Consider the following 288,358-nt stretch of genomic DNA (forward strand, 5'->3'; position numbering starts at 1 on the left):
ATCCAGTAGTAAAGGGGAAAGCTGGTATTTTTGCAGGAGATCAAGCCAGAAGATTATTTTTTAGCTTCATTTGCACAAGAAAGCAAACATTTTGCACAGAGAAACAAATTCTGGGTGACTTTCTCACCCAGCCTAGCTCCTTGGGATGTTTATTGGGGCTGAGTTAGCGGAAGGTGAAGGGGTGGGGGAGGAGCGGAGGCAGGGAGCCTGGCCATCCTTCAGTTTGGCCTCTAGGCTTCAGATGGGGGTGGAGGTTCAGCCCTGTGAGGATTTGGACTGGAGTTGTTGGTTCTCTGCAAGTCATGGGAAGTTGGCTTCTAACTCCAACATGACTTTGCCTTCAAATTATTCATTAGGACCTGACCCGAAAGCTGCTTAATTTTAAACGAGCATGCAAAGAACTAAAAACAAAGCTAAACCCTCAACAGCAAAACCACCTCCACCTTCGTAAAGTCCCTGGGAAGCTTCTGGTGGAAGGAGGGTGTGACTGACAGGATAAATCAGACCTGCTGGAGAACAATGAAGACAAAGTAGGGATTCAACGCTTTCTTCAGAAAGGCAGCCATTTTTCCAAGGGGAAGTGTACATGACGTTTTATTAAGAAATTGCATCTTCCCTGCCGTTTTCTGTCTCTCTCACGTGCTGGCCATGGCAAGCAGGTTGAACAGATGTGAAGAGAGAATTAATACCAGTCTTGGGAACTTGCAGGTGAAATATTTCTTTGGAAAGACCTGCCTTTGTGTTCCATTACTTCCATCTGACAGTGGCAGAGGCTAGATTAGGGAAATGATTTACACAACAGACTGTCCAGACTTGGAGCCCTTTTAGAATTTGAAAAACCTGAAGACAAATTAATTTTCCCTCTGAACCGGCGGGAGGTTTAACATCTTGCTTTGACTGCGATAACTATGTTTGTTTTCCTGTTATCAATTCACCATGGTAAGGCTTTTTTTTTCCCAATCCCTCTTCTAGAATCCTTGCTAGCTGCTACACAATCATTTCCTCCTCTGAAAAAGACACGAAAGCAGTCAAGGCCCAAGAATATAGGATTAGCACATTAGGAAGAATAAAGCGAAGCTTTCAGCGCTCTGTCCCGGCTGATACTTATCACATTTTTCACGATTGACTCTAATAACAGTGCAGAGATAAAATAGGCTTTGATGCATCTCGCTGTTCAGGGGATTTTACTGCCGCGGCCCTAAGAAATCCGCGAGATGAAAAGTGTACTTCTTCCCTCGTGCAGATTTTATTAGGCTTCAAAAGGGGAGGTGTGTGTGTGTGTGTGTGTGTGTGTGTGTGTGTGTTGGGAGGGGGCCTCTTTCTACCAAAGTGGGCCTGCATTTTCTGTCTGTTATGCTAATGTATGCATAGAAAGCTGGTGCTGAGGGCGGTTCTCCAATTAAGACAAATGAGGCACATTGAATTTCTCCCCCAGGGCACAGCAGGGGTGCTGGCAAAATCTACTTTATTCTTTTCTGTCAGGCCTGCACTGGAAACAAAAGCATGAAAATTCAACACATCCACTTACAGAATAATAAAGGCTGTTGTTTAAAGCGTGAAGAGTTTGGGCACCCTTCTGGGGCCTTATGCAAATCCACATGGCTCCTCTCAACTGCTCCCCCGCCATCGGGTCTTGGAAATTAAAGATGTACTTGGTCGGTTAACAGCTGAAAGAGAGAAGCAGCCTGAAACTCAATTAGATTTGTATTAAGCACATAAATCAGGACTGACTGATATTGGCTAAACTCAAATGCATTATGGGTTGACAGTAATTCTAATTTGATTGACAAATATATGTGGCATGTTATTAACCTAAGTGAAAGATAAGGATCTCTATTTTTTTTTTTTTTTTAAGAAAGGAGTTTGATCTAGCAGGCACTGCCCTGCTCTTTGGAACTTCATCCAACAGCCAACAGACTCTTTGCACTGTGTGCTGACGAACACAGGAAGCCTATTTTCTGTTGCATGCTAAGACTTTTAAGGCAGAATTACCCTGCTGAAAGACATTTGTTTACATTGATTTGCTTGGTGTAATGTAACATCTCAACACGTTATGGATCTGCTGAAATGGAACTCCGAATGCTATTTTTATTGCGGTGAATAGCAGGAACACACAGGCTGGCATGCCTGCTCGTGGACTGGATCTTTGCAGTCCTTGCTGCTTTCCCACGGAGGGCAGGGCAGCTGCTTGGCAGGATCCTAACTATGAATGGAGATCTCTATCCTCCCCTCTTTCCCAACAGCATAGATACACATGGGTGGCTGTGGTTAGATGAGGGAGAGATGCTTAGGAGTTCTTAACCTCATCTTGCTGTCGTGGTGGTGGTGGTGGTGGTGGTGGTGGTTTTTTGAATTCAGATTCAGGGAGCTCCATGTCACAGGTACTAAATGAATAGTTAGATTAACACTTGATTTTGGTTGTGACTGCCTCCTATTTTCCTTACCAGATAACATCTTTCGTTATCTCTACATCTCTCTCTCTCTTTTTAAATCCTGGCTCTACTTGGCAATCCTGCTGCGTTTTGCTCTCAATGTCAGGAGATGTGTCTCTTTCTTGCCTTCTAAACCTGCCCAGAGTTTTGCCCCAGTGTAGGCTGAATCCTGCCTTAGCTCTTGCCAGCACCTGCTCGGGAGGCCTGCAGGTACCCCTCTCTGCATACTTGGCCAATAGCTGATTGGTCCACATCCACTCCCAAATGTCTCTTTCTGAATGCCTTCCCTGATGCCCAGACTGAAGCTGGAAACTGGAGAATCCAACCTGGGAAGCCCTGTCAAGTTCGTAAAATCTGTTTGTTTGAAAGAGTGACTGAGAATGATAGGGAAAGAGAGAAATCTTCCATCCAGTGATTCACTTCCCAAATGGCTGCAACAGGCATATTTATGCCAGGATAAAACCAGGAGCCTTGAGCTCAGCTTAGGTCTCACATGTGAATGGCAGAGGCCCAACCACTTTCTGTGTACACTAGTGGGAAGATGGCTCGGAAGCGTAACAGCCAGGACAAGGGTGAGGAGTCACACTGGCTAAGAGGCACTTAGGGCCTCTGGTCCCTGGTGAAGTTACTTTTTGAAAATATAAAATCTTGCCTGTTCCCTTTTTTTTACCCTTCCAAGGGCTCATTCTCCCTAGCTTTGTCCCTCAGCTTCCTTGGAGAGTGAAGGGAAAATCACAATAATTGCTATTACTTAGAGTTGTCTCCATGACACAGCAAGGAGCCTTAGCCTATACTGACCCCCATCTCTGTTACTGTCGGAGAGATGGTGCCCAAGTTCTCAGCTTGGCAGATTGGAAGGTATAAGCCACTAGTCACATCCTTCTGATGTCCTGTTTGTTCTCAACAAGGTACTGGACATTGCTGCCTATTGGGAATGAGTCGTCTCTTTGTCCCGTTTGTCCCCTTCCTGAGAGGAGGCAATAAAGACCCCCCACTTCCACCATTTTCTCAGGTCTTTCCTCTCTTGGAACCCCCTCCTGTCACTGTGTTGGGAGATCTTTCCTTAATAAATCTTTCTTTGCGTACTGAAATTGTCCACATGAATGTTCTTTCATGTGAGACAAACTAATTTTTAGGTTGTTGTTGTTGCAGGGTGTCAGTGAGATCATGCCAGATAAGTCTAGGGTTTATTAAGGAATCTTTATTAACCAAGCTGGGTGATAACAGGGCCCATAGATATAGCAAATCCCAAGTCCACATAGCAATCCAGTCGGTCAAAACCCCAAGAGGAACAAATGGTCATTACCCTCAACCCCATCTGTTAAACTGAAGGCCTATGTCCCAGCTTCCCCAGCAATGTCAGGTATCCTAAGAAACTAGACACACTTAGAAAGCTGCAGACACTCAGCTTTCCCTGGCTTCTCTGACCACATGCCATTACTGCTAGGCCTCACCTCTCCTGGAACTCTTGAAAGTACACAGATTAGAAATAGAAAGCATCTTAGCATTGTTATCTTGACTGTCCCAGCCAAGCAGTGAACAGAGGGTGAGGACTATAGACATACAGGGCCATGCTCAGGGCTACCTGTCCTTGGAGTCTGTCTTTGTGAAGCCAGAGAACGGGCAGGTACTGGGTAGGCCAAGAGTTGGAGAGCCAGAGCAATGGAAGCATGTGACCAAGAGAGCAGGCCCCTCCCTGTCATGGGCCTTCATGGGGGCTTGTTATGGGAGTGGTTATCCATCAATACGACATTGCCCCCTCTGTATCATCTTAGGTGGGCATCCCAGGTGAGCAAAAAGGACTACATAGATAGGGGAGGTGTGACTTTCAAGCTTATGACCCTGAACTAGCTGCCTACCCCACAACAGTGTCCTTCATGTCAAATTTTCTGCAATGAAGGGACCTCTTTATATGGGAGGTTAGCAGTAAAAGCAATGACTTAACCCACAGCACTATATTGGGTTCACTGAACCCAACTTCTCAGTACTGAGGTTGAATTTTCTATTTTCATCTTCTAAAGATTTCCATCTGAGACCTCCTGGTTGCCATTCCTGATTTTTCTTCAAGCCAATAGCTGAGCTTGCTTTTGTGTTTCCTTTTTGTCTACTTTTGCATCCCCTTCAGCAAAGAGGCATCTGTAAAGTTCCTTCTCTAAACAGCCACCTCCCTCCTGGTACTGCTGTGTAATCTGTGGATCCTACTTCCTCCTTCCCACGGATGCCAAGTATTCTCATTCCTTCACATGTTGGGATGATTAACAGTGCACTCTCCTGGATGGTACGGAGAAGCTGGAGGGAGTTGAAAAACCTGCTGTTGGGGAAGGACTTTGTAGCCTTTGCTGCAGCAGATCATGGGACCTCATGTGGGAGGTGCCTTCCCCACTGCCCAGAGATAAGGGGATCTGAAGCAGCAGGCCCTGCCCTTCGCCCAAGGCACAGATCCCCTGCCCTGTCCAGTTTCTCCACAACTCTCTATTCTTGCAGTCTGGTGCAAACCCTCCTGATTTGGCTGATTGCTTGAGGCTTCATTCCTAGCAAAGGGCTTCTGGGCTGTAAGTAGGAATGGATGGAACTGGTTCATTTGCGGTAGTTCAAGCTTCGAGAAATGTTCTGTACTCTGATGGGAGTAGGATTTCCGGAAGGATTTGGTTGTGCCTCTTCTATTTTCCACTTTTTTTTTTTTTACACGTAAAGACCAATAATACTGAAGACCCTTGACCCTCACTAGAAGCCCACACTGTGGGCCTTTGAAGGAATCTGCATAGCGCTTTTTCCATCATAGCAAAACCACAGGATGTATGTTTCCTATGTAGTGTACAGCTGCATGCATTAAATACATTGACAGTGCTGTGTTCAGAACATACTGCCTTAAAATGGATGGACTATTTGAAGCTGAAAGAATCAGAAATGGCAGACCCAGAGGAATGCTGTCCGTTCCCTTTTCTTTTCTGAAGCTGGTGCCGTGGCTGGCCTGTGATAGCTGCCCTCCCAGCACCCTGAGAGGAGCATGCTCATCTGAAGGCAGCAGGATGCTGCAGGACCTGAATGGCCAGGGCTTGCTCCCTTGTCCCTCTTCACCCCGAGTCTCACATACTGTCCCATCACAGTTTCTATCACTTTCTACCCATCATTGAATGTAGGATAAAAATGAGCAGATATGTAAAGGGTTGTGGCCCAGTGTGTGAAACTGCCACTTGGGATGTGTGTAGCTCATATGGTGGGATCTAAGGCTGATTCCTGCCTGCGCTTCTGATCTAGCTTCCTGCTAATGCGCATCAGGGGAGGCAGTGATGATACTGATACTGTGTCTCTGGCAGAGCAGGGGTGTCCATGTTGTCTGGCATTGCTGAGTCCCCAGCTGCAGCAGCTGTATGGGGAGTGAACCAGTGACTGCAGGTCCCTCCTTCCCCTTTACGCTGACTTTTGCCTTCCTCAGTTGATCGTTCTTTAGAAAGCATGTGCTAGATGTCCATTTCTCCAGCGTTTCATCTTCATTTGAGGGTTCCTGGGTTACATCAAGGTTGAATATGTTGCTCTATTTGTTTCCAGGTAGTTGCTTGTGTCTAACCTCCAGAGTCCCAGAGAGAAAAGCTACATGAGCAAAGGAAAAGATGTTTTCCTCCTTTCTTCGTGCTAACCATCACCACTGTTCATTTCTGGAGGTTTTCTTGCACTCCAGATTTAAACTCTGTCTGCTGAACAATTGATTCTCAATCTTCTTTCCAGCTTTTTAAAATCACCATTCTTGTTTGTGTGTCTATGAAGTTGACTACTCTAGGTATGTCATGTAGATGGAATTATCACGTTTGTTCTTTGGTGAGAGGCTTACTTCATTTAATTAGTACTTCCAATGCTCATGAATGTAGGATGTCCCATGCTTTAATAATTCCTTTCTTATGGCTGGGTAGTAGTCATTTGTGTATATCTACTGTGCTTTATTTATCCATGCGTCTGTTGATGGACAATTGGACTGTTTCCATTTTCTGACAGTTGTGAGTAGTGCTGCTACAAACAGTGGTGTACAGGCATCTCTTGCACATTTTTTTTTAAGAAATTACTTATTTTGAAGGGCACAGCAACAGATTGTCCATCACTGGTTCTTGCCTTGAATGATCACAGTTGCCAAATCTTTGGGGATCCCTGCAACTGAACTGCTGATCTCAGAACCCCAACCATGAAGAGACTATGTCAGCCAGTGGATTCTGAATAGGTTCCATCGTGCTTGTAGTGGTGAGATTGGCAGTAATTTAGAACTGTTAAACTCTCAAAACTGCTTGAGCAGAGCCCTCAGAACATGCCCCACATTGGGGGACCTGCGATGGATGGAAGGCTAGGTGGGGCTTCTCCCTTTATCTCTCCCCTTACCCCAGTACAAAATTAATCATAATAATATTAATGTGGAAACAATGGTCTTGCCCACTTTCCTATAGCCCTTGACCCTTTGTGCCCTAATCAACTATGTAAAGATTATTAAAAGAATAAAAAAAAGAAAATGTCTTGCACAACTTCACACATACTATGTTGGCCTTATGATTTCTGTGATGAAGAATAAAATACCTCAGTTTGAAAAACTTAGGAAAATGCTTTGTAAACAGTACTAAGATGCAAGACGTTTCCTTCTTGTGAGATGGTATTTTGTTTTGGCAAACAGTGAAGCTCATTAGCAGAAATACTAGCTTTGATGTCTCATTTACAAATCCTTTACTCTGATGTTTGGATTTTTAATGATTAGGCATAGAATAAGGCCTTCTTTTTTTTTCAACCCCAGATGTTATCTAATCTTGAAGATTTATTTCCAAATAGGGTTTTGTGATATACCAAAGTAAAAGGCATTTTTTTAAAAAAGATTTATTTATTTTATTGCAAAGTCAGATATACAGAAAGGAGGAGAGACAGAGAGGAAAATCTTTCATCCAATGATTCACTCCCCAAGTGACCACAATGGTTGGTGCTGCGCCCATCTGAAGCTCGGAGTCAGGAACTTTCTCCAGGTCTCCCATGTGGTTGCAGGGTCCCAAGGCTTTATGTCCTTGACTGCTTTCCCAGGCCACAAGCAGGGAGCTGGATGGGAAGTGGAGCTGCCGGGATCAGCCCCGGCGCTCATATGGGATCCTGGGCATTCAAGGCAAGGACTTTAGCTGCTAGGCTACCATGTTGGGCCCCAGTAAAAGGCATTTTTCTCATGGATTTGCTGCTTCATAATGTAATAGAACAGACAATGAAATGAGCTGACAGCTATGATTTCTGTTATATCTTTTTTTGAGCAGGGAGGGAGATTTATTTTTTATTGAAAAGGTTTACAGAGAGAAGGAGATACAGAGAAAGATCTTCCATCTGCTATTTCAGTCCCAAAGTGGCCACAACAGCCAGAGCGAAGTTGATCTGAAGCCAGGAGCCAGAAGCATCTCTGGGTCTCCCATGCAGGTAGAGGTCCCAAGGCCTCAGGCTGTTCTCGACTGCTTTCCCAGGCCAGGAGCAGGGAGCTGGATGGGAAGTTGGGTTGCCGGGATTAGAACCAGTGCCCATATGGGATCCTGGTAAGTGCAAGGTGAGGACTTCAGTCAAGCAGACTACTGCACTGGGCCCTTGTGCTACATCTTAATAACAATCATTGGTCTGTTACAAAAAATTCAAGGTACAGGTTACATTTATGCAAAAGCACCATTTCCATACACCTCTAATGAAAGCAAGCTTCAAAAATTACTCTATGTATGATTACTTACTTGAAAGGCAAAGAGATCTGCAGATGCATGTTAACTGCCCCAGTGCCAGCATTGTCTGGAACTGGGATAGACCAAAGCTGCTTATGGGTCTTCCACATGGGCTGCACTTTTCAGGCTGGTTAACAGGTACCTGAATCAAAACTGAAGTAGCTGGAACTGAAACCAGTAGGTGGATGAGATGCTGGTTCTGCTGCTGGCAGTGGTTAATCCTGCTGGACCACAAGGCCAGTTCCCGCGGGAAATGTCTCTGCTGATTCATGACTCAAATCTTGTTATATGTGGGACTGGACCAGGGGAAAGCCAGAATCCCAGATCTCAATCTTGAGTCTCCTACATGGTGATAGGGACCTGGCTACTTGAATGACCACAGAGCTCTTCTAGTGGTGTGAATGAGCATGGGAAAGGGGCCCAAGTTGAAGCCATCCACCCTGACATGTGACGTGAGCATCCCAGACAGTATCTGGTATAGCTGTGCTGCAAGTGTCTCTCGAACATTGATACTTTGACTTTGAATGTTCTCGCAGTAGTGGGGTTGCTGGGTCATATACAAGTTCTGTTTCAATGTTTTCAGCAGTTCTACACACTTTTATATAATAATTGTACTGACTGACCTTTACATTCTTACTAACAGAGATCCTTACCAATGCATTTGCTCTTTTATTTTAAAAAAAAAAAACTTATTTATTTGAAAGGTAGAATTGCATGGAGAGAGGGAGAGAGAGAAATCTGCCATCAGATGGTTTGCTCCCCAAATGGTTCATAATAGCTGGGGCTGTGCCAGGCCAAAGCCAGAATCTTAGAGCTTCTTTTGTGTCTCCCATGAGGGTGCAGAGGACCAAGCACTTGTCCCGTCTTCTGCTGCTTTCCCAAGTGCATTAGGAGGTAGCTGGATAGGAAGTAGAGCTGCCAGACCTTGAACAGGCACCCATAAAGGATGCCTGTGTTGCATGCACCTACCCATCTTTGCACTTTTTGTCATTTTAGGAGGTGTCAGGTGGCATTGCATTGTTTGGATTTGCATCTATTAATGGTTAGTAAACATTTCCTATATTTGGGGGCATTTCTGCATGTCTGCTCAGGTTCTATAGTCAATTTCAGAATATTTATTTGAAAGGATGAGTAACAGAGTGACAGGGAGAAGTTGGTGAGGGAGACTATGAGAGATTCTCTGTTCACTGATTCAGCCTGCAGATGCAATGGTTAGGGCTGGGCCAAGAACGTCATGGGGCCCCCATAGGAGTGGAAGGAACCCCAGGATGGGAGCCATCAGTAGGTATTTCCCAGACTGAACATTAGCCTCCTGCTATATTTGAAGCCACATCTGGATTTGATCCCAGGCATAGTGGTATGGGATGCAGGTGTTTAATGTAATGGCTTAACTTGCTGTGTCACGACACCCACCAGCCTGGGTACATTTTTTTTTATTGTTGTTGCTATTGTTATTTTTCTGTTGAGTAACTTAAGAACATAAAGTACTAATTCCTTATTAGAGTGATCGTTTACAAATATTTGCTCCCTTCCAGTAGGTTATCTCTGTACTGGTGGATTGATTTCTATCCTGTGCCATGGTTTCGATTGGTTTATTTTTTATTTGAAAGACAGATTTACAGAGAAAAGGAGGTAGAGAGAGGTCTTCCATCCTTTGATTTATTCTGAAAATGGCCAGAGCTGAGCTGATCAGGAATCAGAGGTAGGGAACCAGGAGCTTTTTTTTTTTTGAGGGTCTCCCACATACTTTCAGGATATCAAGGACTTGGACAATTCTCCACTGCTTTCCCAGGCCATTAGTGGAGAACTGGATTAGAAGTGAGGCAGCTGGGACACACACTGGTGCCACAGGGAGGAAGATTAGCCTGCTAAGCCACTGTGCTGACCCCCTGTGCAATAGTTTTTAATTTTCATGCAACCCTATACGTCCTTTTTCTCCTTTTGTTGCCTGTGCTTTTGCTAGTCATACAGCTTCTGCCCAGTGTTTTCTTTGAGTAGTTTCCGGGGTACAGCTTTTCCTTGTAACCCTTGGAACCATTCTGAGTTAATCTTGGCATGTGGTATGAGACAAAGATCCTGTGGCTTTTTTTTTCGTGGAGTTATTCTGCCTTTCTTTACATCATTCGGAAGTGAGCCCCCCCCAAGGTTACTTTTTCTTCTGCGTAATTGTACACATTTTTGTTGGGGAGGTAGTGGGACAAAGGCCAGCATCTCCTCATCTTCGTGATGGCTCCTGCCATCAAGGTCTTGCTGGGAGTATCAATTGAAAATACCTGTTTGGAAAAACAAGGTTTCATTTATACCTTTTTTTTTCCCTTCCTGTCAGGATATCACTTACCAATCTGTCTGTAGTTAAGAATGGAGTTGACTAATAATCAAAGGATTTGTTATTCACTAGCAGATATTATTATTATTATTTTTTTTTTTAAAGATTTATTTTTTTATTATTTTTATTGGAAAGGCGGATATACAGAGAGGAGAGACAGAGAGGAAGATCTTCCGTCCGATGATTCACTCCCCAAGTGAGCCGCAACGGGCCGATACTATGCCGATCCGAAGCCAGGAGCCTCTTCCGGGTCTCCCACGCGGGTGCAGGTTCCCAAAGCTTTGGGCTGTCCTCGACTGCTTTCCCAGGCCACAGGCAGGGAGCTGGAAGGGAAGCGGGGCTGCCGGGATTAGAACCGGCGCCCATATGGGATCCCGGGCGTGCTAGGCGAGGACTTAACCACTTGCGCCACCGCGCCGGGCCCTATTTATTTTTTTTTTTTTTTTAGGATTTGTTATTTTTATTGGAAGGTCAGATTTTACAGAGAAGGAAAGAAATAAAGCTCTTCTATCTGCTGCTTCACTCCCCAAGTGGCCACAACAGCTGGTACTCCAATCCAAAGACAGGAGCCAGTTTATTCAGGGTCTCCCGCACGGGTGCAGGGTCCCAAGGCTTTGGGCCATCCTCAACTGCTTTCCCATGTCACAAGCAGGGAGCTGGATGTGAAGTGGAGGAGCTGAGATATGAACTGGTGCCTACATGGGATCCTGGCACATGCAAGGCAAGGATTTAGCCAATAGGCTATTGTGCCAGGTCCTGTAGATTTTCGAAGGCAACACTAATCCCACCTCTATATTTGTCTACTATAATTTGGAATGTCGTATACAGTGTGGTAAAGCTAATGAATGATGCACAAGACATTTTACTTGCTGGATTTGCATGTAAGAACCTGATAAGCATTTCCTAAACACGTCTTCAGATTGATGCTGGCATGAAATTTGCTGGAATTAGTATGTGGATAGAAACGAAAAAATGGAAACATAACTTAATAGGGGCAGGCTTTTGACCCAATAGTTAAGACCACGTTGTTGACCTGGCTGTAGATGGGATACTAGGCTCTTGGCTTTGGTTTAGGCTAGCCTTGGAGAATGAGATGACAGATGGGAGAACTTGCCTCTTCTGTTTTTGTGCCTTTCAAGTAAAGTGAACATAGAGAAATAATAACAATAATAAATTTCAGGTTTTATATATATAAAAAAACAACCCTTATTCTGTCAGCAAACTTTCTTGGATCTTTTATTTTCTGACAGCATGTTTAGAAAGGGTAGTGATACAGTGGAATAACATTCTCTAAAAATAAGCTGCTCTAGTTTGGGGTGGTGATTTCAGATATTTGCCCAACTCGACAGTCCTTCCATAAAACAAATGTCCAAGGATTGCTAGTGGAAAAGGCAGCTCTTCACTCTTTCTCATGCAGACAAAATACAGAGTGTGCACACCTAACAAAAATTATAAACAAAAACACTCCTTGGATATTTCAGGATAGGCAATGACTGAATTCTAGCAGTTAGAAGGTTACAATTCTAGCAGTTTAGAAGTTTATAGATAGAGCCTGGTGGCATGGCCTAGCAGCTAAAGTCATCGCCTTGAACGCGCCGGGATCCCATATGGGCACTGGTTCTAATCCTAGTGGCCCCAGTTCCCATCCAGCTCCCTGCTTGTGGCCTGGGAAAGCAGTTGAGGACAGCCCAAACCTTGGAACCCTGCAACCGCGTGGGATACCCGGAAGAAGTTCCTGATTCCTGGTTTCAACCGTTGTGGTCACTTGGGGAGTGAATCATCGGACAAAAGATCTTCCTCTCTGTCACTTCTCCTTTCTGTATATCTGACTTTCCAATAAATAAATAAATCTTAAAAAAAAGGTTTATAGATATTCTTGGTACCCACAAGTAACAGGGTTGGCATTCTTGAAAGAGAACATTTATTCTGGATGCTTGGTGCCTGCTCAGATTCAGCTTAAAGTGTTTGCACAAAAATGAACATACTCTTTCTCCATTCCCCTCCCCACCCCCATGAAAATGAAAGTGTTCACAGGTCTGAGCTAAGAGGAAGAAGGCGCACCCAGGTTAACCAGCCTTTTTTGTTTTCTCAGCTGCACGTGGCATACCTCTGGGATGGTATTTGTGAGCTGCATAGTTTAGCCTTCAGGAAGTCATATTTTAGAATAAGTTTTTATAAAACAATAGTTGATTTTCTGTAGAGTGGAGTGAAGCTAAGAGAATGTTTAGCTTTTTTTTTATTTCATAAATTTACTTTAGGATAAAACAGAGTGTAGCTATTTGTATGGGATTCAGCATGACTGAGATATTACATCTGACAAAATTAATGCTGCTGAACGTACTGGCTGCCGGCAGCTCTTACAATGACAAGGAAAGGCCATTGGTAATGAATTCTTTTAACTTGGAATTCAAATCTCGGAACTGAATGTTGCCCATTGTGGGAGTTCAAAGGCAACTATCTCTAGAATTGTTCTTTTAATGCTTGTTGCATGGTTTTAGTTGTTCTTTTCTTGTAGGCACACAATTGTTGTCTTGATCTTTGTGATAAAAAGAGCTTCTCTGTGTCTTTGTAGTGAACCCAGTTGGCTTGGAAACATGCCTGTAGTCAGAATTCCAAAGTGGGGAAACAAAGGCGGAGGAATTACTGGCTGAGAACTGTTTGTTCAGGACTGTGGGAATCTTACCCTGCCCATGGAACCAATGGACTCTCTTCATTAGATCTGCATTGATCCAGAAACTCCCTGCCCTTTTGTCTTTTTTTTCCAAACTAGAGCTTCTACCACAATAAAAACAAATGTGGCGACTTCTTTTGTAAATCAATTCCTGCCCAAATTCCCAGCATGCCGTAATTCTTCCTCTTCATGTCATAATTCCAAAGGAATAGCATTGGCTTCTTCAGTGTTACATTTATTTCCATAATGAGGAGGTATCAGGGCCAAGAACTTCATTGGAAGGAAAAAAGAAACCAGAAAAGCAAGGCTTTTAGGCATAACTGAATGGAGATGCCTTTTCCCAGTTAGCTTCTGTCCAGTTCTGTCCCTTTTTCCGAGTTAAGTAAGCAGATACGATCCAGCGTTGCTGACAGTACTTTTCACTGAAATCAATAGAACAGGAAGGGGAAATAAAATCATTTCTCTTAAAAAATTTTTTTCTTTATAATTACTGGTGTAAAGGTATTAAGCCAGTTGACGCAATGTCATCTGATTTACACAATTGTGACATGAAAATGCCAGGAATTTCCTTTTGTGTGTCTAAATAATGCAAGCGGAATGCAGCAGTGTTCATATAAATACATTAATGACACTCAGGCATTATCAGCAGGGAGTCCTGGGAAGGATGTGGAGCCCTGGATAAACATTTTTAAAAGCTAAGAAACATTCTAGTGACACAAAAGCTAGGGCAGGCCTCACAGCAGCAACCACAACCACAACAAACTGGGAACATTGGTAGCTTGGTGCTTTTTATGAGCATAAGATTGAATGGTTTTCCTTTTGTTTTCCCACCATTGTTTTCACGGAAATACTTGCAAAATGGAAAAACATGACTGAGAAACCAAAGGAGCTAAAGAATTCCAAGTAGTGTTGTGTGAGAGAATGTAAAAAGAAATCTGAGCAATAGGGCTTCGGACACCTTGGAACGGAATATTTAGATTTGGCTGTAAGAAGGAAAAACTTGGACAAAGTTCAACACACAGATTCAATAGAATGCCTTCCCAGCATGATGGTGCGTCCCACAGGTCACTTGAGGTCATGTCATCCATGGTCTCCAGAGTCCTCCATATTGTGCCCTGAAATGCACAGGTTACAACCAGTAATGATTGAGCAATTCGTGGCTTCATGCAGGAAGGAAATCGCCAGAAAAATCCTGCTGTGTTCCCCGAGTGAAGGTCGTTGTCTGACTCCCTGTTGGCTCGTGGTCTCCACACTGCAAGTGGATAGATGGATGCTTCCATATCGACCTTCTTTTCTTGGAGCCGCCTCGGGCTAACTATGCATGTATTTGTTAAGTGCTGCTTCATATATGAGAAAAAATATTCTTAAACACATTCGCTATGCAGAAGCAAGGTGGAAAGCAGGCAGTGGAGTTAATAAGGGGTGAGGGGAGAGGCACAAATGTGTGTATTTGGTCTAACAATTAAGACGTAAGTGCGATGATTTTGCATCTCAGTGACTGGGTTCAGTTCCTTTCTCCGACTACTGACTTGGCTTTCTTGCTGGTGCTGATTCCTGGAAGGCAGTAGGTGATAGTGCGAGTGGTGGCACTCACATGGAAGACCTGTGCTAGGTTCCTGGCTGCTGGTTTCTGCAGCATTCGTGGCTACTACGTGTATTTGGAGGAGCACCTCAGTGCATGGGAGAGAGCTCTTTACTCCCTCACAAATACTGAACAAGCATGTTTTTCGAAGAGGGCACTGACATTGTGTTGTAGTGCTTTAAGCCACTGCTTGGGATGAGTCTAGTCCTGGCTGCGCCGCTCTGATGCGGCTATCTGCTGATGCGCCTCAACAGCAGTGCATGAGGTTCCAAGTGCTTGGGCTCCTTCTAGGCTGCGGGAGACCTCCGAGGGAGGCCTTGGCAATTGGCTTCAGCCTGGCCCAGTCCTGGCTGCGGTGTCAGTTTAGAAAGTGAACCACGTAATGGAAGAACTCTTTTTTTTTTTTTCTTTCTCTGTCACTCTGCCTTTTAAAATAAATTTAAAAAAGGGTGGAACATTTCGCTTTATGCTATACTAGGTACTTTTTTGTACTCTGTTTCATCTGTTCTGTTTCTGAACAGGCAGTCTGTGAGTACCAGCATTTTGTGACTCAGTGCAATAAGTAGCATTGTATCCTCTAGGGAGCAATCAAAAACTTTATTTTTAGAGTCTGCCTTCCAGCAGGTGCATTTAGAGATTGCGTGTGTGTGAGTGGCTTTACCGATAGGTCCTTACTGTGGTTATCAACAAAATTGGTTGTGAGCTTGTAAAAGCACCGATTTTTAGGTGTCCACCCAAACGAATTGAGTCAGAATATTTTGTAGTGGATTCTGGAAGTCTGTGTTACTGATACAGGGCACCCCATAGTTGGTTGGAAGAACTGCTCTGTAACCAGCAAAACCAAACCAATAACATGCAGTGGAGTAAAGACAGAAAATAGCTGCTTACTACAAAGCACAGATCAAGACAGGTATCAATTTCAGAGCTCTCCAGTGGGTTAAGGGTAAAGGTCGTTACAGATTGGAGTTGGGCTGCATGGTGCCTGACTGGTTAATGGTGGAGCTCCTGATTGGCTGGTGGTACAGTGATGCTCCTTTGATTGGTTAATGATATCATATCCTATAGCACATTTTGATGTTGGCTAAGTGGGCTCCAGACAGTCTGGGGGCTGAAAGGAGTTGCTTTTTGCTCAAGCCATGGTATTCCTATAAAAGACATCATTAAAGACAAGCATGAATAAGTTGTTATCTGTAAGGGAAATCAATGACCTCATGAGTTAGTGATTAGGGATCTTGTAAGGCCAGCTGCACCACTCCCTCGATTTGCAATAATAATAATAATAAAAAAACGTAGGACCAGTAAAATGCAAGCTAAGAAAGGAAGCCTGGGAGACAGTGGGAGACTAGGACCCATTGGTATTTCACGTCTGCATCCAAGGAACTGTTAGGGACTTGGCTAAAAAAGTTCTACCCAGCTTTCTCATTGTTGAGAAAATCAGTTTTATATACACCTGTAAAGGCAGGGCACTGTCCCGAATGTGTACTCTGTTCTTGGGGTTCTTCTTTGAACCAATTGTAACATCTGCCCGGCTTCCACATTTAGTTGAGTTCAAAAGAATCTTTGATATGTTTTCATTTTATGTTTGTACGAGAATCATGGTTTTACCTTTGTTTGAAATTTGCCCTTTAACAAATTGGAAGATGAGCTTTATGATTGAATGGGACTTCTTTTGTGAAAGCGTATCTTGTGTTTGGTCATTATTTGCTCATCTTTGATGCATTGCTGTATGAGAGGTATAAAGACATGTCCGTAAAGGAAGCTTCAAAGAAAGGCTGAAAGGCCAGGATGAATGATAGTGTTGGATGGTACTGGATACTTAATTCTAGAGTCATTTGGGGACACTGTTCTTTAGAGAAAGTCTTTCTTTAGAGAAAGTTGGTTTGAACATGAACCAGTCTCTCAGGGCAGGTGTGTGGTACAGAGACTAAGCTGCTGCCTGGGACTTCTACATCCCATAGCAGAAGATTCTGGTCCCTCAGCAGCTGCTCCAGTTTACTGCTTAGGCATCTGGGAAGGCAGCAAAGGATGGCCTGGGGCTTTGGATTCCTTCCACCATGAGAGAAACCTGGATGGAGCTCTTGATTTTACCTTTGTCCTGAGCTGCCTGTTGAGGGCATTTAGTGAGCTAGTACATGAAAGGGATCTCTCTCTCGCTGTCTTTCCCTCTCTTTTGTTACTTCGTTTTTCAAATAAATATTACAAAAGAAGGGCTCAATAAGCTCTCACACACCCTTTCTCTTCTCATAGGCAAAGAGTGATTATGACTGATGATGGATCAGGACCTTGACCCTTTAAGTTTAGGGCCACTTGTTGCGATTGCAGGAGATTATCCATCTACTGGAATGGGACAAATAATCTCATCTAAATAGAATATAAAAGGGAAATTCAAACTAGTACCATGCCAGTTATCTTGTAAAACCAACATACTATTCATACTAGTTTCTGCTATAGCCCCCAAGCCCATAGGAACGTTGGTAAAGGTGTTTATTCCTAAGGATAATGAAAAGTTACCTCTTTGAGATCTGACATCACATAGGCATCAATGTGAGTAAGCTTCATGGGAAGACCAGCAACTATTCAGGAAATGCTAAGAATTCAGAAAGTCAGGAGAGAAGAGTGTGCTGAAAATCCTAATCATAGGCTGAATTTGAGAGCTGTAGTCATTGGTGCTGGAAGAAGCAAGGCAAGAGAGCAAGGGCCAGATGTGCTGGCCACAGCCAGAACTTCTGGGAACGGTAGAGCTACAATGGCCCTTTGCACTGTGATTTATTTCCCTGTAGGTATTTTTTTGTTCCTCTTTGGTGAGAAGGAAGTGGTTAACTTCGGACTGTGGGGCAGGAATGTATCCTTCCCTTGTTTGTAAAAGTGATATGGCTGCCTCTGTTACTTCTATGAAGATGTCCTGGTGATGAAAGAGCAAGGGAGCACATGGAACAATTTAAGTATAATTGGCCACCAGATTCTTGTAGTCTGAATAAAAGAAAAATGTTTTGTTAATAAAAAATAGAGCAAACTCATTTCTTGACACTTTTTAGTGTCTAGATCTCTGAAGCTGAAGTTACGAATTCTACATTGATTCAGACCCATGTATTTTTGTTTGTTTTTAATTCTTTTTATTTGAAAGGCACATTTATAGAAAGAAGGAGAGACAGATAGATTTTCTATCCACTGATTCACTCCCCAAATGGCTGGAGCCAAGCTGACCCAATGTCAGGAGCTAGGAGCTTTCTCCAGGCCTCCCACTGCCTCCCACGGGGTGCAGGGTCCCAAGGCTTTGTGTCTTCCTCTACTGCTTTCTCAGGCCACAAGTAGGGTGCTGGATGGGAAGCAGAGCAGCCAGGATGAATTGCCACCCATGTGGGATTTCTGTGTTTATAAAGTAAGGATTTAGCCATTGAGGCATCATGCCAGACCCTCTCTTACTATTATAAATTTTATTTGCTTAATGTGTGACATGTTAGTAGCTAGACTGGTACACTTGATGATTCTAGTGGCTGGACTGGAAAAGATGTGGTGGAGAAAGAGAACTGGAATGGATCTGGGTATATTGCTTATAGTATATGGTCACAGTTTATCTTGATTCCTAGAAATTGATATTTAGGAACAAATTGTTAGTAAACTGTTTTTATCTGCATCAGTCTTTGTACTTACAATTTACTTATGCAATAGTATATGTACATTGCATATTTTAATATATACTCCTATTTGGCAGAATCTAATAAATTATATTAGGACTTAGTTTTGCATAGTGTTTTGATTTTCATTTTTGTCCTGGATGGTGGTGTGAACTTCCTCTCTATTGGAAGGTTTACAAAATGTGAATAGTTAAAAGAATGGCCAAAACTTTGAGTAGCATATCACAAAGGAATAGAAAGAAAAAGCAAATAAAAATCGAGCTTGCTGAGCGCTCACAAAAAGGTCACCTTTTTAATTCAGCAACCGTTACTTGACAACAACTACATCAAAGCTGAATTTGTAATTGTGGAGCCCTGCTTCTTATTTGAACTTTATTAGTCACATAAAATGTCCAATCATGTTGTCCTGCAGTGGGTTTGGCAGATTTGCCCACATACCTTAAGTTCTATTTACATTTAAATGTACTTATAAAATGTCTAGTTAGAGTGTATGCAGCGAACTTTGGGCTGAACCTAACCTAAATCTTAACGTGACATGTCCAAGAAATGTGTATTTATTCTTTTCCTTGAATAACCAGGAAAAAATACACTCTCTTATGTTTAGATATGTTAAGCTCAAATTCTGTGGCTGGTAATAGAGTGTAAATAATTCATTCTTGATTTTATATAAACGCACATAGACTGCACTGAATCCCTCAGCTATTTCATGACACTTGACATTAATCACACACACTGATCAACAAAGACTTTGTTTTCATATAGGAAATAATTTAGAACATATTTCTAAATTACTGCTTGTTATTGCAGTCAATTTAATTAGCTTGGCTAATGACAATATCTGTTCATAATCAAAGTAGTCAAAAATATCAAGTTTAGCAATTAGACATATAATTCCTTAACAGCTCAAGTTTGTAATGGAAAAGCACAATGCATTTAGCCAATTTGCTCCAAGTAATCCTTCTATATTCAAAATTAGGAATTCCACAGTGTATTCTTGCGACATTTAAAACTCAAGATGGAGTGTTTAGGTTAGAAAGCGTGGCTCCCTCCACTATTCCATGTGAAATTGCTTGTGCATCACATGACAGTGGAAGTCTGTCTCCCCCCGGCCGTTCTGAGGGTAGAACGTTGACTTCTTGTCACTAAGTGTTCTTTGCTGCAGGAGACACTGATATGAATTGTAACACCAGGAAGCAGTCTTTGCGGGGGCACTTTTAATAATTCTTTCATTACCCACAACTGTAGAAAATCAGGCTTCCCCTGTCATCTCAGGTCCTTGGTGCCATTTCAAAGCTAAGACCCAAAAACAAGTGAAGGGAAGAAATCTGTATTTTTGTTTTAGGGCTGTCGTGTTAATGGAAATGTAGAAAAGCAAGCAGAGTTAGTGTCACAAATGACAACTGACACCGGGCTTAACCGGTGGTTGTGCCAAAATCCAGGCGGAAAAACATGAAAAAAGGCTAATTTCATTTCTCCCAGCTGCCTGCCTTTCAATCCCTTATCTCAGCTATCAGGTTTGAATAAATTTCATCTCCCACACTGCAAGTAATGAGCAGGCAATGACTTAGGAAGCGCAGAGACCAAGCTGAGACGGAATTAGAATGCAATTTTAATGAGACAGAGCTGAGAAAGTGGGAGTGCTACTCATTTGACAGACTTGGCAAAATATCCAATATTATTTCAAATGCTCTTTCCCTTCGACAAAGAAACTGTCAAATGTTAAAACACAAATTTTAAAAAATCGGGCTCTAAAGAAGTCTGTAGGGGCAGATTGTTAATGTGATTAGAAGCTAAAAAATAGTTATTAAAGAAGTCATTTAAGGAGTAGAGCAACTGTGGCATACAATGCGAATGTGTTAAGTACAAGTATTCCTGGGAGAACAAGCAGCAAGGTTTGGTTTTTCTGGAAAAAGGCAAGGCACATTAACATGCAGGTAGCACTCAGCTCTTTGAAATGAGGTCCAGAAATGGTTGGGGAAATAGACTAGACAACTATTTTCTTTGTTACCATGTAGCTGGAAATCTATAAAATTATGTTGTATGGCTTTGAAATACCCTCAAAATAAGCTGATGGAGAAGCAAGATAAAGCTAGACATGCATGTTTTGTTTTTTCTTTTCTTTTTCTGTCCCCCCTCCCCCCCCTTTAAGCTTGATTGCCAACATTGAATGTGGAGGGAAGAGGTGGTGAGAGCAGCCCCCTGGAATTGTAAAGAGAGATGGTCTTAGGCTACCAGGAAAGCATTCTGCCGAAATAAAAGCACTTATTTTTACACTAAGAAACAAAAGAACCAACCCCCCCCCCCAACTCCTCCTCTACAGAACCACGTCATAAAATCACCAAGACGGCTACAAAAGTGGCGGACTGCAACCCAGCAGTGCACAGGGACGCTTAAGCATCACATGCTTGCTCAATCAGTACTCAGCATCTTCAGTAAGCGTCTGCTGCCTTTGCAGCCAAGCCTGAGCATGGCTCAGCGAGCTCTGCTCCTGTCCTGCCCTCGGAATCCCTTCCCCTCCCCACCCCCCAGCACCACCGCTCTTACCTACCCCTTACTGCTTCTGTCTGTCTTTTAGTGACTACTTCCTGCCGGTTTTTCTAGTGCATAAAACATCTGTGATTTGCTGCAGACCCTCCCTTATTTATACGGAGGAGCTCCCAGCAGGTGCCACTTAGAAAAAAAGGGCCACTGTGAGCATGAGAGCACAAGTGTTATCCCATGACCTGAGGGTCATGCTGCTGTAGCTGCACAGTGTTTAAGGAAAAGAAAGGTTCATTCCATCAACAAGTCTAAACAGTACAGTATCTGCTTGGCCACACTTTGAAAGGACCTATCATTTCCTGAATATATATGTGCACTTTCAAAAGTATATGCAGATATTTATTTCAGCAGTAAACAGCTCCTCTTTACTGTCTACCCTTTATCCCCCCACCCCCTACAAATCCGGTTCCTTTCTAATGCTGATGGGGAGGTAGACTTCCCTCGGTGTCCCCAGGCTCCCAGGCCTCTAAATCGCTTCCTTGTCTTTGAAGTCTCGGTCCCCTAAAGCTAAAGTGAAATTTCCTGGATAACAAACAATGCTAGGCAAAGCTGGGTTTTAAGAACATCAGGTGGATAGCTGTGGGACTTGTAAATGTGATTTGCTTTTAACACCCACCCACAGTGATCCCCCCCCAAAAAGGAGCATTGTGTTTGCACCTAAATGTCCCCATTTTTAAAAAACAATCTGTTAGAAATGTAGTTAAAGGGGTTTAACGGAGCTAATTATAGTTTGTGAACCTCTTCAGAATTCTTGAATACTGGGAAGGATTATCCTGCATTGTATGGGATAATCTACTGAATCCCAGGGTTGTGCTGCCAGGATCTCCATTACAATATTTCGTATGAAACATGCCCCCTTCAGCGAATCTATGGTGGTTTGTTATGAAAATCACATCCAAGAAATCCAAAGAAAGTGCCCAGGATGTTATCCCAAGGATGGCCAACAAGTTACATTTTGGTGTGTTTGAGGTGATGTTTCTGGGGTGGGGTGGGGGTGGGGGCTTAATTCAATTAATAGAGAAACTTGAAATAATGTAATACTGCATAGAAAATGATACCAGATTGGACATGGGCTTCCAATTCAGAAAAGAACAGTGAAAGAAGAGGATGAGGCCCTAATTATCATGCATTTTTTTTTTTTTTACGATGCCTGGGGGTGAGGGGAACGTGTTGCTGTGTTCAAGATCACTTAAGAATCTGGGTTTTCATAAAGAAAGAAGTTTTGGTTTTGTGCTGAACAGTACACCGAGCTAGTTGTATGTGGAGGAGTTTGTGGTGAGGTTGCATACAGATTGAAACTGAGGCGGAATGCAGGTGATCAGCTTGCGTTCAAGGTGGTGGTGCTGGTGACTTTCCTTGATTGGTCAGTGATGCTATTCTCTTTAAGGAACTTACGGTAGCCATGTGGGCTGCAGTTGGTCATGTGAATGTAGCAGTTACATTCTGCTCATCTGAAATTCCCTACACAAGCCAGTCCAGGACAATGCTGGCCGTCAAGGTTCTTCCCTGTTGGAGAAGCAAATGACTCTTTGAATGTGGTGATGCAAATCCTGTAAGGCCGACTGCGTTTCGCCCTGAAGTCAAGGAGCTAGGATCCCTGGGACTAAGAGAGACAAAAGGCTGAGTCCTGCTGTTATATGATGGGAGTTCAGTTTCAATTCTGTAATCTTCATTTTATACTCCACCCTCAATTCTCTTACTTATTAATTAAGGACCATATTTTTCCTTGACATTAGGATAACAGATAATCTTGAGCTGTTACTTAGTCTGTTGAAAGTATTAAAGTAATATGCTAAGGATTGCTTAACTTGAAATTTTAGGATTCTTGTTGTAAAGTCAGCAGTTCTTGTATGTTCTTGGTCTTGAAGGATTGAGTGCATCTGTATTATTCTCATTGTTCTTGGTCCCAGATATCATGTATCATCCATTTCTTCTCGCTCCTTCTTTCATTTTGGTGTTTAAATATACACACACACACACTACACATATATATGGTTATTATTTTTAATTTGGAATTCTGAGGGAGGGAATGAATTTCCTCCTATTGGTTCATTCCACCCAATTGCCCAGGGAAGTAGGAGATCCAGTGTGGGAACCTGGGTGCCAGCTCTGTGAACCACCACCTGGCTGTGTCTCAGCAGCAGTTGGGAGCCACAGCCAGGTATGGTGAATTCAGATTGCACATATGGGAATGCAGCTGATTTAGCTGCTAGGCCAAGTGTCTGCTTCCGTCCATATCTTGGTATTTTATTTCCTACTGATGGACCTGTTTGTGCATTCTATCATGCTAAGTATTTTTTTAAATTTGTTTATTTATATTGGAAAGGCAGATCAGATTTGCAGGGAGAAGGAGAGACAGAGAAATAGATCTTCCAATTGCTGGCTCACTCCTCAACTGGCTGCAATGACCAGAGCTGAGCTGATCTAAAGTGAGGTGCCAGGAGCAGCTTCTGGGATGCAGGGTTCCAAGGTTTCCCAGGTCATAAGCAGGGAGCTGGATGGGAAGCAGAGCAGCTAGGGCATGAATTTTACCCATATGGTAATTGCAAGGTATGGATTTAGCCATTGTACCATTGCTCTGTGCTCCACCATGGTTAAGTATTTTTCTATATATTTTCCTGTCAGCTGTCATGTCAGATCCTTAGCTGCTTGTCTTTATCCAAGGATTATAGTAGTCATTTGAGGAAAGCATGACTACTGAGATAATGGCTAACATATGCTGTAGGGAGCAGATAATCACTCAAGTAAGTGACTTGACGTCCTGATACTAGAGACCAGGGAGAGCCATGGAGGCGGAGAACCCGTTCCGAGTGTTAGCTGGCAAGAGAGACCCAGTACACTTCTAGTCATGAATTTTATTTATGAATTTTCCAAAAAGTGGAACCAAGAGGCTAAGATTACACTGTTACATTCTCAAATTCCATTTTTAGCATTGTCAGTACCATGTAGGTGACAAGTTGTGAGATCCTTAACCATTCAGACCAGCTTCCACTTTGGACAACACAGGGTGAACAATGTCCACTTCCCAGGAGTGAATCCAGTGTTAGGAATTGACCTGTGTTAGGTTGCCTGTGAGTATGACAAAGCCATGATCTTCTATAGAGAGAATTTTTTTATGGAAGTAAGGAGCCAGGAGCACTGCTTGGCCCCTGATTCTCCAAGCAGATTTGTTAAGAGGTATTTGTAAAGACAACACAAATGGGAGAGAATCAGGTGTAGAGTGGATTGTTTGACTGTGGAGGGGCGCATAGGCCAGTTGCATGCCTGGTCTTAGCTGGCATGCCAGAACTGGTGGGTTCAGCACAGGCCATGGGAGATCTGGGCTCAAAACATTGCAAATGCCTCCAGCTATGGGTAGTACTCATGCTGTCTGTGGTCTTGGGGTCTTGCCAGTTCTGAGCTCACTTTGGGATTCTTCACAGTGTTCTATAAGGTAAACTGGTAAGCCTGAAAGTTTGCAAAGTATCCAGAAACTTCTCTCTTTTGGTTCCTTTCTCTCTCTCCTCCTCTCTCTCCTCCTTTCCTCCCTCCATCTCTCCCTTCCCTTCTTTCCTTCCTGTTTTGTTTATTTGAAAGGCAGTGTTATGGAGGTACCTTCTATTTATTGGTTTAGTCTGCAAATGGTGGCAGTGCTCTGAGCTGGACCAGGCCAGAGCCAAGATCCAAGAACTCCATTCATGAGTCCCATGTGCAAGGAAGGGACTCAACTGCGTAGGACATCATTCACTGCTTTTTCAGGCACAGTAGCAGGAAGCTGTATGGGAAGAGGCATAGCTGGGTACATTGATTTGGGGTGCCTAACACTGGCCAGTGGAGAACATTCTTTTCTTATAGACTTTACATATTGTAGTCAACAAAAACAGTTCTCCATGAACCCTCCCACCAGAACCTCTGGAAAGGGTGGTGTGTTTTGATCTATTTTCAGGGCTGATAGTATAGAAACATTTCTGTGGTACTTGTCAGGATATCTTTACAAAGCAGTAGTTTTCATTGGAAAACACCTGTGTTGTCAAATGTGCTACCTGAAGTACTCATTTTCTGTTGCTATGCATAACCTTCAGAACGAGTCATTGCCCAAGAAGCGGGAGAGGTTAAAGTTACCCTTGTCCATTGGATGCTGGGTGTGCCTTTGGCCCCGGCTCCTGATTGGCTGTGAGTGGAAGCTGATGTGATGGGTGAGGAGAGTTTTCCTGGAAGATGGTGATTATGCTGGAGACAACTAGATTACACGCTCTTTAGCCACACAGAGTGATTCTTGAAATACAGTCTGGATAATTGAGGTCAAAGTGATTTTTGGGTGTCTAATCTACCACTTCTCTGCCTCATTTGCCATACTGAGGTTCAGCCTCCATTAGTATTCGAGAGAGGCTTATTTTGCGTGAATATCTAACAACTTAGAACACTATTAAATAAGTGCCATGGTGAAGCCACAAAAGAACAAAGGATTTTCCTTTAGATCCTTAATGCTTATTTTACATGATCAGATTCCAATCCAGTTTTCTCACTCATCTACTGACATATGATGTTGATTGCTGCTACAGAGGCAGCCCTTTAAGTCACATCCGTCTGCCATGGCCACTGCCTATTCTTTCAAAACAGGTCATTCAATGAATTATATCCTCCATGACTGGATACAACAACATCTAAACATTGAAAACTAAGTTAAAGGGATTTCATTAGAATGTATCTCTGGATATGATTTAAAGGAGGATCTTCAAAATCTTTGTGGAAAAAATGGAATCAAAATGATCAGTTTAGGGATAGACATTGTAGGTGGGTGGCTGGAGCCACGATTCGCGATGCCTGCACCCCATAGTAGAGTATGTTGAACTTCAGATCTAGCTTTCTGTTTACGCATATGCTGTGTGACAATAGATGTTGCTTTGATTGCTTGGTTTCCTGCCACCCATGTGGGAGAGCCAGATTGTGTTCCTGGGTCACTGCTGGCTGTTGTGGGTATTTGGGAGTAAAGCAATTGAGCGAAGATACCTCTCTGACTCTCTCTACCTTGTCAATGGATGGATTAAAGGATCTCTTTAAAAATGCATGTTTTATAGACAAAAGATGCTTTTTACTAATAGGTGGCAAATCTATAGAGTGAAAATATAATGCATGGGTTTCAGTAATTTGTTGACGCTCATTTTATAATTGCATTTTCCACTGAACTTGCGGAAGTATCCTCACGTTCGGAAGGAATATCAATCCCTTTCTGTGAACATGTTTCTTTTTTAAAAGCCCCATTTCCACATTGTTACTGGCACATTTTGTCATGAGCAACATAATTAACGTGTCCCAAAATATGTTGCTATGGCAGATTTTAAAGCCACAGTAGGAAACTGGATCCACTGTGGCGTTTCTTAAAATCAAATCATTTTGAAAGACTGAGGTCACTTCGCTTTAAGCCCCAGAAAGCTTGGTTCCCTTGGGAGGTTGGGAGATTAGTAATATTTTTGTCGAGGAGGACTGGCGAATGATGCGGTCTTTGCCAGGGATGAAATGAGAGGTGTATTCCATCGTGTGCCATGAAAGAGATTATATATCCTCCACAGAGCTGGTCGGGAAGCAACACCAGCTCCTTCACGGTGTGAACTCCTGATTGAAGTGCCAGCTGTGATCTGGGGCTTGAAAGAGACCTTGAAAATGGCAAAACAAGACCCTGTGTGCAGAACTGACAAAACCCAGCTGTGGAGAGAAGCAACCGCTATTCTTCTGGAATGCTCATTGCAGGGAATGCCATTGACAGAAAAAAAAAGAGAGAAAGAGAAGGAAAAAAGGAGGCTTTTGTACACAGGGACCCCACAGACCTGAGTGTCATGGGGGAGGGAGCTTTTCTTCTTGATCCATTGCATGCAACATTGAGACTGTGATGATTCTGGGCAGAACTCAGTAGCTGGAAAAACATTTCTTTCTGAAGTTGGCCTCATCTGTACAAGTGGATTTTATTTGGCATATAATATTGATGAGAGATATCTATGTAACTTTTCTCGGCTGGATAGGAGTAAGTGGATTCCAGAGAGTGCTAAATTATAAATACGCTAACACCCCAGGTGGTTCAGGCCATCATTGCTTTCCTGGCAGAGTTGCTTGTTTCTTGATTATTCTTAGCTTCTAAATAACACACTTTCCCTCTTAACTTACCTCTCCCTGCCCTCTTTTTTCTCCATACTGTCATTGGAAAAACAAAAACATACATGGTTGTGTTTTGGCCTTCAGTTACATCCATGGGGTCCTTTGGTGGCATTCACGCTCGGATGTAGTAGCCATAGTCATAACCTTCACCTTCCCTGTGGTGCCAGGGCTTGACTCTTGGAAGCTGATGTGCCCTAATGGCTGACCACCAGACAGTGGCCAGCCTCCTCACAGGCTCGCTGTGCCCAGAGGCATCAGATGGGCCTTTTGAAGAGTGTGCCACGCAGTGCCAGGCCATTAACGAAGCAGCGGTACTCCGTGTCTGCAGAGGTCCACGCAGAGAGCAGCGTATTATCCTCAGCCATTAAGCACAGTCACAAAGAGACAACTCCCAGTGGGCTCCAAGACAAGTTAAGAAGCATTTGCTGAAGGCAGAGCAGCTGCATCTGATAACCTGTCCTGGTCAGTTTAGTGCATTTTGCTGTGAATCCCGAATTTCCTGTCTTGAGGTGGGTTGGTCCGTTGGATTCTGTTTAGTTGGTGATCAGAGTCTAAGGAGATGAATTTGCAGGTGCTCAGTTGTTTAAAATGAGAAGGAGCGTTTGTGATGTTATAATCAGGTACTTGTCCATAAAATCCTCTGAGGGAAGTAGAGTATTGAAAAATAACCTGATTACTGTGGATTTCACGAGTTTTGACCATTGATTGGTCCTTGTGATGAAGAGATTAGTATTTTTGCTGACCCACTTTGACTGGGTTAGGTTTTTCTTGGCTTAAGTCCCAGGGAAGGCTGGGATATCATTACATGCCTTCTGTGTCTTTGAGCCTCCCAAGTTTCCAGGGTTTCAGAAAGACGGGGCTCTGCCTTCTTGCTTCTGATTTTCTGGCAGTAGACCTTTCGCTAACAGTCTACCTGCTCAGACGAAGATGGAGTGCTACTCTAGAGGGACTCGAAATGGCTCTGTCATTTTCCAGATGACAGCTCCTGTTTTCCACTGGCTCCTGGCACATAGGCCGCTATCGATCTCCGTCAAGGAGGCCCTTGCTTATCTCTCACTGCTGGAAATGCTTTTGTTTAAGATGTGTAACTGCAGCTCATCAGTCTTGCGAGGAAGTTGTTGATTTTGCTAAACTCAGTATAAACTCCACTGTGGTTTTCTGATATGACATCTATTTTTATTAGATATTGTCATGGTTATTTATAGTCTCTTAGCAGCATACTACAACTTACAAAAGAAAAGCTAATCAGCTGATGGCATGGTGTGAATTAAAAGTTCCAAGACTGTGGTGGTCACATGAACTTCATTCTTCATTTTCTTTTGGCAATACTTACAGGAATACTTCCTAAAGAAGAGATACAAGTTGAATCAGATCCATAAAAAATGAAATTTAATTTAAATAATTTGCCTTATTAAAAATGGTGACAGGCATTTAAAAATTAAATCAATCATAGGGGAACTTAGGAAACTAACAAAGTTTCTACTACTTTCAGACCAAAGACTATCACTTGAAAATTCTGTTGAACAGTTTCATTAGATCAAATTTCCATTCCTATTGGAAAACGTTTTTGCATTACTCATTTTGATTCTGAGCTCTCTCAATCCAGTGGGATTGAGGCCAGATCATTCAGAATTTCTGCCTGGTTCAAACTACCCCTAGCCATTCAGGCAGCTTCTGAAGAGGTCTCATGTACCACAAGTGGCTAAGACTTTGAAAACCTTTTGTTGTATCTTAAGTCACAGCCAATAAGGTGATTAAGTGTTGAAGGCAGGGACTTGGCACAGGATCTTTAAATGTGGTACCTGGATATCAAAAATAAACGCTGGGATCTATGTTGTAGCACAGCAGATGAAGCCATGGGTTAAGGTACCTGCCTCCCTTTCCCGAGTCCTGCCTCCGCTACTTCTGGTGTAGCTCCAAGCTAACACACCTAGGAAGGTGGCAGAGGACTGCCAAAGTGCTTGAGCCCCTGCCACCCGTGTACGTGACTGGCACCTGGCTTCAGCATGGTTGAGAGCTGTCTGCAGAAAAAGCAGAGGCAGCATCTATCTGCAGACTGAAATGGCTGCAAAAGCCAGGTTGGACCTGGCTATGGCCAGGTGCCAAGAGCTCCATCCAGGTCTCCCGCACAGGTGGCAGGAGACCTGGGCCATTGTCTGCTGTCTCGTAGGTGCATTAGCAGGAAGCTGTTAATGATACTTGATCCCAGATCCTTGGGTTATGGGTATCTCAAGCAACATTGCCTTTGCCTACCTCCACTAATTTGAACAAGAAGTTTAAATAATAACTGACTGGCTTAGAGATTGTATACTAATTCTACTTATCTATTTTTATCTATTTTTTTTCAGTTGTAATTTTTTCAGTTGTTGTTAAAAGATACACGCCCATCACATTTTGAGTTATGTCCCAGACTTTCAGGATAATGTAAGGTCAATAATTGTAGTGAAAAATCCTCTTGCGACATAGGCATTTACTGGGAAAGATAATAGTGTTTAACTGAGGGAATTGTGATGTGCTAAATGCAGAAAGAGCTTTATTATCTCCATGTGAGGGTTCCTGTTCAGAGACTGTCAAGTGGGGCAATATTCCAGCAGAAGCAATGGGATTAAGCTGAAGGGAGAAGGTCTGGGGCAGGACTATGCCAGCTGCTTAGGAAAGCCAACACTTAGCTCTACTACGTGATCCTCTGCAGAGCCACTTTGGTAGGAGAGATTTTGTCTGCATCCACGCTCACCCCACAAGTGTGCAAGTGAATCAGACTGCATGTCCTTCCGGAAGAATGAACAGAAAGACTCAGAGGTTATAGGGGAGGTTCAGGCCACGGCAAGGAGTTCCACATCTCTTTGGTGAGCAGTGAAACATAACTGACAAGGTCAAGGTGAGGGCAAGCTGACCTTGGCTCTCCTGGCTCTGAGCTGCATTCTCAGGCAGTTCTGTTACTGTTTATGGCAACCTTTTCTTCTTTCTTTTTTGAAATTCTATTTTTTATTTGAAAGGCACAGTTCTAGAAGAGAAGGAGAGATAGAAGAGAGGTCTTCCATTTGCTGGTTTATTCCCCAGATGATTGCATTGCCTATAAGCTGTGCTGGTCTAAAGCCAGGAGCAGAGCCAGGAACCTTTTTCAGGTCTCCCATGAGAATGCCAGGGCCCAAGGATTTGGGTCATCTTCTGCTTTCCCAGGCCATTAACAGGGAGCTTATGGACTGTGGGGCAGCTAGGACTCAAACTGATGCCCATATGGGATTGTTGGCACCACGTGCAGAAGTTCAGGGTACTATGCCACAGTGCGGGCTCCTCAAATGATACTATAAGCAGAAAGGCCTTACAAACTCTAGTATCTTACATATGGAATATACACAATTAAATAATAGTAAATTGTGTGCCTTACAAAAGCTGATATTTGACAGAGTATGCAGGTTTAACTATTTTTTACTTAGTAGGACTATTAAATAATGAAAAAAGAGAGAGAGAATGTGTTTTACGGTGTCCTTTCTGTAAGATGTAGGTTGAAGCACCCTTAGAACTGGGAAGGCCCAGAGGAAATGAATAAAGAACACCCAGATGCACATGCGATACAAAGGGCAATATTCCCTCTGCCATCGCCATTCTGAGTTCTGTACTGTGTATCTCACACACTGACAAGGCCCCACTGGAGACGAGTATTCATCATTGGATGTGGTCAAGGAGTATCCATGGTTACTCCCTTGAGATACATCTTTGGAGAAGCAACAAGTTTTCCAAATTCCATTTTTCCATTTTGGCAAGCTTGAGTCATGCTTACCTCCTGGGGCAGTTTTGACGATGCCTCACGGCTAACTTGACATGATGATATCCTTGTAGCCTGGTTTCACAGGCCCAGTAGTGCTTCACGGCTCTCTTCCCCCCCATTGAACAAGCGTGTGATCACCAATGTTCAGGGAAAGTGATCTGCCACATGCTGATTCACTCCCAAATGTCCACAGTGGCTGGGACTGGGTCAGGCTGGAGGCTGGCGCTCTATTCATATCACTTATCTGGGTGGTGGGGACCCAAGGATTTGGGTCATCTCCTCCTGCCTTCCCAGGTGCATTAGTGGGAAGCTGGAAATGAGGCAGAGCAGCTGCGATCCAAGCAGGCAGTCCAACACAGGATGTGGGCCTTCCAAGCAGCAGCCTGACCCTGCACGCCACAGCGCCGTCCTTCTACAGGTAGCATCTTGGCTACATCAATCATCTGCCCCGCACGGCACTTCTTGTTTTATGAAAAATCTCACGTTTGTGTTGTTATGCTTGCAGCGATCAGTGAGAGGGAATGGTAACATCAGCTTTTAACAAATACACTCCTTAAGGTCATCTGCCCTGTGTTTTGATTGGCTGCAGTTGCTTTTCCTTGCTGTTCAGAGTTGTCTTAGTTGTAATGTATCGTTTTTCATGTCACCTTAACAGCCTCCTGTATCTGGCAGGCATCAAATGCTTATCTTGAATGAAGAATTTGGTATCCCTGAGATGGATGAGGTTAAGTAAGGGGTGGTTGACAGTCACCAGAAAGGAATGCATAGTCAGCTGGGCTCGTTTGGGGTGGCGAAAGCACTGGAGTTTTAAAGTATCAAAGTTTTGAGAATGTATTTAGCATCCAGTTTCCATTGGCATTCTTTCTAGCCAGTGTCAGATAGGGTAGCATTTCTGTAAGTAGTTGCTAGTATTTTACTTACTGTTTTAAAATGTTTGTTGAAACATTAAGCCTGGAGATGGAGGGATTTGGATTCAATGTTTCAGTCCCAAGAGGCTTGGCTGCTAAAGCCACAAGCCAGAAACTCAGTCCAAGTCTCCCACATGGCTTGGCCGTGACTCAAGGACCTGGGCTTTCACTTGTTGCTTCCCAGGGTGCACATTAGCAGAGAGCTCGATCAGGAGTTGAGGGGGGACTCCATCCCTGGCCCTCGGAATAGGCTGTCTATTGCAGAGTTAACCTCAGAGCCACAAAGCCTGCTCCTTGATAACTATAATTATTTCTTAAAGATTTATTCTTTTTTATTGGAAAGGCAGATATGCAGAGAGGAGGAGAGACAGGAAGATTTTATGTTCAGTGGCCAGAGCTGAGCTGATGTGAAACCAGGAGCCAGGAGCTTCTTCTGGGTCTCCCACGGCTCTTGGCCATCCTCGACTGCTTTGCCAGGCCATAAGCAGGGAGCTGGATGGAAAGTGGGACCACCGGGACATGAACCGACACGCATATGGGATCTCAGCATATGCAAGGCAAGGACTTTAACCACTAGGCTACTGTACCGGGCCCTGATAATTATAATTTTGATGAAAGCTTTACTTCCTTATTAGACATGACCCACATAGCACCGATGGTGATTCTGAACTAATTTAGCAGACACTGCCAGTTCTGCTTCTTTGATGTAAGGTTCTGTTCTCGATGTCTTCCTGCCGGAGCTGAGTATTCTTGTATAATTCTCTGCACATACTGTGTTTTGTATACATTTTTCTCTTCTTTGTGCCTGAAATATATGATTCTAAGTAGGGGGAACTTTCACCGTTCACACATCCAGGTCTTGTTCCTTCCACTAGCTGGCAGTCCGCGTCTTGTCCAGGCCGTGTGGATGGAGCCCAGAGCAGTAGATCAGCACAGGCCTGGTGTGGGTTCTACTCTTTCTTGTGATGCTCGTTTGACTGTCATCAAATGCCCGATTTACCAGATCCTCATATTTATAAAAAAAAGTAATCTCTTGTGACTACTCCTGAAGTTTTGGGCAATTTCCATAGACAAGAATGGTTTTCAATAACAAAAAAAATTTTTATGATTTCGGTGAATTTCTATCTGGCTGTTGCGAAGTTGTAATGCACTTTAATTTGATTTTGGCAGCAAACACTGTATTGTGGCCTGGCAAAGTTTATTAATGTCTGGGTTTTTTCTTTTCTTTCTTTTTTTTTTTTTTTTTTGTCCTTTTGGTCTCTGGCTTTTGGGATTGCACATTTATTCGTGTGTTTTTAATTACAAGTGTTGTGCGTATCTTGATGTCAAAGATTTTATGAACTGTAGAGTGGATTTCATTCTAATCCATACAAAAGAGTCTTTTGCCTATGTACTGCTCATAATTAACAGGAACTTTTATCTGGCTGTTTACAAAGAATATCTTGCATGTGTTTAAAAAAAAATCGAAGCGGTTTGTGTTGGTTCAGATCAGATACAGAGAGAATTGACATCTGGTTCTGTGGGCCTAGGAAATGGATTACTGGTTTGAAAGATTTATTTATGTACTTGAAAGGCAGAGTTGCCAAGAGAAAAGAGACACAGAGGGAGAGGTCCTTCTTTCTGTTTCATTGCACAAATGGCTCCAACATTGGCTGGGCACATCTGAAACCAGGAGCCAGGCACTTCTTCCGGGTCTGCCCTGTGGGAGCAGGGGCCCAAGTTTTTGGGCCATCTTCTGCTGCTTTCCCAGGTGCATTAGCAGAAGTAGAGTAGCTAGAGCAACAAGGACCTGAACAGGCACCTGTATGGGATGCAGGCTCTGTAGGCTGAGGCTTAACGTGCTATGCCACAGTGCCGCTCCGTGAACATTATTCAGTCTGCTGGGTGAAATGGTTATTGTGAAATAAAATCTTACACCAAATATAAAACTAAACTTGCAAACAGACTTACAGACTATAGAAATTTCCCACGCAACTATGCTGTAATCTTTAGGTAAATAACAGAGCAAGTATTACGAAATCTATGATTTGGTTAAAATTTTTTCTTTGGTGAATAGCCTTGTTGCAAAACGGCCTTAGATAAATTGATTTTGGGTGAAGTGGTTTCTGAAAAATAAGCTGTGGGTAAGTGAGTGAACTTGCAAAATTTTCTAATTAGTCATTCAGAAAACTTATTTTCAGAGAATTGGTCTTTCACAATTTCCCAGAGGGTGATGAATGGGTGAAGACATTAGGAATGAGGTAAGACAACAAGTGTACTTTTGTCTTCTGGAATGTGAGAGTTCTCATGGTAGGTTGAAGTTGAGAATGGAAGTATTAGGTACTGCACCATGTAAAGAAGTCCTAGGTGCTAGCACCAAAGCACAGCAGGTTAGATCTCGATCTGCAGTGCCTGTATCCCGTGTGGGCACTGATTCAAGTTCCACCTGATCCAGCTTCTGATGCAGTTTTCTGTTTATGATCTGGGCAAGCAGCAGAAGATGGCTTAAGTGCTTGGGCCAGTGCAACCACATGGATGCCCAGGAAGAAGCTCTTAGCTGCTGTCTTCACATGTGCTCAGCCATTGGGACCATTTGGGCATTGGGCCAGTGGGTGGAAAATCTGTCTGTGTATGTTTCTCTTTCTCTCTCTGTAAATATGCCTTAAAAAAAAATCTTTTTTTGTTTTGTTAAGAAAATAAGCACCAGTCACTGGTCTTATTAGCGAGCCTAACAGAGTCAAAACTGAGCTGGCATCTATTATCAGCATCTCTCCTGCCCTCCCATATATGCCTGCATCGATAGCCAACATTCTTGCTATCTGTTGGCAGAACTTGGTGACCTCAGTGAAGCACTTCCTGAGGTTAAGGCGAAGAGGATAGGACTCCAAGAGGGCTTTGCCTCAGCACTGGGAATGCACGTCAGGAAGGTATTTGCTTCTCCTTTGATTATCTTCTGGGTCATTGAACTGCTGACCTGACCCTGTGCCACCTGATGAAGGGAAAAGATGATCAAAGCGTACAGAGGGAAAATGGAGGTATAGAATGCTCCTGGTTTCCAAGGGAAGAATCATAGGTGCAATCAAGGCCACTGTGTTAATAGGCTTACTAACATGCATGATGCCACAATGAAGGCAAGTGCTGCACCTGCTTGGCGTTCGGGAGGGTGATGGCTGACTCTGGAAAGGATCACTAATGGTTAGGGTTGGGCCCTTCCTTGAGCCCATAACAGTTGGTACCAACTAAGGAGAGGACTGTCTCCTTGCATAGCTTGCTGAATTGCATTTTCCTTTTCTTTTTCTTGGTCCTATCGTACTGGTATGCTTGCAACTGAAAAGGGTGTGTTTTGCAGAAGAACTATCTTGGCCACAGATGTCTCTTTCCCAAGCTGCTGGGATTACATGGACTGTACACCAGTGTAGGTGGAGAGGTACATGAAGCTAGAGATAAGAATTCTCGAAATGACTAGAATTGAGCCTTACGGAGAGCAAAACAACATTTTTGTAATGAAAACCTGGGCAACTTTGAGGACGCTAGTGTAAAGGGAGATTTTCAATATCACAGATGTTGGGAGAAGTTATTGGAAGAAATGAAACCCTGGTAGATTTGGACTCTGATGGGTAAATTGCTCTGTCATGGGATTAGGGGAAGGGTGCAAAGAATCAATCAGCAATTGGGAGGTCCAAAAATCGATGTTGTCAAAGGGATGGCTTTCAGAGAAATTGAATGGACCAAATTTGCAAGATTTGTCGACAGCGAAGATGCCGAAGTCAAGAGGTTAGGATGACTTGAAAGTTTGTGCTTTTGTTATCCGGCATTAACATTATCTGGGAAGTTGAGCAGAAGCACAGGTTTTAGCATGGAAGTCTGGAGTGGCAACAGGAAGATGGTTCTGAGTATGACAGAGTTAGGAAGAGACAAACATATATATACACATAGGTACTGAATATATATCCATCTACTGTATATGTAGAATGATATTAAGATTTAAAAAGAATGAAAATTTTTATAAATCAGAAGGTAGAACGTAAGTATGCAGATGTAGGGAAGTGGTAATGATTCTAGCATTATTAGGAGCAAGATATGCCGAATCAAGAAAGCCCTTACATATAATGTTTTTTTCCAGGTTTCTTGAAAGTATCTATTTTCTTAGCCTTTCCACCCCCCCCCCCCGAACTTAATGACCAGAATTTTATCTTGTCTTAATTCTTTAAAACATGTAACATTTGATGCCGGTGTATAAATGGCTGCGTGCAGTGCCAGCATCCCATATGAGCAGCGTGCCGAGTATCCCAGCTCCTCCATTGCAGTGGGTGTTGGACAGAGGGCTTAGGTCTTGGCCAGCAATGTGTTCAGATGGAGTTCCAGGCTCCTGCTCAGTGCTTGCCCAGTCTAGGTCATTGCAGGTACTGGGAGAGTAAATCACCAGTTTTTTGTTTTTTTTTTTTTTTAAAGATTTATTTTTTATTATTTTTTGATTGGAAAGGCGGATATACAGAGAGGAGAGACAGAGAGGAAGATCTTCCGTCCGACGATTCACTCCCCAAGTGAGCGCAACGGGCCGATACTATGCCAATCCGAAGCCAGGAGCCTCTTCCGGGTCTCCCACACGGGTGCAGGTTCCCAAAGCTTTGGGCCGTCCTCCACTGCTTTCTCAGGCCACGGGCAGGGAGCTGGAAGGGAAGCGGGGCTGCCGGGATTAGAACCGGTGCCCATATGGGATCCCGGGCGTGCAAGGAGAGGACCTTTTTTAACCACTTGCGCCACCGCGCCGGGCCCCTAAATCACCAGTTTAAGATTCCTTCTCCCCGCCTTCCCCTCTCTCTTTGCTTCTCTGTGACTCTGCTTTTTCAAATAATGCCTACTAGTTGTAGAAAATCTAAAAAGTAGATGTTAATAAAACTACTGCAACAACTATATAGATGTTTTCTGTCTGTCTGAGTAAAACTGTCACTTGGCATCCAGATGATAAAATTCTGAGTTGCAATGAGCTAGGGAAATTGCTGATTTGTGCAGAAGCATTTCAAATGCAAAGTCATATGAACCCGAGTGTGCAGCATGCGTGACTGTGTGCTGGAGGTGGTGGTAGCAGCTACATCAAGTTAACAATGACAGGTTTTGTGTTATTAATATGAAAATAGGGAGCGTGCATATGTCCCAGATACATGACAGCATATTATTTTTACTCAATGGAAACAGATGTTTTGAAAAAAAATGAATCTGAAGTAAATCTTGCTAGAAACATTTTTGATAGTTTGTAGATTGTGCAAAGACACACATTCTTTTTTCTTCACAGCTGCAGCCACAACTGTTCTGGGGAAATAGGAAGGAAATAAATGAGTGTATGTACATCTCTATATATTGACACACATACAAATTCTGTTTTGTATAAACTCTAGCTTCTAAAAAAAAGTCATTTAGAGTTAGGAGGGTCAGAGAGAGAGAGAGAGAGAGGGATTCCACCTGCTGTTTTACTCTCCAAGTAGTCGCAGCAGTTAGAGTGGGGCCAGGCCGCAGGTGGAAGCCAGGAGCTCCATCCAGGGCTCCCACGTGGAAGCAGGAGCCAAAGCACGGAGCCATTGCCTGTGCTTTCCCAGGCCACTAGCAGGAGCTGGGTTGTAAGTAGAGTAGGTGAGACACAAACCAGCATGCCCTTTCAACGTGTCTGTGTCGCAGGTGCCATCTTTACTCACTATATTACAGGGCTAGCCCCAATGTGCATTTTTAAAGCAATAAATAAGAGAAAGGAGGTAAGATTTAGAAATAAAATATGGCATCTTCCTACATGAATATGGCCAATTGATGTTTGATTGCAGAGGCAATAAAAGAATACAAGATATTCCTTTAAAAATAGCTTGGGAACAAATTAAAATTCGCATGAAAAAAGTAGAGATAAATTTTATACTATTCCTAAAAGTTAACTGATAATGGGTCATAGATTTAATGTAAGATGCAGAATTATAAAAGACCTTGAAGATAACATAAATGAAAAAGAAGAAATCTTATATATGACCCTAGGTATTTGGATTTCCTTTGGATATACCACTGAAGACAGGATTCATGTCAGAAATCATCAGGTGGTGGTGGCATTGTGGTGCTGTATGTTAAGCTATTGCCTATAACGCTGGTGTCCTGAATGGCAGTTTGATTGCCTGCTGCTCTGCTTGTGATCCAGCTCTCTGCCAACGCACCCGAGAAAGCAGCAGAAGATGGCAAAAGTTCTGGGCTCCCTGCCACCCTTGGGTCCTTGGGAGACCAGCATGAACTTCCAGGCTCTTGGCTCTGGCTTGGCGCAGCCCTGACGACATGGCCTTTTACGGGTTTTGAACCAGTGGATGAAAGCTCTCTGCTTCTCCCTCTCTTCTGTCTTTCAAATAAATTAAATCCTTTTAAGACATGATAAACTAGACTTCAGTAGAATTTAAACGTTCACCTATGCAAACATCATGGCAAATAAGATGAAAAGACTGAGAAAAAAATACTTGTAAAAGGCACGCTTGCTAAAGATTTTTTTCTATTGCACACGAAGAATTACTAAAACTCAATGTCAGCAACACAAACAACCCACTTAAGTAATGGACCAAAGATCTTAGACATCTCACTAGAGAGCACAGATGGTAAATAAACATGAAAAGATGCCCCACCTCTTTTATCATCAGGGAAATGTAATTTAAAACAGCAGTGACACGTTACCACACACCTGTAAGAGGAACTGAATCCAGAGCGTGGGCAGCACCAAAGCCTGTGAAGATGTGTAGCAACAGGAAGCTCTTCTGTTGCTGGGAATGCAAACCCAGGCTGGAAGGCAGGTTGGAAATTGTGTTTTTTAAAAAAAAACCCGTCTGATTTGACAATTGTACTCCTTTGTATTTAGCCAGGGGAGTTAAAGGTAGATGGCTACACGAAAACCTGTACTCAGATTGTTACAGTCATTTGATGTGTAACTGTCAAATCTTAGAAGCAACCAACCTGTTGGTAAATGGATAAACTGTGAGACCTCCAGGCATTCAGCACTAAAAGGAAAAGAGCCAGTAAGATATTAAGTAGCCACACATTTATGTTGCTAAGTGAAAGGAGCTGATCTAAAAGGTTTCATACTGTGTGGTTTCAGCTATGTGACATTCTGGGAAAGGTCAGTGGTTGCCAGAGGTAGGGGCCGGAAGAAGTGACTCGGTGGTGGAAATCCTCTGTGTAATATAATGAAGGACAGGCGTCATTCTGTGCTTGTGTGTGCAGACTCCTAGAATGTACAGCACCATTAGTGCATCCTGAGGTAAACCACGCTCTTAGGTGAGAGTGGCTCATTAGTGTAGCCTGTCGCCTTGTCACCCATGCACTCCTCTCTTGGAAGAGACTGACCATGAGGCAAGCTGTGCATCTGAGCATGGCGCAGTAACAGGAAATCTCTGTGCCTGCCTTCTAGTTTTGTTGTGAACCTAAAACTTCAAATATAGATATATATCTTCCAGCGGATACATTCGGTGTCAGCCATTCTACTCCTACCTCGTTATTTCTGTCTTCACTCGATGTCTGAAGCCCAAGACAGAGCCACAGAAGATCAATTAATGTGACAGCAGAACCTTTAGATATTATGACACTGTGTCTTTTCCTTCTTTTTAAATCCGTCTGCAAAAATTTCTCAGGGAGTTGTCATTTTCATTTTTCTCATTTAGGGATATTTAGATAAATGCAAGCTGTAGCTGTGATGTTTTATCACTTAATATTAAGTCATTAATTTTTCAAAGTTTCCAAGTCTGAAGCCCTCATGCCTAGCATTTCAATGTGGTTCAGTTCGATTCAGCTGTGTGCCCGAGAAGCTCTGATGCAGAACCACTATGAGGAATGGGGATCAGTCTGTCTCTCTCTAAAATTTTGTTTAAATTGTTAGTGCATTTGTAGTGCACTTTGGTGTGGGAGTGATGAAGATAGAGAAATACCTTTAAAATTGTGAATATAAAAATAGAAAGACTTCACTGCCCACTTCTTCCTGTTACGAGAGCCAACAGTTTCAAAGTGCCCGTTGCTTTCTGGATGAGAAGTGTGTGACTTGGCGATAGTCTAGAACTCATTCTCAGTTGCAGCCTCATCCTCCCTTTGTTGTCGCATGAAAAGGCTCATGAGAGTCAGTTTCTCTCTTTTCTTTTCTTTGCCTTAGATCAGCTTCCTGGAGGTGGATGAGAAGGCCTACTGACGCCAAGAGGTAAGCAAGCAATGGGCAAGCCGGGCACATGAGCCGGAGGGCTCTCAGGCATTCTCTCAAGAAGGTCTGGAGTTGGTAGCACCCTTCAGAATGGGCATTCAGAACCCTATGTTGGCTGGCCACTGTTCTTGGAGGAGCCAGTTCCTTGTGGCAAAATGGTTTCTCACAAAGGTCTCATTGTTGGTCTGTCAACAGTGTGTGGGGGTGCCCCTCAAGTGGGGTCCTGTGCTGTACCCACAAACTTTCTCCCCCACCGGCAGTGTCCGCTCTGCTGCCAGGGAGAGGCCAGATGTGCACTAATTCTGTTATTTTTATTATCAAACCATATGGACTTTACTCTGTATCTTCCATATGGATTTTAAGGTTTGAAGAAGTATTTGTTTATATGTTTAATCTGTTTGAATGACAGACAGAGGGAGAGAGAGATCTTTTGTTCCCTGGTTGACTTGCCAAAAGCTAGAACTCCAACCTTGGCCCTCTAACATGGTGTGTGTGTATCCCTATCGCAAGTGGTGGTTTAATGCCCTCCCTTATGCCAGGGTTTGATGTTAGCTTCAAAGCTGTTTTTTTTTCCCCCCAATCTTTGTATGCTTGTCCATTCAGAAAAAAATCCTTAAAAATCATTTTCATGATAATGGTTAGAAATTGCTGTTGAGAGTCAGGTACTTGATGAGGCGTCTAAGGTAGAAGGCAGGGACACACTTCCTAAGGAGCCTGTGATTTTATTATCAATTTCATCAGAACTTGTTCAGAAAAATAAACCTGACTGGCCAACAGAATGTGAGGTGAACGACTGATGGTCCATCTATGTTTCCTGGGTCCTGGGACTCAAGTTCTGTCCATTGGACCTAGCATCTCTCTCTCTTTTTATCCAGGAAACCATGTAGGCCCACCTGGGATGACTTGAGGGTTTGTTCCTTTAACTTGGAAAACTCGAGACCCCAGGCTCCTTTACATTAATAATTTCCAGAAAGGATGTAGGACAGACTCTCATTGCCTAAAAGAAAGGATACAATGATTATTTACTCTAGGACTGTTTGTCACCAAGGAGCATGTGCTGTGCCTACTTGGCAGAGTCAGAAGATGGTGATTTTGATCAAGGAGTATGAGAGTTTGATTGTCCAAAAAGATAAATGGTTTCTGAAGATACTCAGGTTATATTCTTACAGATTTTAAAAGTGGACCATCTGCTGGTAGCTGTGTTTGTTGCTGGGATCCCAAGGAAAGCAATGGGAAGTTTTCTCACAGCACTGTTCTGCAAGTGACGACATAAATAGGTGAAGTGCTATGATAGTTACCGATTCACTCTTTTACAAATCCTCTCTTCTCTTCTTTTTTTAAGATTTATTTTTATTTTTATTGGAAAGGTAGATTTACAGAGAGGAGAGACAGAGACAAAGATCTTTTCATCCACTGGTTTACTCCCCAAGTGGCTGCAACTGCCAGAGCTGAACCCATCTGAAGCCCGGAACTTCTTCTGGGTCTCCCACATGGGTATAGGACCCCCAGGTTTTGGGTCATTCTCAACTGTTTTCCCATGCTTCCAGCAGGGAGCTCGATGGGAAATAAAGCAGCCAGGATAGAAACCGGCACCGATATGTAATCCTGGTGCATGCAAGACAAGTACTTTAGCCACTAGGCTACTGTGCAGGGCCGTGTAAATGCCTGAGCCAGACTATGTGATTCTTTCTTTTTTAGCAGTTGGCAGAATGTTACGTTTCAATAGAAATTACAGGACAACGTAAATGCACGTTGTGTTGGAGATCTAGTCATCCATTTTAAGTTTCAATCTTTGTCCTATCTCTTTTGAAGTGAGCATTTCTTTCTTTAGAAAACAATTATTATTATTTTTTTTGCTTTCTGTTTATTTCATTTGAAAGACAGAGAGAGAGAGAGACAAGATCTTTCATCTAACAGTTCACAATCTAAAGTCAGGGCTAGGCCAGGAGCTGACAACTCGGTCTAGGTTGCCCTGAGGATGGCAGGAACCCAACAAAGCATTTGAGCCATCACATGTTGCCCATCAGAGTATTTGATTGTAGGGAGTGAGAATGAGAAATAGAGGCAGGACTGGGTCCACTGTTTTCAGAAGGTGACATCCCAAGTAGGATCTTACCTCCTGGGTCCAATGCCTGTTACCAGTCCTCCATGTTGAAGCACCATAAAAACAACTCCAGCCTTAGGGCTTGCTGTTGCCCCCTGGGTCAGCTCTCTCTTTTTTTGGTTCATCCACCCATCTGCAGCAAAAAGGAATCCCACCTTATTATATGCCCCATGACAGATAAGCTCTGATTCTTTAACTTGTGGCAAGGACATAATGCTTCTGAGGACTTCCGGCGGCCAAGACCCTGTGTTGAGCTAGTTTGCCACAACCAAAGTACATCTTGCGGTAGCCATACCCTTTGCAGAAAGATCAGAATCAATCTCGTAGGAAGAGCACTGTTAGCTGTAGCCTCCTTCCTGAACAGTTCCTGAACTATTTGATTCCTGAATTTACGTAAATGTTAAAATCCTGATGTTTTCCTGTTGCTTAGTGAATTACAGGTAGAGAAGATCTAATTTTGGCATCCAGGACTAGGGACCTTGGAAGGCCCTTAGGTCACTGGTTGCACCTCAGAAGTGGAACTGGAGAATAGATTAATTAAGCTGACCTAGCTCTGGTTCTGCTTTCAGACTTGCCATGAGATCTTCTGGTTGCCAACTTCTTCCTTTGCCAGACAACTGACTCCTCCTGATCTCGGCCTGTGAACCTCCAAACCGTGAGTCAACATAAACGTTCTTTCCTCTTAAGTACCTCCTCTCAGAGATTTTGGTGACAGCTGATTTGTGAAGGTAGTTGAAATCAAGAGTGATTATGAAAGTGCTTGCGTGATGATGGTACTTGTTCACTCAGCAGGAACATTGGAAGATGTAAGGAAGAGAAAATAAATGCTGGCTGCATAAATATTCTTGGACAATTGAGGGGGATAAATGGAATGCCCAACTGGTGGGCACTATCGTTGAAAGGAGCATGGAGAAGTTATCTACAGAAACGAGGGCTGTGTGTATAAGAGAGGCTGAGTGTACATGTTTAGTGCTGGGACCTTGTGGATATTCTGTTGAAAGGTCTGTTTCCTTGGAAAAAGTAAGATCAGTGCTTTTGGCTTAGATTGAGAAGCAGGGAGAGGTTGCTTGGAGTTTGGGAATAGATGTAATGGCAAAAAAAATTCTCAGAAAAATGGAGGAGAGTGGGGTTAGAGAGGTATGCTGAATACAGGACAGGGGGTGTGAGTGAATAAGACAGCACATTTTAAATAACTGACATGAAGTCCTCAGGAAGGCAGAAATACTAATTTTTCCTGTGGGGGACAAGTACATATCACGGAACTCAGAAAGGAAGACCAGCTAGTCATTATCCAACTGCTGTGCTGCCTGGTACCTGCCTGTGATAAGAGAATGGGTACGCAGGCTGGCAGCAGACACGAGCAACCGTAGGAAGCCTGTCGAAAGTTACGTTCCAGCATCCAGCACTGAGATTTCTTTGGTAAATGGAGTAATACTCTCCAAGACTCCTGTGGTTCGTGTTCCCAGGAGCAAAGAATTCTTGTATCACACATTAATATTCTATAGACTTATCCTCAAGTAGTTGAAAGCCTACCAAGTGGACAGAACCCAATGACTACAAAGGCCACTTCTCTGCCCTGTGTAGGTTAGAGCCTTTGAAATACTAGGGGCAACTAACACTTGTAGAAATATTGGATTTATTAACTCATACGTTACCTCATTTCATCCTTAAATCTCCCTATGTGGTTAAATGTTTCTGTCTGTCGAGCACACTTTTTCCACGAGGAGCTGCCTGGCGCATCGCTGGTGATTTTGAAGGAGTTTTGCTGCTATGGGCACATGGATCAGGTGATTCATCTGTATAGTTATTTTTTTTTTTCTTGAAGAGTCTTTTCTAAGAATAAATGTGCGTGCTGGGGGTCCCTTTCAGTAATTAATTCATGCAGTAACTACTAACATGTCTACTGTGTTGCAGCCAATGCGGTAGGTTTTGGGAATGAATAAGTGGGGAAAGCAATGTCCTTTTACTATAGAACCTTCGTCCTCCTGAGCCTGAGAACTGTTAGGATCCCTGCATTCATGACATGGCACTAAGAAAACCAGCCAAGAGAGAACTGAGACAAGGGATTGAGAAATGCGTATGTGTTAATCATGGTTACCTGGTTGCAACCACACATTCAGTTAAATTTATCCCTCCACTTTCAGAGGTTGGCTTTAGTTTTCTGCTTATCTTTAAGCCAATATAAGTAAGATTTTCATAGACTGTTTGAAATGTGTTTAATGAATGCCTGTGAGTAAAGTAGGGAATGTGGAGGAGAGAAAACACAAGATGTGGCTTTATGAAATATCGTAACAGAGAAAGCCGGTACTGAATGATAAACACAGTCTCAGGGAGTGAACAATACTTTGAACAAATGTAGGAAGGGTAATGGAGGAGGAAATTTGTGTGCGTGTCACTATGGAGAGAGAACTTTGTTTGGAACGTCAAAGGAAGTCTACAGAACTGGTGTTGAGGTAAGGTTTGTATTGTCAGGGAGCCAGCCAAGTGTGCATTTCAGGCATCAGTGTCTCGGTAATTGGGAAGTACCAGTAAGACAGATCCAATTGTGCTGGTTGTATTGAAGCCATGGAGAAGGCCGGAGTCAGGAAAGGCTGTGCAGGGTTGGATCGGTTCACCAAGAAGCATTTAGAACTCCATGAGGAGCTTGCACTTAAAATGGCATGGGCGAAGCATCTATGACTGTGTGCCACAGGTAGAGAGCTGAATTCTATGCCACAGCAATACTTGAAGTGTTGGTGAGGAGTGGGCTACAGGCGGCGCGAGGGAGAGTGTATTCATCCAAAGGAGAGCCGATGGGTGTTCTCAGACCACAGTTGGCAGCATTGTGAACTAGGTGATGAGGACCAAGTCTCACACACACAGAAGTTCTTATTATTGATTTCTAGCAAGAATTAAAGTAATCTCCAGGTTTCAGATACCGAACACAAGTTATCTGCTTTTGGAAGAGTGATAAAGGCTGTGTTTACTTCTCTGTGTTTTTATAGTGCTACTTGTCAACATTATTTGTTGTGACAGGTAACACACCAAGATAAGATTTCCTGGGGTGTCCTCTTATTCTTTACCTAGTCCTCTGCATTTGTATTTCTGAATATCTTGTCAGTTTCTAACCTTTCAATTCAACCTTTTGTGTGTCGTTTTTCTGCAGTATATTTTCTTCATTTATACACTACATTTGAAAATGTGTGACTCTTTAGACGTTTCTCTTACACGATTTGGTTGCTGATAGGTGACCTTGAATTTGTCAGGGAATCTTTCATTCTTGGACAGCTTTTTGCTGCCGTTTGGCCTGAGCCTAGGTGGGTGGTTGTAAAGTTAATCTAACTGGTGTCCTTCCGCTGCTGCCCTTAGTGACTTCAGAGAAATTGCAAGCCAGTTCTGCTCCCTTCCACTGTCACGACAGATGAAATGTACAAGCCTCTCTTCCCAGACTATTAGCTTGTAAGCTTTTTTGTGATGTGCCAAATGTTTCCTTGGCGTGTGTGGTTTTATTTCTGGGGGAGGAGTAGCACTTTCTAATCTTAGGAGTGTTGTGAAAATGAATTAGTTAATGTTCACCGATACTTTGAAGATGAAAAGGCCAGAGTGTACGTGCTTATTATTGTTGCATGCACACCAAAAGCCAGGCTGGGTAGGTGAATCTGTTTCCCAGAGATGAAGGGATTAGAAAATTGTGGTTGAGTGCTGCAAGGTCAGTAAACAGGTTACTTGAGATATGGTACTTGTGGGAGTGACTCACCAGAACTCTGATGTCCCGACAAGGCCTGGAATCAGGTCACCTGTTAGACTGAGGTGGATTTTCAAAGTCTGTAAGCCTGGATGGACAGTATCTGCCGATACAGAGTGTGGGGAGAGAAGGATGGCAGGAGGGGGCTGGGGCGGGGCAGAGCTAATGATCTGGAGTGCTCTCCTCCTGTTCTTTGGAGATGAGGTGTGGGACTCACAGCCTGGCGTCCTGCTCCCGCTGGCAGGTCTCCGGCATGCTGGGCGTGGCTCCAGCTGAGGTCAGAGCCATTAAGCAGAAGAGATCTGGAGATGGGTATGCTTCACAGTGAACATAGCTGAGGGAGTTCAAACAGGTGCAGCTTGGGGGAGAGGCTGAGGGAATGTCCTGAAGCAGTAAAATGGTTCATACCCCGAAGCCAACAATTTCCCTCCTAGGGGTTTGTCATTCAGTGTTTCTCTGTTTACTCTGGTGGTGTTAATTGTTATAAACATTTAAGCCATGTGAATATTCAGTAAAAAGCATTTGATACAGTTCAAAATAAAGCAAAATACTATAGACAGTTGTTTTAATAGGAAGAGATACCCAAAGTACATTTGGTTTAAAAAAAACCCTGCTAAGTATAACATCAAAATAGAGATTTTTGAAGTAGTTTTATTCCTTATTTTTAAATTTCTCTAAGCATATATCATTGTTTTGATTTTAAAAAATTGCTTATGAGGTTACAATTTATGTTGCCTTCAGCATTGATGGCGAAGGAGTGTCAAATACCAAGGCTGCCAGATTTGTACAAAAATCACTGAAAAAGATTTAAAACAAGTGTAATGGGCAGAAATGCATCATGAGATAATGATCTCATAGTTTATCAGGCTTGTTCTTGACATCAAGTTTTTCTGTAGCCCTTGGTTAAATGTTTGTGGTATTTATCATGAACTCCTCTGGGGCTCATGGTTTCAGTCCAATGAGTTTGGACCTTTCTACTCTAGCGGAGTCAGGACACACTGGGACCCTCTTAGGTATTGACTTGAGGTCCATACAAGGGGAGCCTTTAGCCAGTGGATGTCAGGAGCTGATGGTTGCCTTCCTGCTTGCCCTAGTTATGCAGCCTGTGCCCTCTCTATGGAGACCTGCTGTGCTAACCAGCAGTCTGTAGCACTAAGGGCAGCCAGCTCTGCGAAGCCCCCTTTTAGATGGTCCTCCATCCTTTTCTGTTTCATCTCTCCTGTGGAAAGAAATATAGATCAACTCAATCAGACAAGCAAGAGAAAGGTTTCAAAAATGACAACATTCCAGAGAAAAGATGGTTCTTCTCTTAGAATGCGGGAGCCAGTTTTGGAATCTGGCAGAAAGGAGATAGCAGTTGGAGATGACCTGCCCTATTGCTGGCTCTGTGTTTTCCTTATTTGGGCATCACGTGGGAGCCTATGGTCTAGGATTGGCTCAGGGGCTGGGTGTTGTGATTGGCTGCGTTGCCCTTGCTCAATTACACTGAAAGTTACAGCTGCTTTATAAGACAACCTGGGGTACCAAACACCATGTATGGATGCACCATTGGTCTGAAGTCCTAAGACAGGCTTTGTCTCTTTGTCTCACTTTGGTGTATCCCTGAATGATGTGGCTTCTCCCAAGATTGTCCCCCTGCTGTCTGAGGACATACTCAGTCAATGTGTGTGACACATAAAAGAAGCAGGGGAGTCCCAACATACGATTTATTTAATCACTGGCATCATAACTAACATTTACTGGGTGGTTTCCATGTGTCCAACACCAGATTTTGTATCATTTAAGTTTGATAGCAACATCTGTATTGACCACTGGAGAACTTGGCGCTAGAAAATGTTAGAAACCTTCCCAAGGTCACAGAGCATGTGATCTGGCAGCAGAGATCCGATGTCCCTCACACCACGTGGTGTATGCGACGTGGAAGCGTGAAGAACACAGGAAGTTACAAGAAGGAATGAAGCAGGTGTTCCTTCAAGTGTCAAATTGTGTGTGTCATACAGATCATTTTATTGCCATCAGATTTCAAATTGAGGGATGAAGGAGATGTCCCAGGATGGGAAGGGTCCCTTCTCTGAAAGGGTGCTGAGTTTTCAAAGATGGCCGTGGGCTGAGGAGGCAGAGGGCAGAGAAGACTGGTGTGACATGGCTGTGGAGCAGAGAGACATCTCAGAATAAACCATCTACCTGTGGCAGCCTTAGTAGATTAGAGGCTCGATTCTCATGGCTCTTGAGAGAAAGCAGGAGAGTCGGTCGGTTGGCTAGGAAGGAGGAGCCTTTCCAACGCCCCTGAGTGGGAGGGGAGCATGAGAAGGCGGTGGGCGGCGGGGTTTTCTAGGGAAGAAGAATGTGAAGACAAAAGTCTTGGCTGTTGTGTTGGAATTATAAAATGGCATGTTTCACTGGGTAGGTGTAAGAATTTGGTATTCACAAGTCAAGCACACATAAGTCTGATGTAGCAATTTTCATTGCACAAAAACTCATCTTGCAATTTTCTGGAATAATCTGAGCCTGAGATGCAAGGACTGATGAAAGTTCCATAGCCCTTCTTTGATTCTGATTGTAGGCCAAGCACAGCACCAGAGTCCTAGCACTGTCCTTGATTCTCATTAGTGCATTTTAAAAAGAGATTTATTTTTATTTTTACTGGAAAGTCAGATATACAGAGAGGAGGAGAGACAGAGAGGAAGATTTTCCGTCTGATGATTCACTCCCCAAGTAGCCACAATGGCCAGGGCCAAAGAGATCCAAAGCCAGGAGCCAGGAGCTTCTTCTGGGTCTCCTATGCGGGTGCAAGATCCCAAGGCTTTGGGCCGACCCTGACTGCTTTCCCAGGCCATAAGCAGGGTACTGGATGGGAAGTGGGGCCACCGGGCTTAGAACGGATGCCCATATGGGGTCCTGTACATGTCAAGGCAAGGGCTTTAGCCACTAGGCTACTGCACTGGGGCCCTCATTAGTGCTTTTATCATTCCTTGTTTACACATGGGAAAAGCGAGCTTGAGAGAGAGCCAAGAGGGGGTTCAGGTTGATGGGTTGCTAAATAGCCAGGCTGAATTCCAGTCCTGATGTGTCTGACTGCTGGTTGGGGTCCTCCTCCAGATCCCTGCAGTCCTGTGGCACTTGGTCTCACCTGGGACCCGCATGACACTTGCTCTCAATGAGCATCCGTGTCAATTAATTACTGTTGAAGACCTCAGTTTATGAACATCTTAAAGGCCTTTACATCAATGTAGTTGGCTGACAAATCTCTCAGTTAAGTTGATTTGGCATTGAGGGAATTTGATTCAGAGCAATTTTTCATCACTCATAGACTAGAGCAAAATGAAATAATGAGATTTGCCAGCATACTTAGGCTGACATTGATATTCATGATAGAAAAGAGAAGGTCCCTGTGGGAAGAAAACTTTAGGAATTAGAGAATGGGAAACAGTGGCATGTTTAAAGAAAGTGTAGGACAGAGCAAACAAAAAGGAGGGTTTTTTTTTTTCACAGTGAGAAATAACAGGTGTGCTCTTGAGTGTGTTTCAAGTAGATTTCACGCTCAGGTGAACTGTGTGACAGACTCCCTGGTACATACAGGTGAAGGGGTCTGGGGGAGATTTCTTGGTCCAATAAAATCATTACAGGGTACTTGTAATTGTAGTAATTAGTCATTCCTCCTGTCTTCAGATAAGGGATTTAGGGGATTGTTAAAGTACAAAATCTCCTGGGACACAGAATAGCTCAGATTCCTTTACGTTAATATGTTGAAGAATATTCAACTTGATTCAGTCGATTTTGGTTCACTTCGGCGTGATTCCTTTGAGTGACCGCGCAGGGTAGTGGCAGGGAATGGTAGAAACAGGTTAAGTTTCAGTCTTTTGCACACTCGTGTAAGGGACACACCGTGGGTAGATGGGGCCTTGTGGTCTCTGTCAAGGCCCTCCAGGGTATCACTGAAAACTAAAAGCGCTGCAGGGAGTTCAACGGGAAACCACGGCAGCAACTCCATTTGTTGTATCCCTGGAAAGAAGTATTTTCATGCAGACAAACTCTAGTTTGCAAATCATGATTTGTTTAGCAAAGGAAGAAAGAGAGCTCCTTGGCTTAGTGACAGCAGGGGGCTCCAAGGAGGAAAGACCTGAGGAAATGGTGGAAATAGGGTCTTTTATGCATGCTCTCAGGGAGGGTGTTCAGGTGAGTCACCCCAAGGGCAGAACGTCTACCACCTCACCCAGAGATAAAAGGGTTTCCTTCTCCCATCCTGAAGATAAGCTGAAAAGCAAAGGGCTCTGACAGTGACCCAACGTGACATTAGTGTAGGCATTGTCTCCTTGCTTTTGATATGGCAACACCCCTAAGTGCTGGGGATAGATATGTTGATTCTGTCCCTTTGTTCCCTCCCTAGAGGGAAGGGTATGGAAATAGGGGAAAGGATAATCTACTAAGGACCTTAACTGCCTACTCTCCCTTCTGACGCCTCACACAAAAGCAATGTCTAGCTCAGTGCGCTTTGCTCTTTCCCATGGAAGCAAACAGGCTGGGACCGACCTGATCCCTGGTCTGATGCTTAGACTCAGCTTGGCGTTACTGACACCAGGAGAGGCATCCACAGGACGCTGAACTGCAAAAAAATCATTGCGGTTCTGTAGGAAGCGCAAACGCACATACCCTTGGAGCACCCATTTAGGCTCCAGGATTCTCACTGACTTGGTCTTGGGTATGACCAAGTCCCCCAGGTGCTACTAATACTGAACAAAGTTTGAGAAGCACTTTTGCAGGACATCCAGGGCACACAGAAGGTGCAAGTGGGCTCCAAGCATAGCACAAGTCTAGGAGAATGGGGGAGATGAGTTTTGGCTGACCACATATTTTTGCTTCTGTTGGTAAGGAAGCCTTTATTCTATCACACTGAGCATCCCCAAAGGAATTGAAGATACCTTACAGTGTTCATTGGAAGGGAAGCAGCTGGAGATGGACTGTTGTGAAAAATCACAGCAGCCTGCATCGCCCTGAGCAAGGAACGTGACACATCCCTGGCCCTTGCCACTAACTCGGGTCTGTCACTTCTGGATGCTGATGCAGCCAGGGTGTCAAGGTGGTGCCACTACAAAGTGCCTCAAAACTGAGGCCATGGAAGCACTTTGTCCTAGTTCCGGAGACCGGAGAAGTCAGGATGCAGGTTCCAGGGAAGACTCTTCCTTTCCTTTCTCTTGGATTCGGGAGGTTTCTGCCTGGCTGTGGTGTTCCTCGCCTTGTGAATGCGTTCTGCTAGGCTCTGCTTCTGTTATCACGTGTGTCTGTGTCCATGTCGCTTCAAACCGGTATTAATGGTGAGGAATGCACCTTTTAAAGGTTTACCTCAAAGATGTTTCTCCATGAACAAAGAAAATTCCTGGTTTCCATGGCACCTGGCTTTGGGACAAAAGGCCACAGGGGTGCCAGACATAGGACATTCCAGGCCTTAGGCATGTGTATTACTTCTTACTACTCTCCTTTCAATGATAAAGAGATCAGCCTGAAGCCCTCCCACAATGGCCAGAGGTAGTGGCCAATACTTCAGGTGGGGAATTGATACGCTAATAGCACCCTTGTCCCTTGGAAGAGACGTGCTCTGGTGAATCTAAGACATGGTGGGGAAAATACCCTTCTATATTTGAGAAAAAATGACTTGGGGGCCCAGAATACCCCAATTGCCTACTGCCCAGTCTAACTCCTCTCTCAAAATGGGCATGAGAGAACTCAGTCCCAGAACTCACTGCGAGTGTTAATTGGAATGAGATGGAAAGTGCACGGCCAGCAATGGGTAGCCCAGGAACATCTGTCTAGTATCAGCATTTTAATTGTGTGTAATTCAAGGCTGACATTGAGACAAACCATAGCAACAAAGGTAAAGGGGTGAAAGATATTTGTAGGATTTTTAAATGGCTGCTTAAGGAGACCAGTCACACCCAGAGGGATCAAAGAAACTGCTGTTGAGATGGGTAAGCTTTCTCCTCTCTGTGCCAGGTGGGAGGACCAGGGCCTTAGTAGATAGTCCGAGTCCAGTTCCTGCTTAGTGTGCCCAGGCAAACTGTCAGCCACAGGCCTGCCAAAGGATAGCCACCTGGCTGGGGGAGTGGAGGGTGCTACAGAGGAAACTTCACACTGAGCACCCACACCCCTTGGCCTCCTCCACGAAGCTGGAGCAGGTGGGAGTGTGCATCAACTTCTTGGGGGAATTTTAAAGAGGTCTAGGGGATCACAATGAGCATCCCCGGGGCAGAGGAAAGGGCTCTTTCTATAACTTCCATGCTTTCCTCATGCTTTTGTCACTTCTTGTCACCCGGCCCAGCCACTTTGTCTTCCCATGAGTTTACATGAGGTTGAACTGGCAGGGATGAGAGGCCTGGATTTTCGGTGAAGGTAAGGATGCTAAGTGAATTCATGTACAGGACCGGTGGTGTATACATGTGTGTGTGTGTGTATGCGCTCATGCGCGGGTCATGTGTGTTTACAGGGGTTGTGGTTAGGCAGAAGGATCAGGATAAGGGACTCCTGTCCAGACAGAGAAGAAAGGCCACTGGGGCTGTCTGTGCATGACAGTCAGGCCTGCCTTACCATTCTCTCTTGTGGGTACAACCAGGAGGATATTAATTGTAGGGTAATTAAAATGCCATGGGCGAAAGGGTGAGATTAAAGATGAATTAGCAGGTGTCTGTTTCAAAATGCAGGTGAGCTGTCAGGCCTGAAGCAATCTGTAAGAGAAACCTGGCTCTTGCCAGCGAGCCATGCATGTCAGCTCTCACTTGCTTGTTCTGCCCTAAAGCCTGGACCTGGACCCACCTCCTACAGAGCTGGAGAGTAAAGCAAAAGGAACTGGTTTTGCTGTCTTTTCTTTGGGGATTCCTGTATTTGGTAGCCTAAGCTGTCAGTGGAAAATCAGGTGAATGGACCCGTGGAAGTTGATTCAAATTTCAAAATGATTAGGGGTGAGTGTTTTTCGTCAGACATGAGCCCGAGCTGCCAAGTACTGGAGAACAACTCTAGTGGGGTGGCCATTCGGCACCAGTGATCAAGGTGTCATTTGGGAGTGCCTGGGTTCGAGTGCTGGCCCTGCTCCGGTGTCTAGCTTCCTGCTAATGAGCACCCTGGGAGGCAGCAGGTGACAACTTTGGTGCTTGCTGGCCACTGGAGATACACAGATGAAATTCCAGGCTCTTGACTTCAACTTGGCTCAGGTTTGACTATCGTGGCTTGTCCCCATTGGGCGTGATGACTTGTGTGGGGCTCCCAATGCCTTGACATCACTCGAGACCCAGTGCTTCTAAGGCTCCCCAGGTGACGGCAGGAGCTGCCAGGGGCAGGCTCTGGCTCTAGAGACCCTCACAGGTGAAGCCCCTGGCCCCACTGTCATCTCATAGTCATGAGGGAAATTATCTTGAAATAAGGACCTTAAAATAAAAACTTTTGATTTTAACTACATTAGCCATGTACGTACATAGTTTAATTTTACTGTTTGATAGGAGAGAGACATTTTCCCCCTGTTAGTTCATTCCCCAGCGTCTGTCATGGCCTAAAGCTGGGAAACAAAAAGTCCATCCAGATCTCCTATGTGGGTGTCAAAGACTCACTTTTTGAGGAGTGTTTAATTATTTGAAAATTGTAGTCAGAGCTAGAGAAAGAGCAAGAGAGTGAGGGAAAGTCTGTCTGTGGTTCACAGAGTCACTTCCCAGATAGCTGTAATGATTGGAACAGCCGGACCAGGCTGAAGCCAAGAATTTCCTCTGCGTCCTATACATGGGTGCTCGGGCCCTAACACTTGGACTATCTTCCGCTGCTTTTCTTAGCCATTGGCAGGGAGCTGGATAGCAAGTGGAGCAGCTAGAACTCAAAGCATGTCTCTGATACAGGCCTTTGGTACTGCTCTCTGGCTGAACCTACTGTACAACATGGGCCCTGAGGAGCACTTTTCAGAAATGAACAATGTGTCTAAGTAGAGAAAGAGATTTAAATAAATCATGGAAGCTGATGATTCCAGGTCAAAGGAGCAGGATGTTATTCCTTCGGAAAAAGGCAATTGTGGGGGCTTTAAAGATTTACTTACTTTTATTGAAAAGTCAGATATACTGATAAAAACAGAGATGGAGAGCAAGAACTTCAAGTCCACTGGTTTACTTCCCAAGTGGCCGCAACTGCTGGAGCTGAGCTGATGTGAAGCCAGGAGCCTTTGGGTCTCCGGCGTGGGTGCAGAGTTCTAATGCTTTGGACCATTTGGATGGGAAATGGAGCAGCTGGGCATAAACTGTCACCTGTATGGGATCCCAGAGCCTGCAAGGCAAGGTCTTTAACCAGTAGGCTACTGAGCCGGGTCAATTGTGGAGTTTGAAATTATGGAGCGAGCACTGTAGCTGTGGATAAGGATGCTAAGAAGTTACATGTTGGTAGAGCTGAAGTGATGGTGGGAAACAGGCTGATTTGGGGATGACAGAAGTTAAAAAGGACTTCTGGGTTCCCTGGGAAGAAAAGGAAACAGATGTGGTATGGCCCTCCAGAATTTTAAGGGACAGCAACAGTCCATAAAATGGAACCTTCAGATGTTGCTGAGTCTGCTGAATGTCTTGTCCATCTTGGATCTGACTCGGAGCTGTATGACTTCCATGACCCAGTCCTCTGATTGGGTCCTGTTGAATGCTTCATTAGCATATACCTCAGCCAATCACACAAGCATTTTCCTTTAGAAATACATAAATGCCCTTCTATAAGGCCCTTTGTCTGCAACCTGTTCTTAGTCTCCTCCCAGCCTTGTCTACTTGCCTCATTCTTTGTGGTTGAAAGATGTAAACTAACCTGGTGTGGAGTTAAGTGGTGTTAATGCACAGAACTTTAGGAGTTTGAGGATGAGTCACAAAACTGAAGGATTAGGACTGCAGACTCCTGCCACCATTCCCTAGGAGGCACCGATGCCTCAGCAAGATCACCTTGACAACACAAAGCTGGGTGATGCTAGGTGCCGAGGGAATAGCGCTGGCAAGACTTGCTGTCATGCAGTGTCTTCCAGTCCCTGCCTCTGGTCAAGCGAGAACTCTCAGGCTTGCCAGAAGTCATAGCGTGAGTTGGAGCCAATAGCACGTTAGCATGGGCTGGACTTGCCATGTTATCAGAGGTGGGAATAAACACAGGAATGAGGGGATGTGTGTTTCACAGGCTCAACTGGGTTTCAGGTCTTGGGACATTTGGTTGTATTTATGGATGGATTTGGAAGGAAGGAGTTACAGGTTGAGGTCGCTCACTTAACTCTGGGATCGTCCTTGTGGAATTAAAAGAGAGATGTAGTTTGTGGTGTAGCATGGTATGAAAATCATGCAGGGCGTGTCCAACTACAGCGGATGAGAGGGTGCAGTCGGACTGATGAGAGCTTTCCCTGAGAAGCGAGAGCTCGGCCAGTGTGAGGCAGCGAACCTTGGAAGGGTCCGTGTGCAGTGCGGGGTCCAGGTTGGAGTTTCAGTAAGGCCTCCCACTCTTTCTCCTAGAGACTCCCAGATCACTGTGCTTCAAGCATGCCCATGTCCTGTGTGGGACAACTGCTTGCTTGGCTTCTTAGACTCTGGAACTCTGATATGTGCGAGGCGGAGGGTGCCTAACTCAAACTGCAGTGCTGGGTTTCTGCTGGGCGGCCTGGAGGACAATAATTTGTATGTGTGGTCGCAGCCTTTTGCTGGAGGAGTTGGGCAGATGCTGGGTGGACCCCATTGTGCCCAGGGTCCTCTAGACCTTCCATACGTCATCAAGTGTCCTCTGAGTGGTTTCTGCTTTGTATTCTTTCATTGGTGTAAATCTTCACTCTGATTATCACATGCCTGGGAATCCTTGACACTGGCGTGGTGTTGGGGACACCTGATGTCGTAAGAATGGAGAAAAATCTGACAGCATCTGTTTGCTTGAAAACACAAGTACCTCCTCAGTGACTGCAGTGAATCTGTAGGCTTTCGAGAGTAATAAGGTAGAAAAATTGGAATGAAAATTGCCTAACCAAGCTTTCAATTACGACTGAAGCCGAAAACTTTTTTTTTCCTTCCCGCTTTAAGTAACAGGTGAACACATCATATAGCACAATCTTAAAAGCAATTATGGAGTCTTTGAACTGTGTTGTGAGCATTGCAGAACTTCATATCTTATTTTTTTAAAGATTTTTTTTTTTTTATTGGCAAATCAGATTTACAGAGAAAAGGAGAGGCAGAAAAAGATCTTCCATCCACTGGTTCACTCCCCAACTGGCCACAATGGCCAGAGCTGAGTCAGTTCAAAGCCAGAAGCCAGGAGCTTTTTCCTGGTCTTTCAGAAAGTAGTAAAAACAAGTGATGGAGTGTGTGTGCAGCTGGGCCTGTCAGGGAAGCATGGGACAGTGGATGGCCTCTGCAGCAGGACCTTGCTTTCCTATGGTTCTGGAAGCCAGCAGCATGAGGTGGCAGTGCCAGAACTGGTCTGAGTGAGGGCTCTTCTGGCTACCGATGCCTACCTTCTCAGTGTATCCTTAGCTAACCTTCCCTCTCTGTGCATGGGGTAGGGACAGGATAGCAGTGAGTCAGGGGAGAGGGAGCAAGAGAGAGGAGTATCTACCAATCTTTTTTTTTTTTAAATCTGAGAGGGAATGTCAGGAAACTTCAGGAAATTCAAGGAACATATGAATGTGCATGAACTAGATATGGGTATACATTTTTTATTTGTAAAAATGTTGATTTTAATTCCAGGTTTCCATGAATTGCTGGGTATCCTCATACTAGTTCCATAGAAGTTCTTTAAGAGTGTATATATATATATATTTTAAGATTTATTTACTTTTATTTGAAAATCAGATATACAGAGAGAAGGATAAACAGAAAGATCTTTCATCCGCTGGTTCACTCTCCAAGTGGCCACAACAGCTGGAGCTGAGCCGATCTGAAGCCAGGAGCCAGGAGCTTCTTCTAGGTCTCCCAACTGGGTAGAGTCTCAAGGCTTTGGACCCTTCCTCTACTGCTTTCCTAGGCCATGAGGAAATGCTGGCTGGGAAGTGGAGCACCTGGGACATGAACTGGCGGTCACGTGGGATCCTGGCAGTGCATGTAAGACAAGGACTTTAGCCACTAGGCTACCATACTGGGATCATAATCTCTTATCTTTCTGAAAATGCCCGTAACAATTCTATTTACTAGTTTTTTACCCTTTTACTTCTCTGCTGCACCCATCAATATTTTTGCCCCCATTTCCCAAAAGTCCATTGCCTCAAGTTTTTTCACACTCTCTGTTTACTAGGTTTGTAGCCTCCACATGGCCCATTCTATTCTAACTGCTATTTCAAAATTCACGGTTTGGAAAAATCTCAAATACCAAATGGAAACAAATAGTCAAAGATCTTTTGAACCTACTTTATTTTATTGTTAACCTTATTCCATGCATCTTCCCTTTCCCAGGATTCTTCTGAAGCAAATTTGTGGCTTTGTATGATTTTTGCACATAAATATCTAAGTGTGGTTTTCTTAAATAAAAAGGTTACAAAATTGCAGCCACAATATAATTATGTCTGAAAAATAGCAGTGTTTGTTGAATATCATCCAGCACTCAGAAAGTGGTCAAAATATTTGGATTTTCTCTTTTGTGTCTCACATGTGGATTCCCATACAACCTAGACATCGCAGGGTCGTTGAGATGTTGAATCTTCAGGCATTTCCTATTCATCATTATTTTTTCTTGGCATTTTCTTGGTGAAAGCTGCAGGTTGTACACTCTCCGGATTTTCTCAAGAGTTGGTTGATTGCATTCTCTGCTGCCTCCTGTTAGAAGTGGGACGATGTAAGAGAGTCTTGATCAGGCTGAAGTTTGGTTTATTCTCCCTGTGAATATTTGCTCTAGGCTGTGATTCTAGCTAGCATTTCTCCTTATGGTGTTCAGGGGGATCTCTTGACAAGCCTGGGAATGTTAGTTCTCTCCTATGCTTTTTGAATCAGTAATCTGGCCACAAATCCTAATTCTGACTTCTGAAATGTGATGAAGAATGAGAGCCCAAAGTCGCAAGGGATGTTAGCATTGGATGAAAAGTTAGAGTTCATTCAGTAGAAGTTTCCAGAGTAGTGATTGCTGATCTAATTGTTCTTTAAGAAATTATTTTTAATGATTTGAAAGATAAAGGGAGATCTTCCACCTGCTGATATACAGCAGCCTGGAGCTGGACCAGACTACATCCAGAGTCAGGAATTCCAAAACCAGGCCCCTTTTGTTGGTCGTAGGATGCCGAGCGCCTGAGCCAACATCAGCTGCCTTGCAAGGTGTGTGTTAGGAGGATGTTGGATGGAAAGTGGAGCGGTGATTCAATTAGGAGCTTCGATTTGGGATTTTAAGCACTTTGCAAATTACCTGTCCTTTTAATTCTGAAAAAATCCTTCGTGACCGATAAGCTCGTAGTCAAATAATTTTGAATGAATCCCAGGTGAATAATCGAATGTGTTTCTCTGTGATGTCAATATACAGTGCAGATCCAGACAGCTTTTATGAACATTTCCTTGTAAGTTTTCAAAGTGGGAATATTCCAGAACAGGGTCCCCATGAGGGCGAGTGTGGGGTTCCTTTTTTTTAATACAATGTAGTAGCTGGAGAGCACACACTTCACGTCTCTTAGCTGCATTGCACAGAGAAGTTGGGGGGGCAGTGCTCATGTGAGTTGGATCCCAGCTTTTCCAGCTACGTTTCTCTTGAGCAGTGTGCTATCATCCAAACAGCAGCAGAATCAACTTCTTCCTGTTAGCTGTCCTTAGCGTTGCTGCTTTGTCCTTAGATGGCCTGCTTTGGGCAGTGCACTTCCGGAATAAATGACATGATTTCCTCACTGAGAGCTGTTGTTTCTCAGTGTATATGAGGAGTCTTTGAAAAGTTCATAGCTAACAACTTACATAAAAAAAAAAAAAATCACTGAGTTGACTTAAAAGTTTTTTTGCAACAGGACAAGTTAATAGTACAGTAGCTGGGGGCTGAAACGCAGTGCTCAGTTGAGATGCTGGCATTGCAGTCAGCGGCTTAATCCACTGTGCCACAATGCCAGACCCCATAAAGGTTTTGAAGTTGGTTCATAACACTGTGGGGGGGCTGGGGACAGAAGATTTGAACTGGTCCTTTAGAAGTGTGAAGGGATTAGGGCCTGGCGTTGTGGTATAAGAGGTTAAGTTGCTACTCTGAGTATCGGCATCGTACCTGAGCACGGGTTTGAGTCCTGGCTGCTCCTCTTTGGCTCTGGTTTCCTGCTGATGCACCTGGAAAAGCAGTAGAAGGTGAGCTTAGGCAGGATTAGGGCCATTGCCACCAATTTTGCAGGCCAGGCTGAGGGTCCAGTTCCCTGACTTGAGCCTAAACCACCCACAGTCAATATGGCTGTTGTGGAGAGTTTGTCAGCATACAAAAGTGTTTCCATTTTCCATTTCCTCTCCTTTCCTGTCTCCCTCTCTCTCTCTTCCTGTCAAATAAACAAACATTAGAAAAAAGAACTATGAAGGGCTTCCTTCTCAGGAGAATGAAAAATATCAACTCCTGATAAACACACAAAAACGTAAAAAGTTCATAAAAAGATCTTCTATTTGCTGGTTTACTGCCCAAATGGCCATAACATCCAGAGCTCAGTGCGTCCAAAGCCCGGAGCCTGGAGGGTGCAGGGGCCCAGGGACTTGGGCCATCCTTTGCTGCTTTCCCATGCATGTTAGCAGGGGACCGCGTTGGAAGTGGAGCAGCTGGGACTTGAACCAGTGCCTATATGGTATGTAGGCCCTGCGGTTGGAGGCTTAACCTAGCATACACACCCATAGTACTGGCCCTGAGGGTTCATTTTTAACTATATTTTGAATGTGATAGCTCTCTGGTCTCTTCATTTTGTTATCCTTCATTCCTTCCTTTTTTTGAGTTAACAGTGACTGAATATGCTGTAGGCTCCGTGTTGGCAGTAACGGTGATTCTTGTTGGGAATCGAATGTGCTGGGTGATGTCGCTCACACAGAGGATCGTGATAGTACTTCCGTGTGGTTTGTATGTGTGGAATGTATACAGGCAGCTGTGGCGTAGCTTGGTGAATTCTTGCTGTTACCCTTGTGGCTCACAGGTCTTGGAAGCATGGTGCCGAGTTTCTTGTCTCAGCACTGCATGGAACGGAGCTCGGAACACAGCGCACACCATGCTGTGCTTCAGAGCCCGTACAACCCAGCCTTGCGGTCGGCTGAGCACTCAGCTCATTCTCTGATCTTGTTGTCATTCCTCCATCCGGGACAAATCATACAGATAGAAACCAGGTGATTTTTGCAGTGTGTTTTGTGATGGTATCCAGTCTGAGGAGAACAAAACGCCATGTGGACCACCTGCTGAAGGTTCCAGCTGTGACCATCAAAACCAGACCCTGTTCGGTGGGGCCGCTTGCATATCCAGGATGGATTCCTTTTGTGATCTGTGTGTGGGTTTTTTAAGCAAGAGAAGTTCTAGATTTAGGAAATGAGTCCCAAACTTTTAATCTCATCAGGAAAAATTATCACAGGTGAGAGGTCCACTGCTCCAGCTGTGGGTAACGTGGAAAGTTCCCAAATGGCAAGCGAGTGTGCTTATTGACATTTCTGATGTTAGCGGTCAAACCATGGGCTGTTACTCGTCAGCTCCTGACAGGAGCTGCCCTGTAAAGGCAGGTCAGAGGAAATCTCCTGAACAGTCCAGTAGAGCCTGCTTGATTTTACTTGCACATTTGGGGGGGCAATTTGTTATGTCAAATCCCAGGAGTCCAGCTTTGAATCTGACTCTCGAAGTGTGGATGTAAAAGGGGTGGCAAGGGAAAGGCTTTCTAACTTTGTGTTTCAAAAAGAGAATACTCCTGCTTTTGGCAAAAGCTAAGGGATTCAAAATTTCCCTGTTACCTTCTCTACGAAAGTGACAAATCTGCTGTAAGCTCCACCAATTGGAGTTCTGTTCTCACGGACATTAACACTCGGAGTGCTTGCCTAGCCCCAGACTGAGTTTCTTTGCACACAGCTACTCAGTTGTGTCTTAGCGTGTTGATAAATGGGCATGGATGCTCACTGATGGTGTCCGGTGGGTGAGTTCTATGTGGGTATCAGTTGTTGGGCTGGAAATCTGGCTGTATTTTCAGATTTATCATGTGGAGGGAACAAAGCTGACTCTCACCTTTGAGCTGAGAGAGCAGAGGGGATTTTGTTGTATGTTTTCTTCTGGCAGTAGTGTCCCAGGCTGGGGCTACTGATGGCAGATGGCAATGTGGTTAGGATGTGTGGAGGATCCATGGCAGATGGGTCGTTTGGAAGCTGTCCTTCCTGGGAGAGGGGTAATCCTGATGTTTCGTTTCTTCTTTTATCCTGCACGTCTGACATGCATCACTCTCTGTCGGCTTCAGTCAAGCACATTGTTGCCAGTTTTTGTTTTCCTTTTGTTTATTTGGTAGTTCATATCAAATCATAATAGCAATAGTCATCTTTTAGAAGTAAAGCATAGCACTTTGACATGCCATATCACATTGTACTGAACTTTAGATGGTCTTACATGGAAGTTAGAGGAGGTAGGTGAATCCTTGTCCAGGGTGTAAGGAGGTTGAGGTCCAGAGACAGCCTAGCATCACATAAGCAGGCCCATAGGAGCTCAGGCTTAGCTCTTGGTCTCAGATTTCAGACACTTGGCCCACACGTCACTAGCATTCAATCATGTGCGTACATGAGGTATCTAGGTAGCACAGTGTCACTGATGTAAAGATGGTAAAGTTCTTGAGACAAGGGAGGGTTTGTTAGATGTCCCCCACATCTGTGGCTTGAGAGCCAAAACAACAAAACCTAGATTACCAACATGGGGGAGATATATTAGGGGTCTTTGAAAAAGTTTATTATGAAAAACCTAGTCAAGGATTTCTAGATATTGTTGCTAAATAAATAAATAACAGCAACAACAAGCCCCCCCCCCCACCATATTCTAACTCAATTTCCCACTGATTTTTAAGTTACCCAGGTATATCAAATATCATGGCCCATGGCATAGGGTAAAATGAAGAAGTAGCTTTCTTACCCAAAAGGGGACTCACTGAAAGGTGGGCAAGAGGAGAAAGTTAGGGGAGACCACACTGGAGCCTAAGTGATGTACGCGTCCTTGGAAATGGAGTCACAAATGTAGGAGTCAGAGGCAGAACAGGAGAGAGTTCAATATGCTGGTTGGGGTCTGAGAGCTGCCATATTGGCGCCTCCTCTCGAAAGGGCCCCTGGGGGAGGCTGCACTCTGACCAGAGCTGCATTGCCAATATGATACTAGGGTGGCTGTTGGTGCAAAGACAGTGGCCCTGGGCAGGGAGGCCAAGCACAGCCTCCTGGTGGCCCTGGAGCCCGCAGAGAGTGTGAGCATGCCTTCCCGATTCCCAGATGGGGGAGGTTAGAAGTGTTGAGAGGAGGGCAGGGCTTAAGAGGCCTCCAGGTTGAGTGTGCACAGTAGAGTTCTGGGGATGCAAGGTAGAGAGTCTCACGTACAAGTCCCGCATGTGAGCGCTGGTTGGTGGGAAGAGGGTGGAGCGATACCCCCACAGCTGGGAATTAGCTCAGGAGAGAAGAGGATGAGTTAGGAGTGAGTCCAACCCTGAATCCCATCAGCCGTGACCCTCCCCTGCCTCATGGCTGCTGTACTAGATAATGTAGCCTAGCACCTGTACAGTGGTGGTCCTGCTTATCCACAGGGGACAGTTCAAGATCTCCCAGTGGATGCCTGAAGTCATGGGCAGTACAGTTCTTTTTCCGACTCATATCATGCATCCCTTCAGCCGAGCATGGACATGACAGTTTCTTCTTTTTTTTTAACTTATGCACAGTAAGAGATTAACAAACAGTAACGAGTAATAATACTGCCAGCATCCTTGACTGCAAGCACCATGATACTGCAACAATCAAGGAGGTAATCAAGACAGCTAATGAATAACTGTTGAGTGGACAGTGCATACACATGGATCTATTTGGCCAAAGTTGGGATGGCATGGGATAACAGGAAATTCTGTTACATGACAGTTCAAACTGCAAATTTATGAATTATGTATTTCTGAAATTTTTCTTTTAATATTTTCGGGCCGTAGTTGAGTACAGATGACATAAACCACAGCGAGTGAGACCACGGATCGGGCTTGTGTCTAGTGTGTCAGGCCACATTGTATTCGGTGAAACCAACTCTTCCCACGCCGGTTCAGAACTGTTGGTTTTCTTGCACCACAGTCCCTCATTGGATCCTTCCGGCCCCTCCCACTCCATTCTGTGGCAACATCACACCTGTCGCTTGTAGTTCCTAGCCCAAAGGAAGGGTCATGTGACTTGGAGCAGCCAGTAAGAATCTTTCTTACAGATATTTTAGGGAGTTTTAGCCTTTTTATTTATAGTTGGGGAGATAGTACCCTCCTATGTAATGTGAGAGCAGGGAAAATGTAGGATAATGGTATTGCTAATTTCACACTGAAGGGAAAAAATTGACATTCAGAGACCACGGTGAAGAGAAATTTGGAGAACGCTGGTCCCTGTGCTGTGATGTCCTGCTCCAGTTAATTCCAGGTCCTGAGTTCAGTGTCTGGAACTGATTGAGCTATCTCAGGTAGCAAGGGCTTCTTTGGCACAGCTAGGGAAAATTCATTTTTATTTCTAACCGGAAGAGTACCTGTCAAATTAGATTAAAAGTGAAGTTCAAACCAAGGAGGTGGAATGTAGGTAAAAATTGGGGAAGCTTGTGAAATGGCTTGGCAGGAATTAACTCTAGGCTGATGGAAGTACTTCTCATTCAATGGTATGAAGCTGTCTCTCTGTGTCCTTGGGAGACATGAATCTTACAGAAACAAAAGAGGTGGGCCTGTTGGATTCCAGTTGTTTCCACAACATTTGGAGCTTTTCTTCTGTTTTTGTCCTAAGCTCACTCTGTATCCCAGTCAGCCAAGCTTTGTGATGTAGGGCTGTGACAGATTTCCTTTGATATCATTGAGTAAACTTCCCACCCCTACATGACGGCCATTTGTGTGTGTTCTCTCTGGGCAAGTATAAAGGTACAAACTACCCAATGAACATAACCGAGATTTCCTGTTTGTGCCACCTGCGTCACCATAAACTTTTCTTGGTTGCAAAAGATGGATTTACAAACTTGATAGGAAAGCACTAAGTGCATCCTAAGTAAGTTATTCCCTTTACTGAGTTTTGTTTGAAATTCCAAGTTGAGAATTTGCTTAGCAGATTAGTCTTGGTGAATGGCCCATGAGCAATATTAATATAGAATTATGTTAGAATTCTGAAATCTGTGGTCAGCCTAGAAATTGCTACCCAGGTCTCCAGTTTCACGGGGTTACCAGCTGAACATGTCTGCCATCAGTTTGGTGTCTCCCCCTTCCAGAGGAAGCAGATGTCATACTTTAAACATAAAATATTTTTTGTTGTTGTTGCTGGTAATGAGTCTTGAATGTGAATTTTCTTTCTCTGCTGTTTCTCTCACCTGCTCTTCTATCCTCCTGGCTGTAATTTCATCTGCCCTACATTGCCTACATCAAACGGAGGTTCAGGACCATGTTATTTAAACAAGATGAGTGCATTTGATAATGACTGAGTAAGGGAAGAGGAGCAGGACTTAAAGCAGGGGTGGATGGCAACTCCCGACAGCAAAGCATGGGAGAAAACAGCTCAGCCGCAGCACGTTCATTGGTCTACCGAGTAAAAGCACTGCTGTCATACCATTATAATTCATCTCCTTCAATTTTGATGCTTCCCACTTTGGAAAACAACTATGTCTAGTATATAATTTCACCCTTTTATTATGACATTTGAGAAAGTAGCCAAGACTGCTTAGGTTTAATTACCCTCATCCAGTTATTTTAGATGTCAGTTTCTACAAGTCATTTACGAATGGGCAGATGGTGGAAACATGTTAGTCTAAAATGGTCGTGCTTGGGGAGAGCTGAAAAACACTGACTCCTTTCCTGGATGTTTGTGGTGTTGTGGTACATACCCTGGATGTTTGCCTTGGTGAGCTCATTGTGCGATTTTTAGAAGAGCCATCAGCTGACCCTTTTTTTTTTTTTTGGTCTTTTTAAATACTCTTAAGAATGTAACCCAACTGTGTGTTTGCAATCAAAGATAATCAAATAATGAGCACTAGTTGTTTTGCATTTGTTGCTGTTGGTGTCTTCATAGTACTGTCTTGAACTTGGGTCTGAAATGCTCGTGTATTCTGAGTCCATGACCTCATCTGCATGTGGCAGATGGAGAAATGCAACTTGCCCTCTTTGAAAATCGGCATTCTTCAGTGTTCTAAGTTTAGGTAATGATATATTTCTGAACTGTGTATGTGTTCTGAATGTACCGCATTTGGTCATCTCTGACCACCAGCATAAACCTTTCATTATTGCTTAAATATAGATTTTTTTTTTTAAAAAAACGACATCTTGTGAGTAAAGAATAAAACGTGCATGCATATAGAGTGGCCTGGGATCAGAACACTGGAAAATGTATCAAAGTAATATGTGTGTTTTTGTGATCATTTAAAGTCCTATTTTAAACTTTAAATGATTCAATTTGTTGAAGTTTTTGTTACCACTCTAAATAGGAAGTGAATGTTCTGAGATTTTTACCCTCATTTCAAGCTAGTAAGGGACCCTGCCAAAAATTTATGGATGTTGGCGGAATACGTGAAATTGCTGTGTCAAAGACAAAGAGCTGGTTGTAGCGCTTAGTCAAAGCTCTAGCCAGAGTACCAGCACTTGTCCCGGTTCCCCCAGGGTCAGAATTAGTTCCTGTTGGGCACATGCTCACATTGGGTTGGGTTCTAGGAATGTGTAATGGTTCAGATATTAGTTGTAGTGTTCTCCAAATGCCCATGTGTTAAGAACTCTTCCTCTTGGTGGTGCTGTTTGAGTTGCTGGGGTCTTTAGGAAGTGGGACCAGCAATCCTTAGATCCTTTCGTCCCTGAGGGGGTCCCCTTGGTGGGCAGTCCATGTCTAAGTTCCTGAATTCTCATGACAGCCCTAGTTTGGGTCCCCTGGTTTTCTCTACTTTCTGGCTGTCCTTCACATAAGCTCATTGTCACCTGCCTCCCTCACAGCAGCCAATCAATGGGGCTACCCCATCTTACCTGGACTTCCAAAATGGCAAGATTAATGAAGTTAGCTGCCTCAGGTATTCTCATATAGTGAACAAGAGTTAACTAATACAGAGGAAAATTGAGTTTGGGGACTCTGAACTTTTTATAGTGGGCAGTAAACCTGTAACCTTGTCTTCAAGAGTTCCCTTACTGGTGGCTTAAGGATCACCTAAGCGTGTTAGCATGCTTCATTTTTGTGCTCTGGCTTGTACTCTGATACCGTCTAGCTCCTGATCCTGTAACACAGTTTATGTTGTCTTGAGCCCATTCACTGGATTCTTGCGGGACAATTGGCCTGCTTCTATCATACAACCTTCTCTCAGGGAATTCAGAGCTCCATGCTGCCATGGAGATGACCCTACAAGGTTTCTTTAAAGATCATCTGCCCCTCACCTACTGATTCTCTGTTACTCTAGGGCCATGCCAAAACCATGACTTGAATCATACCACCTGCTCAGATGCTGGCTCTATCTCTGACAGCTTGGTCTCTGGTTATATCAGTCTTAGCACTCTGATGTGGAGATAATAATATTAATAATAACATTAATATTAATAATAATAATAATAATAATAATAATAATAATGCATTTCCTAGAGGGTTGATATAAGGATGAAGCAAATGTATACTGCACAATAAAAGTGCTAAGTTGAGTGTCCATACATTATTACATTGGAGAGTAATGGCAAGAAAAAGTTTATCTAGTTGTTTCTTTTTGCGAGACAAAGAGACTGGGAATTCTCATGTACTGGGTCACTCCCCAAGTGGGATCAAGGTTGGGTACCAAGTCTGTCATGTGAGTGATGGTAAACAGGTCCTTAAAGTTATCGCTACTGCCCTGCAGGGTATGCATCAGCAGCAGGTGGAGTCAGCAACTGGAGCTGGGGATCAAAATAAGACTCCGACATGGAAATGCAGGCATCCGAGGCAGCTTCCTAACTTCTAGGGCAGACCCCTCATCTGGAAAGCAGTTTATACAGTTTGGGATTGGTGACAATTTATAACAAATACGCTTGTTACAACTTCAATATGACAGGGTTTACCTTGCTAAGTTGGGGTTTTTCCCATCATGAAAATGGATGTTCAAAGTTTGTTCAGTTGAGTTAGAGATGCAAGAAATTATTCTGGACAGTGGGTCCTGTGAATTACTATTTATTGTGTAAAATCTCACAAACGGGCAAAATAGTATATAAGAAAATCTAGGGCCCTGCATGGTAGCCTAGCAGCTAAAGTTCTCACCTTGTATTCGCCGAGATGTCTTATGGGTACAGTCTGTGTCCTGGCTGCTCCACTTTCCTTCCAACTCCCTGTTTGTGCTTTGGGACGGAAGTCGTGGATGGCCCAAGGCCTTGGGACACTGCTCTTGCATAGGAGGCCTGAAAAAAGTTCCTGGCTTCAGTCTGAGGCACTGGTTGACATCCATATTTTTTATTGTTGTTATTTTCCGTGTTATGGTTCTGTAGATATAAGGATTTCCCTCTTCCTCATTCTACTACAATACTCATTATTGCAGTAGTTTAGTGTTTCAGCAAGTCACAAGTCCCTCATTCTGCTATTTAAGTGTATCATGGCATTGTACGTATAAGCAATGGTAGAAAAAAAAATTCACTTTCTTTGCATAGCATGATTCGAGCTGGAAGCATACAAGTTTGGTTTCTTGAGATTCAAAAATAAACCGTTATGGGCTGGTATTATGGAAGATCAGACTATGCTGCTGTTTATGAGGCTGGCTTTTCATATTCAAGTGCTGGTTCAAGTCCCAGCTGTGCTATTACATTCCAGCTTCCAGCTAAGGCACCTGGGGAGATAGTAGAGCATGGCCCAAGTACCTGGACTCCTGCCATGCTTGTGGGGGACCCAGCTTCAGCCTGGTGCAGGCCTGATGGTGGTGGCCATCTGGGGAGTGAATCAACGAGTGGAAAATATCTTTGTCCTTTTATCTCTTATTCTGCCTTTCGAATAAATGCATAAATATTTAAAAACAAACAGTAATAACTGAAGGAAAAAAAACCCCGCCCAAACTTTTGGAATTAAGAAATTTCTCCTGTCTCAGTTCCATCATCCTAGGAACCCAGCGCTGTAGCCTTTTACATCTCGTTATTTTATATGGCTTATGCAACCACTCAGGCAGTGAGCTCACAGACTAAATAGATGGAAAGTCCTGGCAACAAGAAGAGGTGGAAAAAAATCAGCAGCTCTCATTTCCAACTGTGTCAGTTAATTTCCATCAATGTTCCAGGCTGGTAAGAACTTTGTCTTGCATAGCAGAAAAGGAGTGTAGGTGACTACAGCAATGATAAAACTTGTCTGCAATTCTGATGTCCATCGGAGCTTGGCAAATGTAAGAGTCACTCAATTCCAGTGAATGCATCGATTTTGTTGTTGTAGTTGTTTGTTTTTGCTTTGAATTCAGGGTAGGATTAGGTTGCAAAGAGTAAGGCAGGAAGGCAGGTCAGGCATTTGCCAGTGTAATAAATATTGTGAGATAAGCAAATTCAGTAATTAGGGGAATTCACCTTTTAATGTAATGTTAAAAAAATTAATTCAAGAAAGCTATGATGTGCAAAGAGCACGCGAGTGTTACCAGATGCTCCTCCAGCGCCTCATGCTGCATGGAATTTAAAGGCTGGCCGTGTCGTTGTGACTGGCCTTGGAATGCTGTTCCATATAGTCAGGCCACGGAGAGAGTTCTTGGTGTGGACAGTGACAGGGACAGCATGCGGGAAAGCTCCAAACATTGACACTTGAGTGTACCCCTGTTCTTCTAGTTCTTTCTATGGCCTGATTAGTTTCTGTACATTGTGACTCTACGGGTGGAGAAAGCTAGAGGTTTTTGGTTAAAAAGTTGTGTCTGCCTTGTGTCCTATGAAATTTTCAAGCACTTGAAGAAGATGTTTTCTTATGCGTATTTTTACTGTTATTATTACCTAGCCATATGCAGACTCTTTTTTTCCTTCTCACTATAATGGGAAAAAAAGTGGCCTGCATTTAAAAAGGGAATGATATTTTTATGGTTTTCTCACTGAGCTAGCAAAAACAAAACGAAACGAAAGAAAACAACAAACCAAAACACTCCTAACTTGCGTTGCAGTGCTGAGGACCAGCGCAGCAAGTAGCATGTATTGACATTGTACTGTTGGTGCCAGACCAAAAGCAACTCTGGTGTGAGCTGGAATAGTGATTTTTGTACACTCTTTTTTTTTTTGTTGTTTCTGAAGCTTGAGCCAGCAAAGAGGCTGATGTTTGGGTTGAGTCAGAGTAAGAGCGGTGAGGCCAAATGCAAAGACAGGGTGAGCATGGTTAATAAGAGATGGCATGTCCTCTTCCATGACCTTGACCCAACCTGCTACATCTGAGGGCACTTGGGTGGGGGCAGGTTGGGGGCAGGGGAGGGGAGGAGAGTCTCCCAACTGAATAGCCTGGTCTTGGGGTGACCCCGCTAATCGAAAAAGTCTGTGACGCCCGGTGTGACAGACAGCTGGGTGACAAGAGGCTCCTCCTACCTCCTAGTTGTCCTAACAGCCTGTTTAGCCCAGCATCATTGGGAACTGCTTTTAAGGGCCTTTTGATCGATGCAGCGGGAGGAGGGCGGCAGGAGAGTCTGCTGCACAGGCAGTTTTTTGTGGTTTCAGGCTCCCCAAACCCCTGCCAATCTGCCATTGTGTGGCAGGATGCCCCCTCACTGGCTTGTTCCCACTCGCCTGGCCGGGCCCCTGGGATTCTTTTCTGTTGAGTGTGTTTCTCAATCCTTCGCACCTCTCCCAGGCAGAAGTAGCCAAAACAGCAGGGGAATGGCAAAGGAACAGAGGCCTGTGCTGTTTCTGGAACACGCGAGGCTTGTGTCCACACACTGGGGGTAGAAATTCTGCCTTAAGAAAAATAGTTCACCACAGGGCTCTTTGTCTGCGTTCCAAAGCATACAACACTGGACTGAGTTAAAATGCAGGCACCCAGATGCTTGACTCTTAAATGACCCTGACAAGGTAAGAAGATAGAGAGGCCCTCGTGGTACAGAACAGTGTTTTTTTTTTTAATCCACCCCCTCTCCCGTTACCCCCAACTAGGGCACACAGGACACGTGACTATTCCCCGGGGAGACATAAACATGTCTGCTTTTGTAACTGTACCTCCCCCCTCCTCCTTGCCCACTCAGCACAACATTACAGGGTGTAGTGGAGGTTGCGAATTTTATGAATAGACACTTAAGTTAGCCATTTTTAAAGAAAGTAAGCCAGCTGCGAAGTGTGCAATATTTGCACTACCAGGAGACACACGTATCTTTCCCAGCTAATTCTCACCCTCCTGGTACGGACGGATGTTGTTTCAGGAACACCTCCTTTGTAAATACGCTCACCCGTGTGATAATTGAGTGTGTTAGGTCTGTGTGTCAGTACCACTATGGAAGGGCATTGGAATGCAAGATTTAAATGAGTCTTGAAAACTCATTGTTCCTCTTTGGGTGAAACCTCACATAGAATCATCCACTTGAAGCAGGAGTTAGGTGTTTTGTGCACTGTCTTTCAGCTGCTCAGAACGGATGCCAGATTTATTGGGTTTTCTGGAATTCCATGGACTGGCACATGATAGTACAGGAGTTTTGTTCAAAGTCCTGGTTGGTGGCCCCCAAGATGTGCAGCAGCACAAAGGGCGGTGGCAAATCCTCACGATGAAAATGTGTTCTGACCCTCTGCAGATCTATCACCGAGACGGGCCAGGGAAATTACAGGAAATTCACTCGGCAAGCCTTGCCGGATCACGTGACCTTCATCTGCTCAGTGTTTTTTATTTGTTTATTGGCCATGAAGAGATTGATATCCATAGTATGATGCTTGCTAGAGCAATAGGTTGGCAAGGAAATCACTTCCTTTCCTATATTTTAAGAATGTTCTCTTTTGGTAGTGCATAATCTCTTAAACATGATCTTGCTTTCAGATAGTTCCAAATACATCACTTAGTGCTTTTTGTATGAATGTGGGGCTCATAGGTTGAGATCCTGGGGATGGACTGCAGGTTTCTCATTACCATAAATCCTGCGTCACATCGGCAGTGTGATGGAAGACGCGTTTTGATAGATAACATAAACTCATTAGCCGCCACTCTGTTCAACTAAGGACCACAAAGGGATTTGAAATGTCCCGCATTCCAACATTTGTGAATGCTGCCCCCTCTCTCCTTTAAACGCGCCATCCTCTATTTGTTCATGCCGTTCAGGAGAGCTTGAGTTTCTTCCCTGAAAAGAGACGGCATGTGGATGGGTGGGGGAGGGGAGGAAGGCTGGGAAGGAGGAAGGAAGAAGGAAAGGAGGCCAGGAGATTAAATTCCGTCTCTATTCCAAACACAGGCTGGCTTGCACGTCCTCTGCTCAGAGGATGTTGGCAGACGTCCAGTTCTTGAAAACAAGAATGCAGTGCGGATCTTCTGTCTGTAGACTCCGCCCAAGGGTGGCTCATGTGCTCCAGCAAAGCACAAACGTGTTTTAGGAGAGGTTGTTGGCGTTGCTCACAAAGCAGCAAGGCCGAGTTTGGGCAGGGATTGATGAGGCTCTTGTGAACCTGTGGTCCCGTAGGTGTATATTCCCTTGTCTTCCTCTGGTCTGTCAGACACTGCCTTCTGGAATGTACATTCGAAAACGACGTCATGTGCTATGGATTTATTTCCTTGATGGGGTTCCCTCCTGCCATTAGTGTTGAGACAATATCTGAGTATTCAGCCTTCTTGGCACATATTTCATGATTAGAAGGAAGCTTGTGTATCCCTACACTCATTGCCAATAGATGGGTATTTGTTAAAAATAATGCATGTCCAGATTTAGAACCAAATGGAACCAAGCTGTTGTGTGTCTCTTGTCACCAAAAAAGTATATGATGCAACAGGTAGTTTTCAAGGTGATAAGTTCTGAATCTCCAAAGGACAAAAAAAAAGTCAGGGAAGGACCTGATGCAGTAGCCTAGTGGCTAAAGTCCTCACCTTGCATGCACCAGGATCCCATATGGGCGCCAGTTCTAATCACCGCAGTTCCGCTTACCATCCAGCTCTCTCTGCTCCTGGCCTGGGAAAGCAATCGAGGACACCCCGAAGCCTTGGGACCCTGTACCCATGTGTGGGAGACCCGGAAAAGTCTCCTGGCTTCTGGCTTTGGATCGGCTCAGCTCTGGCTATTGCTGCCATTTGGGGAGTGAATCAGTGGATGGAAGATCTTCCTCTCTGTCTCTCCTGCTCTCTGTATATCTGATTTCCCATCCTAGGCAGCAGGGCCAGCCCAGGGGAGAAGGGCCTCTGAGTGGGTTTTGTTTCCAGAGAGCATTTTATAAATCCAAATCTCTGATAATGACACCATATATTGAATGGTAGCTGTGACTGAATGGCTGTTGAACTTTCGAGATATGATTCAGCATAGCGTACAATAACATTAAACACCAGATGGTATTTCAAAGCCATCAGATACACAGATTCCCATTTCTTCTTAACAAAAGATTGGCAAATCTGAAAAAAAAAAGAGGAGAAAAAGCCCATTAAGATAAATAGGCTGATTTGGTTTTGTCTAGCTTCACTATTACAGGGAAGCAATTTGAATGGGTCAAATTACAAGCTGGAGTCTGGATCAAAGGTTGGCTGCTGCTGAGGGGGGTGGCACCAGTCTCAACTGTATCTGCCACTTCAGCAGGAACCCCTAGCCTGCTGGCCAAAGAGACCTGACCACGCCAATGAACCAAAGCATTTGCTTCTTTGCCCCTGGAGGAAACCCGAGAGCGTGTTCTGGCTCCGGCCCTTGTGGACAGGCAGGAGCTGAGTGAGCACAGTTGAGGATATGGCCAAACTTCACTGTCCCCCAAGAGCTCGGCTAAGAACTACTTAGTGCCCTACCTGCCTGCTGGTGGCCGGAGAGCTGGGTGAGATGTGGCATTCGGGCCTGAGCTGCTGAGAACAGCGAATTCACACCGGGGAATGAAGAGTTTGGGGGTCTCTGAGGTGTAGATGCTGTACTATAGTGAAGGTTAATGGTGAGTTTTATGATCAAATTGGCTGGACCATGGTGCCTGGGTATTCTGTCAAACTTTTCACACCATGTATAAGCCTTGAAGTTTGATTTATGTATTTGAAAAGCAGAGCGAGAAAGAGAGAGAGTGGGCCAAGCCGAAGTCCAGAGCCTGAAACTCTGTTTGAGACTTCTACACGGGGTCTCGGGGAGCTAAGAACCTGAGCCGTCCTCTCCCGCCTTCCCGAGAGCGTTTGCAGAAAGCCAGAGCACCAGCAGAACAGCTCGAACCAATACATCACAGATAGCAGCCTGACCTACTGTGCTAAGATGTCGGCCCCACTTGCTCAAAATATTTTTCTGGATCCTTCCATGGGGTGTGGGTTTTTTTTTTAAAGATTTATTTTATTTTTATTACAAAGTCAGATATACAGAGAGGAGGAGAGACAGAGAGGAAGATCTTCCGTTCGATGATTCACTCCCCAAGTGAGCTCAACGGCCAGTGCTGTGCCAATTTGAAGCCGGGAACCAGGAACCTCCTCCGGGTCTCCCACAGGGGTGCAGGGTCCCAAGACTTTGGGCTGTCCTCGACTGCTTTCCCAGGCCACAGGCAGGGAGCTGGATGGGAAGTGGGGCTGCTGGGATTAGAACCGGTGCCCATATGGGATCCTGGCGTATTCAAGATGAGTAATTTAGCCGCTAGGCCATGCCACCAGGCCCGGGTGTGGGTTTTAAAACTGTATTTGAAAGTTGCAGTTAGAATGAGACAGACAGGAGGATATCTTTTATCTGCTTATTCAGTTCGTAGATGGCTGCCATGACCTGGGCTGGGCTAGCTCATAACCAGGAGTCTGGAACTCCATCTGTGTCTCCCATGTGGGTGGCAGACACCCAAGTACTAGAGCCATCTTGTGCTGTTCTCGAGGCATGTTAGTAGGGCTCTAGGAGCTGAAATTTGAATTGGTGCCTCCATGGGATGCCAGCTTTGCAGGCTGTGACCTACGTGGGTGTTCCAGAGTGCCAGGAGATCTCCCATGTGAACACTGGCAAGGCTTGACCCCGCCTAGCTTCTAAGATCAGTCAAGGTCACAAGGTATTTTATGGATGAGATTGAAACTGAAATCTATGGAATCTGAGTAAAGCACTTTATCCTCCAGAAGGTGAGGGGCCTTATCCTATCAGTGAATGCATTGATGCAATGCATGTGGGTGCTCCGGAAGACTCATGAACTGAAATCCAAAGAGAAGCTTATTTTGGTGAAAAAGATTCAAGTCCATATATTTTTTTTTTCCTGTGGCATGGGTTATATATAAACTTTTGAAGAAGCTTTGTATTTTATGAGTTCAAAGCTTTGTGCACCGCAATAACATTCATCTCATTTAAAAATAAACTTTGAGAAGTACCCTTCTATACTGACCTCTGCTGAAGAATAAGAAATGGCCTTTGCACTTGAACTGCAATGCTTCCCTCCTGCCTCTGCTTATACAATCGGATTTTGGACTTGCCAAGCCACCATAATCATAGACTAATTATGTGAACCAAATCTCTCACCTCTCGCTTTACGTGTGAACATATTCACATGCTCACCCTTCTATGTATGTATGGCTCTGTGTGTGTGTGTAGAAAGACATACCTGTTAGCTGTGTTTCTCTGGAGGGACCTCAGTAAAAACGTGGGCTGAGTCAATACGTGAGTGACACTTGCATTTGAGGAGTGAATAAACTGGACTTGGTCTCATGGGTATCTCCATAGCTCTGATTCTGCAACAGCTGAGTCATTGGGAAGTTGTGTGCTGTGTTTCAGGGCTCAGGATCTAGTGGGAGGTAGCTTTCAGTTAGAATTTTAGCTGTTTCTTACCAGTTAGATCTTCTTACCAGTTAGATCACCCTGTGAGTCTAGTTTGCTTGTTCATAATGTGGGGCACTAACCTTCACCATCTAAGACTTCTGAAAGGTGGTGGCTGAAAAGAGAACAAAGGTTTCAAAAAATAACAAACACTGGCAGGGATGTGTAACCACAAATGACATGCTTAGAAATCCTTTTTACGAGAAGAATGCTACTTAATCACAGGTCACCTGAACTCAGCAGAGACTGTCCAAAACTCCCAGCCTCCTCAAAGGTGGTGGAGTGGTCAGACCTGTCTTACCATTAGCTTCTACCCTTGGCTGACGTTACAAGCATCTGTTGCAGGGTGCAAGTGAGATCATGCCAGACAAGTCTAGGGTTTATTAAGGAATCTTTATTAACCAAGCTTGTGATAACAAGGCCAACTAGAAATAGCAAACCACAAGTCCATATAGCAATTGAGTGAATTAAAACCCCAAGAGGAACAAATGGTCATTGTCCTGAAGTCCATCCATTAAACTGAAGACCTATGTCCCAGCTTCCCCAGCAATGTGAGCTATCCTAAGAGACATGCAGTTAACAACCTAGACACACTTACAAAGGTGCAGACTGTTTTCCTTTCCCTGGCTTCTCTGTCCACATGCCATTACTGGCAAGCCTCACCTCTCCTGGAACTCTTCAAAGTACACAAATTAGAAATACAAAGCATCTTAGCATTAACATCTTGACTGTCCCAGCCAAGCAGTGAACAGAGGGTGAGGACTACAGACATACAGGGGCCATGTTCAGCGGATACCTGTCCTCAGAGTCTGGCTGCAGGAAGCCAGAGAGCAAGCAGGTACTGGGTAGGCCAAGAGTCAGAGTGCCAGAGCGGAAGCATGTGACCAAGAGAGCAGGCCCCCCTCTCTCATGGGCCTTTATGGAATGCAATGCCGCTCTTTCTCAGATTCCAAGTGATGATAGGTGAGCATCATCAGGTGGGCAGGAGGGAACACCTAGGTGGTGGTGGGGGAGTGACTTCCGAGCTTGTGACCTTGAACTAGCTGCCTAGGACCAGGACATATGTATATGTAGAAACTGCTGGGATGCTCAGAGAACCTGGGCTCAGAACGCGAGAAGGTGAGGAAGTTGGGCCAAGATCAACAAGCTTGAAAACGTTGATCCAAGAAATTATCAGTGGAGTGCCAAGAAAAGAGCTGTTGGGAATTTTATTTTCATTTTATTTGAAAAGGAGAGAGAGAGAATGGCAAGACAGACGGAGACGTATCTGTCTTTTGTTGGTGCATTCCCCAGGTGCTCACAATGGCTAAGGCTGGGCCAGACTGAACTCAATCATGTCTCCTGTGTAGATACGGCAGGGACCCAACTACCTGTTGCCTGTGGGGTGCTCATTAGCACAGGGCTGAATCATGAGCAGATCTGGGGCTCGAACCCTAGCACTCTGATGTGGGAAGGCAGGTGCCTCAAGTTAAAGCTTTGCTTCTGTCTCTAGAAGTTACTCTGTTGGGGAGAGTCACAGACCTGGTAGTATTGTGCACCTTGAAGGACTGGAGGGCTGGCTGACGTGGGGAGTGGAAGCAGTGGGTAGATGTTTCTAGCAGCTTGGGTCCCAGTGTGTGAACATGAAGGGGAGGATGTAAAGAAAGAAGATGGAGAGGACCAACCCATGCTGTTCTCACACTTGTGCCTAAGGCCACCCGTATATCCTCATCTTCATCCCTTCTGTTTCCTCTTGGCTACAGATGACCCTGGGACCCAAGAAGAAGAGTTCCATGCCATAGAAGCTCTGTGAGCTAACCTGGGATTTGGCACACCACCTTTCAATAATTCCTTTAGGAAACACATAGTGAGTTAAAAACGGATGCATAACTTTCAGAAAAAAAGTAGCCCGATGTGGACTAAAAATCAAGGTTTATGCAACAGAAAATGGGTAATGGCAAAGGGTACTCCTCTGCAGAGCCAGATTCAATGTGGAGTCTTCTCAAGAGGCAGATTTCCATTGCATATTTGAAACCGGACTCTGTATTTTTGCAAAAATTTCCCTGTGGTCATTACACAAAGAGGAGAATGGCTTCTAGGGGCCCACCCGTCTTTTGTTAACATAATTTAATCCTCATGACAACCTTGAGAGAAAGCTAGCAATTACTGGATTTTACAGGTGGAAAAGTTGAGGTTCCAAGACAGTAAACGTACCCCAGACAGGAAGTGAGGGAGACCTCACTGTGTCTCCCAAAGCTCATTTCCCTAGCACATAGATGCCAGAGTTGTCTTGGTAGTCCTCATAATCGTGGGTCTGATTTTTACTTTTCTTTTCCTTAGTGGAGAAGGACATAGTTACCATGAATGCTTAAAGACCTAACATCCTCAGGTATAAACTACAGCAACAAAAGGGCGAACAACCAGGGGTGGGTGTTTACTGGTTAAGCCAAGGGTTGGGAAACGTGCAGGTTGGAATGAGTCCTTGCTAGTCTGCTCCAGGTCGTGCTTTCTGATCGCCAACACAACAGGTGATAACAAGTACTTGGATCCCTGCCACTCATGTGGGAGATTCCACTGGAGTTCATAGGCATGCGCTTCAGCCTCGTCTAACTCTGGCTGTTAAGGGCATTTGGGAAGTGGACTAGCAGATGGTAGATCTCTCTTTGCTTTTCAAATAAAACGATAATTCAACTTAAGGGCAAACATCCTCTTACAAAAATATGGGTGAAGAATTTTAACCTATGTGAGCAGTTGTGTTTCTCTAGATACTTAAAGCATCAACATCACATGAAAAGATACTTAGTAGGGCTGGCCTTGCAGTGCAGTGGGTTAAGCTGCTGCTGGGACACCTCCATCCTATATTGCATATCCTGACTGCACTTCTTCCAGTTCCCTACTAATGCCCAGGCTGGCAGGGGGTGGGTGGGTGTTCTGGTACTTGGAGAGAGTCCCAGGAGGATGACCTGGCTGTTGGGTTCACTCTGGCCCAGCCGTAGCTGTTGTAGGCATTTGGAGAGTGACCCAGTAGATAGGTGGAAGATCTCTGCTTATTTCTCTCTGCCTTTCAAATAAATAATGAAAAATAGCAAATATTGCCAAGGATGTAGAGAAATGGGAACCCTTGGATATTGCTAATGAGATTATAGAATGGTTTAGCTGCTGTGGAAAATTGTTTAGTTGTTTTTCCACATGTTAACTAAAATTAGTGTATGACCCATAGTTGCAGTTGTGAATAATTACAGAAAAGCCTGGAAATTTACTCAAAAACATGTACGCGCTGATTCGCAGCAGTTCCAGTTGTAATAGCCAAAGGTCAAGTTAAACTCTAAAGTCTATTAATGGGTGAATTGATGGACAAATTGTGGCATATGGTGCAATGTTATTCAGTTGGATAAAGGGTAGAAGTAACAGATGCTACATCATACAATAATCATAGACACATTACAATAAGGGAGAGAAGATAGATGCAAAGCTCCTTTATGATTCCACGTGTGTAAGATATCAGGCGTAGACGAGTCCATGGAGACAGAATACAAATGAGTAGAGCCGTAGAGCTAGGTAAGAATGGGAAGTAGCTGTAGAGTGTGGATGGGTTTTCTTTTGGGGTGATGAAGATATTTTAGTACCGGATAGCTGTATGACACTTTGTGTTTACTGAATGCCCCTGAATGGTTTGCTTCAAGATGATTGACTTTGCATTATGTCCATTTCAAAAACATGATGGTGTGGTTGTGTTCCGTATCCTGATGACACCAGACATGAGAGTTGGAAAAGCATTAGAGTTTCAGATGCACATGTGAGCACAGGTGAAACTCTGCTGAATTTGTCACCCCACTGAGCAAAATAGTGTGCTCCTCTGCCGGAACACCTGCCTATCCCTTCTCTAAATGAGTCCCTGGGGATACGCCCCAATTCCCTGCAGGGGTCAGGTAGCCCCAAGATCTGTGGAGACCCTCTAAGTTGCACATTTCTCCCTCAGCACAGCTCTCAGACGAACCGGACCAGAGCCTGGTGGTTGACCACCCCCTTCATTGATTAACATTCACTAATCACCAACCTGGGTGATCCGTGTCCCCTGGGAGCCCGCTAAGGTTGTGAGAGATGCTTGTCGGGGGTTCAGCGTGAGTGGTGGGCACTGCAAGTTTTCTGTGGGAGCCAGTGGCCTATTTGGGGCTGAACAATCAGTTTTTTGCTTAATGTCTCTCTCTCTGTTTTCAGTTGCTAGCATTCCTGGTCCTGCCTCCCTTCCTCCCCTCAACCCCTCCCCGGCCTGCCACTCCCCTCCTGGGTTGGGCACAATGAAATGCTCCTTTGCGAAAGAGGGGAGTGTCAAAAGCGCTGTGATTTCTAGCACTGATGGAGCACATCACACAGGGGCAAGTCAGATGATAAACAAGAGTGCTCTTCAGTCCAGATTTACACGGTGTTTCTGTTCCATGGCACATCAGCAAACATTATAAATGCCTTGCCTGAGGGATGAATGGCTGCTCAGCCAGCTCCTGGGCTGGAGCAGCTTTGCAATTCTGTAGAGGCAGGCCAAGGAGATGGTGACTGGGGTAGAATTACTGGCAAGGAGTAATGAGGGGGGGGAGGTGCAGGCTGAACAGACGGCTTCTCTGTTCTCACAGCCGCTCGACTGAGAAGTCACTGGTTTTTGCCTGTAGGACTGTACTTTTATAACTTAAAACAAGCCTCTTTAAACAAATCTGCATCAGGCAATGTGTCAACACTTCATTGGTTTCAATAGAATTAGTTTTCTAAATGCTCTTTTCTGAAGCAATTTTTGTACTTGAAAATGCATTACAAGGAACATTTACTATAACTACAGTACAGCGATATGGAATATGACAAGTAGGGTTTTAATCAGTGCAAGCTGCAACACTGAACACATTCTACATCGATCCTCCCCTTCCTCAGCATCAATGTTAATAAACCCTGGAACTTAAGGTGATTTTTGCTGGTATTTGCTGTAAATAACAGCCGTGACTTTAATTGTGTTTGCCCAGGATGAACTAGGCTAACAGGCTTCCTAAGATGCCTGGCAGGTTCTGATTTAATAGCCTTACATAACTCAGAACCTTTATGTACCCCATGCCAAATAAAGCAGAAGATTGTTCTGCTTGCTGAGAGCTAGCATGCCAAGGGCTGAACACAGTGAGGGAGGCCCACAGCGATGCTGTGTTGGACCAGGCTGGGTCAAACGCAAAGCACGGCCAGAAGTAGGCAAGAGTGGCTCAAACTCCAGATTGCCTTGTTCTGAAATGCTTTGCAAGATATGCTCTCTGGAAGATGCACCTTCAGTATAAGCAGCATGGGCCTGTCACAGTAGCCTAGCAGCTAAAGTCCTCACCTTGCACATGTCAGGATCCTATATGGGCACCAGTTCTAATCCAGCCAGCCCCATTTCCCATCCAGCTCCTTGCCTGTGGCCTGATTAAGCAGTGGAGGACAGCTTGAAAAACATGGGAGGCCCAAAGGAGGCTCTGGACTCCTGGTATCGGATTGGCTCAGTTCTGGCCATAGCGTCCACTTGGGGAGTGGATGATCGAATGGCGATCTTCCACTCTGTCTCTCCTTCTGTCTGTATATCTGACTTGCCAATAAAAATAAAAAAAAATCATTAAGAAATATGAGCAGCATAAGAGTCTGAAGATGGAGTAGTATTTGCACATTTATATTTGTGTTGAACTCTGCATGTGGGTTTTTGTCTTAGAGAAAAAAAATGCACATTTGATAGGCCGTTAGGGAGGGGGAGAGAGAGAGAGATCTGAATTTCAGAAAGAGATCAATCTTTTATCTGCTGTGGACTCCCCAGAGGGGTGCGGTAATCAGGGCTGGGCCAGGCTGAAGCCAGGAGCGGAGAGACTCTTTCAGGTTTCACATGGAAGCAGAAGAGCCTAAGTGCTTGGGCCACTGAATGCCTAGGCAGCCATATCGGGGAGCTGGAAGTGCTGCAGCCAGCACCTGCCCCATAGGGGATGCCAGTGTTGTAAGAAGTGTCTTAATCTGTTATGCCGCAACATTGATTCCTGTGTGTTTTTTTCATCTTTCTCTAAAGGAAATGGAGGAAGAATAGAGGCTTTCAAGTGCTTTAAATGTAGGATATGGTGTTTCGAATGAAAAAAGCCATATGATCTTATTCTCCTTCCATTTTACCTCTTTCTCAACGTGATTAAAATGACGATGAAAGGGCACTGGGCACCGTGCTGGGAATGTGTTAAACATTTGCAAAAGGAGACAGCTGTGTTAGTAGACGAGTCCCATTTCCATGTTGTTAGGATGCATCAAATAGAGAAATTGCTAAGCTTCTCAGTGTTTTGTAAAGGATGCCACGTGCTGGTGTAGTTTGAGGGGTCGTAATGGCCTTTCCACTTTAGCCACTATTGTACGCTGACCCTGAAGACTTGGCCTCTCTGATCTGCAGCTTTCCCCATGATGATATATAACAGCTATTTTTCTGAAAGATTGATTTATTTGAAAGGCTGAGTTACAGAGAGGAAGACACAGAGGCCTTCTGCATGTTGGTTCACTCTCCAAAGGGTTACAACAGCTGATTCAGGGCCAGACCGAAAGCAAGAGCCAAGAGCTTCTTCCAGGTCTCTCTCCTGGGTGCAGGGTCCAAGGACTTTGTTATGCTCCTCTGCTTTCCCAGGTTTCTAGTAGGGCATGGGATTGAGAGTGCAACAGCTGGGGCCTGAAGTGCTACAGGGAAGCTGGCATTACAGGTGGCAGCCTTGCCAGATACGCCACAATGCTGATCCCACATAATAGTAATTGTAATTGTTACAGTGGGTGTATGTCCTGATATGTTGATAAATTGAGACGATCAGAAGTTGAAAATGCTTTTAGTGTACTTGTGGAACATCACAGCATAACAGCACAGCACAGCACTCCGTAGTGATTTCCCTATTTCCCCTTCTGATCAAAGGTCCGACTGGGAGGCATGCAGCTGCCACGGCCCACTTTCCAGCTTTGTGAGGGTACCGACCACACAGCGCTAGCTCAGGATCTGAACAAATCTAAAATTAGAGGTACTACAGAGTACTGTGAAGTTGGAGACCGTCTTATGTGGACTCAGACCTTCTGGAAGTAGTTGGTAGACAGATGCTTCCCTCCTCCTGACTTTCTCAGACTTCTCACTCGTCTTTAAGGGGTGCAAAGGCTGTAATGCAGTGGTTGGCATGATGAAGGGGTTGTGTATGCCTGGGGCAGGATCCTAGCACTTCTGCTCATGCTAGTTGTATGCTTTTAGACTGATGGCTTCAATCCTCTGAACTCCAGTTTTTCTCAACTCTAAAGTGTGTGCAGGGGTAAGATTTCTGATCGCCATGGGGATTATCTATCTATCTATCTATCTATCTATCTATCTATCTATCTATCTATCTATATCTAGGGCAGGATTGCCATCAAATTTTCACCATAGAAAGCATATCTGTTTTGTTTCTGTTCTTCATACCCTTCAGATACACAAGGTGATGGAGAAGCCAGCCTCCGTGTCATGCTGTTCGTTGGTTTCTGTGTTTAAAGCCAATACCAGCTGTGTTTAACATAGAGATCTTGAAGTATTTGAGTAGATATTTTTGGGATATTATTTCCAGTATCCTTGAAAAAGAAAACAAAACACATAAACTAGCAGTATTCAGATGGAGTCTTTTGTGCCTGAAATAATTACTCAGCATGGGCAGAAATTTCTTCTGCTTTTCTCTCCTATTTACTATCCAAACCAGATGTAAAGAGAGGTTTTGATAGCAATTTCTATATACTTACAGAGTAAAAATATATTCTATCTGGAAAGATGTCTATAAATTATAAAATAAAAAAGTAACACTGTATTGAAAAGCCTTGGATCAGCAATAATTACTGTTAGCATTTTAAATTTAATTGAGTAAAAATGTGCTTTTGTTGTAGTATTTATTTTTTTTAAAGATTTATTTATTGGAAAGTCAGATGTACAGAGAGGAGGAGAGACAGAGAGGAAGATCTTTTGTCTGATGATTCACTCCCCAAGTGACCGCAACGGCCAATGCTATGCCGATCCGAAGCCAGGAGCCAGGAGCTTCTTCCAGGTATCCCATGTGGGTGCAGGGTCCCAAAGCTTTGGGCCGTCCTCAACTGCTTTCCCAGGCCAGGAGCAGGGAGCTGGATAGGAAGTGGAGCTGCCGGGATTAGAACCGGCACCCATGTGGGATCCCGGCTCGTTCAAGGCAAGGACTTTAGCTGCTAGGCCACGCTGCCGGGCCCTGGAAGTATTGATTTAGACAGTAGTCATTCCTCATGGGCTTGAAGGAAAGAAAAATCTCTAGGGGACATACATGTGTTGTGGCAGGTGGTGGACCATCAATGAATTCTGCTACGACTCTGAAAACAAGAACAATTCTGAGAGCAAGGCATTAAAGTATCTTTTGACTGTGACTTTCATCCTGTCTTCTTACATATCTAGGACAAATTACCCAGATACTTGGCTAAATTTAAAGAAACTAAAGACAATGACAGACTCTGATATGTTCCAGAAAAAAAAAGTGCTGTAAAGTTTAATATGAATTAAACTGATGAAAATTTCTCTTGATTATATATGTTACAAAGGGTATTTAAAGTAATATGTTAAAAATTCTTAGGCACAAAGTTTTTGAAGAATTATTTCATGACCCTTAGTTCAGTATAAAGATATTTCAGCAAAGTCATACAGTTTTGTTTATACAGTCAATATGAAGAAGATGCTCGTCAATAAGGTGTGATGGGAAGAAATTAGATAAATGAAATGGGGGTATTACTCTAGGAATACAAGTGAAAGAATGCTGAATACCAGATGTTCAATTCAGATGAGCAGAAAATGAAGAAAGTCATGGAACTTGTAGGGCATCATCAGGCTAGTCAGTAGAATGTCACACAAAAACGAGAAGTCCCAACTGGCAGAAGGTACAGCACGCTAGAAGGCTGATGGTGAGATACGTGAAATGGAGTCTGTCAATGGGAGACCCTATTAACTAAATGAAGAAAACCCTTCACGCCAGGAAAGGGCTCGCTAGGTGTGAAGCCAACGGATTTGGCATAATTGTGAAATACTGTCGGGGTGCAAGGGGAGAGGATCTTTGGTTTCATTCCAGAACCAATTGGTTTAGGGCCTCTGGAATGGGTTCCATTTGGCGGATAGAAGTGGAGATAGATTCTTAACACGCCACATGGCCTGTCTTGAGAATCGTTTTGATATTATCACATGCTATTTATGTTTCAGACATCAGAATCCAACTACAAATAATGCATAATGAGTTATTTGTTGGCTATGGGGTACTACATAAATGTAATAAATTCTGTTACATTAATGAAAAAGATACAGCTGACAGTAGTTAGTAAGTATTGATGAGGGAAACTGGAGAATTTTTCAGTCACAATCTATTAGGTATTGAAAATCAGAAATGTTATTAAAATTGAGGTCTAGACTTTTAGGTATATAATTTAAAACCTCTATTCTGATCCATAGGCCTCCTTGTTCTGTGGTACAGATGTCACAAGGTGGGAAAGTTAAGGGGAGGAATGGAAATAAGGGATGCTAAGGTGAGCTAAGTCTCATCTTTCATAGCAAGGCTTCCACGAGAATGTTAAAGATGAATGAATGAATACATAGAAATAGCTGGTAAGCAGTATGTAACAAACTACTGCGAGGTATTTTATTTATTTTGTATCCAGAATGTGTTTAATGAGAAGTTCTCCCTCTCATCTTGGCTCAGGGTGCCCTTAGTGCTGCTTCCTTCTGTAAGCCTCGCTCTGCCTCCCGTGGGCTGGCAGAGGACAGTGGAGCAGCTGACACACACAACGACTGTGCATGGCTAAAACCTGTGGCGATTTTGTGGCATCCTGGGCACTTGACATCCATAAAGCAGGAATTGGGGCTCTGCACTAGGCGTTTCTTCTTGTGTTTCCTCTTCTCTGTAGAGGCATGCAGGAGATCCTTGGTGAGAGGCCTTTTTGCGTGGGAAGGTTGTCACCACTTGAAAACATACACTGCATTTTAATACTAAAATATTCAGTGTCTTCATTCCAGGGATTTGCTGTGGTTTGGTTGGGAAATTTGGCCTTGGTTTTCCTGAGGTTGCAGCAGTATCAAGATTTCACCAAGTCATAAATTCATTCCTAGGTTGACTCACTATCCTGTTTTCAGTACACACAGCCCTATTAGTGTATTTGGAGAGAATTATTTCCTTGTTAGTGAAAAATCTAAGAATCCGAGACTCCTAGGACCAGCCTTTCTGCAATATTCCATTGATCACACACGTCAGATCTGTTCTAGAAGCAGACTTCAGAAGGGTGGCCATCTTTGGAGCTGAGTACCAAAACAATGATATGGCTCTAGTAATATCAGAAGCACAAAAGGCAGAAATGACAGTTTTTTTTGTAGGATTTGATTTTTCTGTTTGTATATATATTGGCTACATTATACTATCTTGAAGCTCAGTGAACTAAAAGAAAACGCAGATAGCTAGATGCAGTGAGGAGAGCAATGCAATACATAAACAAAATGAGATATTCAGCTAGGAGTTAAAACCATAAGAAGAGACAAGCTGTTTTTGAAGCTGCAGAACATAGTGGCTTAACTGAAATATCCGCGAGAGAGCTACAGTAGTAGACTTAATCGAGTACAAGAACAAATCAGTGAAGCCAAAGAGCATTTGGGATTTCCTTAGAGGGGCAGAAGGAGAAATAAATGAAAAAGAAAGCATAGAGAACTTACAATACACCATCAAGGGAACCAATATACGTACATTTAAGAAGAAGCAGATAAAGAGAAAATGATGAAAGCTTATCTTAGAGATGATTTCTAAAAAAAAAAAATCACCAAATCCAGTGAGGAAAATAAGCACTTTGATCCACAAAACCCCAAAGAACTTCAACTGGATTAAATATCAGGAGAAGTTCATAGAGACTGTGATGCAACTCTTAAAGTTAAAAATGAAAGCGGTGAGAGAAAAAAATGTGTCACACACAAGGGAGAGCCCCAATTTCCATGTGATTGTTGTCTGTTTTTCCATCAGAAACGTTGCAGAACAAAAGAAAATGAGATAAAACATGTGCGTTCAAACTGCTCGTGGGAAAAAAGAGCCCTGCTAATCGAGAATATCATACTGATAAGGCTGGCTTTTGAAAATGAAACAGAGGGGACTTTCAAATACAAGTAAAACATAACGAAAGGAAATCAGGAGAACCCTACGTAAAATCAGATATTCAGTAAATACTATTGTAAGAAATAACCAAACAGAAGTCCTGGAGCTAAAGAGCACAGTGAAAGAAATAAAAGTTCCCAAAGAAACCTGTAAACTGACTTGATCATGCTGAAAATATTAGTGATTTAAAGACATATTTCTCCTGATTTCTTTTACCATTGTTTCTCTTATTTCATGCATTTATCTACCTGGTTCACCAGCAGACCTGTATTAACAAGAAATGCTAAAGTGGGGTTCTAGAATAAGTTGAAATGAAAAGATGCTAACGGATAGCATGAAAACATAAAACATGCTCAAATTTAGAGTAATATCATAATGGTGATGCTTAAATAACTTCTAACCCAAGTATGAAAGATAAATTGGTTTTAATTCTAGAACAACATCTTAGAAACAAACATAATTTGTGAATTGGTATGTGATACATAAAAGATGTGCATTCTAACATCAGTGCATATAGGATTTTGGGGGAAAGAAGTGAAAATGTGCATGTTTTTAATGCAGACGTATTAAGTTAATCATCACAAAAATTAGACTTTTATAATCTTTTAAGCAACCTATTTAATTGAAAGGCAGTTAGAAGGGAAAGATAAAGTTTTTTTTTTAAATGATAACTGTTTTTAATGATTGATTTATTTTTAGCAGAAAGATACACAGAGAGAATAAGAGACAACCACAGGTTCATTCCTCAAGTAGCTGTAACAGCCAGAGCTGAGCTGACCTGAAGCCAGGAGCTCTTCTGGGTCTCCCACATGGGTGCACGGTCCCAAGGCTTTGGGCTGTCCTCTACTGTTTTCCCATGCCACAAGCAGGGAGCTGGATGGGAAGTGGAACAGCTGGGATATGAACCAGCACTCATATGGGATCCTGGTGCATGCAAGGTGAGGACTTTAGCTACTAGGCTACTGTGCTGGTCCCAAAGTGACATCTTAATTCCACTGGTTCACTCTCCAAGTGGCTGTAGTGGCAATAATTGGGTTAGTTGGAAATCAGGAGCCAAGATCATCTTCTGGGTCTCCCACCTGGGGGCAGAGTCTCAAGGACTTGAACCATTTGTTCTGTGGCTTTCCCAGGCAGATAACAGGGAACTGGATTGCAAGTGTTGCAGCTGGAACTTGAACAGATACTTGTATGGGAAGGTGGTGCTGCACACAGAAGCTTAATTTATTGTGTCACAGTGACAGCCCCAGACTTAGTCATAAAATTTTTTAGGCAAATTTCATGGTAGGCTCAAGGAAAAAAACTGATGGTAGATACATGAGATATAAATAGAAAATAAACCATTAAATTATGAAAACATTATCAAATCACAATTTCTGTATGAGAGAGAGATTGGAAGAAAGAATACATTTAGAAAGCAATGATAAGTTAGTAAAAATCCTTACCTATCAATTACATTAAATGAATTAAATTATCAAAATATATTGAGTGTCTAAATAGATAAAAATGTCCAAATCCGGTTGTGCGTTTGTGTGTATTTAATAAGATTTATCTGTTTATTTATTTTGTTGGAAAGGCAGATTCTTAGAGAGAAGGAGAGACAGAAAGATCCTTCGTCCACTGATTCACTCTCCAAGTGGCAGCTACAATCTGAAGCTAGGAGCCAAGACTCTCCTCTGGTTCTCCCATGTGTGTGCAGGGTCCTGAGGCTTCAGACCATCCTCAACTGCTTTCCTAGGCCCTAGGTAGGGAGCTAGATGGGAAGTGGAGCAGCTCTAATGCAAACTGGTGGCCATGTATGGTCTTGGCAAAGACCTCAGCCAGTAGGCCACCGTACCAGGCACCCGAAATCCAATGATTCACCGTTCATAAGGGACTTGGGTTACTTGTAAGAATACATCCAGATTGCAAGTGTGCAGATATTGAAAAACACACCAGAAGTAAATAGGAGTAGCTTTACTTAGACAAAATGGAATTTAACTCAAATCTGTCACACTCAAAAAAGTTGTTTTCTATCATAGTAAAGGGGTCATTTTGTCAATGAAATTTGGCAATTGTACAAATACGTGCTGTGAATAACAGAGTTCCCAAGCATCTTGAGTAAGTATCAGCAAAACTGGAAAGGGAACTCAATGGCAATACAGTAACAGTCAAATATTTCAATCTCACATAATTAACAAAGGATGTGAAATTCAGACAGAAAGATCAGTAAGGAAGCATGGACTTGAACAACACTTGAGCAGATGGATTTAAAAGACTCTTATAGAGCATTTTGTTTGATAACTTCAGAATACATTTTCTAAGTACACATGGAATATTATTCATGACAGATCATATATTAGGTTGTAAGACAAGTCTCAGAAACTGCCAGGGGACTGAAATTACATTAGATATCTTTTCTGGACAACCAGTGTAAGTCAAAGAAGATATCCAAATGAAAGTAGAGAAAATATATTGAGATAAATGAAAATGGAATTAAAACATGCGAAGACCCACAAGATGCATCAAAAACCTGTCCTAAGAGGGAAGCTTATAGTAATGCATGTCTAAAGTAAAAAATGATAATAGTTTCATATAAATATAGCCTGCAATTTAAGGAACTAGAAAAAGTTCAGTGTCATGAGTGAAATGACTGAGGATTTGAGCAGACGCAGAAACCAGAAAAACAATAGAAAAGAACTGAGATTAAGAGTTGTCTTTTCAAAAATGCAAACAAAAGTGACCAACATTTGCAAGAGGGGATTGGGAGACAACAGTTGGGAGAAAGACAAATTAGTATGTGAAAGAAAAACGTTGATAGTACACAGATGTAAATGTCATAAAAGCCTATTATAAAAAGTTACATACCACCAAATTGGATAATCCAAAAAAAAAAAAAACCTGATGAATTCCTCACAATGTACAGTCTACCATGATGTAATCATGCAGGCAGAAAATCTGAATGTATTAGCAATGAATAAGGAGTTTGCAAGACTAATCAAAAGCTGGCATTAACAGAGTCCTGGTGGTGAGAATCATGGCACTCGGCTTGAGCTGCCATTTGGCACATCCCTGATACTCGGGAGTGCCAATTCCAGCTGTGGGAATGCCACTGTGGATCCAGCTTCCTGGTAATGCAGCCTGGGAATTAGCACATGATGGATCAAATGCTTGTGCCAGCTGGGTGGTGGACCCAGATGGAGTTTTTGGGGTCATGGCTTCATTATTAAATTTTACCAGGCATTTAAAGAGTTTGTCAAACCTTCTATATGATTCTTTCAAGAAAATGAAAGGGAGGCAACACTAAGGCAAGCATTATTCTCACAATTAAGCCAGAAAAAAATACTGCAAAGAAGGAAAAGTTTCAGTGCGATATCCTTGTTGAACATGGATGCAAATGTCTTTCACAAATTTCTAGCGAGGCAAATTCAATTGCACATAAAAGTATCACCCACCTTGATAAAACAATAGTGCTACTTATCTCCAAGAGGTAAAGATATTGCATCATATTGAAATCAACCACTGTGATACACACACATGCACATGTTAATAGAATGAAGGATAAAAATCATGACATCTCAATAGGTACAAAAAGGTATTTGACAAAATTCAGCATTGTTTTGTGAAAAATACTCTCAACAAACTAATAATAACAGGAAACTGCCTCAACATGTAGAGGTTGCATAGGACACACCGATGGATGACAGCATTTTCAACACTGAGAAGCAGGTGCCTTTTCTCCTAAAACCAGGAATATGACAGGGGTGTCTGCTCTCACCTTCTGTCTTTAGCGCAGTCCTTGAAGCCCTAGCCCAATCGATTCATCACAAAGAAGAAATAAAAGCCATCCGAATTGGACAGAAGGATTAAAATTGCCTCCGTGTACAGGTGACATAATCCTGCAGGTTAGGGACACCAGCTGATTAAGAAATTGCAAAATAAAAATCTGAATAGATGTTTTTCAAGAGCAGACCAGTGTGAGCAGCAGGTTTCAAGACAAAACCAGGCACAGAGGTCATCTCCTATCTGTTAGCATGGCTATCATCATTCCGGTTTTAGTGTATGTGCTGCCAACGTGAGTACAGCATGGCTCAAGAAAACACAAAGTTAAGTCGCAGGATGTGCACATCTCTTTCCTCTTGTAAGGTAGATTCCTAAAAGTGGAAGAAGTGGACCACCGTTCAAGGAGGGGTTTTCTTCCTAAGAGGTGGAGCACTGCATGTGCCGAAGTACCTGTGCCCTTGGGCCTTTGCCAGCCTGCGTGCCGTTAGCATCACAAAGTGACTGGGAAAAACAAGAGGTTCCCTAAGGAAAACTTGGAGCGGGAAAAAAGAAATCATGGTCCAATTTCTGAGATTCTACTGCGAAGAGGGAAAAAGCAACACACGAGGAAAGGCCAAAGCTCTGCTCGACTTCTGCAATGGAAGTGACCACAAACACATACACAGCACGTGTTTGAAAAATGTTCTGGGGCATCGTTTCACAAATCCTCCTGTGCACTGTGGACTTTCCCCTCCTGTGCTCCCATGCTCACAACCTCTTAAATTACATTTAGCTTTACTGGGATGTAAAGGTCAGATGCAATTTACTTAATAGAGCCAATTGATGGAAATCTATACAGTAGAAGAGATATTAGACTTGAAGAGCCAAGAACATTTGTCCGTGGCTCTGGTCTGCTCTCAGTGTGTTTTAAATACGACCTGGCATTTGTTAACAGATACCACATGTCACCATCTTTAAATGAGCTTATCCATCTTATCACCACAATTTCAAACTAAGGGGGGCTGGGAGCGGGGAAGAAACACTGCCAAATGACCCTGAATGATGCTGCCTGTCGGGCTAGCCGTCAACAACCTTGACACGGTCAGTAATTCTTGCTGATACTTTATCATTTGCCATGTTCTACTGAAAAGAAAATCCCTTGAAAAACATCTCTCTGAAATATTGTCTTCTGGGCTTTCTAGATAATGATGGGTCATTGCATGGGAAGGAAGTGAGTAATTTGATCCTTCTAGAGAAGGGATTCAGGAATTTGAATCTGGGAGTGAGCCAGGGGCTGGGAGTCCGGTTCTTACCAGTGCCATGCCTCATGGGAACAATGAAGAACTGTTAAAGCAAGGTAACTAAGGTGACACCAGCAACTTTCGTTATAATCAGTATTTACCAAATCTGAGTATCTCCCCCAGAATAGGTCATTTCTTCCCCTGTGATTTTCTTGAACAATATTAACAAAATGTAAATTATGCGATGATATTATATATATTTAAATATATATATATATTTTAAATTTGAAAAGCAGGTTTACAGAGAGAAGGAGAGCAGAGAAGTCTTCCATCTGCTAATTCACTCCCCAAATGACTGCAGTGGCTAGAACTGAGCCAAGCAGGAGCAGGAGTCTTTTTTTTTCCAGGTCTCCCATGTACTTGCAGGACCCTAAGGCTTCGGATCATCCTCCACTGTTTTCCCAGGACATAAGCAGGGAACTAGATGGGAAGTGGAGCAGCTGGGACTAGAACCAGCACCCATATGGGATGCCAGCACCGCAGGCTGAGGATAAGACTGTTGAGCCACTGTGCCTGTGCTGATGTTATATTTACTATGGTCTTTTAGAAGCCTTTCACCTCCTTCCTCTGGCTACTTCCTGCATTGCAAGCATATGGTTGTTGAAAGAGGATTTTGCAGGATTCGTCTCTTCATGTCTTTAGAAAAGCCACATGCTCCAGATACATGGATGCTCAGGTGGCATTTACAAGCATGAGTCAACCAAGTAAAGCCAAAAACTCCCTATTGTTAACAAAATCGGTCTCTTTCAAAGGTAATTTTGCTACCCTTTGTTGCTAGAGCTGGCCTCGGTCGGTCTAAGCTGCCCTATGTTCCACCTCCCAACAACGTGTGGCACGTTGCCTGCAAGAATCCTTTGGTGAAGTTTATCCCGCAAGGTCCATGGAGAGTGCTGTTGTGCTGGTGTCTGCTTGCTGCAGCTGGGAGCTGCCTTAGCCTCTGCTGCTGAAATCTACATGTGCTGGGTCCTCTTCCTGACTCTGCTTGGAGTCAAGACTCAGCACGGAGTCTTTGTTGCTCCATGTCTGCTGCACTTATCCTGTGCTGCCTAGCTGAGGATGCGTCTGCATCCACAGGTAAACAGGTTACAGAATGAAATGGAAAAAGCAAGGTGATCATGCTGAGGTGTGAAGATTGTTTTGTCATGCAACAGTACATGGAGGTGCGTGTTGTGGTAGGTAAGAGATAAGGGCCCAGGCTAGGTCAGAAAAAGCTATCATTTGGTTTTAATTTGTTCGAAAGGCAGAAAGACACACCCACATGCATGGTAGGGGTCGGGAAGAGAGGGTCTTCAGCTACTGGCATTGGTACACAATTCTGTCTGTGGTCTGAATCCTGATGGGGACAGACATTGGAGCTTCTCAGCCCCAGTCTTACAATGCTTGGTTTTGTTCACTAAGAGGATTTGTTGGCAATGTGATCCAAGTCAGAGTGTAGAAAGCAGATGGAGCCTGGCCTGCAGGTAAAATACAGTCAGCAAGGAGCAAGACAGTCACTCTTTGGGAAGGGAGCCAGGAACCGGACAAGACAGAAATCTACAGGCTTCAGTGAATGACTGCGAACAGGGAGGGAGCAAGAGAAGAGACAAGTGTCAGCTGCGATCCTTGACTTCTGAAACTTTGCTTCTGATGTGAGCAACTGTGAAGAACAGGATTATGGGCAATGTCATGGTTTTGGTTCAAGCACATTCAGTTGGAAGGGTCGATCGGATACGAAATACCTGCAGTTTGTAAATCAAAAATGCAATATGTTCATTTAGATCATGTCTTTCTATGTGAAGATATTCTACCACCTCGGTCTACAAGTGTCCTCATGTTTTCTTTCGTGACTTTAGCTGGGCTTATCGGGTTTCTTGCCAGACTGAGGCAGCCACAGCTTAAGGATACAAGCCGCGCATCCAGAGTGATGTCAGCTTTAGCAATGTACGATTTCCAGAACTGGAGGACTAACACCACCCAGATGTTTCTCGCCCGTGCTGGTAAATCTTGCCAGATGTCTGTGATTGCATCTAGTTTGTCTTCAGTTCTTTGCTCATCTTGTGTGTTCCATTCGCTTAGTCTGCTATAAATCAGGAGAGCTTTGAATTTTTGCAAAGGAAGTTTGAGGAGATTCAATGATATGGATGTGGAGTAACTCTTAGAACTCAAAATAAATCCGTGAGCATCAAAGGACTGGAGCGTTCTGTGACTGGTGGATGCCGAGGGATTCACGGGGGTCTCTAATTATACATTTTTGAGGATTTGGGAGACTTTATGAAGACACAGAGCAAGGATTAGACAGCTGCTGTGGCTGCTTCACTGCCGTGGAGGTGGATGTGGAAAGGCAGGCTTTTTTCTTGTATTTGAATGAAATCAACATGTGTGGAAAATAGGATGACCGTCCTCTCCTCTTGTTCTTCATCTCTTTTCCTCTTGTATCGGGTCATTTCCATCCGTTTCCAACCTACTTGTGTTATAGATTTAATCGTGATTTGGCTCTGTCTCAGCCCTAGCTGTGGTCCTTTTGTCTTATTTTCCTTTCCAGCATTTGTCTTATAACTTCATTCCACCCATCCTTTCTATATTCTTTTTTTTTTTTTTGAGGCAACATTTGTATGATATAGAATTAAGTTTCTTTTTGTGACTGAGATTAATATTCTATTTTCCTTTTATTTTCAGGATGATTGGTTTATTACAAAATCAGAGTTGGGCCCAGTGCATTAGCCTAGTGGCTAAAGTTCTTACCTTGCGCATGCTAGGATCCCATATGGATGCCAGTTTGTGCCCCAGTGGCCCTGATTCCCATCTAGCTCTCTGCTTGTGGCCCAGAAAGGCAGTTGAGGACAGCCCAAGGCTTTGGGACCCTGCACCCGAGTGGGAGACCTGGAAGAAGCTCCCGGCTCCTGGCTTCAGATTGGCTCAGATCCGGCCATCGTGGCTGCTTGGGGAATGAATCAGCAGATAGAAGATCTCCTCTATGTGTCTCCTCTCTGTATGTCTGATTTTCCAATAAAAATAAATAAATCAGAAAAATAAGTCAGAGTTACGGGGGTGGGGGCAGAGACAAAGCAATCTTCTTTCCACTGGCTCACTCCCCTGATGGCCATAATGGCTGGCGAAGGCTGAGTCTCATGGGGTGACAGGGCCCAAAGGACTCAGGTCATCTCCTGCTGCTTTCTCAGGCCTTCAGGAGGCAGCTGGATGGGAAGCGGAGCAGCTGCAGCCTCAACTGGTACCCATATGGGATTCCAGCAATGCAGAAGAGCCTTTACTCTATGACAACGCTAGTCACTCCACTACGCAATGCTTCTTCCACTCACTCTGGATGCTCTTTGCCTCACCATGTCCAAACACTCTTGTGTCAGGGACACCTGTGACCATTCAGCTCCTGAGTTTAGCTAGAAGTGGACCCTGTCCTCCCTCCCTCCCTCTATATAGGAACAAGTGTGGGCTGTGTTGGGAATGGACTTCTAAGAGAATGGGGCTGGCTGGGATAATAAGCTCTATTCCAGTACTGTTGGAAGCAAGATGTACTTCAACACTTTACCCCAGGGATTGTCCTGTTCTACCACCTATTGGTAAGTAATACACCTGCTCAAGACAGCTTCTTGGGCTTCCTGTTCATTCCCGGCAGACTTATTTTGGTTGATAACCACTGCGCAGTGAATCTGTTTCGCTCTTGCATGTCTGTTAATTTTTCTCATCTTGAAAGGCTGTTATTGCAAATGTAGTGCTTTGCTGTGGGCTGTGTTCAAGGCTTGAGGACTCTTAGGTCTGTTGGAGGTGTTGCAAAAGTTCACGTGTGTGCCCTTCATACTAGCAACCCATGCCAGGCATACGGGGGAGATAGTGTCTGCAGCTGGAGAAATCTGCACTCATTCTGGGTGGCTGGTGGTGTGGTTTTTATTTGTAGGTTGTACCTCAGTCCTGATCCCTAGTGCCCTACCCTTGATCTTAGCCCAAAGGCCGAGAAGCAGTGATCACCAGTGCACTACCAATGTCATAGTGAGGATATTAAATGTATTTAGGCTTGAGTTCCTGTCTTCTTAGTTGTTCAGTTTCACTCATTTCTCAATGGCCCATAGACTTCTCCAGTGCCCACCTTTGGCTTCTTCAGTGCCCGTGTTTGGCATCTTTCTGGCAGCAGCTCCTACTGGACTCTAGCTTCTCAAGTCACCCTGAAGTTTTCATCTTTCCTGCTAAAACGTTGGCATAGTAAATTCTTGTAGAAGAAATGTCCAGTTGCTCTCCCTGTTCTGTTCTCATGACTTGAGTCCATTTTCAGCACAGCAGCAATAGTGATCCTATGAAAGCAGAAATCAGATCCTGTGAAACCCTTGGCAATCTCCCTGAGATCCTTAGGACAGTGTGTAAGAGCTCGGGTGGCCTGACCCCCTCTCAGCGCTCTAGCTCCATTCCTGCTACTTTCTCTCTTGCCTCTGTGATGCCTACAGCTTGGCTTGTGTAGGGCAGAAAAGACTCACGTGTGCCCTGTGACGGATCTCTTCTTGAAACACACTTCTTCCATGGTTCACATCCTCGCCTCTTTCTGGTCTATATTTAGATATCTCCCTGGTAAGATACCCTGTAACTGTTCTGTTTGAAACAAAGTCACTTCTCCCCACTCTTGACCTTGCTCCTTGTCCTGAATTACCTTCTGTTACGATGTATCACCATGCAGCATCGTGGAGACCATTTCTTTAGAACATTTTTATTTCCATTGATGTAATGTAAACTCCACAAGGACAAGAATGTTAGCACTTTGGGTTGGCTTGTGAGAGGTGTATTGTCTATGGAGCTGTCCCTAGTACCTAGACTAGGTTATGGCATGTAAGAATTGAATAAGAGCTGGGTACATAATGAATTGTGACATATGGAAACAAGTGAGAAGCGACGACACAGATCACTAGCAATTTTATGTGCAAATAAAAGATGTTGATCATAGTAGTTTTGGGGAGGTATATAATTGTTTCCATGGTTTGGAATTGATTTAAGAGCCAGCTTGCAAGTCATTAATAATGTCAATTTAATTACTTCAGAGTTACAGCTCATTGTGGACCCCAAACTGAATTACCCATCTTGAACAACACTTTATTCATTAGACTTGGCTCTGGTAATGATGCGGTGAAAACTCCCATTTATTATTTTCAGTAATCTTTTCCCTTAGTCAATGATTTTTCAGTTGCAAGAGGTAGAGGCATGTTGAAACTATCAGGGTGATACAGTTTGTTAATACGTTAATTCACATCAGGTTTTCCTTGCTTTTTTGTCCTTGTTGATTCTACAGTAACCTGATTGGCCTTTCCCATCACTGCTTTTGTGTTGAGTTGCAGGATTAAAGCAGAAATAACCTCAAGTTCTCCTCTTGTTTTCCTGGTCAAAAATTTCTAACTCCTGAAAGGCAGATGTAAGGGAACCTAATGGGGAAGGAAGGTGTTGGTGCTGTGAAGTGAACTGTAAAGGCACTAGAGATAAAAAGGGCGATGGTGTATCGGAGATGGTTTTTTTGAAGAGTCCCTGCTTGGCGTGCCCTGGACACATCTGCTGTATTGTCTCCCAAGAAGGAGAAGGAAAGGCAGAAGGCAGAGGCCGTGTGGAGCAATGAGGGCTCGTCATCAGAGAAAGCAGTTCTACTTCAAGATATTTCACCAAATCCACTGGAAGGAAACAGAGTTGAGGCTGATGAGTGACCAGCATCAGGATGCATCAGATTTGTTTAGAGTTGAGGGAAATGGCAGCACACACACACTCTCTCTGAAACTGGGTTTATTCTCATTGCTGGAGAGCTTGGCCTTCTCCAACAATGGCTTTTCCTGATGACTTACATTCTAAGCACTCCTTCCAAGACGCGTCAGTCCTTTTCTTTTTAGTAGCACAATTTTAATGATTGCCCATTCTTCCTTAGAGGAGCTGAGAAAAAAGGAGGTAAAGTTTGTGAACTTATTAACAAGTCACTATACTTTGGAAGTCTAGCACTCCGAATGCTGTGTGACTATTTCTCTGTCTCTAGGAGCAGAAACAGTTTAAGACTCTAGACCAATGTCTCATCCATGGGATGGATCTCTTTTGTGTTTGAATTTTTAGAGATACTGTTTTTTAATTCAAGGAGCAGAGAAAAGGACCTCCCATCCATTGCTTTAACTGCTTAATGCTTGTAACAGCTGGGGCTGGGCTGAAAGCTCAGACCAGGGCTCCTAAGCAGGTGGCAGACTCGATCACAGGGGCTGTCACCACGACCTCCCAGGGTCTCCACGAGTAGGAAGGTGTTGTCAGGATATGCATTCATGGATAGAACTCAGGCACTCTGAAATGAGATGTGAGCATCTTAGTGACTGGACTAATTGGCCCCAATTCCATCTGATTTTTTTTAAACATTATTGGGTCCGGCGGCGTGGCCTAGTGGCCAAAGTCCTCACATTGAACGCACCAGGATCCCGTATGGGTGCCGGTTCTAATCCTGGCAGCTCCACTTCCCATCCAGCTCCCTGCTTGTGGCCTGGGAAAGCAGTCGAGAACGGCCCAAGGCTTTGGGACTCTGCACCCATGTGGGATACCTGGAAGAAGTTCCTGGATCCTGGCTTTGGATCAGCATAGCATTGACCGTTGCGTTCACTTAGGGAGTGAATCATCAGATGGAAGATCTTCCTCTCTGTCTCTCCTCACCTCTGTATAGCTGACTTTTCAACCAATAATAAGTAAATCTTTTAAAAAAAAACAAGGAGCTGTTTCAGAAGTGGGGTAGTCGGGACTCACACATGGCGTTCCAGGCTGCAGGTGGTGACTTCATGTGCTAAGCAACAGTGCTGGCCTCAGAATTCCTTTTGAATCTTCTGGAGTGAGTGGGGAGATAGGGACCGTTCTTTATTGGTGAAAACGAATCTAATCACCTACTGTTGTGACTTCAAAGAAATGAGTCAAATTCACTAGCATATCTTGAATGGATGATAAAAGGCCAACTTACTGTTTACATAGGAGAGCAGAAGGGGCAGTTAGGAAACAGTTACCTAAGCTTCGCGTTTTCTTGGACTTAAAAGTGAACTGTTAATCCAGAACTCAGCCGCAGATGCTGTGCAGGTGGGTAGGAGTGGGCGGAGTAGACAACCTCTCTCATTTTTGGAGACCTGATTATTAAATAAACATGACAAATGGGCTTTCATTGCAATGATAAATACTTCATGTATGTAAAAATGCATTGCAAATGAAGGATTTATCTAGGATCATAAGAAATGACTAGTATATAGTCTTCAGGTAACGTAATAGATTGCTACTTTATGGATGACTGGTAAAGTATTAAATACAGTGAGTAAGCCAGTGTATATAGTTTAATATTTTGCTGTTAAGGGTTATTTTGTCAATTATGAAAATTTATTTTTGATGGTATGTATTACATATGATAACATAATAAAACTTAGGAATAAGATAGCCAATAGGAGATGAATTAAAATGCTATAGATTTTCATGAAAGCAAAGAGTTAAATTGAGACAAATATATAGTTCCTTAAGCAGTACTGAATGGAGCAATAATAAATAATATTTTGGGCCTGGTGCAATCGTGTAGTGGTTAAAGTCCTCGCTTTGCATTTGCTGGGATCCCATATGGTCACCGGTTCTAATCCCAGCAGCCTTGCTGCCCATCCAGCTCCCTGCTTGTGGTCTGGGAAACCAGTTGAGGACAGCCCAAAGCCTTGGGACCCTGCACCTGCATGGGAGACCCAGAAGTAGCTCCTGGTTCCTGGCTTCGGATTGGCTCAGCCCTAGCCATTGCAGCTGCTTGGGGAATGAACCATCGGATGGGAGATTTTCCTTTCTGTCTCTCCTCCTCTCTGTATATCTGCCTTTCCAATAAAAATATAAATAAATAAATAATATTTCTAAAATCCTGAGGCATTTCATTTCCATTTTTGTGATAGCCTGGCATATTTTTGTGTTTTTCTAGAAGAACAAGAGAATAACAGCAATGACTAGTTTGGAAATCATGTTTTTGCTGTTACTCTTTTAACATGCCATTCATTTATAAAACTCTTTTTTCCAAGACACACAGCCATTTTATCTATTTATAAATATTTATTTATTTTTATTGGAAAGGCGGATTTACAGAAAGGAGAGACGAGAGAAAGGTCTTCTGTCTGCTAGTTCAGTCCCCAAGTGTCAATAACAGGCAGAGCTGAGTTCATCTGAAGCGAGGAGCTAGGAGCCTCTCCTGGGTCTCCCATGTGAGTACAGAGTCCCAAGGCTTTGGACTGTGCCCGACTGCTTTCCCAGACCACAAGCAGGGGACTGGAGGGGAAGTGGAGCAGCCAGGATATGAACTGGTGCCCATATAGGACCCTGGCATATGCAAGGTGAGCATTTGACACTAGGCTACCATGCTTGGCCTGAGAGCCATTTTATTTTGAAGTGACATGATCTCTGTGTGTGTGAGTACGCTGATGCCTGTGGGTGTTAAATGGGATTTGGCTTTGTGCTGCCACCTTGGATCTTATTGCCTGTTACCCTCTCCTTGGACTGAAGGAGTAACTGTAATTGGTGTATCTTAATTTTAATAAGTAGTATGCATGAACATAACGGTCCCTTCCAAGAAGTTTAAAAATTGAACAGCCTAAACCGAGTTGCTTGGAACAATGGCTGTGGTGAGAAGCTGTGTCGTGTTGGCAGTGCTTGTCAGAAAGAAAGGGAGCTTTGCCAAAGGGTTTGCAAAGCTCAGCCAGCTGTGTGTTTCCTTTGTGGAGTGCTTGGTCATTTAGTGATGGGCAGAGAGTGGCACGAACAGCTTAGTGGACACCTGAGTATTCCCATCCCCTGAGACAGTGTTACTTCCGCAGGCGTGGTAGGAACTTGCTTCTATGTGTATAGTTATTTTTTCACTTTCTTATTTGGACCGGGTGCTGGAGGAAAATTTTAATGATGTTGTGAGAAGATGATGGTTTTGTATGATTTTCATGGGTCTTCGTGGTGACACTGAAATAAAGAGTCCTTGGCATTATGCGTGCTGCAGAAATAAAACAATTTCTGGTTAGTCTTGCAGGGTTTGCATTGTAGCCTGGATTGGGGGAGGAGCTGCAGGTTTCATTATCAATAATGCCTGAAGAATGAAGCAGAATCTTTTGTTATGGGCCAAGAAGTTTAATCCGGTGGCAAGCTCAAGTACAACTGGACAGATGTGCAATGAAGGTGGCAGTGACACAGTGACACAGTCCTTCTTTAGAAGGAAGAATGCTGTCAATCTCCTTGCCTCTGGATACTCGGATCTCTGACCTTTCCCAAGAGAAGCCTGCCACTGAAATGGCAAAGATCTTAAAAAGGAATAAATGGATAAAGGCTAGTAGATAGATGAATGGTAGCGTTGGATAATGTTGCTGTGGTGCCAAAGGAGAAGAAACAAAATATCAGTCAGTTTGTGGCATTGTTAGTCTCACTGGTTTCTCAAAGACAACCTCCAATCTTGTGAACTAGTTTGTGGTTTCGGAGTTGCACCTAGGGTCTGCAGCCCTTTGGTTTAAAATTTTCAGAAGATACTGCCTCAGATGCATGAAAGATGCCACCTAAAGGGAACCGCCTTTTGAACTGTCCAAAAGAAATACAGTAGGCATTAGGAGCACTTTATGTCTCTAATTAAAATGAACATGTGAATTTGCAGGGGAAAAAAAATCAGCTACAGGTTAATTAAAAATGATAAAGTTAGATGCCATGGTCTCTTTTAAAACTGATTATTCTTTAAAATAATAAAGAGGCCAACTCAGGGGGTGGAACTGCTGCCTGTGGTGCTAGCATTCCATAGAGCTGCCTTGCTCCACCTCCAGTCCAGCTCCCCATTGAACCTGGGGAAAGCAGTGGGGTATGGCCCAGGTGTTTAAATGCACACTAGCAAAAATGCAGTAGCTAGACTCAAAGCAGGAACTATGACTGGGGTGTTGGCGTCTTCAGCAGCAGTGTTAGCCATTGCAACAAATACCAACGCTGTGTAGTTGGGTTTAAACAAAGGCAGTTGTCTGAGCCTTCGCTAAGTTCTGGCCCTGACCCTTCTCCTCTCTGCTTTGACCAAATACCCCTGGACTTCTTACAATGAAGTCATGTGCTATAACTGTTGGAATTTCAGTGGCTTTAAGAATTATGTCCACCTTCAAAATCTGGTAGATTGAAACTGTTTCTTTCTATGCAAGGAGATTATATGCTTGCGTGCTCCTTCGCAGTGTCATTTGAGAACACAGTCGTCAGAATTACAATTTTTTGAGGGGAGCAACGATGTCCTCCTTTAGGCTTTTATTCTCATGCATGTTTGGATCTGTTAGTAAATATGGAGATGTGTCAGCCCAGAGCGAGGGCCTCTGCTGCACCGTGGAGAACCCACTGGCGCTCTACCGGGTGATGTAGGCAGCCCACTGTCGGGGCTTCTCAGCTGGGAATCCTCCGAGAGCTGCTCCAGTTGTCTTCATTTTCAGTAAGAGGATACTGGCTCAAATTTAGGTGCAGTTGAGCCAGGTGTGGTCTTGGGTCTGTATTCAGCCTACTAATCTAAGAATTCAACACCAAATGGTCAGGATAGAAGTCAAGAGTTTGTATTTATTTCAAGCAAGAAAACTTGAAGCACTTAGCTTTCTGTGCATGTATGTGATGTTATTCATGTGGAAAAATTAAGATTATGGTGCAGAGTTAAATTTGCTTCAAAGGACATAAGACAATGCGCCTCTGTATGGATAAATAATGCATTTTAAAATGCACCTTTGCATTTTAAACCACTCTGGAGGAGAAATTATTCTGTGCATAAGAGGCTTCATGATTTGGGTGCCTTGCTGAGACTTAAGAAATTGTTAGTGCCAATTCCAATTTGCTTAGTTCATTTGCTTTGCACCTAAGTTGTAAATTAATCATTGCTGGTAACATCAATTTAGTTGTAATTAATCATAGGGGGAGGAGTAATGCAGTCACATTGGTGCCAGCCATATTAACTGCCTTATCTGATTGCCCTTGTGTAATTTCTCAGCACTTTGATGAGTCTACAAGGCAAGAACTGCTATGGGGGCCTCCAAGAATATTCATATTACATTCGGAGATGCTTGTGGGTTTGAAAGCACTATAAATAGTTGATTAGCGCTTTACTGAAGATTTTTTTTAATGACTTTTAGGTCTGCAACACACACACTGCCCCCCCCCCCCACACACACACTTTGCCTTTGCTTTGGATAAATGACATGTTAATGATTTCAGGCAGGTGAAGCTAAAAATGGAGATTTTTATAGGAATCCAGGCAGGATGATCAAGGTCGGAGAGAAGTAGCTTCCAACAAACAGCAAGCATTGATTTTTTTTTCTCCTTTTAAGTAAAAATCTAGAGTAAAATATAATTCTCAATTCAGATGCATACAATGTATTAACCTTTGACCAAAAATATCTATTTTTATACCATTACAGTCAGAATGCATTTATGTATTTACTTATGACTAGTGTCATTTTAGGTGATTTGTAACAAGCACAAAGAACACTGATGTGAAAGGAGTGCTTTGCTAAAGCGGTGCGTGTTGTAATTCTCAGAAATTTCACCTTATGACTCCCTATCTCTTCTATATCAAGCTGGCCACTGCGTCTTGCTGAGGGTAAATGCTGCCCACTGCGTGTGACTCATTGTTTAGCATGAGGGTGGAGATACGCTTTTCGGGACACGAGTAGCGGCCTCCAGGTCTGGACCTTCTGTGTGTTCTGTACGAAGCTGGGGCAGGATGTCCTACATCCTGCTTTCTGGCTTGGTGCTGGCATCTGTGCCAGAGAGGCTACCTGGGCCTTGTGCTACACTCTGGGTTGGTGCTGACTGCACTGCCAGGCCGGTGGGTGCATCCCCTTGGCTCCTGACTCTATTCATAAGAAACCTAGGGCTCCCCTGGTGTCTCCTGACACTGCCTCCATCTAGTTCTCTGCCAATCCATAAATCTCACATTGTACTTTCTGTCTTCCTTGCAGAGCATGTGGGGAGATCTGGGCCTGCACTTCTTTAGAATCAGGCAGAGGACACTGTGCTCCGGGGGCTGAAGTCCTCCTCCTTAGAAACGTCCCTGTTGTTCACTTACTCAGGATGTGACCAAGAATCAAACCGAGGTGTGTTAAACAGGAAGTCTGTGTGGTGCTTTCCTGGTTCTGTTTCTGACATCACCTCGGATTTTGATGCTTGGGTTATAGAGGATGCTTATCTCTCCTCAGCTCTTCCCTGTTCTCCAGAATGTCTTTCTCCATCTACTTACTGTCCGCTGGGATCTCCCCTTTGTGCCATTCTCTTGACCGGGGCACTAACATCTCAGTTCCTGAGCCTGAAGAGGAAACACAGGGAGAAAGTGATGCTTGTGTGTCTGTGTGTACTCTTTTCTTTCCAGGAAAGCTTCTAGCATTCTATGCACACTGCTATGCATCTTTTATGTCTTACTCAGTATTTCCTTATAAGTACATACATTGGTATCTATAGTCCTGGCTCATTATTTATGATGACATCATAGTATTCAAATAGAAGAAAGTTAATGTAATTCATTTGATTGGACCCCCCACATTGGTTGTTTGCAGTGCTTTATGCCTAGCAAATGATAGTATAAAGAATGGCTTTTGTTAGGTGCCATTTGGAAGAAGTGCAGATTCATACACAGGATGAATTTTTGCAAGTAAAATTGGTGGATCATACATACATGCATGTGTGGATCATATATATATATAAATGTATATCTCAATGCACATGTACATGCATGCACTCACACACACACACACACACACACACACACACACACGTGGTGAGAGAGAAAGAAAGATGCCTGCACCAGCTTCAGTCCTGTGGCAGCTGGGCAGGAACCTAAGCTGGCAAGTAGTAACAAGATCCTATGGTCAAGCAGTTGCCAGGGTTCTGATTGCTGGGGCCATGACTTCCTCCTCGCAGGCCGCCTCAGCGGAGAGCTGGGGCGAGAAGCCAGAGGCGGGAATGATCCTGTGGTGCCTGGACACGTGGTGTAAGTGTGCTGCTGGGTTAAATGCCCCTGTAAGTTTTTATTAAGACAAATGTGGCCAAGTTCTTAGCAATGGAATTACTTTGATTTACAGCACACATAAGTGGGGAAGTCTATTTTCCTTTATTGTTACTAGCAGATTATAACTTGCTTTATCATGACAATGAAAGATAAAAAATGGCATCTCACAGCATAAATTTGCATTTATTAGTGTGATCCAATTGAATCTTATGTAAGTTTTTTCATTTTCATACCTTTTTTCTATATGCCTTTTAGTTTGTTGGTCTTGGTGACTTTTACAAACTCCTTATGCATTTAGATGATTTGTTCATGTATTTTTTTTTTTTGCTAATTTATCACCTATTAACCTGTTTGTATTTGAAATTGCAGAAAATTTTAATTTGATAGTCTAGACAGCTTTCTGTTTTGTTTCTTTTGTGCCATATTGAAATGACTATTCAGTTCTAAGTCTATAAAGTTTTTTAAAATGATTAGTACTTCTATTTTATTTTTTTACCTTTAAATACTGACCAATCTGGAATTGATTACAATCTAAGATGTGAGGTAGGGATTGCAAGTATTTTAGATACTTTGGTCATCCCATTGCCACTCTCGACTAATCCGTTCCTTAAAGTGTTTGAAATCTGAAATTTACCCAAAATCTGTAAAATGTATTTCATAATGTTCGGTTTTATCTGAAGCTTTTAAAATCATTTACAGGCTTGTGTATTCATTTATAACCATCATGTAACTTAAATAGTTCTATAATTTGTTGGAGAAAATGTAAGATTTCTTTCATAGTATTGGCTGTTGACTTTGAGATTAAAATATCTTCTTAGACTTGATCCAGAAAGGATAGTTACAAATGACAGCTGTAATTTGAAGGAGTGAAAGCAAGGAAAAAACTGACTTATGAGGGAGTCTGTTCCGTGTGCTTGTTCACTAAACCCTGGGCATGACTCACGTCACAAGTCATTAGGGAGGTCTGCCAAATATCAGGGTGTAAAATCACAAGGTGATTGATTGCAAGGGTGTTTTAACAGGTATAGTCTTTGTACTGGAAGTGTGTTCATGATAGCCATTATTTTTTAACCTTGGTAATGTGACACAAACCAGCTGCTTTTAATTAGATGGCTTCATGAACAAAGTAGCCAAAATAATTTAGTACAGACATTAATCCCTTCTGGAAAATACTAACAGAAACCTGACAGTTTTGGGGAAACTAGGCCAAAATCTGAGCAACATATTAATAATATGAAGGTAAGAAACAGCAAGTTTAACTGCCTGGAGGAAAACGAAAAAGCAACAAACCACATTGATCAGCTCCTGTTTTATTAATTAAACTTCCTTTATTTTAGGTAGAAGGTAGTACATTCTCATTCAGTTTTGTACCGCGTGAATGTCCATAGAGCAAAGCATGAAATACCCGCCTTCCAAAGAGGCCATGCAAAGCACTGCCGTGAGCACGTGGGGGGGACTGCTTCAGAACTCAGCTAGCAACGATTTTACATCTTGTTTTGTTCCATGAGCTTCTTTGCATCCTGCTTGTATTAATTAGTCCTTGAGGAATTTCTTCCCACGTTAAAATATGACTTAACCTGTTCTCTTTGGATTTGTGTTAATTGTGCGTTAACACTTACTTTTTAAGTCTTTATTTACACATATCAGTAAGGTTGAGTGCCTGGAGTGAGAGGCAGGGTGGGAGACAAAAGAAATAAAGAGATCATCCATCAGCTGGGTTACCGTCCTTTCCCAAAAGCTTGAGGTGTGTATGGCTGATCCAGGGCAAAGCCAGGAGCCCAGAACTCCCCCTGGTCTCCCATGTGGGTCTCAGGGCACCACGTACACACACCGTGTTTCTCTGCTTTTCCAGGCACAGGCTCTGGAAGCTGTTTTATAAGTATAGCCCCTTGAACACCGACTGGCACAGTAATACAGGGCACGGCTGTCTTAAGTGGCCATTTAGCTTATTGTTCTCCAATGCTCATGTCATGCTCTTATCATTATAAAAGTTATTATTCTTGTTATATTAATTTTTTATGCAATACTCACAATATCAAATAAATGAAAGAGAAAATAACTTTGAATGCTGAATAGCTATTTTCATTCATCAAAAGTGCAAAAATAAATATGAAGAAATAGGCGGTCTCATACACACCGATGTTTCTTTTTGGAATGCAGTGGGTTTATGCTTCTTATAGAGGAAGCATGTCTGTACTAGTTGAGCCTTCCCATTTGTGAGTATCAACATGGCCTAGGTCAAAATTCCAGTTAACCAGGACAGTGGGGAAAGATGTATTTATATAGCAAAGCTCTTCAGTGAGGCAAGAAACTAGGAATTGCCTTGAAGGTGCATCTATTACGCACTGGTTGAACAATCGCAGGGAGCAATGAGTGTCTATTATGCTATGAGTGTAAAACACTGTGTCTGAGTTACAGCTGTTAGCCTCGGTGATTTTCAGAATGAACTTTTGAGTGAAAGCAATAACTTGAACCGTAATGTGGTGTCGTGTGAGCTTAGGATCTTTATTTTGTCAAACACATTAAAAGTCACTCCTAAAGACACATGAAAACAGGTTTGAAATGATACATGAGCCTGGTAAAATTGCCTTTATCGCTAGTGACATAATTACTAATGATATGATTTATGATTTTCTTTAAGTTTGTACACTATTATGAAGAGTTATCTCACTTTTATCATTTGCAAAAGTGAATAAGGAACACTTAAAATGGAAAGATGCATGTTTGAGGAACAGGTTGTATAGAATATATCTTTTTTGTCTCCTGGCATATAAAGTGTAATCATTTAAAAAAGAGCTACCTTGAATATTTAGCGGTAGTCTGAGGAGTAGCAGTGGAGGGGTATGAGCTGTTGCTCAGCGATGCCTTACTTCTTTCTGTTCTGGGCCTGGGAATCTAGGATATTGCTTTTATCTCATTATTCCTTCTTCCCACAAGAAGATGTTGAAAGCGTGGGGCAAACCTCCTTTATTGTGAGCAGGGCATTGAGATCCATGCCAGCAAACCTCATTTTTGTCTTCTTGCTGGCTGGTCCAACGGAGGCCTACAGGGAAAAACTGGGAAAGGCTGAATACGGGGTATCGACCACGTCGCAGTCTATTCCAGAGTCTGAGAACTCGGCACTCTAGTAGTGCACAAGGCAGCTCTGTTACGACGACTGGAGGAGAGCCCCCGTGCTGTTTACGCTTCTGATGCCTGTCCTGCTGGACAAGAGCAGGACAGGGTCTTCACACTTGAGTTACTAGATTAGCACTGTCACTTTTGGGCAGGTGAGTTCCTTGACCTTGACACCTACTCATGCTGGAGGGACAGAGAAGAAAAGGAAGAAGAGAAAACTCTCGCTACTTAGAGGATCTCCGTGAAAAACTAAATGACGAAACAAAAGCAGTGTTTAGAAAGAGAGGGAGATTAATTTTTCACTACTTTTCACTACTTTGGGGGTTCTTGAAAATAAAAGCCATATTTATTTCCAGGCATTTCTAGGTTTCTAAACCATCTGTGCCTCAAGGAGAATTCAGTCCATATGCTTTCAGTTAATTTACACTTAACTCATCAAAATGTTGACTTGTTATTCCAGCTATTTGATGTCTCAGAAATCATGCACACATTTTAATGTATGTTCAAAAGTCTTTTCCTGCATTTGGATACGGAAGTCATCGTTAGGCAGCAGTAAACAGAACCTGGAAGAGCTTAAGTCTGATTCCAAATGGAGAACACAGGAAATTCCAGGGGGCTTGAAACTTGGCAAACTTCCTGTTGCACACATGATTACAAAAATCTTTCAAGTGATAACCATGAGAAGTGACCGTAAGACATCAAGTTTTGCATGATTGTGTGAGCCTTCTCTAGAACGTGAAGATGCTCATCAGAGACTTGGAGTTCATGTCTCATTGACACTATGCTCCTCCAATGAAAGAACTCCAAGTTGAGCACATACGGCGCCAGACTGGCCCATCTGTACCCCGCGTAGGGCTGGAGCCAGTGGGCTGATTTTCTCACTTTATTCTTTCCAAGTTTTCCCACTGCAATGACCTTCCCTTTTAGATAAAACTTATTGAATAAATACTAGCTGCATGTTTTTATTTATAGATTAGAAATGCCTAGGTTATCAGGCCAGACTATTTGATTAAATGACATTATGGATTAATGCCTGACTGTGCAACTAGAGCGAGTGAAGATTCTCTGATAACCGAGTCAGTTCTCATGATGTACATGCGGCCTTGCAGAGCTATTGATTCTACCAGCTGGTGCCATATGACTGAAGATACAGAGTGACTCAAATTGCTGGTGTCAAGGAAGGGGATCTGGTCCACCTCTGCTAGGGAGAAGGGAAACCAGTTCCTATCCACCATGTCCTATGGATGGAAACAGAAGACTCAGAGAATGGACCACCAGGGCCACAAGGCTGCAGAATTTGCAGCAGCCAAGGGGCTGGGAATATGTTCTCATTCTGGGTACCGAGGTGGGGGACAGAGATTAAGCTGGAGGTGGGGGGCAAGTCCCACCATCTCCAACCTCTGTGACTAGGTATGCATCCTGCAGGAAATAGAAGTGTCAGGGACAGAAAGAAAGAACAATTGGCTTGACTACTTTATAGATTCTGACTCCCTTTTTAGACATCGTGGTTTCTGTGATCAGTCCAGTAATATCTCTCTCCATTTTTATTTAATATATACCTAATCGAAAGGCAGAAAGATAGAGGGAAAGAAAGGTGAGGTTGGCTGGGGGAGGCAGACACAGTGGCATAGAAGTCTAGTCCTCTCATTGTGGTGTTGTCATTCTATATGGGCACCAATTGGAGTCCTGGCTGCTTCACTTCTGATCAAGCTCTCTGCTGACGGCCTGAGTAAGCAGTAGAGAAGGGCCCAAGCTTTGGGGCCCCTGCAGCTATGTGGAGATGCAGAAGAAACCCCTGACTCTGAGTCTCAGACCAGCCTAATTCTGGCTATTGTAGCCATTTGTGAATGACCCAGAGGATGGAAGATCTCCCTTTCAAGTAAATAAATCCTAAAAATGATTGATAGACCGACCGACAGATAGATTGATCTACTATCTGCTGCTTTATTCCTCACATAGTTACCACTGCTGGGACTAGGCTAGATTGAATCCAGAAGTCTGGGGCTCCATCCAGGTCTCCCTCATGGGTCACAGCAGCCCAAGATTGCAGGTCATCTTCCCTGCCTTCCCAGGTGTGTCATCAGGAAGTTGCATTGGAAGTGAGGAAGCCAGGATTTGAACTGACTCTCTGGTGGATGGCGTGGGCAGCTTAGCCTGCCGCACACCAACACCAGCTCCAGGATGGGCAGCATCTTTGCTTTGTTGTTTTCTAGGGAGTGTCACAGCTGGAGTGAGCAGCTGTAGGACCTCTCCTCAATTCTAGACATGATCAAGAATTCTATGTCTGAAACGAATCAGTAATTGTGTGTGTGTGTGTGTTGTGTGTGTGTTTGTTTAAGATTTATGTACTTGAAAGGCTGAGTGAATGTGTGAGAGAGACCTTCCTTGTTCTGGTTCTCTCCCCAAATCTGTCCAACAACCAAGTCTGGGCTTTGCAGAAGTCAAGAGCCCAGAGCTCTATTATTGTCTTCCATGTGGGTGGCAGAGTCTTATGAACTTTGGCCATCTTCTGTTAATGTCCTAGGGACATAAGAGGGAACCAGATGGGTAATGGAGCAGGTGTTTGAAGTGGTGCTCATGTGGGATGCACTTGCTACATGTGATGGCTTACCCTGCTGAGCCACACTTTTGGTCCCATATTTCCCTTTTGTTTTTCTCCTCCTCTGCCTCGGCCCTCAACTCTCTCTTCCCTTTCCCCCCTCCTATCTTCTTCGCTTGCCAGTTGCTTCCATTTGGCTCATTTTCTCCTACTGTAACAGAAGATCAGAGTAGATGTGACAAAATGTCACAGTGAGAGCCAAACTGGAATTGTTTGCAAAGAGGGCCATGGCACAGCCCGTTTTTGGGAATTGCAGGTTTTTTTTTGTTGTTGTTGTTTTTAATCAGTGTATGAATTCAAAGATGTGAACCACCCTTTAACCTTAGGAGGTGTGAAGGGACTGGCATGTGGAAGAAAACCTACTCAGAAGTCTAGCTGAATGTCAGCCTGCTCTCTCTCTCTCTCTCTCTTTTTAAATGAAATACGTGTGTGTGTGTGTGTGTGTGTGTGTGTGTGTGTGTGTGTGTGTATGCTTACTTATTAAAATTACAGACAAGGAGAGACAAAGATGACCCTGAAGTTTCTTCCAGATCTCCCATGTGGGTGCAGGGGCCAAGGACTTGGGCAATCCTCTGCTGCTTTCCCAGGCCATAAGCAGAGAAATGGATTGTCGTTGGGCAGCTGGGGCACAAACTGCTGGTGCCAGCAGGCAAAGGATTAGCCCGTTAAGCCACTGTGCTGCCCCAACTCTTTTTAGAAAGAACATTTTGGTGTGTTAAGTGCAAATGAGTCATAAATACACAGATTTTATATTCCCTGTCACACACATAGTTTAAAAATGAATGGGAAAAAATTGCTCATCATTCATTGCCTGTTTTGAATTTTAATTGTCATTTTGGTCTTAAGATTTCTACAGGCTGAAAGCTCAAGAGACAACAGAAACAGAAACAGTGCTGAATTTTGCTTAAGATTTTGTTTATTTTAAAGAGAGTAGCAAAAAGAATGAAATTTTCTGTCCATTGGTTTACTCCCTAAATCACTACGATAGCCAGGTCTGGGCCAGGCCAAAGCCTAAAGCTCCATCCAGGTCTCCTGCGTGGTGGCAAAAGCTCAAGGTACTTGGGCTGTCTTCTGTGTTCCCATGCTGGATTGGAGGTTTGTGAGGTTGGATTAGAAATGGGGCAGCACTGCTTAAGTCTGATCCAGCTCCCTAGAATGTGCCTGGGGAAGCAGAAGAGACGATAACTCAACTACCCGGGTGTCTACCATCCATGTGGGAGAGCCAGGGGATGTTGCTGACTTCAGCTTAATCCAGACCTGGCTGCAGTGATCATTTGTGGGATTGGAACAGCATATAGAAGATTCTTTCTCTTTGTCATTCTGCGTTTCACATTAACAAATCTTTAAATAGCAATTTAGAAAATGAAACAAACAAACAAAAAGCAAATGGAGTAGCTGGAAGTTGAAGTGGATGGTCATATGGGATGCCCAGATTAGGCAACCAATCAGGAGTATCAGTATTGAATGTATCAAATGTGGATGGGTCACGTGACACATAGTTGGAACAATAAAAGCGTTCAGGTTGAGGGTTTTGTTTTGAAAGCCTTGATGTATTTTTAGTGTTTGACCTAATTATACTGCTACAAGACATTTCTGAACAAGTATTTATGTGGATTTATTGCATGGGGAACAGAATAGAGCTTCAAGGAATTTGTTTCCTTAGAGGGAAGGTGATGCTTGAGTGAAGGTGTCTAATTAGGCAGTCGAAATGAAAAAGGTACTGAACGACTCCATTTATCATTATAACATTTTGCCAAGTAGAAACATCTACTGGGTGAGCACTCTTTCATGCATTCCAAAGTATCTGCCTCAGATACTTTGTTTATTGCAAGTAGGATCTTGGTACAGTCTTGACTATTTCTCTGTAGACAAGTAGAGAAATGCATCAGCATTTTCAGTCTGTTTTGACCCTGCTGGCCGACTCTAAGGGGAGGCATTTGACAATGATTCCATTAGTCTTGGGCAGTACCAAGTCACATTTCCCTGTTCTGGTGTAAGAATGCTGGTAGTTGGCCAAGTAAGTCTCAACTTTGCCCTGCAGGCCTTGTCTACAAGCTCATCTCATCATCACACTTGCATTTGTTTCCCAATTTACCCAGAAACTTCTAAGAGAACGTTCAAGTTTAAATAAACTGTCTGTGGTTAGGTTGTGGTTTGGCCTAAAAAAAAAAAAATTAAAATGACTTAAGTCAAACCATTTCAGATGCTAGAATTGGATGTGATCATAGCATTGCTATGCTTGCCATTTTATGGAAATGATAGGTTGGTTGGGACAGAAATACTCCATTCCGATGGGTGTGAAGGTGGAGTCTACTCCATATAGTCAGCCCGCATTGGCCGTGCCAGGTCCTGTCACACAGTAAGGGGACTGACGTGTCGGCATCACAGCTCTTATTAGCAATGTGACTTTTTCCTTCCTGTAACTCCGTGTCTTTTAAAAAGAAGGAAAACTGGGCTACATTTCAAAATCGAAATGTGGTCTGTGGAAAGGCTTTGTTCACGTTTAATTAAATTACTGTTTACGAGCCATATGTTTAATCAGACTGCTTCTACTCCAGGGAGTGGGAAGGGGTAGTGGTAGGATATGAAGCCCCCTACTCCCACCCCACTCTTCTAAAAGGACAAGGTACACATTGAGATGATTTTCTAAGCAACGCCATTATAATGACAAACTCTCCTAGCCACTGCTGTGACAGGGGCCCTTAACTGAGCTCTTCGTGGTTCATTAACTCTGAGAACTGCAACATCGCCTCTCTGCAGGTGGGTGGGGTGCTGAGCGCCGGCTGTGCTTCCCCTCGTGTGTGCTGGTCTTCTATTTGGCTGAAATGAGTTTTGCAGTGTGAAAGATCTGATTTTTTTCTTACAGTTATTAATTGGATAAAAGAACAAAAGACACCCTGCACTACCTAAATTTGAATCACGAAAATGTAAGCTCAGACATGCCTCGTGCAACTGAAACTAGCAACAAGTGGCTGTTTTTAGTGTCTCCTCCCGCGGGCAATAGAATTCACCACGCGCATGCGTCATGTGCCTCTGCGGAGAAAGGAGGCTCCCGACCATGTGTTTTCTTACTTGTGCTGCTCTGCTGTTCGTGCCATATTCTCCGAGTTCAAATCTCTAATCAGCTGGTGGGAGTGTAGATTAAATGACATTTATTTTGGAAAACATGTTTTGCTGAAATGTGGTGGGAATGCAAGCCGTTGAATGCTAAAATTGGCAGCTGACATCGTGTTAACGTAAGCGACCACTCAAATGTTTTATTCGAGAGCATTTTCAAGCAGCAAAGGGTGGCATGTGACTTCTGGGTCTGCATGCTTCTGAAAATATTGCCTTTCAGGGTCTCTCCTCCAAAGCCACAAACACAGAAGTCTGAGCGAATCCCCACACTTTGTGTGTGTGTGAGTGTGAGAGAGAGAGAGAGAGAGAAAGAGAGAGAGAGAGAGCGAGCGCGAGCCAGCCTGTAAGCACTGGACAGGCATGCCTTTGAATGAGACACACAAAGTGGCATTAAAGAAGAATGGCATCTCTTTTCTTTCTCCCCAAGCATGGGGCAGGACAGTGGCATCTATTATACAGATTTACCAGCAGAGGAAGCCTTCAGATAGCACCAGGGGAATTCTGAAACTGTAGGAAAACAATTTTTTTTTAAGGGAATATCTACCACAAACCGGGTACTACACCAGGCTTTTTAGAGAGATTTATTCCCTGGAAAACTACTCTGTACATAGGTATAGAGAGGCATAGTATCAAGGGGAAAAAGAGACAAAGAGTTTGGACAACTTGCTGTAATCACGCGGTTTGCAGTACTGGGGTCTGAGCCATGGAGTCTGAGCCCATCGACTGTCTTTCTCCTTGTCAGGATCTAGAGGAAAGGGTGACGCCAATTGTAGGGGAACAAGTCAGGGAGAGGAGAGAGCTGGGCCATGAGTGGGGGAGTGAATGAACAAAGCCAGACCGTAGCTGAGTAATGGATGCTACCTTAATAGCAGTGAGGTTCTGTTTGCTATAGTAATGAGTGTATGCAAGTCTAAGGATTATTTTTGATGTGACTTGAATGTGAGAAAGTGCACTTCAGCACACAAGGGAGGGAGAGACAGATATGGATCTTCAATCTGTCCATTCTCCAGATGTCCACACTAGCCAGGGCTGGGACAGGCCAAAAACTGACGCCCAGAATTTCATCCCAATCTCCCACATGGGTGGCAAGGATCCATGTACTTGGGTTATCATCTGCTGGCTTCCCTGTTACCTGTGGAAGATTGGGCTGAAAATGGAGGATCTGGGACAACAAGATGCTCCAGCATGGGGTACAGGCATCCAGGGAATGAGTTACAATATCCATTCTTGCCCATGAGCTTTAAAATGTGATGGGGATGTATAGTAACTGTGTAATGAAGGCTGTCATATCTAGTAACATGCTATTTAACTTCATAGCATTGTAAATTTCTATTTTTCTTCCTGTTGTTGATTTTGTATTGTGGTTTTTCATTTAAGGGGATGTATAGTAACTGTATAATGGAGACTATCATATCCAGATGTGAGAATACAATGCAGTATGCATCTCTACTTTCAGACAAAGATGAATCCCACTGAAGCTGTTTACTATATCTTGACAGTAGGATGCTGGACTCTCTGCCATTGTCCATGCCCGAAACAATGGACATATGACTGTGTATGAAGAACTATACTACAGTAATGGTATAGGGGAACTCAGGGAGGGAGGAGGAAATTGGGGAGGGGATAAGGGAAAACCTAGGGCCTATGGAACTGAATCATAATGATAATAATTAGAAGAAGTAAAATAAAAATAGATAGGGTTGTATTTGACAGTCACTGAACATTTGCCCTCCCTCAGTGTGTGTTAGTGGGATAGTTGACCTTTGTTCTAAATGTAAGTTGCTTAGGTTAAATGCTTTGGAATCTATCTTGGTGTTATCCTCTCCCTGACTTGTCAACACTTAACAACTCAAGGACTCCTGTAGACATTTTTCATAAATTCTTAAAAATGTGATTTTCCAGTGAGACTAGGGTTCTGTGAGTTAAGCCTCTTCTTACAATGCTTGCCTTCCATGTCAGAGCATTGGTTCAAGTCTTGGTTACTCTGTGCAAAACCATGTTCCATGCTAACATGCCCACGAAGTCAGCAAGTGATGACCCGAGTGTTTGGGTTTGTCACCCACTGGGATACCGGGATGGGATTCCTGTATCCTTGATTTTGACTGTAGTCATCCATTGTAGCCATTTGGGGAATGAACCAGCAGATAGTAGAGAAATGTCTCACTGTCTTGAACTGTTACTGGACCTTCCAAATAGATTTTTTTTTAAAAAAATAATGATTGCTCTAGAGATATGTAGAGACAAAGGAAACCTACTGAATCTTCACATGCATGCCTTGATAGAATAGGTGGGCTTTGTCCAATTTAATACTATAACCCAATGATTTTAAAAGAAACAGTTGTTGTTAAAGGTAGGCAGAGAGTTCTACTTTTTTTTATCTCTGTATTTATATATCTTTTGATTTTTTTTTTTGGCTATGAACTTTTAAAGTGAAAGCTGTGCTTCACTGGCTTGTCTATCTACACGATTCAATGTCCCGTCAAAGTGACACTGCATTTTTTTTTAGAGACAGGAAGTGCACTTAGCAATTACCCTGACACATGAAAGTCCTGCAGCTGACGAGCCTGCATAATACAACACAATTGCGCTCAAAAGTGAGTGAGTGCTCTAAAAAGGAGATATGTCTTTTAGTTGTGTACCTCTTCTGGAAGTTGTTTGCTGAACAGTTGGCTTGTAGAAATTAAAGTATGATATTAGATCCTGGTGGTTGGCTGTACCACTGAATATGGCTGGTCGGTGCATATTTCATGGATTCGTGAGCCCAACTCTCTAACATTGGATCTAGCACTATGACAGTTCGGGAGAAATATTGTTCTGCATTCAGTGTACTTATGTCCTTGCATAGCATTCCATATGCAACATTACTACAACTATTTTAAATAGTTGGAAAAGTTGGAAAAAGAAAATAGATGATCAAAACTTAGAGTGAAAGAGAAGAGGAAGAAATCAAAATGAAAGAAAAATATTTTAGAGAAGTCAGTATGAATTAAAGGCATTGACTGAATTTTTTAAAAAGATCTATTTATTTTTACTGAGCCGTCAGGTATACAGAGAGGAGGAGAGACAGAGAGGAAGATCTTTCAGCTGCTGATTCACTCCCCAAGCTGTCACAGTGGCCGGAGCTGAGTTAATCCAAAGCCAGGAGCCAGAAGCCTCTTCCGGGTCTCCCACACAGGTATAGGGTCCCAAGGATTTGGGCTGTCTGCAACTGCTTTCTCAGGCCATAAGGAAGGGGCTAGGTGGGAAGTGGGGCTTCCAGGATTAGAATGGGTGCCCATATGGGATCCTGGCGCATCCAAGGTAAGGGTTTTAGCTGCTAGGCTAGCATGCTGGGCCCAGTATTGACTGAATTTTGAATGGCGTAAATCCTGATAAAGCGTTCTCCTCCAGAACTAATAGGATTATGGTGATTGAAGAATAGGATATAACTACAAAAATATTTAATTTATTTGGAAGGCAGACTGAGAGAGAGAGAAATGTTCTACTTTCTAGTTCACTCTCCAAATGGCTGTGACAGTGCAGTCTGAGTCTGGCTGACATGGGGAGCCAGGAACTCCCCACCGGTCTTCCATATGGCTGGAATCAAGGCTGGGGCCATCATGGGCTTTCTTCCCCATGTCATTAGGAGGAAGCTGGATCAGAAGTGAAGCAGCCAGGCCTTGAACTGGCCTTTTATGTGGGATCCTAGTCTTTGAGCAGTGGCCTAACCCACTGCATTATGATGCTGACATTTTACTCTTGAATGGTATTTTTTGAAATATATATGGATATATGTACACACATACATGGACATGTATGTATTGCTATTGACAGTCATCATTTGCAATGCTTAACGTCAAGAAACATAGCGAAGACCATATTAAACAATTTCTTCATTTTCTTGTACTATCTTATGATATTGGAAATAGTTTCTATATAATCTTTTTCATGTAATTGGAAATTATATTTCTGCATTCAATGTTAAGCTCAAGCAATGGATTATAAATATTTGGAAGAATCTTGTACTAGACTGTAAGTCTATGCATTGTATTTCACACACAACTGCGGACACTGGTTGGTTTGACATAAAAAGGTGTGGCAGGCCTAGTCCTGTGTTGGGGTAACAGTTGAGGTCTAGCTATTATTTGTTCAAAGTATCTTCGGTGACAACAATTGATGGCTCCAATGCTTGGTGCCCTGCCACACATGTGGGAGGCCTGGGTGGAGGTCTTGGCCTGCTGCCTTAGGCCTGACCCACCATCACCAGCTATTGTGGGCGTGTAGGGAGTGAAGCAGAAGCAGAGGATGGAGAATCTTTCTTGCATATTCTCTCTCTCTCTCTCTCTCTCTCTCTCTCTCTCTCTCTCTCTGCCTGCACCTGTCTCTTCATTCCCTTTCTGTTATTTTCTGGTCCTTCCTCTACTCTCCCTGTAGGTTACCATGTCACACTGCTTTTAAAATAAATAAGAATCTTAGAAAAAATTTTCTCAAGGCTTTCTAGGGATTTTGCAGGTTTGCGATCCAAGTGCAGGCCCCATTTCCAGATGGCTAGCTTGAGAATCAGGGAGGTTTCAGGCTTGAGGAGTGCTAGATGTTCAAGTAGGTAGGCTTCTAGAACAAGACAGCGACTTCTACGGAGTGACAGCTCCCAGGCAGTGAGCTACTTGCACCTGGCGCCAATTTCATTATTGTCGTGTCACTGGTACCACAGTCTGGAAGATTACTTAACCACCCGTTTTCTTTGTGTACCTTATATGCCCTGAAAAATCAATCTCTTGGGTTTTCTTGTATTCTCTACAGTTGTAGGATGTGCAAGGCACACTCAATGAAATTCAAACAGGTTCATTTGACACTTATTACTGTCACTACGTTCCTTGACATTTTCAGTTGTGACCTTGTTTTCCCTTGAGAAACATGGAGATCTGAGTCATTGCCTTAACCAGGCTTTGCATATTTGCTGCTGACAGAAAGTCTGTAGGCACATTCACAAGGCTGCGTATACCTGGAACCTTATCAGTTTATTCTAGCACTCAGACAATGAAGGAGAAATGATTCACTTCGAATAAATATTTGTAGATTCAATTTTGGCTCAGAATCCACTTTTTTTTTTTTTTTTGCCTGAGTCAACTTTAGTCACAACTGGTTTGTTTCCATTTTGGGGATTAGGACCACATTTTGCCCCTGACATCTTGGCTAGGGGAACCTTTAAATAAGACATCCCGTGTGTGTTTTTTGTGGCTCCAGCATGAGCCTGGTTCTGGGCATGCACATTGCGGAGGTAGAATGCCTTCTCGACAGATGCTGGCTCTGGCCTGCCTCCCAGAGCCACTGTTTTCTGATCCGTGGCCGTAATTTTCTTCTGCTGTTATTTTCCTGGCTCTAACAAAATGACAGCTATGCTTTTGGATTCCTCCCTGGACTCATCTTGTATGTCCAAATTTCTGTTACTTCAGTCCTGCCAAGGGATACCACACGTCCGGGATGTGTGCTACTCATGCCCCTTTGCATTTGGACAGCTTGAGAGTTTCAGAGTCTGGGGTTGCTGTTGCCAACACATCCCAGATTGTTTCTTTGTGGCTTACTCAGAAATTGAATTTCACAGCCAGTGTGTGTTCCTGATTCAGGAAAATTTCCATTGTCCCCCTCCCAGCCTGGGCACAGCGACGAGACGTGGCCAAAGATGTGGTAATCAAGTGCTTTTAGGTTTCCCTAACATTAGTGCAACTCTGTGTTGTCATCAGCAGACACCTTTTTCTCTTCTTGAAATGAAGGAGTCGAATTTCATACTGGTTTCAAGTTAGGTTTCAGAGGCCTCTGAGATGTTCTGAAGGGCAGGAGGTCCTCTACCTGGGTGTGGTGGTAATTGGTGACCCATGGAGTGGGAGGCCCTGGGATTGTGCCTACCCGTGGAGGAATTGTGTGTGTACCACCACCAGTCCTTTCCACATCTTCTCCTGCCAAGACTGTCTGCCCTGTTTCACTCCTACCTATTTCCCCATCCTTGAATTTTTTGCCTTTCTGTTTTCTTGTTAGTTTTTCAAGGAATGTGGGCATCTGACTCTGACAGAAGCAGTCCCTGTTGTCACATTGTTAGATTGTTGTGTAATGTTACCCAGTCTTAGTCCTTGGGAAGCAGAAATGTGTCTGTACTGAGCAGGCACAGTTCTCCTTTAATAAGAGCAAGTTAGTTGGCTCCATGACGAAAAGTTAATGTAGCAGTCATAGGTGTCAACAAGCTTTTAGCAGGCCAACAGCATGATTTTAATGAGAAAAAACACTCTCTTAGTTAGTAAGGCATCTTGTTAAAAAAAAAAAACTAACACCCACAATTCTGGTAGCGCACTAAGCATGAGTTTAAAGGCATTTTATTAAGACTCTTTGTTCACCCTGGAGAAACACCTTTTTTTTGTGGCATTAAAATCTGACGCATTGTACTTTTTGTTTCTAATTACAATGTCCACTTCCACGGTCTGTTCGCTGTATCACGTGATCACATTCGGATGGCAGCTGTGCTCACCATCATACCAGCAACACACACAAGCGATCACACTGAAATGATGACAGATACGGCTGGGATTTACAAGCAATCACAGCAATAATGTGGAATTCAATACTCCCTGTTAATCAAAACACCCTGAAGTTTGTGTCTGGGTATGCACCAATTTCAGTTGCCAATCTTGCCTCTGGCTTTTATATTAAAAATTCCCAATCATATCCACATATAAAACATGAATTTCTTCAATTTTATTCTCCAAACCTACTTATACCCATTTAAAAATTATATTTCATGTAAGATATTTTCATGACTATTTAAAAAATAAAATTGTGCATGATACCATCATGTTACTTAAGGAATTATTTATATTTAGAAAAAATAGACCATGAAGATATAATCAATTGCGTCGGGCATGCTCAGAGAACTCTTTTGCAGAATTGGGTGGTGTTCTTTGTGGAGTCAAGATATTGTGGTAGGCAAGCGTGCAAATGGCTACTGGGGACCTTCTAGAAGTTCAAGTCCATCTTTCATTCTAAATATCCTCCTATAATACATCCACTCAGTGCTGTGCATACAACTGCTGCTGTACTAAAGGCATAGTTCAGCAACAGAACATCGTTATGGTGTCTATAATACTTTGCTTCATTTTTAGCCTTAGGTAGTTTATCACAAGAGAGCAGTAATATTGTCTGGTATGTGACGTTGGCTATCGATATCTTTTTTCCACCAGAAAAAAACCCCATTCTCTATTATAGACTCATCATAATTATGTAGAAAAATCTTTCATCAAATATTAAGTGTGGTTTTCACTGTGAATGTTTATAATAGTGTCATGTAAATAGCAAATTCTGCATTTGCATCAGTTTTTTCCAGCCTGTTGGCCTTAGGGTTGACCTTTTTCTAAGATGGGCTTCCGCTGCCAGTGTATGTGACAGCATTCTTAGGTTAATCTCCAACAATCTTCTAGAACGGTAGGTGGTTTCTTCCTCTTCTGACAAGGGATTCACATTGAATGTTGTTGGGACCATGTGGGCTGCCTTGTGGCATTTAATCATCTGTGAGTGACTACAACTGACCAGGAAGCCAGAATTCAGTTAGGCAGACATGGGCGCCATTTCTTGGCAATGCCGGAATCATCAGGAGACAGAGCATGGGAATCAGAAGGGCAGATGCATGCCAGCCCAGCAGCAAGAAAACAACAGATGTCCACCACCTGCCTTCCATCATCCACCGCACACTTCTTGTGCCTATTGCATTCCCCCCATGTTGACTGTGTAACCAAGAGAGAATGCTGGTGACTGGGAAGGGACCTAGGGTGCAGCAAAAAGCATGAAACTCAAAAAAGAGTAGACCGTATCCCTCATCTCAAAGGAAAGCGATCCACCAACTCTAAAAACAGCAGAAGGGGAACGAATACTGTGATGAATGTTTTGAACCAGGTGGACTTCTCAATGGGAGGAGACATTGTGATTGGAGAACAAGGAAAAAACCTGAGGGATGAGCTAAGTGTTGACGGGTGGAGGGGACTTGAACTCTTTTCAGAATCTACTAGAATGTTAGAGACGGCTCAGGACATTGATGTGAAGTGTGTTGACAACACAGTTGAGTGCTTGGATCTTAGACCCCGATGAGGAGTTGTGCTGGAGGAAAGTCGGATGGTGCTGGATAGGACAAGAATCAACTTCATCAGTTACCTGAATACCAGCCGACTCAGGAAAAGAGCAGAGCTGGTGCAAAAGAATTCCAGTATGATAGGAAGCTGCTTCTGGTCCCATGAAGTGGGATGGCTGAGGAAGAGGGGAGATGACAGACCTTGAGAGTGGTGTGGAGGCCCCTGGAGAAAATGTGCGATCACATGTCAAGGGCTGGCAAGGACATGGGGATTGGAAGTAGAGCAAAAGAAAGGATGCTTGGAGAAAGTTGCAAGGGAGGAACAGTGGGACCCTGGGAAGCTAATAGTAATAGAAGAGGAAAGAAAGGATGGCCCCACATGCTCAAGCCTGGGGTTCAAGCAATGCCCAGGGCTTAGAATGCGGTGTTGGAGACAGCCTTCTGTAGCATCTGTGGTGTTTTCCTGGCAGCATCCTTCGCTGTTCCTACTAATGAGCATGTCTGTCTTCAGGCACCATGCCTCTTCTCCATCTTTGATAGCATCAGTTTGCTCTTTTGCACACAGGTGAGCAAATCAGTAAGGTTTCTGAACAAATTTTACAGAAGAGGAGAGAGATTTTTCAGGGGAGGTTGAAGATTCTGTTCTGTATCATGTTACATCCAAACTACAAGATGAGGACTGTTCCAACAGATGACACTCCGGTGCAATGCTTCTCTGGTGTGGTCCCTATCCCAGCACTGTCAGCATCACTTGGGATTACAGAGATGCAAATTCTTGGGTAGCATCCCAGACCTGCTAAATCAGAGATGTGGATAACAGAGTCCATCCCTGTGGATCTGAGCAAGCCTACTGAGTTATTGTAATACACTGAAGTAAAAGGACCTGTGGTCTATGACACCATCTCCTTAATGACCTCTTTGAATATTTGAATTTTGAACTTTAGCTTCCTAAATTTAAAATTCTTGCTTGCTGGATCCAACCTCCAAGACTGATTTATGGACCTGTTTGAGATTTTGTATATTTTAAAGTTCCCAATATAGTCTTGCCCTTTACTAGGGAACCATACTTTGAGAACTGTAGGTTCACTGTCTGATTATAATAGGAAACTTTCTATGGGTCATTATCTCTTAACAAATCTCCCCCTATATGCCCTGGGCACAGACTTTTTATAGAGCTGTGAAATTGTTGGGGGATCTATACATTTGTGTGTGTGGGACACAGAGATTCCGTCTTAGGAAAGTTGGGTCCTCTGCCACATCAAAGCCATTGGCAGCTTAGTCTCAGGATGATGGACCAGACAGAACACACCACTGAGGACTCAGCACCGATTTATGCTGGATTCTAACACAGAGGTGGAAACAATATTGAGGTACCAAGGCTGAGCACTTCATTCTGAATTTCAGACTGAGCTTGACTAAATGTGTCAGCAGCACAAAGCAGTCACCTGCTTCCCCACACTGGTGTGTATAGAGCAAGAGACCTCAGCAGCCAGGATGTGCTGTTGTCTCCTGAGCAGAGTTTAACTGGAAGTCATGCTTGGTTGATGGGAGAGGCCAGCTGTTCTAAATCACAGTGCACAGCAGCCTGCCCAAGGTGCCACGATACTGGGCCGTGGGTGGTCCTTGCGAAGCAGCTGTGGGATTCTAACCACAGGAACCAAGGGTCTTGGATGCAGATGATTAAGTGTGCAGAATTTTAAAACTTTCTGTATTTCACCCGCATGCTCAACCTACCCTTAAATTCAGGCTCACTCTGGGAGAAGTTGGCCTAGTAGGGTTGGTGTGGACCTCTGCCTTCCATTTTGTTGCTTCACTCCCCTAGTCATCATGGAGAGGCAGGCTCAGTCTGAATCCATGGCATGTCTAGGAATAAATTTCCCGGAACTGTTAAGTTGTGACCTGGATTTCCAAGGACAGTTGTCTTTAGAAGGTTCACTTCTTTGTGGGGATGGTGTTGGCTTTCCAGTTTCTCTGAATGTCTCAGACATGACTGACTCAATAGAAATCTTTGCATTTGTATATCCATTTACATGCTCATTTATTCAGTAAACATTTATGAAGCATTCGTGAAGTTGGTGCATCTGGGCAAATGTGAAATGATTTTTGCCTGCAGGGCTTCCCTATCTTAACATCAGATACAGTGTTGTTTTTGTGGAGCTCCAGCACTCTTGCAGGAAAGCTCACCAAATAGATCAAGAGAAGGGTTTGGCTGAACCCTGCTTGAGCAGACATCATAGTCAATGCAGCTCAGTGCACAACCCCCAGAGCTTAGGAATGTGAGAGTAGAAAAACTTCTCTCACCCTTTTTATCAAAGTAGTTTATTTTTAAAAATGCATTTTTTTAACTTGAAAAAGTTACAAACACACATACATACACAGAGAAAGAGAGAGAGAGACAGAGATAGAGACAGAGACAGAGACAGAGACAGAGACAGAGACAGAGAGAGAGAGCTGCTCTCTGCTGGTTCATTCCCCAGATGACTGTAACACCCAGAGCTGAGCTGATCTGAAGTGGAAGCCAGGAGCCAGGCATTTCTCTGGAGTCTCCTACATGGGTGCAGGGGCCCAAGAACCCGAGCCATCTTCTACTGCTTTCCCAGGCCACAAGCAGGGAGCTGGATCAGAATTGGAGCAGCTGGGACTAGACTGGACGCGTGAACAGAGGATTAGCAAGCTGCATCGCCACATGGACCCCAAGTCACTAATTTCTTTGAAAAGATTGGTGTTTGCCATCTTGGTTGGGAACTGTGAGGACCTATTCATGGGACAGTGGGAGACAGTGGTTTAGAGAAGTTGAATTCATTGTCTCAGGTCCACCCCCTTTCAGAAATGGGTTAGAAAGGTTCTTTTTTCTTCTTCATGCTGGGGGCAGGTACATCTGTAATTACGCAGATTTATGATCGGTTTTGTAGGGAATGCAGGACTTGGCAGCGGCTTTCTGAATGGCTGCTTTCCTTGATCTGCGAGAACTCGGTACCAGTCTGACACGGGTTGCATTTAGTAAAGTGATAGGTTTAAGTTGGGGCGGGGGGAGAGGCAGCTGTAATATTCAATTGTCTGTAACCAATGTGTTCAGAGTCACTGTCTTTCATGCAGACTGTGCGGTTGCATTTCTAAAATGACATCTATTACCACATTAGAGACAACCCATAGCAGTGCCTTACGCAGTTCTTGCCTCCTTCAGTGTCGTTATCCCAAATTTCAAAGTGATCTTATAATAAACAGACGTAGAGGCGTACATGATGGATAAGAGCTCATTTTCAAGTTCTGAGAAGTCAGCACTTTATTTTTTTTTCTGTTGGTTTTTAAAAAATGAGTGTAAAGAGTTAGCTTCCTCTTTAAAACAGTGACTTTTTGGATTCTATTATAAATGCATGCATAAGTAAACTAGTACCTGGACAAATTCCGAGACACACACTTTATGCATTTATTTTGAGAGAAAAGGAGAGAAAGAAGAATTTGCTAGTTCTCTTCCCAGATGCCTGCTTTGGGCTAAAGTTGGGAACCTGGGATTCAGCAGAGATATCCCTTATGGGTGGTAGGAACCTAAACACTGCTGCCTCCCTGGGTTTACATTGGCAGGAAACTGGAGTCTAGCGCTGGAGCCTCACTTTGAGTTTAGGCACCATGACACAGAAACATACACTACTAGGTTAAGTGCTCACTCCCAATTCTCCAGTATGTTGACATCACCCTGAAATGACTAATTTGTCATGTACACATACTATTTCTAAAAGAATGGTGAGTAACCACTACCACCATCACCACGTGATGGTCACAAATGCGAAGGCGTGCTTATACTGTCCAGGTTAAAACTCCATGTCAAGTTCTGATTCTGAGCAAATTCCAGCAGCTGAGTAGTAAACCTGGGAATGAAGAGGTCAGGCTGAAGATGCTGACAGGGCCTGTGCTCCAGCAGGATCAGCAGGCATGACTCTCCAAACAGAACAAACCACAGAGGCACTCAAGTCTATCTTGGACCAGGTTCCAAGCCATTAGAAAGAGCTCAGGATTATCTTAGTCCAAGCTGTGGTCACATTTGTGGTTGCTAACTATTTGCTTCTTTTTCTGCAGGAACAGGGCACAGTGATCATGATAGGAAAACAAAATAAAAAAATAATTAGCAGGATCTTTTATTCTAGCTTCACTTTATTAAAACAGGGCAATGTTGTTTTGAAAGAAAATGGGGTACAAGGCAAATAGTCGTAAATAGAAATTAAGCACCAATCTGCTTGCGTATGATTATCTTCACGGCTTGGCCAGCGTACCGTCTGCAGTCTCGCCAGGGGAAAGCCGTGTCTCCAGGACATAAAGAAGCCTAGAAAGCTGGCCAACATTCTCACATTCTTGCAACTACTTTGACATTTTTTTAAAGACCTTGAATCGCATTAAGCCTTTCTCTAGGGATTTAAACCAGGTGAACACATGGAAATACTAGATTGATTTCTTAGGTGTTCAGAGAAAGAACTAATTGTAAATACCAGAAAATATTGACTCCAGCTTTAATGTCAAAAACCTGTCATCATCAATATCAGCAATAGAAAAGGACAGAATGCACAAAATGTGACCACATCTCGAAGAACTGTTACCTTTGGGTGCTGGAACCACTGCAGTCTTTGTACTGTTATTTCCGTGTGTGTGTGTGTGTGTGTGTGTGTGTGTGTGTGTGTGTGTGTGTGTGTGTTAGAAATGTTTAATGATACAAGTCCATTTTATCAAGAATGGCCATTTTTTGTGTGCTTGGGCTTGTGATCCATGTGTAGCTCAAGTAGAGCTATAAATGCATTCAAGATTTCTAAAGCTTTTCATTGCACTTGAATTTTACTGCGTTGCATACTGCTTGAAGTAAGTGCTTTCAGGATTCTTTCTACAATTGCAGTGTTTGGGTAACACAGGGATTTGCCAATTTTTTTTTTTATTATGGCTTGTGCAAGGCAACGTCCTTTGTAAAATTCTCATCCATAAATGACCAAATGGATCCTTTCTTAGGGTAGTGAGACCCATAAAACTGTCAGCACACCTTGAAAGTCATCTCGAAGAACTGCAAGCATTGAGTTTGAGCTGAAGTGTGAGCTAAGCAGGGTCGTCAACACAGTGCACAGATTTGAAAGAGGCTGGCAGAGAAGGAGGTGTGGAAAGGTTTTTATACATCAGGAAAAGCCAAAGAGACCCCCCAGTCCACGTGGTATGACCTCTGTCTTTAATCTTTGTTCAGAATGAATTATCTTGAATGTCTGTATTAGCTGACTTGTTTTATATGTTCCTATAGTTGGCACCATCTTTGCGGTCAAGCCCAGCTCATAGAAATTTAATTTATGGTCTTTGCAAGTTTCTTCCCTCCCATCTTGGACATGTAAGAAGGCAGCCGAGCATTTAGCAGGAACAGTTTCTTCAACCGTTGTGCTACCTTCTTGCTTAGCTCTTCTGTAGGCTCTTCTTCCTGCTCTTGACACAGCGAGTCCCTCTGCTCTGCCTTATCCATTTCCTGCAAGGTTGCTTCATTTGACATAATTAGTGACACACTTTGTTCTTGCCAAATCTTGCCCTGGATGGAGGTTCTTTTCCTGTTGAGATGAATTTCCTGGAATAACTGCATATCTTATCTCTTCTATACATCCAAGGCCGTAATTTAATTTTCCTCCTTTTAATCCTTCCTACAGATGCCTGGTCCTGGGCACAGGCGTAAGTGGAAGTTAACACCTAACTCCCATTGTCTATGCTAAAAAATTCCAAATAAATTGCACATACTATAACCATACCAGTTATAGAAATCTGGCTTTTTGTCCTTGAGGTCCTACCCTGAGGATAAATGTAGATCAAGGCCAGGGTAGAGAGTGGTAGTGTAGGTGTATTCTGTGTGATTTAGTTTGCAGTTCCCAGGATGGTGGCTGGTTGGGTTTAATGAGATCATCCACAGAAGTAGCAGGTGGCAATTGGAAGAGTTTAAGTTCTCTCCAGAGTTCATTTACACCAGGGATTCAGAGAAATAGGATAATGAATGTTACAAGTTGCTGGTCATGAGGAACCTTGTGGGTTGTTAATTAGCAAAGTAGATATCTCAGGGAGACTCTCCTTGGTGAATTTGGTGACATTCTATATACTGTGGCGGCAGCGATTTCCACATTTATCCACTGCACACACCACCCCCATCCCTCTACCCTGCTCCTAGCCCTAGGCATGAATTTGATTGGTAACCACAGCTTGCCTTGCAAATAATTCTGTGTCCCAGCACTAAGGTAGAGGGCTTTGGGCCTCCTGTTTCCAACACATGATTGTGTGTCTGCTCTAGCTGTAAAGTGATCACACCTACCTGAGACCCCATGAAGTTTGTGAGGGGGAGGAGGGAAGAGGGAGTCCCGTAATGATGTGGAGATGAGATGTTTGCAGTGTGAAAGCTCTCGTTCCGTGCCTGTTTGCTAATAAGTCTGTGCATTGCAGAATCCAATCAGAGATTTGCTTTCATTATAGTAATGCCCGCTGATGATGGGCCGTTTTGGTTCCATGTTCACTTGATACCTGGAATGGGGCTGGATGCAAGATACATGGTATTGATTCTCACAAATGTGGCTCTTTCGAGCTTATAGTTTAGAAGACTCAACTCCCAGGAAAAGGAAGGGTTAAATTTGTATGCCACCTTGACTTTCCTTCTTAATATTTTAAAAAATATATTTATTTATATTGGAAATACAGATTTACCGGGAAAGATATTACTCCTGCTGGTTCACCCCCAAAGCAGCCACAACTGCAAGAACCGAGCTGATCTGAAGCCAGCAGCTAGTTTCTTCTGGGTCTCCCACACTTGGGCCATCCACCACCATGTTCCCAGGTTGTAGACAGGGAGCTGGATGGGAATTGGAGCAGCTGGGACACCAATCGAGTCCCACACAGGATTCTAGTGCTTGCAAGGTGAGGATTTTGCCACTGAGCCATCACATTATGCTTTCTTCATGTTTTTAAAAAAGCCCACTTTTTGGAAGGTAGAGAGAGAATTGTTAAATAAAGATTTGTTTGAAAGTGAGAGAGAGATCTTCCCTCTGTTGGTTCACTTCTCAAGGTGGTTACAGCAGCCCAGGCTGGATCATGCTGAACCCAAGAACCAAAAAGCAGGGCCTTTACCTGGGTCCCCATGTCAGTACGTGGGGATAAGGACTTAGGCTGTCTTCCACTGCTTCCTCAGGTGCATTAGCAGGGAACTGTATCAGACACAGAGTAGCCAAAACTAACCAGCACTGTGATGTGGTATACAAACATTGCAGGCAGCTGCTTAAATCAGTGTGCCAGAAATCTGGCCTGTATTTCCATTCTCTTAATCAAATAAACTTAGAAGAAAAAATTGTCTACATTCATATATTTATGAATGCTTTAGAATGTATTTCTGGGATTTAAAAATGCTTAAATATCCAAATGACTATGATTAGACTTTTCCATGAATACACTGATGTTTTAATGTGCGCTGGTCATATTCATTAAACTTCAACAACTTATTTTAGAAACTTCCAAGGAACTCAATTGCTATAGTTTACAAAGCGTTGCACTACCATTTATATCTATCATGTGATGGTTGAGAGAAAACACACATTGGTAGTAAGTGTCTTGGGTCGTTGATTTTGCTCTTACAAAGTACTTTAGGTTGGGCTGTTTACAAGTAAGAGAACTTTATTTGCTCAAAGTTTGGAAGCTGACAACTTCAGGATGCTGGGAGGGTGGGTATTAGCAAGATTGGATTTTCTGTTTCCATCATGGACCTTGGCTGCTGTATCCTCCCATGGAGAAAGGTGAAAGGACAAAGAAATTTGAAGCTCATCTCCTCCTGCCCTTTTACCAGGCATCAGGCAATGGCCCGGGGCCCTTATGGGTCATAGGCACAGGGTCCTTAAGGGTCATGTGCACAGAGTCCTATGGGTCATGGGCATGGGGCCCTGATGGGTCAATCACTTCCTCATAGGCACCACTCCTTACTGTTGGCCCAGGGGGAATTGTGGAGGGGACACTTTCGTCCATGCACTTATACATGTTAAGGGGTTGGTGTGTGCCAAGCTCAGCACAGAGGCAGCTAGAGGAAGGATTAAACAGGAGGAGGAGGATTCATGCACTGCTGAAAACAACTAAAATGAATCTCATCAGGCAGACACTATGGAGAACAAGGAAAGCCTGTTTTTAGTAATGGGGTCTGGCTGATAAAATCTGAGATTGAATTCCTGACACAGGGAATAATCAATATACGATGATGTGAACTGGAATGCGCATCAAATGAGAAAGAATGTGTAAAATGTCTCAAGTGAAAAATTCAATGTGTGACTTGTTTGAATTCTTTAGGTAATAGGTGGAAGGTATTCCAATTGATTTCAGCCAACCATGCTAGACCATGAAATAGGAAAAATACCTCAGGCAGCAGTGTTAAACAGATTTCTGTGTGCCTCACCTTCATGCAGTTATTTTGGTTTTAGGATTAAGAGAAAACTGGAGGCATTTCCCATGATTTGTTACTGATGGAAACTACAGTTCTGTTCAAAGGGAATTTTCAGAAAATGATAAGGAATCATGACTTTGAAACAGAACAGAAATAGACATGTGTTAAGGTTTAATTGTACTTGTTAATCATTGAGCGACCTGGATACATGTTGAAAGGGATGTTAAGAACAGATATGTCTATAGACAGGCATTTTGGGGTGAGGGTGCCATTGGAAGCCAAAATTATGGTGCAGTTGGAGAAGGAAGTTCCCTGTGTAGATCCAGGATGGGATGCCATGTCTCGGAATAAGGAAGTGATTTTCCTTTGCTCTAAGCTATTACCTTGGTGGCATCACAAGCAGACAAGCCCGTGGGACATCTTTTCAGGGCTGGGCACTGCGGAGTTTTGCTGAAGCACACTTCTCAAATACTTCTGTAGGTGTGCAGACGCAAGAGCGTCCTCAGCTTCATTAAGGATTTAGAAAAAAAAAACAATCAATTGGCCCACTCCTAAAGGAAAAAGTCCCAGATAACTAGCATAATTATCTCAAGGAAGTAGTTGGGGGCTGGTATCATCTCAGTGGGTTAACCTGTGACACCAGTATCCCATATGGACACCTGTTTGAGTCCTAGTTGCTCAATGTCCAACCCTGCTCCCTGCTAATATACCTTGGAAGACAGTACGCAATGACCCAACTACTTGGACCCTGCCACATTTGTAAGAAACCTGGAAAAAACTCTTGGCTTTAGCCTGGTCCAGTCCCAGCTGTCCAAGCATTCAAGGGGTGATTCATTCTCTCTCCCTTTTTATTTCTCTTACTTACTTTCCCTGCTTCTGGGTACTTGGCTTCTTCTATGTGCTTGAATGGACACAGATAAAACATCCAATTCTTGTGTTTAGACTTAACATTTTAAAAGTCAAGAATTATTCTGAGAATTTTATTAAAGCTATAGACTGTTTCAGAGCATTTGCTTAAATTTTAAAAATATATAATGTTTGTGTATTTAAGAGTTGAGGAAATAATAGAATCAGCACACAATGGTCACAGCCAGAAGTCAGTGACCATGCCTTTGGATGGGAGCTTACAGAGGGATTGTGGTGATCAGCCCTGTGTGTGGCTGCCTACCCTGAGCAGACATCACTTGGTGTTCAGGGAAGTACATGAAGGGCAATGAACTGAAGTTCTAAATGGTTTGTTTGTGCATTCTCCAGACCTCTTAACTTGCTCCCCTCCACCCATGAAGTATTAATTATTGAAAAAAAGTGTTTATTCCCCCTAGTTTGGTGTGAACATGGAAAAAAATAAACATACCAAGAAGCATAAAACTGGACTAAAACTATTTTTGCAGCTCACAAAGGAGGCACCTGCAAAACATAAAGAAAATGAACCACAGGTGCCTGATGGCACTAGACTAGGACACAGCTTTTACCCTCTCCCGGTCCATGATGTCATGCGATCCCTCGGCTCATTTATGCAGAATCCACCATCACCCATCACTCATAGAGTCGTCACGTAATTTTCCCCTAGCTATCTGGAGGAGCTACAGAAAGTAAAACAATGATTTTATGTCATTGCTTTGCTAATGCCCTGGGAGCTGTTCTGCCCACCCACATTCCATCAAGATGCCATTATGGGAAGAATAAGCTCTTTGTAACATGAGACAGTATAATTTCAAGAATGTGGTGTTGTGGGTGCCTGTAAACGTTACAGAAAATATCCATGCAAGTGAATCCACAGCCAGCTGATGATTCATCACTTCCAGCTAATTCTCTAGCATATTATTTGTATATGAAATTAACAAAAGTATTTCCTTTTTAACCTGAAAAGGATCTAGTTAGCCGGAAGAACCTTGTTCTGCCTTCCTCTACCTTCCATTTACGAAAGTGAAGTCAGAACAGCCTGGACACAGCATGGCCAAACTCTTGGTAATATAGATAGATGGTGTTTATGATGGCAGCAAACAGAATGGGTTGTGAAATGTGGATACAGACAATGGCCTTATGCTACTTAGTCTGATTTTCTATGCAACCCAATATTTTCCTTTTTTTTTTTTTGCAGGAATGGGAAAAATCATACATTCTTTCATAACCTGACTCACCGAGGCAGCGCTTCATTTATGCAGAGTCAATTTATCATATTGGTTGAATGAACAGGCTGTGAGATAAGAAAGCTTGTGTTAAAATCCTGGCTCTATGATTTATCCAGGATATTGGTTCCCCAAGTGTGCATGCATCAGAATCACCTGGAAACTTTGCTAAAATAATGACAGCACTTCAGTGTCCTAGAACCTGGTTAGGTGGGTGAGACATGGGACCCAAGGCTGTGCGTTTTAAATGTGTCAATATTGTCAGTCCAGAGAAGAATCACAAATGTTGATTTCTCTGAGCCTCCATTTTTTTTCACTTGCAGGCAAAATAGTAATCACTCCTCCTTACTAAGGTTATTGATAAAAAAAGAGTCTTATTAAAAGTGTTTTAAAAAATTTATTGAAAAGGCAAAGTTGAGAGAGAAACAGAGATCTCCCATCCACTGGTTTACTCCCCAACTGGCTGCCACAGCCACTGCTGGGTCCAGCTGAAGGAAAGAGCCTGGGATGTGGGTGGATTGGCTGTATCTACTTTCCCCACACATTAGCAGGAAGCTGGTGGTGAAGCAGATCGTCTGGGACTTGAATTGGTGCTCATACTGGATGCTAGTGTCGTGACAGGCAGTTTAACTCATTGTGCCACAACACCAGTCCCACAGCTGTTGATTTCTTTTTAAAGATTTCTTTTTTTTTTTATTAGAAAGGTAGATATACAGAAAGGAGTAGATACAGCAAAAGATCCTGCACCTGCTGGTTCACTCCCCAAGTGTCTGTAACAGCCAGAGCTGAGCTTATCTGAAGCCAGGAGCCAGAAGCTTCTTCCAGGTCTCCCTCACAGCTGCAGACTCCCAAGGACTTGGGCCATCCTCAATTGCTTTCCCAGGCCACAAACAGGATCTGAAAGGCAAGTGGAACAGCTAGGATACTACAAGGCAGCGTTCCTATGGGATCCTGGTACACACAGGACAAGGATTTAGCCTCTAGGCGATTGCATCAGATCCCATAGTTATTGATTTCTAAGTATCCTGTGACTCAGGGAAAAAATGTTCACAAAGATCCTTACTTAACTGAGTAAGTCATGCTTTTTAAAAGTTGCACCATTTAACTAAATCTCCTGTAGGGTAATCCGGGTTAACATCAAGGTACATGATCCTTTTTTTTCATAAATCAGTTGTTTATAAAATCAAGTGTCTTTTTATCATGTAAAAGCATTTGACAGGGGAAAAAGTAACATCAGGTGGAAGGAGAGATGGCTTGTCTAGAGAGCGCCGCCCACTGATGCACTCCTTCGTCCCCAGCAGTGGCTGGGGGGGGGCTCCAGCTCAAATGGCGAGAGCGCAATCTGTGTTTCCCAGGTAGAGTCCTTATTTCAGCCATCACTGCTACCTTCCCAAGGCGAGCATAAACAGGAAACTAGAGTCAGCACCAGGGCAAATCAGGCTGACGTTTTTCTATGTTGGACATGGCTGCCTTGAATGGTAGGCCAATCACATGCCCAGGTCAAGGGTTTTCTCCGAGTTTTGGAGGTAAGGGGGAGGGCAGGACAGTTTCATCAACCCTCCAGTGTGTTTCATAAAGCCCATGATGACTTAAACTGCAAAACATGCCCCCTATGGCCGACACTGCAGGGCGCTTCCAGTTACTCCTCCTTTCGTTTTGCCTTTTCTTTTAGTTCTTTTAGGCATTAAGGCCTCTCTCCACTTTTGCAAGAACTTTTAGTTCTTTTAGGCATTAAGGCCTCTCTCCACTTTTGCAAGAATGGCCCCATAGCTGTGGGAAAGGATACTTGCCTCTTTATAATGTCTGGATTTATCTAGGCTCTGGCAGTGGTCCCCTTCTGTTAGTACAAAGTGCAGGTCTAAATAGTGAGACACGAGAACCCATCTTCTGCAGGCATTTCTAGAAAAGGACCTTTGTTCACTCATACTGCCACTTGGAAGAGCCGCCTTCCTTCGTGGCTGGCTCTTGAGTTATCTCTGACTTGCTTGACACTGCTGCAGTACTGCCCTGATTCCGATAGGGAGACAGGGATGAGGGCTGTGTGAGGATAGGAGAAAAGAGAGATAAAATGAATGCAGGCCTTTGGTGGCTCCATTGAATCATAGAATTAACTGACCCTGGAATTAATGTTTGTATTCTCTGTTACACAAGGTGATGTGTTTTCCTCACTGTTTAACTCATTTCCAAATTCATTTTCAGTTGTTTGCTCCTGAAGGTGTCTTAACTGATAAACAAATTTATAAAGCATATTATCCTTGAAACTAATTAAAATGATCAGTGTAATTCTATGCCAAGGGTCTCATTTTACCCTTGGCATTAGTGGCCAATATGACTAAATCTTGTAACTTCTCTTGGCTTCAGTTCCTTCATTTGTGTAATGATGTTGTTGAGCTGGATCATCTGTAATGTCATTCCAAGTTTGAAATGGAGCACTATTTGATTCCATGCCATGTGAAACACACCGATCCTGTATTCATGAAACAACAGGATAGTACGTGTAACTTAATAACTGCATAACCCAATGACACATATGTAACATAATTACCACATGTACCTTTATACTAGCTAAATATCATGCTAATTATATGTTCTGATTTATTTAGAATGAGTATCTGGTTATCCCCCATGGCAGAAGGATTTGAAAATTATAGGTTTTAAAATGGTTCTTGTAGAAAGAAGTAAATGATTGCCCTATATTTCTGACTAGGAGTGGCAACAAAAATAACGCTTCTCCAAGGTTTTCACAGGCACAGTTAAACACGTAAAGCTATAGGTACATCGTCAACAGTTGGGGACCAGAAGTTCCCTACTGCTGTGCATGCTCCCGTTGCTATGGCTATAAGATGTAGTCACACGTGCGATGCAGACGTGTGTACAACTGGAGTGCTGCCCTTACGGTGGGAGAGGACAGATTTCCTCCATCGTATGATTCACACATGCAAGCTTGCAACACAAACAGCTGCCCACGGTTTTACTTCTGTTTACTCTGGGTCCCCAGCCAGAAAAAGCGAAGGAGAAGCATGCCAGTTGATGGTTTTTGCTACCTCTTAGTAAGTACTAGATCATGATGCTCTGAGACACTCTCCCCCTCCCTTTAGTTCCAGGAGGACTGCATGCACCAAGGAAGATATGTGTGCTTCAGATTCCTAGTGTCCAAGCCCTGTGGTTTTCACTTCCAAATCATTGTTTCCTGAGATGTCCACAGCTGATCCATCCAAGGCTGCTGTTCTTTTAGTTGAAGCTCCATGAGATTCTTTGTGGCTTTCTTGTTTCTTGGTATTGATCTTTTTCTGGTTCCTAAGTCCACACAAGTTCTCAGCCAATTCCTTGTTTCTCTTACATAGAGTTGAAGGTCATGCCCTTTCCTCTGGCCATTAGGTGTGGGAACAGTTCAGAGAGAGCACCTATTGTAGGTCCTATCATTGTTCTTTTCTGTGCGTGACAATCTGTATATTTGTGTTTATGGCTATGTCAAGATACTTGCTGTGTTACTCCCATTTCTTTGGAAACATGAACAAACTAGGCATGTGCAATTTTTAACATTTCTACACTATTAAAATGAGCAGACCATGGGACTGAGGGTTTTTGTGCGAGTTGCACCACCACCAGTAGGTATTACTCGGATCTCTGCTTGGGAGCTCCTCTAAGACCTGCTTGTCCTCATCAAAGTTCTATATTGAGGCTTGTGTGCAGGAAGAGGCAGCCTGGGTGCAGATCACTTAGCTTCTGTTACATCGGCATGCTCCTGTAACTCTCCCCAGCACAGCTGAGTGTTCACATCCTTTCATATTAGAACACTGGCCTTCTGTCACTCCCACATTCCTTCAAGTCACTTATAGCCTGGACTCTGTGCTGTGGCTCTCTTAGACATCTCATCTTATAAGCAAAGCCACATGTTTGTCTTAATAAGCTTGGTTTTTGCTATCCCAGGCCGCTGCTTTTGCTGTGAGTCAAAGAACGCAAGAAACCAGAAAAGGCAAAAAATGCCTAAAAGGAGCATTGTAGCAGATGCTTCAAAATTCTTGTCTTCCATGGGAACCAAGCAAAATGATACCTTTAAAAAAAAACCTGTACATCAGCAAAACAAACTTAAGTCCTCTAGGTCTCCCTTTTATACTGTGTAGGCGTCACGTCCTGCTCCTCTGTGTTTGTCATGGCCACAGCTTGCTTTCCTTCCTTAATGCCACCATTTGTTGCAGGATTTTATTGTCTTTCTTTTTGATTATGGCCAAAATATGAATGATCTCTGTGTGATATTCCTATTACAGTCCATTCTAGGCCATTTCACAAAGATATCATTGATTCATTTGTTCATTCATGGATTCACTCATTCATTTGGAAAACACTTTCAGAGCACTGGAAGGGGTCTTGGTGCTCACTTACATGGCAAGGGTCTCAACTGGAGAGGGGAAACGAACCTTTCCTCAGTGTCCTCATTGTCTTTTAAGAGAAGCAAAGTGAAGACTCAAAGTTGAAAAGGTGTGGTGAGAGTTAGGATGGTAGAAGTGCAGGGAGCTAGAGGTGTGCACAGGAGCGTCGTCTCATCGCTCAGGAAGGCCAAGGAACCGTACTCAGACAGTGCTTTTACACCCCTCCTTCTTAACATAACACCCCTTCTTAACATAATCACCGCTGACCCAGTCACACTTGGGCTTTAAGAATATCCTTGGCAGGAATGGTTGTTTGTGGAAAGGACCGGAGATGGGGAGTACATCCAGGAGAAGCTTCATGAGTTAAGAGCTGCAGCGGCTGGAGTAGAAAAGGTAGCGTCTTCAGAGGCAGCCCAGGACCAGCACTGAGGGCCATGCTCAGCAGTCTGGATGTGGCCGAGAGCGTAAGGAATGTGACAGGTGCAGCTTTCCACAGGCAGCAGCTGAATCTATGGGGAGACTCGGATGTATTTGCATATGTGATGGATGACAAGAAATCGGACACAAGGTCTAGAGCCCCAGAAAACAGTGCCCCAAAATGTGGTGCTTGGGTGTTCTAAATGCTTTGAGGGAAAGGAGAAACAGTCCCTTCTGGCTTCCCTAATCACCACCTCCCGCTGGTCTTCTGCCCCCCGTTTTTTCTCCCAAAAGCCAGGAGGGAAGTTCCACCACTGACCCAAAGGCTGGCGTTCTAGAAGATGAGTAGTCTTTTCTCTGACATTTTGCATAAAAAGTACATCTCTTCCTGTTTTTAATACTTGTAGTTTTTAATCCCCCCCCTTTTTTTTGCTCATCTCTTGAGAATTAAGAGTTGCATATTTTGACCAGGGTAGTGCTCTGAAGAAATTGTGGTATAGGCATGAAGTAAAAGAATGGATTTCTCTAAGCTACATCAAAAGACAAATTCCAAAAAAATTCAAAGAACCTGCAGTCCTGACATTTTGATTGATTCCACAGTAAAATTTAGTCTAGTTAACGTTAACAGAGTCATATAAAGATTTATCCAAGTCAAATAGCTAGATATATAAGTTATAGCTTAATAATTTTTAATGATTGTACAGAAAATCTTTGATTAAAATTAATCTAATAATAAATTAGTTTTATTAGTTTCTATCTTTAACAAGAGTGACAAATCACAACCAAAATGAAGTATATATGGCATTAGCAGAAGATTAACAGCTTTCTAGATTTTGTGTTGGGATTAGTACAGGAATTCATTTAAAAAATACCAGCTGGTCTTTTCAACAGTATTAGAAGGAGCAGATATTCATGTCAAAATAATTATCAGCCCAAGTCTCACATTTTGTACAACGTTAAGGTAGATCATGAAATTAAGTGTGAAAATTAAAACTGTAAGTATATAGAAAAAACTAGAAGAAAATCTTGGGAATCTGGAGATGGGCATAGTTCTTAGAGTTGATACTGAAAGTCTAAGGATAAGAATGCAATAATGCACTGGATTTCATCCTAATTTAAATGTTTGCTGTATAACAGACCCCTGTTGAAATGGTGGAAAGCCAAGTGGTTGAAATGCTTACCTGAAGGAGAAGCAGCAAGAGCAGGAGAAGGGAATTGCCTTCCCAGCAGTGCCTGGGAGGCCTGAGAAAACAGTGAGATGGGCCTTGCCCAGGAACCCAGGTTGGACTCAAAATTCAACCAGTGAAATCTAAGTTGGTAATTTTGTATAGCTTGTTATAAATATATAAATGGCCCTTGATGGGGTGGGGGAAGCATTCTCACCCCTGAATTCTAGAACATACAAAGAAGTCGCAAAACTGCAGAGTAATATGTCAAGCCATATAATTAGAAGGCTGGCAGAAGATATCATTAGAGTTAAGAAGATACATGTACACATGACAAACAAGCACAGGAGAAGTTAATCAACACAGCCAGCCACTGGGGAAATGCAGACTCAAGGTGGAGTGCTGCCACTGCCTTTCAGAATGGCTAAAATTTAAGATGGTGAATACCCCAAATGTCCAGAAATGGGTGAAACCAGATCCCTCTTAACATTGCTCATTAGAACATCACGCTAGTTTCATACAAAATAAGATAGAAACACTGCACAGTCCAGAAATTGCATTCAACCTTTTTCTCCAAGGCTACGAAAATTTATGTTCATATAAACCCTGTTAGCCTCATATGCGTAGGGACTGTATAACAGTCCAAAATTATATACAATCTGGCTGTGCTTTAACAGGTAAATGGCTAAGGAGATTGATACCATGGAATGTTACTCAGCAGCAATTTAGAGTTCAGCTAAGGAATAATTTCATTTTTTATTATTCAGAAACATAACCTGCTATATTTACTTGGATGATACAAATGTATAAAAGAAAGGGTAGTCCATTTTTATTTGTATGTATTTGTTTGAAAGGCAGCGAGAGGGAGATCTCCACTCCCCAAATGGTTGTAATGGCTAGTACAAGGCCAGGACGAAGCCAGAAGGCTAGAGCTGCATCCCAGTCTCTTGTGTACATGATTTAGCTCAAATGCTCGAGTCTTACCTGTTGTTTTTCCAGACGTGTTTATCAAGGACCTGTGTTGAAAGCAGAGTAGCAGGATTTGCCACTGTTGCCCCGATACTGGATCCTGGCATTGTAGGTGGCAGTCTAGCTCACTGCGCCACAAATGGCAACCCTTGAATTTTTTATTTTTAGGAGTCTCATCTTACGTATCTTTTGGAATTCATTCATTTGCCGTAACATAAAACCCAATTCACAAAGGTCTTATGGGAGGTGGGGTGGGGGAAGGGATACATTTGCTCATGCAATTAAAAACATCTGGAGGAAGCTCTTAGACATGTTTTTAAACAATGATTTTAGATTTCTGGCTCAATTTCTCTGCAGTTCCTTCCACTGTGTCCTCAGTCATATATCATCTGTAGCCCCAGGGTGAATTGCTCATGTTACCTTAGTTCTAGACCTCATGTTTTTGGGCACATCATTGGCTTTCTTCTCCAAGAAGTGAAGCCAATTTTCTTTGTCAGAATTGTCAGCTAGCATTTGTTGGTATCTCATTGTCACCCTCTCATTCTGAAACTATGGCAGGGGGAAACGGAAATGCAAATGGGTTCAAGACATTGGGACCCGCCCGTTTGGCTAAAGGAAGTTTCACCGGACGATGTGATGAAATTGGCCAGTATCTGCTTGCAAGAGCCGAGCATTCAATTTTCAGAGAGTTTAAAAGTGCTTGTTAAATGTGACTCTTACCTGTAAATTAATTTGTAATTAGTTTATAGTAAGAACAAAGCAAATGTGTATCTATAGCTCATCATTATCTGGTCATTTTTGAATATTACCTATGCACTTAAAATGATTTATAGCTCTTACATCTGCGTGGTAAAAATACCATATAAATGGTGTTCAAAAAGTTAATGTAATATTTACTATGAGTCAACTGTATGTGGATTTTAAAAAGTACCGAAATAAATGTATCTTCTAGTTCCATTCTCCCAAGACCCCTTTGAATGACAATGCAGTGTGGGTGTTTCTTGACAACCCCACAGCCAGTGATGTCACTCTGGTAGCTCTAAGTTGGCCCTTGGGTGTATATTTAAGCTGTGGAAAAGCTCAATGGAAAACACAAGCTATCAAGCTTGCTGAGCCTGTTAAAAAATTTATTAGCTTTTTAGTCCACTTTTGCTGCCATAATAGAATACCCAAGGCAGGCTAAACTGCAAAAATTTAAGAAGCTTAAAACATTTTTATTTACTTTGAAAGAAAGTTATTTGTATGACTGTTGGAGGCTGAGATGTTTAATATGTAGGTGCCAGTGTCTGGTGAGGGCCACTTTGGGTTGATATCTTTTTTATAGCAAATAAATTTCCCAGATGATGAAAGTTTTGAAGCCATGCCATTGATTCTAGCTTAACTCTAGGTTAAACTCATTCAGCCCACATTGCTAGAAAAGAAGTTATTATTGAGAAAACTAGAGGTGTAAATCATTGCTAGGGAGAATATCAGCTAATGTCCGTGATATTGTAGAGTATTGCCCTTGGAAGCATTCCATCTCTTATGTAGGTCTACAGAAATGTGAGGTTCATCCATCATCAAAATCGAAAATACAATCTTGGAGACTTGGCTTTACTGTATCGTGTACCTTTTTCCCCCTTTTTAGTGAAAAAAAATTTTTTTTAGAGTAGCCATCTGGACTCAGTTTAGGTGATCCCATTGTGTTGGTAAAATCCACAGAAGTCAGAGGTGATTTGAACATACGCTTCCTTCTCTCCATCAGATCGGATCAGAATATTGAGTTTGACCACATCAGTGTCAGAGTTCCTTCACAGTCTGTAGAAGCTTGTTGGCCTTTCCATCCTCCATGAACAAGACTCTCTGTCTTCTTCATGGTGTATTGATTAAGATTGTTTTTCCTGAGGTGGTTCTTCAGAGTTTATATAGGTTGTATCTGGAAGCTAGTCTTTGGCAGCTGCATTATGGGTGACCTGTGAATTTTCCCCCGCTGCAGGAGGTGGTGGTGCTAGATGCCTTTCGGAACTATATTCTTGATCTTAATGCCTTTTACTTTGGCTTTGGGAGGGGCAAGGGCTTCCTTTTTGGCCTTTGGTGCCATCTCAGTGAAAAAGCATACTTTTCCTTTTGAACCATTCTTAAGCTGGAGTAAGTTGAGTGAACTTTGCAACTGCCTTGCATTGAAGCAATAACCTCCCTGGATAGTAATGAAGTTTCCCATTGTGAAATTTGCACACAGGAAATGGTGGGCACTGGCTGGCTGCTTTCTTTCCCAAAGGGAATGTTGCTGTCTTACGACCTTGGCTCTGTGGCAAGAGTTCAAGCACTAGGATTTCCCAGTGCTTGTAAACAGCCCTCAAGTGGAAGTGTTCATTGTGAAGAATGCATAGAATCCTTGGGTGGGGTAACAGTAGCTCTAGCTACACAAGGACCCTTCCTGGGATAGACAATGATACTGACTGATGAACATGCCCAATGAGAGATTTCAAGGGACCAAGGAACGTCACTCTGATCTGAGTTGCCGTCTCTTCCTCCCTGGCTGTTACCCTTTCCTGTCTCTGTTTTCATAGCTCCGTTTTTTTCTTACGGAGCCTGGAGGCAGGTATATACCAAGTCCTGTTCTGCAACATGTTTGGATAAGCAGTGATGGGGTATAAACTAAGGAGTGCTGAATTGCATTACAGGATAAACAAGAAATGTCTGAACCACGGGGGCCATTAGGAAGGGAGAAGAACCTGCTTCCTGGAAAACTGTGGTCTCTCTGTGGTCCCACCAATCTTGAACTACATTGATTAAAATTCCTAGAGTAACTGGTGAGAGTTCATTGCCAATAGCCAGTAGCAGTTTGCATTTTCTCTCTGGTTTGATCCAGTATAATGGAGAAAAAGCATCCATGGAATGAAGAGACGAAAGCAGAGTTGTGGAGTTTGTGGTAGATTTGGTGAGTGAGCTGATAGGACTTTTGTAGACTTCAAAATCAAAAGAGGTCTAAATAATGCCAGATTATCTACAGACCAATGCTATATTCCTTTAAAAATTCTTTTATATATTTGAAGGGCAGAGTTAGAGAAGGAGTGAGTGAAAGAGTGAGCTCTTTCATTCACTGCTTCGCTCCCCAAATGGCATCCATCAATAGCCAACATTGGGCTGGTCTGAAGCTGCAAGCCAGGAGTTTCTTCTGGGTCTGCCACATGGGTGTAAGACCCCAAAGACTTGGACCATCTTCTGCTGCATTTGGGCCATTAGTAGGGAGTTGGATCAGAAGTGGAGCAGCAAAGCTTACTCATTGTGTGCTTTCGTCACAAGCGGATGGTTAGCCTGATGCGCCATGGTGCGGGTCCCTCACAATACTTTGATTTTTTTTTTAAGTATATGCAGTGTTCTCTATACAGTCTTGTTAAGACTGTCAGCTCACTGAACAAACCATTTCTATGATAGGAACCTCTGCTAATTCTGGTTGGACCCTGAGGATACCATTAGAGTAATCCAGTCCAAGGGGCTTTGAGGGGACTTCAGTAGCAATGAACGGAGCACTCTGGAAGTTTTTGTTCAAAAGCCGCCCTAGAGTAATCACTGTGAAAAATGGTTAGCGGTACCTACTGATGGAAAATAAACATAACCAACAATTCAGCAGTTTCAGTTTCAGATGCATAGCCTTGAAACAACAGAAATGTGTGCATATGATTGTCCTTTAAAAAAACAAGTTTGCTGAAAGACGATTGAAAGATAAAGCCAGTTTTTATAAATTTCAGGAGACCCTCTGTAAATTTGCCCCAAAACATGTACTGGAACATCTGTGAGAATTCACTCATGAACATTTGCAAGAGCTTCAGTCTTTGATAGCTAAAAAAATCTAGAAATCGCAGAAATGTCTTCACAGTTGACCTGTTATATTGTTTAACAGCGGAACACCATGTAACAATGATAGTGAATGCTCTACCTTTATGTGAATCTCACAAGATGGTCTCACAATTTTCAGCGAAAGGATATTCCTAGCAATGGCTTCACTGACATGAATTTCTGAAGGGCGAACTAACATTCATCCTTGGGGTAGTCCTGGTAAGCGGCACGCAGGGGACTCTGGGCCGTGTTAATGTCTTGACTTGGGAGACAGGTTATTTTCTGTCGTCTTCGTAAGCACACTGGCCCCTATAAACATCTGTCCGTGTCATAATTTGGAACCTGTGAAGGCTACTTCTTTTGGGGAAAGGGTCTTTGCAAATATAGTACTAAAGAATTCTGGATTATTAAGGTGAGCCCTAAATCCGATGAGAAATACCCTTACATGAAGCCAATAGGATGGCCATCAAAATCTTTTGGGGATTTTTGATGATGGCTACAAGGGCTCCAGTCTGAGAATGACATGTAGGTGTTTATTACCTTTTGTTCAGGGCCTGAGGTTTCCGTAAAATGTCCTTGGGTAAGGCCTAATATCAAGCTGTAAGAGTTGAGTGACCTGAATAATCTTACTATCTGAGACCCTGTGGATATTCCTGGACCCGATGTACACTCCCTTGATCTAGTGCATTGGTTTTTGTAAGAGATTGACTGACAGTCATCAAGCAGGGCAAAGAAAGCTTTAGCCACAGAAGGGAGATGGAGAGATTGGAGACTGTGAGAAATGAGGGCTTGATAGTATCAAGGCTCTCCATCAAAGGCACTAATAGTCTTGCGTGTCTGGTTTTCATCTCATTACTTGATTCAAGTGCTTTCCCAACAGAACTTCCTATATCTAATACCTACCCTTGAAATGTGGCTCTGGGTCTTTGAATATTTAAATGTGGAAAGAGGAGATGGGAAGCCCTTGGCTTTTCTGCTTTCTGTACCCTTGGGTCTCAGAGGCAGAGGCACATGGTGGCGCTAGGAGATACAGAGCATCCTAAATGCATCTTACCTGCTCGGTTGAATAAATGCTTACCTGGCAGAAAGGTAGAATGGCAGTGGATGTATGGCATTTTGATGTATGGCAGTGGGAAGGGGGAAGCATTCTGATTGTCCCTCAAGAATCAAACTGCAGTGCAAAAGGAAGAGTTTTTCCTTGGACTTAGTAGAAAAGTAAGCGCAAAGCAATGGCACACTTTAGCCACAGATGCAATGATACCCCATCTCTCCTTTGTGGCATTGTTACTTGAAGTTCGAATGGCTCCGATATGATTGGATGAATCTTTTTAGGAGCCTGCCATGTTTGAAGAACCACACAAAGGGCTGAATGAGCTGACAGAAAAGCACAAGTGGCTCAGCAAGGTGACAGCTGCCGCAGAATCTGCATTGTCATATGTCAGTTTCCAGCCCGTCACACAGAATGCAGACAGAGGCGTGCCTTTGTGTTGGTCTGTGGTGATTCCTCTGTCTCGTGTGCCTTGAGTTGCATCTGTGGACTGCATTCTAGTCTTGGTGAGATCTGTATCAACTGATCGTTTAAGATGCTGTGTTTCTCTGTGTCTCTGGTTCTTATTTCTCTTGCAGGGCAGTCTCCTGAGAAGTGCAGGATACTCTGATGTGGGTGTCTTGGTTTTACTAATCAACACTTGATGCCAACATTCAGACAGTCGTTCTCTATGTGTTAGGCTAGGGTGTTGGATGCAGTATACATCCTCTAGTGCTTCTTATCTCAGCAAAAGATAATCTGATCAAATGAAAATGTGTGTTTACTTCCTGAGTGTCTCAAACTGATTTGAAACAGGACTGTGCACAATAAGCAACACAAGCTCTTTGTTTGACTTGTGCATGCTTTCCATCAGACATTATTCTGTCTCTCAGAATGAAATCATTAAAAAGCATTGCCCCGATGCTTGGAACTCAGCTAGCGTCTGTGTAAGGATTCAGGCTCTTGCATGCGTGTCTATGCATGGAGGCTAGGAAATCCTTTTGCATTTCATCCATGGCTAATGTTTTACAACTGCACTTCAGATCCAAACCCTTGATTTCTTCTGTAGACATGCAGAATCTAAAGGCATGCAGCATTTTTCAAACACTGGCCCATCTTTTTATTACATAAGGATTTATTTTGTCTGTGGACCAAGTTTTGATTACTTCCACATTGCTCTTAATTGCCTTAATATCCCCAAAGACTTTCCTACTTTGTGTATTCCTTTATCTTCCCTTCTTTTATCTGTTTGCTGAGAATACGGAATTGCTGACATATCCAATGTGTTTAAGTCCTCATTGTGGCAGAAGAGTTTTCAAATCTGTTTTCATTTTCTGGTACTCAGCTAAGACCACTCCACATTTCTGCTCAGTGAATCTGTTTTTAATCGTATCTATAAACGTTAAAGTTGTACAGGCAAGAAGTGGTGCGTAAAGCAAAACCAGACCAAGTGTTCTTGAGCATTTGTAAAATTGAATTCTTAGTTTGTCCTAACTATAAGTTTTAATAACTATAGTTACACTATATGGTCTTATTCCCAAACGTATTAACAAAAGCTTCACGATATTCCACTCAAAAACTGAATTTTTGCATATCTAAAATATTAAGTGTTGAACAATAGAATTGACGAGTAGGTTCTTTAAACTTTATTTCATAATGTATTAGCTCAGGTATATTCAACCACAAATAACCAATGCCTGTGTGAGCAGTGACACTGACAATAAAGACAGTAAGTATAATGGGAATTCCAGAAAATTCAGGCTCTTGCCTTCCTTTTGTCCTTTTGTTTTGGGTAGTTTGTGTTGCTTCTTTAAGACTGCACCCATAAACATCGTATCCTTGTGGTACACTGCTGTGTGGGATGGGAGGGAAGACGAAGTGATTTCAAAAAGTTCATGGAGAATAGGTATTATGAAAAAAGGGTATCCATAGATTACACCATTTTTTTCTGCAAAGAAATATTTTCATTTTTGTTTGCTCACAGACATTTTGAAGTGTCTTCATAGGAGCGATATGACTTTCTCCTACACAACTCTCACCTCTAACCAGGGAAATCTGTCACAGAAGCCTTCAGTAGTCTTCCTTTGTGTTATGTAGTCTAGATTTGCCATAGGGTTACCCTTTAGTCCAATGATGAGCAAAAAGACAAGAACTTGCTATGACCTGTCTACGACTTTTCTATGACATGGCTTATGGTGACCATGACCAGCCTAGCCACAGCCTAGCCCTTGTCAGCAACTACGTTTTGCTACTAAGGCGTAATGAGGTTGGATGGAGGATAGGAAGAGAGGATAGTCTTATCGAGGCTGAAGCCATGTGCATAGAGGTCCTCAATGGTTTATTTACACCTCTGAATGTGGGTACAGTACTCTCAAGTATTGCATTGTTCTTCAAATTTTAAAATAGCATATGTGTTACTATATTTTCTTGCTGGGTAGGACTGAACATTATGAAACGTACACTGGTACAGGTGCCAAACATATCTCAGCAGACGGCCCAAAGTGGGGAGAAAGAGTAAAGAGGGAAGCAAAGGGACAAAGAGGAAATTGTGATGTGCTCCACTTGGAAAAGCTGCTGGTGTAACACATGCTCTGCTTTGTGGCTGGTGTACCAGGCCATGAATTATCTCCTTAGAACAAAACTCTGGAGCTCAAAGGGTAAAGGGATACAAGTCAGTGAAATATAATTCTGCGACAGAATCTGGCATCTAAATGCATAAATGTAGAAATGCAGAGTGCTAGTGTCTTCAACCATAAATTTCCCACTTTTCTTACTTTTCGTGGGAGTGTGGTCCTCTGTAGAAAAAGCTAACATGGAGTAGTCCCGTTTTAAATCTTAGACTCCGAGTTGACGATTAACTACTAGTTACTCATTACAATTGGGAAAAATTATGGCCCAGGACATGCTGTAGTTTTACCATGAAATTTTAGGGAGGTTTATAGTCATCTGTCTTAAGATTCTGTTGGGTACAACTGAGAGAAATTCATTTCCAGGAAAGGCAAGCCAAATGGAGGATCGGGAAGAAACATATTGAGAATAGCCTGAAGACTGAAAGGAAAATCAGCAGCCAAGACTGGGGAGGCCCCTGGAGATGGGACCAGAGCACCAGGGTGAACGCCAGGTTCACGTTCCTCATTCCTTTGGAGCACGTGCGGCACTCACACAGCTCCGTTATTTTTCCTGTAGAGGAGCTAAGCTGTGGGCAACTTCTGCATCACACCCTTACAACCACAGGGTCAGAGAGCAAGGGCCCTTGTCTGGGTGAAGGCTGAAACATTCTGAGAAAGGATGCTTTGATTTCTCTGGCTTCAGCCAAGCGAGTATGATTGGAGCAATCCAAATGTCTGTAGCAGGTGGGTTATGGGGGATGCAAAAGTATAAGGTAGTAAGACCTAGGGGCTGATCTATAGGAGATGATATTCTTTATCCACGGTTGGGAACACAGGTGCTTCCTGCTTTACCACCCCAGTAGACTCATCGTAATTCAAATGCTTACTGCATACATGTGGCCAATGGGACCTTCTTCTGCTCAGTATCTCAGCACCTCCTGAGTGTGGGTCATCTCCCTCAGGGCTGTCACTCAGCATCACAAATGAGGATTTACCACCGGGGGAAAGGTCAACATTTGAGACTCAAATCATGGATTTTGCTGAATGCTGTTTTCTTCTGAAATACCATAAAGCCCCAAAGTCATAAACACACCATTCTATATTGTGGCCATCTTGAGTGGCACACTCCTGCCCCCATGCCCACTACAACCATGGCTTTGAAGAAACACTTACAAAAGGAGGGGAGTTAGTCTCAGTGAAAGAGTACACTGCTACACGGGCTCCACTTACTTAATTCAGTGGGTTAGGAATTAAGAAAACAAAAAGCTGGGACTAGACCAGATTCAAGTTGGAAGGCAGGTGTCCTCCATGGCTGAGAGGCAGGGCCTTAAATCCTTGATCCATCCCCTTCTGCCTCTGAGAGTATGTATTGGGAGCAGAACTGGGACTTAAACTAGGCTCTCTGATATGTAACTTGCACATTGGAACAGTAATTCAAACACCAGTTCCTGAGAATGGATAATGTAATTGCTGCTTAGGATAAATACTGCAATGGAAATAAACAGGGTAGTGTGAGACTGTTAATGACAGATCTGTATGATCAGAATTTATTTGCTCATTATTTTCTCCTGGTTTTCATCCCGGCTCTTTGACCCACCTTTCCCTGAATTTACTTTCTCTATCTCTGTGACATAAGCAGATCCTGAGATCAAATGAGTAGGCAGATGGCTTCAGGTCACCGGAATCCTCAATTGCCTGAGGATCCCTCCCCATTTTCTTCCTCAAAGCTCTTCTCCCTAGATGAATTCCTAGAGAAAGCAAACATACTGGCTTGAACACAACTGGTTTCTGAAAAGGGAGATAATCTAGAGAGGTCATATCTGTATTTTCCATATTTCAAAGCAACAATTCAGCATAGCGAGGCAACACCACAGAGTAATACAGTCCTTATTTTTTCCATTTTGCGTTTCCCAATTTGTGTCACATATTCTTGGCTATACATATACTGATCTGCTTGTAAACATACATTTTCATCCAACTCCTTCTGTATGTGACAGCAGGCAGGTGATGGTATTAAGGAAATCTCCAAGTTGTTTGGGGTTCAGATGATTTCCTCTGATAATTAGACATTTTTAATACTCCCCCTGTGAGTTTCCTTAACCTCCCATTCAGATGAATACCATGCTGTGTATGCTCAGCAGGCAACCAGAGTCCAGGATGTGCGCCAAGTCCACTGCGTCTCAGTTGCTGTGTTTTCTCACAGAATGAATTGGTATTAGTCTCATTGCCAAGCCGGTTCGTTTTGTAAGGATGGAAATCTGTCACCATCATTTTGGTTGGGCTTCCCAGAATCCGGGCGGTGGTGTTGTCATTTAGGAGGCTGAAGGGAGTTTGTGGCTTGGCAAAAATATAACCTTTTATTTAGAAGATTTTGGTAATGTTTCTGAGGCACTTGAGCCACTTTTACAATATTTCAAAAATGAAGGAAAATTACTTGGTAATAACACATGTCTTCCAAGGAAATTCTGTTGAAACTTGTATTCCAACATTCCTCACAAAGGAAATAATTAGGTTGCTAGCCTCCAACCACAGCGGGATCAGTCTCTCAGGGAAGGAACCTCAGCTAATCCTCCTCTTAGCTCTCCTTCTCTGGTGCTCCTAATCCTCTGCTTTCCTTTCCACTCTTCTCCGTTACTGCAATGATTTTTATTTTATTTCTTTTTTTTTTTTTGCTAGCTTGCTCAGTTCTTCCAACTTTTGGCAAATGGGGCTTTTTTTTTCATGATAGACTTTTCTGAAATTCATGGACTTCTCTGTTTCTTAGGTTTCCCTTGGAGACGAGCCCATCAGACAGGGGAGGGGGTTTCTGAATGTTCACTTTGTGAGCAGGGGAGTCTGATGCTGTGCTTCAAGGACTTGGGATCCTTGGGAGACCAAGGGATAGAGGTGAAGCACATAGTATCGGTTCTCCAGGAGGATGATGGAGAGATGTCCCACTGGGTCAGGTTCAGAAGGCAAGGCTGGAGGCAGATGGGCAGGAACAGGAGAGGAGCTTGCTCTCTGTTGCTCTGCAATTACAGTGAGACACATCTCTGCAGTATGGCTGGAGAGTAGTCTTGGTACCACTTGGACTCCTGAATGCTGCATTGGCTTTTGGCCTCTGGGGCTGGAGGCGGTGGGCCTGAGCAGGTTAACCCCTACCCTATGATAAGCTCCAACTTCATTCCTTTAAGCTGGAGCCACCTGGAGATGCGCGTGCAGATTTCTATGCTTCTGCCCAAACCCCTCCACTAAGTGCAATGTGCCCTACCCAACCCCTTCTTTGTAGTGGAAAAAACCACAGTTGCCATGATTTTCCCACTTGGAGCAGGTGGTAGCTGAACGTGTCCAACTTTTCGCAGGCCACATTGCTGCAAACACCTTCCTTCATTATAATGCCATCAGGATGGTTACCAAGGCTGATACTGGCATTCCCATCATGTACCTGGAACCACGACACTTCTGTGATTGTCCAACAAGGGACAAGGGAATGAGTACTACTCAGTCTTGCAATAAGTTCCACCCCAGACACCACTCACTGTGCCTCCAGGTCATATAAAACTGCAGCCCCATCCCTGTTATCTGCAGCTGATTCTGTGCATACTTACACTTTAAGTTCATCTCATTTCTCTGCTTTGATTTTTCTTCCTTCAAAGACAGAAGCTGGACCAAATCTAGCCAGGGGCTCCTCTCAGAATGAAACAAAGTGGTGGGTGTATGCATTGCTTTGATGTCAACTCTGGAGACATAGCTGCTTTGTTTATTTGTTAATTATGTAATTTGAGAGGCAGGAGACAGAACTCTCATTTTGTTCATTTCCCAAATGTCCTCATTGTCTTGGACTAGAGATGGGAGCCGGGGATTCCCCCTGAGTCTCTGAGATGGGTAGCAGGGACCCAAGTACTGGCTCCAAGGGTGTGCCTTCGCCAGAAGCTGGAATTGAGATCAGAGCTGGGACATAGGATATGGGCACCGCAACCGGTGCCATCACTGCCAGATCCAGTGGTCTCCCTCATGGCAGATTTACACTTGTTTTCTTTGCTGCTAAGATTTTGTTTCTGAAGTTTGTCCTTTAGGAAAAATATCACGTTTTTCTGTTTGGAAAATCAAATGAAAACTCAAAGTGGCAGCTTGCAAAAACACATACTCAACATATTTTTTTCTTTCTCAAGGTGAGAAGCAATACTTGATGAACTGCAAATCCCTGAATTACTCAAGTTCTTTGTTAACCCAGGGGAAATTTTTAACAGATTTTAAAACTTGTGTTTCTTAATTCTCTTTCCTTCTCCTGGAAAGCAGACAAATAGAATTCCCCTCACTTGTTTATTTTCCAAATGGACCACAATAGCCAGAGCTGAGCTGATGCAAAGTCAAGAGCCAGGAACTGCCTCTGGATCTCCCATAGGTGCAGGGTCCCATGACTTTGGGCCATCTTCCATATTCTCTTCTGGGCCACAAGCAGGAAGCTGGATGTGAAGTGGAACAGCCAGGACAAGAACTGACAACCATATATAGGATGTTGGTACTTGTAGGCAGAGGATTATCCAATTGAACCATCATGCTGGTCCCACATGTTTTTTAAAGAAAGCACAAGTATAGAGGTAGAAAAGACAGCTGAAATAAAAAAAAATGAATTTGATATTGTACAACAGAAGTATCTGGAAAAAAATTTTTGTATTATGGATTGCTTTCTAGTTAAATATGTTTTACTATTTTATTTTCCCAGCGCATATGTGATCACACTGTGTTTCATCCCTTACCCTCATTTTGGAAATTTTGGTTGTCTTTTCCTTTTATTTCCTGAACGCTGAAGTATGAAGTTCTGGGAGGTAGTTGGTGAGCTTATGTAAGGGATTTGAGTGGGTATAATATTAATGCATATGCATATATATATTTGCATGTTTAGGATTGATATATATATTTATATATAATACTAATTCATGCTCAATTAGGATGTTTAAAAACTGAATGTCATGGGACCCACAGTTGTAGCCTAGTAGCCAAAGTCCTTGCCTTGTACATGCCAGGATCCCATATAGGCTGCTGATTATAATCCTGCTGGCCCCGTTTGTGGCTCCCATCCAGCTCCCTGCTTGTGGCCCAGGAAAGCAGTGGAGGACGGCTCAAAGCCTTGGGACCCTGCACCCGCATGGGGGACCTGGATAGGGCTTCTGGGTCCTGACTTCGCATTTGCTCAGCTCCCACATTTGCGGTCACTTGAGGAGTGAAGCAAGGGACAGAAGATCTTCCTCTCTGTCTCCCCTCTCTGTATATATGACTTTCCAATAAAAATAAATAAAATCTTTAAAAAATGGAAATGCCTTCTTTAAAAAAAAACCCTAAATATAAATCCTGTTTTCAAGCATTTAATGATGTCATGATGAAAAATTGTTCCTATGTTAGCTATAAAGGAAACAAACAAGAATGATATGAAAATAATGATATGAATGAAAAGAAAAGAATGATATGAGAGTTGAGAGGGTGATGATTTGGTCTGTGGAGTCTTGACATTCTTACTTGGACTTGAAGAAGATGTGGGGTCATGTGAAAAAGAAAAATGTAAAGGCTGTCCCTGAGCAAGATGCGTATAGTCTGGCATCTATAGAATAGCAGTAGTATTAATGAAAGTGTGTTAAAGCACGTGGGAAAGAAATCTAAAAACTTAGGAGTGAATGTTCCTCACTGTACAGATGAATGCTAGAAGGTCAAAATAGATGCAATGACAGAATTAAGAAACCACCATTTTGCATCTTCCCAGTTGATACTAAAAATAGCAAGTGAATATTCTTTAAGGAATCAGACACACAATCTCAAAACATCACTCCTCAACTTACCTGTTAATTATGAGGAGAAAATGGTGCCCTGTCATACATCAGTGACCAATTAGGCACTTCACGTAGGGGACAGTATGACCATGTGCCTCCTGGTGTGATGTAATGGAAGAGCATAGTCCATGTCCATAATGTTCCAGAAAAAACCTTTAACCTGCGTCTAATCAGAAGGGCTACATAAATCTATTGCATACTCTGGCGTGGTGTACAAGATAATTGAGCTGAAAATCAGAGAAAGTGAGGGCCATAGTGTAGCTGAGACTCAGCCAACTTTTTCTGTTAAAGGTTAGCCTTCCAGTTAGGCTGTGTGCTGTGTCCCATGTTGAATATTCTTTCTGTTGTTGTTCAAGTTCAACGTCACAACTCTGGAGATTGAAAAAGGTCTCCTTATTTTGAGAAGTAAGAGCCAACAGTGCAGATCTGGTGTGGGCCGTGGTTTGATGCCCACTGTTATAGATAGCAAATGCAGTTATGCAACAATCAAATGTAATTTTTGAACATTATATTCTAGACTGAAAAGCAACATGGCTGTTCAAGTCATTTTGGAGGTAACAGGGGAAATTAAAATGTAGCCTATGTATTTTTGAACTCTTAGCTGCTTTTACAGCTGTTGTCTTACGGTTTTTAGTAGTGGATATCCTTGGTGATTTCTGCTGAAGTACCCTGAAGAGAAGCAACATGGCAACTACAGCTTCCCTTTAAATGTTTCTGGGAATAATAATAATAAAGTGTACTAGGAACCATAAAGTGTTCTTGGAGATTAGATAGATGTACATGCAATTTACCCTCTCTTTTGCAAATATAGTTGGAGCACTAAAAGGCTGTAAAACTCAATTGCTAGTGTCCATGCAGGAGCAGATAAAATCAAACCTCTGGAATTGAGCATAGATTTGATTTATTAGTATTTGGAGAGCTCAGTCACATATGAATGGTCTGAGAGGAAGGGAAAATTGATTATTTCTAGAATAAAATGGAGGTATTCATAATAAGTGAGATCCTAGTGACAAATTATTATTATTTTTTTAAGTTTCAAATCAGAACACGGGATGTATAGGCACCATGGAGACTATTACCCGCATCCATTCATTTTGCAGAACGGAAAGCTATTGGCCACAAAGATCTTCATTCTGTGTCACAATTTAGCCAATAGCATAATGACAGGAACCCTAGAATACAGTGAATCTGTCTTACACTCACTGTATGGTGCTACTCCCTGTGACTCTAAGCTTTGTGTTTGATAAAGCTTTTATTCACCTTAATTTATAAGATTTCCTACCACTCCCTTCAAACATAGGAAAATAGTTAATAGATTTTATTTCTGACCATAATTACATTACTAACAACAGAATAAATAAGTAGAGCCATATCCTCCTTTGTAGTTCTGCTGTAATTCAAAGTATGTGCACAAACTTTCAGGGAAATGTGTTCTCAGATATAAAGGCCCTTTCTTGCACGTAAACAAAACAAACCAAACAACACGGATCAAACTTGGTGAGCATTCTGAATTGTGAGGGCATGGAAAGGGACCTGGTATTTTGCTTGCTTGTTTGTCTTTTATAAACTACAGTGAAAGCACTGGAGTATGGGCAGAAGAGATCTATTTGTCACAGTCTGTGTGTCTTCTGGAGGCTCCACTCTGAATCCAAACTGTGATTCTGTCTTGCGCAGAGAAAGTTCAACTTGGTGGGGCCCACTGGGCGAGTCAGTGGATGACATTCAGAGCTAACAGAGTAAGAGGCAGGATGATGGAAGAGGGAGGAATCAGAGCATCATGTGGGAAGAGACTTGGCAGAAGACATCAAGCAGGGGATCCTCCCCTCCGGACACACACACATCTAGAGGCAATGAAAGGGAAGATTCCATGGTTGGGTTTCAAAGAGAGACCAAGGGGCACAGAGAGAAGAATGCAGGTACTTGTGAAGTTCACCAGCAATTGATGGATGTGAATTCCCCCTAAAACCAGTTTTATATTCAGTTATTCCTTCATCTGAAAAGAGGCATTGCAGTCATGTTTGTGTCAACAGTATTGCGAAATCTCTGGTAACTGGAATCATTAAAGATCCAATTAGCTTCTCTTGTGATTTTCCTGTCAGTGCCGTGGCTGTTAGACAGAGGTTGCATGTGGTCTGCTACAGAGATGCTTTGATGTCCTTCCTGAAAGGTGTCTTTTCGATGTGAAAAGAATGAAGCAGTGGCCACCCGTGGCTGCCTTAGCGTGAGAGTGTGCTACAATATTTTGTTGTTGGGTTGGCATTGAAGTTTGCTGTGAAATGATTTTTATGAATGCTATTTCCTGGGAGGTTTACAGAACTGAGGATTGCATGTCATGAGGCCATGATCTCAGGGAGCAGAAATCAAATAAATAAAGGTCTCAGGGAATTATGGTCTATGGGATATATTTTCTTCTCAAAATGAGTCCATAGTTCGCTTTGGTTGTGAGTTTAAATGGATCATGCAAGAGCCAAGAATTACATCAATCTGTAAGTGGTAATCGTTTCATTTAGGGATTTCCCTTGTAAAAATAACATCTGAAGTCTCAAATTCAAGAGACAAAATAAGGAACTAGATGGTTCAGTAGCTAATTCTAAAGTTCTTGACTTTATGGTAGCATATTGAAGAAATGGTGTAAGATAAGGCTATTGATGTGGACGATAAAAACATTTTTTGATCCAGGTTCTTCTGATATCGTATACAAATAGGGACGGAAGTTATTTTAGCAGTGAGGGAATAAGCATTTAAATTTACGTTTATACATGACAAGTATTAAACATGATTAGAGCAACTGCCCGTAAATAAGACAAAATGAAAGCAGAAGTGGTACCTACAGAAGGGATATCCACTGGAGAGTGGCTTAGTGGGAATCCCAGAGGCCGTGCTGTGGAAGAGTCTGAATAAGAGCAGTACATCTTACCTCCAAGAGTGAAAATCGGGGCAGTACATCTATGTTAGGGCCAGGGCAGGAAAGAGAACAAACAAAATAGCTGTTTCTATGCAGAATAAGACCTCATTACATATTCTTATCTGGAAGAGGATGGTACTCCATCTGATATTAAAAAGGGTGGAGTCAGCATGACACTTGGTCTGGAATGCGACAGATGCATCCTGGAAAAGCAAGACCATCAAAACATGGTGCAGGTGTGCAAGAGTTCAGCTCATCTCACCCAGCTAGGCTCCAGCACACAAGCAATTTCTATTGTGTATTGAAATGTACCTTGCATCAGTATGTGCTTGATGGTTCTTTCTAGCTGCCATACTTAGGGACAGATCGGCTGCCTTGAGGGTGGATCAGCTCATTCCAACAGAGAAAAGCCCAAATCAGTTGCTTGCCAGCTGCAGAGGCAAAAACTGACTTCTCCTGGAACACAGTGGTGAGAAGCACTGGTTATGCTCTGGGTATGTGCAATCCCTTTGTTATAGGATGATTTGTGAAGGTATTAAGCAATAGAGCTCACTGCACCCCGACTCTTAAGAGTAAATATTCAGGCGACCAAGAAAACTGTATAGGTGTTTTTGAGGTAATTTTAAGGAAGTGGTATGTTTAAGAATACTGCAAGAGATGTATAATACACACAGGTTTCCTATTTCCATACGGGACCCAGACATCTTTCAGAGAGCATGCTATCTGGACTTTTGGCCAAAAACCATTTAAATAGGTCCTTTTCACATGGATTGAAACTGAAAATGAATGGGTCTAGTTATAATCATGAGCTGAACTCAACTGACTGAAATCTGAGAGTCATAAATGCAGGCTTTTCATTCTGTAGCAAAAGGAGGAAAGTTCTTGAACAAGCTCTTCCTCCAGTAGAGCTAGGAGAATGAAATAGTGAATTTGGCGACAGCACTGAGATAAAGCTCATACAATTGTTACAAAAAGAATCAGTTTCAAGAATAGTAAATGCCAAGATACGTACTCGTAATGGGCATTGAATGTTTGAAATGATTGGTTTATATTTTCCTCGCCTCTTCTTAAGATCCTCTCCAAATCCACTGGTAAAATGTGGTAAATATTGGAAACACACAGGTTGCAGATGATAATGTGCATGCCGGTATTCAGGTGAAATAGGATATACTGAGATAGAGTTAACCACAGAAACAATGCTGAAACCTTTAAAGAAATAATTGCACAGCAGGTAGCTTAATTTTGGGTTGTGAGACCCCATCCAGCAGGCAAGACTGTGATTCTGGACCCCTCCCCGCCCCATGAAAAACAATGAAAGCTGTGATGACTCTAAGAATAATAAGACATAATACAAAATCCTTTCTCTTTTAGCTCCTCTGATTCTTACAGTGCAATAGAGTAATATTTTTTCCCATTAAGAGCAAGGCTAAGGAACTTGCCCAAGGTCATGCAGATAATAGCTAACAGAGCTAATGCTAATTTTGCTCAGACATTTCACTGCAATTCCAGTATTGTAGTTCAGACTCAGCGATGACACACGCCCCGTTTGCTGGGTGCTGTGAGTGGTCAGTGCATTGCATCGCTTAGCATCTGACAGTTCAGCCTGGTTCAAAGGAGAGAAGTGTCTTTAGGTCTGTTTATGTAATAGCAGGGACTTAGGCTTTGTGGGACTTTGGGTTTCATGGGTTGTGTAAGTCTGCTGTGTGGCTGTGCTGAACCAATCTGCTAACATTGTGGCTGCAATGATTGTCACCCCGCCTCACCCCAGCCCTTGTCTTCTATGTTCAACCTGGGGAATTATGCTCATCTGGGGAATAAATATGGGGGAAAGATTTTTCTTTGTCACTATGTCAGAAAGGATTGATGCTACGGAATGTTCTCCCCATTTAGCTGTACTTGGGTATTTTATTAATCTCCCTGGAATCATTTCTCATAGACTTCAGAATCAAAGATCGTACTAAAATATTTCCAGATAATTCAACCAACCATGTTACTGTCTGCACAATTCCCACCTGAGCCAAAGTGTGATACAAAGTTTAGAGAGCAGAACTGTGATTTGCCATTGCGGTTTTTAAAGTCCCTCCCAGTGGGTGTGGCCATGTAAACAGCCAAATGATGGGCTGGAATTTCTATTGTGTATTGAACTATATTTGGAATACATAATCACTTTCTAATTATTGTATGCCAAAAAAGTCAAACAGGAAATAGAACAGAACTAGGAAAAGATACCCTAAAAAGTGAAATGCCTTCTGTTTAACATACACTCTAGATGCCTCAGGATAATCAAACCTGAACCTACTCCACCTCTCCCATCTCTCACCTCACTTGGCAACTTGTGCAGTTTTTCTCTTTCTCATTCAATTCAGGAAAGGCCTGAGCATTCAGTTGATGAACAATAGAGCGCTTCAGACAATTAAGGACATCCTTTTCCTGCACTCCAATGTCTATTCACATAAAAACAATAGCATCCACTGGCAATTCCACATTCCAGAACCTCTTGAATCTGCCTGCTCCTCTTCATTCTCGTGGTCACTGGCTTATCCATGCTCCACATAAGTTGCCAAGGACTTTTGGAAGTCTCCTGCTTTCCTACTGCTTGTGTAGCTTCAGTTTGCCCCTTACGCTGTGACCACAGTTATTGCCCTCAACGTTCTGATCCACTTATCATATTTGCTCACTGAAACACTGCATTGTCTTTCCATGATGTAAGGGACAGACTTTAATTTTTTTTTTTTAAGATTTTTAGTTATTTTTATTGGCAAGGTGGATATACAGACAGGAATAAAGACAGAGAGGAAAATCTTCCGTCCCATGAATCACCCCCCGAGGCAAAAATGGCTGGTGCTGAACCAATCCAAAGCCAGGAGCCAGGAGCTCTTCCGGGTCTCCCACGTGGGTGCAGGATCCTAAGGCTTTGGGCCATCCTCCACTGCTTTGCCAGGCCACAAGCAGGGAGCTGGATGGGAAGTGGAGCTGCCAGGATTAGAACTGGCGCCCATATGGGATCCCAGCACATGCAAGACAAGGACTTTAGCCACTACACTTTCGTGCTGGGCCCCAGACTTTAATTTTTAAGCAGGATATCTTCTGTGGCTCTCAGTTCTGTGCTCCCAGATCCTCTCCTTAAATACCCATGGGAGGGGAAATCCCTGAGCCTATGGAACTATATCATAAAAAAGAAAAAATAAAAATAGTACAATTAAATTAAAATGCAAGCTTCACCATTGGGGCAAAGTAAAGCCCTGCCTCAGAACCAGCATCTGACTTTGCAGGTCTGAATTTGCTATAGTTGGGGTATAGCCTGCGATCGTTCTCCAACAGCTCCTGTGTGGGAGGCTTGGTCCTTGAGGTGCTGTTTTTTGGGAAGTGATGTGGAGTCTTTGTGAGGTGCAGACTGGTGGGAGATCCTTGCGGGGAGGTGAGTGCTAAACGAGATGTCTTTTCCTGATGAAGTGAACCTGCCTCGGCTCATCTGTAAAGCAGTGCAGGTGGACTAATGTTCCTGAGATGGCCATGTCGATTTGAGGACCACACTTGGTGATTGCTTCCCTAAAGCAAGCAGGGTGATTGAACATGACAGTTGATTTTGTTTTTTAGTGAGGTCTCACTTAGGCGCTCCTAAAGTACACACACACGTTGTTTGAATTCTGAAAGCATTATTTAGCGACACATGTGTATTTAGCAATGCACAGCACTGTGCTGTCTTTTCCTTATCAGCAAACTCCTTAGGAGTGAATGTTATGTTCAGTTTTCTATTACCAGACTTAACATAATGGAGAGGAAGCCAATATTCTTTGCTGAATGAATGAATATTGGCAATATGATATCTACATTCTTGACTGGGCCGTTTTCCAGTTGTCGAATTGGTCATGCTGTTAACATTGAAAGCTACTGGTACATGTATTTCACTGACCTTTTGATAACATTTCACAGCTCTGAACAATTCACCAAAGGGAATTTTAAAGCAATCCTAATCTTACATTCTAATGAACAAAAGAGACACACATGACAGGGAGTCAGAAATCAGCCTTACAAAATTAAATACAACAGGAAACAAAAGACTTAAAATTATACTGGAAGTTTTGTGGGGCCCTGTCTAATATAATCTCTTTGCTAGAGGTGTGGTTACTTGATGAAAACAACTGAGATATATATCATATAAGGGAGGAGCTCCCAGTGAGTGAAAAAAAAAAATAGAATTGGCAGTGTGTTGACTGTAGTTGGCATATTATTTCTCCTTCAGTTGATTTTTCTTCTGTTGTGTTGAAATGCCATATGGGGAATGTATGGATTTGCATGATCCATAGGCAGGGAAAAGATTACCAGGGAAGGCTTAATTCTTTTTGCTTTTAAATCATGATGGAAAGTCACTAATGAAGTGAACTAAGTGGTAATTGATACGTTGAAGTCACTTCTCCTTGACTACACACCCAATAACTAGAGATCCTGCTCTGGTTTTCAGGAGAACATTGTTTAGCCCAAAAAGCAGAAACTGAGGGTGGAAGTGCAGGAAAAGCTCTTGGAAGGCTGGTTGATGTGATGAGGCTGGAGGAAGGAGGTGGGAGATGGATTGGACAGGAAAGGCATCCTCAGGTTACGAAGAGCCTCGCGTGTCATGCCCGTGAGTCGGAGTCTGATTCTACAGGTACTGGACAACCTCTGGTTTAACACCAGATTGGCAATAAGGGAAATTAAGAGCGAAAAGAGCAAATGTGAGGCCTCTGCGAAAGATGGATAGCTAGGCCAGAGCAGGACATTGACATGATGAAGATTATTTCATAGAAAGTTTATGGAACTGGGCTCAGGCATTTGGGACAGCAGTTAAGACACTGTTCGGTGTGTCCACATCCCATTTAGGGTGTCTGGGCAGATTGCTGGAGGCAGTAAGTGCTTGCCTCTCTGGCAGGGAGACCCAGCCTCTTCCAACTCCCTGTTTCAGTTTGGCTCCACTCCGGCTATGGAGGACATCTTGAGAATGAATCCAATAGTCGGATGATTTCTGTCTCTTCTCTCTGCTTTTTAAGAAAACTATTTATAGCATGAATGACTTTTAATAAATGAACATCACATGCTACATGTGTGATTCCAGTATGGCAGCTAACAAGGTGAATATTCACAGGGCAGGTCAGCAGGCTGGATACTTGGGGAAGAGTCAGTGGTGGAGTTGAAGTTCAGTGGTGTCTGCTGCAGGACTCCTTGTTGCCCCTGGGGAGGTCAGTCTGCTCCTCTCTGACGGCGTCTGTGTGGAGGAGTCCCTCTGTATTACAGAGAACAATCTGCTCTACTCCAGGTCTACCAGCTCAAATATAATCTCAGCAGCAATGCCATCAGAGAGCCTGTAGAATAATGCTTGGCCAAATATCTAGGACTGTGGCTAGCCCACCTGGACACATATAACTAAGCATCATTATCACAGATGAACTGGATAATGAGCTAAAAGGTGCGGGTGCTAAAGGATGGATGCTTACCTGTGTGTGTGTTAAAAATCACTAATGGGTGACGCTTTTTAACTAACACAGGATTGCTGGAAAGAGGAAAGGTTTTGATAACATCATTTTCCTTATTCAAAAGCTATGTCTTTGTCATCAACCTTGCACCACATATTAGAACAAATACTTCTTCCTGGTGGTATTTATGTGTGAGAGAATAGATACCCAGATGATGTCCCACAGGGACCCATTACTTGGTGACTAAGTGGGATGGAAAGGCAGAGGCACTGGAACTCTGTAACTTTAGCCAAGTGCTTCATCGGTCTGAGTCTCTTGGCAAAACTAGATTTTCTTAGACTTAGGAAGTGTATATGTGTCCGCCTCTATCCCTACCTCTACCTCAATGTCATCTGTGTATTTATGTATGGGAGCATATATCTATCCATCTATTTATTTTGTTCCTGGACATAGAAACTAATCAGTTAATATCTCCAGGAAGTGTAGCTGTGTTTTCACTGTATTAATTGTGAAATGCTGAACAAATAGCTGATGCTTTTCCCCATCACCATGTTAGCCCCAGGGATGTGGCTGTTGGGAAGATGCTAAGTGACTCTGTCTTCTGTTACAGATGCTAAATGGCTCCATTGTGGCATGATGCAGGCGATGCGGATCCCAAGGGTGCCTTGTTAGAATCGGGTGCTAGTCTCTTTAGGGTCTGTTACTCACTGAGAATACCTGAAGGAGTTAGTAACATACATATAATGATAAAGTTCAGAAAGATAAGTCTGAAATCTAAAAAAATGGACTCATTTAAAATTATTTCAGCACAGTGGCCAAAATTACCTATTTATAGTCTCTGATACAATTATTTAAACTCTTTTCATTGATAGACAAGTAGATTTTACCAGTTGGCATAATAATTTAGTCTAAACTGAATATATATTTTTTACATGAATGGACGCACTACAGTTGCTTCAAAAGCCAAGGTGATGTTCTAGAAGAGGGTTCAGAAGAGGGCTCCTGGTTTGTGGGTCCTAATTGCTTTGCCACCTTGGTTGGTAAATGCAGTTTTATTGAAACAGTACACCTTTGGGCTCCGGCTTTCCAGCTCCGCAGTGGCAGAGTGGAGTGTTTGCAATGCCTTCATAGACAATATTTACTGACTCCTGCGCTAGATTGATTTTGGAAAGTCGGTTTCATACGTAAGTTCAAATGTGCTCGAATGTGTTAAAAAGGCAAGCAAAAAAAAAAAAAGTGACTATAATGGCTACTTGCTGATGAGCTGGGAGCGGTTGGAGTTACGGAGAGACTTGAGAAAGGCAGAGAACAAAGAACATGAAAGGACTGGCGCTGGGAAGCCACTGCTGCATGGTTTTGCCAAAGAGAAACCCAGGCCCCAAACACGGCTTCCAAATTGGGAAGGGAACCCAGGTGTCCAATGCTTTAATCCAATCCCCCAGGTTCTCAGACCCAGTCAGAAGAAACCAGAGAGACTGGGTCATCAGGTTTGGCCACCTTCGGCTTCCCTCTCTTTGGGGTCTGAAGACAGGGAAGGCAGAGACACGGTAGCACCTGCAGGAGGCTGAGCGATGGAAAGAAATAGAAAAAGGCATTTACCTGAGCTGCCAAATCACAGCAGATGGTGAGATCCAAAGGGAGATCCACACGAAGGCCTGGGAAGCAAGCTATTCATCCCGTCAGCCTGCGAGGGCTGGGACAGCTGCAAGATCAGCCTGAGAACTGGAGCGAAACTGCACCAGGAGTGGCTGACAGCAATCACACCTGCTGTTGGATGGGTGATGGAGAAGGGAGCTGCTGAGGGAAGTGAAGGCCTGCCGTGTGCGAAGCACTGCTTTCCCTCCCATCCCCCCTCAATTGCCTGGAGCAAAAAGAGCAGAAATGAATCAGGTGTGAGGAGATGAAAGAAAGAATATTGTACAACAAATGCAAACTGGAAGACAAATGAAGCAATATGACTCTTTTTAGGGAGATATCAGAGGTGAGATGGCCTTGAGCTAAGACAATCTTTGGATTCTGAGTTGGTCTTTTTGGTTTCTAATTCCTCAGATGACACCAAGTTTTCTTTTCTGTCCTTGAAAATTTGAGACATTGAGAGAAAGAGAGACAGACAGACAGATACACACACAATGGGGGGAACAGGAGGAAGAAACATCCATAAAGACACACCCACAATGCACTCTTGCTGTGTTGTGTGTGGGTGTGTGGTTGAGATTGTGTACGAGAGAGTCTACTCATTGAAATCAGGAACTGGAACCCCAATCCAGGGCCCCCAGGAATGCAGTGTTGGAGCCATCGCTCTGTCTCCCGGGACCTGCGGTAGTCGTTAGACTCCTGAACGCAGCCCCCAGCTGACCCGGACACTGATCCCAGATGCTGTGATGAACAACATGGGCATCCTAACTGGTGCCTTAGCTGCCTGACCACATGCCTACCCTGCATGGAGTGTATGAAACCGGGCAGGGTGGCTTGTTCTGTAGTATGGTTGTGAGAGGCTGCCTTCATCCTCACCTGTTTTTGCTATTCGTGTATCTGCTTGTGACTTCCTCCTCCATTTCATAGTGACCTAGGCAGGCAAGCGGCTTATGTTACAGGCACTGTCCCCTGCTGCTGAAGGGGGCACTGTGACCAGTCTCTTCCCTCCAGTAGCTTACATTCTCTTAGGGAAGACACGTCTTTTACAGGCAGGAAATAGTTACGCTCGTGTTTCTAAAAGCTAGTGTGCAAGTTGGGGACAATTTTTCAAAGGGATAGCACAAAGTTTGTTAGAATTATGACAGTAATGATCATTGTTCTGTTTCCCGGGCTCTGTGTAATTCATAAACGGGTTGGATGCTGCTCTTGTCTGTACAGCAAAGGAGCAGGCAAACTTTCTTCAAAGTTTAGGCAGTAAACCACTGTGGCTTTGTCTGTGTTACAACCATCCAGCACTGGAAATGTATTCTAAAACCTGCCTTGGTTTTGTCAGTGTGGCTGGTTGTTTTCCAAAGGAGAACATCATTTTCAAAAATAGAGGGTGGGCATCAGTGCAGGCCTGACGCAGTTGTTGGCAGCTCTTCCAATTCTTTTTAAAATTTATTTTTATCAATATCATTTTATGATACAGTTCCATAGGCCTCGGGACTTCCCTCACCCCCACCCAAATCCCCACCCCTACTGAGTTCCCCTATATTATTACTACAATACTGTTCTTTTTTTTTAAAAAAAGATTTATTTATATTCATTACAAAGTCAGATATACAGAGAGGAAGAGAGACAGAGAGGAAGATCTTCCACCCAATGGTTCATTTCCCAAGTGAGCTCAATGGCCGGTACTGCGCCCATCCGAAGCCTGGAACCAGGAACCTCTTCCAGGTCTCCCACGCAAGTGCTGGGTCCCAAGACTTTGAGACGTCCTCAACTGCTTTCCCAGGCCACAAGCAGGGAGCTGGATGGGAAGTGGAGCAGCCGGGATTAGAACCGGCGCCCATATGTGATCCCAAGAACTTTAGCCACTAGGCTATGCCGCCGGGCCCAATACTGTCCTTCATAAACAGTCATATGTCCATCATTGCAGGTATGGACAAAAGTTACCAACTCTTGATCCAGTCTGAGATGAGGCACTATCTCCTCATGATCTTCTGTCCCTCCCACAAAAGAGACAGTTTGGTGTTTAAAATTTATTCATGTGTTTATTATAAACGATTTAAATAATACAAAGGTACTTACAATGGAATAAGGACTATGCATGATGTTTAGTCCTAATTGTCCATTCATAAATATATCGTGTACGGCTTTATTGATCTTTAAAAATGTTTGTTTTCATATGCTAGAAAGTTCGTTCTGTGGGGGAGGGGAGCGAGAAGGAACGAGAGAGAGAGAGCGAGCTTCCAACGAATGATATGACACTCCAAATAAGCGCAGCAACCATGGCTGGGTCAGGCTGAAGCCTGGAACTCCACTCAGATATCGCACACGTATGGCAGACCCAAGGACCTGAGCCACCGTTTGTTACCTTCCAAGGAACGCATCAGCAGGAAGGTGGATCAGAAGCAGAGAAGCTGTGAGTCACAAAGGCACACAGATGTGGCGTGACCCAAGCTGCAGCTTAAGCGTCTCTGCCACAACACCAACCTGTGTCCTATTCCCTCTAATGTCTACTTATCCACCCAACAGACGGATCAAACTATTTAATCATTCCCTCTGCCCTTCCAGTGTACTTACTGGAAAATCTTCTGAGGTTTCTGCAATCTCTCTCTCTCTCTCTGCTGTTGCTGACTCTGTTTAGCTCCACTGGACCCGTTCACGAATCTGGGGTAGGGGAAATAACACGAGATGAAATATAATGAGTGTTTATTGGACACCAAATACTTTGTAAAGCACCGTAATCTTCATGAGTTACCTAAGGAGTCTGGTTTCTCCATGCCATTACTGAGCCACTGATTCAGATGGGTTTGCTGTGCTTGTAGATGCTTTAGCTAGGGTGGCTTCTCCTGCTGCAGGAAAGCAAAGGAATCCTGCCTGACACGGCATTCAGGATCACTGAGCATCGTGAGATGACCCCAGCAGGTGCAGGGTCAAAGCTGCCTCGTGTCTCCTTTTGAGCCCTGAGTGCCCTGACTGTGGTCACCAGATCTTAGTCAGTCTGCATCACCAGGGGCCAAGGTAGTCATTTGCTTCTGGTGGAGCCTCGGTAAATGTCTGCCTAGCGAGTTAATGTTGCCGCGCGGTGGGGAGAGAAGTTACTGAGTGGGAGAGGAGCTGGAAGACCTCATGCTTTCCTGAGCCCCGTTTCCTCATCTTCCAGGGGATTGTTGTTTAAACTGTCTTGTTGATGTAACCGATTGGGGTAAAGAACAGAGATTGGAGTGCTAATAATGCCATTGATAATTCCCATACGCTGAAGTTTTTTTTTTTTTTCAGAGCTGAAGTGCTGAGGGGAAACTGAAAATGACACACAATCATAGCTTTTGTTTTATGGTGCAGAGAGGACACTGTTCTTTCCTCTTTTCAGAAAAGCCTCCTGCGCCAGGATCTATGTTAGATATTTTGGAGTGAATATGCAATGCAGAGACTGGTGGTTTGGCAATGCATCAGTGCCTGTCGGGTTGTTGGCAGGTTCTAAGTCAAGGGCGGACAATCCTGTACTCACAGCTCTGTCCTTGGAGGCTTAACAGGAATGACGAGATGAGCCAGTAGTAAGAACTGTGATTCACAAAGCAGGTACTCTTGGAAGTCTGTCTCAAGCATTTTCTTGTTGAACGCCCATGCACGCACTGGGAGGTCGGTATCTGCACCCCCCCAGGGATGACTCGGTTGAGACCCTGAGCATGGTCCTGCAGTGGTTGATTTGCATCTCTCTGATCCCAGGCTCTTGTTCTGTTTCCCTAAGCTCTCATGACATTGGAATTTGAGCAGAACTTGACGTAATCTGGCCACAGTTTCACTGTATAAATTGTCATGTAGCCAACTGAAGCGTAGGCTTCCCTCCCTAATTCCTCAGCTCCGAGTCCCAGAAGGTTCAATCCAGGGACTATTGCAGGTTTCCAGCTATCTGTGAGAGCATATAACCCTTGTGTCCTCAAAATCCTGAGGATGCGCGAGATGACTGCTTCGTTGAAAACTTTCAGGAAAGCATATCCACAAGAAGAAAAACGAATGGTAGGATTTTGATCATTTGTCTCGGTATGCAAACAATTCCCATAACGACTCAGTTACGGGCTTGGCTCTGCCTTTCTGCAAAGTAAGCACAAATGTATGAGCTTCCTGCCATCACCACGCATCTCCAGAGCCAAGATGATGCTCCTGGCTGTGCAGATAGCCCCAGCTCAGCGGTCCTCACACACACAGTATGCTTTCCTGACTGACCCCCTGGAGATAACCCCGTAGCTAGCAGAGCATGACCTGCTCTGACAGCAGTCTGTTAGCGTAAGGCTTTCAGCACGCAATTTCTGCTGGTTGCTCATGCTCTGTACATCTTGTGGGCACTGGCTTCCTCTTCAAGGATGTTTGTATGGTTAATAGCCTTGGAGAACAGAGCCAGTGTCTTTCCTACGCAGCAGGCTCATTTGCTTGCTAAACAATAAAGTTTATGTGTCCCTTGGGAGGTATTCTAAAACCCCCAAAACTAGTTGCAAGAGTTCAATTGCCTATCATACAGAGAAACAGTTGTTGACCATGGGATGGTAGAAAAAAAAAAAGATTGTATTTAGAATGCACAGATCAAGAAGCTTGGAGCTCTTGCTCCATTGCCTGATCTCAAGGCAGTACGGGCAGTGAATCACGGAACTCAGTGTTGGGGGATGGGATATGTGCACTGAGGTCTTGTGCACCTTCCTGGTTGGTCCCTGGTGCCTGTGGCCTTGTTGGTTGTTCCGTGGTACTCTGTTCTTTGTGCTGGGGAAGCAAGTTTTGTGCAGTCTGGCAGCTCTGTGCAGATGGCAGTTGCATCCTGCTTGGGGCTGGAATTTTCCTGAAAGAAAAACCATCGAGATGTAATTATTGGGGAATTTTGCTGGGGCAGTCGCATTAGTCATTCCATTCAGTGAATGACTTTTACCAAGTGGTTAATTAGTAATCCTAAAGGAAAGGCAAGGAGACCTTAAATGAAAGGCAGGAGGCTGGAAAGCTGGGTGCTGGTAAAATCTTGGCTCAGCTTTGGCAGCACTTGTATGGACTTTAGATTCAGGGTAAAAGACTGGCTTCCCTACCCATAGAGTTCCTTACCAGTGATGCAAGCCAACTGCGTGCTCATCATCCACCTGAGCCACTTTGCTCGTGTCGGTCACAGGAGACCGGGGAAATGATGTGAGCAGGAAGCCTGTGCTGTTTGCCTGCTGTGAGTGACACAGTCTTGTTTCTGTCCCCAGGAGTCTCATGTCTTCTACTAGATTAACTTCTTAGCCTGAAAGCAGGGCAAAATCTCAACTCTCTCAGGGTTCTTGACAAAGTCCTACCCATCAACACTGTTTGGCATCCTGAGATTGTCTAAGTGTTGTACTGCTAGATGCACAGCCCCAAAGGGAGTTTTTTCATTATTCCATGTGTTGAGTAAATTCGTTCTGTTTTACTGGTCACAGTGAGGGTTCATAACCCACAGCAAATTGTACGAAAGCCCAATCTAATACCCTGCACTCCACCTTGCAGCTCCTTATAGCTGCTCATCTCCAGAGAGTAGACAAACAAAAGCTCCTTGTCCTTGTGCCATGTCTCTGACCCTTACACTTCTCTGACCTCCACTGACTGTTCTGCTTTCTCTCTACTGGTGGATCACATTACCAGGACAAGGGGTCGTGTTCTCACCCCATCCTGTCCACAGCTCAAACATCCCCTTGTGTATGTAGTATGTTGTGGGTTACACTGAATTTACTCTTGAAGATGTGTCTCCTGTGAGGTGCCTTATGGCTATTCTCAGATGTTCTGTGTTAAACAGAAAAAGGAGGTGGTAAGGTCTGAACTTGTAGAACTTTGCGTTTTTCTTCCTTGCTTGCCAGCCTTGTGTTCAATGCTGCACACTCCCAAACGTCTTGTAACGGATGAAGTTATCACTTGACGGTTAAGGACAACCATGCACTGTTTGGATTCTTTCTTCGGGCTTACTCTTTAGCTCCAGTGGATAGAATTTCTTTTTAGCAGTCCATATTCCCATGGAGCTTGTGCAAGCTTTCTCAGCTGGTTCTGCGGGACGGTTAATTAGCACAGTCACTTCAGCTGCGCTGACACTGCTGGCTGATACCAGCCTAGAACCAGAAATGTTTTGGAAGGATAGGCTGTGTGAACGGATGCCAAAAGAGCCCTGCTGCCTTTTTCTCTTCCATTCAAAATATGTTTAATTGTAGCTCTTCTTCCAAAGTACAGATAATACTAGTGATTAAAAAAGAAAACCAAAACACAACTGGCGTTCTAGCAAGCCAGATAGGAGATAATCACTGGCCATTGCACAAACCGTGTTTCCGAAGAGACAACATAGACTTGTATGGGTTTGGAAGCACACAGGAATATTATTTTTATCTTGCATCCAGCTCCACAGATGGCAATCCTGCTGAGCCCTGTGACCAGGCAAAGTTGAGGGACTTGTTACAGTTTATTAGCTGCAGAGGGACCCTGTTCCGTGAGATTTGTGCCAGGAGGCTGTTGTATGCAAATCACTAACATGGTGCAGAGTCGGTTACAAAAGAAATATCAAGACTGAATGGGGAGCTGTGTCTGTGGCTGACTCGAAGAGTCTCAATCTTCATCTGCTAATGAGTAGACAGCAGGCAGAAAGGCAGTTTCCTTAGCGTGTTCTCTTTGAATGAAAAAGAAAACACGTTTCAAAATTTTAGATGAACATGTGGTAACCTAAGGATATTGGGGAGTTAATTCATGCAAGGTACCACTTTGTCAAGTCTCAGCATTACAGCCCTTGCTTAGTTAAGTGGGGCTGGTTCTTTAGCCATACTCATGGGCTTTGTAGGATTTGGCTGCAGTGTAATGGACAAGAGGTAGGCAGCCCTCCTGCAGGTGGGTACATGGCATATATGTTTTGGCACATATATGTTTTGGCTCTAGGGCTCTTCCCTTTGGGGTCCCTTCTGGTAGAAGGCCATTTGCCATACTGAATGCATGTTTCCTCTGGATTTTTGACAGTGATACATTTTGAAAAATTAGCAAATAGAAGACTAATTCAGAAAATAGAGATGCACCAAAGGAATTTCTGGCGGCAAATGCTTTAACTAAAAAGCAAAACAAAATATACAACCATGAGAGAGAGAGGCCAGCGGGGTTGAGGGGGTTACAATGGGGAGTACGGAGAACAGTGGACACGTGGTCACAGGTCAGCTGATGCCCCCACAAACGGCTGTGCTGTGAACCGAGTGCACGGGGATGCCACCACACATCAACTCACTGTCTCTATACTTTGCTCAGGAGTTGCTACTGTGGCTTTCATATCTTGCCTATTTCTAGAAGCTTCCTGAGACATTTTGCTTTCTGCACCCCCTCTCCTGTCAGGATTCATGTAACACCTCTGAATGCTAGCCCCTGATTCTGTGTCTCATATGGATAATTTGAGTGTTGGATAAACACAGGCCTAGGTCTTTCAGACCCTAACTTGACTTTTAGCCACACTGTAACATGTTTTGAACTGTTTTGTACAGTCACAAGAACAGTTTCCAACAGCAGAAAAAATGTCCTACCTGTGGGACTGAAGACCAGGCAGGGGGCTCTGTCTATCCAATTTGTTGCCTACACTAGGGCCTGTATTTACCTATGCTTGTAATTAATGCTGATACTTACATGTTTCCAGTGAGATAAGGCTTGGCATAATTGAAATACTCCACAAAGTCATTTCTGAACTTGAGCTGGAATTGTCTTCCCATCAGCGTGGCAGGTGCCAAGCACAGATGACCCACTAAAGGTCTTGGTGTTCTGGTTATATTCAAGTACCACCCATCTCAAGAGACACTGGTCCTTATTCCACTCTGCCTGTTTCCATTGATTGCTAAAAGAAATAAAAAGTGTGTTTGGAGTTGAGAATGATTTATGAGCGGAACAGGATAACTAAGAGTGAGGCAATGTAGATGTGGTAAATACAGTGGTGTTTGAGAGTCCATGAGAAAATGGAATCAAAAGAATAGTTAATTTTGCATGGCAAGCAATGAAATCCATGCATCATTTTTCATGACAGGCATTTTTTGCAGCCTTTGCAAAGACCTCTTAGGTGAGTGCCCGGTCAGTTCCTGCTTCATTGGTCCGATAGACACGGTGCATGGCTGTGAGACTGTGCAGCACAAGGGCATTTTGAAACACCTTGCACCTTCGTGATTTTTTATGGATCTCAACAACTCAGCCCAGTACAATTGAGTACACAGAAGATCCAGTTTTGTATGCTTTTTTTTTCCCCTCCAAAGTGTGACATTTATTTTCATCTGATAGCTTAATAACCAATACATTACTTAAAATTCGAAACTTAAAAAAAAGGGGATTGACATGGCCTAAAAGAGTTCTAGCCTGCTTTTCAAAAATTGCAGAACCTCTGTCTATTGAATGCCTCCTGTGTACCAGGCACTTTGAGGAACTGCCATTGGAGTACCAGGCACTTTGAGGAACTGCCACTGGAGTACATCTCAGGGAGACACACAGAAATGGAACAATGCCTACTAGAGGCTCATGTTCTGTTGAAGAATCTCTCTCCAACTTCGGGTGCCTTATGATCCGTGTCCGCGTGGTATGATGCCCAAGATCAAATATCCTGAATGCCATCTCTGACGTCACTGATCTTTCATTGTTTAGAAAACAGAAGAAAATGATAGCATTGATGGCACTAGAGGTTGTGTGTTGGCACAGGATGGACCACTGACAAAGCTGAGGGGGAAGATAATGCGACAGAGAACACACAAGGGGCCTTCAGTGGAAGCCTCCCTTTGTCTGCCAAGAGGAATTACCTGTAACCCATTGTGAATTAAGGCTTTCAGCACTTCTTGGCTTAAAGTGGCATGTGCTACTACGTCAAAGATGGTTTCACATTTTCACTGTCTTGTTGACACACAAACTTGGGCTGACCTGTTGAAAATTTGCTTTTGAAAAAAATTTAAGTTGACAGGATTTTTGAACATTTTGGATTGACTTCAATTAAATTTAGGGAGTTGTCAAAAATATATGAAAAAGGAAAATGAACCACAAGCACATATTTGTCTTTTTTCTCCAATCTGATATGATGAAGGAACATCAGTATTAACCTACAGTTTAATAGTAGCCTTGTGTGTATTTATCATGGAAGAGGGTCATATTTTTTAAAATCATTTTTGCAAGGAGATTCATGTGCCAGAGAAAGGTTGAGTAAAGTTACATTAAATTGTGGTATTTTGCAGAATATTTTGTATAAACACATGGCTTCATATAGTTCTTGGTGGAAAGTGGCTGTTTGACAAATGTTGACTGACTGCGACCACAGTCTAGGAGTAATTACTTAAGGTTTTGCACTTAGAGAATGTATTTTCTCCTGTGGACCAAAACTGCTCTACAATGTGACAGGTAATTTGGCCTGAAAGCAAAGCGGCAGACTGGTATAAAGGCCAGAGTGAGGTGGGAGGGCTAATGTATTACAAAACTAGTGACCATCGCTTGTGGCATCTGTGAATCCTGGAGACAGGTGTCCGCCTGCATTGCATACTGTCTTGCTTCCAAGGTACTGATGGGTGTTTCTGGGCTGCTGCCTTGTGATAACAGGTATACAATGCAGACAGTGCTGGGGCATGAGAGGAAGGGGAGGGTGAGGGACAGAGAGGCCATGACAGCTTCTTGCCTCTCTTCCCACACCTACCTATCCCTGCTCCCACTCTCGCCCTGTGGGCACCGCTGGCTTTCCCATCCCCCCCGTGCTTCCCACTTCCCTGGAGGGGCCCCAGCTTTCCATTTTCACTGTTAGCACTCGGCCTGGGTCTCACATTACAGGAAAGCTATAGCCCTCTAAATGGCCCGAGGGAAGGACAGGCTCACATTTCATTCCCCTGGAAATTTAGAATTACAAATTAATCTACAGGAAACAATTGTTTGAACAATTTAAAATGGATACAGGCAGCAGTCTCTATTGTCCCCTTCTTGAGCACCCAGCAGAGTGATGGAGGGGCTGAGCATGGCTCCGGCACTGCTTCTGGGAGCCTCACTCGGCACATTCTAACATGCACTTCTTAAAAGGGTTAAGTGACCTAATGGAAAGATATTTACAGCGTCATGATTCTAGTATGACTACATTCATTTTTCACTTGCTGAAATTGTCAGCTACTTAACAGCCTTTTGAGTTGTTTTGACTATAACATTTTGCTTTTATACCTTAGTGCAGAAACACCAGCTATAGAAATCCTGTAGTCTGGGAGGTTGCATATGAAAAGTTTAGGCAATGTGATTTTTTTCAAGCCTGCTCTCACACTCACATGCTACTTCTGAGTCTTCTGAAATTACTACTTAAGTCCCTCCTTCACTATTCCGCATCATTCCTTCTTGTCTGTCTGTCTTCCTGGTTTTCATAACTGCAGAAAAACAATGGGTCCTGTAAAAAGACTAGTGATTCCATTATTATATTAAGCTCATTACCTCATTCAAAAGTGTCCACCATGGAGGAGCTAGCTATTGTAGTTGATGGATGAGGCTTTGAGGAGCACAATGGCCAGTGTGAGAAACATTCATTTGCTGTTCACAATTTGTCAAGGCTCTGGACTGGAGAACACAGCCTCCTGCTCTGTAAAAGCACAGAAAAAGACAAGGCAAATGACTCCAGTGTCAAAAAGAGAGTGGTACAACCTGGATGACATGGGGGCATTGAGGCAGCAGAGAATGTTCATGACAAAGTGATCCAGAAAGTTCCGGGCACTGCGGTGGGCTGGAGAAACCAGGAGGATGTCACAGGGTAGGGATGAGAGAGGAGGACTCTCACCCCAACAGGCACAAACGAAAGGCCCAAAGCTTTGTGCATGGCTGATGTGTGGGAATGCTCTTGGGTTTCTTTGGGGCCTCCGGTGCTGGCAGAGGGAGTTGTGAGCTAGAAGGAGAAGATGAAATGACTACAACTTCCTGCAGTCAACGAAGAGTCATGGCTAACACTGGGACAGACTGTGTCATGACATGTTATTCTAACCAAATGACCTATACTCTCCAAAAATAGTGAAATATTGAAAGGGAGGTTTCAAGAATTGGGTTAACATTCCTCCATTTCTTTGTTAAGACTAAAGGATAGCTACATGGAAGGGAAGCACTTATTTTATGATTTATTATTATTATATAAGCACCAAGCCTTCAGTTTAAAAATCTATGACATCATCATATGAGTATCCTGATGATGCTTTTTTTTTTTTTGTCCTTTTCTCCTTAACTTCATGTTACCATCACTAACTTGTTTGGAATCCAGTTAAGAACATCTTCAGATGTAAGGAAAATGAAATCCAGTGCAAATGAGACTGTAGAACTTAGTCCAAGTTCATTATCATCCAACAACGTTTTGTGTCCTTTGCTTAACTGTATTTCCACTCCTCACTCATTCTCTCTGGGGATGCTGGCTCCCAGTTCATGATGCACTGGACTAAAGAGAAGGGACCCTGGCCCATTCAACTAACCTATATCAGTGCGTGCCTCTGTGTGGAAATGAACAGTTCTCACCTTATTTCCTGACAGAACTGGAAGCTTAGGGGACTTGTAAGTTCACTATCCTTTTAAGGACTGACCAAAGACTACAGGGATGCTAGCTTTAAGCTCAAAGCCAGGTTTCAAAACAGCAGTAAGGTGTTTGCAGAACTGGCCAAGTTATTCCTGGCTGTGGACAAACCTCTCACTCAGAAATAGTTTTTGCTTTTCGTGTGTTATTTACCTGCTAATGAGTCCCCAGATTCACACATCTTTGCTTGGACAACCAACCAACAGGCTTAGTCTCTGCTCCCTGGAAAAGAACATAAAGCATAAAATGACTTTTATACGGTATTTTTTTATTGATAAAATTGACCTCTTGCTTGAATGGTGAGTTTTCCTCTTTATAGTTGATGCATACGCCCGGGAACACAATCAGAAGATTCCCTATTGATTGTTCTGAAGCAATTTAGTTCTGGTCATGGTTGTAGTGGATTTGCAATTATCCCGAGGAGGATTATTGACTGGGCCTGGTAATTACCACACTGACATCAGATGCAGCCGCAGGTGAAGTTAACCAACATCTCCGTGTTGGTGTTCCTCTTGTAAGAGATTTGCACTCTTACCATCCTGAGGTGAACCGCCCAGAAGGCTGTGTCGGTCAGAGTAACGCCATTTTACTGTACAGTTCATGCGCGTTGGGTTTTAGCAGCTTAAGGTACTGATGCAGGAATGGTACACATTTAGGGAGTTATTTATGAACCAATGCCACATATATATACTACATGTTCACAAAAATACATAAAAAGCACTTTGTGATAAAGCAATGGCTTCTGAACTGACCCTAAATGTAAATAGATTTTTTTGCTCATGTGTTTAATCAAACGGTCTATTATAGAGTGAAGCCATTTTCAGTGAACTTGAAATTGTTAGTAATACAAAGCATGTGTTATGATCAGTTTATCCTTAGAAATCAAAGATGTTTTGTGCACAAAAACTCAAGTGTAAATCAGTTCTTTGGGGTAGCTTCAGTGGGACATGTAGGCACATAAAGGGTGTGGGGAGCTAGCATTCTCCTGTACCTAGTACTGTGTTTGATTACAAAAATCAACGGGCTAGCATTAACAACAAGGTGGGCCTTCTGCAGAGATGCCTGCTGGATGTCAGGCTGCAGGGATTGCACACAGAAATCCACAAGTGACAAATGTAGCGTCTGTACTTGGCGTAGAGTTGAACATTTGGTAATTAAGCATGAAGTTTTCTCATCAGCTTCTGCATTTCCATATTACATGTAAATTTCCCCATTGAAAGTGATACATGCAGAAATTCTTTCACCTACAAGAACACTTCAAGTTGGACTCTTTCTCTTAAAACAGAATTTTTTACTAACCATGGATTTTTGCACGCCCTCAGAATTTGCTTATTTGAAAAAGGAAACAGGATGGTGATTTGAAACTTGAACGGGAAGATATCATTTACTTCTGCTTTGAGAGAGATTCGCGCTGTCTCCAAATCCAGGTTTGTTTCTGTTCTGCTCCTTGTTGCTTAACTTAATGTTGAAATCTTTTGTACTTGTACCAGAAGATGGTTTATTTCTGCAGAGATTCAATTTAGACCAAGAAAGACGGCTGCTTTCTCATTGTCTTCTGGAGCGCAATAATTCCAGGATCAATAGAGCAGCCTTCAAGGGGTTGGATTCATATCTTTCAGGACAGAACTGTTATGATTTCAGAGTTTAGATCGGGTATGTCTACAGTGGGAGGGCCTTTCTACAACTGAGGATTTGCTCGAGCAGTTAGGGATCTTGAGCCAGGACACTTGTACTTTACTCTCTGCAGTCTCGAAGGCCACCGTTGAGGCCTACTCTAGCACATGTCTCCCATCCCTCAAACTCTCAGCTGAACCAAGCTGCTGGAGAAAGCTGCCAATGCCACCTTTTAGAATACGAGCTCTGAGGGGCCAGCTCAGTTAGTCAGAGGTAAAGCTCATTTTTCTGATTTCCTCGTGGTCCAGTTAGCACAGGGAAGAGAAGTCATTGGCTTTGTTGCCCTAAGGAGGCCCTGTTGTCATGAGATGCTTCTAGGTCCCTCCACGGGCACAGGAACCAAGTGGGCTTGGGTCTCTTAGTGCACATGGAACAGCATACAGATGGTGCAGTGCAAAGCCATCAGCACCGTTCAGAAACTGGTCATCAGGGGAGAAATGCTTGAAATGCTACCGAGGGAGAGGCAGGGCCAGGGAATGTCATGGCCTCTGTGAAGCTATGGGAGACACGGGGGAGCGAGGCTAGTTACTGCAAGGCAGGCAGCGCCAAGATCTGAGTGACTGGCATAAGCTGTGACTGTATCTGAATCATTCAGAAAACAAAACATGGGAAGAGCAAATGTTTGCTTTCAACAGAGGACAAGAGATTCAACTTGTTCTTGTAAGGAAGGCCAGGTTGACTAAGTCAAGAAAAGAAAAGGAACAAGCATGTCCTATTTAAGACTAAAATATTTGCAGAGATTTACTGCTATAAAAAGGGTCACACACAGAGAGACACCAGGTATGGAATATCTTACTGGGTCACTGGAATTGAAACTCCTGTCATGGAGGAATTATCGGGTTTCTTAAAAACATCCATTCTATGTGACAGCATATTACTAAACACAGTGTCTCTCCTCACACATCTGTGAAACAAAACTACTGACATTTTAGCAACGTCATTTTGAACTGTAAAATAAGAGGCACAGGTGTTCTTGGATCTGGGTTGTGGCACACTGGGCTGAGCTATTGCCTGTGATGGCATCCTCCATCTGAGCACGAGTTGGTGTCCTGGCTGCTTGACTTCCTATTTCACTTGGTGCGCACGCTCCTTAGAAGGCAGCAGGTAGTGGCCCAAACACTTGGGCTACCTCCAGCCATGGCAGAGGTGGAGCTGGGGCTCCTGGCTCTGGCCTGGCATGAACTGGGTGCTGAGACTATTTAGCGAGTGAAGCCATGAATGGAAGATTGTTCCTCCCTTCCCTCTTTAAACTGCTCTGCCTTTCACAGAAATGAGTCTCCTAGAAAAAGAAAATGCCCCTTCTCCGTCAATTGTCTATTCTTTGGTTTTTGTCTAACACCAAATTCTAGAGTCAAAGGTCCCAAGGTGATTAAACTGAGATGAGAGTGAAGTCAGAGCAAAAGGTGGGGATCATTTTAAAGTAAACTTAGAGCTGAAATAAAGATGCAGTGCGAGTGGAGACAAATACTTCATTCTTCTCCCACTGCGTCAAAGTGTGCGAGTTGGACATGTAAAAGCACTAGGCCAGTTCCAGAGAGATACACAAGCAGGGGAACAATGTGGATATTTTTTTCTGACTGTCCTTAGGAATACGGACTTGGCACAGCTCTGCGCTGTTACAGTCCCCCCATCATTTAAGGCATGAAGCTGGAATCAGGAGCTTGAGAACAAAGAGAAATGCAAATAGCCAGTTTTTAAAGTAACAGTGACAATCCTCCTTCTAGGAAATCAGAAATAGATCTCAGAAATAGAGATAGAAAAACATTGCATCTCCCTCGTCCCCTCCTCTTTCTGTACCCTCCGTATCTCCCTGTCTTCCTATTTGACTACCTGGCATTTTTCTCCCCATATAGATATATCTAATGTAGAGTTAAGATGCCATGCTTTGTATTTTAAATACACAGTTAGCTGTCTTCTGAGTGTAGCAGGAATCTTAATTTGATTTTGCCAGAGCCTTAAAGAATGATGAACTCTTACATTTGCAAAATCAAATTAGAATGAGCAGTGCAGTGTAATAAGAGATTGATGATGAGCCCTTTCTTTATAAATGAGGTGTCTGGAAATTCTTCAGCACTTGCGGCAGACACACCCTCTGAATTTTCTCTGCCACACATCTGCACGTCCCCAAGGAGAGTACAGGTCACACAGAGCCTGGGGTGGCCACATGCTCCTGAAATGTTCCCACAGTGCGGGCGCAAACAGCTACCATCCTGCTGCTGCTCTTGCTGCCATATTTAGTCACTGAGACTGCAGCCAGCTGGGTGGGCCTGGGGAACACTCAACTGGACTCTTGCTCCTGTCATTAAAAACTCAACTAGGCAGAAAGCTAGGAATGCAGCAGCTGATGGAGTTAAAGCTGAGAGCTCTCAGGCTTATCCGTAATTAGACGTTGGCCTTGATTCTTGTCGGACACAGAAGACCGTGTGCTGCAGCCTAGGTCGCATTTGCAGGGGACACCGCGTGCGTTCACACTGGCATTGGGAGGGATTTAGATAAGTACTTCAGGTAACAAAAATCGAAAGAGGAGCATGATAGCAATGGAAGCTTTAGATGAATTGCAACTGAGTGCACCTTTATTACAGCTTATCAGTCTCCAGACAGCTACAACCCAGCCTGTATAGTGCCTTTCTCCTGCTGCTGTCTTGGATGGAAGGTCAAAGGCATTCAAATGTGTATGTCCTATCACTCTGTGTCGTGTCTGCCGCTCACATAGATGTACCACTTGGCTTCTGTGTTTGGCACCCAGGCTGCCCTCAATGAAGCCTAAAGGCTTCCTCAGATCTCAAATGATCTCAAATGATCATCTCATGGGCATCTCATGGGCAGGGGTTGCAAATAACACAAGAGCGAAAGGTCACCCAGCTACTCGCAGCCTAAATGCATGCATGGCAATATGCAAGTACCAGGCTGTCTTGTCCAGATTACGGTTAGAGCTGGCAATGCATTTGATATATTCAGATAGCTAATATTCTGTTTTATTAGAACCCTCTCTATATGTGGTCTCAACATACACAAAAGCTGTATGTTTTCATAATGTGTATAAGCACTTCAGACGGTAAGCTGTGCACATTGCAGCTAGCAGATGGTCGCTCTTATCACAGATAAAAGCATATATAGATGTTGCTGTAACTACAGCCTCAGCAAGAGTGGATAAGAGAAGAATTCTCTCCACATCACAGCTTGCATTACCCATCTACTTAGGCAGCAAACAGCATATGTTTTTCTGCTTTGGAAAGGCACTACTTGAGAAGAAAATATGATTCAGATAAGCTTACAGATAACCTTATCTAAAATACAAATGCTGTGTTAAAGTTAGCTTGTACTTGGAGAAGACCTGCTGCACGCCTGTCACCAGATCAGTGCAGGTTTCCCAGTTAAATCAACTTTCAGGAGACCAAAGAATAGTGGTTTTTTTGGTAGGATTTTGCCCATTTCATATGTCTTGTGATATTTGGGACATTCTTATATTAGAATCGTCAGTAGCTTATCTAAAGTTTGAAATCACATGGAAGGGATGCAAACAAGTCCACACAGATAGTGCCAAATCTGACAGCCAGCGTTTTCAGCTCCTGGTTACTCTCTCTCTCTCTCTCTCTCTCTCTCTCTCTCTCTCAAACTTGAAAGGTAGAGAAAGAGAATTCGAGAGTTCTCTTTTGGTTCTTTCTGCTCATGTCCACAAGAGCTGGGGATGCGCCAGGCTGAAGCCCGGTGCAGAGAACCCCAGCCAGGGATTCAACTTCTTGGACCATTGTAGCCATTCAAGAAGCTGGAGTCCAGAGCCACAGCCCGCTAGCTCCCCAGGCACTGTGATGGGCATGCACTTCTTTCCCCTGGTACAGTAAGCACCTACCCTCACCATGGGCTTTTAGCCCACACTCTCTGTGTGCTAGGTGACAGAAAAGCTGCCCCCCGGTATCTGTTATGGGGTCTTTCTGGGCACAAAGAGCCAGCAAGGATTTTGTCTCTTGATCTGAATGATGCAAGTTTAGATAATTTTGGATGCAACTCTCACCTCCCACATCCCTGCCCAGCGTTTCGATTTTTTGCTTTATAGCTCTCTGGATAATTGTTTCACTTTGGATTCATAAGCTTAGGGTTTTTTTTTTTGCTTTCATTTATGAATCTGGTTTATTATTTCAGACTAAGATCTATCTAGCCTCATAAAAAAGGAGACAGACTTTAAACACTCCACATGTACACATTTGTATTCTTGGGGTGAGATCAGCATTCAGCCTTGGAGGTTAAATGGAGTTCAGATAATTTTCTGTTTTTATTCTCTGCTCTGGCTTTTGTCTCACGTCTTTCAGCAAAACTGAATAAAGATGTCTCCACGTTACACCAGGAGATTCAATTACTTTCCGAAAGCCGAGCAAGCATCCGCAGATGAACGACCGCACCCAACGTGTTTGGATTCTCCACAAACTGAGGTAACACTTTTGTTTTCTCTCTCTCCAAGAGCAGGGAAGACATGTGAAGCCACGCCCCCCTTCCGGAGCTGTCGCTTGCAGGGCCACAAGCGCCGGCTGAACTTCTGGCAGCCAGCCAGCCAGTCTCTGCAGCCCAGCCCTGCCCTGCCCTGTGTCCATCTGCTCCAGCCGCTCAGTGTGTTCCAGCACGGGTCAAAAGCAGGGAGGCAGCAGTATTAACATTACATTAATCTGGACAGACATTTTCACTGGGCGAGATAGGCTAATGTTACACAGACCTTAAAAGCATGGGGTGGGGGTGGAGTAACGGTAATTGTCAAGGGGAGAGAGGCTGCAGAGTGGCCTCTTCCATAGAATACTGCAGGACAGCCCAGATGCGCACAGTGAAGAGAAAAACGCCTTTTAGGAGACAACACACTCTCGTGTGAATCAGCCATTTCAAACAGAGCTTAGGGTCACTTGTGCATTAACTATGAGCTCTTTTTTTTTCCTGTGTCCCCACACATGCACACACACACAGCCGCCAAGCATATGAATTAACTGATGGGAACTGCGTTTGCATCAAAACACCCTACTCAGAACACACTGCTGTTACCCGAGTGTGATAAAATGCCAACTATTCCCAAGCTCTGTGCAAATCCTTTAAAAACTAAATGTGACCCTGTGAGGACACCTCCCCTGCCCTCCTCTCCTTTCTTTGTCATTTTGTGGTCAAGAGAACCTGCTTGCTTTGGGACACACAGCTCTGCCACCAATATAACCTGTCACAAAACTTCCTGGCCCTCCTGGAACTCACTCTGAAAGCACATTAATGAGCACAGTGGAAATGTAACATCAGTTCAGAAAAGGGATCTTTTTCACTCACTAGCTTGTTGGTTAGGGGGCAAAAAGACAGTTCAACATTCATGCCTTTAGGCATATCAGAAGCCATTAAGGACTACATTTCAGGAAATTGGAATGTCTAAAAAAAAAATTCAATTTGTACTCCTTGATTTTCTCTTAGCCAAACAGGAAAAACATTTGACAGAAAATGAACAGTTGAAACATCCACACAATTAGGAAGTACACAGCTATGCTTTTGAAGTTCTGCACGGTTGACATAAAAATCCCTTTTGTGCTAGAATAACAGATGTGTCTCTGGGCAGAAATGTGCTGTTTCTGTAATTTCAAAAGTAACCTAACCCATGCAAAGTACACATTTCTCTCCGTATAGGCAAAGTGGGAATGCAGGCTTCTGGCCGTTAATAGGAGAGCCTGCATTTCCCTCCCCCTTTCTTTCTTTTGTCATGTTAACTAGGAAAGATGGGAATGAGTAGAATCCCCAGGCATTTTTAATCTCTGAAAAGTCAAGAAAAATTTGGCAAGCATTTTCATTACGCTGCTGTAACACTTCCTGTTCTCTATTCCTTGTCAAAAAAAATTTTTTTTTTGATCTAAATGGAAAATTCACATAGGGCACAGGTTAATGAATATGCATAGATCTTCATGCACTGATATACATATGATAGGTCATCTACAAAGAACGGTTTGGGAGACTTGTTATCTGGCCAGCAAAGCCTGTAGTGAGTTGAGATAAAGGAGAGTCCAATCCCCTCAGCCTTTGCAATTGCTTTCTATTCTAATCCCTGCACTGAGCATCTGTCCCCAGGCAGGCAGTTTATTCAGTCTAGCAGATAACGCATGCAGTGGATGGTGGCTGTGCAGCCCTTCCCCACGCACAAGGAACGGGCATGGCAGTCCTCTGATGACAGAGGCAGCGGGAGAGAGCTCTCAGAACTGTAATTGCCTCTCTTATGAAACATCTTCACCTGTTAGCCAAAGCTCAGTTGAATCACAGCAGAAATTATTAGCAGTGGCTGTTTTCAAGCCAGCTTCATGGGAGCTGCTGCCGCTGCCGTTCACTTTAACACAGATGAATAGGTGTGCAGGAAGAGACTCTAAGTGGAGATGACACCCCAATGACTATTTGCTGGCAACCCTGCTGTGGGGAGCCGGCTTGCACAACAACAGCCAGTGGTTCACAAGCCCAAGGTCGGGGGGACTGTTCATGGCATTGGACCCCACATGGGACCCCCCATGACCTTCTGCTCAAGAGGACTGGTTGGTTCCAGGGAGCTTTAGGCAGCTAAATCATTTGTTCCATTCGTTTCCACAAAGGCTGGCAAACACGAACAGTTTCTGGGGATGTTCATGCTGGTTGGAGAAGCCTGCTTCCCCAGTGGCCACGGATATTTTTGTTCCAAGTGTCTGACAGGTATGCCAGTGAATGGTCAGCTACCCTTTACCCTGCAGTGTGCTTCGAGACGGTTGGAAATCACAGCCTCCCACTTACTCTGGACCGAATGTGGCACATAGCAGCATTTGATTTAGAAGCAGTGGGTGCCTGACGTGTGAGATGCAGGTGTGATTTGTCACATAACTCCCTTTCTGTGTTTGTTTCAGAGGAAAACAACTGCCCAGGAGGATTCACCACCGTGACAGTGAGAAGCGCGCTGGGGAGAGGGCTATCAATGGTTTAGCCAATCACCTGGCCACCTTTTGGTTATCAAGGCTGAGCACTAACTCAGAAAGCTGCACACATTTCATATGGCATTTCCACATCAGGCCTCAGGGTGTAGCGTGTGACCTGGCCAGAACACAAACAAGCCAGTGGCCCAAATGCCATTATCCGAGGCAGGCCACGTGCAAGAGCAGAAAGCTGGATTGGAAGGACTGTGTATCTGGGACTTGAACCAGGCACTCTGCTGTGGGATGTGTGTGTCCCCAGGGGTGGCTATACCTGCAGCAGCATCATGCCTGCTGTGGCAGTTCTTGATCGTGACTAGAAAGGGCTGGATAGCTGGAGCACAGGCAGTCTTTTTGTGCTCCCAAGTGCTTTTGGGGGACTGAAAACACCCCATAGCAAGGCTGTAAGATAGAGGAGTGTGGAGGCTGGTACTATAGACAGCCCCAGGTCAGGGCCTGCTCATTTCTCGAATGGGGAGCAAGAAGAAAACCAAAACAAAGCGAAAGAATATAAACACCCAACCCGCTACAAGGTGTGATTTGAAACAGTATGGCTTACCAGCAGGACTGGATACATAATTTGTAGGGACTGGTATAAAATGAAAACAAGAAGTATTTCATACAAAGATTGACAAGATTTCAACACAGTGAGCAGCAGAGATGAGAGCAAAGGCAGGGCTCCTGTGAGCACAGGATCCAGCGGGCTAGGGTTGACCTTGCTTGCCCTCACAGCCTCACATTATGTTGTTCTAAGTTCACATTGTGCAAACGTCCTCAGTATCTCCTACAGCTTAGCCACCACAGCCACCTTTCTGATTCCGGAAAATACCAAGCCCTTTCTGGTCTCAGGATACTGTTACTTGGCTTTTTCTGCCCAAGACTGCTGAGTGGCAGATGATGTCACTCCACGTGCTCCCCGCACCGGCTGCTTGTTCCACCTCTCGGGTTCCATAAATCACCACTCTCTTTTTTAGAAGACACGCCTTAGCACTTCCTCACTCCACACGGTAGAGCCTGCTGGGTTTCTCTGCAGGGCACCAGTGCACATCTCTGATCCTGTGGCTTCCTTTGTAAATTATCCTGCTCACCTGACTAGAACGCATGCTTCCTAACACGGGTACTTTTTGTGCTTTGGGCCTTGGTCCATGACTCATTCCCTGACATATCACGCTTAGCCAGATCTGGCTGGCTGACAGCAGGGCAGGAGTTTGTTGAGTAACTTGGAGTACTGTCAGTGAAGACAGCTTCAAGCAGATGGCATTCTACTGGGGCCAGTTTGGCCCAAAGGTCAATCGTTGACAGATTTTAAGCATCTTCACAATTTACACTGTCATTTCTTAGGTTTCTGATTTTGATTTTATGGAAGTGGCATGAAAGATAGAGCTCACTTGCATAAATATTTCCCAGATTTGCAAGATGTTTGAGAAAAGAGGGATTTTCCCTTTGCTGGACCTGTTTGTACTGTAGTTCACACACAAACACAACCTGGGAAACAACCTGGTGTTCTTTTCCCTATAGCTTTCTGTCTAAACCAACCTGATTGCACTTGTTTTCATTTAAACACCCTTACTATTGCAGGAGCACCTTGCCAGGTCAATACCTGGCTGGTAAACAACAGGGACATGCAGAGATGTCCCGTAGTTCTTTTCCAGGAAGCATCAGCACAGCATCTGGCCCGAGAGGTGACTGCTCTGCCTCGCTCTGTTCCCCTGTCCCGCCATGACCCATGCCCACACCCGATCCAAGCCAAGGGTTAGGGTCGACTCTGCTTTGTCTTCTCTATAATACAGTGCTACAAATAGATAGGTAAGCAGTAAATCCAGCCTTCGTTTTTCAGCGGTTGTTCTGGAAAATTGGCAAGCAAGTCCCAATACAGAAGCAGGTCCCAAGTGAGGGTCTTTCCCGGGTGGGAGGGAACCATGTGCTTGTCCCTTTACCAGGATAACCATCGACAGTTCTCTCAACAGGCCACGTCTCCTCGGGAAATGGTCACTGCCGGCCTACCAGGGGTCCTCGAGGGGGATTACCCCGAACAACAGACACATTTCTAAGTTACAGTATTCATCAGTTGACTGTCAGAGGGCATGCTTCCACAGCTGGCTTAGTTACAGACATTTCGACTATCAGGAAAAGCAAAAGAAAGCTACAGATTTAATCTTAGTCTGTGGCAATTGATAGGAAGATGTGCGATGAGAGAATCTCATTTGTGCTAAGAGGCAGAAGCGCTCTGTCATTTTTTTCCTACAAGTGGCTCCTGTCTGGGGACAGTGACTTGTGGGCTGCATGGCGGGTGGTAAAAAAAAAACTGTATACCCCCTGGGTGTGCGTCGGCTATGTAGGGATACCCCAGAGTTTGGGGGTTAGTCTCTCAAGGTTGCTGTTCCATTAATTTTTTTTAAAGATTTATTTTCTTTTTATTGGAAAGGCAGATATACAGAGAGGAGAGACAGAGAGGAAGATCTTCCGTCTGATGATTCACTCCCCAGGCGGCCGCAATGGCTGGAGCTGAGCCAATCCAAAGCCAGGAGCCTTTTCTGGGTCTCCCACGAGGGTGCGGGGTCCCAAAGCTTTGGGTTGTCCTCCACCGCTTTCCCGGGCCACAGGCAGGGAGCTGGGTGGGAAGCGGGGCTGCCGGGATTAGAACCGGCGGCCATATGGGATCCCGGGCGTGCAAGGCGAGGACATTAACCACTGCGCCACCGTGCCGGGCCCTGGTCCATTAATTTTTAAAAGTTAGGTTTAGGGTAGGAGGTGAGGCGTTCCCAGTGCCATTGACGGAAGGCAGAAAAGCAAAGAGGCAGGGGCTTGGGTGATCATTTCTGATGCATGGGAAAGAAACCAGAATCTGTGTGGGCAAGAAGGCATCAAAGGAAGAGGTGGAAGAGGTGACTTTGTCACCATTACCAGTAAAAAAGCCTCATTTCACAGCCCTGTGGCTCCACTCCATCCTCAGACCCAACACGAAGGGTGATGCTGGTGGCCCAGATGTTTGTTTTCATGGCCAAGTGCGGGTTGCACCTCCTTTCAAAGCCCCTCCGTACTTTGGGGTTGTTTTAGCGTTTGATAGAATGTTCTAAAATGTCCAAGCACTCACATTTTGATACTGTGATGTTAAACTGCAGCCTCAGAAATATGTTCTAAGTTTAAGATGCTTCTCCTGTTCCAAGCAGGGAGATAGAAAATGTTTTGGAGCCACATGCTACAGTGCCAGCAACATGGCACTCTTTCCCTTGAAGGAAGCTCGCTTCGTACTGAATCCTTGGTATAGAGAAGCTTGAAAAGAACTGCAGTAGAATTCCAGCACAGCTCCATTTCCCAAAGTTTTCCAGGGAGCAAGCAACACTGGGAGTTATGCAACTCTTTCTTAATTTCCTAGGTGACCTAAACCTGTAGCACAGGAGCTAAAACCGAGACATACATTATAGCCGAAATAACTTAAAGAGCGTGACAGTATCTGCAGTTGGCCCTTGTCATAAAAGATGAATAGCTGTTCCTAATTGCGATTGCTTATGTCAAAAAGGATCTGGGCAACACCATGAGCCCTGCTTGACATTTTTACCTTTCTCCAGGGATCAGGTTCCTGTGTCACAAGAATTACGTGTATAGCAGGGAAGAAATTCCTGTGTTCTTTTGAGGGAAGGGAATTAAGGGTGCCATGTGGAACACAAAACTCCAACATCAATGCTAAAATCCCCGCTGTGTCTGATGACACAACTTAGAAATTCTTGTTCTCAGCTTTCCTCATACTCCTGGATTCCAATGACAATGTTGGCACTTTCTTTGTAACAAAGAAATACGCGTTTTCATTGGGGCAACACGGATATTTTATCTGTTTTCTATCATTATCTAGGGAGCTTGATTTGTTTGAGATTTCAAGGGAGACACATTTTGTGGTGGGGCAGGAAAAATGCTGCTCAAACTTTCAAGACTGCACCTTAGTAGTGTTGTAAATCAATGGTCTCATACTAGATTTTATCTGTAAGGACCAATTTCCTTGCATTTGATAGAAAGCGAGATCAAGCTGGGTGTGACTCCAACAGGAACTTACGGCTATCAGTAATTAGAAAGCTCCCTTGTGCCTGCAGGTGAGGTTTCTTCCAGAGCTGTCACAAAGGTCCTGCCATTGTCCCTCTGGGTCCTAGACCGCTACTTACGGCAAAGACTGCGCTCACATCACTGGGGAAAATGTCAGCGTAGCTGCTGGGACAGTCTTATCCTAGTGGTGTGTGTTCAGTCATCCACGTATTAGAGCCTCAAACGGTGACTATTTGGAGAGAGGACCTTTCAAAAGGCAGTGAATTTGTTTTTTCTTAAAGATTTATTTTATGGGAAAGGAAGATATACAGAGGAGAGAGAGAGGAAGATTTTCCGTCCGATGATTCACTCCCCAAGTGGGCGCAACGGCCGATACTATGCCGATCTGAAGTCAGGAGCCTCTTCCGGGTCTCCCACGCGGGTGCAGGGTCCCAAAGCCTTGGGCCGTCCTCGACTGCTTTCCTGGGCCACAGGCAGGGAGCTGGGTGGGAAGCGGGGCTGCTGGGATTAGAACCGGCACCCATATGGGATCCTGGGCGTGCAAGGCGAGGACCTTAACCACTTGCGCCACCGCGCCGGGCCCCATAGGCAGTGAATTTGTTAGGAAGGGCTAGATGTGAGGATATTGGGCAAGAGCCACACAGGGAGTGGAAGGGCCTATCTCAGACCTGTTAGGAAAGAAGTATTTTCCATCTGAGCACAGCCTGTAGGACTCAGTTTTGGGAGCTGCTTACTTCCCTGGCATTTGTAACCCAGTTCTGAGGGTCACTGTCTTTAGACCTGCCTAGGTACTGTGCCACCAATTGTTTTCAGTATCCCTAATCATTAATGCCAAGTACCATACAGGTACTTGGTACCCAGAGAAGAAAGCAAATGTTTCCACTTGGTATAAATGATCACTATAATATCATATTGGGGAAAATTGCTACCTTTTTATGTTGTATCATTTGTACATTAATCAAGGCATCCCTGCATTTTTATGTGTTACTGTATTTTGTTTTGCAAAGAACACCCAGGTTATTAAGGGTAGGAACTATAACCAGTGGGTGCACAGGCTACCTAGGTGTCCAGGTTGAGACTTAAGCACGATTTAGTATTAGTTTGTAGCAGCAGCTGCTGCTGGCATTCCATGCTGGCAGCTATTGTTTTCTGGACAAGCAGCCCTAAAACCCAAGAGGGCTGCCCACAAGATGAAACAGATGGCTCCTAGGATCAGGAATCTGGAGTAGAGGTATGTGGGCTCTTGTTGAAAGGGGGAATGTCCCTGTGAGGGTGTCTGTGACAGAAGTTCCATCACCAAGAACAACTATTCTATAGGTAGGTCTGAGTAAATCAGGTGTCTGGCTTCCCCTAGGTGCATGCCAGCTCATTGAATTAATGAACCAATTTCCTGCAGTTTCTCCTACATTTTCTCCCAAAGTCTGTGCTTTGGTGTAGGTACCCAGAGCATGGGTTCAAACTCAATCACAGTGCAGACTCAATCACTGCAAACTCAATCACACTGCAAACTCGATCACTGCAAACTCGATCATTGCAAACTCAATCACACTGCAAACTCAATCACTGCAAACTCGATCACTGCAAACTCTATCACACTGCAAACTCGATCACTGCAAACTCGATCACTGCAAACTCAATCACACTGCAAACTCAATCACTGCAAACTCAATCACACTGCAAACTCAATCACACTGCAAACTCGATCAATCACTGCAAACTCAATCACACTGCAAACTCGATCACTGCAAACTCAATCACACTGCAAACTCAATCACTGCAAACTCAATCACACTGCAAACTCGATCACTGCAAACTCGATCACTGCAAACTCGATCACTGCAAACTCGATCAATCACTGCAAACTCAATCACACTGCAAACTCGATCACTGCAAACTCAATCACACTGCAAACTCGATCACTGCAAACTCAATCACACTGCAAACTCGATCACTGCAAACTCGATCAATCACTGCAAACTCAATCACACTGCAAACTCGATCACTGCAAACTCGATCACTGCAAACTCGATCAATCACTGCAAACTCAATCACACTGCAAACTCGATCACTGCAAACTCAATCACACTGCAAACTCGATCACTGCAAACTCAATCACACTGCAAACTCGATCACTGCAAACTCGATCAATCACTGCAAACTCAATCACACTGCAAACTCGATCACTGCAAACTCAATCACACTGCAAACTCAATCACTGCAAACTCAATCACTGCAAACTCGATCACTGCAAACTCGATCACTGCAAACTCAATCACACTGCAAACTCGATCACTGCAAACCCGATCACTGCAAACTCAATCACTGCAAACTCAATCACACTGCAAACTCAATCACACTGCAAACTCGATCACTGCAAACTCGATCACTGCAAACTCGATCAATCACTGCAAACTCAATCACACTGCAAACTCGATCAATCACTGCAAACTCAATCACACTGCAAACTCGATCACTGCAAACTCAATCACACTGCAAACTCAATCACTGCAAACTCGATCACTGCAAACTCAATCACTGCAAACTCGATCACACTGCAAACTCGATCACTGCTAACTCGATCACTGCTAACTCAATCACACTGTTAACTCAATCACACTGTTAACTCAATCACACTGCAAACTATCATGCTGGACTACCTACCTTCAATTTGTCTTCCCTTCACTGTTCCTTCAAATACTGGAAAGCAGGAGCATAATCAAAACAAAGAACCATTCTCTACCTATGGAAATCACAGCAGCCTGCAGTGAATCACAGGCTAGGAGAGAACTGTAGATGTCCAGGAAGCGTGCCTGGTGCTCAAGGACACAAACCTAGGCTTTGTGAGTGCTCATACTCTTTCATCTATCTGTTCACTCACTCTTACCATCAATAAGGTACACAGGAAGCAGGCTGAGATAAGGACGACGGCCATCAGCAGTTTGGGGTGAAAGAGAAGAACAGAGTAGTAGTTGGTAAAAGACTTGGAAACTGACAAAATGTCACCCAGAGATAGACTTGGTTTCCACACTCATTGGGAAGGAAGGGATGTGATGAGCCAAAGACACCAGAAAGGGTTCATGTGCATGTCTGAAATTAGAAGTTCTAGTAGCAATGAGGGGAGCATATTTGGAAATATTGTAAAGTGCTAAAATATTAACCTGTGCCTGTCCTGAAGTGGCATTGATAAGCCCAGATGGGCTCAGCCCTGAAGGCCAACTCCTTCAGAGTTGCTTCTCATGTCCAGGGACGCGTGCTGGAAAGAGGAGGATTTAAACCAAACAGTAAACTCTGCCATCCAGAAGGATGTCAGGGTGCAGCTGATCAAGACTGGCACAAATCACAGCCTTCTGACTCCATGATGGCTGCATCAGCATCACTGATAGAAACCATGATGTTCTGGTTGCTGGATATGGTCACAAAGGCCATCCTGCTAGTGATGCTCCTGGGGCAGCTTCAAGACTGTCCACATAACCAATGTGTCTACTTGACCTTATGAACAGGCAAGATGGGAGGACTCAATGTATATTGTGGTTGTCACAATATACCAATCATAAATATTCATGTTCCAGAAATGGTGTGTATCTTACTTCCTCCCTCTTACCATCTCAAAGATGCACTTGTGTGTTTTACCAATTTTAGGAATTGGGCAGAATGTTTATGACGTAGGGAGAAGTGTCCTTCTAGAAATAAGCTAAAAGTCTTAAAACAATGGACAATATTCTAGTATAGAATACTTGAAAAAAGAAAAATTGGTGGGTCTCAGGACGGGGCGTCTCATGCCTGGATTCCGGACGGCCGCCATGGGCACATGGTGAGCCGTGTCCGGGCCTGCTGGGTTCCAGAGGCTGCTTCCTTTGGGGTGAGTAGACCGAGGGGGGAGGCCTCTGGGACCGGGCAGGTCCGGCACCCAGCCACCGCCCTCATTGGGCGGTGAAGGGGATTTGGGAGGGGCGCGACCTTAGGCCTGGGAATTTAAACCTCCAGCTGCCTCCCGGCAGCTGGTGGGTCTCAGGACGGGGCGTCTCATGCCTGGATTCCGGACGGCCGCCATGGGCACATGGTGAGCCGTGTCCGGGCCTGCTGGGTTCCAGAGGCTGCTTCCTTTGGGGTGAGTAGACCGAGGGGGGAGGCCTCTGGGACCGGGCAGGTCCGGCACCCAGCCACCGCCCTCATTGGGCGGTGAAGGGGATTTGGGAGGGGCGCGACCTTAGGCCTGGGAATTTAAACCTCCAGCTGCCTCCCGGCAGCTGGTGGGTCTCAGGACGGGGCGTCTCATGCCTGGATTCCGGACGGCCGCCATGGGCACATGGTGAGCCGTGTCCGGGCCTGCTGGGTTCCAGAGGCTGCTTCCTTTGGGGTGAGTAGACCGAGGGGGGAGGCCTCTGGGACCGGGCAGGTCCGGCACCCAGCCACCGCCCTCATTGGGCGGTGAAGGGGATTTGGGAGGGGCGCGACCTTAGGCCTGGGAATTTAAACCTCCAGCTGCCTCCCGGCAGCTGGTGGGTCTCAGGACGGGGCGTCTCATGCCTGGATTCCGGACGGCCGCCATGGGCACATGGTGAGCCGTGTCCGGGCGGCCAGTGCGCCATTGGCGCCAGGCTCCGCCTACTGGCCGCCCGGCTGGGAGCTCTGGGGATTTTGTTCTTTCAGTCGCTGCTTAATTAGCTCCAGGTTGAACTCATTGTGATTCTCGGACCTGAAACAGGCAGTAACTCTTTCTTTGTAAAAGTTGTAATCACTAATAATGCTGGGCACCAAATACCAGTCCATGCAGAAGCCTGGGCTTGGGGCTTGTCCTGCAAAAGTAGCTCCAACGGCTGGCTAATGTGTCAACTGGTGGGGAACAGAGTAGATCTGGTACGAAGGAGCAAACCTTAGCCCACAAGCAAAACTAGAAACCAGGAGGGAGCAAAGGTCATGCCAAGCTAGGCTCTTGTACCTACTGGTCTGCAGGAGCCAGGGACACAAAGCCACAGTGTCTAAGGCAGAGGTCGGGACAGGTGAGGAGCTGTGCTAAGCTGAGTCAGAGCAACCACTGGCATGCGAGTGATCTATCGCTGGGAACAGACCCGGTTGGGGAGCAAAGGGGACAACCCTAGCTGGGCTGAGGTTCCCACAAAGAGGCGCGTGGCCTGGAAGGGGGGCTGCGTTCTGATCTGGATACAGTTGTAGTCTCCCTTGGCACAAGTGTGGACTGGGATTGGATGCACCGAACCGGGCTGGACCCCGACTCCCCCTGGTGTTCTGGAGGACCAGGGCAGATGTGTGATAGACTAGGCAAGGTCTCAAACCCCTACTGAGCCATGTGTGAGCCATACGTAGGTATGGACAAGCCATGGCTGGGCTGGAACATCCAACAGCAAGAACCAGATTGGGTGGAAGGCCAGTCAGGAAAAGCCACAGTTCCTGCTATGACAGGAGGTGGACTGAGTAGGATTGGCTCATGGACCCACTGGTAAGCGTGTAACCTGGCATTGGGAGAGGTTCTGATGGAGGAGCCTGGGCAACTCCTCTGGCAGGACACAGACCCGGCAGGTCAGCGCAAGAAACATGATAGGAAACAGCCCAGAACAGGCCATGGAAAGCTACCCACTGGCATACACTTGGCAGACGTAGGGGCAAGACCAGGCTGAATCTGTCCACGTCATCCACTGGCAAATCCAGGCACCAGTGTGGGTCGACCTAGGTTCGGTTGCAACAAAGACTAGTGCACAATATGGAATGCCGAGGTGAGGTTGCCTGTACCGGAGGGGACCGCAGCGCCCAACCAGCCTGAGAACAAGAAAGGAAGTAGGCAGAGCCAGCAGGGGAATAAGGGAGGGTTCCTTTGCTGGACAGCTACTCCCGCAGGAGAGCATAGGCTGGGATGGAGGCAGACCAGACTAGGCAGAGCTACCACACCTGTGCGCCTCATGTGGACTAGATCAGGGAAAAGCCAGGCTGGGCAGATTATCCCTACTGGTGCAAACAGAATTAAAGTGGGCGAGGGTTGTTTTGGGCAGCTGGAATCTGGGAGTGGGAGAGGCCTGGGAGGGTAATAGTGGGCTCATCCCTCTTGGGTTACCACTTCCACGGGAGGACATAAAACTAAACAGTGGCTGGGGTGGAATGGGGTGTGGGGCAGACTGGATTACTGCTACACTTACTGGCAAACCAGGGTAGGGGCGGTCCTGGTGGGGGTTATTGTGGGTCGCTCCAACTAGGCTGCAGCTCCCACTGGTTTAGGTGAGGGCCAAATATGTGCGGGGCAGAACCAGGCTGGACTGCAACACCCATTGGTTCCAGTGGAAGTCGGGAGTGAAAACAGAACCAACCCAGCAATTACAACCACCAGCTGATTGGAGCGATGGACGGTGCCTGGCCCTGTACTTGTTAGCACATACAAGAAGTTTCTTTGGAGATCTTCCTAATCTAAATGCTGGACTCAGAACCCTAACGAAGAAAAGAGAGAAGACAGAACAGGTCAACCAACCATCTCAGCTATGATGGACTATGTCAATCAGTGGATTTTTCAAAGACCTCATAGTGCTTGGAGTGGCGAGATTGACAGCGATTCATAACTGTTGCAACATCAAAACCACTCGAGCAAGAACCTCAGAGCATGCCCTACACCCGGGACTTGGGGAGGGTGGGAAATTGGGTTGGCCTTCTCCCTTAATACCCCCCTTTTAAACATGAAGGTAACAATATGGAAAACATACTAGTATTATCCACTTTCCTGTAGCCCTTGAACCTTCTTACTCTAACTAAGTATGTAAAGAATATAAAAATAAATTATATTTCAAAAAAAAAAAAAAAAAAGAAAAAAGAAAAATTAACATGTATGATACATGTTCACTATGCAAATATTTTTAAAAGAGATTAAAGGGTATGGCAAACCTCAAAGGAAAGGGTATCTGATTAAGACTTAAACATGACTTTCTGGGTGTGTGACTGGAGAGACACAGACACACACACACACTGACTTTGATGTAGGACAAGTTATGTCTCACCTGTGGGGGCAGTTTCCTCATCTGAAAAATAAAGTATGCTGGCCTCCAAGGCTATATCTAACTACAACATCATCTGCATGCCTGAACTGAAGTACGGATGTATACAGCCCCAAGAACCTTGTGTTTGCTAACCACGGAGATGTGACGATTTTCAAACTGTAAGCCAAAATGATCTCCGGCATTAGCTCTGATACACATCCCCTCCCACAACAAAGCTCCGTCATTTTAATTTCTCTTGTTTTGTTACTCCACTCCCAACACGGGTAACATCCTGTGGACACCTGTCCTTCCTTCCTTCACAATTCTCTGATCCAGGTGAACATGGACCTTATTTCTCTGAAGGTGGTGGCGTAGGTGCATGGGCCATATGAATTCTTCCAACCAGTTAGGACACCATTTACTTAATTCTCTTGTCGAGTGACAGGCACCCGGCCCATTTTCCTTGGCAAGCTTGTGGCTGCAGCTTGAGACAGAAAGATGATCACGGATCACCATGTTTTTAAAGATCTTTGATCATTTTTGTTTTCCAAGTGATTTTCTCCTTAAATGTGATCATGCTGTTACTTAAACAGCACTTAATTTCCTTTTTAGGTACCAGCTAGCAAGAGGGAGATAGACCACAAGCTGGGGAAATTGTGGGGTACATCCAAGTCCAATCCTCACAGGGTTCATTCAGGCCCGTGAGAGGTTCCAGGACGCCTCGCGCGTCAGCATTAGAATAAATGTGGCGTCACTGGACAAAGGTTGCTGACAGCCTTTTCTTTGCTTGCACACAAGTCCCACAGGAGGCCCTGTAATTTAAGCATGGCTCTCGGAGCCGTGACATTTGCTCAACAGATTCAAGTCAGAGAACAAACTGCCTGCACGGTTTTGCATGAGGGGAAGTGAAGGCACGATGAAAAGATCCACAATTTAGCCAACTAGAAATCTGCATTATCCCCCACCCCACCCGACCTCTGATCAGGGTTTTCTGAAGGGTGAAGAAGAGGCAGAAGTTGTGGAGAAAGAAAAGGCCTTTAGTCAGATCAGAGGAAACAGTCCCATTACAGGAGCAGCAGGGGAGGAAGCTCCCATCCTGCTATTAAAGTGAAGGAGACCTGAACCGCTCATAGCATGATAGATGCTTTCACTCGACCAAACTGTGTGCAAGAGGTACTCTGTGTAATTACTAGCATTTTTTTAAAGATTTATTTTTATTATTTTTTTATTGGAAAGGCGGATATACAGAGAGGAGAGACAGAGAGGAAGATCTTCCGTCCGATGATTCACTCCCCAAGTGAGCGCAAAGGGCCCGATACTATGCCGATCCGAAGCCAGGAGCCTCTTCCGGGTCTCCCACGTGGGTGCAGGTTCCCAAGGCTTTGGGCTGTCCTCGACTGCTTTCCTGGGCCACAGGCAGGGAGCTGGATGGGAAGCGGGGCTGCCGGGATTAGAACCGGCGCCCATATGGGATCCCGGGCGTGCAAGGCGAGGACCTTTAACCACTTGCGCCACCGCGCCGGGCCCAATTACTAGCATTTTTTAACAGACCGAAGAACGGACATATCACCACTCCCTTCCTTTCAGTGGTTAACTTCTTCCAAGGGCGCCCAGTTCAGGATGGCCCATCTTAAGGTAGAATTGGTCACAATGCATGCATGTTCCAGCCTCTTGATGAGGAACTAAATAAATCAAGGAGACTGGATGGTGAAAGAAAGAACTATACCTTGGGGAGTCTCAGAAGACTTACTGTGCATAGGAGACAGCTACAAAGTGTGAAGAAGGAACTGTATTTTCAAAGCTGAGAAATAGTCCAATTTACTAGATGTACGATAACATGGAACTATTTTCCAAAGCAGCTCTACCTATGAGAAGCTCAGCTGTATAGGATAAAGCTCTGATTTTTCATTCTTGCATGCATTTCATGACACATGACTTGAACGTTTGCTTATCTCTATGGTTGTTTTTATCTTTATAGACTTAACTTTCACTTTGCTAATTATAAAGGAAATAGGGTATTTTAATTTGTTTTTTTTTAAAGATTTATTTTTATTATTTTTTTATTGGAGGTCCTCGCTTGCATGCCCAGGATCCCATATGGGCGCCGGTTCTATCCCGGCAGCCCCGCTTCCCATCCAGCTCCCTGCCTGTGGCCCGGGAAAGCAGTCGAGGACAGCCCAAAGCCTTGGGACCCTGCACCCGCGTGGGAGACCCAGAAGAGGCTCCTGGCTTCGGATCAGCATAGCATCGGCCGTTGTGCTCACTTGGGGAGTGAATCATCGGACGGAAGATCTTCCTCTCTGTCTCTCCTCTCTGTATATCCTCCTTTCCAATAAAAAAATACTAAAATAAATCTTTAAAAAAAATAAAATTTCTCCTAATTTTTTTTTGCGCTGTCTGAAACATTTACTTTTTAAAACATATGACTCATTTAAAATACTAACATTCAAGAAAGTAGTTTTTGGTAAATAAAAGTACAATGTGTTTTGAAATATAAATATTTCATTTGCTTTATTAATGCTAGTAATTTTTAATGCTAGTAATTTTCTAACATTCTCAATTTTAATTTTTTAAATATTATGCATGAAAATGGTAGTTTTTTCTAGTCTGATGTTTATGCTATCTAAACTCTAAGATGGCAACAGAAAATGAGAGTCAATACGGCAGAAGCAGGCTTCACTAAAGCATCTGGTACATTGATTTTGAGATTTTAGATACTCCATTTGGATAAATGAAATTTGAAAGCATTTTACTTCAGAGGCAGAGTCTTTCAATGCTGGTTTACTCCCTAGGTTGTCCCAATAGCTGGAAACCAGACCAAGCTTGGGGCTTCCTTGGGGTCTCCCACCAATTTTTTGGACCATTTCCACTGCTTTCCCAGGCACATTAACAGGGAGCTGGACTGAAGTGTACCAGCAGGTGCTCTAACTGGAGTCTGTGTGAGAGGTTGGTGATGCAAGAGGCAGCTTTACCTGTTACACAGAAATCCCTCTGAGCTGTCTCCATGCCTTCTTCAGTACTAGCAGAGCAAGTGCTTTGAAACACTGGCTGCAACCAGTTGGGCATCTAAGGAAATCACACAGACATCTTACGAAGCATAGACACATCTACGACGTGAGTAGATGCCACTGAGGTTTCACCAGTTCTCTTCTGCCCGCCCTGCAGTTTTCAACTTCGCTCTAATACTTGGCTAAATGAGCGTTATTCCTTTGCACCCTTACAGAATAGGAGAAATAAGGCCCGACCGATACAAACGCTCAGTGCTTGGTGTGAGTTTCTGCCTACAGCGTATTTCAATTCTTCTCAAATAATTCTTTCCAAACTTTGAGGCCAACTATGATTTCCTGGCTTCTCTGAAGTCCTATATCTTGTTGCAGTTCCCCACTTCTCTGTGGCTTTTGGTCTTACCTGCTTTTTCCTTCTTCGTTCCATTGCATGGGCCGTAGATCCTGCACTGTAGGCAGTTCTCTCCTACAGAATGTGGTTTGGGTTTAATTAACCTTTCTACAGCCAAAGCAGCTTTTCCTAACGCATGGAGGCTAGGTCCCGCTTCTTGGATGCGGCATGTGGGGTTTCTTAGAAAAGGAGTAGGATCGGGGATGTCCAAGATTCCCTGTATTCTGGCCAGGACAAGTTCTGGAAATCAGTCATCTGCTGTTCTCTTTTTATCTCTGAGTCTCGGCATCCTCACCTTGACATTGGTGGGACAGTGTCCCCTGGTACTTTCAAGCTTTCCCACATCTGCAATTTTCAGGTTCGAGCCCTGGCTCCTTCACTTGTGCTCTGGCTCCCTGCTGTTTTGTCTGGAGGGCAGTGGAGGAAGGCTCAAGTGGGTGACTCCGAAGCAGCTCCCAGCTGGGAGCTGGCCCAACCCTGGGGATTGGAGCCATTTCGGAGAGTGAACCAGTGGAAGGAATACCACTCTCTCTGCCTTTCAAACAAATACGTCCATTTGTTTTGTGACATTTGAATGGTCACTCTCAGGGAGGCTATGTCACACTGCTGCCAAGTTCAGGAGATCCTGCCATGTCTACAGGGCATGCTATTGACCTCTCAGAAGAATGGCCAGCTTTTTTTTTGGTATTGTGACATTTAGGACTCTTTTCAGAAGTTAACCACACAGATCACAAACCTCGAAATACGAGGAATTACTGCAACAATACAACTCAGCCTTTTTCAGTAAGATTTTCTAAATTATTTGATATAAAATGGAAATAACATGCAAATATTATTATTTTGATCATTGCTTCTCTTTGTGAATTGCTTGGAATATTATTTAACTTGTAAACTGCTCACATATATTATATATATATAAATAAATATATGTGTATTCATGTAAAGGTAAGTAGTACCTAGAAGCAGATACTTCAATTATATTTATATTCCTCCTCCTACATGACAAGTCTAGGGAAATGATGTCTTATATTCTGCACTGGAGACACCCAAAACCTTAAACCCCATAAGCTTCATTTAAGCCTCAGCTCTTAAAAACTGTGCGGTAGCCAGAGAACACAGCTTCTTAGCTCTGGGAGGAAGCGGGGAATGGCTGAGCTGCTGGCAGTGAAGAGACCGTACCCTGACCTGTGGCACCAGGTGAGGCAGTGCCCGCTACTGTAAATATTTATGAGGAATGCTGTGAGGCCCAGAGGTCTGCACACTTGCTTTTACAGCTCTGGCGATAAAACCCCAAGGCTGGGTAGAGCAAACCCACTTAGAGAGAGAGACCCTGGATTTCCTTATTATCTGAAGAATAACAAAATGTTGTGTATTTGCTTTTTTCCTTTAGGCATCTGTGCAGGAACTGGCTCCAACAGAGACATTTGTTTAAGAAATGACATGAACGAAAATAAAACATCGCTCTTCAACAAAGAATGATCAAAGCAGATATCATGAGGGAAATTAGACAATTTCTTCTTGCGATAACTGCAAATGAAAAATGCAAAATATCTCAACTAATGGAATATGGCAATAGTGATATTAGCAGTGACGTTTATAGTGTTAAATCCATGTAAAAATATTTCAAACCAACCACTTAATGTTATACCTAATAAGATATCAGTAACTAAAACCAAATTAAACACAGAAACAACCTGATCAGAGCAGAAAAGGATTCAGGAAAAAAAAATAGGGACAATCGAATGAGTCAGTATTTTTGGAAAGATCAACTAAATCCTTAGCTAAATTAAGAACAAAGAGGGAAGATTCATGTAGCAAGAATCAAAACTGAGACATAACTGATGCCACAAAAAATAATCACAAAACTATGAAAAAAGATGCCAATAAATCAGAAACACTAAAAAAGAAATGGATACCATTTATGAAAACCAATCTAGCAAGCAGTTTGAACCGGCCGTCACAAACTCTGTTGTAGCAGATGTCATGGCTCGGTGGGAGAAAGTGCTGTCTCCAACATCACATGTGAGCAGGTGTCCGGGCTGCTCGACTTCCAAGGTGGCTTCCTGTTCCTTGCCTGGGAAGAGCAGTGAAGCACAGCCCACGTGCCTGGGCTGCTGCCACCCATGTGGGAGACGGGGAGGAAGTTCCTGGCTCACGGGTGCTAGCTGGCCCATCCTTCACCGTTGTGGCCGTCTGGGAGTGAACTGGAGCCTGGAAGCTCACTCTATCTGTAAATCTTGACTTACAAATAAAACGTTTTTAAAGTCCTCTTAGTTTTTGATAGGAAAGCAGAGACAGATAGATGAAGACAGAGTTTTTGCGTTGTTCTCTGTTGGTTCATCCCCCAGATGTCCACAGTGGCTGCGCATGGGCCAGGCTCAAGCCAGAATCCAGCAATTCAACAGAGAGCTCTGATGGTGAGAGGCAGAAACCTAAACACTTGAGTCAGCATCACTCCTCTCAGAGATAGCACCAAAGCTTACCGAATCCAAATGGTTCTAGCAGAAAACTACACAAAATGTTTAAAGAAGAAAGAACAGCAATCCTTGTCATTACTCTTAAATAGCAGGATACTTCTAAATTAATTATATTAGGCCAGTATTACCTCATCAGCAAAATCAGACAGATTCTGTAATAGAAAATCACAGACTAATATCCCTGATAAAAACTGATGTAAAAATTTTCCCCACATTAAAAAATAACATTGAGGGCCCGGCACCATGGCCTAGTGGCTAAAGTCCTTGTCTTAAACACACCAGGAAACCATATGGGCACCAGTTCTAATCCTGGCTGTTCCACTTCCCTTCCAGCTCCCTGCTTGTGGTCTGGGAAAGCAGTTGAGGATAGCCCAAGGCCTTGGGACCCTGCACCCACATGCAAGACCCGGAAAAGCTCCTGGCTCCTGGCTTCGGATTGGCTCAGTTCTGGCCATTGTGGTCACTTGGGGAGTGAATCAGTGGGTGGAAGATCTTCCTCTCTGTCTCTCCTCCTCTCTCTGTATATCTGATTTTTGAATAAAAATAAAGTTTTAAAAAAAATTGAAAGATAATACATCATGGCCTAATGGGGTTTATTCCTGTGATGTTTGAGTGGTTTGGTATGAAGGTACATACATTAGAAGAATAAAAACAGGTATCATATCTCAATTGACGCAGAAAATCATTTGCCAAAAAAAAACACATTTTCATTATGAAGAGACTCAACAAGCATCTACATAATAAAAGCCATCGATGAAAAGCCCACACTAATATAATACTCAGCAGTGAAAACCTCCAAGTTTTCTTTCTATGTACAGGGACAAGGCAAAGATGCCTACTGTGGGCTGTTTCCATTCAGTATGGTACCAGATGTTCTGGTAGTGCAATTAAGCAAAATTAATAAAGGTTATTCAAGTTCAAGTGAGGAATAACCCATCTTTGTGCGCAACAGACATGACTGTGTGCCAAAAAAACTCCTAAAAAAAATCTATTTCTTTAAAATACACAAATTTCATGAAGTTGCGAAGTTATCAAATCAGTCTGAAAATATGCTAATAAAAAAATGAAAAGCCAATTAATAAAACAATCCTATTGCCAATAGGATTGTTTAAAAAATCTGAATAATATTTAGGAACAAACCTAATCAAGGAGGCAACACTGAAAATATGGCATTGTCATTAAAAATTGAGGAGTACCCAAAGAGAGTGACGCTTTATGTTCATAAATTAGAGCACTTACGTTTTTAAATGCTTATGCTACACAAAGTGGCCTATAGAGTTAAGCATCCTTCTTAAAACCCTAATGCCCTTCTATCCTTTAAGAAATACAACACTGTAAAATTTGTGTGTACTCTCAAAGTACCAGAGCAGTAAAAAACAAACAAACAAACAAAAAAAAATACAAGAAAGGTAAAATCTTCAGCACTTCTTGGATTTCAGAACATATGACAAAGCTACAGTAACCAAAACATGGTATTGCCAGCCTACCAGCATATAAATCAGTGGAACAAACTGAGATCTCAGAATAAACACTAATGTTTATAGTTAAATCATCTTTAAGAGAGTACCCAAGGGGAAACAGTATCTGCAACAGCGTTGGGGAAAACTGGATATCCGTGAGTGAAATATAACGATGACCCCTGCCAAACAACATGTGCACAATTTTACTCAAAATGAATTAAACGCTTAAATGTAAGGCCTGAAACTTCATGGATAGAACAAAGGAAAATCTTCATGGCATTGGCCTTGACAATGATTTCCTGGCTAGGAAACTGAAACCATGATCAACAAAAGCAGAAATAGACAATGGGACCACACCCAACCACTAAATGTCTGTGCCACGAAGGAAAACAATCGAAAAGAAAGAAAGGGTAATTAGGAAGTGGGAAAATAGGTTTTCAGATCATGTAAGGTATGTTAACACAAAGACCATATAAGGAATTCTTAAAATCCTACAACAAATAGCATAGTTAAAACATGGGCAAAGAGATCTGTGCCTCCTCAGAGGCTCAGACAGAGCAGTGGAGAGCATAAGCAGCTTCCCATGGAGGATATGACAGTCCACTGGAACCTGCCTGGACACCTGGCACCACAACAGAGGACAGAACAAATCAATCAACTATCCCAGTCATATGTTGGCAGTGAAAAACTGAGCAGAGACTCTAAGGTGGACTGTGCCAATCAGTGGATTCTGCAGTGACTTCATCTGCTTGGAATGGTGAGATTGGCAGCAATTCAGAACTGTTGAACTATCAAAACCACTTGAGCAAGACCCTCGGAGCATTCCCCCCATCGGGGATCTGGGGTGGGTGGGAGACTGGGCGGGGCTTCTCCCTTAATATCCCCCTTTACCCCAGATACAGAAACAAAAATGTGGAAATAATAGTCTGGCTCACTTTCCTGTAGCCCTTGAACCTTTGTGCCCTAATTATGTAAAGATTGTAAAAAAAAAAAAAAAAACCTGGGCAAATGATTTGAGCACAGATCTCTCCAAAGAGCATATGCCAACAATAGCATGTGGAAAGGTTACCCAAAATCACTAAACTGTAAATCAAAAACTCAGTGACATTAGTCACACGTTGTAGCATGGCCATCATTAAAACATAACAAATCCCCCAAAATGACAAGTGCTCGTGAGGATGAAAACGATCCAATTGCTATCAAAGCAATTTCCTCAGAAGGTTTAAACACAAATGATTGCATTTGATGTAGCCATTCTGCTTCCAGACATCTGTTCAAAAGAAATGAAATTGGGAAATACGGGAGCCATTTACCTGCTCCTGTTCACTGCAACACCTCCTCAACAGCCAGCAAGTGGAAGCCATGGAAGTATCTACTGACGGATGGAAGAATGGATGAAGAGAAGGCGATGCAAATAGAACACTCTTCAGTCTCCAAGAGAAGGGAATCCTGTTACCTGGCACAGCACATCGCAGGAAGGAACCTTGAAGACCCCATGGCATGTGAGATAAGCCAGTCGCAAAAACAAAAACACAAATACTGTGTGAAATTCAGCCTGAGTATTGCAGGTGGGCAGCAAAGACCTAACTTGTACCTCCAAGAATGCATGTTAGCGGAAATGTGGAATTCGGAATAGGTCTGAGATTTGAACCCAAGTACCCATACGTCATGAAGTTATCTCAGGGGATTTAGCTGCTGTGCCAAATATTTACTCATATTTTTAATTTATTTGCCTTTCCATCTGAAAGGAATGCAGCTCTTGTCTCTTGGTTTACTCCTCAAATGCCAGCAACAGCTACAGTTGAACTGGCATAGGGGCCAAGAATGGCAAACTCCCAGTGTTGTATCCCACATTGGATGGTAAGAACCTAATTACTGGAGCCACTGCCTCTCATGGTCTGCGTCAGGAGGAAGCTGGATTTAGCAAACACAGATAGCTATCCAACCTAGGTTCTCTGCCTTCAGCTATAGAGCCATACCTGGCATCTTAGCTCCTAGGGAAAATGTGCACCAAAATGTGACAGTTCCTAAATTTAACGTCTACTTCTAACCCTGTGGACATTTTGCTCATATTACAACTATAGCTTCTTAGGCTGCTACCAGTGTTGTCACCAGCAATTGGCTCTAGAACCTGGCCACAATAAACCCTCGGGTTCATGCTGCATGTCCTGTCTGCACAGCCACTGCGAGTATCACCTCTGCTCCCAGGCCACTGCCCTGTGCACACACACCTGACCTGCTAGACAACTCTGTAATTAGAATCAGGAATTTCACAAGGGTGACACCGTAGCATAAAGCCAAGCACAGGGCTCAGTCTTGGGGTCCATGGGAGGATTTTCAGACAGGCCTTATGTGGCTACGCCTGATGCAGGTCCAGGGTCTTGGCTGACCTGGAAGGACTGCCCGTGTGCAGTGTGGATCAATGTCCAGCTGCAAACTTGGCATACAGTACTGTCATGGCTTCTGACAGTTCTTGGGGGAACAGGGCCTCTTACCATCAGATGTCAGAAAGTGAGTCTTGCCAGTGTGGAAGCCTTCCCCAAGTGACCGAAGTGCCCCTAAGTGAGACTCAGAACATACACCAAGAAGGCTGCTGAACTCAGTCTGTGCCATTACGGGGGTCCCTTCCACTTCGTGGGCTCTTGGGCTACCTGAAGAGCAGACCTTATCACCCTTCCCCCAGCTGCCTTCACCACTGGTATCTGTGAGGTCCAACGTGACCTGGGGTCCAGTCTCTTTCCCTCAGACAATTGTCTCTTTCCTTTAATCTCACATACTTCATGAGCTTAGCCCTCCCAGAAACAAAACTCCAAACCTGCAGTGCCTCTGTTTTCTGCTGAGTGACAGAGGGTGGCTACATACTCCAATGTGCTAAGTACCAAGGGAAAACTCACATTGAAACTTATCCAGTCCATTCAGCTAATATACCTGCACAGCACCATGTCTCAGGCCATTTCTAGTTGCTAGGAATAAAGCAATAAACAAAACCACGTCCCCACCCTTACTCAGACAAAGCTCTGCCAGGGATCAAGCTATGCTTGGCAGGAAGCTATCATCTGTGAAAACTAGTCTGCTCTGTGTCAAGGGTGACAGTGTGCTGAGCGTCCAGGGGCTGAGGGGCAAAGCCTCGTGGGTGGACACTTGGACAGGGACAAGGTCATCTGTGGCTGTTGTAGGAGCAAGCTTGATATGCCAGAGGCCCGGTTAGGTGCCCAGCGGGACAGAGTGGAGACCTGGGGCTGGAAGGGCAGAGCTGTTTCCTTTGCTGTTGATTCAGTTTTGCAGGTTGGGGCAGAGGAGTGAGCAGGCCACAGCTCTGTGCTGTAATGACTAGGAGTGGCCATGCCGGGGATGGACCAGTGAAGGGCCACTTAATCCCACTGTGCTGGGACAAGTTGCCCTCTGGGAGCTTTTCTGGGTTTATCTGGGTCGGGTGGGAATAATGGTTCTGAGAGGCCACTGGGTAGTGGGATGGTGAATCTGCTAGCCTGTCCCTTTGGGGGACCTTTCACTCTTAAAGAGTCTCCTCAAACTGCACAGAAATCCTAACAATAGCAAAAAGTGCAGGGGGCTATCCATGAATCACTCCACTATCATTGTCAGTCAGTTCATTTTTGGGAATGGGAACAACAGTGCCGGAACACTGCTTGCAACAGTGACAAACTCCCTTTCAAGGCAAGTCAAGCATCAGGGATATTCCCCTGCATGGGGATGGGAGTCAACTGGGACCCTGTAGGGCTGGATGCCAATAGCTTTACACACCGTAATGAGCCTTAGCAAGGCTTGTTGGCCCGACCTTGGTCATGGAGTCTCACTTCGTTCTGCCCTACTCAGCTCTGGCCAAGATGAAATGTGTCAGCATACCTCCCCCTGGTTCCGTCTGACTTCATTGGGGAGAAATTGTTTCTGATTCGAGAACAGCCATGGATGGTTGGCTATTTGGGAAAGGTTGAGGTTGTTTCAATTTTTCTTTTGAAACTAAGATGAACAGACTTAAGGAATGTGAACTCAATGTGAACCAACATCATCACACAACCACACAATCATGCTTAATCACAGCACTTGCTGACATGTACGTAACTATGCCACGTCTCGCCCTTCCTATGAGTACACTCAAAGCCTTACATCCAGACAATGCAGTACTAAGAAAACCAGCTTCCCTGGTGCCACCCCTCCTAAGGATCCCGCCGAAACATCGTGCATGAGCCACTCACCGATTCAGATGTGTGGATTTCAACCTTCACTGTGGTTCTTTCTTCCTGCATCTTCCCACCGCATTTTCCATTTAACTGGGACAGAAGAAGCAAGACAGAGACCATGACTGTGAGACCTTTGGAGGGGCAATGTTTGTACAGACATTTCCAGAAAGAAAAGGAACCCAAACCACCCTAAGTCTTAATCCCACTGTCATTTCAGGGAAGGTAGTTGTCTGATTTTGTAGAGTTTTTTTTTTTTTTTTTTTTTTTGGCCCCTTGGGTTGTTTTGCAAGCTTGCATTGTGGAAGAAAAATAGAATGTCAATACACTCAACTTTGAACATCTATTCAATGAGTTATTTCCTAGTAGGAGGGGAAAAAAATTGAAGCAGCCTAGGCAGTCTAGAGGGAAACCGTGTAAATGACTTGTAACTAAGAGGATATGACCCTCTGCATAATTCATAATCATTAGTCCAAGTGACACTTCTGCAGTCACTCTGCCAGGGCGCTCTAATGTGGCGGCGCAGAAACCCACACAGGCCACGCAGGGTCAGTTCTCTGTGATCAGATTGCCCTGGAAGGCGACTCCCTGGAAGGCTAAATTTGGGTTGCAGGAATTTTTTTTTTTTTTAAACGAAAAACGCTGGCTCAGCTTCATCATGTGTGCAATTTAAGGGTTGCTCAAGTGATTCTTTAAAACTACATAAAAGCAATTCTGCCGTGCCTGGGAGACAGTATTGCTATAATGCTCCATGCATACATCTGCATGATTTCTCAGAGCTAATTCAAATTTAATGCATTGGTAATTCGTTTTCCGCCAAAGCCACCCAGCAGTAATCTGAAGGTTACAGAATGATCTTCCCGCTGAAATAACACTTTTAGCCTAGCGCAAATGGATAGGCAGGGATATAATGGGTGGAATTAGGCTTGCAATGATACATTCCACCCTCATTACTACTCTTAGTGAGGTTGACCAGAGTTTAGAGTGTTTTCAGAGGGATAATCATAATAGAGTTTTAATACAACAGAGTCAAGCAATGGTAGGCTTTTATCAGAGATTGTATAATAGCCAAAATGACAGCACATGAACAACTTAGAAAATATTTCCCTAACAAGTGAGAAGGCTGTGATGAAAGCACTAATCAAAAAAAATATATATACATATCCAGCTCCAAATCGCCGAGGCCTCAGAGATGAACAGCCCAGTTTGGATGGCATACAAAGACTGACTGACATCCATTTAAAATCTACGTAAACGAGAACAAGTGAATTGAGTATTTAAATGCATTTTAAATAAACCTAACAATTTTGGGAGATAAAATTAGACTTTTTACCAAAAATCTGAACCAAGTGTAGCCATAGGTTCTATGTGATGTTTCCTCAATTATCATCATTTTCCATTACTGTGGGACACTTGTTGTAACACAGAGGCAGTATCAACTTTATCATCAACTACAATCTGCACTTCGCCCTGATAATGTTAGTATTTTTTTTTAAAGATTTATTTTATTTTTATTGGAAAGGCGGATATACAGAGAGGAGAGACAGAGAGGAAGATCTTCCGTCCGATGATTCACTCCCCAAGTGGGCCGCAACGGCTGGAGCTGAGCCAATCCGAAGCCAGGAGCCTCTTCCGGGCCTCCCACGCAGGTGCAGGGTCCCAAAGCTTTGGGCCGTCCTCGACTGCTTTCCCAGGCCACAGGCAGGGAGCTGGAAGGGAAGCGGGGCTGCCAGGATTAGAACTGGCGCCCATATGGGATCCCGGGTGTGCAAGGAGAGGACCTTAACCACTGTGCCATCGCACCGGGCCCAATGTTAGTATTTAACCTACTATTTTTTCTTGGGTTCTGGATCCCACCTGAAATGTCACGTGGTATTTAGTTGTCAGGTTACCTCGGGCTCCTCTATTCTGTGACTAGATTTGTGTTTACAAAACTTCCTATTTATGTGTATTTTTGTTTGATGCAAAGAGCACAGAGACCTGTAATCCACTAGCTCAGTCCCCAGACGCATAAAACACTAGGACAGCTGAACCAGGCCTACGCCAAGAGCTCGTATCTCAGAGTACTGTGGGAAGTGGAGAGTCCAACAACTTGGGACCATTGTCTGCTGCCTCCTAGGGGGCCAGGAAACTGGATAGGAGGCGAAACAGCGAGGACTCCAATCAGGGCCAAGCTGCACCTCAACTGCTGCCCCAGACACCCACCCCATCACGTTTCTTCGACTTTGCTTTTAAGGACTTGTGGGATTAAACCACAGTCTCGGCAGACCACAAACATCGTCCTCACATTGTCTGATGGATTTAACACTGTCACTGTGACTTAGTGCTGATGTTCACCTTGACCTACAGGTTGCACGAAGGCCACCACGCCCGTGCACACAGGAGGAGCGGTAAGGAGTGAGAGCTGCCCTTTGCCTCCTGAGGGTAGACTGCCTACCTGCAATATTGGCATTCTTCTAACCTGAGATTCATCAATTTCTCCCCACTGATATCATTGCAGATCTCATATATTTACTTTACATTGAAGTCAAAAAACAATTTCACTGCACAGATTTTTACAGATGGGTTGCTCCAGACAGAGCAAGAAAATACACGTGTGCATAGCAACCCATTGCAAAGTCACTTTTCCTTAAATATTTGTAAATGGAGCCATCTGCATCTGTAGGAAGCTAAACATGAGTCCACATCAAGATATCCAGGTCAGATCCTCACAGGAGACCCCCGCCCAGCTTATCTGTAACTTCCCTCTGCAAGAGGGAGAAATGTTGCCCGGTTAAGTATTTCTAACCACTTGTATTCATGACTGCTGACCCTGGTGGTAGACTATCTTTGCACTCCCCGCTCAGCTGACTGACACAAACCCAAAGTACAAAGGCAATTGCTTCACTGTAATTTCTGAAGTGATTTCCTGTCAAGGACTGAAAAGAATCTCTCTTTTTTCCTCCATTAATAGGATTCCCTTAAGGTTTAAAAAATAGTGAATGAGATTGCATAACCATTTCCTGCTCTAGGGTGGCTGAACAAAGCCAAGTGGCTTCCAATGTGACCAATCCAGGAACCTTGGCAGACATGACTTGCCTGAACCCACGTCTTGCCCAATGGCTGGTGTTATCTGCCAGCAAGAGGCTCCTGACCAGTAAGTTAACACTGAGCTCAACGCAGAAGCCTGACATCATCTGTGGCACTTACAAATCTGGTATGGATTATCTGATAAGCTTGGGGCCGGCTTTGTAACACAGACATTTGGTTGTAGGAATGGTGAGTGTCAAGGATGAATTATTACATGGAGCGCGTTAAAAGGATGGCTAATATGATTTCTTCCAGGAGAGACCTGCCAGCAGCTGTGCCCACACATTGATGACAAATGCTGTGTGTGCCGCACAGACTGATTTTTCGTGGCAGGGAGAAGGACAAGCACAGCCCACGGATATCTCCATGGTGACACTGTTTGGTCCCATCTGATTTACAGATGGCAAATCTCAAAGAAAAAGTCAAGTTGTCTGCTTAGCCACCTGAGATTGGAGTCTTGTAAAAATCTTGTGGTCCAGGCTCCAGGTCCATAAAATAATGCTTTAATAGAATAGGATGCTCTCAAGTTATGGAAATAGGAGATCAACTTTAGCATCAGGTACCACAGCTAGCTTGCCTGGCCTAACAACTTTATAAATAAAGGAGGAGAAGGTATCAATTCACTGTGTCTTCTTTCTGTGTATGTCTGAATGCAAGATGTGCTGAATACAACTCATTACTAAAATACAAAACCAAAAACCAAACTTGATAATATTGACTAGATGATCTGGACTGAAAATATGTCATGGATTAACTTGTAGGTGTTAATCCCCCAGCCAAGGAGGTCCAGTCATTGAATGAAACTGTGGGAAAAATTACTTACTAAATGCAGAAACAGCAAACTACAGAAGGAAATGATATTTCTGACACAAACTATCCTTTACTGCTCCTAGTGGATTTGTTCTCTGCAAGTTCCAGACTACCCATGTCCTTTCTTCACTGCTCGTGGTGTTGCAAGGGGGAATGCAGTTTTGCATCCAGGAGAGTCAGATGTCATAAAGGCAAAGTGGATACCTCATCTGTGATCATAGATATGTGTTTTCAGGAGATTGGGGAGTGCACAGCCAAGGTGTTACCAAGAATGTTTGCTAAAACTTCATAAAATGTACTGGCATGGGCTGACATGGTAGTCTAGTGGCTTAAGCCCTTACCTTGCATCCCCAGAATCCCATATTGGTGACAGTAACCCAGTTGCTCCACTTCCCATCCAGCTCCCTGCTTAGGGTCTGGGAAGGCAGAGGACGGCCCAAGGCCTTGGGACCCTACAACCACATGGAAGACACAGAGGAGGGTCCTGGCTCCTGGTTTCAGATCAGCTCAGCTCAGCTCTGGCCACTGCAGCCACTTGGAGAATGAACCAGAGAATGGAAGATCTTTCTGTCTCACCTTTTCTTTGGAGCGCTGACTTTCCAACACAAATAAATCGTTTTAAAATATGTGCTGGCAGTCTGTCTCTGAGATAGCTGTTGAAAGAAACAGAGATGAAGTCACATGCATGATAAGATGGTGACAAAGGCCTACAATGGATTCTGTTGTACCTGCTGCAGCCAGAAGCACTTAGCTAGATATGTACAGAAGGGACACTGGTATTCCTTTGTGAATATTGTCTTTGTAGGTTTCTGTTACCACCCAATACAATGATGGAGTCGTCCACCATATCCTGGCTATACAATCAGGATGTTATACACACACGTGCTTATGACAAAGTTCACCACACTTCTTGAGTCTGCCTCCATCTTTTTTTTAAAAACCAAATGAAGTCAATTAGGAATTCATATTTGTTGAGACACGTGCAGATGTCCGAGATCTGATGTTGCTAAGTGTACACGCCAGCACATTTCCAACCACCCACCATTGCTAATCCATACATGAGAGCGTCTGTTCGCAGGCCTCTTTCTTTTCTGGGCTAGATTGCTTTGAAAGCTTGAAAAAGTGGGTCATCTGCCAGATCTTTTCATTCCATATGCCTTCAGAGCGGAGCGAATACTTTCATATATTTCTAGTATGATCATTAAGAAGATCCATCAAACCTTAAAGCCAAACACAAACAACAACAAACTAAAATTTCCTCATTTTCTCTTCTGTTTTACCATCCACACTTCACCGAGAGTTAACACGACAACACAAAACTTTTCTGTCCTAGGTGATGGCCAGATCTATTAGAATAGTATAACAATTTGTTTAAAATCCACATTTGGGAGGCCAGTGTTGTGGTGGAGCAAGGAAATCCACAGCTTGGCATCCATAGTGTCAATGCTTTGTGCCCTGGTGGCTCCACTTCTGCTCTGTCTCCCTGCCAATGGCCTGGAAAAAGCAGAAGATGGCCCGAGTGGGTGTGCTCTGCCACTGCTGCGGGAGACAGGGAGGCAGCTCCTGGCTTCAGGCTGGCCCAGCCTCGGCCACGGCAGCTGTCTGGCGAGCAAACCAGCGGATGAAAGCTCTCTCTCTCTCTCTAACTTTAAATAAATAATAGCATCTGTTCAAAATGGCTAGCCAAATTATGCAGAGTTTTTTCAATCATAAGACATAAAAACAGAGTAATCCAAATATGATTTTCTGCCTATCGCATTATTAAATTTAGGAGGTTTAAATTTATTCAGTGTGTTCCTGTGCACACTGAGTAAATTGCTGATGGAAGGATGAAAGAGAAAAAATTCTGGAGAGCCATTTGGCTGCAATATTTATCTAAAATTTTATTGAAGGAACAACCAGAATACTACGTAAGTGAAGAACCTAGCCAGGTGAAAAATTCAGTCCTATGAGGGAATGTCACTTGGGTGCCGATAATACTGAATCAGGTGTGTGTCTTTTGCCAAGGGAGGATGCCACCAACAGATCACAATCCCCCCAAGCCAGCAAAGCACAGAAAGCTTGCCTAGCAGGATTGCCCTCATTGAGTCAATTGCGTTATTCAAAATACTCCCAAAGAAAACTCAAGGGCCAATAAATAGCAATTCCTTTAGCAAAGGGACCTCAGTAAGAGGGATCTTTGCTCTGTCTTTTTCCTCCATCGCCCTTTCTGATTTGTGATTTTGTTTAGCAAGGTGTTAGCGGGGTACTCAGGTGTCGGGATTCCCTTGCTTCCTCTGGTTTGCTCTAACGTGTTTCGCATGTGCCACTTGGAGTTGGCAATAAACGAAATCCGGAGCTGCCTTTCCAGCTCCATTCCCTGCCAGTCTTTCCTCCCTCTTCCTCCTTATCTTGCTCTTTTCAGAATGGCTCATATATTTTCATTTCTTTGCACACAATGTTTCCTGCTGGGCGTATCTTCCTGCTTTTGGACTGATCTGGCACCCTCCCCTTTTCTCCTTCCATAGCAACTCAGACACTTTAAGTGCTCTTTGCAGCTTTAGTGTTTAAGCCTATGCCTGCCATTATTTTCCTGATATGTTCAAAGCACCACGACAGTACTTAAAGATAGGCTTGATACTAGAAGATAAGGCACGAGTGTTTTTTTTTTTTAAACATGCTTTTATTGATGAAGTTGAGAATAGCAGTTTTGGCTTGTGACTTGGATCTGCACTATTTTAAGTTCTGAAGACAATAATAGCAACAGTAACAAACCCATGACCTTATTCACATACGCCTGGCAGAGTGAGCGGCTGCATACCAAAGCTTCATGCCTGTCCTCCCTCCAGTGAAATATCCCTCTCCGGCTTTTAATGGGATCTGAACCTGCCAGCAAGAGCTCAGGATGCGGTTTGTTTTAACCTACAGGGGAGAATGTGGTAGAGGAGCTGGCGAGAAGCAATTGAGTGCACTGTGTGAGAAATTTACATTATTATCCTTCAGCGGATGCTCGGCTTGCCCTGTCCTTAGCAGCCCTGTCCCTTGACAATCCCCTTCACACTCAGCTGCACTTCATAGCTTGCTTGCTGTGTTGCCATGGCGTTTACTCCCTCCGTTTATTTGCTGTTGGCCATTTGAAAACATTATCACTGAGACTGGTTCCTGTAACTAATGAGCAGATGTTTCAGATGCATGTCCCAGGCTACAGCTACCGGAAGTATTGCTGTGCTAGCAACGGGTTTGGGGGTTGTCACTGTAACTGCGGTAGAATGCCACCTTTTTCAACTGCTTGAGCACCAAAGAGGGGGCCGTCCCCTGGCATTTTCTGAGGATAGCAAGAAAGCTGAAAGCAAAGCCGAGCTAGCGATAAATTGACTTCAGAGAAATGTTGAGTGCCAAAATGCTTGAAACTTGCTTTGGGACATTTGCAACGTATTGAATGAAATAATTATTGCATTCAGATTTGCTGGAGGAACACTACAGGACTGTCATATTTTTCTCTGCAGCCCCAGAAGGCTTAGCGGGTTTCACAGAGTGAAAGACTGGAATATGCTCATCTGTAATGATACTGCCGAGAGCTCCACTTGCTACCCAGAGCCACGTCATTTCCATAACTCCTCCACTCTGAGAACATGAAACAACTCTACTGAAAGCAGAACAGAAAGGGAAGGCTAATTAGGAGTGAGACACAGACTTGGAAATGAAATTGTGTAGGAATAGAGAGGGGGAAAAACCAGCCACTTGGCACTCATTCCAAGCTCTTGCTGAATTATGTTCCACCTGAGGCACAGCTGGAAGTTTTGGGTAAGGTGGACATGGTCTCCAGCCAGTGGCAGGGAGGCAGGCAGGACCAGCAGTGAGAGGCTGACCTGCTCTTGGCCTTGGTGACTGGCTTTGGGAGGGCAATGTGATCATGACAGCGGAAGCACGTGGGTGATCAGCTTCCTTGAGCTCCACACTGGAGAGTGTGTGGCTCTGAAAGCCTCCAGAGGTGACAGACGAGCCAGGATTAGAAGGACTAGACATAGTGACATTACCTGAAGCTCTGGGTCAAGCCACAGCTGAAGCAAGATCTACCCAGTGACATGACCCAACCATTTGCTGTCTGGCTCAGAGTTTAGATTTTTTTGACAGCACAACTGAAAAAAAGTTCTGATGTAAGAAGATCATTAATAGATCATATCATTTAAAAATGTACAAAAGTACTTCCTTTTCTACAGAGTCTAGCTGACACCTTGTGTAATCCAGCTTTGCAAATGGATCAACTGCACAGGAAAAAATTAAGCACCAATGAGGACATTAGCAAATCTAAGACCCACAGTAACCTTCACCATGGATGGGAAACCTTTTGCTACCAAGAGCCATTGGATTGGATACATCATTTGCACACAAGATGATCAGCTTAAGCACTAGCCTGCTATAGGTACATTGAATTTCCAGCCCCAGCTGCAGTTGCAGAGCCAGACCGGATGATTCCATGGGCATTCTGTGACCTGTAGACTGTGCAGACATCTGCCAAGCCTGCACGATGGGCAGGGGGGCAGAACCTACTGTCACTGGCAATATGACATTTTTGTGATCAATCAATCCTTTGCTTTTTCAAAAGCAACGCTCACATGTATATAAACCCTTAAACAACATGAGGATGCTTCAATGAGTTCATGGACAAATGGAGTTAAAAATCATACCTGCGTATCAGTTGTTCATAACCAAGAAGCTTCTAGATGTTTGGCCCACAATGGCACATGCAAACAGATTTGGATGAATGTAATAGTTCAGGATTATTTGCTGGCATCCAAGCAATTATATACTTGGACTTAGAAAACTCACAACACAATTTCATTGCCCTGTTCAAAACGTATGAATTTTCCATATTACCTGGGGTAGAAACGGACTGGTTTTCAAAATTAGGAATGTTTTCAGAAATTCAAGTCCTTCCCCCAATTTTTTAACACCTGTAAACCTAGTGGTCAAACGCACAGTATTGTGAAAGTGTGTGGCAAAATTTAGTAGTCACCTTTTCCCCCCTACATTTGGCTTGTGATTTTAACTTGTGATTGTTATGCAAGTCCAATGTCTTTTTCTTTGTGAGGAGTCATGTCTCTAAGCTGTTTGGGCTAGAGGTTAGTAACAAAGGCTGAACCTGAGCTAGCCCAAGATTCTCACCTACTGTGCTGTTGACCCAACTGCAACTGTATCACAAGGACCTTAACCAGGTTAAACTTCAATTTCTTCATCTGTAAACTGAGCTGCACAGTAGCAGTCTAACTTGTGGAGCTGTGAAAATTAAATGGGAAACATGCCTATAATTAAAAAGAAAACATCTACATTAAACTTGTTCACAAGCCTGGCCACTAGCACACATTCAGTATATGCTAACTATTATCATTACTGTGTCAGCAGGTATTCTCACATAGTAAAACCTCACAAGAAATATTCTTCAATGTAAGAGAGAAGAAAATGTCTAGGTCTCACCAGGACTTTGAGCTTGAGCTCTCTTCTTGCATGTTCTAGAACAACACATCAGTTCAACTGCCCTTGCAGTGGTGGCCCTAACCTGCAACACCTTGCTGGAAGCTACGTTCAGGCAGAGAAAGGTGTCTGGTAACCAACAGAACTGTATTTTTTTTTTTATGACATCTTGCACGTGAAGCAAAGAACAGGGAGCAGAAATCTAAGGTTCTTGAAATTCTAGACTACGTGTCACCATCTGTAATATCTCAAAGTACCCCCTCCACCTCGTAAGCTTAACACGCAAGTATCTGTTAGTACAGGCAGATAATTCCTTTATAATGTTGGGAAGATTCCATTATCCCCCTCAGATTCCAGCTCATCAAGGACTTTCAAATGACTCGGTGGTCAGAAAAACAAAACAATACCAACATGACTTTGTTCACAAAGCAACATAAACCTCATTAATTTACTATTCCATACGTGACTTTCATTCTTAATTGGAGCACCATACAGAATGCAAAGTCATAAAAATTGATTATTTTATTTCAAGATTGAGAATATTAAAATAGAAACTTCATTGACATTGTTAATAAGTTTACCACATTTCTTATGAATTTAGCTATTTTTGCTGTGTTTGAAACACAAGTTTACTTCCAATAGCTAACTATGAGTTACTGTAAATTAGCTTTAGGGAAAAAGTGTAACAATTGAACACAAAAATATTTAAATGTTGCTGCAACTAATTTGCCTTTTGTTTCAGCTAGAGAAGTGACTTGAATATTGACCCGATCTGAATGTCAGCATTAGTGAGACCAAAAAAAAAACCTAAACAAGGAAATTAACAGCATCTTTTTTTGTGGTATCATACTATATTTCTTTCTTACATTTATCAAATCACCTGCTTTGCTACTTCTATCCTTTGTTCTTGCCCCAAAACTGGAAGCTCTTGTCACTGAAGCTGTGACAAGAGAGACACAGCAGGCCTGACTCTTGAGAGACCCCTCGGTATGTGACAGTCATAGCGAGTTCCCATTCACTGAGGCTTCCCATGTTACCAACTTCAGCAACTGGCACATTTCTCAAAGTGAGAGACGCATCTTCTGCCTGCTTAGTGTACACTGCCCAATGGGACACCTGCACTGGCCCACAAACAGTTGCTGCTTCCTACAAACGCCCACAACAGGAAAAACAACGCAAAGCAGAACTGTGGACTACCCAGTATTTCATAGCCAAACACAAAACTGAGTACCCCTTTGTAATGACCACAAAGCAACAGGCTTCCTCGTGTTGTGCTTTCTCCCCCTGACAGAGGGAGGTTCAGTTACTGGCCATCTCACCGACTCTGGAAGCTCTTTGTGCATGGCTGTAGTTGTGTGACTGCATGCGTTCCTGTGTTGTGGTATGTGTGTGTTCATACACACCCCTCCCTGAGCTGATGAGCCTTCCAAGCAGATGGAGAGGATCCAGCTGGACTTTGGCTTCCTCTACCTGAATTCCATTCAGGACAACACGGAGTCACATGATGTATTAATTAAACAACTGGGGGGCCTCTCTCTGGCAAGGAAATCAAAATCATGAGAGCTGCTCACCTGACTTCATGCAGTTTTTCTGTTTGTGTTTCCCAAAGGTAAAATCACATGGAGAAAAGACTGCTCACTTCCAACACAGCTTGTCTCTTGCTCTCACTGCACTCATCGCAATTTTAATCTCCAGTTCCCTCTCCTATGGTGGGAGAAAGTCTATATACTGAAGCACTGTGACACATTTTCCTCACTAGTATCAGGCTCTACAGAAAATTAGACCTCAACTTCTGTGTTGCATCCTCGTGGAGCACATGAGGCTCCCAGTGCTGGGACAGCCAGCACACTTTTGTGCCTAGCAAAGGGAAGCCACCTAGCTGAGATCATCTAGCATTCGAGGGAGGAATCGAACTGTGTGTGATTTACAAGCTGAGATTTTCCTAACACACCGTGTGGCACTCTCTGCTGGGACTTAAGGATATTATCAGCGTAGAGTCTGTGTATGAAAAATCAGGCTGTTGGAGGGGAATGATCACATGATTTTTAAGGTGGCATAAAGTGATTTAGAAATGAAGGGGACAGCTGAGCATCCAAGCTGATGCCCTCTCTAACATTCACGAAAGAACTGGGTTTTTTATACTCAGTGGTTTGGTTCTGCAATCAACACACAGGTCTTTGAACTTCAATCTTCTAAGGACCTTGCAGTCTACCTGGAAACAGCAACAGCCCAGGCAGTGAATCAATGGCGATAATGAGAAGGACAGAATGGGTCAGGAGGCTCCGAACCACAGACCTAAACAGTGCGAAACCCAAACATTTTGCTCATTTCCAAAATACTATTACTGTGTATGAAAAATTCATACTGAGCCAGAGTGAGATGTTGACATTGGAGCTTCTGCTCAGTAAGACAGACCTATTTGATTCTTGAGTGATTAAGCTTTGTCGGTGATCTGGACCTAATCTGAACCAGAAGAGAGCTTTCAAATAGAAGCGGAGTGCGGTGAGTGGCTAAGAAGGATGAGAGGTGAGGAGGAGGTGACCCACCCTTGCTGCTTAGGGAGAGGTAAGAACCAGGTCAGAGAGAACAAGTGACCTCTGCCAGCAGAAATGACCCACAGCTGACAGGCACAGAAAGCTCTGCCACCCAGCAGAGTGGATGAGAATGCACAGGCCCCCCGTCCTAGGCTTCACACAGGCAGATTCTGCTCCAGAGTCTCCAGTGAGCACTGCAGTCTGTCCCACACCCTGTCCCCAGCGACACGCCAGGCGGCTGCTGGCCTTCTCAACCCCAGTACTGGGCGATGACTCATCGACTGTGTTTTAAGCTTCGGACTTAGGGTCATCAATTGGGTTGTTGGTCTATTTTTTTCTACGAGAATTCTAAAGGCTCTTTGTACATTCACAAGGTGAGTACTCGGTGTGTGCCAGGAATTGCAACTCATTTTCCCACATGGTTCATTTTCTAAATAAACTTAAAGGTGAACATTGGCCTCTGTCATTGTTTCCTCTAGTTTCCATGAATCTTTCATGAGATGGTTGTAGGTCCCTGGATAGCATGAGCTAAAATATCACTGTAAGACCACTTTTTTTTTTCTTCTCTGCAAGATGAACTGTTGAAGGAGGTCTTTCTGCCTTCACCTTCTCTGCTCTGCCCACGGCTCATTTCTAACGTGGTGGCTGCAGTAGGCTTCCGACTCTACAGTCGACTGCTAGGGAAAAAAAAAAAAGACAGACTGCACACCCTAATGCCATGAGGGGACCAAAGAGAGCGTTTTGTCACACATCCTTCAATTAGACGTGCATGCTTGGACGTACAGCTGTCTGTGAAGCAAGGCACTCACACCCGGCGCTCCGTGTCAGCAGAGGCACGGGTGTGATTATTCATGGGGAAACGCTGACAGGCCCTTCTCTCCAGTGACCCCAGCGAGCTCAGGTTATAATTACCCGGCTACATCACTGCCTCCCCCCCCTGCGATGCACACAGCCAGAGTTCTTGCTTAGGGGGACAGAGCTGTGTTTATAACCAAAGAGTTGCGGCTTTTAAAATTCCAACCAGGTTTGCAGAAAGCTGGGAGGAGGAAAGAAAAACTGTTATAATTAGAGTACGGAGAGGAGAAACAATAAACATGGAAAACGATGAGGAGGTGATCAGCAGCCAGCCTGAAACCCAAGAGCAGCAGTGAAGCCAGGCGTCTCTCACAAGGACATCACTACCAGGTTCATTAACTGCCCTTTCTGCTTTCAGAATATTTTAAATGTGGCAATTTACATTAGAATGGCTTTCGTGACACCATCTTCTCATTACTGTCAGTTTACATTTCCTTCATAAACTATAATTGTAAATAAAATATGCTTTTCATTACAATGTCTATTTAGTAGAATATGGTGGGAAATTAGAGGCATAATCAGGATTTCAATTATTAATTTGGTGGTATTTTTCAGGTGCCATATGTGGACCCTCCACTGAGCATAATGAATATGCATTCTGTGGTTGAGTTGGGTCTCAGTCTCCCAGCTCGCCTTGCCTTTCTTCCTCCTCATTTGATTCTGCTTTTGCTTCTTGACCTGGTCCCAGCAGCACGGGGTGCATAATTTCTGGAGCAATGGCAGCTGGCTCGTCTTCTCGTCTCCTTTCTCCCACTGAAGTTTCAAGGGGCCTTGGTCAACAGGGCTGTTTTCCACAGTCTGTGCTGAGACATGAGGAGGGATAGATTGGGCCATCGGAACAGCAGCTGTAGCAAGGACAGACTGTGCTGGAGGATCTCAGGCTAGGGGACAGTGTCCACTGAGGATGATTGGTGGATGTTAGGGACCTGCTGAACCTGGCTTCGTCCTGTAGTGGGCTGCACAATGACCACTCACAGATCTCTGATCCCGATCATGGGACCTGTAAACATCATCTTATCTGGCAAAGACTTCACAGATGCAATTAAAGCAGTACCTTGAGATTTCCCTGGACTAGTGAGGAACTAATAACTACCCTTAGAATGAAAACCCCTGTCCTTCTAATGAAGAGGCAGATGGAGATCACACAGGCAGAAACAAAACAACGTGACCGGGAAGAGATGAAAGTGGTGCATTGCTAGGGCCGAGAGGTGTCAGCGGCCACGGGAAGCAAGGGACAGATTTTCCTGCAGGGCTTTGGCAGGGAACATGGTCCTGCTGGCATTTTCTTCCCCTGCCCAAAGACATCTAATTTGAACTTGAGGTTTCTGGGACTGTAAGAGCAGGCATTGTTGCTGTCTTTCTGAAGCCAGCAACTTGAAGCAAGTTGTCACAAAGGCCTGGGGGAACCATGATGGCTCTGGACGACTGCCTCAGCTGGTGCTGAGAACAAAGGCTCCCGGAAGAGAAGATCTGGCCGACTGATTCAGGCCCTTTACACCTGTGTCCATGTCCACCAAGCAGGCTCACTCAGGGCTTGGAAGTCCTGGTCATGAAGGCGCAGGGAGTGGCCTGGGCGTGTCTAAAGTAAGCATGTCTTCAGGAAGCTCTCCCTGCGCCACCCCACCCCTTCCTTCTGAATCATGGACACCTCTGAATTGCAACAAACCCACCATTAAAATCGTTTGGGGGAGTTAAGTGTTATTGTCATCATTACTCGCAAAGTTAACTTCTGCATCAGGAACTCTGAAGGCCAGCATTGACATTTTATGTTTGTTGGAGAACAACGGTTATTCATAAAGTTCTCTGGCTCAGAACCAGCTTCTGTGTTAAATGTCAACAGTAAGGAAGGGGAAGTTGTTATCTTTCATCTTGGTTTTATTATTTATGACTCCTACTTATTTACCTGAAAGGCTGAGAGAGTGACAGAGGGAACTCCCATCACAGAGGAGCTTTGCTTATCAATATCAACTTTCTAGAAAGCAACTGCAGGAACCACTGTGGCATTCATCTAGAAGGGACAGACCAGTGAAACCCAAAGTGCTCATGTACATGAAGTAGGAAAAACCAAATCTAAAAGTCAAACTCAGTTCTTCCTCCTGTGCATTTACAACACCCATCACTTCTGTGACCCGCAGAAATATGATTTCTTCTCATTATTAACTAAGTTCCCAATTCCAGCCAGGTGTTGAACTCAGGTCTGACATGATTCCCCTGGTGAGGGTATCAGAGCATACTGGTTCAGGAGCCACCTCTTAAGAATGAATTAGCTTGTTTGACCTATGCTTTTGACTGAGAGGCTAGAAAACAGTGATATCAGATTCCTAGGACACTCTTTCCTTGGGTTCAATGACTACTCACTGAGGTCAGAAAAACACCTACCCATCCTCATGGCTTACTGTAAAAGACCTCACAAAGGATTCGGATGAAAAGATGAGTGAAGCCAGGTAGGGTAGAAGAGCATGGTACTCCCTGTTCTCTCTGTGTTTACACTGCCAGGGAACCCACACACGTCCAGCCACTGTTAGTTCTTCAATCCGTGTTCTCCGGGGTTGCAACGAAGACTTTATTACATATCTATGACCAAAGCCTACACAACTGGGTTGAGGTTTGATTTGACACAATGCCAATGCCAACAGACCTTGTCGGCAAAACTTGCAAAGCCTGTGTGACTGGATTGTTCAGCTTTTCTTTCTCCTGGGTGTGGGGCTGAAGTCTCCAGAAATGCAGGTCTTGTGACCTACTCTTAAACGAGGTAGGTCTGAGACACTGTCCATTGTCAGCAGCTCCAAGGCTTGCTTAAAGGGCAGGGAAGGGCGAGGTGGGAGTTTTTTTGACTCACTCAGGGAGGAGAAATTCTAGTTTCTATGGTCTGCCTTGGGGAAGGAGTTAGGAGCCTAGAATTGCAGCTAAAATGCAAAATTTATACAACATAATGTCCATGGCCCTGGGACAGTCCTATTAAATAATGACATTTGCTATATTACAGCTGTGGGTTTGCAAATCAGCAGAAAGTAGTCTTTTAAACAGCCATGCTCAGGAAATTGTGATCCATCTAAGAAAAGGTATACTAATAGGGCCCTGGCTCATGTGGCTATTGTGGGCATTGTTTCTATTCTAATTATTATAAATGAAGGGAAATATCCTTATGTTAATACTATTTCCAACACTAAGAAGCTCCATTCATGTTTCTAGACTTTGTCCCATGGAATCATTTCTCCTCAAGTATTACCAAAAAAAAAAAAAAAAAAAACCTTGGAAACTAAGAAAGTGAACTCTTTTTCATGTGGAATATGTCTTCTACACTTGCCATTTAATATAGCTTAATTTCTAAATTTTATATAGTGTTTCTAAATTTATACAGTATTTATAAGGATATTTAGGATTCTGTTGGGAATTCGCATTCTCAACAAATCTCACAAATGCTGCTGCTTCTTTTTTTCTGGAACAGTTCTACATGTACAACTGGCTAGCAGCGGACCCAACCAGATCGTTTCCATAGCAGCCAAGTGACTGCTATGATAGGTGGGTTGAGCAGGAAGTGACTGTTGTTGAGAACTCATCAAGGATTGGTTGGGACAACATAGACTTCAAAATTAGAGTGGTAACCGCCGATCGTTTCCTAAATCTACAACATATCTCTGGCACTATTTTGGTTCAAGCCACCATCACTTCCCAAGGATACCAAGGAAATAATAAGGGTGATTAGGATGGTCCTTTTCATAATCCTATTATTAGAATGAGTAGGAAAAAGAAAAGATAAACCACATTGGTGTCTAATGTCCATTGCATATTGAAATTATGTAAGTCACATTTACACTTCATAATTCTCCCATCATGAAATCAGCAGTCTCCCAAGTTCCCAAATTCCTGCAATCCAACTTCCACGCAGTAGCTGATCTTATAACCATATGGCAGTGATACCTCTACAGGTGCCCAACTGCATGTTGACTGGCCCTCCTGGGCTCACGAGGGCGCTAAGAGGAATACCTGAGCTTTATGTTGGGGCTTATGTTTCTCTCCGCCTCTGAACTGCTTCTCCATTTTCCTTTTTCCTCACACCATTGGCTTTTTGTCCTTCACACATGTCATAACAGGCAACTGTGGGATCTTGGACTTTATAGATTTTCTTCCTCCATTCCACCTGCTGCTCTCCCCTTGCCATCTCATCAGCATAGCTTTACCTTACTTACAAGTCTCAGGTAATACTTCAGCTTCTATCTGTCTACACTTGACCCCCTACCCTTTGGAGTCAATGTTCTCCAAAGGTATTGTGTATACACATTGAGTTGCCAATCTTTACTAACCTTCCTTAGGTAAGGGGATGTTATCTCACACACTGCTGTGCCGCTTGCCACCTTAGACTTCTTATCCAGGATAGTGGTTGCATGTCTGTTGAGTGCATCAGTGAGTAACAGATACGGGGTTGGCACTTGGGGGTGAATGTGTGAAGGTCTGGGGATCTGCCACATGTGAGTGCAGAGAACCCAGGGGTGCAAACAGATGCTGTTCCTTCGTCAATGGTGTACCACAGTGTGAGTGCACTTTGGAAATTCCAGACAATTGAATTAAAAGATAATTCAATTCTCCACAAATGCTTTAAAGTGCCCTTACATAAAAATGGATTCTCTCCCTTAAAAACAAGTAACTTTGAACTATTCTTCATGCAAAAATAGGTTATGCATATTTAAACTTGGGAAGGTTCAAGCTCCATTCAGTCCAGTATTCCAGAAGCTGTGGGTGTTTCTAGACTGAATATTGCCATTCTACAGGTACCTTGCTCACACCACGGGTGAACGGAAAGGCAAATATTTCTGTGAATTGTGAATTTACATACCGGTATGCGTAAAACATCACTATTTAATTTCATGTGGATAATACTCATTGATGAAGTTTTTAACCAAGTGTTTTGGCAGAAAAATGATTTGTGTCAAGGAATACTCTTAGTTGATACTTTATAAACAATGTAGTACAAGAGGAAGGAGGTGGGAGAAAGAAATGGAAGGAGGAGGGAGGGAGAGAAGGAAAGAGGGAGCGAGGAGAGAGAATGAACAATGGAGAAAGAAGTACTAGGAGGAGGAGACTGACGAAGGGAGGAGGAGAAAGAAGACAGTGAGGGAAGGATGGGGTCTGGGAGAAATAAAGAACGGAAGACACACGTGCGTTCCTGTGTACCCAAACTCGAGCATGGCAGTGAAATCACACGTAAAAGGCACTTCTGAGGGCAGCACGGATCAGTCAACGGAGTGGAAATTCTGCATGACTGCCAAGGTGCTTAAAAACCACTGGTCTACATCGTGCTAGGAGTGCCTGCTCATCATTGCATCATGACAGGATGGACTAATACACAGCTGTAGATTAGGAACATACGGATCTCATTTGAGAGCTAGTGAGACTAAAGAGTTAATTGTGTATACACGTCAGTCATCATCAGTAAGTCAATCAGGCAACTAATACCTTTAGGGGTCATGAATCCAGCGGGCCTGAAGTTGACGAGCCAGCCGCCAGTGCAGGCCTGCTTCCTGATAACAGGTTGTGTGAACCCAGCCATCACTTGCCCGGGCAGATGGCACAGAGGAATCTTTGCTCCTGGGTATTTCTTTCTTGAGTGACAGCAAAAGCAAAGCAGCCACTCGTGTACTTGGTCTTTCTGTTGGCAACCACCAGTCCCTCTCACACAGTGTGAACAGGATCCGCCATGCTGAGTCTAAAAGGGCCCACAGAGCTGCCCTAAATCAACCCCACATTTGACACTGCAGGCACTATGTCCTCAGGTATGGGGGAAGTGGGCTCAGGGCTTGTGCTTCTGGCTCATAACCCAGTCTTTTGTTTAGTGCGCAAATGCCACACTATTTTATATCATAGACAAATAGCCAAGGATTTTGGTGTATGGGGCGGTGGGGGCAGGGGAGGGTCTTGCAGCCAATCCCCCAGAGAAGCTAGGGCAAGGCTACACAGTGCATGCTTTTAGAGTTTAGCGTTTGACAATAGGAACTTCCATGTCTGCTACCTACTGGATGAGACTGAGAGGCCAATTCTGCCAACTCGCATGAACACAGCAATCCGGATCTTTGCTTGCAAGCTAATGAAGTGGATCTTTTAAAATTTCACTCATGGAAATTCAAGAATTTCAGTAATCTTCAGAAAGGCTCTTCTTAAAAACAAATAGTTGAAAAGTAACTAAAAAACAAACTTCAACAGAACCTTTCTTTAAAAACTGCTGAAAAACAAGTCATCATTGCATCAGAAGTCTGGCACAGAATTCTCTATCAAGTTCAAAAAGTCCCATATGCCTGCTCCTTATCAGAGACTACTGAGTCGGAAATGCTACGCTTGCATACTGCGGATGTGTGCTTTTACCAAGTATCCCCACATGATTTTAACCTCTATGCAATGTCAACAATGTGAAAAATCTTGCTTCTTTACAAACACAGGATAAAAAAGTAACAATGACAACATCCCCATGCATCAGAACCTCTGCCCCAGATGTTCCGCCACTTTGCAGCCACATGGTATAAACAGAGCACAATGTGTCCAGATGCTGACATGAAACAGTTATATTTCAACCCCAAGTGTGGGTTAGAAATGAAGACAGCACAGCACACAACAAATCATGGAAAATTCTAACACCTTACTGCAGCCACGGTTTTCCAGTATTTCTTCTGCCAACAAATTGTTGGCCTAACCTGTTTCCAAGGAAGCACTCTGGCTAGCCTGAGTCCTGTATCCTTGATCTCACATTGGCACAGAGCGAGGAGTGCAGGCATGGTAATATAGCAGGAGAGACAAAACAGAGGAACAGAAGGTCTGGAGAAAATTCACAAAGAATGAATAATTAATTCTCGAAGATGCCAGAGTTGCCTAGAAGAGAAACAGAGACCCTGACCCAATGGTAATGCGGCTGAATCGGTGGTAAATCACACTCACCCCATGGTTGGGAAGGAGCAGTTTAACATTTCTTTCATATCAAGTTCAAGGGTAGTATATGCTTAAGAAAAACTCCAAAGCAGGATGGATTACAAACAAGTCTCTGGTATGTTTTCTTTCTTCCCTTCCACTTTCCCTCTTTCTCTCAAGATACAAGCTTTCTGGTTCCTCATGTTGGGCTGCAGGAAGCGTAAGCCAACTGCCAACCCAGAACTCTTCAATAGGAGTTGTGAGTTTCAATGGTCACAGGTTCGGAAACTTCAACTCGTGTCTCCATCCCCACCTCTTCTGTATTTTGTCCCCTGCATGATTGACAAGGATAGATTTCTCTTGCTAAGGACCACAAGACAAAAAGGGAAGCCCATGGATTCCATGATGATCTTGCTTTCCTAGCACAGTCTGGTTTCTTGATAGCTACCAACAACCCTGGCTTCAGCTTGGCATCAGTCACCAACCCAGCCCCCCATGTGTCCCCTGGGTGGGATGTCTTCCTTTAGGAGAGAATGATGGGAAGTCCACTGCTTTGCTGTTGGTTCCTCTTTTGCCAACCTAGGTCTTCTATGACATCACTCAGAACCATGAAATAGGACATAGCTTCGACAGCTGCTTGAAAGGAAAGCAACGGCCACCTTCAACTTTGTGACAGTGTTCAGTGAAAGGCTCTATGTCACAGGCATGATGCCACAAGGCTTAAATTTTCTCCAAGTGTGTGCAAAATCTAAAGCAACCTTTATACCAGGGGAACCAATGAGGCATCAGGATTCAAATAGCCCTCCTGAAGGCCAGCCATTCGAGAAGGCCATGATATCATCCCAGCTTTCAGCAAAGGGTGACTGCTTTGTGTCCAACTTCATCTTGATTTTGTCCTTTGAGACTCAAAACCAAACAAAGTTTTACACACTCCAGAGAGAACACAGGTGTTCCACAAAACCATTGAAAATTACCATGTCTTCACAAGGGCTTAGATTTCACAGGGTCTTGGCATTTCAATCTGCTTTTTGCTGCAATAACAGAACCCCAAATGACTGGGTCATTCATGAAGAAGTGCAGTTTGGGGGGTCTGAAGGCTGGTTCAACATCATGGACTGACATGGAGGGAGGGATTTCAGCTGAGTCATGACAAGGCAGAAGGCATCATACAGAGATAGCAGTGAGATTATGTTTAAAAGGGAAAGCGAGAGAGCAAGCAAGCAATCCTTGTGATAAATACACCAGTTCCATGATAACGAACCTATTTTCACACAGAGGCAATGCTTTACCCACGAGACTAGAGGCCCTGTGACCTAACCAGCTTTTACAAGTTGAAACTCCTAATATTCTCACAACAGCAATCCAATGTCAAGGGCCATTTCAACAGATTCTGGAGGGGCATGCAGATCATAGCACTTAGGAAATCTGACAGAATCCTAAGGAGGACCATTATGAGCACTTTAAACCTTGCAAAGAAACAGGTTGGGAAACAATATTAAACCCTCATGCAAATATTCTATGTCTCGTTGAAAGTTTAGTGAATTTGGCATGAAGTTGCTTACCGATGGGAATCAATGCCCCAAATTGAGCTTTCTGCATACCGAGACTCTGCTCTGCCCCTCCCCTCCCCAAGCAAAGCCAACAATTTCCTAATGGAACATTAAGGTCAGGAATAACTATTGAATTAGAAGCAAGATGTCCTAGTGGCTGAAGAGAAACCAAATGGAAAGTTGTGGGCAGAAAACACAGGCTGTGCCTCCATGGGCAAATGTTTCCTTTGTGGGAAAGCTCTACATCCAGTATTCCCAAACCCCCTTAGTTAACTGCAAAGAAACCAAAACTTGTCCAAGGCCTGATTTTCTAATGTAAACATGTGAGCAGGCTCTTACATGAAGTAAGCAAGCAAGGAGGCAGGAAGCTTTCTCGTTCATAAGTGATGGGTGCTACATGACAAGGAAGCTAGCTCTCTTCTTCAGCCCTCATTTTGCTGTCTTCTTGTTAGCATCCTGTTGGGTTGTTCTACATGGACATTCTGTTGAGGGTCCTGCTGCCTTGCATGCAAATTTCCTACATGGAAGCCCAGATGGAATTTTCCTGTTCCAGAAAGGAGAGGAAAGAGATGTGTTTCCTCTGAAATGTGTCTTGCTTTTTGGAGTTTTCCTAGTTCTGCCGCATCTAGCTGATTTCCACTTTTGCTCACTTTATCCAGCTTATCAACCTGATTTTGTGTGAGGGCATGTAGCAGAGAGTAGGTACTAGGGGCTTAGAATTCTTTACAACTTTATAGAGGGTTGTCTTGAATGAAATCCCTTTCACATACTAACCCTCAGTTTCCAACAACTGTGAAGGGGAGATGATGGTGTGAATGGGTTAGTTTGATGATTGGTGAGGTCATTTAGGAAAACGTCCCTCCAAATTCTTGATATGCAGCAGAGAAACAATGCATGTCTTTCCCAACCCCTATCTGAATTCTCTATCTCTATTTTTTCATTTTGGTATCACTTCCTGATGTCTAGTTATTCTTTGCAAGATGAAGTGTTGGGGCCAAGTTGTTAAATAGGACTAAGATCTTCCCTTTTGACATATAATTGGGTGTGCATTTCCTCTTATGATCTGAATATCTGAGTGGCAGGTGCCATTTTGGAAGAGTGCTCACATTACTCCTCCTTAGATAAGCTATATGACAGGGAAGTTGAGGCAGTGAAACACATCTGAACGTCTCCTAACTGAGACGGCTTACAGTGTACATGTAGACTTAGTTCCTGTCCTGCAGACCAGGAATACTCTATTTTGGCATCTGAACTCTTTGCCAACTGCCCACAAGCACACTTCATGAGAAAGGGAGAACAGTGCATCTGTTCATCCTTGCAGGGTTGAGAAAGGAAGGTCTTGCTGACATTGCTCCACCTAGGTAAAGTTCCCTTATTTCCCTTCTTGCTGGCCAAATGCCCAGGCCTTTAAAACACTATTTCAGCCATAGTTGTCCACTAGAATTACCTAAGTAGATTTTGAAATCCTCCCACATTACAGTTTCTCCATTAGAGACTCTTGAGATTGAGCCTCACAATGGGGGGTTGTTCAGGTGCTGCCAGGACTGAGAAGTGCTGCCTGAATGGCTGACCCACACTCTCACAGTGGACCAAGCGGTCATCTTCAGAGCACCTGCAGGGTGGGGTCGAAGCTGTTCATACCCACGCTGGCACAGGATGGCCCCTTTGTCTTGAGGGTCTGTGTCTGTTGCTCTGCACTCCTTAAATGATCAGTTACATTATTGTGGAATACAGAACAGGCTATGTTATTAATAAATGATGACCTAGAACCAGTTCAAGGGAAGCCAAGCCACAAGGCTTTCCAGGCAGGAGAGTTGGGGATTGGGTATTGGGATCGAGTCAAGAATTCTACACCTAGCTTCAGAAGCAAGATTTTAAAGTGAACATTAAAATGCAAAGCAGCAGCGCCAACCCAGGCAGTGTTCACTCAGGTGTGCGGAGAGCTGCATCCAGCCCCATAACTGGTCTCCTGCGTGCACTTTGGTTTCCTTACAATCTAATTTTCATACAAAAGCCCGAGTGATCTTTTAAAAATGCAAATGAACTCCCTGCTTAAAAGTCATCCCAGTAGCTTTCCCTCCACCCAGAAGGGAATCCAAATTCCATTCCCGGGCACAGAAGGGCCCTGCTGGCCTCTTTGTGCCCAGTTTATACGCTAGCCTTCGTCACGGAGCTGGCTCTGCCCTGGCCAGCACTGGAGATTTGCTGTCCTTCAGAACAGCAAGTTTTCTCCTAGTTCTGATGTCCGCTCTGGGCTTGCTCATCTGGGAGCACTCTTGATCCAGAACTCGGCAAATCCTGTCTTTGCCTCCTTCTCCAAAGCTGCTCCCCTGCCACTACCTCCAACTCTGTCTCCTTCATGGCTCTGCTTTACAATGCTGTCACTTCTTCCACTGATCATACAAGCCTTCTGTGGAAGGTAGCTTCTGTGAGCCCGAGTCATTTGGAACTGCACATTGTATTTTCAGACCCTTAGTCTGTAATGTCCCTTAAAATAAAGGAAGAGTCCTTCTCACACAGTTACGAATCCCAGTCGATAGGCCCATGGTTCCATGAGTCTTTCAGAGATTAAAAAAAATGTGTTCTTTCTTACAGCCAAGTGTAGACTTTTGTTGAGATGCAAGGTTGAATTGTTAGTCTTTACTTACTTGACCTACATACTGGTGAGAGGTGTCTGAAGTAGGGTAGGCAGGCAGACTGTGTTGTTAAATGAACTGAAGAGGATTGGAGGTATCCATGTTTGTTACACTCCTTGGGGTTGGAGGAAGTAGAGGGGATATGGCAGCTGCACCTGCGGCATGCTGGGGACTGGTCAGCAAGCAGGTCTCCAGAGGACACAGCAGCCATAGGAGCAATCCGATTTGCCACGTTTGTGGAGCCAATAGCCTATTTCCCATTGTGAGCGTGACAGCACTGGCTTTAGCAGTGGGCTGTAGGGATCTGGTATCAGCTAGCTCCAGCACACCAGCTCCAACCCTACCCCAGCCTTGAACCCTGAGAACCTGAACTGTGGGGTCAGAGGTCACTTCTGTGCAGTCCATCAGCACTGGCAGAGCTGAGGACCCAGAAATGGTTAATCTTCCAGATAGGAAGGCTAGTGCTCACCTGCCTTAGGAAGCAAAGTCAGGCCAACGCCTCTGTATCCACTGAATCTCACTTTTGTTATCCACAGCTCAACAACTTAAACTAAATTATCTGTCAATGAGATAGACCTGCCTTTCACATCTCTAGGAATACACAGCATTGGCCAATCGAGACAGGGACCATCTTGCTCGCATGCATACCACGAATATATCGGCACCCAGAAATCAAGGGTTCTCAGAGTTCTCCTCCCCTTACAGTTTCTACTTATAATCACTTAGATTCGATTTTCCCTGAGACTAAAATGAGCCTGCAGAATTTTCCCAAACGCCAAGGTCACTATTTAAGTTAGGTGGAAGCCCACTCTCATTCTGCATTTTTTTCTACCAGAACCAGCACGCTGATTTTCCTCTTTCCTTCCCTACACATCCCGTGTCGCATCCTTTGTCTGATTCTGAATTTCAGGCAAATGTTAGGCATGTGCCCAGGGACTGAGACAAACAGAAATCCAAGCCCTCGACTTGGAGCACCATCAGCCACCGCCATTAGGCACTCTGACACCGTTCACAGTTGTAATTTATGATGTTGAGCTATCACTTTGCTGGGTAAATACGAGTGTTCAAGTATGTTATTACTCCCCTCACCCCACTCCAAACATCGCAAGTATCAACTAACTCCCCAGAGAAATCCACGTAGGCCCACAGAAAGTAAGAGCCCTTGGCAGAAACCTTCACACCATGGGCACCAAGCTTTAGCCGAGTCAGCCACCCTCATGAGGGCCACTGCATTGTGTTGATACGCAACTTGCATATTAAAGCAGCACCGGCCAGTGTCAATGCTGCCCATATAAAAATATCTTAATAGCCAGTAACTGTGTAATGAATACTACTGTAACAACACTTTAATTTGAAGAATTCTGACAGCTGGCTGCTTTGATGAGAGCGGTTTCCAAGGACTCCTCATCCCATGCTGTGAATATCTCCAGCCTGCTGATCTATAGCAGCAGTGCAGAACCGTTTCATGTCACCACCTCTCAGCTGAAGGAATAATAAACAGGAATGTTATGGTTTATTTTTCTGTATGAATTGTTCAAGCTCTGTATGGTAAGTACCAACTCAATAGGGGATAATAGCCGCTCTCCCCCTGGGAGCTGTAACCAGAGGTAAGCCATTCTCTCCTCTCTCTCAGCCACGTTTCTACATCAGGGGCAATGCAAACTTTTCTTGGTTTGGTGGTAGAGTTCTTGGGTTTGGTTTTTTTGGTTTTTTTTTTTCCCCCTTTTACACAGTTCCGGTTCAGCCCATTCTGCTCGGTAAATGTAATTACTATGGTTCAGATGTAGCTTCCCTATTATTTCTAAACTTCCCAAGATGGTTGAAAGCAGACAGCTAGGCACGAAATATATGGTTCTACAACTATCTTAATTATACTGCATGACTCTGTGTTTGATATGCAATAGCAATGTCTGAGAAGTGAATTTAATCTCTACAGATTTAGGACGATTGCCAAAAAGATTCATTGATTTTTTTCCCCCTCCTTGCTGCAGAAATGCAATATTTTATTGTATAAATGTCAGAAGCTTCAAATTATTAGGAAATGTGTCAAGAAGCTCACAGTATAATCACATTCTTTAGAGAGCTTGAGTCTCAAGACAGTGCAATGAAATGTTCACAAAGAAAACATGTCTTACGTTCTTGGAGAAGAAAGCTCTGGGATTCATTTTAATTTGTCATTTCGAGCAAGATCAGGCCTCATTCTGGCTCTTTGATGTGAAGGCCCTGGGGATGCTGCAGAGCTACTCGTTGGCCACCCTGGAGCTTCTAGCGGCTCTGCAGAGACGTGAGCAGTCTGGCAAAGGAGATAACTAATGTGGGCTGTGGAGATTCAGAGCTGACCATCCAACAGCACTGGGATTTGTCCTGGCGAAAAGCTCCTCCTAGGGAGCCATGAGTGAAAGGAGCCGATGTGACAAGCTGTGTCACCCAACTCTGCTAGAGTTCCTAGTTGTCCTAAAACCAAGGTGAAATTCTTAGCATCAGGCAATGCACTGCATAAAATAATTTTTCAGGGAGCATTATAGGAAACCTGTTCAGACTTACTGAAACAAAATGAATACAGTGGCTCACCTAACTGTAAAATTGCAGAACTGGGGTGGGCTTTGGGCTTGTGGGGTTCAGTAGCCAACATGATGAGGGTCTGAGCTCCATTTGTGATTCCCAGCGTTCTAGTCTGTCCTCCGTTTGGCTCACTGTCAGACTAGCTCTCCATATTTCATAGACATAACTCTGTGCCATCTTCAGGTTAACCTGCCAGAGGGTCCAAGTCTCTGACTGGTCTAGACCAGATCACCTTCTCTAGCACAGAACCTTGTGGGACCCGGATGGAAATTAGGTCTGCTAGGAGAAGGGAAATGGAAAGGCACTCCTATTCAGCAATGGGCTCACTCTTCTCAAAGGCCATAAGCTCACAGGGGTCATCACCTTTGCCCACCACTGCCTCAGTGTGCTGACACCTCAGTAGCCAGACTTCATTGTCAAACCACGCAGCCTGACGATCCAGCTCCTTCAGAGCTCTGCAGCGAGTTCATCTGGACTTTTCAGATGAGACTTTTACTATTCTCAGCTCCCATCCTGCCTCCATGTCTGAGTTCATACATGCTCTTTGCCACCTTTCATTGGGATGCTTTCCTCTGAGTACCCCAACCTTGAGGGTCATGTGAGAGCAGGCACAGCATCGCGGCTCACAGAGTAGCCAGCAAGTCACACTGCGCAGCCACAGACTCAGCTCTCTGAGTGAGTTTGCAAGGTACTTAACCACAGTCACTTACAATTTCCCCGTGTTTAGTAAGAGACTATAGTGGCCTCCAACTCAAGTAATAATATGTGTAAACACCTTAGACCTGTGCCCAGCACTTGGCACGCGGTGCTGAGCAGGGTGAACTGGGGAATTAGACTGATGGGTTCTAGGAAGTAGGAAGTTCTGGTATTCTATTTCACAGTAGGCTGGCCACAGCAGTGGTAATACACTGTGTCTTTATTTTAAAAAACTAAATACAGGACTTGGGATGTCCTACTATAAAGAAAAGTCAAATGCTTAAAAGTACAAATGTATTTACACTGATTGGATACATGATATGTGCATGTGACAGAATATCACACAGTGTTCCATAAATGCACACACTATGTCTGGTAAAATCATTAAAAAATAAACATTGGGCCTGGCAGCGTGGCCTAGCGGCTAAAGTCCCCGCCCTGAACATGCTGGATCCCATATGTGCTGGTTCTAATCCTGGCAGTTCCACTTCCTATCCAGCTCCCTGTTTGTGGCCTGGGAAAGCAGTTGAGGATGGCCCAAAGCCTTGGGACCCTGCACCCATGTGGGAGACCTGGAGGAGGTCCTGGCTCCTGGCTTCGGATCAGCACAGCACTGGCCGTTGCGCTCACTTGGGGAGTGAAATCATCGGACGGAAGATCTTCCTCTCTCTCTCCTCCTCTCTGTATATCTGCCTTTCCAATAAAAATAAATAAATCTCAAAAAAAATATTAGCTATTGTCTTAACGTTGTACGAAGTCATTCCCAGAGTAGTCCGTATTTCTCCTGTACTGTCCTGACTCGAGCCTCTCTCTGTATACTTAAACATGTGTTGGTTTGTGTGGTCAGCTAACTTCACAAAAGATGGGACAGTCCTGTCAGATACTTCTCACTTACATGCCAAGTACCTAAGTTTGATGGCCATGTTCATGACATAGTCATGTCAACAAGTCTATATTGCAAGTATCTGGAAGACAGACATTAAACAAATGGCATGTGGTTCTAGTATTGGGAGAAAATTACAATCAACCTAAAGTACCGAGAATTGATCTCCCCAATCAAATACTGGTATGCAATAAAGACAAACTGAAGAATTTAGTTCTACCAGTCAGCTTTCGTCCGTCTTTACTTCATCAGATCCCCCTTTCAGTGTAGCTCAGGGCAGCTTCCTTGGGGACTGTGATAAAGACCAGGTCAGACCCCAGAGAAGCAAGCATTCTGTGATCGATGGCAAGTACAGATAAGGAAACACACACAGGGTATACTGGACAGGAGGCTCATCAGGGTGGGGTACAAACAAGCCCCCTTCAATCGCAGAGCTACTTTTCAAATACAGTCACTGAATGTATACTGGAAGATTACAGCAGCTTATATCAGCACAATGATGGCTTTTTTCTATTGAATTTCCTTGTGACTCATTTAGTATTCACCATTGTTCAGTACAAAAAATTTTCTCACTCAATCAAAGGTTGAACTGCTTAACGTTCAGAGGAGTTTGATGGTACTTGGAATATCAGTGTTTTAGGGAATCATGAGCTGATAGTGGGTCTCTTCTAGTGTACCCCACTTCTGTATCTGCCCCCCATCTTTTCTTCCATCAGGTGATGCTCAAGCATCACTATTGAGGAAAAAGAGCAACTATCATGAATACATTTCCGACCACGATTATGGCAAGTTATGTCTTTGGAACCATCCAGCAGACATACAAAGCAGCCACAGGTTGCTACAAGTTGCCGCTTCCTGTGGAAGAAGTCACTCCGTTCCCTTACTCTGCTCTGGGAGTTAAGGAACCCTTTGTACAAGTTCAGAAGCTTTTGTCTGGTTCTGTTCTGAGAACAGAAGGGAAACCTACTGGCCTGGCATTGTGTTGTTACAAATGCTATTTATCTACGAAGATCTTTCTTCGGTCCGTGAAGTGCTAACACTTACACATTCTCACAGTTTAGGCTTAAATATGAGCTAATTCAGGAAGCATTCTTGGGCCAGTTTCTGCTGAATGAAATACTTCACCACTAAGCTCATGCATCACCCAAGTTTATTTTTCTGACGCCTTAAAGAAACATGAGCTCCTCAAAGCTAGGCCTGTGCTTCATCTTTCTTTGTAATGTCAGTATCTAGTATTGTACCTGGCACAGAGCACATTCCATGAATGCCTACTGAGCGAATGGCTGAGCCATGTCTGCACAGCTCAGAAAAACCTCCCCCTGCAGCTCACCGCCTCAGTAATCATCTAACAGTGTCTTATCCGAAGGAACACATGAAGCAGTGAGGGCAGCCTGGCATGTCCACATGGTGGACGCATGCACTCAGGATTGTCACATCGCCATAGCTTTCCTGAAAGAACATTTGAGACTCTACTGTTGCCACATAAGAGTTCCGGCCCACACGTCTCGAGTTGCAGTCCAGTGATAATATGCTATATTACAAAGAAAAGATTTTTGTGGGTGCAGACCCAGCTAAAGAAAATGATGCATATACTACGGATAATATAAACACATAGCACAATTCAAGGAAACATGAGGTTCTCCAATTTACCAAATCCAGAAATGAAAGGCCCTTTATTCCAGATGGCTAATTGAATAGAAGATTTGTGTGAGTGCGAATGAAAATGTCATGCATATAAACACAGTGTGAGGTAAATCAGACTTAGTGCCGTGTGTTTTTAAATGCAAAATTTCTTCCTGTGGACCAGGAAAAAGCAAGAATAAAGGACAGAAGATGCTAAACATGTGGGAGTCATTTTTATACTCCAGCATCACGGTTTCAGTGAACACGACAGGTGAAAACGAATTTCTTTCCTTCCGGATGCATGACCATCTTCTGCCAAAACTGAACACCACTCTGGCTCATTTAATTGGGAGCCTTCACTGTTCTTACTAAAGAGGACACGTTCTTGACACTGACTTTTAACCACAGAGGCAGTTAAACAGAACGCATGTTCCGACTATGCATCTCTGATACTCCGACAAGCTTCAAACATGCTTAAAAACAAACACCCTAGAAGCAAAATAATGCAAACTTCCTATCACAAACAGCCGTTCAGCTGCCATCCCTCCGGCCTGGTGTCAGATTCTCTCCACCCCATCAGACCTGTGTGCCACAAGGGTGACACGCATCCAGTCAGCTCTTTTTCTGTCCAGGAGCCACCAGTGAAAGTGAAAGGTAACCCAAGACCTAACCACTTCAATGCCAGCACCTCAACGAGCAGGAAATGAACAGCGGCCATCTCTATCATTATTATTTACTAGTAGTAAACTTGCAGCACATGAGTGGTGTTGTAAATGTTAGAATCTGTCTCCAAGAATTCACGAGAAACCATAATAAATTACACAATGTTTAGGTTCCCTCAACAACAAACCATTCCAGACAAAGGGCAAGGATCCCAGTGGCTACAGAAACAGTACCACCCTTGACCTCCCAAGGCAGGCTCATCAGTCTGCAGCAACCAGAGAGGTTGAAGGTCAGGAACCACCTTGCAGGAGGCTTCTTTGTTGTAGAGGACACTATGAATAAATAATCTTTCCAACAACTGATCAATCTAAGTCAAAAGAAACATCAGGAAGGGGGCAGGGTAAGCTGCTTCTGACGTACAACAAACAGTATCTTGACAGAGTTGTCATTCTTGTCACCAACTTACAGAGACGTGACTCTCCTGTGAATGGGCTGCATGCCAGTATACATACTGGCCTTCCTTTCCGAAAGCTTTGAAAGCTGCAGATGGCAACAGCCTTCAGAAGACTCATCAGCGAGTCAGTAATGAGGTGTTTGAAGGAATCATGGTGAGCAATGCTGGCTCCAGAGAAATCAGCAGAGGTATTTTTTGCATATTGCTCAAAATCCCCAGGAGCAGAATTTTGGAAGTAAGAATGTTGACGATTTCTGGGGAGTTTTTCCCCAAGAAAAAAGTCAAATATCAATGCTGAATAAAGGGGGAAAATAATCTATTGACAGTGAAGTAAGGCTGTCTTCATTTCCTTTTTATGTCTAATGGTGATGTGCCAGCGGTTAGGGGCAGGCATTGTGCTGTAGCAGAAATAGTTGCCACGTGTGACCCTGACACACCATCCAGGAGGCATTCTGTGTTCTGGCTGGCCCGCTTCTGATCTGGCTCCTGGCAGACAGCATGGGAAAAGAAGTGTGAATTGGCTCAGGTGTTTGAACCCCTGCTACCATGCTATCTTGTGGAGCTCCTGGCTCCGACCTGGCCCAGCACCAGCCTTTGCAGCCATCTGGGGTATAATCCAGCTCAGCCTGTCTGTCTCTCTCTCTCTGTCCATCTTCCTTCCTCCCTTTCTGTAGTTTGAATCTCAATTAAAAAATCAGCAGTTAAAGGGTTATACTGCAGACTTTCTGATGGGTTAGTTCAGTGATGTTCCAATTCAGACAGGCACAGTAACCAACTAAACACTGCTACCTGAATATTCTGTGATGACTTTGGGTAAAATGTCTTGAGAAAACAGTCTGTGGATTATAGATTTTCACAATTGATCCTTTCCCCCCTAATTTTCTAAAATATTTTATTAAGAATTTCAAATAGACAACAGGTCAGAAGAAGATTGAACACCTGTATACTTTCACCCAGGTTCCGTCACGAGTCTCTCCTGATCTGCCTTAGCCTCTTTATCAACGCCTGGATCCCCCCAAGATAATTCTGCATGCATTTCAAAGAATTTAATGTTCGCTTCCAGTTTCATATTCTTAGGATGTAAAACCGGCATAGAGTGGAAGGCATACATCTTAAACGTGCATTCTGTGTTTTGAAAAACATAGCCATGTGCGCTCTCAGACCCCAGAGCAAGATGGCGTTCCCGAGGTGCCTTCCCAGGCACTGCTTGCCCTTGGCCTTTCGGAGGCGACTGATGTGTGTATTTTTGTTCCTAAAAATGCTGAGTTTCTCTGTACCACCGTGTAGGTGCACTCCCTGAGCACTAACCCTCAGCAGGTACTTGAGTTCACCAGGAGGTTTTGGTTTTGTTTTTATACAACACAGATATATTCTGCAATGTTTAGAGTATGAACTCTTTATTCGTGTGACTCCTCGTGGACACTAGGGCAGTTTCCCATTTGTCGCTGCTGTGGCTAAGTTTGCAGCAAACAAGCGTGACATGAATATTTGTGAAGGACCATCAGATGAGCTTCAATTCGAGGCCAGCCTTGGACTTGATAAATTCAATCAAGTGCTCTTTTCCATTGAACACAGATGGGTAGAATGTTTGGGTTTTAAAAAAGGAAATAATGCCTTGAGGCATATTCTTGAAGTGTGAATTCTCTGTTTTCTTCAAATAACTTACATGTGAAATATCAGTTTGCAATTCTAAGAGGAAAAAAAAATATAAAAGAATTGCTCAGTAATCTCTTACTTCTCTAAAGATTGACTGTGACTTAAAATAGCCTGGAGTTATTAATGCAATAAATCTTTCTGAAAGAGATTTCACTGCTTGTTCTTCTTGCTCTCAAAACCCCCAAATCCCAGTATGTCATAGATCTCCCAAAAGTGACACCATTTCAAACTTCATCACAATTACACTCTTACTAATGCCCCTAGCTAAAACGAAAGCGGTATTCCTAAATTTCTCTAAATAACTAAATACGTTGACACGGAGTTTCTCAGAGTGGATAGAAAATGTCAAGTGGCACCTGAACGTTCACAGTTTTGACTCTGTATGAGTAGACTAGAATGATGATGACATCATTGAATCATTTCAAAGTCATCAGAAACAACCAAGTGTGGCTGTAAACTGTGCGGGGGAGATCTGCGTAGGAGAGAGAGAATGGCTTGATGGATGTACTTTCGTGTCTGAATCTGTCAGGAAGTCATCTGAACTGTTCTTTTCGGAAGCAGGCACTTGCTCTTGCAGCTCAGCTGTGTGCTAGGGTGTTGAAGCTCTTGGGTTCCATCCTAGCTCCGGTTCTGATGCCAGCTTCTTGCTAATTCAGACCCTGGAAGGCAACACTGACAGCTCGAGCACATGTGATCCTGCTTCTCACACGGGATGTCTGGTCGGCTTGCCTGGCGCCTGGTTGCGGCCTTGACCGAGTTCTGCTTGTTGTAGGCATTTGTAGGGGGTGGGGTGCATGAACCAATGTGTTGTAGCTACTTCTCGCTTTCCCTTTGTCTCTCAAATATAAAAAATTGTAAACATTTGTTTTTTTTTTTTCTGGAAATCTTTTTCTACATGAAATTACAATTGACTAATCAGGCACTCCAAAATACAATGTGGATTATTAAATAACTGGCCAAATGCCTGCTTTGGAACTAATTTTGAACGGAAAACACACATAGAAGGCCTGGCACGGTAGCCTAGTGGCTGAAGCCCTCGGCTTGCATGTGACAGGATCCAATATAGGCACCAGTTTCTATCCCGGCTGCTCCACTTCCCGTCCAGCTCCCTGCCTGTGGCCTGGGAAAGCAGTCAAGGACGGCCCAAAGCTTTGGGACCCTGCACTTGCGTGGGAGACCCAGAAGGAGCTCCTGGCTCCTGGCTTTGAATCAGCGCAGATCCAATCATTGTGCCTACTTGGGGAGTGAACCAGCAGATGGAAGATCTTTGTCTTTCCTCTCTGTGTAAATCTGACTTTCCAATAAAAATTTAAAAACCTTAAAAAAATAACGTATACGGAAGATATGTATTTTTTCCATCTATTTAAAAAATGTGGTCATCCTTTCATTTTATCTCTATCATTTTACTTAGGCTATTTCATGTCTAACAATTCTTTAAAAAGGAAAATCTACACTAAATTATTAAACACAAATTTTTAGAAAGCCAGGTTGATATCAGAAAGATAGTGCTTATACAATGCTTGGTATAAAATACAATGATAAAATCATCATCTTACTAAGCTGAATATCATAGCAACATTTAAAGGGACAGTAACAACATACTGTTGCACATTTTTTTCTTGTAAGTATTAGTATACGTACTAAATAAGAACATAGAGCAATGGGGAAATGTTTCCTTGTCTAAGTCAAGGAAACCACCTGGTACTCATTTTAACTGCCATGGAGGGACCAATAAACCTTGAACTAATATTCTAATCTATTCACTAATGATGATAATCAGCACATCTGCTTGGGGCTTCCCTTTCCCAGGGTCTCCTCCAAGGATTCCATTAAGGATCGATGCTCCTAAGGAGCTATGCCGACTCTCAGCTATCTGCCCTTCATGCTCACGCCCCAACCCTGGCAGGCATACCCCTCGCCTCTACCCCGATTCCAGCCAACCCACACCCTACATCTCAGCTAGCATTAGAAGCACACTGATGACTGATTCCAACAAACTTGACCTTCTGTCAGGATTGCTCTAGGTCTGTTTGTTTTGTTTTGTTTTTGTTTTTTACCTGTTCTCAAACTTTCTACCTCAACTCTTGACTACTTTGGTCCAAACCCTGTGTTAATTCCTTGCTGCTACCTGAATCTAATCTAGTGTGGTTATCAATTCTCGTCTCCTCTAGCTCCTCCTCTATCCAGGGAATTCCATGATCCTCTAGACTTTTGTGCTTGTTTCCCAAATCCACAACGCTTCTACAGTATACTATGTTCCTGATTAGTCAATTTCAAGTTCATTTAGTAAAAGATGTCCAGGAAAAAAATAAATGTTGACAACTTTTGCCTATCTGAGAGACAAAGGCAGAGAGAGACGTGGTTATCATATATTGGGGTCACTCCCTCAAGAACCCTTTCTCTTCCCTGCATCTCATAACCTCCCTGGATCAGACTCAGCAGTTACAGACACACACCAAAATACAGACGGGCTTACACAAATGTACAAACACCACACACACGCAGTCTTTGGCCAACTCAAATACTAAGTATAACAGGATAAGAGAGAGCCAAAATCCTGAGGTATGTGTATTCTAGTGGAGGGCTACACACGGAAAAGCTATGTATCCAAATTTGCTTCGGTTTCTAGCATTTTTTTCCCCCTTTTCATGATACAGTTTCATAGGCTCGGGGATTTGCCCTTCCACTCTGCGTATTCCCCTCACCCTGTCTTCCCCTATGACAATAATACACTCCTTCAGCAACAGTCACAAATCCATCATGCTGTTATTTAAGTATATCATGACGTCGTAGGTATAGACGAGGGTAGAAGGTGCAACATCCTATTGTCAAGATATATTTAACGGTTTCATTGGGAGTATTTTGACTCAGGAGTAGAGCTACATACTGTGTCCTGGTATGCTAGTCTCAATCAGTTTTTTTTTGATGCATAAATGCATGTACATGTTTACCCGTGTATCTGTTGATCCTGCATTTGGCATCAAAGTTGCCTTATATTAGAAAGAAAATATGATATTTGTCCTTTGGGATTGACTTATTTCACTGAGCATAATGGTCTCTAGTTGGATAGCATTCTATGTTTTATAGGTATATTCATAGTGATAATTGCAACCCACTGTGTGCTAATAATTAGGTTGAAATGAATGCAAAGTGGTTAAAATAAGAGAGCATCCCTCAGAAAGGGAGACTATGAAGGCAGTAGATAATAGTTCTGGCTTTCAAAGTGTGTATATGAAATACGTGGAGAGCTTTTGCAGTCTACCATGACTCTGCCCCATTCACACAAAATGAATTCAAACCCAGAGAACAGCATTACACACTTTGTAAACTCCACCTGCGATTCTAACTTACAGTTAAGATTATGAACTACTGTAATTGTCAGTATTAGTCATTTCATCAGACACAGATTTTTAAAATGACCTCTCTAAGGAATCAAACAAAATATTTCCTCTAACACTGTGAGATATTAACAAATGAGTACAACATTTTGTGAAAATGTTCTGCCAGCTCAATGGATCTTTACCATTTGGAAAATGTAAACACAAGGGTCTGGGACCCAAGTTTACTTGTCTTTTACAAACCCTGCTTGATCTAAAAGGTGACAACTCATCTATCTTTTCAATATGACAGAGATGCTTGTCATTTGGAAGCTGTTTCATTTCCTTTAACCATCTGGTTACATTTATTCTTGTGAATCAAGAAGTCAGCAGTGGCAATGACCGGGAAAATCACCTGGATTTACTAGATGGATTAGGAATTGATCTCATCGCCTTTCCACACTGTTGCTGTTAACAATGAAATCTCACAAATACCCACACGAGTATAAAACAGTAGGATCAGGGGACAAAGCCCAGAAGTAAGACAAAATGGGTAACATAAGTAATCGCCGTGTATCACTACTGGAGGAACCAATAAAGCAAATATGTTGTTCTTTTTAAGTGTCACATTACAATGATGTTTTTCTGAGGATGGTCGCCATCATCCAATTTTAAAAGGCATCTGCTTATGTTTGCTTAAAACAAAAGGGTGGTTGACTTAATGAATTATTTACAGGCATGCAATATGGCAACAGCGTCATTACGAAGTCTCTTCTAAGATCTCCTCTGGCTACTCCTGGCAGGGTGTCAATTTGCTTGTTTTTATGGAAGGTGCGTGCAATTGCACAGCTATTCACAGAAATGATATGCTACCAGTGGACTCACTAACGCACACAAACCCAGGAAGAAAGCTCTGGTGGTAAGAATGACACAGGCATTGATCTGACATGAACAATGTACAAGGCAGAGTTCAGTGAAGAAGGAACTGTCCAAACTAGAGAAAGCCATCAGCTGCCCTGAAGATGAGGCCTCGACCTCCAAGAATGCAGGACAGCCTGGAAGAACAGCTGACGAGGAACGCACATGCACTGCACCACTGCTTTTGTCTCCCAGTTCTGTGTGTTGCCTCTCCATGCCTCTGTGCAAACAGAATGCTGGAAATGCTTACACATGTATTACTGCGCCGAGCTCAAGAAGTAGGAGAAACTGAATTGATAAGAATCCATCAGAGAAATCCCGGGATTTAAAGCAACTCGGAAAATTAAATTTTAGTATCCTGGCATCATTCTACTAAATTCGCATTTGGTCCAACTTGCTTCTACTAAAGCAGTCTGTCTGGACACACAGCTAACAAAGACGCTCAGAACCCCAGAAAGGCCAACAGCATAGGGAATCATAACAGCCTTGAGCTAAGAACCACGTATGTGCTGGTTCAATACCTTGTCTCCAACCACTGATCAATGATACGGGCTGATGGGAGATTTGATTGAACCGAGATTCCATTTTATACGAATGGCTTTGAGAGAAGATTTTGTGAACCAAAAATCAATGACTGTGAACAATTTCCTCCCCACAAGCATCAAGGGCCATGTCAGAATACCAGACAGGGGGCTGAGAAAAAACCAAGGCTAACTACGTCTTTATTCTTCCCAAATCATATGGAGATTATCTGCCTCCTCCAGTGTTTCATGTTAGCCCGGGGGATTCAGTGATGCAGGTCGACACCGTCCCTGCCCTCACGGACATTACAGTTATAGAGGGAAATCCCTGTTCAAGATTTGATTGGATAGATATGCCAGAGCTTTTGGTACAGCACCAACATTTTTATGTCCAATTGTTTTGTTACACTCTGAGGTATTCATTTTTGAATCAGAGACTCCCAAAGATGAAAGTCGATTGTTTTATGAAGATGAAGCTCAAATGCGCATGAGAATGTGAAAAAAAAAAACCCCATGCAGATACATGTACATCACACCTCCCGCCCTAAGTACAGATCCTGCTGTGATGGTACAAAGGAATGCCATGGTAGAAGTTGTAATACGCTATGGATGGACTGGCAAGGTCTATGTACAAATCTAATTGTATCTGCAGAGTTTTCCATGTCGCAGGAGGGAGAAATAAACAGGAAAGTCTTCTTCCCCAGTCAGAGGGAAGCCTCCTTGAACCCAGCTTTGTTACTTTGTTTAAGGAAAGAAGGAATTAGCAGTCATCCCCCCGCCCCAGTAGGTAGGACCCCTGAATTTCCTTTGGCTCTAATTTGCCAGAAAATTGCCAAAGTGCATTTAGCCTTTAGCAGCCCAAGATATAAATTTAAAGCTGGGCTTACCAAACCTAGCAGCCTTTTTAATATTGTTAGATTCGTGCTACTTCAATACTTACTGGGTAGTAATTTTGAACAGGCAAGGAGTGTGGGTTCTAGGAATCCTGGTTGTTGACAAGTGTGCCCTGAACAGGGTTGCTGACAAGTGTGCCCTGAACAGGGTTGTTGACAAGTGTGCCCTGAACAGGGTTGAACAGGCCATTTGACATGATAGAGCTTCTGTTTTTTTCATGAGATTTGGAAAAATATTAGTTATTATAATAATGGACTGCATTATTATATAATAATGGACTGTAAAATAACTAACATATCCCCCTAACAATGCAGGGCTTTCACTCACTGGGTTGCTCTGGCTCAGCAACCAAAGCCAGGACAGAAAGATGAGTAGAATCTCTCTTCCTATGGCAGCCAGACAGGGCCACAAGATCAGCAGACTCCTTCATTCAGAACGAGTTTATTTGCTGGGAGGAATTTTGCTGTAGTAACTATTCTTTAGGAACCCCTGGGCATTATGTCCACTGATGACTAGGCCCAGGGTGTGATTTGTTCTAGTGCATTTTGAAGTTTTGCACAGCAGAGATGAAGTTCTCAACATTTGAAGTACTATATTCCATTTCAATAAATACCCTATGGAAAAATCACACTTGACTAATACCTTGCACATTTAATTTTAATCCTTTCAACTGAATTAACAATGCTGCTAAGGCCATGTATTCTTGACTTATATTCAGATAGTAGACAAGGAGTGTGGAGTCAAATGTGTACTGTCATTTGTGTTTTACGTTCCTATAATCTAAGTTTCATATTCATTTTTACATTTTAAAGAAATATTTTTAAATCAGCTCATTTAGATTATGTACAGGTAATTGTAATGCTTTTTATGCATATGGGGAGAATCAAGATGGCAGAATACGGTAAGGACACATCTAAACAGATGGAGAAACATTAGTCATTGTGAAGCAGAGAGGGCACATTCCAGGAGTGAGAAGAGGACAGAACAACAGCAGAGGGGCACCTGGAGACTGACAGACACAGAAAAGCAGCGGACACAAAGGTGTGGTGTTGCAGTCACTGATACCCCAGTAGCATTCAGCAAAATGCAATCTGAACTCCACCAGTAGCCGCAACTCCACCAGCAACAAGGTGGGAAGGGACATTTACCAGGAGCTCCAGACGTGAACTCAGACAAAGAACTGCCCGTCCTGCTGGTCTGTTTGATTTGACCAGGAGCAGAGACAGAGCAGCAGGTCCCAGATGGGCAGTGCGGGAACAGGGTGGATTTCATAGCTCATTGCGCCTCGTAGAGCCGAATCAGGTGCCATTTTGTTTAAGGAGGCAAGGGCTATGGGGCAGGACTGCACATGCACAGAACTGGGAGTGAACTCCTTCCTGGCTCAGTGAACTTCAACAATGTAGCATCCTACAGGTTCCACCTAGGACAGGTCCAGGTAGCCCTCAGACCTGATAGCCAGTAGATTAAGAACTCTAGTAGTGGTACATCAGGCACCATTTCTGTTAGTGTGGCCAAGAATTCCAGACTGCAGGGACAACAGTGAGCTGTGCATGCACTAAGGTTGGGGAAAACTCACTGAGCTCAGTGCATAACACTAGTTCCACAGGAAAATAATATCGACTATGGCTTCGTACGGGTCAAAATAGGTCCAAGCGACCCTGAGACCTAACAGCCAGCAGGTTCTGGCAAGATCAAAACCAACAACAACCTAGCTATATAGGACACCTGGTGTCTCCCTAATCCTGGGACCTACTCCAACCGGAAGTGGGAGAAAGGCTGTACAGACAACGGTGCAACCTCAGCATTTTATCACAGGAGGTGGAGACTGGTGAACCAAGAACTGGGGCTACAGAGATCATGGTGGAAATCTAGCATAAGAACCCAGACCTGGAACTCACTGAAGGGAGTGGCACAAGTGACTGCAAACAAACAGCCATGTACCAACTGCAATAAGTAAAATTGAACTGTAGACCTGTGAGTGACACAGCTTAGAAACCTGCTCCAAGGAGAAGAATCTGATAACCAGAAGTACAATGACCAAGAGCAAAAGAGACAGAGGCACAAAGAATATTACTGAAGACTCTCCCCTGCAAAGGAGCAGAACCCTTGTCAACCTCATAGTTCACTGAGGAAGACAGAGAAAATGGGGGATACAGAATTCAAAACACCTGTTATAAAACTTAATAACGAGAAGTACATAATACAAGAGTTCAAAGAATTCAAGGAATATGTCACACTGGAAAATGAATCAAATGAAAGCTGATATACAGCAGAGCAAGTTAAAAGTACAGTGGAGAATCTCCAAAATAGAATGAAGGAGGCAAAAGAAGGAATCGCAAAATTAGAAGATATTTCCTATCACTAGGGGGAAATAAGCAAAAAGCTAGAAGCAGAGCTGGGTCAAGCTAAAAAAGTATTCAAGAATCGCAAGACACTATTAAAAGGCCAAATATAAGAGTTATGGGAGTCCCAGAAGGTGCAGAAAGAGAAGCTGGGTTTACAAACGTATTTAATGAAATAAGGGAAAATTTCCCTAATCTAGAGAAAGAATTGGGAAACAACATCCAGGAGGGGCACAGAACTCCCAACAGGCCCGACCTAAAGCAATGTTCACTACGACACATGATAATCAAGGTCTCTTCAGTTAAACAAATCAAAGGACTTTCAAGGATGAAGTGTGAAGGCGAGTCATATCTGGACTTGTTTCATCACCTTGGGGCACAGTAGACATCCTTGTGAAGCTTGTCTTGATGTCACCTGGATTTATCTTCAGATCCATTGAGGCTGTTCATCTTTGCTCATCGATTCTAACCTGTGCTCCAACTCATTCTTGTATTTGTATTCGCACAGTGAAAGGATCATTAACACTGCTAAGTTGTACAGCAAGAGAGCAATGTTTTTACATTATTAAAGAATATCATCCCACCTACACAGCAGACCTTCCTTCCATCAGGCAGATGTCCACATCTCAGAAGAGACGAGCATTTCAAGCACAAGGAACCTAGTATGTATGATGCTTCATTTCTAACATGAAAACTTAAGACTTAAGCATGTTACTATTCCTGTACATCCTACATTCTACTGTCAGTGTTCATGGTCTCAGCTCGAACACTGCCTTTCTTGATTATAGCACAGATAATGCCCGCTGAGCATCACGCTACCTTGGACCATTCCTGGCCGCCCACAAAAATGGCATCCCCTTGTCTTTTTTTTTTTTTTGTAGTTACATGGCTAATGGATGGAGAATAGAGTGATGCTTATGACTTCTGGACCTGTATGCTCCCCAAGTATCCCTAGCTACACATAGGGCGTCTACTGGGGAATTCAGATAGCCCAGCGGTAGAAGCAAGAGATGGAAAGATTCTGGGGTCCCAATAGCTCCAAGCACCAGTGCACCTCTGCCACTCACTTATCTAGTGGTCCACACTAGGCTGTGATGGAAGGAGAGTACATACAAACTCTGGTGTGACCAACCTTTGTACTGGTGGTTACTAAAATGTACGTGACTTTAGAAGATGTGATATTACAAAGGCTAGTGGAAGATCAGAAGAAAAATAGGTCTGTCTTCTGTTGCCAGGGAGAGTCTGCCTGGATGAGTGATTTAAGGGTCTGGCCAAGAAAGGATCCCATACAGTCCTGGTGACACCCCTAATAGGAGCGCATGGCCAAATGAAGTCAAAGCCACAAGACAGACCCAAGGACACTGACCCGTTGGTGTGAACAGCGTAAATGACCCCAATGCTGGAGCCCAGCTGTGACCAGCAAGCAGCACAAGCATGCTTACCAATCGCAACATTTGTACCCTAATCCTTCCCATTCTGGAAGGCCTCCTGAGCCACGCCTCTCCACAATCTGCCCAGCTTCATCACAGGGGAACAAATGCAGCACGGCAGTTACTGTGAGGAAAGATGCTTCCATAAAAGGCCAAAGAGTGAAAACGGACCGCTCAGAAGATTGGAAGAGGTGACACTGATCACGAAGGGAGATGGGGAGTGAAGGTGGATGGAAAGGATATTTCAAAAAAGGTTCATGGAAAAAAGTTCAAATTCAGTGTTAAGTTTGTTTCAGTAAAAACAAACAAACAAACAAAAAAACCAACAAAGTTCATGCAGTTTTCCCATATATTCGCTTTCCATACACATTTTATTTATTTTTATTTTTATTTTATGATACAATTCCATAGGCTCTAGGATTTTCCTTATCATCCCCCAAATCCCCTCTCCCCTTACTGGTTTCCCCTATATTATCACAACACTATAGACCTTCACAGGAAGTCATAAGTCTGTTGTTCTGCTATTTAAGTGTATCCTGACATGGCAGGTACAGACAATGGCATAGTCCAGCATCCTATTGTCAACATATATTTAACAGTTTCACTGGCCACGGACATTTTCAAAATGTGGAGAAACCAACATTATGTTTTCATTCCATTTTCTTTCTTACGAACTGTCCGAGGTACCCACATGCTTATATTCTCTTTGCAGCTGAGCTATGATAAAAGTTAAATTTGGTGACTCTTCCACATACCATTTAAAACCAGAAGATAAATGTTGTCAAACGGTGTGCTAGAATGCTATGCCCCTCAGCACTATTGTCTTCAGATGGTCTGGCTCTGTCAGCGTTTTACACTCTGGAGTCATTTTCTATCTTTATTAGAGGTGTTCTGATTTTTCAAAGTGTACTTTCCCCCCCACCTCTCTCCTTGTGAAGTGTGACAACCAGGATAGCAAAGAATACGAAACAGGGCCAAGTTTTTCATGTTTTCTTCCCAAGCAGTGCCCTGGAAAACCAAACCTGCCAAGAACAATGTCAGAAACATCAACTGACTACAGAGCTAACAACATGGCCAGAAGGGGGGCTGTCTGACAGCAAAGTTGCCAAAAAAAGAAACTGCTCTACCTGTGGGGATGTTGAGTGCTTGCGGGGAGGTGGCCTAGTGTCAGTAATAAAGTCAGTGCACAGCAGCCAGGCACTGCAAGCAAGATGCGAGTCTAAAACCCCGCAACAATGAAAGTCTTGCTGGGAAAGCCACAGAGGCGCTTCCTTCCTCATACCTGGTTGGATATTTCACTGTGTTAATGACTGAAATGGAACCCTCCTCTCTTGAGAGCTGGGTGTGAATCACAATTGCAGGAGTAAAGCAGAAGGCAGTTTCCCTTTGGGGTGCACTTGCAGTAACTGCACTAGGTTTTTGGAATGGAATCTACTCAAAAATGCTGGCATGCACACCAATGGCCTGCTTTGATTGTAAATGGCAAGAGGCAGGTTTGAGCTTGAAAATTTCAGAGTTTATCTGTGCAATGAGTATGCTGCCTCTGCAGGGACCAGAGTAGCTTGGCTATATTTGTTGCACCTGTGACCACTGGACTTGGTAGGCAAGGTGCTATTGTTGGATGGCCTGGGAAAGGCAGCAAAAACAAAGATGGGATGTAGAGCCACTGAGAAGGATGAGGCAGAGTTGAGTAAAGCCATGCCCTAGTATCTGAGAGGGTTACAGCTTCCATGTTTTTCCCTTTCATCTTCAGAATAAGCTAGTTAAAAATATAGAATTAAAGAACACGCATAGACTCCATGACTTTCCCAGCTAGTAAAGTATTGAGATCTGTGTCACTTACACGCACTGCTATTGGAGGTTCCGAGACAATTAGAAAATTCTCACTGAAGGACATGGAAAGGGCTTGAGACACAGACCTTGCCCTGTCTCGTGGCCTTCAAGGGATGCTGACACGCCATCCCTGAAGTTAGCCAGAAGGCCCTCATTGCAGAACAGTCCTACCCCATTGCTGGGACAGAAAGCTACACAGAACAACCCAGAAGAATCTGGACATGTGGAACTGTCTTCTGCTATTGAAACCTCACAGGCCTGTGACATCTGAGCAAGAGTTACTTCTTTTTGACCCCCGTGCTCACTCACACGGTATAACCCAGGGTTTGATCTGCTGTGTTAATGCTTTGTTGTAAACTTATTTGGGCATAGGGATTAGGTCAGTCAGGTTGCTAACAGGATGGAAAAGTCAAACTAGTTTAAGGAGGACTTAATAAACAAAACAAGTGCTTAGAGTGCTGTGGTCACGATGGAAGAAGAAAATGGGGGATGATGCCACACCCTGGGCTAGTCACAGAGGGGCTGTTACTACTCTTGGCTCCAAAAATGTCAGTGGAAGATAGTCGTGAAGAAAGTGTAGGACAGACATAGACGGAGAGAGGAATGTTGTCTTTCCATCCTTGCTTCTGTTGCCAGGGGTCCCAGGGGCTGAGGCCGAGGGTCCAATATCCCTGCAAGCTTCGCTGATCTGAGAACAGGATCAAGTAGACAACTACAGATGCTCAGCATGCATCGAAGACCATTTCTCACTTGAGCCCTCAGCACCTGCTCTACATGGCTCAGGAGCCAGCTGCTTGATGATGAGGGTGCTCTTGGCATTTCAATGTCTCTTTTTCCCTTATCTGCATTGCAGTGTTACACCTGCCTGTTCCCAATCCCCACAGGAAACGGAGTTTGTATCTATTTGAGGTTCTCTAAAATACCCTATGGCAAGAATGATTTGAAAGCATAATTTAAACCAAAGCAATAACAGACAACTAAAGCCTTCGTCAAGAGCCCTAAATAAACGTGCCTTCTGAAACTGCCAGTACACAGTCATGTCCTCAACTTTATGAGCCAACTCCAGCATGCAGGATTTTACATCTCTCCTTGATCAATCTTTAGGAAGGAATTTACTTCCCTAACAACATACTTCTCAACATCAGGCAGGTCCCAGAATGACCATCAAACAGAGGCAATGAACAGCTGGGAGTATCTGATGGTAGTAAACACAGATGTGCGTGACACGACATTAACTGCTTAGCAGGTTGATGGAACTGACGCCTCCACCCTCAGCAAAGCTTTGTGGTCCCTGGGATGCTACTGCCAGGCTCCAGTGATCACCAAGCCCCCCATCCACTCCTTGGCGAGGGTGTTTCCACTGCACTGGATGCTGGGCTTTGGCTCTGTGTTAATTACAGGATCAGCTCAAGGTCCATGATTCAGGGAGTCAGCTGGGAAAACTGTCAGTAATTCATGTTCTATAAGTCTGCATTTTTGGCTCCAAATGTGCTTGCTTAAGCTAATTAAACAATAAGCTGAAGAAATTCAATTCTTATGCAGAATTAAACCTGATATACACACTGAATATTGTACCTTGACATGTTCATTTCTTGTTCAATTCTGACTTTTTTGTATAGCTCACTTTGTAGCTCAGTAATACCCATTTAAGGCTGATGTTTGAGTTGAGAGAGAGAAAACACCAACGAGTAACAAAGAGTTGGTCTTTTAGAAAATCTTTGGTTAAAAAACAAAGAAGAATTTTAATTTTTCTATTTAAAAAAATTATTTTGGATGATGATGACATGGTTGATCAGGGTGGGAAGGATTGAGTGTTAGGGAAAAGTGGGTGAAAGTGTTGTTTCTGAATTTTCTGTTTCCTCTTCGTGTCTCTGGAGGAAGGGGAGAAACAAAGGGGGAAGCCACACCCAGCTTTCCAAATGTCCAAGTACCCAGGGATGGGGAACCACCATCCAAGATCAACCCGGAGTCCCAATATGGTCTATGTTTCCAAGGGTCTGCCCAAGTGGTCTGGATAGTTCTGAAATGCCGTCAATTTTGCTGATCCAAGGATGAGGCAGTCCTCCCAATGTCCATTGGCTGACATAGTTGACCTCAGTTCTCCATTCGCCCAGATCTTTGCTGTCATCGTCATAGTTGTCCAATCTGGTCAGTTCTGTTTCCTTTTGCTATGGTATCCAGTGAGCTGCCATATTCTGCCTATGCATCAGGATCTGTATTCACTGCTCTGCCTTCTTCACTCTTAGGTCCTAGTACATGGCACTCATCTCATGGGAGAGCCCAAGAGTCTGGGCCAGGTGACCTGAGCCCCAACGGATTTGCCATCCCTGGGGCTCACAAACCCAGCACCTACTTCGTAGGCAGGCCCCATGACCTAGGCCAGGTGACCCCAGCCCTGCTGGATCCCTTATCCCTGGGCTCACAAACCTAGCACCCACTGAATAGTTGGGCCCAAGGACCGGACCCTGCTGTATCCCCTGCCCCCAGGGCTCACAAACCATCTGTTACATAACTTGTACTTGCATGATAGGATGACATTGGTTGAAGGGACAGATATGGAAGATCAAGATTCATAGAGACTGCAATCCCTGTCATGATATGCCCAACCTGCCGAACACTAGTATCAGGAACACTCATATGCACAGTATAAATCAGTGGGATTAAGAGCAGGTTTTTGTAAGAAACTGAAGTTCCACCAGTTTTTGCTATCAATGGACATGCAAACACATGAAACAAGCCCTTTTCCCTTTAACTGTCCTTGGTCTTTTAAAGTACTCAGTCTTCACTGCTTATCAGGGAAGGTGGTGTTCTTGATCCTGGATACAGAATGTGGGAAAACTTCCTTGGGTTCCATAGTATGGATTACTGGGAAATGTATAAGCATAAAGAACATAAAGAAGCTCTTTCAAAGTCCCTTATAGAAAGTCTGAATAGTCTGGTCTGCCAGGTGCACATAATAATTTGGTTGTGCTTGTTTTCCATGCTTGTGCGATAAAAGGAGAGTGCCATGAGCAGTATGGATACAGAAAGGGCATGGGGATACCAGGCACCCTGAGTTTACATCATGCCTCCTAACAGGAGTTTGCATCACACACCGCCCAACAGGAGTAGCCTGAGAGAATGAGGTAATCCTTTCCTAAAGATCTTGGCAGCCACGCAAAGTTGCCAACCATCTAGCCAGGGGATGCAGTCCTTAGGGCTGATGTAGGTTGTGTTGTGAGTGTTGCTTAAAGCCCTGCACAGGTATACACCGCGCATTGTGTGTTAGTCACACCCCATTTTCATCATGTGACACAGGGATTCAGTCGGCATGACCACAACTCCTCTGTTTCAAACAAAAATACAACTAAACACCAACAAACTCAACCTGAGAAACACGTGCAGCTAGCCCCTTCCTATTGTTTCACTGAAGCCTCATCACTTTCTCTTAATGGAGTTGACAATAAAAGTAAAATGAAAATCAAAAATGACAAATGATAGCAACAACAACAACCAAACAAGATCTATAAATAGAAGTATTAACATTCCAAGCATTGTGCAGGTGCTAAGCCATGGAACACAGTACTTCCTACAACTTAATTATTATTTCCACAGACACAGCAGCCCAAACCACCCAGGCAATTACATCCATCTAACCCTCTGTGCTGCAGTGTGTCTGGCAAAGGGATGTGCCACCTTTGTGCCAGGTGAGTATCTTTGGATTCATGTTAGATTCCTGCGAGTATTTTGAGCACTGTGTCCTGAGTCTCCTTTGTTCCAATACACAGTTGAAGACACCTGTATTCAGTTCCAAGTTGCAGCTTGGTTCTGGTTCTGGAGATGTGCCTACTTGTTTCAAAAAGAAATAATCCAACTGTGTCATGTGATGCAACAAACTCAAGATGGCTACAAAAATAAACTGACTGAGACAAATGCTTTCATCAGAGATGTCACCGCTGAATAAGAAATGTTTTTTTTTTCTTTTATAGGGCAAAAATAGTCGATCACAAAGTGTCTGAAAAATCCTGGTGTTAAATGTCAACCATGCATTTGTGTTTTACTGAGAAGCATCACTTACTGAAGGCACAGAGAAAACCGATCAAGATTGTTCTCTCCTAGACGTGAATCTTTAGCATCTACCAATTTATTTTAATAGAGTCTTTTTGGGGAAAGCACAGGACTGAAGGCAAGTCATGCCAGAGAGTTCCTCTTGCCTCTGGGTTGTCCTTTTGTCCCTAATCACTCCGTATTTTCCTGTGTTGTGAAGTTAACTTCTTCAGGTTGGCTTCCAGAGATGATAAAACACATGCTGACAGATCTCAAAGAACTAGAGAGCAAAGTCCAAACAACTTGACTTTAACTTCCTCTACAGTATTCTTTCTCTATCCACCCAAAGGGCATTAGAATATTTTCTCTGCTAACAGAATTCTGGCTACAATGGTCAGGTTCAAATTACTGTCTCAACCAGTAAGACAAGTGTCAACCTTATATTCAATACTGTTTTACCCTCTTTTTCTATACATATTCAAACTCATTCTGAAGTGTAAGAGATTTCCCTCTGACTTTTCACAGATCTGTGCTTTCCACGCTGGTGCATTTCAGCAGATATGGTTTTAAAAAGATTATCTGGAGTCACTGATACGTGATTAAGTTTTACAAAGATATGCACTGGTACCAGTGTAGATTGGAATGCTATGTGTGCAGCTCGTAGGCACACAAACTGCTCAACCATCCAGCTGTGAACAGAAAGGACCTTACATTTCAAGGTGTTGTATCTACACTGGCTTTGCTGAGTCCATAGATGTTCTCACTGTGTAGATAAAACAGATGTGTAACTTGACAGTATCACTGACTTTTTTGAGAATCCAGATGTTCTGTCATCTTGTTCACAAAGTGTTTCCACAGCCCTTAACAACTGCTACCTGCCATAAACTTTAAATCGGTGTCACGAGGCTTACATTTGGAGGTTTTCCCTGAAAAACTGATTTTTTTTTAAAGCTCCTGCACATTTACTCATTGTTAACCTGAGTATGTAACTAGCCTGACAGTGTTGAGTCACACTGTGTATACTGCTAATCTACCGCTAATGGCGAAATGACATGCGCAACACATCTGAATGCATACTGCCTTATTAATTACAGCGACACCGTAACATAGGAATGAACAAACAGGTAGGTTAACACATCCACAAGCAACCTAGCCTCTCTTTCTGTCATAACCGTAAGCCAAGTGTTCTTACTGGGGAGCATACCAAAGTACCCACACATCTCAGTCTTACTTGAAATCTGTTCTTTATAAGGAGACAGCACCTTCACATCATTCTTCAAACTTGGAAGACTCAGTTTGCTTTCTTTGTCTTCGACAGTAATGACATGCATACTGGGACAATAAGTATCTTTGCCTCAAGACCCCTGTATAAGATGCGAGAACTTTTCATGTGAAATAAAGAAATAGAAGTATTGTTCTTTGAGATTAGGTCAGAGCCTTTGAATTACACTGTTAGAATGCTAATTGAGTTTGACATCAGCATGGATGGAAAAGGCCTCGTGCTGCTTGACTTAGCAGCAGCGAAACTGATTACCAATTCTTATCACTATCTGTGTGCTGACAGCCTGCTGAGATGGAGATGTTGAATATTTTAGTTTGTGATATTATCATGGTTGTTTAAAGTACTGACTACGTGTTTTGAAACCAATACAAGTAATTGGTATGCACGTAAGAACTCGCAGGCTGAGCACATCATTTATTTATAGAATCTTTTGATGTAACTCTATGGGGGGAAAAGTTAATAAAACATGGTTCAAAGATAAATTTACACTCACCACTATAATATGACATAAAACACAAATTATTGTACTGAAAAACTGCTTTCTCATGCAACGTGTTCTTTATCTTATTTCACCAACGCCAGCAGAAAAGGGCTGGAAGGAAACAGTATACAAATATTGTTGATGCTTTTATACTTTTTGGAAGTAGCTTAGAATGACTAAAATCCATGGGTCATCCGAGGGTGATCAAGGGCTGTGACCTAGTTCCTGGGCAGTCCCATTTTCCCCCATAACATATGTTTTTGAACTCAAAGGGTAGGTTGTACAACAAGTCAGTATCATGAGAAAAAATAGAGAAGCCTATTTAGGGATCTACAGTTTCCTCTGCAAGTGTAGACATCGGGAAGCACTTCCAGGCAATCCCTTCTCTGCTGAGGACACGGACTCGCTCCATGCTACAGCAGTGTTCAGTAAATGCACCACTGTGGACAGAGACTTACTGAGTTCCAACTGGATATGCCTCAAGCAAAACCAAAGCTTAGAATCACAACAGGAAAACGTGACACAGATGACTATAAAAAATGTGAAGACAAGTATGACAGACCACAGTGTACAAAGGAGGCAGGAGCACTCGTGGAAAGCTGGGGTAGTGATCTCCGGCCATGACCAACTTGGTGATCAGTGAAAACACACACCACGGCACACGCTTAAGAGCCTGGTTCAGCACTGGTCTGGAGATGGTCTAAAAATCAGAGGCATTGAGATTTTCTTTTTGCTTTCAGAAGTTTTACTTAAAAACCACTACAGTTACATTAGTACTACAAAGCTCAAATGTAAATATGAATATCCTGGTCATTGAGCTACAGGAAGAAAGAAATTGCACCTTGCGTTACAGCCGGCCAACTGTGTGAAGAAGCAGATTTAGATGACGTTAGAGGATGGCCAGCCTTCCAACAAAGCCTCATCTTACAGCCAAGTGAGTTTCCATCCTAAGGCTCAATGACCAGAGGAAATGATTTGAACTAAAATACTATAAACCACAAAGGTTTTCCTCCAGGGTTTGAAGCACATTAGCACTGAGGACGGAGATCGTGCAAGCACTGATGAGGAACGGGAGGGTGCTGTGAGGACCCACAGTCTAAAACCCTGGGAATCTTGGTGGGTACTGTGGATGTTGGCAGGATAACAAGAGAAAATCCCATCTTTAACCCTCTGCAACACTTGAGTGAAAAGAAAGCTTTTCGATCTTTTGAGTCTTACTTTTTTGCTATTTTAAAATTTTCTTTTTATTAGAAAGGTAGATTAGATTTACAGAAAGAAGGAGAGACAGACAAAGATCTTCCATCTGCTGGTTTACTCCCCAATGGCCACAATGGCCAGAGCTGAGCCAATCCAAAGCCAGGAACCAGGAGGTTCCTCTGGGTCTCCCATGTGGGTGCAGGGTCTCAAAGCTTTGGGCTGTCCTCTACTGCTTTCTTAGGCCACAAGCAGGGAGTTGGATAAGAAGTGGAGCAACTGGGACATGAACTGGTGCCTGTATGGGAACCCAGTGCTTGAAAGGTAAGGGATTAGCCATTGAGCCATGTATTGGCCCCTTTGTTTGATTTTTATCCCTTTCAAAGGGTACCTCTCTGCTTCCTTATAATCAGGGACTCCCCAAAGGTTAAAGCCCAGATCTCACACTTTTGTTGTCTGAATCTGGAGTGAGGCTGAGCCCTCTATCCTCTACGCTCAAGATTAAGGAAATTCTCCAGTTTCTTCTCCAACTGAAAAGGTAGCTGGATGAGCCAGATTTTTGGAGTTCTGCATACAAACTCCATCTAGCAGAGGCAGTGGTGTTTACCTGTATGAGCCACCACAGGAGGCTATAGGAACAATGGAAATCATGAATATGCTACTTTTACCAAGAGCAAAGCAACGGTAAAGATACACTTATACTCTCACAGTGGACTACACCGTACCTCTAACCATACATCTTAAAATGTGGTTCATCATGAAGTCTCAAGTCCCCAGAGGACACTTGAGACACTATCATTAAAACATGGTACCAAGGATAGAGTAACAGACGCTAATACCAGGGCCCTGGAGACCACCACAATTACAACGGATAATAGTCATTCAGGAAACTTGTCCTGGAGCTGAGGTTACAAATTCCTCATTCCTTCACAAGTTATTGGATTAAACAAAACGGTATCAGTTTTAAAAAGGTACCTAAATCTTCTGCAGAAAAAGGGAGATATACTGAACCTCTACCAAAAAAAAACTATCCTAGGTTTCTCATTTGGAGGGCTTTCTCCCAGCTGGGTAGTCAGCTTTAGGGGAACAGCAATTTAATCATGAAATTGGAGGTCCAGACATAATAAGCAGCCACTGCCGTTGAAACTGGGCATGAACCTGGGCCACAGAGTTCAGCTACAGTACACCAAGGAATGGAGTCTGGTCCAATTTCAAAGAAGGCCACATAGATCAAGGTATTGGCAATTCAGAGTGAGCTCATGGTATCATATGTGGTATCATATGCACCCCTTAATAACAACACATCGTGAGGATAAAACAAAAACTCACCCCTTCCAAGGGTTATCAGAGGTAGAGACCTCCTTCCTACCCCTTCTACCAGAAATATAGAAACTATGGAGAGGACAGCATTAACTACTCCGGCACTGACAGTGGCATAGATTGGTCCCTTAATGCCTGCAGCCTTGAAGGGTCCTACTGTGAAACAGAAGAGAGCATTGATAGCAGAGAACTGCACCTGCCAACATGATTGGCAAAGAATTCAACGAAAATGATCCAAGCATGCCACCAGCCAGGAAGATGGCCACAGATGAGAACCCAAGATCCATAAGTAGCAGCTGATTGAGAGGATTTTCTAACTTTTCCAAACTATAGCTTAAAAAGTTCTGCTTACCTCAGTAGCACGGATGTCTCTGGAATTGTAGTCAAACTAGCAAGAGCCGAGTCTAGTGATATTGGCAGTGAAGGTCTGGTATGAGGACACCTTCCTTGTCCCCATGGCTCTGACATAATTATTGTAAAAAAAAAATGTTACAGGAGATCTCGAAGTGGGATTGCAGAGACACATCTTCAAGTCAACAAAACCTTAGACTGTCGCTCAACAGCAAGGGTTTTTTTCTTTCTGCAGGAAATATGAACAACTCCCAAATTTACCAAGCCAGCATCCCTCGCCTTGGACTTTGACTCAAGATTCTAATATTACCTGTTGATATTTGTTCTTCCTTGGCTTTAATTTCTGTATGATATGCTGGATCATTTCCTAATCTTCTTTAAGTCCCATGGCTCTACAACACCTCCTCAAAAGAGTATTATTGAAAGAGGGGTAAGAAGTGAGGATTCCTTAAGAACTTGTATGGAAGAATTAGTTTTATAATTTTCTTCCAGCATAGTATTTTTTCAGCATAATTCATTCATTAATCATAATCTTTATTCATGAACCCACATTCTATAAGCTAGAGCTATTTATTTCCTCCAAATCACCATCTTAATGCACTTTGAACAAGTATTGTTGGTGGCAGTTGATAAGACTTGATCAGAATTACCCAAAACCAATAATTCTGAAGGAGAAAGAACACAGAGTGTTAACCTGATCTTGCGAAGCTTCCTCCTTTGGCATTCTGTCCTCCCTTAATCCAGTGAACCCACAACTTGGCTCTGTGACCCGGCACTTTAACCACTCCTCTGGGATCCACCGACTAAAGGATGTTAACCTACTTCCAGGAGAAACAAGCGGAGTGACAGGGAACCTGCCCATCATTTGTGTTCATCTTTGTTATAAATCTTCTATCCTACTGAGTACTGATCAGTCTTACAACAGAAGTGCAATGAATATGATCTAAGTCTTGGCCAATTTACCATTCGTACAATATCGCATCAACCCAAACCACATTCTTCAATAGTCTACACAGGGCTCAGCTTGACTACTGGACCACATAGGGCCTAGCTGGCTGCACTGGAACATCAGCAGTCCTTTGGCCAGTTAACAAGTCTTTGCTTAGTGATTAGTGAAAACAGTACTCTTTTATAAATAACTGATTTTTAAAATCACTCCTGTCTACAGGCTTTCCAAAACACTTTGTCAATTGCTTACATCTGTAATTTCCTGTTTGTGTTCATGGTGTGACATACGCAATATTTACCACATAAACTATCAGGCCTCAGTCTGGACCACTGGTTACTGCACTATGTGGATTTGCTGATCTGCAGGTTTATGAGTCATCTCTGATAATTCTAACCAGCAGGAGACAATGAGAAGCCCTAAGCTAACAAATTTGAAGTCCCTGGGCTACACATTGCCATACTCTCTATCACAACCGATGAAGTCTTGCAACTATTTTTGATGTGTTTGAGAAGGTTAAAAATCTAAAGAATGCTTGTGAGTATACAGTAAGCACTTACAAGTATACACCTCTGCCTCTCTCTAGGAAATACTCCTGGAAATGCATAGGACTACCAAATTCTAATAATGACTGCCTCTTCTGAGAAAGAAAAAAGGAGATTTAGAATAAAACTAAGATTAACAGAGGAAATCCAAAAACTTAATGTTTTCTCGAAATCAAAGCTAGTATAATAAACTCCCAAATTAATATTTTTATTATCTACCTTTTCTGTATCTACTCTTCTCCCATCCCCCAGCCTTTAACAGTGCACCATTAAAACAACTTTATTTTCCACAAAGCTTACTCTGAAATTCACTTAGCAAAAATTCAACAAAAGCAAAAATTTCAACACCAAAACATTTAACTAAATACAAAGATGTGTCAGGACTTTAATGAAAATATAACTATTTTTTAAACTAATATTAAATATTCAAAGAAAACACTCAAAGCAATAACCAAATTCCCAAAATCATTTGGCTAAATGATTCTTGTTGGCAGAAACTGTATTTATCCTTTTACCTATATTTCCTGTTTGCCAATACCAGGTAGTGTAAGTCAGATGGAGGTTGGGCAAAATTATTTCGGACAATGACGATAGTGAAACTTTTAGATTTGGGGGTTGTTGTAACATCTGTGTCTGAATCAACTCTCCCACTGCAGTGTGATGGCTGTCCTCATCCATTTGTAAACAGAGCGTTTGTTGCAATAAAACTTTGACAAAAGAGATGTGTGATGTATTTGGCTCATAAAAGATCATTTGCCAACTCCTGCTCCTTGGGAGCAAAACAGCTGTCTTGAGATAAAGTAACACATAAAGCTTAAAGGATAGCATTACAAATGACCTCTCCGCCTGTATGTATACATTATTTCTCAGATTAAAACACAGATCTTAGGTTCTCTCTTTCAAATTTATACTAATACTTAGAACTGCATGTGACCAGTAGAATGCCAACTGCAGACTGTCAAGTTCAGTTCTTAAGAAATCTGGCAGTTTTCACTTTTGTGCCTTTTGGAACCAAGTTGCCAAGCCATGAAGAGAGTCCCTGTGGAGAATTCAGAAATCCTGCTAAGCTCCAGGCTGACAGCCAGAACCTGAAGCCAGTCACACAGGACATTGTGGATATCCGTGTTATCTCCCGAGTGACTCCAGAACTGGCCAAGTCAGTCCAACCTCTGGAATCAGGACAGATAATAGAGTTTGAAGAAACCAGGTTATGTGATGGTTAGTGAATCAAGGAAGCACCTCACTAGCAAAATTATGTATGTTGTTTCTATGTCCACCAATGATATTGACAAACAGATTATCAATAACCCTCAGCAGAAACCTTAAGTGTTGAGGAGTCACTAAGGAAATGTAATTTTTTTTTGTCCTTAAATTTCTAGGGCTAAGTATTGCCCAAGATCCCATCAGAACAAGCTCACCAATGTCGAGAGAACTGTTTCTGTTGATTGTGTTACTGGGAAGACTTTGCGTAATAACTCAAGATGAGTTGTTAACACAGGGAAGCCCAAGGATTTTCTCCCTGCTGTGTCTGAGTCCCTCATCATCTACAGAAGATGCAGGAGGCTATTACCGCATAGTTCCATAATTGGAACCATTCCTCTCAACCCTCTACGAGTGAGAACACATTGATTTGTATTTTGTTGGGGGAGGGCATTCGGTTGTTAAGACAGAGGAAATTTATTTATTATGGACTTGTTTTGCCTCGCATGCGAGTCCAGAGTTGCTGTATCCTTTAATTCTCTTAACTGCTTTGTGAGATACTAGGTCCTCATCTTCAGGAGACTGTCATGACTCTGTGATTATAGCAGTCATCCTATATCACTGTGAACTCAAACCCTTCTGCAATGTGAGCCTGTATTTATGCTGGTATACTCCTTCATTTTGTGCACAAGCAACAGGAAGAGCCAGAGGCAAGCAGCTGCCCAAATAGAGCTCAAGTTCATCCATTCACAGTTGGAACTCAGAGCCTTTGTTGACAGGACAGGCACCAGGAGGCGTCCAGCCTCGGCTTGGCTAGCAGGCAAGGGGCCAAGCTGCTTTTCCAGACTCTGCCCCTCTGACCCTTTGCCCCTCTGACCCTTTGCCCCTCTGACCCTTTGCACCCCCGTGACTCGCCTTCAGTGTGGCAGACCTCCATGCCAACAGCACTCAGTGAACTCTACCACCACCAACTCCTGTATCAGGAGCCCCAGCTGATGCAGAAATTCCTTTAATGCAGATTTTTTACACCAGGAGCCTTGAGAATTCAAAATGGCCACCTTTGACAAAAACAGCTGGCTACTTCTTTTTCCCATAGAATCTGTCACACGCCTGGCTCAGAAAGCACACTGCGCCGCCACCCACAGACTTCCGCCATGTTTAGCCCCAACGCATGATTTCTGTCACTAATTCTTGTCCCTAGAGAGCTTAGCGTGAAGTACACTGTAGCTTAAGTCACCAAGCCATGTTCAACACTTCCCAGTTCTATGTATGGAAGGCACAATGAGAAATCCAACTTTTCATCTTTGGGAAGGGAATGACATCAGAGTACATAAAAAAGGGAGCTCTCTTTTTGTCTTTGCTATTTGACTTTTGTCACCTCTTCCTGATGTTTTGTCATTGATCTCCTGGAAAGAGCACTGTTCCCTGTTGCTACTAGCTGTAAATGACCATTGTAAATATTGACTTCTCCCTTGTAATTAAAAGAACAACTTAGGGGAAATTTTGTCAACAGCATGCTTATGTATTTCTTGAACTGTCATTAGTTCATCAAAGAATGGCATAAAATATTTCAGAAAGTTATTCTACTCTTAAGAAAAATAAAGTCTAATCTCTTAAGGCAAGAACATAGGTTCACAATAAGTGCACATATATTGATTGAATAAGCTAAAGTATGCCAGGTGTTCTGCCAGGCTTATGGAAAGAGTACAAACAACGCAACAGTCTACAGTTACCGACCTTTTCTTTTCTGCTTATCATTGTCCCTTCTTACTTTATTTGAAATTTATTTAATTTACATGAAAGGCAGAGGGGAGGGGCAGAGAGGGGGAAAGAGGACAGCTGAGAGAAGGAGAGAGCTCATCTTCAACCTGCTTGCTCATCCCCATCTATCTGATACAGCTGCAGCTCTGAACTCCAGCTGGGTCTCCCACACAGGTGACAGAGACCCAAACACCTGAGCCATCACTTCAGGGACAGCACTGGGAACAGAGTCAGGACTTGAAGCAAGGCATGTTGCTAAGCAGATGTAGGCATTCCAAGTGCCATTTTAGGCATATGGATATTCCACTTTTTTTTTTTCATGTATTGCATTTTTGTCTTCATGTGTGTGTGAGGTAACAGTTACTGACAGTAATTCTTAAAAAAGTGAGATCTTAATGATGTTGTTTTCAACCCCTGGGACTTCATGGTAGGATATGGATAAGAGGTGACTTGTAAATGAACATGCAATCTGAGGCCAGGAAAGGAAGGAAATCTCACCCTCTCTCTGATAACTTCTCCCTTACATTGTGTTTCCTGCCAATGAAGGTGGGTGATCCAAATAGAAAACCTCTGTGTCTGTTTCAGAGCCAGGCTGGTACACTAGGAACACGAACTGCCAAGCAAACCAATTCCAGAGACATCACTTTCAACAAAGCATTTCCTTACTGACTCAATCAGGATATTCTTTCCTAAATGCAGTAAGCATCCATTGTTGCAGCGAGCCAGGTAGGAGACCAAGCATTCTCACACGCATTCCAAGGACAAGACTAAAGAAACCCCTGTGTCTATTTTTCAAACACAAACCCATTTATGGAACCCAAGTATGGCTTCTTCAGACAAATGTTCAGGGTGTATGTAAACACATGTGTGTGGATGTATGTGTGTATGTTTGTGCCTGTAGGTGCACCAAGTTGTAACATTTTGTCGTTGTTATTGCTGCTGCCCACTGCGTCGCCTCTCCTCTAGGTTTAGACATGCTTAGCATCACTGGCCCGGCTTGATTAAGTCACAGAGCCGACCATCTGTGTGACCCAGTAAGTGGGATCTGCTAAATAAGTGAATGATGAATTCTGTTCCAGACTGTCCCATAAAATTATAATAAAAATAATAATGAAGTGCGCTATAATAAAAAGAAAGTCGTTACAAACACTGTGCTATGGATTTCAAAGGGCAGTCATTTTAGAGGGGCTCTTTCATCTGTGTCATAAATCTTGGCAACCAGCAGAGAAAATGTCAGGATTTTAAAAGCAAACAAATAGAAAAAAAAAATTGCCACCCAGCTCATGTTTCATGCTGTTTTGAGTAAAACTAAGGTAGCACAAATATTTAAACAGATGGCTCAATGATATGCTTTTTTTCTTTACTAATCATAGTTATTAAAGTACTCACTGTATTTTTATTGTGTTTTAAACAGGCAGAGAAAATCCGAGTCTGATAATGACCTTTGTACATCATGCTGCAAATTGATTTTGATGACCTTTCACTCTCCGATAATTAGGCTGGCTTCATGCACATTCATCCATCTTCCACTCGCTCGCCTCTCCCAGTGCGTGGGGGATGGGGGCAGCGAACGTTTCCTGCCTGCTCCTCCCACTCTCCCAAGCTTTGTCTAGGTCACTGCCAGACTGGGTTTCTCTCTCCCCTCTGAAAAGCCAGGGATTCGCGAATAAAGAATGAATAGAGGTATTTAGAGGCTGACAAAAACCGAAGAATGGTTGTTTTCCCGATGTTCTGAATGATCAGCTATCTGAATTGTTGTGTAAGGATGACCATCGCCATGATGTCACTGCCACAGTCATTGGGCAATTGTGTACGTTGTGTTGAAGTCTTATTACCACATTGAATTATAACTTGGTGGTTTAATGAATTTTATAAGGGTGTTTCTTTGTGGCTAATGTGAACAGATGGCACAAGTGGCAAAGAAATAAACTATGCATCATTTTCCTTGGCGTTTCCTTTGTTATCACACTGTAAAATTAGGAACATCAGACTAACGCACATTCATCCACACAGATTTTTAAATCGTGAGCCTTAAAAGAGCATTTTATCAGCTTATCTCCATCTCTTGATTTTTTTTCTTTACAGCTTTTAAACCTTTTAAAATTGTGGGTGAAAAGAGCCTATTACTTGTAACGATTTTTGAGTGTACAGTTCAGTGGCATCAAGCACACCGGAAACGTTATACAGAAATCTTCACCACCTACTTCCAAGACTTTATCACAAAGCTCTCAGTTTGGATATTTTTCTTTTAGGCAACCCCAGCTTTGCATCCGTGAGGAAGTTTCTCCCCCTCCTCCCTCACTGGTGTTCAGTCTTACTGTCATCCTGCAAATACGGAGTTAACACTCACTCTCGGGAGATGCCATGGACAGGTTACTGAAGGCCAGGGATGCCAACAGCATCCCAGGTGATGCAATCAGATGACACTACTGGAAGGCTTATTTTGAGTGAAGTTCTGAGTTCAGCACCACACACGACAAGGGGAATACTCGGGTAATAAAAGATTGCCCAAAACATTCCTGCAGGTAAAGTTGGTGATTTTATGCTCAAGCTGACCTGACCATTTTTGGGGGCATGTGAATGAGATCCTGGGCTCCCTGAATCCAGTCTGAAGACTTTGCAGGTCTTCTGCTTCTGCGTTGGCAACCAGTTAGGTTGAAGCAAGAAACAGAAATCATCATGTCATAGTGTATTATTTTTGAAAAAGTATTTTGGTTCATGATAATTGCTCCTGTGTGTGGCTTACACGGCAACATCACAATACATGCACACAATATGAACTAACTCAGGGTCATCAACACTCATCTTGGTATTTTATCTGTTTGCTCCTAAAACACACGATATGTGTGTGTTTGTGCTGCGAGTGTAAGACAAGGAACTTGCTCCTCTTTGTGCAAGCTACTTATTCTATGATTTGTTTTTTTAATGGTGGGGAATATGGACACTCGGCACAGAGATTGATGCCACTTGGGACAGCTGGATCCTACATCGGAGAGCTGGTGTTTAAATCTTTGCTTTGCTTCCAATCACAGTTGCCCGAAAATCAGGTGATGTTTCAGGCCCCTTTGCCCTCATGGGAGATGTTGTAGGCTCCTGGTTAGGTCCTAGCCCAGCCCTGGCTGTTGCAGTCATTTGAGAAGGTTCAAGATCTCCCTGTCTGTTTCTGTCTCTCCTTTTCAAGTTAAAAACAAGACTGCTTGACACATTTAATTAAATGGAAGGGTGAGCATACAGGAGACTAGGCATACAAGAGACAGAAATGCTGGAAAGAGAAGGGGAGAAAGAATTTAGATTTCCTCCACATGACTTTTAGTTTACCCATATTTTTCTCTGTTGAGCCAGCACACACAAAGCCTTCTCATAGGGCAGGCTGGGAAACACAGCCTAGCAGCAATGGCATAGGGAGTAGTTTTAAAATTATGTTATATTTATGTGTGCTTGGTGGGGGGGGGAAGGGGGAGAGAAAGAACTCCATGCACTGGTTCACTTCCCAAGCATCTGCAATAGTGCAACAGCTCGGCTTTATAGACTAGACCAAAGTCAGATTCTGGAACTCAGTTGGGATTCCCCACATGAATATCTGGGACTCAAGTGGTAGAGCTATCATCTTGGCCTTCCAGTGTGCACTTCAAAAAGCTAGAATACAAAGTAGAGTCAGGGCTTGAATACAGCACTGTGATATGGAAGGAGGGCTTCCCAAGTTTCATTTGAACTGCTGTGTCCAACACCCACACCGAAGCTGGCTGTTGTAACACAGTGGAATAAATTATTGCTTGGGATGTCTATCTCCCACACAGTAACAGCTGGAGAGCTGGATTCTCTACTTACGATCCACCTTCCTGTTAAGGTATCTAAGAGGCAGCAGGTGATGGCCTAATTTCTGAGTTTCTGCTAGCTACACAGCATACTGGGAGTTGCTGGCTCCCAGCCTGAGTTGGAACCATTCTGGCTCTCTAGGCATTTGGGGAGTTAACCAACAGATGGAAGATTTATTCTTCTGTTTTCCTTTTGATTCTCATTGAAACAAATGCATATTTTTAAAAGCTATTACATTCTGTATTTCAATATAGTCTTCGTAGAGGCTGCACAGTGCTACCCTTTGTATTTTTTGTGTTTCCCTGTTGAGTCATTATTTCATTTTTCTGTGTTTTTTGGGTCTGTTTCTTATATATGGTAATTTTCAGAGTTCCAGTATTTCTATATTTACTCTGAATGCAAGTCCTTCACCATTTATATGTAAGACAAATGTGTCTTCCAGTCTATCTCATACTTTTTCTCAATGCTGTGTTTTAATTTTGATAAGGTCACATTTTGTTTTGCATTTTATGTGCAACCTGCTCTACATTCTGAGAACTCAACACTGGAACTGGCATGTGACACGGGAGATCGAGCCACTGCTGGATATCCTGGTAATTTACAAGGATGTCAGTTAAGTCCCAGCTACTCCAGTTCCAATCTAGCTCCCTGCTAATGTGCCTGGGAAGGCGTGGGAGGGCAACAAAAATACTTAGGTCCCTGCCACAAATGTGGGAGACCCAGATAGAATTTTAGGCTCCTGGTTTCCACATAGTGCATCCCTGGCTGTTGTGGCTTGTAGGATAGTGAACCAGTGGATCTAAGGTCTTTCTCTTTCTGTCACTTCTTCTTTCTCTATAACTCTGCCTTTCAATTAGAGCAAATAAATAAATTTGAAAGGAAGTCACCTCCTCCCCCAAATCTTTAGACTCCTGCAATATTTCCTCTCAGTGTTTTAACAATTTAATTTTACAACTATGTCTATGGTTCATCTTGATTCATTTTGGGTGTATCAGTTGAGATAGGGTCAGGATTTATTTATTTTTTTCTTTCCTGTATTTATTGAGTTGTTTCCACACCATTTGTTAAAAATAATTTTTTTTCACATTAAATTGCCTTGACTGTTTGTTGAGTAGCAATTAGATCCATACATATAAGTGTCTATTTTTAGACTTAATTCTCAGAAGGTTTATTGCAAGTATCTACTTGGTTACTGATAAGGAAATATTTAGTCTTTCACCATCAAGTATGATGTCAGCTGTAGTTTTCCAAAAATGATAAAATTATCATCTATCAATAGTTTTTGTTTTTCTTTGCTATCATAAATGGATGAACACATTGCTTTGTCTTTTAAAGAAACTATGAGAAGGGCAAAGAGGTGTTTATTTATCTGCTAGGAATTTTCACAATTAACCCAAGATGCCAGGTGCTGTGAGATGCACAGAAGATCTTTATGCCACTGGGAGAGGTGGTCACAGGGAATGGGAGAGAAAGCAGGGCAGAAGATGGCTGCAGTTAGGGAGGGGAGACAGAGAGAGAAGTCTCCTGCCACAGTGGCAGGGGTGGACTCCTTGGGAAGAGGGAGGGAGAGGGGAAGAGAGCGCAAGCAAGCAAGCAAGCAAGGTGCAGGGACACATGCAAGGTCATGCTTGACTGGTCAGGTGGCAGGTAACACGGGCCGTGAGGGATTAGTGGTTAGGCTCATGGGCAGGCCATGGGGAACTGGTAGATGCAGGGGTTGGCAGTACTAGGGGTTCCAGGCAATTAGTGGATAGGGCTGTCAGGTATGGTGCCATGAGGTTACTTAAAGTGGAGTGTCAGGTAACAAAACTCAGACCTCAAGGACACAAACCTAGGAGAAGCAGATACTGAAAATGGTGGGGGACTTATCAATCTTCAGACTGATGTCTGAGTCACTCCTCACAGTATTTAATCACATGGTCAGCATTTCCAGAGATTTTTTACTTTTTTCTTTCATCTCATACTATTTCTTTTACTCTGAAGAACAAATTGTAGCACTTGCTGTGGGCAGGGCTACTGACAGCAGATTCTTTCAGCTTCTGCTCACTTGGAAATGTCTTTTCCACATAAGCTTTTCAAGACAAGTTTCCCTATTTGACCTATATGTCCCACCACTAGCATGTGAACTTAAGAAGACAGCAGGCTTAATATTTTACATCCCATTTTAGTCTACCTTCAACTGTCATTATCACATATTATTGGCCAACTTGAAGTTGGGGGTACAGAGGGCAAGAGGAAGGAAGGAAGGATGGAAGGAGGGAAGGAAGAGAAAAAAGGAAATGAAAGGAAAAAAGAAAAGGAAAAAGGAAGGAGAAGATGAAAGCAGAAAATAGAAGGGAAGAAAGGAGGAGAGTTAATAAAGAAAACGGATTTGCACTGCTATTCATGGCCTCAAAGGAAATATTGTGTTTGACAGTTTTTCTTGAATATCAGCTGAATTTTCAAATTAGTTCACTTGAAATAGCAATAAAAATATCTGGCATTGAGAGGTAAAGGAAAATGCCAATTATACACAAGCTTACAAAATTTATAGTGCTTTTTAACACACAAAACAACAATTTATGCCAATCTTTGACAACAGTGTCAAGATTATGCATGGGCAAAGGATAGTATCTGAACAGTGTGGGGAAAACCAAATATTCACATGCAAAGGAATGAAATCAGACCTTATCTTATTCCTCAAACCTTAACTAAAAAGTGAATTAGTGACTTGAATGCCAAATAGGAAACTGTGGCATTGCAACCACAAAACAAAGGAGTAAACCTTGTTAATACACAGGTTTCCAAAAATATCATCCAGAAAACAGGCAAAGAAAAGCAAAGCCAGACAAGTGTGATTATATGAAAGACAAAGATTCTGCATAGCAAGTGCAATGATCAGCTGAGCCAGGAGACAACTTCTGCGCTGAGAGGAAGATACTTGAAAGTCATCCAGCTGGTTAGGGGTTAATATTCAAAGTAGGTCAGTAATTTGAACAACTCAAAAACAGACAAACCAACAAAAAACCAAAAAATGAGTAACTCAACTGAAAAGTTGTATCAAACACTGAAATTGACATTACTCAAAAGAACACATACTTTGGGTATGTCTGCTTGATAGTGACAAAACACTCAGGCTTACTAGTCAGCAGAGATAAACAAACTAAAGCACAAGGCATCACCCCACTCCAGTGAGAACGGCTGTCATCAACAGTACAAAATACACCGCAAGACGTGGAGCAAGTGGAACACGTATGCACTTGAGATGGGCATGTACATTAAAAAACTAAAAGTAGAAATCATATGTACTTTTTGCCAAATCACATATTAAATCTGTTTTTAACGTTATGTTTCCTTTCTAGGGTTATGTCCATTTAGGGTGATAGGGGATGAGCCTGGAAGATACTATGCTGAGTGAAATAATGTGGATACAAGATGAGAAATTCTGCATGATCTTTCTTCCAGATAGAATCTAAGGAACGCTGAACTCACAGAAGCCAAGTGCAGCATGATGGTTATAAATACACACATGTATTTATATAGTCTCAGAAACACACAAACATGTATAGCTGTAGAGAGTGTCGTTCATGTGTGGTATATTTATCCAAATCTCGGAAGAATAAAGCAAATGACAATCTTTGTCACAAAGTCTGAACCCTGTAACACATACATAATTATCTTTAAGATAAAAAACATGCAGCTGGTACATTCTCCGGATACATGCACAGCAATTTTTACCTAACAAGAAAACGTGCACACAACCTGGGGTATCAACCTGGTGGCAGGAATTCAGATAAAAATGATGGTAGAACACACTAGGAAAAACACCATGCTATGCACATCTCCAAGACATACCTGCTGGAGTCTTTGATGGGAATGATTTGAAAACATGCTAAATCTGATGAATTATGACCAGACTCTTCAGACTGCAAACAACATGTGATACATTTAGGTTCAACAGTGACTGAAAAAACAAACAAATAAAAGACCCATGCTCTAGGAAAGGATGCTGTGGGGTTCCAATTCTGAACATGTAGAACTACAGCTTTCATTTAGAATCATGTTCCAGCACAAGTCTGGAAACATGTAACGCGTCTGGGATACAGGTTATGGGACAAGCCGTCCTGTTCAGTGCTGTTCAGACATGTCACCCAGGCACACTAACAGGGCTGGCTCAGTCCCAACTCTTGTTGTCAGACAATGTTTGACAGTCTTGTCAACATGTCTGTGGGATCACTAGAAGTTTCTAAAAGAAGTATTTGAGTGTGGGTCAGTGCTTGAAAGTAAGTGACATCAATACAGGTGCTGGGAACACACAAGTATTTGTTCCTGTCTTTAATATTTTTTCTTGAAAACTCCCAACTTTTATTTGATGTAATAAAGACAATACAAAAAGAAAAAAACCCAACAGAGCTGACACCTTTTTTTTTTTTTTCCCTAAATGAGACCCTTCACCAGAAGAGGATAAAAGATCTAAAGGCATATTCTACACAATGAGTAAATGACTTAGGGCTGACTGAAGTTACTAACCAGCCATCAGTACTCATCTAACTCCTTGTGTGAAAAGGAAGTGGGAGGTAAGGGGCTGTAAGGCCTCAGCAGGGGAAGCAAGTTACAAGGGAGCAACCAGCTTTTGCCTTCAAGCTATTGCTAGATACTGACTGAGTTGCAAATAAAAAGACCTGTTTCACAGTGGAATCAAGAAGTGGCTGAAGAAATGACCCTTTGCTAAACTACCTGGTAGGCCTTGTAAACTGCAATATTCACCGTCTTTAATATTTTAATATGTATACCACCTTTATTACACACTCATCCAGTTGTTCATCGCTGAATGCACTTTAGCTGTGCTGCATTTCACTGCAGATTGCAAATGTCAGTTTAGTCTGACTCCTCCAACTATTTGGCACATATTAAATACCAGAATTTGATGCATTTTTTAAAACAATTTTTGGTTTGGTCAAAATTTACATAGAATGAAAAGCACAAGTCTTACATGAGCTTTTTCTGCATCTAGTTCAGATTAGCGTAACAGTGGGCAGTACTGGTCTTGTGGTTTTAAATTCAAGAATTGCCAAAGGAATGAGTTATTTGGCCTCTAGCTTCCTCAACTCTAACATGTTTATAAGGATTGTTTTACTTACCCCACAGGGACAATGAAAAGATCCGATTAGTAATACCTATAAGGCAGCGAGTATAATGCTTTATAACCTAATATCTTCAAAAACGCTCATCTTTTGAACAGTTTACTTGAAAGTTAATTGCATAATCTAATCTCCTGCTATTAACATTAAATAGTATTTATAGCAATTTTAAATGGCGTTCAATGTTGATGGATGGAATGGCTTAACAGTCTTTGTGTAGGGGATAAATTCTAGCTTGGTAACTATATACTCCATATTTTTCAAGGCTCCAATATCTGGTAATTGTATAAGTTAAATGAAAGCCATAAGTTATTATGAAATTGAATTGTTGTTCATTTAATCTTTCAATGAGTTAGAAGTCAATTTACACATTAAAGGAAAAGTGAGGATAGCAGGATGTTATATTTTATAATTCTTACTTTAATAGAAATATAATCCCTTTTGTTTATATGGTAAGTATTTATTTACATATTTCACCTTTCTTGCCAGAAGAGGTAATTGCCATGCTTAGGTAACTCACATTCACTCTCGGAATGGGGGCAGAATTTTTTTTAGAGTCTTGTCCAAAGTAGGTGCTCAGTAAACACCCTTTGAGTAAAGGCACAGGTCAACAAAGGCAACTGTGAGGACATGCACACATACCAAGTGCCCGTTAGCCCAGGTTCCGCAGGGTCCAGGTCCACCCAGAGTGGATGTTTTCCCAGACCAGCCCCAGGAGACAGGAGACGCCACCATACGTTACGAGAGCGTCAGTCATGTGCCATCAAGGCCTTCACGCACAGAGCAGAGCAGAGCTTTCAAACAGCCAATGCTCTTTCATCATACAAGACCTCTGCCCCCTCAGCGTGTGTTCACTCTCTCTCACTGGTGTGTTTGCCCCTCTCACTCACCATGAAATTACAGGCACCTTGGATTGACTTCAACCCAGCTTATGCTTGAGCTAAATAAAGATTTCATTTATGAATGCTATCTGTGATGGATTGCATAGCTCCCTTTATAGGACAAGTAACCGGTAAATTCTTTTTCCAAAGTAAATGATGTTCACCTTTTCTGAGTGTGAAGCTGTCTTCTCACCAGTATCAGTGAGATGTGTCATTCTGTCATTTACCTTATTGTATCTGATGAACAACTGCATATACCCATGTGTCAAAAGCTAAAACAGAGCATTAGTCCTTTGACAATCATCTGTAGAACTTGTGGAACCTTTGTGGTATTGCAAAAAAACTGGCCTTATTTCAGTTGATGCCGATATTGGGATTTGGTTTAATTGCCAATACAACCCCGACAACAGAGCAAGTGCTAGTAGAAAGAGCATTCTCCATATTTTCACCATTATTTATAGTCAGAGCTCTCCTGAGCTAAACCCTTGAGCTGGCTTTTTAGAGCCCACTGTATAACAATTTCATTCACTTTCATGTCAACAAGCTTTGGCTTGATAAATTAAAACGGAAAAATGCTGGCTAAAGCACCACAGGCTGACATGATTCATTTTGCGGCAAGTTTCTGGCAGCTGCCCAAGAATGACCTGCTATCTTCCCAGCGTCCTTATCATTTCCCATCTGGAAAGGGCTGAACCTTACGGTACACTTGGGAGTTAAAGACCTGTGCAGGCTGCATTCAAAGGCCATTAACAATCGTAACTCCAAAAACTGTCACCCTCTTGCACCCAAGGTTAACACTGTATGGGTACAAAAGAAAGCCGGTATCTCTTCATTTAATAAATACAAAAGCAGATTGCATGATTTCTTTGGCTATATAGAATGCCAGGCTAACCTGAAGTATGTCTTGTCTTTTCCACCTCCCTTAAAACCAGCAAAGGTAATGATGAAGAATCCAACCTAAATTGATCTGCTTCCATTTCTAGCTGTCAGTTTATCATTAAATAATTCATTTCATTACATTTCTTGTCTGCAAATGGACTGTTCTCTTAAAGGATCTTGGGTAAGATAGTTATTTAATCACAAAAAACCATAAGAAAAAATATTAAGCCTTTTTGAAAAAAAGACTAAATGATAGAAGAACTGGTATGAACTTCAGAATGTAATCTTAGCCAATATCTGAATTTTATAACTAGGCCTTAACTATGACTATACATAAATAAGTAAATCAGGCTTAAAATGTGATACTGATTCAGCATTTATCACCTATGGAATTATCAAAACATGAAGATCAACTTGCAAATTACAGATAACTACCAATTTTAGAAAACGAAATCTACCTCAGTATTCAAAATAATAATTTAATGCTTTCAACAACCACTTTACAACGTAGGTTGGTGACATCATCCCTATCTCGGAACCAGAAAAAGACGTAGAGATGATTTAGCCAGAGTCTTGAGGTGGCCATCTTTACTAATATAAAAATCAGGGTCTGAACACAGTGGGTAAAACCCAGCAAAATGTTTACTTTTCCAAAAAGACACAGTAATGCAATGACTTCTTCCCTAGCCTGACCCAGGCTGGCCTTCTGCTTAGCAAATAGAACTGCTTTCAGAGGACGCAGGGCGGTTAAGCTTCAGAAACCTGAACCTTGAATTCCGCCTGGCAAGAAAACATTGGATGGTAGAGGAAGAAAGAGAAGGGAAGGGATGCCATTTCTAAATGTGTATTCCTGGAATTCTGCTTACCAAGAGGCTTATTTGGGGAATAAATAGTCTGCAACGGACATTTGCTTGTATAAAGATCGTGTTGAGATTTAATTCTGGAACCAGGAACTTAGAGATAAATGTTTGCCTGTCATAACGTAAGAGGGGATCTTCCTGTTGGACAGAACTGAACACTAAGGAAGGTCTGCAAATGACCTTTCAATACCTCTGTGAGACCAAACTTCTGTGGCAAGGTATGCTCCAGGATAGAATGAATATAGTCAAACTACCCCAGCCTAAAGCCAATACCATGAGCCCCTCAACTTCCTATGGAGTCCTGTCAGTCATATTCACCGATTGTGCATTCACCATGTGCTGACCTTATGCTCTGGAGCAAATGGTCACAGTGAATCCTTGACATTGGACCATGGTCCAAAAATGTTAACAGCAGGATTTCTTAATGAAAATTTTCTCTTTCTTCACGCACCCTACTTTCCCCCCTTTTCCGTTTCTCTACCTTCTTTCTATTTTCTCTTTACATTCTTCATGATACAATTCCAGCTCCCTGCTAATGTGCCTGGGAAAGCAGCAGAAACAGCCCAAGTGCTTGGGACCCTGCACCACATGGGAGACCTGGAGGAAGCTTTTGGCTTTTCTATTCAGCTCAATGCTGTCCCGCTGTTGTAGGAATGGTTCAATAAATGGAAGCTCTCTTTCTCTAACTCTGTGCTGCAAATATATTTTTAAGAGAACAAAGCAATTAGACTACATAAAATGTTACCAATATTAAGAGGTGAGACAAACACTTTTAATATCATCAGATGTTCAGGTGAAATCTGGCAAGATACAACTTTGCTACGATGACCACCAACCATAGAACAAGGGCGTGGCACACACTTGCCTTTCACAACAGAATCCCAGAAATACTTCTAGAGGGGTTCCTGATGCCCAGGGTTTAGCTCAGACTTGGCCAAGTGGTATTCCTTCAGTGTCTGGCACCAGAAAGAACTAAGGAACTTTATGGTTGAGGAAGCCTAAGGCTGCTCTGGGGCAGGATGCACCCTCCCCTGGTCCGTGTTGTTACCCTTGTAGCGTTCTCTTGCATCACATACCCTCACACATTTACTAAGTGCCAGACTATGCTTCAAAGGAGCTCCAGGACACCCATCATGAAAAATCCCCATGTTTTAGAGCACACACTTGGTAAGATAGAGCTAAGCACGTTATCCCCACTGACAGGCCTGGCATTTCCTAGTGGCATCATGGAGAATGGTACTGACTTGCAATCCATATGAAATGCAGGATTATTTTATGGTTCCCATCAACCAGTGTATTTGCTTTTGGGGGATGAATTATGTGAGTACCTGTGTTCTGGTTCTCTGGTGTCCACAATAGTTCCACCTAAGGCACTCATGGGTGGGGAAGAGGGACTGCAGGAATTATTTTCACTGTGTGTAACTCTGGCAAATGGCAGGTGGTATGGTCATCCTGTCCTCTTCTCACTTGGTTCTTAAGGACTCATCTCCACGAAGGACAGAGCTAATGGTCCCTTCCCTGGATACTCTCTTACTTTGGCTACTTCTGATGAATGTGGCTGAAGGAACTCCATCTGTCTGCATCTCTGTTACAGGAGGGCAGCCACTTCTTGAGAGAATGGGACTGCTGTTTCAACCCACACTGGACCTTTTGCCCACTGTCCTTATAGCTTGTAGCACACGTTCATTGTTGTGCTCTTAGGCAGCTAGTTCAGAATCATGAACTTGGAAGCTATGCCTCCCCCATTGACGTGGTCCTCTCTGCTCACCTGTCATCACCTAGAACCTGAAAGAGGCAGTATTGGGTTATTGCCTAACACTCCCCTCTCAAACTCCCATAAAGGCCCATGTAGGAAGGAGCTCACTCTGGGTCATGGGCTTTCATCACTCTTAACACTGACACTCGGCCTCCCCAGTACTTGCCTGCTTTCTGGTTTCCCAAAGACAGACTCTGAGGACGAGGTAGCCCCTGAACATGACCCCTACATGTGAAAAGCCAGGGAAAGGTGAATGTTTGCAGCTTAGTAAGTGTTGCAAAGCTGTTGGCTGCATGTCTCTCAGGATAATTTATATTGCTGGGGAAGCTGGAACATAGATCTTCAGTTTAACGGATGGGTTTGTTCCTCTCAGGGTTTTGATTCAGATTAGATTGACACAGTGACTCCATTTGCTAATTTCTAATGGGCCCTGCTATCAGCAAGCTTGGTAAATAAAGATTCCTTAATATACATCCTAGACTTGTCTAGCGTGATCTCTCTCACACACATAACAGAGCAAAGATATCAAAGAGTGTGAAAACCTCTATTAATAAAGTGATGCATCATGTTTGGCATTGCAGTGCTTTGGGTTAAGCTGTCACCTGTGGCACTGGCATCCCATGAGTGCCAGTTCAAATCCCAGTTGCTGCTCTTCTGAGCGCCTCCCTGCTGATGCTCCTGGAAAAGCAGTGAAGTGTGAGCCCAAATGTTTGTGCCCCTGCACCCATGTGGGAGACCGAGGTGGAGTTCCAGGCTGCTAACTTCATCATGTTCCAGGGAAAGGCGGCCTCCATTTGTGTCATGAACCAGCAGACGGGAAGTTCTCCCTCTCTCCCTTTCTCTCTTTTTCTGAGCCGGTCTTACAAATAAATATTTTTAAAAAACAAATGATATGTCAAACTGTGGTCAACAAACGAAGAAACCACACTAGAAGAGGGCAGAGAATGTGTTGGCAATGAAGCTTTCTTGATGAGCTTTCTGAGACTTGAAGCAACTCCCCACTGCTGTGGCCACATAGGACAACTTTTTGCTTCTTCCTGTATATGAATGGGATAAGGGTGTCCCAGGCGTTGGACTACTTTTGCGTGAGTGAAGAAGTACCTGTAACTTTGCAATGCTACCAGGGATTGAGCATAATTGCGAAGATTCTTTGATTTGTTTTCAATGAAGAAGAAATGGGGAGAAAGCCCCCAAGGTAACTCATCCAATTAGGAGAACTAACATTTCAAAGTTACCTTCTCCAAGCATAGGAAAAGCAGGGCCAGCAGAGAGGGAGAGATTAGGCTGTGTTGTGCAGACTTAACCATTTTTCACTAGTGATGCTAATGGCAACTCATCTTTTTTCTCCTTGGATAAAAGTTAACTATAAAATAGATTTCATGGAGATGCGGGATAAATTATAGCCAGCATGTCTATGACATTCTCTATTTGTTCTAAGTGCTTCTGCATATATTAACTCATTAAGCCTCACTCCAACCCTAAGGACCAGGTAGCATTTTTACACACAGAGAATCTAACAGAGAGACCTTAATCACTTGTCCATAGTCACACAGCTCACAAACCAAGAGCCAAAATGACCCAGAGAGGCAGGCTGCAAAGTCCAAGACCACAACTAGAGGATTTACTTGTAAAAACACTTAATTTAGGGCAAATATTTGGCCTAATAGTTCAAATACATCTTGAGACACCTGCATCCCCTATTGGTGTGCTTGTGTTGAGGGCTGGCTCCACTATTCATTCCATCTTTCTGTAATGGCACATCCTGGGAGGCAGGAGTGATGGCTTGGCTGGTTGGGTCTCTGCCCTTCCCGCCCCTCCATGTTGAGTTCCCATTCACAGCGTTGACCTGGCCCATTCCTGGCAGTTTCCACCACTTAAGGAAGTGAATAAGTAGAGAGATGGAGGAGCTCTTCCCTACTTAAAGTAAGATAAACAAATAAGTACTTTTAAAAGGCCATTTAAGTTATAAAATAAAACAAGCAACTAATCAGGATAAAGAATATGGACAAAAGTTGGCTAATCAGAAGAAATATGAGGTCACCAAGTTTTCCCTCTCACACTCAGATTCCTTCTTACTGAGGTGAGAAACCTTTAGTCTACGGAAGAGCTGAAATCGCAAGGACAGGTAGAATTCTTGCCATGGAAAGTACTAGTCTTTTCTGTTGAGTGAACACTTTAGATCAACGCCTGGTCACTGTGGAGAAGTGAGCAGAGATAATTTCAGCTCTTCCTCTTTATGATAAAGAACAAGCTAGCAGGTGCACTGAGAAATCTAGGATGCCACTGCAGGGTAGACAAAGTGAGTTTCAGATGAGAAGATCTCACAGTACTAGGAGTTAACATGAGCTTTTGAACAGTTTTTAATAGCTCACTGGAATAAATTGTGGTTTGTCAGGACAGCTCTTTATTGGGCTACTCCATTGGCTCATCTCTGCATTCATGTGGTCAGCATACTGCTAATACTCATGTGTTTACTGCTCATAATGAAGACAGTGGGGATCAGTTTAAATCATACACTTCAGACCCTATAACAAAAGCATGAGTCAGGATTTCCAATTCATGCAAAACCTGTTCTCGTTCACTGAAACGCTGTGATCCACTCCACTTTCAAACAAAATGAAACGAGCAGATAATGTACTTGCAGAAAACCATTCTCCCGTTACTGAGCCCAAATGTTTGCATGATAGTGGGGTTCACAACTATTAGACTTGTAAAAGACTAAATTATGCTTCACAACTTTTTTTTTCCAATTAGTTTCATGGGTTTTAGAACTTCATTTGCCACTGCAAAAACTGTCAAGAAGGATCATCTTTAAATTGGAATTCCTCTTCTTTGTATATGGATTGACATCTAGCAACTCAACAGTTTATTAAGCAAGGTGGTACACTCAGGTTCAGCTTTAGATATTGGTGATTAACCAAGGCAGTGCAGACGATTATTCTTACAAATGACAGTATGCATATTTAAAATATATCAAATATATATTACCAAAGTGGTTTGCTAGATTTGGAACTTAAAAAAACCACTTTTGTAATGAGGAATGTTAAGCAGAGTATATCTACCTTTTGGTAGTAGACAGTGCCTTTTAAATTACTCTCCCAAGTATGTTAGTTAGGTTGCCAAACTTGCGCAGCATCCTTATACATCATGACACGTACGCTGGTCCAACCCCTTAGAGAAGTGTCCTGACTGCACACAGTTGGGAACCTATTCCAGATGCTATTTCCAGCTGGAAACCTATTTCAGCCCAACATTTCAGGCACTGATCAATACTGGAAGTGCAAGAAGGTGAGAGCTGCATAAATGGAATGATAGGGTCCTCCTGTTAAGACTTATTCTTGACCCTTGAGTCTGCTCCATAAGCATTAATAAGAAAAAAGGAGGGAACCAAAACTGTTGGGCCTCAGACTAAAAAAATGTAATTTTTTTTTTAGCCCTACTCCATCTGCCAACATCAGCCAATACATCACAATAGTCTCACTGATGCAACTTGCAGGTCTCAAAATGGGCAAACTGCACCCCTTGAACTGCTTAGCCAGAAAGAATCTTAGTGTGTAATGGTTATTGCGTGTCAGGTTTGCTATGAATGAACATGAACTATCTGCCTGCTCCTGAGCCTCTCTCAGCCACAGGGACTCGTGTCAACGAGGAGGAGGAGGAATCAGAGTTTACCAACGTTAAACAAATCACAGGCATCAAAACTGATCACCCATGCGTCACTCAGACTTGGTGAAACTTCAGACAGGCAAAAACATTTGTGAAGCAGGCAAAGAAGACAACAGAACATTCCAGGCAATGGGGCATATTAGCATATAAAAGACATCACACAGAAACCCGTTGATGTTAATGATTTAAAAATACTTCTTATACTTTAAGTAGCTGAGCTGTAAGCACAGATTTTTCTCCAAACCCGGAGCAATAATTAGAATTGTAGAAGACCCTTGAAAATATGGCTTGTCAAGGGCTTTGGAAAGAGCACCTTGATGTTAATATTTATACACTCAGATTTTACAAAAATGGCATTTGTAATAAGGTTAAAATAAGATGAAATTTAGGAAAAGCTTACTTTTAAAAACAAAGAATAAAACCAAGAGGAGTGGGAAAAAGCCAGGACACAGGAAAAAACAAATGCCACAGAAAAGAAACCAAGAGTGCTTGTCAACAGCAGACACTGGAATGAGAATTCGTTTGTTGTTGCTGTTATCTAACATGACCAGTTGCTTTTCAGCCAGAGGAGATGCTAGTCTACAATTGTATTCTAAAAAGTAGTTAATCTGCTTATATGTTAAAAGGGGTTAATCTACTTTGGGTTGGTCTTAGTCTGACCGTTCCCAGTCATCCAACCAGTGGCTTTTTGGATGAATTCCTTTAGTGAGGCACATTTTGTGCATGTGTGACAAGTACCAAACTGCTCTCCTTTGTCATGTCCTGCTCATCAGCCCTACGTGCTGGAATACTGCATGCTTGTCCAGAACACAGCACAATGACCACAGCAGGGCTGCAGCTGGCAGGAGACAGAGGAGCCAGTGCACAGCAACAACGAACAGTAGTCACATTCATCACAGATTTGGTTTCAGGACCAAATTCCCAGCAAAGATTTGGATATAGATGCTTCAGCTTTTGGGACTCTTCCCACTTCATCAGACTCCACATTAATGGTCAGATTGAGTTTAGCAAGGTCAGAGATCTACATTTGCTGTGAACAAGCCTGTGTGCAGGCAAGGTTTGAGTAAATTACTGCTGGGCATTTCTTGTAGGGTAAAAAAAAAATCCCGATTATTAAGAGCCAGGCATGCCAGGGACTTGACACAGTGCAGCAGGGAGGCCCTAGAAGGAAACAGATGGCACACTCATGTGGGAGTAATCTAGGAAAATTTAGTAACAGGCTGTTTACAAAGGTGTGTATAGGGCTGTTTGAGGAAAACCAGCAGAGATTAATACTTGCATAATTTGCATTGTTTTCTCCTTACATGCAATTCAGCATTAGCCACAATGAGGAGGCTACAGTGCCTCCATAGGCTTAAAGCATCATGGGAGGGAATGGCTGGCAGAATCCAGAGACCCCAAAGACTTCTTTTTCACAGCCTGTGACTTTGAACAGATTGTTGCAGCTGTAACAGAGAGCACCAGAAGGGAAGGAACTGGGGCCCTACCTACTCTAACCGTACTCCCACATTTCCTCAAAACCCCTGTGGGGCCTTTCGCCAGCTAAGCCATGCTAAGCCAAGGCAGGGGCCAGGGGCAAGCTTGTCCGTTGAGTTACATGATTAATCATCTTCCTAGAAGAGTATAAGAGATGGAACGTGGAACAGAGAATCTTCAACACCTACAAAATCTCCCTTACTCTTCTCCATATCTGACTGAAGGCACTACTAACATTTATATCATATGGTTAAGGATGCTTCCGTTCAGAAGGTCAAGGAAGTTTTGTAAGAACACACAGGCAACAACACCAAGATGAAGAAATAGATCTCAATTCTTTTCTTCCATAAAGCTGCTCTATGGAGTTTTCCTATAGGGAAGCCAGCCAGGGCTGGCAATGTGGGGGTTAGAAATGAAGCACAAGGATCAGGAGGGGAAAGAGGAGCAGAGGGGGGAAATCAGATAACAGACACACAGCCTAGCCAGGCCTGGCACCAGTGAGCTTTCACGTAGCACTTCCATTACTCCTCTACTTAGCCATGTGGCCCCGTCACTGTTGTTTGCATTTTGTCCAGTAAGAAGGCGGCTCTTAGACCCTCAGCACATCGTGAGGCTCCTGTAGGCTGTGCATCAACTCAGGATTTGGACCTGTGTAGGCTGTAGAGCTCATGAGCTCAACAACTGAACCACAGATCCCATGGGTAAATGGAAGGGCAGAGATGAAGCAAACACAGGAATTCTGGGTGCTTGGTTAACTGCTCACACGCAAGGATCCTACATGTTACTTTTAAAAATAGAGCCAAGTCCCCGTGATGGTGTTGTTTCTTTGCTGATTTTCTATGCATGTGTGATAATACCCACGGCGATGATTGTAGCAGAAAAAAAAATGCAATTCAGGTCATTTTATTATTCTGGAGAGGGCTATGCTCGCTGGAAATGTGAAGCTGCCTTAAAGAAGTTTATAGAAATGAGTTATTTTGGAGGAATTTTCAAATCACATGCACAATTTTTTTCATAACATGCATTTTTCATGAACGCTTTTGAAAATTCCTTATATTTCTCCTCTGACCTGTTCTCTCAGTTAAAAGCACAATCTACTTTTAATCCTCACCAAAAATATTCCTATACTATCCTATTATTATTCACAAGAAGGCACTTTGAGTGACTTTTAAGAATTGCTGTAAATTACTCTGAAAGCATTCTCTTTTTAGAATACTTCTTGCACTTCCTTGAGATAATGGAGCTACATATGTCCCTGGACATTCTGCCATTTGCATTTGCTTCTGAAGCCCCAGCATGGTGCCAGGTGCATAGTAGTGCCTCAACAAATCCTGTTTGAAGAACTAAGTGGACACAGGGGCTGTGTTTACCTGACTTCCTTTCCCATTCCTTTGATACCTCCCCTGATGTCCGCCTGGCCACTCTTTAAATGCCGGCTGATCTATCATCAGGACTTTGATTGCGTGGCGTTTGCAGATACTGAGTGAGGTGTTTTTGGTTCTAGTTCCATCAACACTTGTGGACATCAGAAAACCCTCAATGTTAGCTGACACATGATATTACTCACCAACAAAATTCAGTTTCTTTTAAAGCCCTTAAATACTCTGGCAAATGCTCTGGGTGTTGGCAATGCTTCTGGAAGGCAAACTAGAGAAAGAGGGTCCTTCAGGTCACTGCGCATGCTCCTTCCTAAGGAGATACATACCATCTGCTCTACACAAAGTAGCCTATAGTAACCCTCTCTCTCTCCTTACTGCCTGGCGGGATCTCCACGTGGCGTTCAGCTTATCCCTTAGCCAGCCATGTTGTTCCACTGGACTCACCAAGCACGGAGCACTTGCATTTGGTGGATTTCTTCTCTGATGGCAACCTCTCCTCTTGAACTGACACTCGGTCCACTCACCACTCCCCATGTCAGGGGCCCATCAGCATCTGTTGCAGCTCTAACTCTGGCCAAGAAACCTCAGTGCTTGACTTGAAAACATCACTCCCTCACCTCTCTCAATGTTCGCTTTCACTTGTCTGCAGCTGCCCTCAAATGTGCCCTGAATAAGTGATGCACACAGGACAGCCGGAGCCCAGCAAAACATCTGGAGGCTAGGTATCTCCGCTGCGCCAGGCTGCTCTTCCTCAAAAACGAGTGTCACATCATTGATGAAACATGCACACATCTGGCGCAGGAGCTGCTGGCCGTGCTCCTGCCGTGGAAACTGCAGCACGTGTCACGGTGGCCACGCAGGGACAGAGCAGTGCCCATGCAGGGACAAAGCAGTGCCCACAAAAGGCAGAGCATGGTCAGCTTCTGTGAGTGCCACTTCTTCATTCCCACCCTCCCTGTTACCAAGCTGGACTTCACCAAGGCAAGAACCTGCTAATTTGCATCTCTTTCCCTAATCCCTTGATCATTTGTCCCCATAGGATTCCTACACCCTGACCTCATTAAGTCTTGCTTAGATTCTCAAGTTTCATTTTTGATAATCCTGGAAATTACAATTTGGTAAAGCTACTGGGAAACTGTTGTGAAATATGAAATGCCCTAACAAGAAACCTCAACATGTGCTAAGTACATCAGCAGTTTTCTCAGAATCCTCTTGTGACAATTAGAAAACAAGTGTTCATCAAACACTGTTCATCAGCAAAAGGCATAAGACATTAGAATGTTTCAAAACATTAGACGGGTCTATTACAATGGCATGATTACCTCATGGCCACGAGGATATGATTTTGAGTTTTTTTTATCTCATGGTTCTTTATGAATAATACAAATACACTTCCACCTTGTGGGCCATCCCTTCATGAGCTGTTCACCTCTGGGTTAGCTGGGGCTAAGAGCAGGGTGAAGCCACCACTTCACTCTCACTAGAACTAACCACAAATAGAGACACTGGAGAATAAGCCTTCCAGACAATTGTGTTCATGCTTTACCACCGAGATTAAGGGAATAGAAATCTCATCATTTTTAATACCCAAATCCCTCCGTAATAGCTGCTCTGTCCTATTCATTAAAGTATGTCAGATAAGAAAACACAAACCTACTACTTTTTACTGCTATATTCACAGAATGCATGGTATGGCTTTTGCTATATATCGAAAAGGGTCAAAGGCACTATAGCTGTAATTCCAATATTGCAGATGGGAATGTTGAAGCACACAGATGAAGCCGACTGTCCAGTGACACACAGTACGTTTCAGATTCCAGATTTACACTAAGTCTGTAGCTTTAGGAGCAATGCTCTCGACTGTTCTTCCAGCCTGTTTCCATTGACCTCAAACCCCCACTGGTAGCAACAAGCAGGGGAATGCTTTCTCTCTTTTTAGTTGTGATCCTAAGGCTTCATGGTCCTGGCTCAAGCACCTGTTCTCTCTTTATTTAGTTTGACCTTCACTCAAATAATAATTAGAGCATATTAGCATTCCTATGACATTTTATTCATCCCTCCATTTTGACATCAGACACAAATTCACAGGCGTTTTTTTTCTATCAGATTGTCTCAGTGTAACGGCTGCAGCTGTACTTTCAGAACCTACCTAGTATCTGGCCTACAGTAAGAACCTCTGGGATTTATTAAATTAGATCTATCCAGAATAGCTGGTGTTGAACCTTCATATGATTATGAACATGAAAAAAATGAGTACATATACCTGGAATTCTTGCATTACATCACATAGAATATTTTTGAGTCTATTTACTACCTGTTAATTAACAAAATGTTAGCTAGCATTACAATTAGTGCAAAGCACAAAGTTTAATCCATGATTTAAAGTGATCTTAGGCGAAAACAAATTTTCCCTTCTGCAGTGCTGTATTTGTAATACACTTGCAAATACCATCCCAAGTGTTTCCATTCCACTTTGTCAAATACCAGTAGGTTAGACGCTGACACAGATATGCTCTGCAGTTAAACGCTACAAGGACAGCGAGCATCTGTCTTCCTTGATGGTGGCTGCCTTGCTGTGTTCCTCTGAAAATCAGCTGCGTATTTTCTGCTGCCTTTCTTCCTTAGCACAGGCCTCCACGTGTGGAGAGAGGAGAACTACACTTTTTCCCTAACACTGCCATGCCTTAGTCACGTGCTACATCAGAATTAGACTCTGTCTTTCCAGCTACCCGTTATCTCCTCTGATGGACAAGTCCTGCCATGGAGGTTGATGGTGAAGACAATGGGCATCGCTCCTCCTCCTTACAGAAGAGCTTGAACTTGGGGATTTAACAGACAGTGGCTACATACTGAACAATGACAGGCATTACACGTCCACTCTTTCCTCAATTTTTCACATGTACTCCACTCCAATGATGACAGGTTAGTATCACTCTCAAATTATAGTCCATATCTGATCTTTTTTTTAAAAAAAAATGATCAAATTTATTTGAAAGCCAGAGTTACATAGAGAGTGGGGATGGGAACAGATCTGCTGGGTCATTCTTCAAATGGCCACAATGGCCAGTCAAGCTCAAGCTACAAGCTTCTTCCAGGTCTCCCACATGAGTGGGACTCAAGTACTTGGGCCATCTACTGCTTTCCCAGTATATAAGCAGGAAGCTGGATTGAAAGAGGAGCAGCTGGGAAATGAACAAGTGTCCATATGGGATGCTAGCTTTGCAGGCTGTGGCTGTACCAACTACATCATGACTGCATTCCACGGAATCGGACCAATTTTCTTTTGCCTGCACACCAGCCCATCTCTTGCCTGAATCTGTATATGCTACATCACAACTTTCCTACATCAAACTTTGCTTGATCTTCATTCTCTGATGGCAACCAAGGCAGTAACATTCTGTATCAACTTAACGTCACTCCTCTGCTTTTAATTCACCACTAGCTTAACAAAATAGGAAGACATTATCCTGATTCTGTAGGACATGGTTCTGCTACCCCTTCAAGCTCTCTGTACTACTCAACCTCCTGCTGTCGCTATACCACTCAATAGCACTGTTGATGCCCTTACTTTTTCTGCATTCCTCCAACTTGCCCAGCAATTCTTGGTCCAGGGCCCTTGTGCTTCTCACTAAGATGCTCTGCTAAGAACATCTGCACCCTCACAGTATTCATCCTGTTTAACTGGTACAGGTCGGAAACTGCTTAGCCTGGAACACTTGTCATGATCTGCCAGTCATGCTCCATTCTCACACATTCTGTCTCTGTAGTTTTTGATTGTTCATTGTCTATCTTGTGCTCAATTGTAAATATCCTGAAATCAAGGGCAATTTTCTTCATTGTTTAACAGATATAAGGGTTAGCTGATTGTACATTTTTGGTGTGATTCTATATCTAATAAAGGAGTTTTGAGTAGTATCTTCTGAATGCTATGAAGTCAGAATGTCTCTATTTAAAAGAAAACTTATTTTTATTGGAAAGTTAGAATACAGAGAGGAGGAAAGACAGAGAGGAAGATCTTCTGTCTGCTGATTCACTCCCCAAGTGGCCACAATAGCTGGGGCTGAGCCAATCCAAAGCCAGGAGCCAGGAGCTTCACTCGGGTCTCCCATGCTGGTGCAGAGAGCCCAAGGCTTTGGGCTGCCTTGTACTGTTTTCCTAAACCTCAAGCAGGGAGCTGGAAGGGAAGTGGGGCTGCCAGGATATGAACAGGTACCCATATGGGATCCTAGCATGTGCAAGGCAAGAAATTTAGCCACTAAGCTACTGTGCTGGGCCCAGATTTTCTCAGTCTTAATAATCATTTATTACATTTTAGGAGAATCAGGACAAGTTATCAAGAAAGAGGATAGAACCTTAGATTCTTGTTGCTTTCAGTGATTGAAAACCTAAGTATTGGTTCATCTACTCTGTCTATCAAGAGCTACTGATACCTTGCTAATAGAACTAACATGAATGACAGGGTAAAATGTTTGGGTTTTTAAAGCCCCATGTACATGCTTCAGTTTTTTGGTCCAGCTAAATTATGCCAAATACACCAATCTTTGAAAAATGCCGAGTCCGGATACCCAGAGGAGACTAACGGAAGGATTCGGATAGTCCAGGAAGCAGGAGTTCCCCACACACTTTGTGGGCTGCCCTCGACATGTGCTAGAAGTCATAAGCCTCTTGAGTCTTTCAGTTTGGATACTTGGCTGCCTCTAACCATCAGATGCAATGATTTTCATAGAAGTAGCATGAGCTGAGAAAGCTTGAACACACAGCACAAAGCCTTATGTTGAACAACTCAACTTCATGCTCACACAGTGATTTCCTAAAGTATTCGGCATACTGATCATAGCACAGCCTCCCAATGTCATCTATTCTGAAAGCACAGCCCATATGTGAGTTGACAGCATCCCACTGCTCTGGCCCCAGTGATGTGCTGACAACAGCTGGGTAATTCACTGAGAAAGATCACAAGATGCGTTTTGCACTGTGGATTTGATAATGGGTTGTAGGCTTTCACTACTGGAGACACAGAGCTACAGAATTTTGGAGCATAAGACAGATTACACGGTGCTGCTTCAGATTTCTTTACTTCGAAGCTACAAGAACCTAGCCCTCAAGCAGGACGGTGGCTACCTGTGTTTATCAATAGCTCAGTCAGCAGCAGAGATGAAGATGGGATATGGTCTTCTGGCTGCAAGCCTGGGGGACTCTTTCTTTGAGGGAAGATGGTTATTTAAAGATGCAGGAAGAAGACGAGTGAAGCCCATGACCTCCAGTATCTTACGTCACATTTCTAAGCACTTTTTTCCCACTAAGCAAAGGGGCCTTTCTAGATGCACTAAAGGTTACTTGTCAGCTCTCACGAGGAAGGGATGTTCAGCTGGGCCCTTTGTGCTTTCTCTGGGCTTTACACATCTAAGAGTAATCAAAAGGATCAGGGGCAGGAGGATAAGGAGATATGTCATTGCTGGCTTGGACACAGGGGTCGTAAGTCATCCAGCAGCCAACAAGGAAACATCAACTTCAGTCTCAAAGCCACCTGGAACTAAGTGTTCCCAGCAACCTGAATGATTCTAGATCTGGATTTGTCCCCAGTATCTACTGAAAGGAATGCAGTGCTGGTAATATATTCATTTCAGAATCTAGCTTAATCATGGAAAGCAAAATAACAAGTGGCTGTTTTAAAGTCACAGAAGACAGCAAGGAAAATAAATACAGACAGTCCCCAGGCCCCTTCATCTGCAATGGGTCCATTCCCAGGCCTCCATGCAGGGCTCCATGGGTAGTTCTACCCCTGTGTTTATTATATATATATTTTTCTTATACATGCATGCCTAGCACCAAAATTTAATTTATACACTTGGTGAGAGAATAGCAATAATTAAAGAACAACACACTTGTAACAGCACACTGTATGGAAGTTTTGTAAATATGATCTCTGCTCCTGAATGCATGTTGTACTACAAGAGCCCAACAACCTTAGCACATGGTTTTTCTTCTTTCCCTCCTAAGTCATAGTTAAGAAATCTGTTTCTTTCCCACCCTTAATTGGGAGTTTTTGGTATCCTGACTGGGCTGCACTATGGCTGGCACTGTGGGCTAGTGCCACAGAGGCAGTGATCCCTGGTACAAAGGGTCACCCTGGTCAGAGTTGACACTGTGCTCCCAGCCACCTCCCTCACTGCTGGGAAATGCCTCTTGAGGAAGAATTGAGGGTGTGCAGGATGGTGACCCCAAAGAGCACACAAAGATGAGACAGCAACTTCTATGCATGATGTTACAAAAAGCAGAGGAAGATGAACTTGAGCCACCAGAACTTTGCTAAGGCCAGAACTCAGGAGCACGGCTGGCATAGCAGAGCACAACAGACAAATAACCTTCCGTTCATTGTAAGGCAGAATGGGAACAGAGGACACAAACTGGTTCCCTCAGTGTTTTCAAGTCTGACATTTCTCTGTGAAGGGATACTTGCATCAGTACTCGAAGACTTCCTTCTTTTTCTGTATGTCCTCTATCCCTCCAGCTCCTCTTTGCCTACTGAAAATAAGCTGACTTCAAGATGCCACATTGCAGCATGGTCCATGGATACCCTACCCCACAACACAGCTCAGTTCAAAGCCCAATGTCACGGGTGTGCCTGTTTGTTAAGCCCCTGGAAGCATTACTAACACAATTTTAATCAGTAGCCCCAACCAGGAAAAAAACATGGTGCAAAGGACAATCATGGACAGTCCTTCACGGGTCATAGGCTGCTGGGCGCCTAACCATGTCAGAGAAGCAACACTTGATGTCACAAAGGGAAAGAAGATGCACAGGGACCTTTGTTAAAAGAAAACAGGAATAACAGACATTCCAGTCGGGGGAAAGAAACCATTCTCTCCCATGAAAGAGACCACACTGGGACACCCAGTTCTCCTTTCTCGGAGAATACTTTTAAAAGTTGAATTTACATAACAGAATCAAGATGCGGCCACTTTCTATGGGATATGTGGACCAGAACCCCATTTCTGTGTCCACAGCATAATCTAACCACGCTGTGACCCACTCAGCCCTGTCCCTGAGGGCCTGCAGCCTGAGTGACTCCAGTTTCTTCCCTCCCTCTCCAGATGGCTCCCATCTCACTTGGTTGACCCCAAATACCACATCTTCTCTCTCAACTTACTGAGATTCACAAATCAGGATCATAACTCATTTGTGGCTGGGAGGTTTTAGGGGTGAAGGGGCTGGGAGAACGATGGGGGTCTCTCCAGATCCGTATGGGGGGCTGGTAGGGACACATCTCTCAGCACTTGTTGGAGAAAGCTGTCCGCCCTGCCCAGCCCAGGGAGCAAGCTGCGTCATAATGCCTTTTGTTGTAAACACCTAATTTGTTCATTTTGAACTGCTAAGTAACTAGATCAAAGACCAGTGTCAAACACCCAAAGCAGTGTTTGTCAGCTGTGGACTTTTTTTTATTCTTCTTGTTCTAAAGCAACTGAAAGGGGAAAAGGACTCGTACTGTATTTCCACAAAAGCCTAGGGTAGCTGGCGCTGGCAGCCTCTTGCGACAGAATGAATACATGCTACTGAGCACAGCCCATTTGTCTCCTGATTACAACAGACCCCAGGGGAACTGGCGTTGGCTTTGAATTCCCCTTCTTTTCTCTGAGAGCCTCCTCGTGACAGCCCACAGCCCTGGGGATTCGCCTCTCTTCTTACTGTAGATTTTAGTCTGCTTTTGACATTGAAACAGGCCCTGCTGGTTTGAAATGTGTTCATTGGTCTCGGGGAA

Source organism: Ochotona curzoniae, unplaced genomic scaffold, assembly GCF_017591425.1.
Source record: "Ochotona curzoniae isolate NIBS_2020 unplaced genomic scaffold, NIBS_Ocur_1.0 contig_1, whole genome shotgun sequence".
In the NCBI taxonomy this organism is placed as follows: Eukaryota; Metazoa; Chordata; class Mammalia; order Lagomorpha; family Ochotonidae; genus Ochotona; species Ochotona curzoniae.